This window comes from Sminthopsis crassicaudata, chromosome 1 (assembly GCF_048593235.1).
Source record: "Sminthopsis crassicaudata isolate SCR6 chromosome 1, ASM4859323v1, whole genome shotgun sequence".
Lineage (NCBI taxonomy): Eukaryota > Metazoa > Chordata > Mammalia > Dasyuromorphia > Dasyuridae > Sminthopsis > Sminthopsis crassicaudata.
Genome location: NC_133617.1, coordinates 106,858,747 through 107,068,192, shown reverse-complemented (window position 1 = coordinate 107,068,192; position 209,446 = coordinate 106,858,747). Strand labels below are relative to the sequence as shown.

The window sequence follows — 209,446 nt, the reverse complement described above, 5'->3', positions numbered from 1 at the left end:
TTATCACTAGCTAGAAGTAATAACAGTAGTGTAGGAAAAATCAAACTGTTCTTCCATATAGATTAAGTTTATGACGATAAACATGACTTACTGTCAATATTCCTTAGGATAAATGAGTATGATTTAGTAGTGTGTGTATGTGTAAGTGAAGTACATTAGCAGTCTGGTGAAACTCGTGAATTCTTTATCAAAATGATGCTTTTAAATGTACAAAATAAGATACTCTGAATTATAAAGTGACCCAATTATATTAAGGAACATTTACAAAAATACTTGAAAGATTCAGAATCTGGGGGAAAAGCTCAGGTAATGTCCCTGCCCTACTGATGCCCTACCTAGATGCAGAATATCTGCCCCTATAACTCACTCATTCATTCCTCTACAGTATGTTTGGCTTCCAGGTATTATCACGAGATTTTCTGTATTTGTAATTACACAGCAGACTCATGAATAGAGGTTTATGGCTCCTGGGAGAGAATCATGCAACAAGGGCAGATAAGTGCTGAAGTTGCAAGGATCTCATTTTAATGCAAATTATTGTTTTTGAGAAACAAGAAGAGGAAAGAGAAAAACTCCAAATGTGCCAAATACACAATAGGTAATTTCTGCTCTGGAGGAGCAATGATGGTAGCAGCTCTTTAAAAATTAAAGAGTTGAAAAAGTTCTCATCAGTTAAAAATGCACATACTGGCATCAGAGCTGTGTGTGAAAAGCAGAGGACTGAGAAAATGATAGAACAGCTTTGCTAAGGGCAAAACCCAGCTGGCTTGACTATTTTGGGATCTTGGTGGCTTCCGCAGACATCGAATACATCAAAACTTTGTGGGGAAAAACTATATGACAATTTGTTGAAATAAGAAAAAAAGGAGTGTTCATAATAAGGGGATTAGTGGTGACATTATTAGATCCTTGGCTGTGCCGAAAATAAAGACATCTCTGTCTATAGCTGTGTCTTTATCCAGATCTGTATGTGTGGGTATAATGAAAGGCAACATGGTTTAGTGCAGCTGGGTGGCGCCATAGTTCACAGAGCACCGAGTCTGGTATCAGTAAGTCCTTAGTCCAGATGCAGCCTCAGACACTTAATAGCTGTGGGACCCTAGGTAAGTTATTTAATTTCTTCTGCCTCAGTTTTCCTAACTGTAAAATGGGAATAACAATTCTAACGTGCAAGGTGATAATAAAGAACACATGAGAAAATGTTTGTAAAAACATTACGTGCAGTACCTCTCATACACTTGGCACTAAATTCTTATTTCTCTCCTCCTATCCCAGTGGTTATAGGATCAATCTGGTGATCAGAAAGATCTGGGTTAGAGTCTTGTGTATAATGTATATTAGCTGTTTCATCACAGGCAAGTTACTTAAACTCTCTACGTCCCAATCATCTCTCTAAAACTTTGAGTTAGAGATGGTTTGCCAACTTGGAGAGAGTAGAGTTATCACATGATAAAATCACAGTTCTATCATGTATGTTTAAGCAATATATATGTGTGTATATATGTATATATACATATATATGTGTATATATATATATATATGTATATATATATATATATATATATATATATACACACATATTGAGGAGAAGGAGAAGGAAGAGGTGAAAAGAGACACAGAGATAGAGACAGAGCCACAGAACCATAGAGACATAGAGACAGAGACACAGACAGAGACAGAGACACAGAAAAAGATAGAATCATGAGTTCCTTGATTGGGTGCAAATTTACATTGATAGAGGAAGTTCTTTTATTGGGAATTCCCTATAGCAGTGGTCTCCAAAGTGGTAGCTATGGTCCCTTAGGTTGCTGTGAGATAAAGGGAAGGCTACCCTCTTCCAAGGGGCTAAAACTTGAACTAAATGGTCAACCAATTAGAGTGTGGAAAGATGGGTCACATCTTACCTTCCCTCCTACTCCTAAGCAATCATGACCTTTCTCCAACACAATTACCCTACTGCTTCAACATTTCTCCATTCGACCACTTCTCATCCTTGGTTTCTGGGCAGCTGCTTTGTCCCTTCAGGGTGGTTATATGCCAACTCAACTTAGACATTGATCCCCCATATACCACAGCATCTTCATATTATATCCCACATTACATGGAAGCATAGTGACCAGTAAATAAGGTCCTCCTTTACTTTTCATTTTCCAGTGGAAAATGGTGTATAGTCTAGGATGAATATAGCTAAATGGATTGGAATTATATCCTTTTCCCTGTCCATACTATTCCTTCTTTTGAATTTTCCTGTTTCCTTAGAAGGCAACACCCTTACTCTAATCTCTTAGGTTTGCACTTTCCTAATTATCCTTGATTCCTTTCTCAAAGGAAGTTAACTCTCTTTAAAATCTCTCATAAGTCAAATTTGATGATCTTTCCTCAGCATTAATGCTCCTCAACTTCTTTGCAGCATTTGACACTACTGACCAGCCTTTGGTCCTAGATTCTCTTTTTTCTCAGTTGTAGCAACTCATCTCTATTTTGATTCACTTTCTACATGTCTGATCACTCTTTGCTAGTCTATTTTACATCTCACTATATATAGTACACTCACTAACTGTGGGTGTTAACAAGACTGTGCACCATCTTCCCTTTTCTCAGTATACTCTCTCATTTGGTGACTTCCAGATGCAGCTAAGTGATATAGTAGATAGAGCACTGGGCCAAGAGTGAGGGAAAACTGAATTAAAATTCAGCTTCAGACACTTAAGAGTCTGTGTGTGTTTTTGAGTGAGTCAATTAAGCTTGGTCAGTTCTCAACTGTAAAATAGGGATAATAATATCACCTTGTTTCCTAGGGTTGTTATAAGGATCAAATGTTATAATATTTGTAAAGCACTGAGCACAGTTCCTGGCACATAATAAATATTTGTTTCTTTCCTTTTGTGGATTTAATTTTGATTTTTCTATTTAGGTAATTCCAAGATTTGTATATCTAGTTACAAAATCTCTTCTGAATAAACAACCTATTTATTGCCCCCCTCTGTCTCTGTCTCTCTCTGTGTATCTCTCTCTCTCCCTTCTCTCCTCTCTCTAGCTCTTTGTCTCTGTTTCTCTTTCCTCTTTCTGTCTCTGTCTCTGTGTCCTGTCCTTCAGTCTATCAATCTATATTTATTTATTGTCTATCTATGTATCTATATGGAGTTGACTTAAAAGAATTTATTTCAATCACTTCATAATGTTTCACACGACCTAACAAATCAACTGAAAAGGCCAAAGTGAAACTGATGACTTTTCCTTTATATTCCACCAGTAACCCCAAATCACTTTACTCTCTACTTTTCCTGGTCCCAATAACTTTGGAGGAGAAGCAACTTGATCAAAGATGATTCATGATAAAGATCACCCCAGAGTAATATTTTGCTACATCTCTAGGTTTAATAGTATAAAAAACCACATTCTTAGAAAATAATTTGCAAATCCCAGCCCTCACAAAAGGATTAGGGAGCTCTTACCAATGTACCAATTAGTGAGGAAAGCAAAAGTGGTGCTAAGTGAGACTTTTTTTTTTTTTAAAGTCACAGTTTTGATGTATTTTCCTTAGCTCAGAGGACCTGTTTCTTCATCAAGATCCTTGGTTCTATTTTCAAGCTTGTGGAGATAGTTATAAGTAACACAGCTCCACTGCTCCCAACTGGGAAATAGAGAGCTACAATACAGCTAATTATCATAACTAATTAGTGGCATTCTGAATGAAAAATTTCAAGGGCTAAAATTACCACTTTGCTCTGCTTTTAAGGAGTTATTGAGTTAGTACATAAGCTGAATGGGCTCATTAAGGCTCTTGGGGAAGTTGAGTGAAAATACTAGCAACCTCAAATTATTGGGTTCCAGAAGGTTCAGAGCCAGGAGGGGACCCAGCGCCTTCTATTGTTGTTATTGTTTGTTCTTTGTTCTTGAAGAGGACCATCACATCAGGAAGGTGATGCCATGATGCAAGTGAATTGGATTTAAGTGAGGGAGGGCTATGCAATTATCAATCTCACTCTCTTTTCTGAAACCATCTGGGTCCAATGGCCTGATATAAATCAGAATGAATGAAGATGGGCCCAGATGCAGTGAGAGCCCTTGATCTTTTTTAAGCTAAGGTCTTTTCCAGTTTGACTGATCTTCTATTAAAGGAGGAAAAATGCATACCCATGAGGAGCAAGTATGGGATAAGGTATGTCATGAGGTCAAGGTTCAAATTTTCATTCTATAAGAAATTTAACATTTTTGAACCTTCTATAAAATGATTATAATAATAGACATAATACCTGTTTACAGAATTGTTGGAAAGGAAATACTTCATAAATCTTTATCTCTGTCTGAATGTGAGTAATTATTATATATAGAATATGCCAAAAGTCTCAATGTAAGTTGAGGACCAAAGGGGCAGGGAAGGGACCAAGTCCTATAACTGATGCTGCTTTTGTTTTGAGTGGTGAAAATTAAGAATTCTGTAAGTCTTATTCACTCTTAAAGATAAAAGCAGATGACTTTAACTATCTCTAAAAGTCAACTCACATGTCACCTCTTCCATGATTTCTCCTTGATTCTTTCAGTTGCTGATAACTTTTGTTCACCATTTGGACCTCAAAATCATGCTTACTTCATACTCTTAAAAGACATTTAACATTTTTCAATTTCCTGGGACATGGAGAGGTTGAAGGAGTGATCCAAGAAATATCAGACACAGGATTTGAGCCTGAGGTATCTTTAACTCCAAATCCTGCTCTCTAACCACTGTCTCACCTCTAAAGAACTTAAATAGTTCCATGACTTGCAGTTAATTTTGGCTCACCTATTTACTTCTAATCTCTGCAGGTAAACCTAAATTATTCACTTAATGAGTTGGAGAAGGACATGGCAAATCACTCCAGTATCTTTGCCAAGAAAATCCTAAATGGGTTCACCAAGAGTTGACACAACTGAAACAATTGAACAAAAATAAATTTCCAATATACAAAGGAATGTATCTGTTTTAAAATTTGTATCTGGCTGCATATCTAGTACAAGGTGCCAGAAGATGCTTTATAAATATTAGACAGATTATTGATATAACCAATACAAATTTAAAATCAGGATTTGATCCAAAGTCTTACAATTTCAGGATCGAGCAAATTGGTAATATGGTATACCTCTCTCTCTTTTAGGACTGAGTGGCCTCCACAACACAATTATAGTTTAGAGATAAAGATTTTAGATTTGTGAGGAACTTCATGATTCAGAGTAAGAAGTCACCAACAGAAATAGTTCTAAGACAAAGAAGTACAAATTGTCTAAAGAGATTGGTGTGGATATAGAAAGATTCAAAATTGCTTGGATATATTGATGCTCAAGGGCATCTAGGTGGCATGGAGGATATTTACTGACCCTATAATTAAGAAGACTCACCTTTTTGAGTTCAAATCTTGCTCCAGAAACTTACTAGTTATATGGTCCTGGACAAGTCACTCATATTCCTCAATTATAAAATGAGCTGGGGAAAAATGACAAACTATTTCTCTATCTTTACCAAGAAAATCCCAAATGGGGTCATAAAGAAACATACATTACTGAAATAATTGCACAACAAAACTGGTCCTCAAAGAGGAGTTATTCAAGCATTTTCCCCTGTACTATTCAATGTTTTAAATAATAACTTGGATATAAGAAGAGATGGCATATCTATCAGATTTGCAGAAAACACAAGCATGGGAGAGATAGCTAGCATTTTGGATGACCAAATTTAGTAAAAGATAGAAATAAAGCACAACATAGTTTGGTTAAACATACACACACACACAAGTTTAGAATAAGGGAGTTATGGTTAGACAACAATTTGTGTAAGGAACTATTCAAGCTTAATGTGAATTAAGCACAGTAGCTAAGAAAATGAAAGCAATCTCAAGCTGCATTACTAGAACAGCATCAAGAATAAGGAATATGTCACACAGTATCCCCCCAATTGTTTCTCTCAAATAGCAGAATTCTCTTAGGACCTGGGCACTACCCTTTAGGAAGAACTTTGAAAAATTGTGCCAATTCCAGCAGTCTTCTGAGGACTGAAGATTGTGCCATCTGAAGATTGGTTAAAGGAAATGGAGGCATTTAGTTTAGAGAAGAAAAGACTTGGAGAAATAAAACAACTATCCTGAAACATTTTAAAATATCTGAAACTGACAACGAATTAGAGGGAGGGATTATAGATTTAGGTTAGAAAGAAATTAGATGATCATTGAGTTTATCTGAGCCAGTCTCCACATTTTAGAATCAGCAGAAGTAATAAACCTTAGTTTTGAGCACTGGCTCCTTCAGTTAGATCCTAGGTTCAGGTCTTGAGCCAAGGTGAGCATATGCTAGAGCCAGTTTGAGTGACATGTGCTCTGGCTCAGGACTGAGGGATTTTTGCTTTGAAATGATGTTAGTATTACAAGGTGCTAACTCAGGTTGTCTAAACAATTCTCTAGCTCAGAATTCACACCTTTAGTTCAAACCTTTAAAAGGAGTTTATACTTTTAGACTTCTGAAAAGGAATTTGCACATTTAAGGGAGTTTACACCTCTAAAAGGAGCAAGTTCATTGGCTGTAGGAGTTCTCACAAGCCCATTCTCTTTGAGGATAAAAGAAGGCAACGTTGAGTCTGAAGAGCAGTCTAGACTGGGACATTGAGTTGGAATGACAGAGTCAAAGAGAAGACATCTGTGCATTCTCAAGTCCAGCAATTCCACACTTTTGGAGGGGAAGGTTCCAGAGGCCTCCCAGGAAACCTGCTCACAGAGGAAAAGATTTACAGAGAAAAGAATCCTCCTCCCAGCGAAGGATTATAATTGAGAGACCACAGGACATTGGCACCCAATGTGGGGCAAAGACTTTTGCTCATCCTGAGAAGGACTTATTCCTCCTTCAGAGGAGCTAGTCCGGACTTGACAGAATGACACAGCTATTCCTTAATAATCCAAATGACTTGGGTTTGGGGATAATAAACAAAGTCTTTGGTTTATTAGTGCCATGATTCCCATCATGGTGGCAGTCTGTGCTAAAGAATTGGTCACTGAGCAGAAAGATTCATCTACTTGGTAGATTTAAAAGAAGAAACAACTAGTCTGATTATTTTCTCTCTTTTGAGTATGGGACTTATGACTTTTATAATTCTATGTTGGATTTCTCATGATAAGATGATTTTTTTTTCTCCCATTTTCCTCTGTCTCCCAATAGCAATAGTAGCTAAACTTGCACATTGTATTGGAAGCATGTCATATCCATATGAACCTGAAACTGAATTTCAAGGCCTTAGTACTGTCTTCTGCTTTGTTTTTCTTTTCCTGCTGATGAAAGTTAACAATAATTGAGAGAGATTTAATTTTTTAGTCTTTTGGCTTGGGAGATTAGGAATTCCTAGGTTCTTTAGGGCATCTAAATGATTCAGAGTGTAGAATGCAGTCATGAGAACGTAGGTTCAAGTTCAATCTTAGACACTAGCTGTGTAATCTATAGCCAGGCATTTAACTTGTATGCCTTAGTTTCCTCATCTGTAAAATGATCTGAAGAAGGGAATGGCAAACCATTTCAGTGTCCTTGCCAAGAGAATCCGAAATAGGGCTATGGAGAGTCAGACACTACCGAACAACAGCAGCAAAGATTCTTCAGTTAGGGCACGTTGCTTTGAAATGAACTTTCTCTGTAACTACACTCTTCCCAGAGGAAAAAATGACTTCCGTCAGCATAATGATACATGTATTCACAGCAGGCTAGCCAAAAGATGCAGACCTTGAGTGTATTGCTCATATAGTAAACATCTTAGGTGAAAGTGTATTCCCTATTTAGTATTAAAACCAAATAAGTATCAAGCTCCTGGGACAGTAGAATTGTAGTGTTACTGTTTAATGTTTTATATCTTTGTCAATTAACATCTACAAGTCTTTGTATTTTAAGTATTTCTTTCATAGTGTAAGAAATAAGTAACTATTTTATAGATGATCTTATATCTTGAATAATCTATTTTAGGGAAGAACTTAGATATGGGTCAACTTTGAGTTTTAATTCTTCAGAGCTCTGAGGTGGGGAATAGTGAACCAGAGAGAATCTGATTTCTCTCTCTGGGATCATGATTCCCCAAAGCCAGAAGATCCTTTAGTACAAAAGGACCCTCTCTAGTATTAGGACACAAGACTTTATAGACAGATCAAGAAATTGAGTGAATTTGTGATTTATCTTAGTTTATACAGCTAAGTGGCAGAGGTGGGAATCAAATGCTTTTAAATCTAGTTCTCTTTTCTCTGTATCCCATTGTCTCCCTGTTGGGGGAAAAGAACTCAGTTCCGATCTACTTGAGAGGACAAAATTATGAACAAAAGCTGTTATGAAGTGGCAGATTTTGATTGAATATAATTGTGAGAATTCTGGAATTTCATAGATTAGTGAAATCCTCTCTAGGATCCACTATTGACCTTATGGACTTCTTTCCTCACTATTTTTCAGAAGCCTTTTCATTCTTCCCTCTACATTTATTGTTCTGCCTGAAGGAAGTTTGCCTTGACTCTCAAGGCATGAGTCTGGTCTCTTTGCCTGACTAGGGTTTTGAAAATCAGTTAATGCTTTTTCAGGCCTTGTATGTGGTTTTTCCCCATGAAAGTAAAATTTCTGCATTGAGACAAATTCTTGATTGAGTAGTAGAGGCTTCATGATCCATCAGAACTCACTGTTCTTGTAATAATGGTCAAGTTTTTATTTCAATATATACAATATATCTAGATTGAATTTGATATCAATGTTGCTGATTTCTAGGAGGGCAGGAAGAATTAAGATGGCTTGTGGTAATAGGAAATCTTGCACTGATTCATTTCCATTGTCTCATGATACTTTAGATATCTTGAAATAAAGTCTTAATTAACACACATTTTTTACATATGCACTACATGCTATATTAGGAGCTGGGATAAAAGAATACAACCTAGTGTTAGCCATACTCACAAGAACTAACGGGATGTCAGGGAAGAACATACTTTTTTGGACAAGTGATTTATATAAGTCTCTGAGCTTTGAGGTCAGTTACTTCTGATACTTGAACTGTAGTCAGTTCAATTAATATTTATTGAATATTTATTATGTATCAGGAACTATGTTAGGATTTAGGCATACAATACAATGAATTGAATAACACATATTTGCAAGAAGTTTACATTCTAATTGGGTAGACAAAAGAGCATATATAAGTATATATAGAATAGAAATACAACAAATGTAAATTAACTTAATAAAATGTAGTTTGAAAGGGAAAGTACTATCTATTAAAGCCTTCAAAAAAGTTTTCATGTCAAAAGTGGTTCTTGAGCTTCATTTCATGGGAAAAAGAGATTTTAAAAGGAGGAGATGAGGAGAGAGTGAATTTTAGGCATAAGGAATATGCATGAATATGTATATATGTATGGAGGTGGTAGATGAAGTATGTAAGAAGCAATATAATCCTTGAAGGAGGTAGAAGTAGAATTGGGTCTTGAAGTAAACTTGAGATTCCAAGGCAAAGGATAGAGAAGGGAAGACATTCTTGGCATGTGGTAAAAATTCTGTGAAGGCAGAGAGGCAAAATGGAATATATTTGGAATAACATGGAAGACAGTTTGATTGGATTATGTAACATGTAAAAGGGAGGAGTGTGTGATTAGTCTCTAGAAAGATAAGAAAGACAGAACTTAAAGGACTTTAAATACCAAATTAAATACTTTATACTTTATTTTAGGAATAGGAATAGGAAACAATTGAAGTTTCTTGATCAGGGGAATGACATTGTTAGACCTGTGATTTGGGAATATCAATTTGATAACTCTGTTAAGGATTGATTAGGTAGGGATAGGGAGGTCAATTAGTAGACTTTGGCAATTGTTCATGTGAGAGATAATGAGGTAATAGTTGTGGGATGATTAGAGAAAAGGGAACACATGTAAGAAATATTCAGGAAGAATCAACAGGATTTGTAAATAGCTGACTGGCATTTAGCACAGTACTCAGCATATAGGAGATGCTTAATAAATGTTTTTTGTTTGATTAATTTAAAAAAGAATGAGGAACTACTGGTAGAAGTCAAAAGGAACCAAAATTTTATTTGAGATAATACTGAATAAACTTTCTGTTGAATTTATGTGGGACAACCTATTACAAAAGAGAAAAAAAAAAAAAAAAAAAAAAACTTCAACAATTTGATTCTTTCAAAACTAGAATCAATTGCACTGGGAGGCAATGATTTCCCATCATTTGTTGGAGAGGAAGACAGTTGGAGGGAAAGGCATCACTGGGATATTTCATTGATCAAATTATGACACTTGAATGTGATATAATACAGTTTTTCCTTGTGTATATATATATATATTTTTTTCTTTTTCTTTGTCTTCCCAGTACTTAATCTATATCACAGATTGAGAACTCAGGGAATTCTTGTTGATTGATTAATTGATTTTTGTTCAGGTATGGATTGAGACCAGCAGATCTCTAAGGTACATTGTAATTTATACAGAACTTGTATGCCTTCTCAATGGGTGGGGGTGTGGAGGAAGGAAGAGGGGGAATTTGGAACTCAAAGTTTTAAAAATGAATGTTAAAAATTATTTTTACATGCAACTGAGGAAAATATATACTAAATAAATTTTTTTAAAGAATTCAATATATAAAAAACAAAGTACATGTTTCATAAGTCTTTTTTTAATCTTTTTAATCATTTTCAGTAATGTATTACTCTTAATGACCCCATTTGAGGTTTTCTTGGCAAAGATACTGGAATGATTTGCCATAGTTTCTAGATTAATCCTTCCAGGATCCTGATGGTCAAACTGATCTATAGTTCTTTGCCTTTCACTGTTCCTCTCAGATGCCTCTTCTTTGTTGATTTCTTCTCAGCTGCTCTGCTCCTATTTTATATCCTGTGTCTCCATGCACTCTCTTTGGGAAGGTGTCTTTGTTGACATCTTGTTGACAAAATTTCCTTGCTCTGCCATTGCTGCAAACACCCAGCTAACACATTTTTCATGCTACCATGCCAAGATTTTGGCACACCCATTACTGAGTATAAATGGAGCACTTGGAAGTAATAAGACTGTAAAAACTTACATGAGTGATTTATGCAAAAGCTCACAAGATGTTCTATTTAATAGAATTTTAGTTTTTAGTACACATAAGGAGCCATCCCAACAAATAGACATGGGAATTGTCTTATACCCAAGCCCTTACAATGGGCTACATTTCCTCTAGAAAAAAAGACAGAACACAAATGAAAAGGGCCATGACTCAGGCCTTTGGCTTCATTGGATAGCTACTTGTTATAAATGTATCATCTTAACAGTTGAAAAAGTGACTTTCTTCCAATAACTCTGCCAATTTAGGGATCAGGAAATTTTAGAGTTTGGAAGAAGCTTGGAGATCTTGTAGTCTATTTTATAGAATGGATGACTAAACTTTTTTTTTTAGTTTTTTTTTTTTTTCCTAAGGCAATTGGGGTTAAGTGACTTGCTCAACATCACACATCCATGAAGTGTGAAGTGTCTGAGACCAGATTTGAACTCAGGTCCTCCTGATTTTAGGGCTGGTGCTTTATTTACTACACCAACTAGCTGTTCCAGATGACTGAACTTTGGAGAGATGAAATGACTTTCCTAAGCTGGCACAGGTGGCTTCTAGGATTCAAACCAAAATCAGATCTTCTACCAATAGTCAAAAGTTCTATTTTCCTTACATGATGTTTCTTATTAATTCTGTTTCTGTCATTTTGGAAGAGGATTGGAACGGTGCTATGATTTCACTGGTATAGGAATACCTTTCTTCTAATGTAAATTATCACCTGATCAGCAATTTATATTAAAGAGTTATCTGGAGTAATAAGAAATTAAATTACTTGCCAAGGGTCTCATAGAATATTCCAGTCAGTTCTTGGCAAGTCAGTCAACAAACATTAACCAAGCATTTAGCTAAGTACGTGAGATGCAAAACTCTAGGATTGCAAAGAAAGGAAAAAAAAAGATAGTTCTTGATTTTGAGAAGCATAGCTTAATGGAGAAAATAACATTCAGACAATTATTTATAAATAAGTCATATACAGGATAGATTTTAGAAAATCAGCAGAGGGAATGCACTAAAATTCTGAAACTTAAAACTTGAATCCAGATCTATCTTGATTTTGAAATATACTCTCTATCTACTATGCCACTACTTTACAAATAAAAATCCTGAAGTTCAGAAAGTTAATTGACTTGCTTAACATAAGACAGCTAGAAAATACCCAAATTGGTACTAATGACTCTAATGTTCTTTCTGCCAAACCACTTTTACTCCTAGACCATTCTACATATAATTTTCCCTTTAAGAGAGTATCTATCTTCAAAGGATGGGTGGTAAAGCAAAATCCTGATTTCCATTTTGGATAACAATGAATGGGTTGATGAAAGTAGAACATTAGAATGAAGCCTGTGAAATATAGGCCAGTGAGCTAGACATCAATCCCAGAAAACAAACAAACAAACATTAGAATGCAGTTTTAGATAATATTCTAATATATTCTTCTATTGTCTAGGCATTTGTTGTTTAGTTATTTCTTCCTCTTCATGCTCCCATTTAGAGTAATCTTAGCAAAGTTACTAAAGTGATTTGACATTGCCTTCTCTATTTTATTTTATAGATGAGGGAATTGAGGCAAACAATATTAAATGACTTACCCAGAGTCACATAACTAATAAATTGCTGAAGCTAGTTTTGAACTGAGGAAGGTGATTCCAGGCCCTTCACTCTACCATTTTCACCAAGTATTGCCTTATTAAACCTGTATAGACTTAACATTGTCCATTCCTTTACTTGACCTCAAGGTCCTTTACCATCTAGGTCACCCTTCTCTGGGTGTTATTTAACTTATCAATGTTCTTAAAATGTGGCATCCAGATCTTAATAATTATAATCCAGATGTGAGTTGATCAGGGAAGAGTACAGTGGGCCTATTACCTCCAAAGTAGTTCACTATGGGATCCCAAATTTTAACTATCATATCATACTGTTGATTCATTCATATTGAGTGTGGAATTCACTAAAATTCCAATTTATTTCCCAGATGACCTACCTAGCCACAGATTCCACTTATATTTTAAATTAGTAAAATAGATTTTTGTTCTCAACTTTTATCTCTGTACAATTTCATCTTGGGTTTAGCTTACTGCTGAATGAAGCAACCAAACAACTCATTGGTTAGAACACTGAGAATGTTCAGGAAGACTTAAATTCAACTCTGGCCTCAGATATTTATGAGCCATGTGATCCCAGTCAAGTCACTTAATTCCTGCCTCAGTTTCTTTAATTTTAAAATGGGAAGAATAACAGCTCTCCTCTTGCAAAGTTGTTGTGATGATTAAATGAGCTAATATTTTTAAAGTACTTATAGTATCTGGAATATATAAATTCTTATTTCCCTTTCTTTTTTCATAATGTGGCATACAAAAAAAAATCAGTTTTGGCTTACATTGAGAGAGGCAGAATATCCAGGAGTAAGAAGCTGATAGTCTGCACCCTGTCCTTGACAGAGCATATCTTTGTTATTATGTTCAGTTTTAGACATCACAGTTTAAAAAGACTATTGATTAACTTGAGACAGCAAACAAGGTGGTGAAAAGTTTTGAATCCATGTTCATAATAGGAATGGAAAAAGGGCAAAAGGAAAGGGAATAAAAATTTATGCAGTAAGGCACAATGCTAAGCCTTTATATTTTGTTCAGTCATATTCAGTTGTCCATATGGGGTTCCATTTGAGGTTTTCTTGGCAGAGATACTGGAGTGATTTGCCATTTCCTCCTCCATTTTGTTTTCCATGAGGAAACTGAAGCAAACAGGATTAAGTGACTTGTCTAGCATCATATAGCTAGTAAATGTTTGAAGCCAGATTTGAATTCCTTAAGATGAGTCTTCTAGTGTTCTATCCATTGTACCATCTAGCTGATCCCAAGCACTCTATTGAGGAAAATGGGAATAGTTAGCCTGGAGAACTAGAGTGAACATAATAGCTGTGTTCAAATATTTGAAGGTTAAGTGAAAAAATGTGATTAGATATATTCTGTTTATATTTTAGGCAAAGACTAGAAACAATGGGGTGAAAAATTTACAGAGGCAAAGGAAGTCTTGATCTTAGGAAAAAAATTCATAATATTTAGAACTGTCAAAAGTATAACGGACTCCCTACAGAAGCTTTGGAGGAAGCCCTTATTGGATATATTCAAGTAGATTTGAATGATCACTTGATTAGTATGTGGTATTGATGAATTCTTTCTTATCTGCAAAATGGAGTTTAAAACAGTACCAACCTTCTAGAGGTGATGCTTTTTGCAAATCTTAAAGGACTTCATAGAAGATAGTTAGTACACTGTTAGGCCAACCCTAGGAATTCTCTCCTTAAAATAATCTGCTCTTTGAAAAGGAACAATGATGGTAAGGGCAATAAAGCTACAGCCCAATTCCATCTATCCATGGAATATTCTCCAGCAAAATTTATCCTATGAGATCACTTAAATTTGGGGGCATAGGGTATGGAAAGAGCAGGGGCAGAGAAACCATAGCTTATCTTGGAGACAAGATATATCTAGAGGACTTAAGGGCTTTTATCTATGCTTACCTGCTTGTCCTAAGTCATGCAACTAGGGTCTGATTATCTGGGGGCATTGTTGTCTCTTTCCCTATCATTGAGCTAAAATGGGAACTACTTGACAGAAAGTGTATGGCTAGGTATAGACTTTACTCTTTTCTCTCAATTGGATAAGTGGTCTCTGAGATTTTAACTAGCTCTAATAGTGGGATTTTTAAAGAAGTGCCTACATTAAACTATTTCAATCAAAGAGTTGAATAAACTTTCACTTTTCACTTAGTAAAGTCACTTTCATTTTCTGGGTTCTTATGTTCCTCCTCTTCTGTATAATTCAGTGCTTGAGTAGATTGTCTCTAAGGATCCTTACAGATCTAACATGCCACTTGAAATTTTTTTGGGGGAAAAAGGATAATCTTCAAATATTCTTTTAACCCCTTACCTTCAAATATCAATTTTTTTCTTGTCAGGTTTACTGTGACCCAACAATGGCTTCTTGAATGTTAACCCTGAAGAAATAAGACGTTAGTGTATAGTTATTTGTAATAATGAGTTTTAACAACTACCCTGATGTCTCTAGAGGTGACTGGGTAGGTAGGTACCCTCTCTGAAAGCAGTCTCATTGTATCTGCAGTTTTTGTCTTTACTAAGGGAGTGACATCTCTCTGCCAAAACAACAAGTCTATATTATATGTTATTTGTCTTAGATGTGGTTTCTGATGCTTTTTTGTAGATGCAAAATGTATAATTATGCATCTGGTTAAAGGGTATGCTTAATAGTGTCAAAAAAGTAGAGGTCAGAGATAATAAGGATTGAAAGACTGGCATTGTGTTTGATGATTGGGATCTCATTGCTTTTATGAGAAGGATAGAGGAAAATAGAGATTCAAGGAAGGTTGGAAGGAAAGAAAGGAAGAAAAGAAAAATATAAGAAACAGAGAAAAATAAGAAGGAAGAAAGGAAAGAAAGAAGAGAAAGAAAAAAGAAGGAAAAGAGAAAGGAACCTTTAAAAGTAATTATTGTCTACAAAATATTGTATTGGATGCAAAAAAATGATACAGCCTTTACTCTCAAGGGGCTCATATTCTAATAAGAAAGAGAACAATTGGAAGTTTTTGTTTTAAATCAGAAGGAAAGGTCCCATGGTTTTTAGGGTATAGGAGCAAAATGGCTGGTAGTGCCTCTAAATTTAATTTTCACTGATAAAATCACATAAAATCATATTAAATGGTTAATCCATTTGACATTGCCAAGAAAGTGGAAAAAACTATTTTTTTGGGTCATTAGTGATGATGGTTATAGCTCTTGCAGGAGCATCTCCATTGCAGATGGAAGGCATTGGACTGGAAGCATTGCTATTCCCAAGGTTTTTAGGTACAGGATCCTGGGTCTCCAACCAGGCCTGAGAAAAGATGGTCGCCAAGTTGGCAATAATAGTATGACACATGGTATATACTTCCTTTTTTTTTTCTCCCTCTAAATGTCTTGCTTCTTTAAGTAGGCTGGCTTGTATATACCATGTGTACAGGTTTGTAGATGGTAGAGATATCTCCACACAAACTATTTCCCCAGATGATGGCTAAAAGATCTAGGTTGAAAGCAGAATGAGTGATCTGGGAAGTGCTTTCACTTTTAGGTCTCCTGTGCCCATCTGCCTATTGTTGACAGTTGGTCAGTATTTATTATGGTGGTAATGAGGAAGATGATCTCCCTTCGCTGCAAAGATTTTTTCCCTCAATAATGATTGCAGAAGCTATGTTAAAAACAATTATTAATGTTTGGGGGAGGGAGGCATTGCAATTTCCAAGGCTCTTAGCCAGCTGTAGCCATAATAGTGGTCAAAATGATGCCTGAGACACACTGCCTTCTGTCTCTTCCTCAGGGTGCCTTGCTGATTCAATTAAGATGTCTTGCTTTCCCTGTGTGAGGCAGAGAGAAAAATAGTAGTTTTAATAAAGTACAGGAGAAATGAAATTATACAGGCTTAAGGTGAGAATGGAAGCAACAGATATTGACAATTTTCCCAAGAATGTTATAAGTGAGGAAAAGGAGAGATATAGGTTTTAGAGGAGACTTTTAGTCTTGGGGATATTGAAATATGTTTGTAGATAGAAGAAGGAAAGATTAAAGATACATGGAGAAATAAAGATGACTCCTGGAGTTAAGGGAGATAGGAGGGGATGAGTGCAAGGGCATATTGACTGACAAGTAATAATTTTCTTTCTTTCTTTTTTCCCTCAGGTAATTGAGGTTAAATGACTTGCCAAGGGTCACACAGTTAGGAAATGTTAAGTGTCTGAGACCGGATTTGAACTCAGGTTCTTCTGACTTCAAGGCTGATGCTCTATCCACTGTGCCATCTAGCTGCCTCCTCATTTTCTTTGATTAGAAGGAAGGAGGAGATAATAAGCAATGGTACTGAAAAGATGTGGAGAATTCCAGGAAAGACAGGAGAATGTTATATTCAAGGATTTTAATTTACTTAGATGTAGGAGTCTCAACCACCTGGCATAAGTGTGTGGAGAGAGTGGGCAGAAGAGTGAGACAGGAGAAAAAAAGTTTGAATAAGCTGCTAAGAGGGATGAAATAGTGCATAAAGGTAGATTAGAAGGATGTCAACTCATAAGGCCCAGATTAACTACAGTTAACCATTCCATATTGTGACTTTCCCCATTGTGATATCAATATACTATGAGTTCACACAAGAAATTTAATTGGGATTTCGAGAGATTTTTGCAGATATCTCAGATAACATGCAAAGGCTAATAAAACAGTTTAGAAACTCAGAAATGTGTAAAAATATATAGTATTGTATAATATCAACAAATCTGATCTTTTAGTACCATGATAATTTAACCTTTTTCTCTAGCATGAAGGAGGCTTAAATATTTTCTGTGAATTTTCCATATCCCAGGGGTGCTGCACCCCAACCCTGCAATGTGGGAGGGATAACTGTACTTCTCAGGGAAGAGGAAAAACTGGCAGAGTAACTACCAAGCCACTCTCAATAATCTTTGAAATATGGGGAATAGTGTAGTTATAGCAGGACTAAAGCAGGGTGAATGACATTCTAGTTTTCAGGAGAGGAAAGAAAGTAGAACTTTTGAACTATAATTCGACTTTAATTTCTGGCAAGCTGGATCTTACTGATACAAGAAAAATTTGTAAATATTTATGAAGGGAAACAGTGATAAAAGAGAGACAACTTGGGTTCATCAAGAACAGGCCATAACATATGAACTTCATATCCAAGATATTTATATATGCTAGCAATTTATTTGATAAAGCCTTTTATAGTATTCTGATATACACAACAGAGAAATATGGGTTAGGGGAAAATAATGTCAGATGATTTTTAGATTTGGATGAATAACTGAAGCCAAAGGGCAATTAGTCAGTAATGGGTCTATCCCATAGTAGAGAAGGGATCCATGAGCCCTAAAGGAGAGATTTCAGGGAACTTAGATGGGGAGAAAATGCATCTTTATTTTTATTAATCTTTAATTTAAATTGAACATTTTTCAATTATTTACAATGCTACACTTCATCAGACTATTACAGGGTGAATGACACACAAAAATGTTAATAACCTTTGATAAAGAGATAAGCTTCTAGTATCATTTCTGGAGAATTTGTCCTTTGCCTTGAGTTGATAAAATATTTTTAATTATATTTTTTGCCATTAAATGAAAATCCAACTTTTTTCTTTCTCAATGTTTGGAAAGAAAAAAAAGCTCCTGTTACAAAAATGTACATGTTTTGCTTGTACATAAAAACAAATCACCATAATCGGCACTCTTTATCAAGAGTATTTCATATTTCATGCATATTGTAGTATTGTGGTTAGTCATTCTATTGATTAGAGTCCCTAAGTGTTTCAAAATTATTTTTCTTTAAATATTGTTGTTTTTGTATGAATTATTCTCCTTGCTCTGCTCACCTTACTTTGCATCAGTTCCTATAAGTCTTCCCAGGTTTTTCTGTATCCATGCCTTGTCATTTCATACTGAATGATAGTATTCTATTTCTATCTATCTATCTATCTATCTATCTATCTATCTATCTATCTATCTACCTACCTACCTATCTATCTATGATATATATAACATATCTACTTCAATCATTCCCCAATTCTTACATACCTCCTTGGTTTCCATTTCTTTACCACTGTAATACATTGCTCAACATTTTTGTGAATGACATGGATAAGGGAGTAGATGCCATATTTATCAACTTTGAAGGTAACGAAAAGCTGAGACCATTATCCAAACTGAAAATAGATTGGTACAATGAAAAAAAAAACCTTATACCTTTTCTCTTCATTAATTTCTTTGAAATTCTTGACCTTTTGTTCTTCCAGATGAATTTTGCTGTTATTTTTTCTAGTTCAGTAAAATAGTTTCTTGGGAGTTTGATTGGTATAGCACTAAATAAATAGATTACTTTAGGTGCCATCTTTATTATATTTGCTCAACCTGTCCAAGAGCACTTGATATATTTATAAATGCTTAGATCTGATTTTATTTGTGTGGAAAGTGTTTTCTAGTTTTGCTTACATAGTTCCTGACTTTCCCAAATATTTTATATTATGAACAGTTATTTTAAATGGAATTTCTCTTTTTATCTCTTGCTGTTGGATTTTGTTAGTGATGTATAAGAATTCTGATGATTTATGTGGATTTATTCTGTATCCTGCAACTTTTTTAAAGTTGTGGATTATTTCTAATAGCTTTTTAGTTGATTCTCTGGGGTTCTTTAAGTATACCATCATATCATCTGCAAAGAGTGATAATTTGGTTTTCTCATTACCTACTCTAATTCCTTGAATCTCTTTTTCTTCTCTTATGCCAGGCTAGCATTTGTAATACAATACTGAACAGCAATAGTTATAATGGCCAACCGGAGAAATTTGCATTCAAGATGGTTGGAAAGGGGTTAAAAGTGGCTTTGTTCCAAATATTGTGCATTCTTCAGAAGAAGCAGTAAAGCCTATGAAACAATGTTTTTGCTGAATTCATAAGCAGCTCCAAAATGGGTATGTGTAGATCAGGTGTTTGTTTTAAAACAAATACCAACATTAAGAGCAAATTGATAGTTATGGACACAAATGCCTAAGCATTGTTTTTGTGTCCATTTATAAGATATTTAATTTAAAAAATTAAGACAGTAATTAATGTATTAACAGTTAAGGAAAAAATATCATTTTGAAGATTTCAATATTTGTAAACAGAAGTGCCATATTTACCTAGCAAGTTAACATATCAAAGATTTTGACTAGGATTAAAAAAAAAAGTCCATTTTCAAAGGACCAGTTTTTTCATGCATTCTTATGTTTTAACAAGTATTGAATGTGAAGAAATTATATATTATATTAATATTATTTTCCTTTAATGGTTCATTGCTTCTGGAAATATAGTTTTTATTTTATAGAGACAGCCAAATCAAAATATTTTATTCCCAGTAACTTTAATGGAAATTAAAGAATTGTTCATTAAGCATACATTTGATATGATTATAATAATATATTTTAAAATTCCTTACACTCATGAAATCATAGATATACCTGATAATTTCAAAGAGAGGAAATTCAGTTAATCCACATCCAGTTTGTGCCTGACTTGTCAGTGTAAGCAAATCTGAGAGGTGGTATGTGGCAGAATGGTTCAAGAGTTAGCCTGGGACTGAGTAACACTTACAAATCAAGTCTTGTCTCTGACATATATTGTCTGTGTGATCCTGCATTCAAATGCTGGAACTCTGTCTTCCCAGAAATCAGCTGGAGTCAGGATCACTAAACGTCTTTATTCTTGATCTTTTATGGTCAAGATCAGGGGATTAGATCTAGCAATCTCACACACACCTTCCTCTCTCAAACGCCACAAGAGAGACAGAGAGAGCATCCCAATTCACTCTTCTTCCTCCTACCCCTCCCACACACATCACTTCCCTCTCTTTGTCCCACCAATCAAGTCAGCACAGAATAACTGGGGAGGGTCAACCTTCAAACAAGTTAATAGAGAACTGTCCAATTGGCAATTAGTCTCACATTATCCAAGTGCATTTGCTCAGTTCTAGCCCTTTACATCTCCCGCTTTCTTTTGTTTTAGACCACAGATGGTCGTGCCATCCCTGACTTTTCAGGGAGTTGAGAACCCCAAAAAGGAGGTGATCAAACCACCCCTGACTTCTCAAGAGGGGAGATGAAAGCACTAAAAAGGAGATAATCATGCCCTCCCCGACATCTCAGGAAGGGAGATGAAAAGCTCCATTACATATGATGCTTGCTGATAGTTTTGAGATGCTACAGGCTATTTTAAGGAAAAGTCCATTTATTCCTATATGCTCTAGTGTGTTTAATAGGAATGAATGTTGAATCTTATCAAATGCTTTTTCTGCATCTATTGAAATAATCATATGATTTTTATTAATTTGCTTATTGATATAGTCAATTATATTATTAGTTTTCCTAGAATTGAACCAGCCCTGCATTCCTGATATAAATTCTACTTGATCATGGCATATTATTCTGAGAATAATTATCTGTAATCTTTTTGATACTATTTTATTTAAGATTTTAGCATCAATATTCATTAGGGAGATTGGTCTATACTTTTCTTTCTGTGTTTTTATCCTACCTGTTTTAGGTATCAGTACTATGTCTGTAACATTAAAGAAGTTTTGTAGGAGTCCTTCATTCCCTATTTTTTTCAAATAGTTTATATAGTATTGAAGTTAACTATTCTTTAAATGTTTTGTAGAATTCACAGGTAAATCCATCTGATCCTAGGGATTTTTTCTTAGGGAGTTGATTAATAGCTTGTTCTATTTCTTTTTCTAAAATGGGATTATTTAAGTAATTTATTTTCTCTTCTGTTAATCTGGGCAATCTATATTTTTGTAGGTATTCCTCCATTTCACTTAGGTTGTCTAATTTATTGGCATAAAGTTGGGCAAAATAATTCTGCTGATGATTGCTCTAGTTTCCTCTTCATTGGTGGGTAGTTCTCCTTTTTAATTTTTGAGACTAACAATTTGATTTTTCTCTTTACTTTTTCTTATCAAATTAACTAAAAGTTTCTCTATTTTGTTGTTTTTTTTTTCATAAAACCAACTCAATTTTATTTATTAATTCAATAGTTTTTTTAGTTTCAATTTTATTGATCTCTCCTTTTATTTTTAGAATTTTGAATTTGGTATTTGATTGGGGATTTTTAATTTGTTCTTTTTCTACCTTTTTTGCTGCAAGCCCAAATTGTTGATCTTTTATTTCTCTATTATATGCAAGTAAGCCTCTAGAGATATAAAATTTCCCCTTATTACCGCATTGGCTGCATCAATTTTGATATGTTGTCTCATTATTGTCATTCTCTTAGATGAAGTTATTGATTGTGTCTATGATTTGCTGTTTCACCCATTCATACTTTAGGTTGAGATTATTTAATTTCCACTTTCTTTTTGGTCTATTTTTTCCCTGGCCCTTTATTGAATGTAATTTTTACTGCATCATGATCTGAAAAAAAATGCATTTACTATTTCTACCTTTCTGCATTTGATTTTGAGGTCTTTATGTCTTAATATATGGTCAATTTTTGTGTAGGTTCTATGAACTGCCGAGAAGAAAGTGTACTCTTTTTTGTCTCCATTCAATTTTCTCCAAATATCTATAATATCTAGTTTTTCTACTATTCTATTTATCTCTTTAACTTCTTTCTTATTTATTTTATAGTTTGATTTATCTAGTTCTGAGAGAGCAAGGTCGAGATCTCCCATTATTATAGTTTTGCTTTCTATTTCTTTTTTCAACTCTCTTAACTTCTCCTTTAGGAATTTAGATGCTATATCACTAGGTAAATATATGTTTAATATTGATTTTGCTTTATTATCTATGGTATCCTTTAGCAAGATATAATTTCCTTCCTTCTCTCTTTTAATTAGATCATTTTTGCTTTTGCTTGATCTGAGATGAGGATGGCTATCCCTGCTTTTTTTTTACTTCACTGAAGCATAATAGATTCTACTCCAGTCTTTCACCTTTACTCTGTATGTATCACTCTGCTTTAAATATGTTTCTTGTAAAAAAACGAATTATAGGATTCTTGCTTTTAGTCCAGTCTGGTATCTGCTTATGTTTCACGGGAGAGTTCACCTCATTCATATTTATATTTAAAATTACAAATTCTGTATTTCCTGCCATCTTATTAACCCCAAATTATACTTTTCTCTTTCCTTTTCCCCTTTCCTTGCTCCAGCATTTTACTTATTAGCAGTACTTGCCTCAAGTACCCCTTTAGAGATCCTCCCCCTTTCTTATACATTTTCCCCTACTATTTCTCTTTTCCCTTCTATTTGGCTTACCCTTTTCCTCTTCCTCTTTCCCCTCCCACTTTTCTATAAGATGAGAGATGTTTCTTGGTGAAACCAAATATATCTAATAGTCTTTCTCTGGGCCAAATCTGATGAGAGTGAGATTCACACAATATTCATCACCTTTCCTTTCCCCCCTCAATTATAATACGTTTTCTTTGCCTCTTCCTGAGATGTAATTTCCCTCTTTTTACCTCCACTTTCCCCCTTTTTTTCTGTTACATCTCTAGTTTTTTTTTTTAATATATATTATAACAGTAAAATCATATTATACATGTATTCTCAATGTATACCCATAACAGAAATACAGTTCTCAGGAGTTTCCTTTTTCTTTTTTATCTTTTTGTGCTTCTCTTGAGTTCTATATTTGGAGTCTTTTTTTTTTTTTTTTTTTTGTTTAGCTCTGGTCTTTTCATCAAAAATATATGGAATTCACCAGTTTCATTTAATGTCAATCTTCTTCCCTGAATAAAAACACTCATTTTAGCAGGGTAATTTATTCTTGGCTGCATTCCAATATCCTTCACCTTTTGGAATATCAGATTCCAGGCTTTGATACTTTAAAGTGGAAACTGCTAGGTCCTAAGTAATCCTTAATGTGACTCCTCGGTATTTGAAATTTTTTCTGGCTCCTTCTAATATTTTTTCATTGGTCTAATAGTTATCAAATTTAGCCACAATATTCCTTGGGATTTTAATTTTGGGGTCTCTTTCTTAGGGAATCCAATAATCCTTAGATTGTCTCTCCTAGATCTATTTTCCAGGTCACTTTTACATTTTTTTAAATTTTTTTTTCATTTTTTAGATTTTGCTTGACTTATTCTTGTTGTCTTATTTCCATTTGTTCAATTCTGAATTTTACTGTGTTATTTTCTTTCTTTCTTTCTTTCTTTCTTTCTTTCTTTCTTTCTTTCTTTCTTTCTTTCTTTCTTTCTTTCTTTCTTTCTTTCTTTTTACTTCTTCTTGTATTTGTCCAATTGAATTTTTGAATGAGTTGTTTTGTTCTATGGAATTTTTTTTTCCATTTTGCAAATTCTGTTTTTGAAGAAATTATTTTCTTTTTCTGTTTCACAAATTCTGTTTTTCTGGGAGTTGCTTTCTTTTTCCAGTTTATCAAATCTATCTTTTAATGAGTTATATGCTTTTTCCATTTCACTATATCCATTCTGTGTTGCCTTTTCCAAGTTTTTTCCAAGTCTTTCATTTCCTTCCCCCATTTTTCTTCTACCTGTCTTTTAACATCCATTTTAAGTTCTTCTAGGAGAGTTTTGTATGATGGGGACAAGGTTATTTCACTTTTTGGAGCTTCATCTGGAAACTATCTGTCTTTAGTCTCCTCAGGGTTTGAAATCTGTGCTTCTCTTTTGCCACAAAAACTGTCAATTGTTAGAGTACTCGTTACTTTTTTTACTCATTTTTCAAAGTTAAGTTAAGGTCTGCCTTTAGGGTGGGAGAGATTTTTCAAGCCACTGCAGCTGCACTGAATCAGTGCTGATTCACTCCTGGTGCTGGGTCTGCTATGTAGAGGCTGCAATGCCCCAAGGCTCTGTGCTGTCTGCACTGGTGTTTGTGGTCAGACTCTGCACTGCCACCCTGATACTGCACTGATCTGGGACTCTGAGCTGTCTACACTGGTGTTTGTGGTGAGCTGTTGGGGCCTTGCTATCTCTCTCCTGCTTCTGATTGAAACAGACCTCTGGTCTGCTTCCTCCTTCTCTGCCCCATGGAGATCCCACCACTCCACTGAGATTGCTCTGGTCCAGGACTCTCCTCTGTCTGTGCTGGCATTTGTGGTTAGCTGTTTGTGCTTCATTACCTCTCTCCCATTTCTGATTGAAACAGATCTTTTCTGGTCTATTTCTTCCCATAAATTCTCTGCTCCGGGACTCTAAACTGTCTGTACTGGCATTTGTACTGCTTGTCCTGGTTGCTTCCCTCCCATTTCCAATTGAAACAGACCTTTTTTGGTGATATTTGAAATTCTCTTCTGCTGATAATTTGTTGCCCTCCCAATATTTGTAGGTTCTGCCTTTCCAGAGCTAATTCAGAGGTTGGATTTCATAATTATTGTGAGGGTTGTAAAGAAGGTCAGAGAGAAATGTGTATCATCTCTATCATCTTGGCTCCATCCCTGGAAGTCTCAATAAAAATGCTTTTTGTGACTGAATTAAAGTGTTGGTATATAAACTTCTCTTCCCTAGGATCACTTAAAGCAGGGCTTCTTGTCTAAGAAAATTTTATGTGACCCACAATATATACATATATATATATGTATGTATATAAACTAGATATACAAATCAAAAATACTAAAATAATAATTTCACAATATTTCCATATTGATTTATAAAACCCTATATTCAGTCACAAACCACAGTTTAAGAAGCTGGGACTTAAAGTATCTTTGGTACAAACTTGGGGGAAGAAAGGATAATAAAGATGATATACTCTTCATGCTGCTCACTGATAATTTCAATATTTTCTTCTAGAAATTTTATCTTAAAAGCTTTTTTATTCCAATCCAACTTAGATATTGTGAATATTTGATTTGTTAGAACTCGATGGGTCATTGCTATGTCCAGACAACTATAGATAACAAGTTTGAGTTTGTGACGATGATCTCATTCTGGTACGGTTTACTGATTGAGTTCTTCAGGATATTTTGACATGTGTATTTGTAGGAAGATGATTTGTTATCTATTTAGTACATGGAAGGTAATGATTTCTAATCTATAATTTTATCTACCAGGATATTATATGTATCCATCAGGTTTTGATAGCTGCTGATTTTTTTATAGTTGGCAGTAATGGTTTTCCCAATTTCCACCTTTTCCTTGTATAAAATTACCTTGGTCCCTAATTACAGGCTTTATAAAGATAATCATTATATGGTTTCTGATGGCCATGATCTGATCCTGAATTGTCACCATAGATTCCTTCATTTTACTAAAAAAAAAATCTACATGATGCAGTCATTTATTCAGTGCTTCTTTGTGCCATATTGTTATATAACATAAAGTTCATTGCACATGAAAATACTTTTGATTCTATTCCTGGATCTTAGCCATTTTGCCTTTCTTGATCTGAAGCAAATTGCATTGAATCATTTTAAACAAATCCAATGCTAGGTACCTGTAATCAGCCTTTATTGCAAAGTGATCTTTATTTAGTGCAAAAAATACTTAAATTATTTTTATATATTTTATCATACACACAATCATATTAGGCTTCCTTATCTTTGACAAATATGTTTTAATCTTTCTACAGTTATTTTAGGAATGATTTCTGTATCTCATTCATATTATATGAGTTATGGGTAGAACTTTTTCCAAATTAATTAGGATCCATTTTACAATTCTAAAAGTTCACATTGAAACTGATATTGAAAAACTGTTAATTTCTTTAGATATGTCCTTCTCATTCAGTTTTGTTTTTTTGGGTGCCAGTCTTAAAATATCTGATCAATGAGTTTTATTTGACATTTTTATGCTCTGACATGTCTTGCCTTGAGAAAACCAAGGTATTTATAGGTATTTCTCCTTCATCCATTGATTCAATGTGACTTCCAGGTTCAAATCTGAAGCATTCACTTTGTATATTTTTAAGAATAGCTTAATAATTTTATATTTATTGAGTCTACATGATATTTTGACATAGCTGAAGAAAGGTTCCATGAAATGAAGATGTTTAGTGTGTCTTATAGTGGAACCATTTACTTTGTTAGTTGTTTTACCCTGCCCAGATAAGATTGATGGCTACATTTTCTGGAAAACATTGAGAAGCTGTAGTACATTTAAAGGTGGTCAACAGACTGGAACTTTGAAATCTTTCCATGGGAATAATATGGGAATATTTAGTCTAATGAAACAAACAAACAAAAAACTTAGGAAGAATAAGTTTTGGTTTTTAAGAATTTGAAGGAGTTTTCTGTGAAAGAAAGTCATAGGTTTAGATCTAAAAAGTATATTTGAGATCACTTAATATGTCTTATTTTGCATGTAAGTAAATTGAGGCTAATTGAGAAACTTGTTCTAAGTCATACAGGTACATAAGTAGAAAATCTGAGATCTAATCCTAAATTTTCTGATTTGAAATCCAGGTTCTTTCAAGTATATCAACCCAAAAGAATCCATTGAATATACATAGAGACAGATTTTCATTCAATATAAGGGAAAAATATCTCCCCCTCCAAGTTAAACTTTTCAAAAGTAGAATAGGTTGCCTTTGTAGGTTAGTCAATTTCTCATTACTAGACACCTTCAACCAGATCCTGAATGATGTTTTGCAAATGAATATTATATAAAAGAGTCTTGCTTGGATATGTGTTGAATTAAATGGCCTCTGAGATGCCTCCCAGCTCTGTGAGTCTATGATCTCTTATGCTTCATTCCCCTTCTTGAAGATGCTATTATTATTTGAGTGTTCAACACATTTGCAATTCCTAGGAAGGTATGAGGAGTAATTAGATAATACCTTGTGAAGGGCCTTTAACTTTCAGGAAGAAAAGGAGAGAAAGGAATGAAATTATCTTCTTTAAATTTACTAAGTGAATCCACATAACTGAAAGCATTAAACAGGATTAAATAAGAATGGTAGCAGAGAATGTCTCTCTAGGCTAAACTGCTTAAGGATTCATATATTCTGCTTTATGGTCTGCCACTAATTTGCTATATGACCTTTACTAAGACAGTTTAGGCCAGGTACTGCTGGGCGAATAGGTTACTCCCTGTGTGCAAGCTAAGCTTTTGAAAAGCATATTAATTCTTTCATTCCACTGGGACTTTCCTTTAAGTCATTCAAAAAGTGGACCAAAGGGAATCATTTAGAATCCTCATACTGGCATTCAAGGCCTTTTATAATTTACCTCTGCATGATACCATGTAATCTAACATTGGGAAACCAAACTCATTTATAGCCTAGGCTCAAGGTATAGTTAATTTCTGTTCTAGTCAATGTAGAAAACAGCCTGATTATATCTTCTGCTGTATTTTTTTCCTCCTAGCACAATCAACATATTTCCTAATTTTGTTTTTAACCATCCAGGCTCTATTTTGGAAGAATGCAAGCAATTTTATTACCTTGTTTTTCTTCTCCTGATCTATAAAAATAACAAACAACTTTAGATTAAAAATGGAATTTATTGAAAAATATTAAAGGATACTCATAGTAGACTGGGAATATAATAATAGATTGAATCACTGATAAAGGTTTCATATCTTTTGAATTCATAGTTTTATTGCAGCTCTATGCACAAACTATCAGCCACTAGATTTACTCTTATTAGAATTCTTATAGAAAATTGTTTCACTGGAAGGCAAAGGATATGGATTTTGACTCTCCATAGGTTGAAATAATAATTCTATTCTATGTAAATAAAACTATCCTATACTTTGAAACTTTGTGTGACTTAGTATTTACTTTCAAAGAGAGTTAGTGGCCACCCTTGAGAAAGTGCCTAAATACCAAAACTTCTAGGCTCTGTATAGGTTGGGAAAATAAATCAGATTAGTAAGAATTTTCTAAAAGTAAGAAAAATGACTGCCACAAAAATGATCTTCAATAGAGCCCCTAATCATTGAGCAGTCTAAAGGACTGATAATTAAGAATTGTGTTCACCTTATGAGAGAGAAGTAATGGACTAATAGACATAGTAAGTATATTTTTCAATATGAACAATGTGAGAATTTGTTTAGCTTGACTATGCTTATATTCTAGCACTTAGTCATGTGCTTAAGCATATAGTAGATTATTAATAGATATTTGTTGACTGATGTGATACGAGTATTTTGTATTTGGTCAGGATTTGAATCCAAGAAAACTGACTCTAATTTCATCAACCTTTCTGCTATATCAAGCTGCCTCTCCAAGCATCCTTTCATTGGTAACTCTGATAGGGCTAGACACAATAGAAGGAAAAGATCTGGGGATTTTCTTGGGTTGTAAACATAATGTCAGACAATGTAACATGGTGACCCAAGTAGTTAATGCCCTTTTTCAAAGAAACATAGTATTATAAACAAATGAGATCTATCCTGCTATACTCATTCCTCGTCAAATCTTATTTGGAGATTTGTATGTAGTTTTGGGTACCACATTTTTTAAAAGGCTCTGGAGAGCTCAGGAGGGCTGCATGGTGAAGGCATTATAGACTATCCCATACAAGCAGTTATAGAAAGAATTAGAGATATATAAATAGGAAGTGAGAGAATTGATCAGGAGCATGATGGCTAATAGGAAAGAGAGATAAGGAGGGTAGGACTAGAAGCACTGTTTAGAAGTTGTAGAGAGGAAGGTTTCAAATTAATGGAAAGAAAAAAAAATCCTTCCTAAAAATTATAGTGATTTTCCAGGCACAGAATGGATTCACTTAGGGAGATGGCGAATTCCCTGACAATAGCTCTGAGTACCACAATTTAAAGTATGGGCTGAATGTCACTGTTATAGAAGAAATTCTAGCTCCAATCTGGATCAAACCAAAATGGGCTTTGATATCTCTTCTAATACTGACATTCTGCAATGATGCTACTTTAATATCACAAGTATCAGTGTAAACATGAGCTTTTTGTCTGGTCATTTTCAGTTGTCAGCAATTCTTCATGACCCCATTTTATTTGCAAAGATACTGGAGGAGCTTTTCATTTTTTTCCCTCTAGCTCATTTTACAATTTACAAACTGAGACAGATGGAGTTAAGTGATTTTTCCAGGGTCATATAGCTAGTTAGTGTCTGAAGCCAGATTTGAACTCATAAAGATGAATCTTTCTGACTCTGGGCTTTATGAACATGATAAAGTTTAATTATATAGAACCAACTGACTGAATAACACACAGTAATGACAACATCAAACCTTATATTATTTTGGTTAGTATTATGCTCTTTGTGGCTCCTTTACAATATCTCCCTTGAACCTAGCTGTTAGGATATATAGATAGAGTAGTGAATATACAGGAAGACTTGACTTAGAATCCTGCCATTTGCTAGTTATATAATCCTAGGCAAACCATTAATGTCTATCAACCTCAGTTTCTTCATTAATTGCCCCATAGGTAATGCTAATAAGTACTTTGCAGGCTTGTTGTGAACATCAAATGAGATAATTTATATAAAGGCTAATTATCATTATCATATTATACTCTCCTGACAATGATATGATCTTGACCCATGGAAAAAAATTAGGTCAGAAGTCATAACTTATAGAACATGGAACAAATTTTCTCTGCAAATTTTGTTATTGTTGTTTAGTCATAGCTGAATTTTCATGTTTTTGTTTGTTGGTTTTTTTGGTAGAGACACAATAGTTTATATATAGTTCATTATGTAGATGAAAACTATATCAAATCCTGACCAAATAGTTTATATATAGTTCATTAAATAGAGAAAACCGAGGCAAACAGAGTTAAGAGGACAACTCAATCTTTTCTTCGTCAGATATTTGAGTGCCTCAGTCTACATTATGATTCTTGGGATGAAGGAATGAAGCTGTCAGTATATCTACTAAAAATACAGTTGGCACAGACTGACATTCTGACTAGGATGCTATACACATCTACAAGAAGAATTGCTCTTGGAACTCTTGTGCTGTGGCCCAGAATAGCAGCCACGCTGCTTCCCTCTGATTATAAATGATCAGTGAGATTCTCAACAACTCAATGGACTAACATTTGCTGAATATTCAGTCTATGCAAGTCATGGTCCTGGGTGCTAGAGATAAAGATGAAAAATGACAGTGTCTGTCCTTATTCAACTTCCCATCCAATACTAGTCATAAAGAGTGTAAGCAAACAAAAGTGCTACATGATGAGACAGATTCTATTACTCTGTTCTCATGAGCAAAAAGACAATGTAGTTAGGTCCAGAGGAGGCTCCATATACTTGGACAGCTAGTGGGTATTGAGGCTAGAGTGATGGACCTGGAGTGAGATAAAGCCAAGTTCACATTTAGTGTCAATTATTTAGTAGTTGCTTAGCCTTAGTTTTCTCAGCTGCAAAATGGAGATAATATCTGCTTCACAGAGCTATTTTTAGGATTGAATGAGGTAACATATGTAAAGTGTTTTTGTAAACTTTGTTGTTGTTGAGTCATTTCTGTCATATCTAATTTTTGTGATCATTTGGGTCGATTTTTTTTTGTGTGCAGATACTATAGTGTATATGTGTGCATGTGTGATATATATTTATATATTTGTATATATATATATGTGTGTGACATACATATACATATGACATATACATACATACATATATATATATATCTGTATATATTTGTTATTTCCTTCTCCAGTTCATTTTATAGATGAGGGAACTGAGGCAATCAGGATAAGTGACTTACCCAGTGTCACACAGCTAGTAAAGTCTGAGGCTAGATTTGAACTCAAGAAGATGAGTGTACCTGATTCCAGCTCCAGTATTCTATCCACTATGTTATATACCTTCCTTGCAAATCTTAAATCTACATGTAAATACTAGCTATAGTGGTTGTTACATAGCACAAAAAAGTATTAGACATATCTCTTAGGACTCAGTACCTCTCTTTTATTAATAATGGCTCAAGTAGGATGGATATTATTAAAATGTCTGGAAGATCCTTTTATGGAAAGCAAACTACTCATTTCTCTTTTCTCTGATTGTCTCTTTTTGATGCTCTAAGATTGACCATTTGACAAAATGGACCAGTCAATTGAGTAAAAAAAAATATAAAGCATTAATTCAATCAATTATCCGAAGTATTCTGTGTGGTTGAATTGACTAGCTATTTGAATGAGATTAGTAAATTCAGTATAGATAAAAAAAACGGATTTTATATTAAGAAATGATCTTTGTGGAGGAAGTCTTTTGCATCTCTAAGTACTTAATTGCTATCGTGTATATTGGAGCTTGGGGCAAGAAAAAATTACTTTGTGGGGCAGCTAGGTGGTGAAGTACTGGCCTTGGAGGCAGGAGAATTAACATTCAAATTTGTATTCAGATGCTTACTAGCTATGTGACCCTGGCCAAGTCATTTAACTCCAATTGCCTTGCAAAAAAAAAAAAAATCTATTTTGTAATAAGAATTAGAGCTTTCCAAAAGTATTTGTCTTAAAAAATAGCTAAGGTCCCCATGACAAAAGAACTTCAAGCTCAGGCTAGATGACTTCTAGCAGAAGTAAATAGGGAGTGTAGTGGATAAAATTTAGAACCTGCAGTCAGGCAGACATGAATTCAAACCCATTCTAGGTTTTACAATTGACAAGGATCAATTAACCATTCTCTGCCTCAGTTTTCTCAACTGTAAAATGGGAGAAATAATAACACATAATTGTCAAGGTTATTATGAGGATGATATTTGTAAAACATCACAATGTCTCACAACATTGTTGAAACTTCAAAGGTGCTTCTTTCTTTCTCTTCTACTTGCCAGGAATTCCTGTTCAGGTACTGGATGAGATTCACCAATGTCATCATCATATATTTAAGCAATGAATTTGAGCAGGTCTTGCTATACTAGACCTTTGGATAAAACAACAACAACAACAAAAAAAACAACAAATCGTCCTTCTCTCCAGGAACCTACATTGTACTGGCTCTCCTAGCACAGTACTCTGGACTGTGTAGGTATTCATAAATGTGGATTGATAATGTTTGATGAACTCAAATTTTTTAAAGAATCCATCACTTACTTTTCCCCCTCACAAAGTGGATGGATTCAGGAAATTCATAATTTTTTTCTGAATTTGGACATTTGCAGAAAGTGGTAAGCATGCAGAAAAATGAAAAACATTGAAAAATTCTGGTCCCTAATTTTTTTTCTTTTGGGAAGTAAGGGGAATTATTTTTTTATTCATCATTACTTCAAAAAAAGGTACTTTTGAGAACTTAAAAACATAGCAAGGTATTCACATTTTGTATTTTAGATACAGAAACAGATCAAGTAAGGGGCAGATGCTTTTCTTTTAAAAATAAAAGGAGCATCTGAGAGTTTCTACTGGTGCCTTCTGTAAAAAAAGATTCCACAGATGGGATTCATATAATCAAAAAGGTCTGCAAAACATTAGAGAGATTACATATTATTACCATCTTAGGTGAGACAAGGTAAGGGGTAAGGTGATGAGTCAAAGTGGTTAATTATACATTTATTCTTATATATATCTTATTCTACTTGTTCATTTTACAACTATGAAAACTAAACCTTAGATAAGATCTTGGAATCACACCCTCAGAGGCAGGGAACCTTGGGAACTTTTGAATTCAAATCCAATAGTCTTTCAATGAACCATGGCCAAACCTCAAGTGAAGGTTCTGAACTTATGTTTTTAAATACATTGTTAATGACATTTGTTTGAAAGACTAAAAAGACAAATCATGTCTACTCTTTCTGTTTGACACAGATAACTAAATAATCATATGGAGCGGTCTTGTAGATACTATTTTTGCAGTCTCTTGAAATATTTTTTGTCTTACCCTGTCCATTAACATCCCTTGTTTGCTTATTTTCGTCAGTCAATCAAAGATATTAAGTGTCTGCCACGTGCCATGCACTGTGCTAAGTGCTAAGAAGAGTGTGGGGAAGAACAAAAAAGGGCAAAAGACAATCCCTATTCTCAAAGAGCTCACAATCTACTGGGGAAAACAAGCAAACAACCATGGTGTCTTTATACACACACACACACACACACACACACACACACACACACACACACACACATTTCCTGTAGAAGATGAGACTTGCTAGTGCTCGAAGGAAGCCAAAGAAACCGGGGGGGGGAAATGAGGGATGAAGGCATTTCAGGTATGAGGAATGATAGCCAGAGAAAATGTCTAGAGTGTCTTAAACTGTGAAATAGCAAGGAGGCCAGTGTCATTAGATTGAAGAGTGTGTGGGATCATATGAGATATAATGATAATGATGATAGCCAACTATTACAGAATGCTTGCCATGTGTGTAAATGCTTTACAATTGTTATCCCAGTTGATCCTTACAACAATTTTGCAAAGTAAGTGTTATCTCCACTTTATAGTAGAGGAAATTGAGACAGAATTTAAATGATTTGCTAGTAATTGTTTGAAGCCATATTTGAACTTATTTCTTAACTTTAGATTCACTCTTCTATCCAGTATACTACCTAGTTATATATGGGAATTGAAATGCTGGTGGTGATCTTAATAGCAACTGAGAAGAAAGAAAAGATAGATTTAAGAAGGAAAAGTAACAGGTTCAGTTTATGAGTTGTTGAGTTTAAGATGTTAACCATTTATCCATTTTGATGTTGAAAGGCAGTTGTGAGGTGAGAGTAGAGGTCAACAAAGCAGTTAGGATTGTTTAAATATATTTAAGAACTATCATCACAAAGAGAGTGATTAAAACCAGGGGAGATGATATCATCAAGTGAAGTAGTATAGATATGAAGGAAAAGAGGACCCAGAACAGAGCCCAATGGGACACCTACAGCATGTTAGTTGCTATGTTCTTGATAAGGACCAAGAAAAGAATATTGAGGAATGATCAGAGAAGTCAGAGAAGAATGTTCTGGAAATCTAGAAAAAAAAGAAGAGGAAGGAGAAGAAGGTGGTTGATAGTGTCAAAGGATGCAGAAAGGTCAAGAAGAATGAAGATTCAGAAAAGGCTATTAGATTTGGCAGTTTAGTTAAGTTTGTTAAGTTTGGAGAAAACAAATTTGGTGGGTTGATGAAGTCAGAAATCAGATTTTAGGGGATTAACAAGAGGATGAGAGGAGAGAAAACAAAAACATTTTAGATGGTCTTGTCAAGAAATTTTTTCCACTAAGGGCAGAAGAGATATGGAACGATAATCAGTAGGGATAGAAGAACAAGTGAGGATTTTATTTTTTTCGAGAATGAATGGGACATGGACATGTTTGTAGGCAGTAGGAAAAGAACTGGTAGATAGGAAGAGATTCAAGATAAGTGAAAGAGTGGGATGACAAAACAGACAATATAAGGAAATGGGATAGAATGGGATTACTTATATAGATTGAAGAGTTTGTCTTAGAAAAGAGTAGAGCAACCTCTTAGGGTGAGACAAGGATAAAAAAAATGTAATGAGAAAAAAAGAGGAGAAGACGGAGCTCTTGATAAATGGCTTCATTTTTTTTTCTTTTTCTTTTTAAAGATGAGGCAAGATTCTTAGTTGAGAAAATATGGGAGATGAAGCCATGGAAGATCTCAGGAGGAATGAAAGAATTTAAGGTGTCTACCACTTATTCATTTTGATGTTGAAAGACAGTTGGTGATATTAGAATAGAGATTGACAAGAGTTTAGGATTGTTTAAGTATATTTAAGAACTATCATCATAAAGATAATAATTAAATCCATGGAATTTAGATCAATAGTATAGATGAAAAGGAAAACAGGCCCCAGGTAACATTGTAGTGGACCCAGTGATTATGGTTGTGTGATTTTCTATACAATTGTTGAGCTGCATGTAGGAATGAAAGTTTCAAATGGTACAAGTGATTTAGACATAATCAATGATATGATAAGGAGTTTGGGGACTTAAGAGAAGAGAACAATATAGAGGTCAACTGATGCACCAGAGAGTCAAGATGAGGAAAAGAAGAGAGAGTATAGGTGGTTATGGTATGGATAAAACATAGGGTTTGGAATGTAAAACAGATTTTCATATTCCCTTAATATGTTTCCTTGCATCCTATTTCCTTTTTCTGATCCAGCCAGAGGCAGCTAGTGGTATAATGGATAGGAATAAATTTGGAGTAAAGAAGATCTGTGTTCAAATCTGCCCTTGAATATTTAATAGCTGTGGAATCTTAAGCATATCATTGGACTTTTGCCTCAGTTTTCTTAATTACAAAAATAGGGACAATAACAACACCTACTTCATAGGACTGTCATGAGGATCAAATGAGATATTTGAAAAGCAGTTAGCATAAATGCCTGACACATAATGCTATATAAATTCTTATTCCCTCCCTTTCCTCCCATCCTTCATATAAATATAAGATAAAACTTTTTAAAGCAGAAATTCTGATCATATCATTCCCACGCTCAGAGTCCCTCAATGGTTTCCCAACATGTACCAAATAAAGTCCAAATCTTGCCTTGGCATTCAAAGCCTTGAACAATTAGAAATATAATTCATATTACTTCCTCTCAAATCCTCTATCCCATTATCATTTTTGGTTCAGACTTGTGATTTAATCAGTTTAGGGAGCTCCCTCTTCAGGAAATTCTCTCTATTAAAGAAGATAAAAAAATCTGTTTTCTAATTAGAGGGTTGCCTAGGGCAACACAAATCTATCTTATTAAATCTTTCTGTCAGAATATATAAAGTTAGCACAATATAATGCAAAGAGCACTGGATTTGGAGGTGGAAGGCCTGGGTTCAAGTGCCATCTCTGATCCTTTCTAGCTGTGTGATTGTGACAAATTAACCAATTTCCCTGAAACTTAATTTCATTATTTCTATTATGGCCTTGTTATTACATTCACTCACTACTCAACATGAAGGAAATACTATAGGATGTGAACTGCTTTTATGCAAATCCTTTAAAAGTAGAGGCCATATTGCTTTTATTTTGGTCAGCTCTTCTAGCATTTAGAATAGTATATCATATACAGAAGATGTCTAATATCTACTGAGCAAATAAGTGTCATCTGCTCTGATCTGAATTATACAAAAGGACAGTCAGGGTGCTTTTCAGAATAGCTGGGCTTTTCTCCTTTTTTTTCTTTTTGACCAAAACCTGTGATTTTATTACCATATAAGTTACCAGTAAATATATTCTTTTCCCAGTGAAAATGGCATATATTCTTCAACTTATGTGGAGAGTACCACAGAGTACCACAGATAACTTAGGTGATGTAGTGGATAGAGTGCCAAGCCTGGGGTCAAGAAGACATATTTCTGAGTTCAAATCTGGTTTTCAGATTTTTTATGATCCTTGACAAGTTACTTAACCCTGTTTTCTTGATGTTCCTCATCTGTCAAATGAGCTGGGAAAGGAAATGACAAGCCACTTTTAATATCTTTGCTAAGAAATCTCAAATTGGGTCATAGAATCAGACATATAACTGAACAACAATTCCAGGGCATTGAGAGGTCATTAAATAAACAGCCATTAAATATCAAAAGCAGAACTCAATTCCAGGTTTCCTGGATTCTAAGGCCTTCTCTCTATCCACTATACTACACTACCTCATACAAAGAAATGGAAGCCCAGTGAAGTAAAACAACTTTCTTAACATTTCATCTCTGAATGTTTTGAAGCAAAAGTTTTAGACTCATAGACATGATTTTTCCTTCCACAGACATGACACCAAGATGAACTGCTAGTTCTCAATGTCCATTTGATCTGACAGCTCCTTCTATAGCTCTGTATTCATGGACACAAGGATGCCCTTGATACTCTCTGGTCACAGAGAGACTCATGATTTTCTAGTGAGACATAGCTTTACTTCTTATCCCTTCATTAGTCTAAGAGAAGCAAGTTAGACTTCAGTGAGCCAGTCAGTCATTTTTATGTAGAAATGACAGTGTGGGAGATGTCTGCCATGACATCTATCGGTGAGGGGATTGAGAATGTTCTGGAGCATCAATAATGCATTCTCCCGCCTTTCCCTCTTGTGAGACTGAGGTAGCCCATCCTTCCCCAGCAAAGTTATCATAGGTTATTTGAAAGTCAAATGTGGATACACTGCCATTACCTCAGCCCAAGATTGCTTCCTCTGCCTCACCACATCATAATGACATCCTAATCAGGTGGCTTCTGCATGTCACAAGGGCATGTTAAAGAAAAAGGTGATATGAGTTTATCTGGCATAAAGCAAATTGGTCCCCTGGGCAAGGAACACTAATCTTCAAAGGGAGGGGGTGCCTATTCTTTCTACATTTTCTGGCATACATTTCCAAATGCATCTTCCTGAATGGGGCTGGGAATATGTTCCCTGAAACGAGGAGGAGACCAAAATAGATCATCTCCGCTGGTGCGTGTAATTGCATTTTGAACAGGTTTGATTTAGGCAAGCCCACTCAGGTAACCAAATGGGAGAAGATAGCAAAAAATGATACTGTGTGTTCTGGTTTGGTGATTGCAGCAGACTGCGCTGAAATTGTTTGCAGCAGTACTGAAAAGTTTGTAGAAGGATGAGCTAATGTAAAGGTCCCTTGACCATTGATGGATTGGTTCTTCTGATCTCTGACATTGGTCTACCTGAGAGACTTGAAAAGATTCAGAAAATACTGAAGAGATGTGACTGTCATTGGCTTCATGATAGAGTCATCAATGTTGAGCTTTTTCATGTATCCTATGTGGAAGAGTTCAAGAAGTTAAGAAAGCATCCTTATTCATAAGACTTTCTGTGGGGATGTACATACAATAAGACACACAGCAGAGAGAGTCAGTGATGTGTGGTGAGAAGAGCATTCATCTGGAATCAAAGGACCTGGCTTTGCAACATGACATCAATTCCTCAACCCCCATATCAGACCTGTAGCATTCTATTTTCTTGATGATATTACCTTTTCATGTTTTAGCTCCTTATTTTACCTTATATTCCTGAGGGCAATAACCATGTCTCATATATCTTTGCATTTTTCCTCATGCCTTCCACAAAGCCTTGAATATAGTAAGTCCTTAATATATGTGAACAGATAAACATTTGCTAAGTCTATTCCATATTATTTCAAAAGTTTCACCAGGGTACTGAAGCTTATCTCTTGTCAGTCTCCAATTGCAATAGTTTTCATTAGCCGGGCCCTGTGCTTGGCATTTTTTTCTGTTCTCATCCCTGTCTTCTCATTTCCCTGGCTTCCTTAAAATCACAACATAGGGACATCCTAGTAAGGAACCTCTTCTGTCAATGTACATTTGTAATTTCTCTTTAATTTTTTTGGTTTTTGAGAGGTGTCTGGAGCACTGAGAGGTTATGTTACTTGCTCAGGGTCATACAGTCAGTATGTGTTGTAGATGAAAAAGTCAGCAATCTATATGGCACATTTATTTCCTCAATAAGCATTTATTAAGTATAGTACCTGGCACAAGGTAAGTGCTTAATAAAAAAAAATTTTTTTGATTGATTGTTAGGCGCCATGTAAGGTGCTAGAGATATGAAAAACAATCTCTCTCCTCAGAGAAACTTTCATTCCAAACACCTCTCTATATCCTTGTTTTCCCTAGTCTCCTTTTTTGTGATGCAAAATATATCTCATAAAAAGGTCTATTACTTCTAGCATTGTTTGTTTTTGTTTTCCTTTCCCATGAAAATCTTAATCCCCATGTAGTTTTTGTAATAGACTGAGGCACAAAGCCACCATACATTAATAGAACAGTTAAAATTAAATTATCAGAGCTCTCATAGAGGGGATACTTTCTTAGTAATTAGATTAGAAAGCCCATAATTGTCTTGCAATCTGAAGATCTCTTGATTCTGCTTGTTCTTGTAACAGGACTGCAATAGGGCATAGAAACAAGGAAGGAACTTCTGTTTACATTTCTTGGGGGTAGAGAGACAGTGTCCTAAAATGAAAATTTCCTTTTTTCATTCTCTTTCCCACTGTTAATGCTTTTGCTTTGGTATGCTTGCTTGTTTTTTTTAAGCAATACCCTTCTTTCAGAAATCAGTTTTCCTTTCTGGGCTGCTACACATGATACCAAAAAATCCAGATCTTTTATCCTGACATAGTTTTTCTTCCAAGGAGAATGACTTCAGAGAGAATTTCTGATGTTTGGTAATACATTCAATTGGTGAATAAACTATGAACAAACTGTAGAGAAAGCCTGGTGTTCTGGGAAGAGTCTGCTGTTATACCCACAATCACCATTTCTCTAAACTCAGTCAACAGGCCTTAAGCAATAGTAGAAGGCTGGAGTTGTATCAGAAATACACATGTCACCAATGACCTCTTCTTTGTACCTAAAGAAATACAGGCAGACACATGGATGAAAATGATGGCTATTCCTGAGAAGGATTTCAAATTTCATGTAGACTTAACATTTTTAGGTTTACCTTTTTTGATCTCCATGTGTTCTTTGATCCAGTAGCATTGACCTTCTTCCTGTTCCTCATACAAGACAAATTGAATCTGGATTTTGTGCATTTTCTCTGACTGTCCTCCATACCTGGAGTTCTTTTGTTCCTTGTTTCAGACCCCTGGCTACTTTGGCTTCTAAAAAAATTATCTTCTACAAGAAGCCTTTCTAAATCCTCCTTAATTTTAATGCTTTCGCTGTAATTATTTTACCTAATTTATAACATATGCATACATATATGCTTGTATTTATATATATATATATGTATATATATATATATACATATATATACATACATATAATCTCCATTTTTTCATCTATAAAATGTGCTGGAGAAGAAAATGACAAACCACTCCAGAATTGGAGAAAACCTCAATGGAGTTATGAAGAGACAGACTATTGAAACAAATGAACACACCACTACTATTTATACATGTTTACACACATATATGTGTATCTATCTATCTATCCATCCATCCATCCATTTATCAACTTATCAACCTAGTTTGTAAATAGTTACCTGTCATTAGACTGTGAGTTCCTTGAAAGTACAGAATATATGGGAAAGAGGATGTACCCGATGTATTGGGACCCTTTTCTGAATAATTTTGAAATTTCTGGGATACTAATAAGGAATGACAGGCTTGTCCCTGAGGAAATTAAAGGAAATCCTTCTTTGCTATGAGGTGCTAATGATTTTAGTTATGGCAAAAATATTTAATTTCTTATTGAAAAGTAAAAACATAACCCCAATTAATGTTTTTTTTCCTTCATTTATTCAGTAGGGATTATTTGGCCAGTTTGTGCAAAGCAATTTTCTACACCTTGAGATGTATAAAGAGGATAAGGTAAGATATAGAGTTTATCTTCCTGAAATTCTAGTTGAACTTCTGTCAAAATTGCATTTTTCTTTAAGCCTTATTTTGATATTTTCTATTCTTTTGTAATCTTCTTTTTCTGGATTTTTGTCTTAGGATTTTGTCACTCTGATAAGTCTTTATGAATGGAGTCTTTTTGTTTTTCATTCTTCTAGTTTTACTTTCCAAATTGAGATTTTGAGTTAGTGCCAGACTCTATACTTCTGAAGAGAATGTCTGGACATTGTTGAGCCCTGCTTTATGTTCTTGGGGATCCTGCTGCTATTTTCTTCAGGCTTTGAATGCTATATTAAAGGGGCTGCTTAGGACTGGCAAGCATTTAAGTGAGCCTAGCTAGTATTGTCTAATTTAAATCAAATTGTTGCCCTTCTTGGCTGAACTTTACAAGCATCTAACCTAGGTGATACAACTGTAGGTGTACTTCTGGGTTGGAGCTTCAGTAGCCTTCTGTTGATTTTTCAGCTAGCTAAAAGGTTTTGCAGTTTTGGAAAGTCAAAACAGCAGGCTGAAACTTGATCTGAGCTCCCTTCCTTGTCACTCAACTATAGGTCTCAGATTGGGTTCATATTGATTATTATGGGTCTAACCTTGTCACTTCCTTACTCATCAAATTCCAGGAGTTTCCATATCATCTCTCTGTCAAACTGTCTTTGTTCAGCATTTACAGTGCTTTATAAAAGGACCCAAACTTACTTTTGGAGCCTTATTACTATCTATCTTTGTCCATACAATCTATGGTTCATTTAACCTGGCCAACTTGGTGTTATCTTTCTGCTTCTGTACCAGTTATTCTAGCTAAAATACTGTTCATCCTCATCAAGGGGCCTTCAAGGCTTAACCAAAGCGACAGTTTCTATACAAGATATTTCCTGGTCTACTCAACAGCTACTTTTTACTTCACAAAGGTTATTTTGTATCTGCTTTATTTGTATTCTGAGAGGGTTTTGTTGGAACCAGCTCACACTGCCCAAGAGAGACAGTTGCTCAATTTTCAGGGCAAAACTTAAAAGCTGGCAAATGCCACAAATCAGGACTTTAGAAATCTTTTGTTGATTATCTAAACTTAATAAAATTATAAGAAAAATGTCGATTATGCAGATTAAACTTAAAAGTGTATTGTAATCCTAGGTCTAGCAATTGTTCAGAATGTAATAGATACCTATTAATATTTACTGATGGACTTATTAGTTGATATTTTGCTTGTTTGTATCTCTGGATGAATTATTTAGTATTTCTGGGCCTCAATGATCTTATGTGTAAAGTAAGGGAGTTGGATCAGACAACTTTTGAAGCCCTCAGACAATTCTGCATTTGATCCTAAATATAAAATTGTTAGGGAAAAAAAACACACAAGATGCTTTGGAGAGAGTTGACTGATTTGGCGGGGATATGGAGAATGCAAAATAAATCTGGGAAGGCATTTTGAGTCCAGATTGTGGAAATTCTACAATGCCAAGACAAAATAGTTTAAATTTTGCTTGATTGGCAATTGGGAGACTGAAGATTTGAGAATAGGGCAATGAAAGACACAGGTTTTGGCATCTATATGGAAACATTCCCTTCATGGTATTTACTCCGCTGGGGAACATTTAGGCTCCTGATGCTGGGTAAGACTGAGCCTATGTAAAGAGGGTGTTAGGAGAATGGAGGGTAGTGTTGGTGAGTTGTGCTTTTCTTGGAGTAAGGATTAGATAAATTCAGAGAAGAAGGGAGTTTGGAAGGGAATATACTGTCCCATGCTTCCTTTGGATATCCTTTATCCAGATTGTCATGTGGCATATGGGAATGTTCACAGACTGTCTCACACATAATTTGGCCTAGTACCCTACATAATATGTATTAGTTTTTATCAAGAAAGGACAAGAATATTAAAAGCAGACTACAGTATAGATTATTAGAATAAGGTCACATTTGAACTTGCCTCCAGCTTCCCTTCCTGGGGTGACTATCTGAATGAGTGTGAAAATGGATAACTGGGTGGGTAAGGAAACAGGAATTTTAAAACATGTTATTAATAGAAATATTGAACTTGGAATCAAGAGACTTGTTTCAAGGTCTTATTTTGTCCCTTTCTAGATTTGTGATCTAAAGTATATAAATTATCATCAATTCTATTACATTAGGCAAGTGACTTCATCTGCAAGATGGGGATGATAATACTATTTATACTACTTACTTCATAGGATAGTTGTGAGGAATAAATGAATCTGTCTGCCTAGCTAAATACACACACACACACACATACACATTTGGTAACAATAAATCACCAGATGAATATGAAGAATTGTCCTCGAACTCATTAGAACTCTCCAACAGTCATAAAGGACCAAAGCAAAAAACAGAACTGAGGAATATTAGTAATAAACATGATTTTTGAGGCCATTTATTCTAGTTGGTGAATATATGTGTCTCCTTAGGAGTTGTAAATAACTTTTGGTGAATAAGATTATTTCTCCTTTTCACACAAAGTCAGTTATAAACAATTAGGAAAAATATTAATTGCTCCTGAATAGGCCAAAGCAATACAATAAAATGACAATTCTAAATAAATCAATCAATTTATTAAGTACCATATAAATCAGACCCCAAAACTTAATTTATACAGCTAGAAAAATAGCAACAAAAGGTTAAGTATACTAAGGGAATCAGTGAAAAAAATGTGAAAGAAGATGGCCTAGTCACATCAAATTTCAAACTGTATTGAAAGCGGTGATAATCAAAACAACTTAGAACTAGGTAAGAAATAGAGTGATGGATCAGAGGGATAGATTAGGAGCACAGTACGTTGTAGTAAATCAAGTGTTTCATAAACCCAAAGATATGTTTTGGGAACAAAATTTTGTTATTTGACAAAAACTACTTGGAAAACTGAAAAGCAACATGGCAGAAATCATGCATAGACAAAAATCTCACATGATATACCAAGAAAAAGTCAAAATGAGTACATTATTTATACATAAAAGGTGATACCATGAGAAAATTGGGGAAAAAAGTAGTTTACCTGTCAGATCCATGAATAAGGGAAGAATTTAGGTCTAAATGAAATATAGATAATACTACAAAATATAAAATGGATCATTTTGATTACATAAATTAAAAAGATTTTCCACAAACAAAATCAATATGACCAAAATTAGAAGGAAAGCAGGAAAATGGGGAAATTTTTTTAATAGCAAGTATTTCTGATTAAAGTCTCATTTCTCAAATATATAGAGACAAGTCAAGTTTATAAGAATCCAAGACATTCCTTAATTAATAAATGGTCAAAGTATATGAACAGGCAATTTTCAGATAAGAAATCAAAGATTTCTTTAGTAATATAAAAAATTCTCTAAATCACTCTTGGTTAGATAAATGAAAATTAAAACAGCTCTATGGTGCCATCCCACACCTATCAGATTGTTTAATATGATAAGAAAGGAAAATAATTAATGTTAGAGGAAATGTGGGAAACCTGGGACACTAATGCACTGATTTGTGATCTGACTTTGGAAAGCAATTTGGAACTGAGAGGAAAGGACCACAAAACTGTGTACCCTTTGATCTGGTGATAATACTGCTGGGTCTATATCCCAAAGAGAGAAAAAAAAAGGAAAAGAAACTATTTTTACAAAAATATTTATACAAGTTCTTTTGTTGAATCTTCTTTCTTTCAAGTTTCCTTATTATTGTCAAAGATACCATTATCATCCAGTCATCCAAATTCATAACTTGTCATTATCACAATAACTGCCTCTTTCAGCCTCTATATGCAATGTATTGCCCATTTCTATTTATTTTGCCTTTATAACATCTCTACCACATATCCTTTCTCCCCTTTAAGACTGATTCCTATTATCCTGTTGTAGCACTTCATCACCTCAAGCCTGGACTATTATAATAGTCTGCTGATTGTTTACCACACTTAATCCAGTGGCTCTCTGTTGCTTTAAAGATCAAATATAAACATCTTTGTTTAGTATTCAAAACCTTCCCCCAAATGGCCACTTTTTATCTTTCCAGTCACTTCACTCATTTCCACATATTCTGTGATCCAATTATACTGGTCTTTTCACATCTGTGCCTTTCACTTTTCATTCTTTCTCCATACTTCTTTATTGTGGTTGAGGGAAACACTATCCTTTTAGTCATATAGATTTGCAACCATGGGGTCATTTTGTGCTTTTCCCTTTATACCACCATATCAGATAAGTTATGAGCTCTTATCAGATTTACCTGTCTTTATACATTTAGCATGTATCTCTTACTCTCTAATCACAAGACAACTCTCCTGGTTTATACCTTGTTCTTTCATTTAGTCAATTATCTCCTAACCCCTCCTAGCCTTTCTTTCTCCAATTTTTCTTTTACATAGTTGCCAAAATTTGACAAAGACATACATTGTTTTCTATTGTTTCAAAAATAAAATTCAAATTCCCAACTTAGTATTTAAAGCTCATCACAATTTAGTTCTATGCTCCAGCCAATCAACCCTGCTTGCTTTTCCTAAAGCTCAACCTTCTAGTTTCTGTTTCTATACCTTTGCATAAGTTGTGCCCTTTACAAGGAATGCTTTCTCTACTCAATTTTACTCTTTAGAATCCTTAACTTTCTTCAAAGCTTAGTTCATGATTCACCAAAATCCATTCTTTTTCTTCTTATTATTAGGTTCTCTCTTTCCTTCTCAAGTTACCATGGACATTTTTCTCTATATTTTCTATATCTGCAGGAAGGTGTAAATAGGAGTTCTTTTTAATTTTGTCTATGTATTCCCATTGCATAGCACAGTGCTCCTCCTATTAAGTATTCACTTAATAGAAGCTTGCTAAGTTGGGTTGGATTTTTGGAGAAAATTCATTACCTCTCTTCCAAATTTATTACAAATAATTAGATTTGTCTAGTGTGATTTTGTAAGGTTATTGAACTGTTCAAATAGTTATTCAGCCTTTACTTTTTTTGTATAGATTAAAAATTACATTAAGACATTGAAGAGATAGCAAACATTTCATGTCAGGATTCAAAGAGGTTTTTTTCTTAATTAATATAACTGGCTTAAAATAGTGAATTAATGAATAATGCACATGACAAAGAAACAGGACGTAGAATCAGTAGATTTTGATAGATTAGCAATACATTTTTCTATCATCAAATGCCTAAATATCCATCTACAGAGCCTTCAAGATGTCAAAGATTACTATATATAAAGCTATCTAAATCTGTGTTTGGATGAACATGCAAGAAGACCATACTGTTTTTGTATAAAAGAAAGGTGGTATAGTGGAGATGGCATCACATATGGTGCATTTGTGTTGCTATAACTAATGACTGTGTGAGGTTTTAAAGGAAAAGATGACCACTGCTAACGGACAAATAGGCTGGCCTCAACATAGTTGCCAACATTTGATTATTTCCTGGAAAAGAGTTAAGAGAAAGGCAAACTCTCAGTGCTCAGAAAGTAGAGAACTGCATGATCTAGGCTTCTTAGGAAATTCTCTTTTAATGGGATTCCCTAAGAATCTCACCTGTTGTTCTACCATCTGCAGGAAGCCAGACAAGGGCTGGTTCATACACAGTGTTATGTTTGTTTTCTCCCTTCATCCTCCCCTGTCTTCCCTTGTCCCATGACTTATGTATTGTGGCAGTGCTTTATTCTTCTGAAAGGAAGTCTGTTTTCTGATATGAGTGAGTTTATGATGACAAAGTACTTCTGAAAGAGTTGACCTTATTTCTAAGGTGATTTCTAAAATTTCTATTCTAAATTTTCTTATTTCTAAATTTCTAAAATTTATTTCTAAATTATTTCTTAAATTACTTATCTTATTGTACTCTAATTATTTATAAATAGAACATTTCTAATTATTTCTAAATGATGATTATTTGAAAATAACAAATACAGGTCTCTAAACCCTTCAGATGTTTCAAAGACAAGGAATTTTGTAGTTGGAGACAGAAAGGATTTTAAGACACAGTCCCTCTTTTTACCCATAAAAAAGGAATCCATATCTAAGAATTATGAAGAAATAAAAATATTATTGGGGTACAGGGTAGCATAGTGAGTAGAACTCTTGAAGAGTAGTAGACAAGTTCTACTTGGAGACAAGAAAATCTGAATTCAAATCTGATCTCAGACATAGTATCTTTGTGAGCCTGCACACGTCATTTAACCTCTATTTGCCAGAGTTCCTCATCTATAAAATGGGGATACACTGGAGAAGGAAATGCAGTATCTTTGCCAAAAAAGACTCCATGGGCAAAATTCATAGGGTCATGTAGTCAAACATGTATGAATAACAACAGTAACAAGATATTATTAATTGATAACAGCAAAGAGAACTTAGTGAAAGCACAATTGAAATTCATAGGATTACAATAAAGTTGCATTGTCCCCAAATTATTTTTTTCACCCAAGATTTGACATTGCCAAACCCAGGCAATTTAATTGAAAGATGTGACAGAATCTGGGGCAGATTCATGAATAAAACCTATGGCAACCTTTATCTGTCAATATGATTGTATAATCATTTGATGATGTGATTGAATGACCCTATCACATAACCCTGATCAAAATAATAACCAGATTTTCCTGAATATGGGTAGATATGTGAATTATATGTTGTAGCAATAGCATCTGGGAGCAATCTTGTGGGTCACAACATTATCTGCTTACAAACTCTGTGTTATCAAAGAAGACCATTGAGAAGTAAAAGGAATATTTGAAAAAAAAATTTCTAAATTCAAAATGATGCATCCCTTATCTTAAGCTATACTTGATACAGAAAAAAAAAAAAAGATTTTACCTTCTCATGGGATGTGTTGGATAAAGGTTAGGCAGTGGGTAAGTGAAGAAACTATTAAATTATGAATGTTCTTTCTAGGCCTGACACTTATTTTAATACTAACCTCAGACAAATGTCTTAGAACATCAAGATGAAATGCTCTTGATGAAATCTCCTTTTCCTTATTTTTCCTTCTCTTTATTTTTTCTCCTAATTTTCAATTTCCTTCCTCCTTAATTCCTCCTGAACCTGCATCTTTTCTCTTTTATTTTCTCTAATGTTAAGTAGCTTGAGATTCCTTCTATTTTTTCCATTTTATAACAATTAACTATAATTGTGTGATGCCTTATTGATTACTAACAACTTTTATATTCATCATGACATTTGTTACTTCAACTTACCTTTTGATGGAAGTGCTTTCACATAAATTCAATCTCATGGAATTGTATATTTATTTTATGTGCATTCAATATTCTAATTTGGATTATATTTATCTGTGTACCTTTTCTCAGTTAAGTTCCTTGAAGATAGTGGCCATTTTTTTTTTTTTTATTGATCAGTATCTAGGACAATGTAGGTCCAAAAAACATAACTGATACTTTAAGAAATATTTGTTGGAGACTATATGATGATTAATTCTGATGGAGGTGACTCTCTTCAACAATGAGATGATCAAACCAATTCCAATTGTTCAGTGATGAAGAGAGCCATCTACACCCAGAGAGAGGACTATAGTAGCTAAGTGTGGACCACAACATAGCATTCTCACTCTTTCTGTTATTTTTTGCTTGAATTTTGTTTTCTTTCCCAGTTTTTTTCTACCTTCTTGATTGGACTTTTTTATGCAACAAGATAAATGTATAAATATGTATACATATATTTTACTTAACATACATTTTAACATATTTAACATGTATTGAACTACCTGCCATCTAGGGGAGTGGGTATGGAGGAAGGAGGGGATAATTTGGAACAGAAGGCTTTGCAAGGGTCAATGTTGAAAAATTATCCATGAATATGTTTTGTAAATAAAAAGCCTTAATAAAAATTAAAAAAATAAAAATACTTAACTTGGAAAAATTAAAATACATTTTAAAAAAGAAATATTTGTTGGATAATTCAATATATAAATTAGCATGTTCAACAATAAGATTTTATCATAAATCATTCATTAAAATATTATATAAAATAGTACATACATATTACATATATACATTACATTCAAAAAGTATTATAAAGTATATAGAAAGTCATAGATATGAGCCCTATATGATACAGGCTGATCAATAGTGTATTATTTAAAGTCTTCAAGAGTTGCATGGGACACTAAGAGGCTGACCTGCCAATGATTACAAAGTCAGTATATAACATTAACAGGATATAAACTCATTCCTTTTCTATACACCCCCCCACATATGTGTGTATGTTTATGTATACATATATATATATATGTATAGTGTATATATATATATATATGTATAGTGTATATATATATATATATATGTATAGTGTATATATATATATATATATATATATATATATATATATATATATATATATATATGGGGTATATACATGGGAATGTCATAAATGTTGGTAGGATGTGTTAAGATGAGTTCTCTGGAAAAAAAATCTTGAATCAACAAATGAATATTATAGAGAGACAACTTTGAATATATTAAAATGTTCTTGAAAGTTAGAATTTTCTGTATATTACTCTTCTTGGCTTTGACTATTCATCATATATTCATATTAGTGGATTGAGTCCATGGGGGATAGGTGAGTACTAGCCCACCATTCAAATGGTCCTTTGGGTATTTGAACTCCTAAAACTATCACACCACACAAACAGACACACACACACACACACACACACACACACACACACACACACACACACACACTACTAGTCAGTAAGAACTATAATCAAAGCCTTTTGCTAAAATGGCATAGTAAAGATCATCATCAGTGCAACATTTTTACATAAATCCTGGAGAGACCACAAAAGGTCAGAAACAGTAGGAAAAGTAGGAACACACTTAAAATACACTATCCAAGAAGTAACTAAGTAAATATATAAGAAATAAGTGTGGTGAAAATTATACTACCTAGTATAATACCACAATATATAGTACTATGTAGTATTAAAAAATTATATTACCTAGTGCCTCTGGTACTGCATAACCCTGATTCCTTTTCTGATTTTGTGGCTTCCTCTTGTTTCTACAGCTACCTCCATCCCATGCCCCATAACCTGGATGCAGTATCTTCATGTGGGATGAATCACTTGCTGGGTTTCCTGGGTCTGGCACTCTCTATAGCTCTAATCCCAATTCCCAGAACTAATTTTCCCTTAAATCCATGTTCTCTTCTCTGGTACCAGGAATCATGCTTCTTGAAGCTCCTTCTTGCCTCATCTGCCTCTACTGTTTCCAGAAAGTATATCCCATTTTACTCTTTAAAAGTGATTTATCAAAAGGGTTATAGTATATCTTTCACCTTCTAATGGCATCTGCCTTATGATTTCATCAAAGATAATTTTTCATGCTTGCAACAGAGTACTAACACATCTTTGCAATTTTGCTAACATTACTTTTGTTATAGAAAAAAAGAAAAAAAGAAAGAAACCTTACTTTTTGTGATTACATTAAATGGTCTGGGAAGTAGTGGGAAACCAGATATATTCTGGATAGCTAGATGGTGTCATAGATAGAGTGCTGGGCTTGAAGTCAGGAAGACTTCAATTTCCTGACTTCAAATCTGACCTTGAATGTTAACTAGTTGAGTAACCCTGGGCACATTACTTAACCCTGTTTGCCTCAGGTTTTTAATTTGTCAAATGAGTTGGTAAAGAAAATGGCAAACTATTCTAGTATCTTTGCCAAAAACAAAACAAAACAAAACAAAATCCAAATGGGGTTACAAAGACACAACAACGTATACTGTAATACATTTGAAAGTAAAATAGGCTCCCTGGTGAGGTAGTGAGTTTCTTTTTTATTAAGAGTATTTGAACAGAAGCTGCATGTTCACTTTTTGGAGATTTTTTGGAAAGGATTCATGTTTCATTTCATGTTTCAGTAACTTTTATATTTTTTCCAGTTTAAAGAGTCAATTAGTCTCTGATTCCTTAGTACAGGCAGTAAACAATGGCAGAAATTCAGGAGAAAAGAAATTAATAAAGACTAGGGGCAGGAAGGAAATGATTTATTGTGGAGCCATGGATGGAGAATCTAGGGAACTTTTTCTTCCATAAATATCGACAATGGGAAATTTCAAAAATGCCTTAAAGTATTTAGAGTTAATTATGGTAAATTAAGATATCACACTGGGAAATGCTATTAATTATAAAAACCAGAGGCTATTATGAAAGGTAGATAGAAAGGTGATAGCACAGAGGATAGTGTATTCTAGAGGTTGTAGAGTAGAGGATAATCAAAGGTAGAGGTAGCAAAATAGGAATTGTCAATGGATACAATTCAACAGATGGTACAATTGCCTCCAGAAGACCAGACTGGTTCCAGACCAGATGCTAGAGATTTACTTGGTCCCTTCAAAAAATCTGGGATGTATAGGTGGACAAAATGGGCCATTGGGAGATAGATGCTGCCATTTTGACAGCACAATGGGTAATGGAAAAAGGGATTCAACTGTGTAGAGGGGTATGAGGCTTGCTTTCCATATCTTGTTAGATAGTTTCATGCACTCCAAGAGAAGTTAAACTCATTTTTGTCTTAATATTCCAGGCACTTAACACAGTGTCTTATATATAAAATCTTGTTGAGTGAAAATTATATCGATTTAAAAAAAATCATTACCCGATGACTATCCTTCTAGTTCTGATCCACCCTGAGATTAGGTAGACTGGTCCTTAGTTGATAGGTTATAGGCTAACAATCAGAGCTTCTCCAGCTTAATTTCTGAGTTTTCATTCCAACTGCATAGGCTGTAAGCTCCTGGGGTCAGTGCCATATCCTGATGAGACATCAGTGTAGTATTTTAGTAGAAGTCAGAAGAATGTAAAGTGGATTGGAACAATATAAGAACTCTAAATGTTAGCAAATTAAATAGGCCTATAAACTCCTCAAATTATTTTCTAAATGGTAGAGAAAATGTAAATGCATGTAAATGTGCAGAAAGTCACGAAACTGAGGCCAAATGTGGAAACTTAAAAGAGGAGGGTGAGATAAATATGATTTTTTATTCTTCACAGCCAGCCACTAAGGGAACATGGTAATTTTGAGACATGTTTTGATACCATCATATTTCTAGGGCAAGGTAGACAGATAGAAAAAAACAAACTACAGAAATTTGAAAAAGATATATAATCTTAATTGTGAGAGGTCTAGTTTATGGGCCTTTTTGAGGCATCATTGACTCAAATGTTATTATTTCATCATCTGGCCATCATTCATGTATGCTTCAATTTACTCCTAGAATCCTTCACCTCCAGTTCCAGAGTCTTTCTCCCCTTAAAAACATATCTGCTCTGGGGCCTCCTTTCAGTTGTGATGAATCCAAAGCTTTTAATGCCATTTCAGAAAGGGCTCTATCTATACTCTGCTACTGACTCCACTATTTCTCTATTTATTCACTCAATTTTTCTCCTCAAACAGCTTTGCCTTGTTCCAAGTACTCTCTCCTACACCATCTTACTTTCTAGTTCTTCTTTATATATTATCTTCTTCCTATTAAAAGTGTAAGCTTTTTGAGGTAGAGGCTATTTGGTTTTGCTTATATTTGTGTTCCAAGCACTTAAAACAGTACCAGAGACATAAAAGATTTTAATAAATAAATAAATGCCTTCTCTCACTTTCCATCTCCTTCTTCCCCTTCCTTTTTCTTCTTCCTCTCTCTATCTTCTCTATCTCCCTCTTTGTGTACCTCTTCCTTTCCCTTCCTGTCCCCTTCCTTTTCTTCTCCTTCTTCTTCATCTTCTCTCTTCCTATCCCACTTTTACATATCCTTCTCATTTTTTCTCTTTTCCTTCTCTTTCCTCTCTCTTCTAATCCCATCTTTTCTTCTATCATTCTTACTTTTTTTCTTTTCCCTCTCCTAACTTTTCCTTTTTCCTTTCCTCTCTTCTCCATTTCCTGTTTCTTCTTTTTTCTCTTCATTTTGGCCTCCTTCTTTGACTTTCTCTCTTTCCCCTTACTCACTTTTCATCTTTTGTTCCTTTTTGCTCTCCATCTCCTACCTTTTCCTTTCCCTTTCTTTATATGTCCCTTCCCCTCACCTTATTCATCTTTTTCTCCTTTCCTTATCCTTCCCTCTGTTCTTTCCCTTGTATTCCTTCTTCTCCTTCCCATATATCACTCCTTATCTCTTTCTCTTCCTCTCCTACATGTTCCTTTCCTCATGCCTCCTCACTCTGTCCCTGTCCTAATACTGCCCTTCTTCCTACTTTTTCTCCATACTGCTCTGTCTTTCACTCTTTCTCTTCTTTTTCCCATTTGGAAACTCTTTCCATTTTGTAAATAATATCTTTTTTTATTTTTCAAAATACATGCAAACAGTTTTCAACATTTACTCTTGCAAAACTTTGTGTTTCAAATTTTTCTCCCTCCCTCTTTTCCTCCCTCTCCCCTAGACAGCTAGAAATCTAATATAGGTTAAACATGTGCAATTTGTTTAGACATATTTCCATATTTATAATACTGCAAAAGAAAAACCAGATCAAAAAAGAAAAAAATATTAGAAAATAAGAAAAGAAAAAACCCAAATCATCAGCATTAAAAATGAAAAGAGTGAACTTACCATCAATGAAAAATAAATTAAAGCAATAATTAGAAGTTATTTTGCCCAACTGTATGGCAGAAAATATGACAATCTAACACAAAATGGATGAATATTTACAAAAAATATAAATTGCCCAGATTAACAGAAGAGGAAAGCAATTATTTAAATTGCTTTAAAAAAAGAAATTGAATAAGCCATTAATGAACTCCTTAAGAAAATATCTCCAGGACTAGATGGATTCACAAATGAATTCTAGCAAACATTTAAATAACAATTAATTCCAATACTTTGTAAACTACTTGGAAAAACATGTAAAGAAGGACTCCTGGAAAATTCCTTCTATGGCACAAATATGGTAATTTTACCTAAACAAGGAAGAACCAAAACAGAGGAAAATTACAGACTTATTTCCCTAATAAATATTGATGTAAAATTTTATATAAAATATTAGAAAAGAGATTACAGCAAATTATCAGCAGAATAATATGTTATGACCAAATGGGATTTATACTAGGAATGCAGTTCCTGGTTCAGAATTAGGAAAACTATTAACATAATCATTCATATCAATAACAAAAGCAATGGAAAGCATATGACAATCTCAATAGATGCAGAAAAAGCTTTTTGACAAAATACATCACCCTTTCTTATTAAAAACACTAGAGAGCATAGGAAATAAAGAGAGCTTTTCTTAAAATGATAACCAGTATCAATAATGCTAAGTAAGCATTATTTGTAATGGGGAGAAGCTTGACATGTTTTGAATAAGATCAGGGATAAAACAAGGATGCCCATTATCACCACTATTATTCCACATTGTACTAGAAATGTTGGCTTTATCAATAAGGAAAAAAAAAGCAGAAATTAAAGGAATTTTAATTCTTTTATAATAATAGGCAACGAGGAAATAAAACTATCACTCTTTGTAAGATGATATGATGATATACTTAGCGAATACTAGAAAACCATCCAAAAACCTACTAGAAACAATTAACAGCTTTAGCAAAGGTTCAGGATATAAAATAACCCCCCCCCCCACACACACAAACAATAAGAAAGAAAAAGCAAGCAAACAACAACAAAAATGGTGAAAATAATGTTTTGATCCACATTTAGCTCCTACTGTCCCCTTTCTGGATGCAGATGACTGTCTCCATCACAAGTTTATTGGAATTGGCATGAATCACTTCATTGTTGAAAAGAGCCAAATCCATCAGAGTTGATCATCACATAATTTTTTTGTGGTTGTGTAAAATGTTCTCTGGTTCTATTCACTTCATTTATTATCAGTTTATGTAAGTCTCTCCAGGTCTTTTTGAAAACATCCTGCTGATTGTTTCTAACAGAACAATAATATTCCATAGCATTCATATACCATAATTTATTCAGTCATTCCCCAAGTGATGGGCATCCACTCAGATTCCAGTTCCTTGTCTTGATAAGAAGGGCTGTGATAAACATTTTTGCTTGTGTAGGTCTTTCTCTCCTTTTTATGATCTTTTTTGGGATACAGACCCAGTAGAGATACTGCTGGATCAAAGGACATGCATAGTTTGATAGCACTTTGGGCATAGTTCCAAATTGTTCTCCAGAATGGTTGGATCAGTTCACAACTCCACCAACAATGTATTAGGATCCCAGTTTTCCCACATCTTCTTCAACATTTATCATTGTCTTTTCCTATCATCTTAGCCAATCTGAGAGATATAAAGTGATATCTCAGAGTTGTCTTAATTTGCATTTCTCTAATCAGTAGTGATGTAAATATAGAACATTTTTTTCATATTGATGAGAGTTAGGTAAGGGATACCTAGATGAAATTAGGGTTAATTGAGGTCTAGTGGCAGGTTCGGGGTACAGGGAGTCAAATAGAGCTCCCCTGCAACCCCTTTGGATTCGGCACAAGGATACAGAGTTAAATGAGATCTAGTAGCGGCACAAGAGTCTCCTGTAAAGGAATTTACAGACCCCAAAACATAGATTAATAAAAGAGGTTTATTTGGCGTTTGGAAGTAAGGGTAAAGGTAGAAAGACGCCAGGGCCAGGCTGGTGCCAGGCAGATAGGAATCCTTAACATGGCTGGCATAAGGATGGCGTGTTTGGGGCTCCTGCAAAGAGTGGACTCCAGTTTCCCTCTTTTATAATGGGGGGGGGGCTTTTGGTGAAGGGACCCATGATTGGAGTCCTATCTTGGTTCCTGGCTTGAGCTTCAGCCAGGGTTAGAATTTGAATAGAATTCAATGGGTTTTTAGATAAGGAGGAAGCTGTTTGTGAGGGTTGGGTACACCTGAGCAGATCATTAGAGTGGGGGCTGGGTCAGCCCAAGTTAGCTCAGACCCAGTGGGGGCTGGGAAAGCCCAGATATCTTCCATTGGGATTCATGAGGTCTGGAAATTAGAAAGGAATCTTAGCCCACATCAATATGATTAGAAATGCCTTTAATTATCTCATTTGAAAATTATCTGTTCATATTCTTTGACTATCAATTGGAGAATGGTTTATATGCTTATAAATTTTAGTTAATTTCTTATGTAATTTAGAAATGAAGCCTTTTTTTAAAAATTAATTTTATAATTATGACATTTTTTTTTGCCAGTACATATGCATAGGTAATTTTTTTTTTACAATTTTATCCCTTGTACTCCCTTCTGTTCCAAATTTTTCCCCTCCTTCCCTCCACCCCCTCCCCTAGATGGCAGACATTCCCATACATATTAAATATCTTATACTATATCCTAGGTACAATATATATGTGCAGAACCTAATTTTGTTGTTGTTGTTGTTGTTGTTGTTGTTGCAAAGAAAGAATTGGATTCAGAAGGTAAAAATAATCTGGGGAGAAAAACAAAAAAATGTTAACAGTTTACACTCTTTTCCCAGTGTTCCTTTTCTGGGTGTTGCTGATTCTGTCCATCATTGATCAATTGGAATTGGATTAACTCTTCTCTGTGTTGAAGATATCCACTTCCATAAGAATACATCCTCATACAGTATCATTGTTGAAGTGTATAATGATCTCCTAGTTCTGCTCATTTCACTCGGCATCAATTGATGTAAGTCTCTCCAAGCCTCTCTGTATTCCTCCTGTTGGTCATTTCTTACAGAACAATAATATTCCATAACATTCATATACCATAATTTGCCCAACCATTCTCCAATTGATGGGCATCCGTTCATTTTCCAGTTTCTAGCCAACAAAAAGGGCTGCCACAAACATTTTGGAACATAGAGGTCCCTTTCCCTTCTTTAGTATTTCCTTGGGATGTAAGCCCAGTAGTAGCACTGCTGGGTCAAAGGGTATGCACAGTTTGATAACTTTTGGGGTATAATTCCAGATTGCTCTCCAGAATGGTTGAATTCTTTCACAACTCCACCAACAATGCATCAGTGTCCCAGTTTTCCCACAGCCCCTCCAACATTCATCATTATTTGTTCTTGTCATCTTAACCAATCTGACAGGTGTGTAGTGGTGTCTCAGAGTTGTCTTAATTTGCATTTCTCTGATCAGTAGTGATTTGGAACACTCTTTCATATGAGTGGAAATAGTTTTAATTTCATCGTCTGAAAATTGTCTGTTCATATCCTTTGACCATTTATGAATTGGGGAATGGCTTGATTTCTTATAAATTAAAGTCAATTCTCTGTATATTTTGGAGATGAGGCCTTTATCAGAACTTTTAACTGTAAAAATGTTTTCCCAATTTGTTACTTTCCCTTCTAATCTTATTTGCATTAGTTTTGTTTGTGCAAAAGTTTTTAATTTGATGAAATCAAAATTTTCTATTTTGTGATCAATAATGATCTCTAGTTCTCCTTTGGTCATAAATTCCTTCCTCCTACACAAGTCTTAGAGGTAAACTAGCCTATGTTCCTCTAATTTATTTATGATCTCGTTCTTTATGCCTAAATCTTGGACCCATTTTGATCTTATCTTAGTATGTGGTGTTAAGTGTGGGTCCATGCCTAGTTTCTGCCATACTAATTTCCAGTTTTCCCAGCAGTTTTTGTCAAATAATGAATTCTTATGCCAGAAGTTGGGATCTTTGGGTTTGTAAAACACTAGATTGCTATTTTTATTTACTATCTTTCCCTGTGAACCTAACCTATTCCACTGATCAACTAGTCTATTTCTTAGCCAATACCAAATGGTTTTGGTGACTGCTGCTTTATAGTATAGTTCTAGATCAGGTACAGCTAGACCATGTTCATTTGATTTATTTTTCATTACTTCCCTTGAAATTCTCGACCTTTTGTTCTTCCATATGAATTTTGTTGTTATTTTTTCTAGGTCATTAAAATAGTTTCTTGGGAGTCTGATCGGTATAGCACTAAATAAATAGATTAGTTTAGGGAGTATTGTCATCTTAATTATATTCGCTCGGCCTATCCAAGAGCACTTAATGTCTTTCCAATTATTTAAATCTGACTTTATTTTTGTGGCAAGTGTTTCGTAATTTTGCTCATATAATTCCTGGATTTCCTTTGGTAGATATATTCCCAAATATTTTACACTATCGACCATTATTTTGAATGGAATTTCTCTTTGTATCTCTTGCTGTTGGATTGTGTTGGTAATGTATAAAAATGCTGAGGATTTATGTGGATTTATTTTGTTTACTGCAACTTTACTAAAGTTCTGAATTATTTATAATAGCTCTTTAGCAGAATCTTTGGGGTTCTCTAAGTACACCATCATGTCATCTGCAAAGAGTGATAGTTTGATTTCCTCATTACCTACTCTAATTCCTTGAATCTCTTTCTTGGCTCTTATTGCTGAGGCTAGCATTTCTAGTACAATATTGAATAGTAATGGTGATAGTGGGCAACCTTGTTTCACTCCTGATCTTACTGGGAAAGGTTCCAGTTTATTGCCATTACTATGATGTTTACTGACGGTTTTAAATATATGCTCCTTATTATTTTAAGGATTAGTCCATTTATTCCTATACTCTCAAGTGTTTTTAGTAGGAATGGATGTTGGATTTTATCAAATGCTTTTTCTGCATATATTGAGATGATCATATGGTTTTTGTTAATTTGGTTATTGATATAGTCAATTATGTTAATAATTTTCCTAATATTGAACCAGCCCTGCATTCCTGGTATAAATCCCACTTGGTCATAGTGTATTATCCTGGGGATGATTTTCTATAGTCTTTTTGCTAATATTTTATTTAAGATTTTAGCATCAATATTCATTAGGGAAATTGGTCTATAATTTTCTTTCTCTCTTTTTAGCCTACCTGGTTTAGGTATGAGTACCATGTCTGTGTAATAAAAGGAATTTGGTAGGACTCCTTCAATCAGTATTTTTTCAAATAGTTTATATAGCATTGGAATTAATTGTTCTTTAATTGTTTGGTAGAATTCACATGTAAATCCATGTGGTCCTGGGGATTTTTTCTTAATGAGTTGGTTAACAGCTTGTTCTATTTCTTTTTCTGAAATGGGACTATTTAGACTATTTACTTCTTCCTCTATTAATCTGGGCAAGTTATATTTTTGAAGGTATTCTTCCATTTCATTTAAGTTATCAAATTTATTGGCATAAAGTTGAGCAAAGCAGTTCTTAACTATTGTTCTAATTTCCTCTTCACTTTTGAAGACTACCAATTCATTTTTCCTCTTTCCTTTTTTAAATCAGATTTACTAAGGGTTTGTCTATTTTGTTCGTTTTTTCATAGAACCAACTTTTAGTTTTATTAATTCAGTAGTTTTTTTACTTTAAATTTTATTAATCTCATCTTTTATTTTCAGAATTTCAAGTTTCGTGTTTGTCTAGGGGTTTTTAATTTGTTGCTTTTCTAGCAATTTTAGTTGTAAGCCCAATTCGTTGACCCTTTCTTTCTCTATTTTATGCAAGTAGGCCTCTAGTAGAGATATAAACCTTCCCCTTATTACTGCTTTGGCTGTATCTCACACATTTTGGTATGATGTCTCATTATTGTCATTTTCTTGGGTGAAGTTATTAATTATGTCTATGATTTGCTGTTTTACCCAATCATTCTTTAGTATGAGATTAGTTTCCAATCATTTTTTTGGTCTATTTTCCTCTGGCTTTTTATTAAATGTAATTTTAATTGCATTGTGGTCTGAAAATGATGCATTTACTATTTCTGCCTTACTGCATTTGATTTTGAGGTTTTTATGTCCTAATATAGTATTAATTTTTGTATAGGTTCTATGAACTGCTGAAAAGAAAATGTACTCCTTTATGTCTCCATTTAGCTTTCACCAAAGATCTATCATATCAAACTTTTCTAGTATCCTATTTACCTCTTTGTCTTCTTTCTTATTTATTTTGTGGTTTGATTTATCTAATTCTGAGTGTGCAAGGTTGAGATATCCCACTATTATAGTTTTGATGTCCATTTCTTTTTGCAGCTCTCTTAATTTCTTAATTTAGATGCTGTACCACTTGGTGTGTATGTTTAATATTGATACTGCTTCATTATCTATGCTACCCTTTAGCAGGATATAATGCACTTCCTTATTTCTTTTAATTAGGTCGATTTTTGTTTTTGCTTGATATGAGATGAAGATGGCTATCCCTGCTTTTTTGGCTTCACCTGAAGCATAGTAGATTCTGCTCCACCCTTTTACTTATATTTTGAATGTATCAACCTGTTTCAGGTGTGTTTACTATAAACAACATATAGTAGGATTCTGGCTTTTAATCCCGTCTGCTAACTGCTTCCTTTTTATGAGGGAGTTTACCCCATTCACATTTATGGTTAGAATGACTAATTCTATATTGCTTGCCATGCTTGCCATCCTGTTAACCCTTGCTTATGCTTTTCTCCTTTCCTTCCCTCTTACCCCCCTACCCAGTATTAAACTTGTGAACACCACTTGTTTTTCACAGCCCTCCCTTTTTAATATCCCTCCCCCACTTTAAAGTTCCTATTCCTATTTTACCCCTTTTTCTCACAATTTCTGTATTGCCTTCTCCTAGCTTACTCCTTCCCTCTCACTTTTCAATGAAGTAGAAGAAGTTTCACCATAAATCGAATATGTCTATTGATACACATTATGTTCATCTCCCTCCTTTCTTTCTCTCAGATATAATAGGTTACCTTTGCCTCTTCATCAGATTTTGAGGTTTTTATGTCCTAGTATAATATTAATTTTACCACCACTTTACCCTTTTTTATGATATAATTTCCTTTCCACCTCTAGTTTCTAGGACAAATTATACATGTGTTCTTTACATATCTTTATGGAAGAAATATAGTTCTCAAGATTTCTTTTTACCTTTTTAGAAATCTCTTGAGTTCTGTATTTGAAAATCAAACATTTTGTGTAGATCTGGTTTTTTCATCAAGAATAGATGGAATCCATTTATTTTGTTAAATGTCCATCTTCTTCCCTGGAAAACAATGCTCATTTTTTCTGGGTAAGTTATTCTTGGCTGCATAACAAGTTCCTTAGCCTTTCGGAATATTATATTCCAGGCCCTTTGTTCTTTTAATGTGGACACTGCTAGATCCTGGGTTATACTTATTGTGGCTCCTCCATATCTGAATTGCTTTTTTCTAGCAGCTTCCAATATTTTTTCCTTTGTCTGATGGTTCTTGAACTTGTACGCTATATTTCTTGGCCTTTTGATTTTAGGGTCCCTTTCAATATGTGATAGATGAATTTTTTCAATGTCTATTTTACCCTCTGTTTCCAAAACGTTGCCCATAATTTCCTGGAAAATAGTGTCCAGGCTCTTTTGTTCCTCACATTTTTCAGGGAGTCTGATTATTTTCAAATTGTCTCTCCTGGATCTCTTTTCCAGGTCTGTTATCTTTCCAATAAGGTACTTGACATTCTTTTCAATTGTTTTGTTTTTCTGGTTTTGCTTGACTACTTCTTGGTTTCTCCTTGAGTCATTCATTTCTACTTGTTTGAGTCTAATTTTCAATGATGTATTTTCTTCACTCACTTTTTTTTAATATCTTTTTGTCATTGTCCAATTGAGTTTTTAAGTGAGTTTTTATCTTCTATGGAATTTTTTCCCATTTCATCCATTTTCTTTTTTAGAGAGCTGTTTTCTTTTCCCAACTCACTAATTTTATTTCTCAATGATTTGTTTTCTTTATCCACTCTGTCTTTAAATGCCTGGGATGACTTCTCCAGACTCTCTTGCCAAGCGTCCCTTTCCTATTCTCATTTCTCTTCTAGCTCTCTTGTGAGAGCCTTTTTGATTTCCTCTATGAGAGTTTTATGTATTGAGGAGCAGATCATATCCCCCTTAGGGGATTCCTCTGGATACAATCTGCTTTTAGTCTCCTCAGTGTTGGAAGTCTGCTCTCTCTTCATACAAAAGGTGTCAATGGTTAGAGTCCTTTTTAAATTTTTTGTTCATTTTGTCAGAGCGGGAATGGAAGAAAACAAATTGACAAGAGAAGCAATTGGTCTGTTTTAGGGTGGGGGATGGGGCTGGATGGTGTTATCGGGCTTCTTCTAGAGACTGGGGGAGACAGCAGCGAGGCACTAGCAGGACAGTAATGGCTGTGCTGCAGCTACACTCTGAGGCTCTAAGAAAGCGCTGAGTCACTCTGGGTGGGGGAGGGGGTGGGGGTGGCTTATATTATCACTCTTTATCCTAAATCATGAATGCATTTTGATCTTATCTTGGTATAGGGTGCTAGGTATTTTTCAATGCCTAATTTCTGCCATACTTTCTAATTTTCCCAGCAATTTTTGTCAGATAGTGAGTTATTATCCCAGAAGCAGGGGTCTTTGGGTTTAGCAAACACAAGTCATTGACTAGTGTGTCTTGTGAACCTAATCTATTCCACTGATTGACAACTGTATTTCTTAGCTAGTACCAAATTGTTTTGAGGGCTGCTGTTTTATAATATAGTTTTATGTCTGGTAGAGCTAGGCTGCCTTCATTTACATTTTTTCATTAATTCCCTTGAAATTCTTGACCTTTTGTTTTTCCAGAAGAATTTTGTTATTTTTTCTAGCTTTAAAAACTAATTTCTTGGTAATTTGATTGGTGTGGCATGGAACAAATAGACCAATTTAGGTAAAATTGTCATTTTTATTATATTAGCTTGGCCTACCCATGAACACTTGATAATTCTTCCAATTGTTTAGATCTAACTTTATTTGTGTGAAAAGTGTTTTGTAATTATGTTTGTATGGTTCCTGGCTTTGTCTTGACAGGTAGACAACATAAAATATCAAATATTTTATGTTATCTACGTTATTTTAAATGGAATTTCTCTTTCTATATCTTACTGCTGGACTTTGTTGGCAACATATAGAAATACTGATGATTGATGTGGATTTATCTTATATCCTGTAACTTTGCTAGAGTTAATTGTTTCTAGTAGTTTTTTTTTTCTAAGTATACCATCATATCATCTGCAGAGTGTTAATTTTGTGTCATCCTTATCTACTCTAATTCATTTTTCTTCTCTCATTGCTAAAGCTAACATTTCTAATACAGCATTGATTAGTAATGGTGATAGGGTACAATCTTGTTTCACCCCTGATCTTATTGTAATGCTTATAGTTTATCCCTACTATATATGATGCTTCCTTATAGTTTTAGATACATGCTACTGATCATTTTAAGGAAAATTTATTTCTCTCTAGTGTTTTTAATAGGAATGGATGCTAGGTTTTGTCAAATGCTTTTTCTGCATCTATTGATATAATCATGTGATTTCTGTTAGTTTGATTACTAACAGAGTCAATTATGCTAATAGTTTTCCTAATATTGAACGAGCCCTACTTTCCTGGTATAAATCCTACTTGATCATAGTGTATTATCCTGGTGATAAGTTGCTGTAATCTCTTTGTTAATATTTTATTTATGATTTCTGCATTAATATTCGTGAGGGAAATATAATTTTGCTTCTCTGTTTTTACCCATCTTGGATTAGGTATCAGCACTATATCTTGTGTCATAAAAGAATTTGGTAGGACTCCTTCTTCCCCCTTTTTTTTTTTTAACAAATAGTTTGTATTGGAATCAATAGTTCTTAAGGTGTTACTTGTAATGCTTTATGGATACTTGTAAATCCATCTGGCCCCAGATATTTTTTTCTTTTCATTTCCTTTATAGTGTGTTCAATTTCTTTTTCTAAAATGGAACTATTTTAGTAATTTATTCCCTCTTCTGTTAATGTGAGCAATCTATGTTTTTGTAAATATTCATCCATGTTACTTAGAATATTAGATTTATTGGCATATAGTTGGACAAAATAGTTCTATTTATCGCTTTAATTTCTTCTTCTTTGACAGTAAATTCATTCTTTTGATTTTTGATATAGGTTTATCTATTTTTTTCATAAAATCAATTCTTAGTTTTGTTTATTAGTTCAATAGTTTTCTTTCAATTTTATTAATCTCTCCTTTTATTTTGATAATTTTGAATTTGGTATTAAATTGGGGTTTTTTAAATTTGCTTCTTTTCCAGCTTTTTAAGTTGCATGCCTGATTCCTTAACTCCTTCTGTTAATAAAAATCTCAAATCCTCTTTATCTTGATATATGGTTTTAGGAGTAAGTGTGACAACCCAAACTTTATCATGCAGTAACAAGCTTCCTGATCATGAGCTTCTCCTACAGAGCTTGGAAGACCATACATCTGGAAAATTTCAAGCTTAGGAATACTTGCCAGATCTGATGCTCATATGGCATATGTAGTCTGAGAATTTAGATTCCCTTTTACTCTATGATAAAACGTAGGTGAAAGATCAGAGAAAGATTTTTGCCCAGTTGTTTTTCTTCTTGTACTTTTAAAATCACTCAAATATTAGGTATCTATTCATAGCAAAAGCCAGAATGTGCTATGTCTTTCCAGAATCTCAGAATCTAAATAATAATGAATCCCAACAATGGTTTTTATATTACACTTTAAATGTCACAAAACACATTATGATTTTACATTTTATCCATAAAATAATTTAAGAGTTAAGATGCGATTATCATCACTGCTTTACAAATAAAGAACTTGAATTAGACAAAAGTTAAATGACTTGCTCAGTTATATGACTTGCATGTGTGAGTCCAGATTTTAACTAGGGCTTGTTCTGATTCCATATACATGCATACATAAATATATACATATGTATGTGTATATATTTGTATGTACATGTGTATAGTATGTATGTGTGTATACTTCTACCTATATATATATATGTGTATGTGTGTGTGTGTTTATATTTACTTTTTTTTTGTACTTGCTGAGGAGCAAAAAAGGTTGAATTAAAAGATTCTGCCAGTAAAGGTTGGACTAGATAAACTGAGGTTACTTCCAAATCTGAAATTTTGTGATTTTTTTCTTTAGTAGTTTAGACATGAGTGGGATTAAAATGATCTTGCCAAGCAAGCATTAGCTCATGCAATTTAGGGAATGGAAAATATTCATCAAATTCCTAATATAGCTGCTTGATGGAAGACACTTAGTTATGCTTGTAGTCAGGGCTTTTGAAATTCCTGTTGTTCATTCACTGGGAACAGACAACTGCAATTTTTTGGAGTAAAAACAAGCAATACATTATTCCTGAAGACTTTTCTTCAGTCTCTTTGTTATGCACTGGTAAAAATCAGGCCAGTCAATGCTATGTTACCATAATTGATTTTAATTAGTTTTTAGCAAAAGAAATCAAATGAGGAACAACTCCCAGGGCCAATCCATGGATGTAGGGTATATTGTAGCTGATTTGGGGGCTTGCTGGAGTTATGCTCTGGAATGGTAGAGGAACTATAGTCCCTGTAGTGAAAGAGTAATCATGCTGTTGATGTCTTCAGGCTTTAAAAAAAAAAATGTTAATTAATCAGTCCATGCAAAAGTACTGGGAGTTGAGTAATCATTACCTTACCCGTGGGCAAATTCAGGATAAGTGATTTGCTCCATCTCAAACAGTAACTAGGAGGCAGGAGATAGAATGAAATCTGTGCTGATTTTCATTTTCACTGTTAAGTGCTAGAATCTGGCTGAGTTTTAGAGCTTTCCACTGAATCTTTGCAGCAAGCTCCCTTTTAATATATTTTTGTCTCTGTGTCTATTTCAAAATATCTCTTTTGCTTTTTCTTTATCTCTCCTTTTTCTCTCTGTGCTTATTCATCTTTCTTTCTCTATCTCTTCTGCTTCTATCTGTACCTCTCTGTGTCTCTGTCTGGCTATCTTTTTTATTTTGGGATTTCCTAGATAATGGGGAAGATAGTTAAAACACCTTGATAAGTATTCTGTTTCTATTTGAACAACTCTACACATCAATACTCCTCTTCTCCTTGCTTATTGAGGGGATAGTCCATACTGTGTTAACCAGGCACTGAGTGTGGAGAATCTTCTTCCTGTAAACCAACCATTCAAACACTGACAAGTTAGCAATGGCTCCAGATGATGGGTTTTGCCCCAATCCTCCTATATCTTTATTGCAGCGAGGACATGAGTGCTTATTTAAAAAAAGAAAGATTTTCTAATGAATCAATGAGTGAATAAATGATTGCAAATGACAAACATTAAGTATTTGCTATGTGCTATACACACTGAATGGAAAAAGCAAAACAGAAATAGTCCCTACTCATAAGAAGCTTATATTGAAGGCAATAACATATCTAAGGGTGTTTAGTTGTAAAGCAATTGGAAAAGGCTTTGGAAGTCCTAAGGCTACAGCAGTGGGAAGGATGACAAAGCCCAGGGTTCCTTAGAGTTCATGTCAGATGGTAATGCCTAAGGATCCAGAGAGTTTTGCAGCAGGGAAGATAATAACGCCCAGAGAAATTTAAGATGTTTTAACAGATCAGATGGTATACCCTGGAGGTCCTTTATTTGGGTAAAAGGATTGTAAGTCATGACCCCCTGCTCAACAAAGTGGTATGAACATCCATGTACTTTCCCACAGGAGTTTCTGTACTTATTGAACACAGAAAATGCCAGGAAATAGGAAGAGAGAGAAAATGAACCAGAAAATGACAAAACTTTGTCTCTCTCTGTTTTTGTCTCATTGTTTCTCTGCTTTTTTTCCCTCTCTGTCTCTGCTTCTTTTTCTGCCTCTCTGTCTTTCTTTCTCTTTCTCCTTAATAACTTGGCCCCATCCTACCTACCTTTCCTGATTTATAATGCATTATTACTTTGTACATATTTTATAATCCAACAAAACTGACCTCCTTGTTGCCCTTTATGCATAATCATTCCTTTAAATCAGGAGTATTTTTTAAATGTCATGGGCCCTCTCTTGAATTATCCTCCTTCACTCAAACTGTTAGTGCCTCCTTTCAAAATGTGTGTGTACATATACATATATATATATATATATATATATATATATATATATATATATATATATATATAGTGTATTTTGTACATGTTTTACATGTGTTTCTTTGTAAATGTGTTGTCTTCTTGAGTTCAGGATCTTTTTCATTTTTACTTTTGCTCCTAACACAATGCCTGGTACTTAGTAAGCACTGAATAAATGCTTGTTGACTGATTCTTTCTGACTCTTTATCTGTCTTTCTAATCTTTCCTCTTTCCTTGTCCTCTCTTTACTATATTCCCAACCCCTCACTTAAGATTAAAATAAAAAGCCCACAGAATTTAAGCATTGGGAATGACTTCTGTTGTGATCTAATCCAACTGATATCTTATTATAGATTCTCTTATCATAAGAAATTATTTCTGAACTTTAATATCCTCATCTTTATATTTGCACCATCTTCTCACAGAATTGTAATAAAGAATGAGACTTCTAAAACTTAAAAAAACTATATACATGTATTTATAATAGTGTTATGCTAGAACCAACTCTAACCAGCTCAGGGAACTGATTGTTAAATTTTTCAGTAGAAAGATTTTCACCTTGGAAATCAGCACATACTACAAACCAGGGCTCAGTTGATGTTTTGTTGATAGCCTAGATTTAAAGCTTTGGGGAAAATGTTAATGGTGTTGTACTCAAATTTTTTTGAGAGGGGAAGTTAGCTGTTGAACATTTACCAGACACTCTAGCATGGAAACTGTTATTACAGAAGCTACTCAATAATGAGGAATTCACTAATTTTTAAAATAGTATGTATAGTTAAAAATAGGGCTAAATTATGATTGTTAGAAAGTTGAGCAAAATAACAAACTAAGATCGTTTCTATGGAAGTTCAATCCATTGCTCTGCATTAATCTTTCCACAGAACAAGTAGAATCCCTCCATATTAATGATTATAGAGTTGATCAAGCTAAATAAAGTGTTTACTTCACTACAATTTTTAAAAATTCAATTCTTTCCTCTTGCTGTGTAAACATCTCTGACTACTATTAGTATCCAGTATCTGATACTCTTCTTGTAGAAAAGATGGAGAGGTGTGAGCAAGTGGATATATTAAAAATTTATTGAATAGATTAAAATAATAACTAATAGCCAACTGTCATTTTAGAAGATTTCTACTGGAATATTTCAGAGGTATTTGACCCTGTACAGTTTTATCATGATTTAGATAAAGTTATAGATGGCATGTTCATCAATTTGCAGATGACACAATATTAGGAGGTATAGTTTAAAAAAAAAAAACAAACAGGATTACAGAATCAGAATACAAAAAAGTTTTATGAAATCTACTATTTTAGATTGAACCTTATAAGATGAAATTTAAGAAGTAGAAATTTAAAGTCTTACACTTGAGTTCCAAAAATCAAACTTACAAGTATAATATGAAGGAAGTATAAGTCAAACAGTAATTTTTTTTTGAAAAAAACAAATTTAATGGGACTAAAGCAGAATAAAGACTTAGTAGACTTAAAGCTCAATATGAATTGATTAAGTGATATGATAGCTTAGAAATTAATGTGATCATTGATTATTCTAAGAAAGTAATTGTTTTTCAGAAATAAGATAGTAATCTGGCTGCATATGTTGATATTAGACCTACTTAGACCACATCATAGTAGTATACATGTTTCTGGTAATAGTAGTTGAGGAAGGAAGATTAAAAAAAATCATAGAACAACACCCCTCCCCCCAAAAAGAAAAGACAATTAGAATGATGAAGGAACTTGAGTTCACTTCACAAGAGGTTCTATTATCTTGACTCTAGTTCTTAACTTACCTTACTCCATGCCTCAATTTTTTCATTTGAAAATTTGGGTCTGTGAAATAAGAAGAAGGTGCTAGTATAAAATTCTTAGTGGGTCTTCTATGTCTAGTTACCTACTTCTGATATTCTAGAAGTCATACTTTATATCTATCTGTCTATTGATGTACTTCTATAGACACATTTATTTATATATACACACATATAAGGATTAGATTTTAGATTATAAGATTAGATTTTAGATTATAAGCACTATTTTGCACACTGATATCTTGACTTCCAACCTCATTATGGAGAATTCCAAGTATGGAATATATTAATATATATATGTATGTATACATATATATATATATATGTGTATACATACATATGTACATTTTTTAAGTCCGCATAATCCCAATTCTCAATTTACAGTGAGGAAACTTAGACTCTAAGAGCTTAAATGATTTCTCTAAGGTTACATAGTTAATGGCAGATTGTGAAGTAGAACTCATGTCATAGCTAACCTTACTTACAGGCCTGGCCCTTGATATACTTTACAATTTTATTTAATAGAAAGACTATTAGACTTGAAGTCAGAAAAATCTGGTTCCAAATTCCATCTGTGACATTAAATATTTATTTGAATATGGGCAAGTAATTTCACATATCTGAGTCTCAAATTTCTCATTTCAACAATGGGGCTATTAATTTATGTTTTATCTACCTCACAGGGTTGCTATGAAACTCTAATAAAAAAGATATGTAAAGCATTTTCTAAATCTTAAAGTGCCCTATACACATTTGAGTATTTTTGGTGAAATTATAAGCAAGTAAATTTTGTTTTAGGTGTCCCTAGCCTTCCAATTTTGTGCCTTTTCTTTCCTTCTTTATGTAAAAAATTTTTTTATATTTCCATAAAGACCCAATCTTCATTCCCACATTCTCCTTTCAAAAGCAGCTTTTAGATTATGCACTTTCCTATGATTAGGGTATGGTTATTAGGAGGTTTTCTTTTTTTTCATTTTAAGAAAGGCCGATATGAAGATTTTAAGAAATATTAAAAATTAAGAAAATTTTAAGAATAGGCCGAGCGAATATAATAAAGATGACAATACTCCCCAAACTAATCTATTTATTTAGTGCTATACCAATCAGACTCCCAAGAAACTATTTTAATGACCTAGAAAAAATAACAACAAAATTCATATGGAAGAATAAAAGGTCGAGAATTGCAAGGGAACTAATGAAAAAAAAGTCAGAGGAAGGTGGTCTAAGTGTACCTGATTTAAAGCTATATTATAAAGCAACAGTCACCAAAACCATTTGGTATTGGCTAAGAAATAGACTAGTTGATCAGTGGCATAGGTTAGGTTCACAGGACAAGATAGTGAATAAAAATAGCAATCTAATCTTTGACAAACCCAAAGATCCCAAATTTTGGGATAAGAATTCATTATTTGACAAAAACTGCTGGGAAAACTGGAAATTAGTATGGCAGAAACTAGGCATGGACCCACATTTAACACCACATACTAAGATTAGATCAAAATGGGTCCAAGATTTAGGCATAAAGAACGAAATCATAAATAAATTGGAGGAACATGGGATGGTTTACCTCTCAGACTTGTGGAGGAGGAAGGAGTTTGTGTCCAAGGGAGAACTAGAGACCATTATTGATCACAAAATAGAACATTTTGATTACACCAAATTAAAAAGTTTCTGCACAAACAAAACTAATGCAAACAAGATTAGAAGGGAAGTAACAAATTGGGAAAAAATTTTTACAGTTAAAGGTTCTGATAAAGGCCTCATCTCCAAAATATACAGAGAATTGACTTTAATTTATAAGAAATCAAGCCATTCTCCAATTGATAAATGGTCAAAGGATATGAACAGACAACTTTCAGATGATGAAATTAAAACTATTTCCACTCATATGAAAGAGTGTTCCAAATCACTATTGATCAGAGAAATGCAAATTAAGACAACTCTGAGGTATCATTACACACCTCTCAGATTGGCTAAGATGACAGGAACAAATAACGATGAATGTTGGAGGGGCTGTGGGAAAACTGGGACACTGATGCATTGTTGGTGGAGTTGTGAAAGAATCCAACCATTCTGGAGAGCAATCTGGAATTATGCCCAAAAAGTTATCAAAATGTGCATACCCTTTGACCCAGCCATACTACTACTGGGCTTATACCCCAAGGAACTACTAGAGAAGGGAAAGGGTCCTGTATGTGCCAAAATGTTTGTGGCAGCCCTTTTCATAGTGGCTAGAAGCTGGAAGATGAATGGATGTCCATCAATTGGAGAATGGTTGGGTAAACTATGGTATATGAATGTTATGGAATATTATTGTTCTATAAGAAATGACCAACAGGAGAAATACAGAGAGGCTTGGAGAGACTTACATCAACTGATGCTGAGTGAAACGAGCAGAACCAGAAGATCATTATACACTTCAACAATGATACTGTACGAGGATGTATGCTGATGGAAGTGGATTTCTTCAACATAGAGAAGAACTAATCCAATTCCAATTGATTAATGATGGACAGAACCAGCTACATCCAGAAAAGGAACACTGGGAAATGAATGTAAACTGTTATTTTTACCTTCTGAATCCAATTCTTCCTGTGCAACAAAAAATTCGGTTCTACACACATATATTGTATCTAAATTATACTGTAATATATTTAACATATATAAGACTGCTTGCCATCTGGGGGAGGGGGTTGGGGGAGGAAGGGAAAAATCTGAATAGAAGTAAGTGCAAGGGATAATGTTGTAAAAAATTACCCATGCATATGTACTGTCAAAAAATGTTATAATTATAAAATAAAATAAAAAATAAAAAAAAAAAAAAAAAAAAAAAAAAAAAAAAAAAAGAAAGAAATCCAAGTTACAAATCAAAGGATATACAGGTCTGATAATGTAGTTTGATAAGTTTTACCAGGAATGGAAGGAAGTAAATAAATACTACTTAAGTACTAACCAAAATGTCTGGACTGGATTAAGAGCTGGGTATACAAGTCCAAGAACAAAGAAGATATTCTTTAGGGAAATCTATTGATATTAGGCTTTCTCTTTATTGGCAGAGATGAATGTTCTCCCCTACTTGGGGGCCTCAGTGGAGATGGTGAACGGGGAGAGCTTCAGTTATCAGCAATCCTCTTTAGGGACTCATCATTCTGCCTATCCTGTGTTGATAAAGAAAATGGAAGAAGCCATCTGCACTTCAGATTGTTGGAGGAAAAGACTCTAGGACGACATGAAGGAACTAGCAATTTCCATCACATTCCTATTCTTAACTTCCTACTCTAGAGACTTTGGAAAGTTTCCCCCAGAGTAAGATCTGGGACCTTCTTTCTTGGTTGAGGTCTGTCTCTGTCTCTATCTCTGTCTCTGTCTATCTATCTGTATGGCTTTGTGTGTGTGTTTCTCTCTGTGTCTCTGTGTCTCTCTCTCAATAGAAGAACTTCATTATTTTGTATTGTCTGGTACATATTCTCCTACGTATACCTTCTCTTATTTATCTTTTGATATAATTTGTATCAATGGGCTTCTTTGCTATTTACTGTGTTCATTATGGAATTAGCATTAGGTAGGAACGAGTTAAGCCTTTGATACAGAGCTTGGGATTTTCCTTTCCAAAATGACAAGGCAATTACATGTCACTTAATCATATCCTCTAGTTAACCATATTTAAGGGAGCAGATAGATACTTCTTGTCTGGTACCTCCTTTTCTCTGAGAAGAGCTTAGAGGCTTTTGACTCCAACCTCCTGTTCTCCTCCTAGATGGAATAAGTCTCACTTGGAGAAAGGTGGGGTAGGTGTCTATTCTGCCTGTCTTTGAGCCAAATATAAGTCCTCACTACACTTGGAGTTGCACTACACATATGGATCCCATTCCCTCAAAACAGAACTGAAAAGAGGGTGAGCAGGGAGGGAGAGGAGAAAGGTACCCAGGAGCATGGTTTTGTAGTCCAGAAAGACAGAGGCAGGGTTGGGAGGAAAATGAAAGAAGGATAGCTTGGCTTCCCAACAAATGGAAGCTTCAGGATCCAATTGGAGAAGAAGGGAATCACTTGGTAGCAGAATGTTCTATGATAAATAGGCCCCATCTGAAGATATAAAGGAAGAAAGAAATGATTTGAAAAGTGAAATCTTGCCCTACAAGTGGTCACTTACTTTGCTTGTAAAGTTTAACTGAATCTCAGTTCCACTCTTAAGTAGTAATGTGACCTTGGGCAAGTGAGCTTTGATTCTCTGGGACACAATTTCCCCATTTCTGAAAGGGAAATGTTTTATCCACATTTTTAAATGCCCTCAAAACTCTAAAATTATATGATTCTCTGTTAAGAATAGTTCTGAGTCCTTGTATATGGTCCTCTACAATATGCATCTTAGACAATATGCTATAATGGAAAGAATACTGCTTTTTTGAATAAGTGGTTCAACCAGAGATTCTCATTCAAATCCTAATTAAGTTTTTAATTGTCTTATTATATGTGACTTTAGGCAAACTATTTAGCATCTCTAGATTTCAGTTTCCTCTTTTTTTTAGATAAAGAATAGGACTACAAAACCTTTACCACTGGGTGGTACAGCAGATGTAGAGATAGGATTAGAATTAAGAATATCTGAATTCAAATTCAGACTCTGATATTTACTTAGTTATATGACTATGTCCAAATAACTTAATCTGTGTTTACCTCCATTTTCTCATCTTTAATACACCTAGGTGGCACAGAGAATAGAGCACTGAGCCTGAAGTCAGGAAGATTCATCTTTCTGAGATGAAATGTAGCCTCAGACAGTTACTATCTGTATGACGCCAGGTATGTCACTTAAATATCTTAGAACCCTTATCTGTAGAATAAGATGCAGAAGAAAATGGCAATCATTGTCATATCTCTGCAAAGAAAACCCCTATTGGGATCACAAAGTCAGACACAACTGAAAATAATTGAACAACAACAAAATAACATTCTCATCTGTCAAATGAGGATGATAATAAACCCCTTTTCTAGGATTATCATGAGGCTCAAATGAGATAATAATTGCAAAGTACTTAGTATGATGTCTGGCATTCAGTAAATATCATATAAATGTTGGTTGTGTTACTATTGTTATCATCATTCGTAATAATATTACTACTACTAGTAGTATTATACTAATACATGCTATTATGTGTGTATATATATATATATACATACATATATATATATATATATATATATATATATATATATATATGTACATACTAAACATATAGCCTATGGTTCTTCAATTCTTCTTTTCTTAGCTGTTGCATTTATTGAATTTATTCTTCCTCTTACTGATTGCTTCTTCCCATGATGCAATTTCAACACCCTGGAATTCACATTTAATCTTCCCTTCTTGGTCTCACCATTAAAGAACTGTAGACTCGATTAGAAGAATTATCTTTGGAGGCTCTTCCTGAGTACCAGAATGAGGAACTTTTCTGTCTTTTATGAACTGTATGGCCTGCTTCAAATCCCTACCCTCTCCAGACCTTGCTCCTTTCAGTTATAAAATGGGTGTGAACATAAGTTTTGACTACTTCTTTCTTAGGGCTATTGTAAGGCTCAAATATGGTAATAAATTTGAAGCACTTTGTAAACAAAACATTTTATAAATAACAATTACTAATATTCCTGAAGGACAGTACTTTGTGTATGTAGTAAGTACTCAATAGATGGTTGAATGAATTAATAATTCATGACTCCCTGCTAAAGACTAATGCTATCAAATTAAATTGATCCTATGTATGTGCATATGATTTTGGCTTAAAATCCAGATGGTAAATAATATTTGGATCACTATGTTCCATTAAAAAACCAAACCAAAACAAACAAACAAACAACAAAAACAATTCCAAGGGACAACTTTACTCTGAATCACCATGCAGTTAATATGTGTCTGGGACAGGAATGGAATCCTGGTCTATCTGACTCGTCATATGGCTTCCCAATTAGAATTGTCAAGAAGGGAATGTAAAAAGTGCTTCATTGCTTCTCCACTGGAGTTATTTAAATGGAATCTGGATAATTATTTGTTGGTTGTATAACAAAGTAAATTTCTGATCAAATTTGGGATAAATTCATTGACCTTTCACTTCCTTTCAGTAGGAATGATATTTGTATGCTTCTCAGGGATTCAGTTCCTTTATTCCCTGTTAGGATTATTACTAGGTGCTAAATTAGTTGTCTGGTACTTAACAATTCTCTAGCTCAGAGTTCACACTTTTATTTTTATTTTTTTATTAATTTTTATAATTATAACATTTTTTGACAGTACATATGCATAGGTATTTTTTTTTACAACATTATCCCTTGTACTCCCTTCTGTTCTGAGTTTTTCCCCTCCTTCCCTCCACTCCCTCCCCTAGATGGCAGACATTCCCATACATATTAAATATCTTATAGTATATCCTAGGTACAATATATATGTGCAGAACCTAATTTTGTTGTTGTTGTTGTTGTTGCAAAGAAAGAATTGGATTCAGAAGGTAAAAATAATCTGGGGAGAAAAACAAACAAAAAAAAATGCTCACAGATTACACTTATTTCCCAGTGTTCCTTTTCTGGGTGTAGCTGATTCTGTCCATCATTGATCAATTGGAATTGGATTAGCTCTTCTCTATGTTGAAGATATCCACTTTCATCAGAATACATCCTCATACAGTATCATTGTTGAAGTGTATAATGATCTCCTAGTTCTGCTCATTTCATTCAGCATCAGTTGATTTAAGTCTCTCCAAGCCTCTCTGTATTCCTCCTGTTGGTAATTTCTTACAGAACAATAATATTCCATAACATTCATATACCATAATTTATCCAACCATTCTTCAAATGATGGACATCCATTCATTTTCCAGTTTCTAGCCACTACAAAAAGGGCTGCCATAAACATTTTGGCACATACAGGTCCCTTTCCCTTCTTTAGTATTTCCTTGGGATGTAAGCCCAGTAGTAGCACTGCTGGGTCAAAGGGTATGCACAGTTTGATAACTTTTTGGGCATAATTCCAGATTGCTCTCCAGAATGGTTGGATTCTTTCACAACTCCACCAACAGTGCATCAGTGTCCCAGTTTTCCCACAGCCCCTCCAACATTCATCATTATTTGTTCTTGTCATCTTAACCAATCTGACAGGTGTGTAGTGGTATCTCAGAGTTGTCTTAATTTGCATTTCTCTGATCAGTAGTGATTTGGAACACTCTTTCATATGAGTGGAAATAGTTTTAATTTCATCATCTAAAAATTGTCTGTTCATATCCTTTGACCATTTATCAATTGGAGAATGGCTTGATTTCTTATAAATTAAAGTCAATTCTCTGTATATTTTGGAGATGAGGCCTTTATCAGAACCTTTAACTGTAAAAATGTTTTCCCAATTTGTTACTTCCCTTCTAATCTTGTTTCATTAGTTTTGTTTGTGCAGAAACTTTTTAATTTGGTGTAATCAAAATTTTCTATTTTGTGATCAATAATGATCTCTAGTTCTCCTTTGGACACAAATTTCTTCCTCCACAAATCTGAGAGGTAAGCCATACTATGTTCCTCTAATTTATTTATGATTTCGTTCTTTATGCCTAAATCTTGGACCCATTTTGATCTTATCTTAGTATGTGGTATTAAATGTGGGTCCAAAGTTCCCACTTTTAAAGGAGTTCAAACGTTTAAAGGAGTTTACAGCTTTAAAGGAGTTTGCTCATTGGTCCTGTAAGGAGTTCCCACAAGCCCATAGAGTTCTCACAAGCCCATTCTCTGGGAGGATATAAGGAGCTAACAATGAGTGGGGAAATCAGTTTTTATTGGGTCAAGGAGAAGACTTCCTAGGAGAACTTCAGGGAAGCTCCAGGATTCAGAGTGAGGATTCAGTGGATTTGCAAGTCCAGAAGATTCACAAGTCTAAAGGAAAAGCTGGGAAATTCACATCTAGGATTGAATTCTGGGAAACCTACAATCCTACACTCTTGGAGGCAGAGTCTGATTCATTCCCACATCTACCTTCATGCTGGCTGGAGGCTTTGTTTTCAGAGGGAGCTAGAGGCTGAGCTGGCTGGAGACACTCTGAGAGGAACTAAAGCCAAAGCTGCCTCCAGAAGCTCCCCAAGAAAAACCTGACCCCAAGAAAACGATTATGACTTATTGAAACAGAACATTACACCTCCCATATCATTTTCAATGATTAATTATTTATTTTATTTTAATCTTAATAAATTATTTATAAATTTATATAATATATGATAATATATTATATATGCTATAGATATTATTTATATAATATGTATCATATATAAATAAATATACTTATAATTATTTATAATTAATTAAAATTATCATTTTAATATGCTATCAGTTTAATAGATTGATAACATGGATAAGCTTATCACTTTTGAGGGTTCCTCAGAGAATAGGATAAAAAGAAAAAAGTAAATTATGAAGAGGATGCTTGGCAGATGGATAGTTTTAGAATTTGAAACGAGGTATAAAGGGGAAAATGGTAGTATGTTTCTGAACAGTCAAGACCAGAATCTGGGAAATAAATTGCTATTTAAAGTGTAAGAGCATGATGGCAGGAAAAGGAAAGAAGAACAAAAATTACATAAATTCCTCAGACTTCATTGAGCCTAACACAGGTTTATATATAAATAAATCCTTAGTAAAAATTACTAGGATTTGTCATGACAGATAGATACACTTAATCTATAATGGGGATGAAGGGGTACATTCTTTGCAAAATGTAATTAAAGAAATGCTTGGAAAATGTTCTTTTTTACAAGAATGTTGAAAAACAGTTTAGGAAGCAACAATTGGATCAAACCTGCTATTCAAAAGGTCACAAAATTGACTGCCCAAGGGAAGAACTTTGAGTAATTGCTACTTAATAGGAGAAAAAAAAAAGTTCCTTGGCAAAGCCTATGTTTGCAGTAAAGCCTTAATTAATGTGCTTGACTGCTGTTGTTCAGATTATTCACTTCCCAACTGGATTTTACTGGATTAAGCAAAAAGACAATGCTTGAAGTCATGGTATGGAGGACAGAGTGTTGGATTTGTAATCAGAGCTTCTGGTTTTGAATCCTAGTTTAAACTCACTTGGGTAGAGCAATAGTGGCCAAACCTTTCTGATCATGTATTCCATTCATTAGAAAAGAAATAAGGGCCCTCCCTAAACATGTATATTCTAATGACAGTTAGGTGGCCCAGAGGACAGAGTGTTAGACTTAAAGTTAGGGCAGACTCTGAATTCAAATCTTTGCTCATTTACTAAATGTGTGATAAGATCAGATTATTTAACTTCTCAGTCTCAGCTTTCTCTTCCATAAAATGTGTATATGGTACCTACCTTACAATTTTGGGGAGACAAAATGAGATAATGTTTATAAAATATTTAGTAAACTTTAAAGCACTATATAACTACTATTAATGTAAATTAATTTAAATTAATATAAATTGTACTTTTGTTTTTTAGTAATTTCTCAGTTGTGTCCAACTCTTTGTCATCTCATTTTGGTGTTTTCTTGACAAAAACAGTGGAATACTATGTCATTTCCTTCAACAATACATTTTATTGAAAATGAATTGAGAAAAAGTAGTGAGTGCCCAGGATCACACACCTAGTATGTATCTGGGGTCAATTCTGAATTTAGTAAGGAGAGTCTTCTTGACTCTAATCCTGGCACTCTATCCATTTCACCACCTACTTGTCTATCTATATCTATATCTATACATATATGTGTGTGTGTGTACATTACTGGATTAATAATTATATATGTTACAATATGTAAACATGAAATTAAAAGAAAAGAGAAAAAAATTGAATGGATTCTAACGTCATTAGCAAGTTACTGAAGTTTATTGAGTAAGGAAGTACGTTCTTTAGACCTGCACTTCAGCAATTTCAGTTCAGTAATCCTACATGTGTATTGGAAGCAGAGATCCTGGAAGCAGGTGTAACATGCCCTCCTGGCAGTTACAATTACTAGTCTGTCCTAGGCCCAACAGAGTACCTTTGACCACTGACCTTTACAGTGTCAACTCTACCTGGCTCGCCTCCTCTGAGGCCTTCAAAGGTCTCTGGCCACGATCTCTTGAATTTATAGCTTAATAACTGGTAGCACGCTCAAGAACAGCCACGTGTAATCTTAAAAGCCTTTATTATACCTACTCACATAATGCCCTGACTTGATGCCCTGACTTGTTGGTTCCCTAGTGAACACCTGGTCAGAAGACCCACGTGTTCACTACCAAAATCCTTACCTCTCTGAGTTATCCATCTGCTTGGCTCAGGGAGCCAGGTTAAAGAGAGTGACTGCTGTCTGCAGTGGGCTTATAAAGAGCCTGGGAGGTCACACACACAGCCAATCAGAAAGAGAGTCACTCATTACAAAGCTATCTAAGTATGGCCAAGATCCCACCTACAGGGCAGTCCTAATATCCACAGAGATTACTTCTGGGCCTCAATCTCACATTGCACTGTGTCCGCCCATTTAAAGGGCCCTTACAAGCAGGGAGACCAGCTAGGAGCCTATTGTAGCATACAGAAAACAGGTGGTCTGAACAAGGGTGGTAGTTATATAAAAGGTGCTACAGAGGTAGAAACTACATAATTTGACAATTGATAAGATATATGGGATAATAGAAAGTTAAAAAGTCAAGGATGATATTGAAAAAGGATGAAAACTGGGAGGCAAGCAGTGTTGTAATGCTTTAGAAATAGGGAAATTTGGAAGATAGGTGAATTTGAATGGGAAGATAATGTAAAGAGATCTGCAAAGCAATTTACAATCCATGCTTGCCTAATCTCTGCCCTATCTAAAAAACAAAAGCAGGTGGATATTTTATTTACTGACTCTGCCCTAGGATCCCCTTGCTGAGAAGCTTTTGCCAAAGTGATAAGATATAAGACACAGGATGTAGTGATGGAGGAAGAGGTTGGAGAATTTTGCCTCTGCTGATGTTTCAAGTGCCTGTATTGCAATTAAGTTGTAGCTGTAACTGTCATAAAAAGCCAGCTTCTTCTGCCCCTAGTCACAGAAGGCTAGCTATTGGAAAGAGCTAGAGTGTTGTGAGGGTATTGAATAGTGTTCATGAAGAAGGTAGTATAGTTGTATTGGAGATAAGCCTATCACTTGAAGAATGGGATGAAAATCATGATCCCATCCACCAAATGATTGATCTTACAATCCTTTTTGTTGTTCTGGGGTGTCCACCCACACTTAGGAGACCAATGTGATACATACTTATTTTATTTGTGTGGAAAGTGTTTTGTGGTTTTGCATGCAATGTAATGATATGATGGTATACATAGAGAACCCAAGAGATTCTAATAAAACATTATTAGAAATAATCCATAACTTTAGCTAAGTTACTGCCCAGATGAAATAGAATCAGAAGGTAAAATAGGCATTGAAAGAATTCATTGAACACCTTCTGAAAGAGACACTAAAATAAAAACTCCAAGGAATATTGTGGCTAAATTTCAGAACTATCAGACTAAAAAAAATATTACAAGCAGCCAGAAAAAAAAAATTCAAATACCGAGAAGCCACAATAAGAATCACTCAGGATCTAGCTGCTTCCACATTAAAGGATCGAAGGTCCTGGATTCTGATATTCTGAAAGGCAAAAGAACTTGAAATGCAACCAAGAATAAACTACCCAGCTAAGCTGAGCATCTTCTTCCAGGGAAGAAGATGGACATTTAATGAAACAGTGAATTCGATTTGTTTCTAATGAAAAAATCAGAACTAAACAAAAAAATTTGACCTCCAACTACAGGACTCAAGAGAAGCAGAAAAAGGTAAAAAGAACTCTTGAGAACTGTATTTCTGTTATGGACATACATAAAAAGTGCATACTGATATAATATAAAAAAGAAGTAGAAATGGAAAGGGGATAGTGTCAGAAAAAGGGAAAGGGGGAGATAAAAAGAGGGAAACTACATCCCATGAAAAGGCAAAGGAAACTATCATATCTGAGGGAATTTAGAGAGGGGGAGGAACATTGTGTGAATCTTATTCTCATCAGATTTGGCTCAAAGAGAAAATAATTGACATATCTGGTTAATACAGAAACTTCTCTCACCTCATTAAAAAGTGGGAAAGGAAAAGGAAAAAGGAAGAGGAATAAGAGAAAGGTATAAGAAAGAGGAAAGGATTCAAAGGGGGTGGGAGGGATTCTAAAGAGGGAGAACTTAGTGAGGCAAGTGGTGCCCATAAGTTTAATACTGGGCAGGGGGGTAAGAGGGATGAAAAAAAGAAAAGCATAATCTGGGGATAAGAAGATGGCAGGAAATACAGAATTAGTAATTTTAACTGTAAATGTGAATGGGATGAACTCTCCCATAAAGTGGAGGCAGATAGTAGACAGGTCAAAAGCCAGAATCCTACAATATGTTGTTTATAGAAAACACATTCAAAGCAGGGAGATACATGCAGAGTAAAGATAAAAGACTGGAGCAGAATCTATTATGCTTCAGGTGAAGTCAAAAAAGCAGGGCTAGCCATCCTTATCTCAGATCAAGCAAAAGCAAAAATGATCTAATTAAAAGAGATAAGGAAGGAAACTATATCTTGCTAAAGAGTAGCATAGACAATGAAGCAATATCAATACTAAACATATATGCACCAAGTGGTATAGCATCTAACTTCCTAAAGGAGAAGTTAAGAGATTTGCAAAAATAAATAGACAGCAAAACTATAAGAGTGAGAAATTTCAACCTTGCACTCTCAGAACTAGAAAAATCAAACCACAAAACAAATAAGAAAGAAGTTTAAGAGATAAATAGAATATTAGAAAAGTTAGGTATGATAGACATTTGGAGAAAACAGAATAGAGACAGAAAGGAGTATATTTTCTTCTCAGAAGTTCATGGAACCTATACAAAAATTGACCATATATTAGGACATAAAGACCTCAAAATTAAATGTAGAAAGGCAGAAATAGTAAATGCATTCTTTTCAGACCACAATGCAATAAAAACTACATTCAACAAAAAGCTAGAGGTAAATAGACCAAAAAGTAATTGGAAACTAAATAATCTTATGCTAAAGAATGAATGGGTGAAACAGCAAATCATAGATACAATTAATAATTTCACCCAAGAGAATGACAACAAGACAACATACCAGAATTTGTGTTAGGCAGCCAAAGTGATAAGGGGAAAATTTATATCTCTAGAGGCTTACTTGAATAAAATAGAGAAAGAGAAGATCAATGAATTGGGCTTGCAACTTAAAAAGCTAGAAAAAGACCAAATTAAACCCCTCCAATCAAATACTAAATTCAAAATTCTAAAATTAAAAAGAGAAATTAATAAAATTGAAAGTAAAAAAAAAAAAAACTATTGAATTAATAAATAAAACCAAGAGTTTGTTTTATGAAAAAAACCCAATTAAATAGATAAACCTTTGGTAATTCTGATTAGAAAGAGGAAAGAGGAAAACCAAATTGTTAGTCTTAAAAATGAAAAGGGAGAACTTTCCACCAAATGAAGAGGAAATAATTAGGAGTTACTTTGCTCAACTTTATGCCAATAAATTTGATAACCTAGGTGTAATGGAAGACTACCTTAAAAAATATAAACTTCCCAAATTAATAGGAGGCAGCAAATTGCTTAAATAGTCCAATTTCAGAAAAAGAAGTAGAACAAGCTATTAATCAACTCCCTGAGAACAAATCCCCAGGACCAAATGGATTTACATGTGAATTCTACCAAACATTTAAAGAACAAGTAACTCCAATATTATATAAACTATTTGAAAAAATAGGGAATGACAAATCCCTACCAAATTACTTTTATGACACAAACATGGTAGGATGAAAACAGAGAAAAAATTATAGACCAATCTTCCTAATGATTATTGATGCAAAAATCTTAAATAATATATTAGTAAAAAGATTACCGAAAATCATCCTCATGATAATACACCATGACCAAGTAGAATTTGTACCAGGAATGCAGGGCTGGTTCAATATTAGGAGAATTATTAGCATCATTAACTATATCAATAAACAAATGACCAAAAAACCATAAGATCATCTCAATAGATGCAGAAAAAAACATTTTATAAAACCCAACATCTCTTCCTATTAATAACACTTAAGAGTATAGGAATAAATGGACTTTTCCTTAAAATAATCAGTAGTACCTATTTAAAGCCATCAATAAGCATCATATGTAATTGGGATAAATTGGAACCATTCCCAATAAGATCAGAAATGAAACAAGGTTCTCTACTAACACCATTACTATTCAATATTGTACTAGAAATGCTAGCCTTGGCAATAAGAGTTGAGAAAGAGATTCAAGGAATTAGAGTAGGTAATGAGGAATCCAAATTATCAGTCTTTGTTGATGATATGATAGTATACTTAGAGAACCCCAGTGATTCTACTAAAAAGCTATTAGAAATAATCCACATCTTTAGCAAAGTTGCAGGATACAAAATAAACCCACATAAGACATCAGCCTTCTTATATATCACTAACAAAATCCAACAGTTAGAGTTACAAAGAGAAATTTCATTTAAAGTAACTGCCAATAATATAAAATATTTGGGAATCTATCTGCCAAGGGAAAGTCAGGAACTATATGATTAAAACTACAAAACATTTTCCACACAAATAAAATCAGAGCTAACCAATTGGAAAAAAAAATTAAGTGCTTTTGGATAGGGCAAGCAAATATAATAAAGATGAAAATACTATCTAAACTATTTATTTAGTATTCTACCAATTAGTCTCCCAAAAAACTATTTTAATGACCTAGAAAAATGACAACAAAATTCATCTGGAAGAACAAAATATTAAGACTTTAAAGGGAATTAATAAAAAAAAAATCAAATGAATGTGGCCTAGCTGTACCTGATCTAAAACTATATTATAAAGCAGAGGTTACCAAAACCATTTTGTATTGACTAAGAAATAAACTAGTTGATCAGTGGAATAGATTAGGTTCAAAGGACAAAATAGTCAATAACTTTAATAACCTAGTGTCTGACAAATTCAAAAACCTCAGCTTTTGGGATAAAAATTCACTGTTTGACAAAAGCTGCTGGGAAAATTGGAAATTAGTATAGTAGAAACTAGGCATTGACCCATACTTAACACCATACACCAAGATAAGGTCAAAATAGGTTCATAATCTAGGCATAAAAAATGAGATTATAAATAAATTAGAAGAACGTAGGATAGTTTACTTCTCAGAACTGTAGAGGTGGAATTTGTGACCAAAGAAGAACTAGAGATCTTTGTTGATAACAAAATAGAAAATTTTGATTATATCAAATTGAAAAGCTTTTGTACAAACAGAACTAATGCAGAAAAGATTAAAAGGGAAGCAACAAACTGCAAAAACTTTTTCACAGGTAAATGTTCTGATAAAGGTCTCATTTCCAAAATACATAGAGAATTTACTATAATTTATAAGAAATCAAGCCATTCTCCAATTGATAAATGGTCAAAGAATATGAAGAAACAATTTTCAGATGAAGAAATTGAAACTTTTTCTAGCCATATAAAAAGATGCTCCAAGTCATTATTAATCAGATAAATGCAAATTAAAACAACTCTGAAATACCTCTACACACCTCTAAGATTAGCTAGGATGACAGGAAAAGATAATGGTGAATGTTGGAGGGGATGTGGGAGAACTGGGACACTGATACTTTGTTGGTGGAATTGTGAATACATCCAGCCATTCTGGAGAGCGATTTGGAACTATGCTCAAAAAGTTATCAAACTATGCAAAGCCTTTGATCCAGTAGTATTACTACTGGGTTTATATTCCAAGGAAATCTTAAAGAAAGGAAAGGGACTTGTATGTGCAAAAATGTTTGTGGCAGCCCTCTTTGTAGTGGCTAGAAACTGGAAACTGAGTGGATGTCCATAAATTGGAGAATGGTTGAATAAATTGTGGTATATGTATTATTGTTCTGTAAGAAATGGCCAGCAGGATGATTTCAGAAAGACCTGGAGAGACTTATATGAACTGATGCTGAGTGAAAAGAGCAGGACCAGCAGATCATTATATATTTCAACAATAATACTATATGATGATCAATTCTGATGGACATGCCCTCTTCAACAATGAGATGAACCAAATCAATTCCATTTGTTCAATACTGAATAGAACAAGCTATACTCAGTGAAAGAACTTTGGGAAATGAGTGTGAACCACTACATAGAATTTCCAAACCCTCTGTTTTTGTCTACTTGCACTTTTTATTTTCTTCACAGATTAATTGTACATTATTTCAAAATCTGTTGCTTCTTGTGCAGCAAAATAACTATATGGATATGCATACATATATATTGTATTTAACATATTATTTAACATGTATTGGTCTACCTGTCATTTGGAGGAGGGGGTGGGGAGAAAGGAGGGGAAAAATTGGAACAAAAGGTTTTGCAATTATCAATGCTGAAAAATTATCCATGTATATATCTTGTGAATAAAAAGATATAATAAAAATAAAATATATGCATAATTTTCAACATTCATCATAGCAAAACTTTGTGTTCCAAATTTTTCCCTTCCTTTGCCCCACCCCACCACAGATGGTACGTAATCCAAACATGTGCAATTTTTCTATACCTATTTCCACAATTATTATGCTGCACAAGAAAAATTGGATTATAAAGGGAAAAATGAGAAAGAAAACAAAATGCAAACAACAAGAAAAAAGTAAAAATATATGTTGTGATCCATGCTCAGTCACCACAGTTCTCTCTCTGTGTGCAGATGGCTGTCTCCATCACAAAACCATTGGAACTGACCTGATTGACCTTACTGTTGAAAAGAGCCATCAGAATTGATCATCAAGTAATTTTGCTGTTGCTGAATCACTCCTTTCTTAACATTCTTAATGGACAAAAGAGAAAGTTGGTTATTATTTTAAATTAAATCTAAGATTTTGGTCGAGTAATTAAAAAAATTAAAAAAAAAAAAAAACATCAGAGAGGCATATAGGGAAGCAATGGCTCAGATTTTTGCATGATAATGATTCAAGAATGGCTGGATGTATTCACAATTCCACCAACAAAGTATCAGTGTCCCAGTTCTCCCACATCCCCTCCAACATTCACCATTATCTTTTCCTGTCATATAAGCAGGAGTAACTATGCAAAATAGGATGAGGATAAAATGCTCAAACAAAATAAAACCTAGAAATCATGGTTTCTACTAGCAGAATGATTTCCATTTAATTTACATCTGAGCTTTACAGAGTATTTTTTTTTATAACTGCATGAGCAATCTATAAAGATCACCAATAGAGGTACAAAAGGATTGTGAATTGTGTCAATGAATGTAAAAGTCTTGAATCTTTGCCTTGTTTTCCTATTTCATAAGATTTTCCTCAACAATCTAAGTTGGCATATGAGCACCCTGTGAAGTCACAATAGTTTTTGTTTGGTTTGGTTTTATTTTGTTTTAGGCAATTTATTTCCTTTTTAAAAACAGTTATTTGTCCTTATGTGTTAAATTCCTTGATAGTTTCCCATTCTTTCTGAACTGTTACTATGCACAAATTTGAGTAATTGGGTCTCTATATTATGATTAATGAAGTTGATTTGAGGGAATATTTTATGCTGCTTTTCCCAGGTGCCACAATCTATAGTTCCAGCTCCAATAAAATCTAATAAATCTAGCTGTTACCTTCATGAATCTCATAGTACAATAACTATAATACAAAAAACACATAATTGTATAAGAAGAGTGATGTAAGAAAATGCTGCTAGGAAAGTTCTGAGGAAGGAGAGATCAATCAGCCTGGGGCTCATGGAAGTCCTTAGAAAAAGGGCTTGTCATTTGATCAAGACCTTGAAGAATTTTCACTAGGTAGAGGTAGAAATAACAGCAGGTAAAAATAACAGGGCAAACAGAGTAAACATGATTGTGGATTGTAGATTGTCCACTTTATAGCTTTAATTATAGAAGAGATAATAATGAAAGATTTAAAGAGAAGTGGGAGATTTTACAAAAGATTTCTGATCAGATAATAAATATGTTTTCATTAAGTTATAGATTGAATTGCATGGCCCCTTAATTCTATTTCAATTTAAAGGTTATGAGGATCCATGATTAATTACTATTTACAAAAATATGAAAAAATATTGTATAAAATATTGAACAAATTTACCCTTTGTGGTTACAGAGAATCAAATACATTAGTGAAATTACAGGGATTAAGGATTATTATATCCTTTTATTGTGAATATTTTCTCTTTCTTTGAGGAAAGATAATTATTTGACTTTTGCAATACTAGTATAGTGGTAGAGGGAGCGAGGCATATGGTAGATAGAGTACTGTTTCTAAAAGGGGGAAAACTTGAGTTCAAGTTCTATCTCAAACTATAATGAGCCATGAAAATTTAGGTAAGTAATTTTATCTCTCTCATTTTATGTTTCCATTTGTAAAATGGATGGGAATAGTATTTGAAGTGGTAGTAAAGGTACCAGAAGTGATAATATGAAATAAAAATATGAAATAAACTTGGAGGAGCATAGCAGTTAGTGACACAAAATAACCAAGATAAGACATCCATCACAGGTAGCAGAGATTTGCTATTTTATTATGTTAAATAGCACATGAGCTCAAAAATAACTCTAATCAAGGCAGAGCCATACTGACTAACTTGCTTTTGAGGAGACTTGACTTTTGTATTTTGGGGACACAGAAGAGTGGGTGGAGCAGGATCTAGAGAATAAGGGGAGGAACCATCAAGTCGTTTTGTAACTCAAAGGAGGTGGGGAAATAAAGGTGGGATCTAGAGAATGTCAAGGTTGTATAGTATAGATGTTGAGACTGTCTTAAAGACAATCTGGGAAAAACTGAGTTCCCATCAAGGATCTTAATACCAAGATTAACCAAAACAGTCAGGAAAAACTTGAACTACCATCATGGTTGATATTAGGAAGAGAATGGGCTCGTTTTAGCAATACCTGAGAATAGGCTGGTGCAGCCCCTAAACTAGTCCAGAATTTTCATCAAAATGTCACTCAACAAGGATAATAACTAACAATTGCTCTTTAAGGTTTTCAAAGGCTTTTACTATACTATCTCCTTAGATCCTTACAATGATCCTTCGAAGTAAGTATCTGTCATTACTCACATTTTATTAGTAAGAAAATTTAGCCTTGAGAGGTCAAGTGATGTGCCTGTGCTCACACAGTTAATAACATATCTGAAGAAATATTTGACCTCAGGTCTTTGTGACTGCAAATCCAGCACCAAATTCTGGCACTAAGCTACCTCATGGAATGAACAGAATTTGAATACAGATCCTTGGATTCTAAATCTGGTTCTCTTTCCATGTTGCTGTGAAATCAGTTGGCTTGTACTCCAACAAATACTTGCTGAATTGAGCTGAAGAACTTTATACTCAATTTTAAAACTCTGAATAGTCTTTGGGGGTTTGGGAGCAATCTCTTCCATTTCACCTGCTTCTAAGTCTTAGAAGCCCATGCTTGATTAAAAAGAAAAGAAGAAAGAAAGAAAAATGACATTCTGGTATTGTTTGAAAATAGCTTGTGTGTTGCTTACTCACTCCTGTGCTGTTGTTTGCCCTCTGTTTTCTACCTCTTTATTAGTTGGGGAGTTTGCTACCCCCAGGGGATCTTACATTTAAGATATCATGGGGAGAGAAATTCAACAGAGGGCATTTGTCTGCTCTTTGAAATTCCAGCTACAGCATTATAGAGTCAGCCTCATATGAACCAGGGGAATGAGAATTAGAAAATGCTATTTTCTGTACCAAATCCTGTGAGTATATTGATTTTATCACAGTGTGCCCTTACTCCTATGGAGTCCAAGAGAAGTTTGTCTGAAGGGATCTTAATCCTTTTTTATAGGGTGGGGAGTGAGAGAGTACAAATATGAGGAGGAAGAAAAAAAAAAGAGGGAGGGAGATTGGGAAAGGATTGAAAGAGTGCCTTTTGCTTTATTTTATTAAATGCATTTTTACATCTTCCTCAAAGGAGACTTTGCAAAGATTACTTTTGTTAGATTTGGGAAATTTGCTTTGAGCTTGTTGAAAGCAAGATGCTCTGAACATCAAAGCAATAATGATGATGATGATGAATAATTAATACTAAACAATAAAGACAGAGGCATTTAGGTTTTTGAAAATTCATTGGAGTAACTTTTATTCCAAGTACCAGAACGTTCAAAAATTTTTGCTTGAATATAATAGAATTGGAAAACATGGTATGAAGAATTGGGGTTGTTACATTACATAGGAGATAGGGAAGACTCAGCAAAAGTATTCAAAAGTATTTTAAAAGATTTAAAACCAAATTTAGAGTGCAATGATGGGGGCTATGTCCCAAAGTGCTTACATTTAGAAGGTACTTTTAGCACATAAAAATAATGAGTTTAGCAACTAGCCAGTAAAGTTAGTTGCATAAAATTGTTGTTTTTTGTCCTTAATTTTCAACCATGACATTAGGTAGGAGATATGACTCACAAGTGAATTGGATTTAAATAAGGCAGGGCTATGCAGAATCATCAGCCTCAACTTTCTCCACTGAAGCCATCTGGATTCAGTGGCAAGAAATAGATTAGACTGACTGGAGATGACTCCAGATGCAGGGGGACATCTCACCCTTTTTGAGCAAAGGTCTTCCCCAGGTTTCAGTTTGTCTGAAACATTCAGTAATTAAAACTAGGGAAAATGAGGCAAATAATGCTTTCTTTTAGCTAGATGAAAATTTTAATCTGCGAGGTGAAGTTCCTCTGGGTTTCTGGTCACAATAGAAATAATCACTATGTATGCTTTCTCTGAGACATCAGAATCCAAATGACATACAAATGAGGCTTGGACTGGGACCTATTATTGGCCAATCAATGAGAGCCAGAATGATTAGGATAAAATAGGAAGCAGCCTAGCACTGTGCTTCCTTCCCTCTCTTCTTCCCCAGCACTGGAAGCCAGATAAACCTTGGTCTAGCTTCTTTCCAATACTTTCTCCACCTCTAACACAGGTAATATTCACAAGTGACCTGTCTATGTGAAGATTTTTTGTGTCTCCAAACACTGATGCAATGGTATCCTTGGGACCAGATGACATTTTCCTACTTCTAGTCACATTGGTGCTTCTCTAGGTGTTAAAATTTCTACATATGGCTTTGGAATCCCTTTCATGTGGAAGAAGGTTTGCATTTATTCTACTTGGCCCTAGAGAGCAGAGAAAGGGATAATAAATACAAGTTGCCAAAAAGGTAAACTTGATGTAGACAAATATCCTATGTTATTCTTAAGTGAGATTGCCTGATGGACCACTTTTAGGAATGCAATATAGGGATTTTTTTCTTCAACATGTTTGGAGTGGAATACCTATGAGGTCTTTTTTCTCTGAGATTTTGTGATTCTGTGCAAGACAATGTAAGATTTTTGGATTCCATTTGAATTATATTTTTGTAAACATCAAGCCTATCACACAAAGAAGAAACAAAAGCTGTACTCTGCAAAGAGCTACAAATCCAATGAGAGAATATCCATTCTATTTGTCTCAATTTGTTTTGAAAATTCCTTCAACACTGGTTAGATGGACACTCCTCTGCTGCAATGTTGGTACATGGGATCAGGAAAGCTTCTAGGAGCTGGAAAAAGTGCTCCCTGCATCCAGCCTAAGGAAGAGTAAAAAAACATTCAGATTGGAAAAGAAAAGATTCAAGCATATTTGAAAGTCTGTTCCATAGAAGAAAGGTCAGAATTATTCTATTTGGTCTCAAAGAATAGAATATAAGGCATAAATAAATGGAATTACAGGTAAGTAGGTTTTGTTTGACTTAAGGAAGAACTTCCTCTGGAGAAAAAATGACTAGATTGTACCCTAGTAGCTCTTCTCAACATTTTCTAAATTATTTTGTCTTTGTTTAGTTGTTTTAATCATGTCTGACTCTTCATGATCCCTTTTAGGATTTTCTTGGCAAAAATACAACAGTAGTGGCTTACCATTGATTTCTTCAGCTCATTTTTCAGATGAGGAACTGAGGAAAACAGGGATAAGTGACTTTCTCAGGATCACACAACTAGTAAGTACTGAGGCCAGAAACTCGAGTTTTCCTGACTCCAGGCCTGGCTTTCTATCCTATGTCCTATTTAGTTGTCCTTCTAAACTATTCAGTTTTCAAAAATTTAGGGGCCCCCAAACTCTTAGATAATTCTTCTTTCTCATTTTCCTAAATAGAGAACCATATACTTTTTCTCACCCTCACTTCTGACCTTTTTACTCTCTATCTTGAATCCATAGCCATTCTTCTTCAGTTAGCAAACTTTTATTAAGCCCTAACTTTTTTATGCCAGATAGGATACTAAGTGCTAGAGATACATAGAAAGGCAAATATACTGTTCCCATGTTCAAGAAATTCAATTCTAATCAAAGAATTGATACACAAAAATTATATACATGCATTGAATTTTCTCTAGCCTCACTACAAAAGACCTGAGTATCTACCCCTTAGAATTTAAGTGACAGTTTCTGAGGTTTGAGAGAAGCATCTTTTCTAATGAGATTGGTTCAAGTTCCCCAAGTTTTCTTTACTTGGTCATGTACCAGTAACTGATTAATACCTAAGTTCTATTTAACTACATCAATTACCTTTTTTGATAGGGATGTTTACTTTGAAGACATAGCAAGAACAAAAATAAAAATAAAAACATTTCCACTAATACCTTGGGGCAATTATTCTTTTTTCTTCCCACCTCAGTGTCTGGGAAGAATAAGCTTACCTTTAGCACTTTCTACACAGCATTGGTCACCAAATTCAGGTACAGATAAAGTATGAATACTAGATGAGTCTTTATGCTCAGTTGTTGCTGGTTGGGTTTTTAAGGTCATTTCCAAATGTCATTCCTTGCTCCTTGGAGCATTGATGCAGAGCTGGATGTAAAATCCAGCATGGATTCAGCTTCTAGAAAATTTCTATCCTTACCTTGATAACTCACATGCCTGATGCCTCTAGGTTAATCTCCTTCACCTAAAATATAACAGAACAAATAGAGAAAAGGACCACTTTCATGGAATTATATGATGATCCCAGAGGAGAAAAGACTCAAGGCGTTTTGTTTTATAGCAATGTCAGGATGCCACAAGCAAAAATGATCAACTAAGAGATAGTAGTCAAAAAGAGAGAAAAAACAAAAGCTGAATCTCTGGGCTTCTACTGAAGGCTCCCCTCATTTTGGCTATGCAGTCAATCAAAATGGTTTCTCTTAATAATATGGTTAACAGACTAGAACTAATTATACAATGTTTCTTTTAAGATCTTCCAATACAAATCATCACAACTCTCCCAGAAGCAATCTTTCTACACTTTCTACAGGTGGGAAAATTATATCAGCTGAGCACACTGCTGTGTGATGGATTCTGTTCAGGTACCATTCTCCCATCCCGCATATAAGATACATACAGATACATACTTTTTTTCCCTGAGGCAATTGAGGTTAAGTGACTTGCCCAGGGTCGAATAGCTAGAAAGTGTTAAGTGTCTGAGACCATATTTAAACTCAGGTCTTCCTGACTTCAGGGCTGGTGCTCTATCCCCTACACCACTTAGCTGCCCCAATAAATACATTTTTAAATGGAAGATAATCTCAGAGGGAAGGCAAGAACTATGGACCCATCCTACTTATCTTCTCTGCTTCTTATTCATATTCCTGAATATGGCATTAGAGATTCAAGCCTGTTCTCATTTACCATACATAGTTACCTAGTCACCAATAACAAGACCATTATCAGGAGAGGGGTTTCCTAAAGTGTAAAGTATATTGGGTTAAAGGATGAATAAAGTTATAGAAATAGAGATGGGAAAAACCTAATAAACCATCTGGTCCAATCCATTCAGATAGGGTTTGAACCCATATCCTCTGACTTCCTTATGTCATCCTAATAACCTTGGAGATCTTTATTATTATTTGTAGTATACATATAGCATACACAGGGAAGTTTGCTTTTTTCCAGTAGAGGGTACTATGGCTTGGAGAAGATGCTGCAGGTGCCATAAATATATATATATATATATATATATATTTGTGTGTGTATATACATACATATATATAGATATAGATAGAGATAGATATAGATATATTTATATCTATATCTATCTCTATCTCTATCTCTATCTCTATCTCTATCTCTATCTCTATCTATATCTATATCTATCTTCACTTTAAATCTAAGGGAATGGATACATTCACTCAAAATAATATCAAGTGACTTTAGCTCCCATTCTTAAGTTCCTAGATCTTTCTTTTGTTTCTCAATATATCCTTAAAGAATTGACTTATTCAGTATTTAGACTCAGTGGGAATTTAAAGGGACTTGAAATTAAAAAGTAACAATGCTAAAATTACCATAAACACTAGTGCTAGTTTGTTGTTTTCTGATGACCAGCCTCTCCTCTGTGTTCTCTGCTGTCCCAATGGGAATATAAAAATCCAAAGATCTTCCTGTAGATAAATGCTTCTAAGTACTCATTCCCAGAAGTAAAACCGAGGAGGAAAAATGTGGGAAACTTAGATTATTTCAAACCAAGTCACATCAATCTTTAAAACAAAACAAAACATTTTCATTGCTACCTTTTTTTTTTTTTTTTTTTTTAATCTACCTTTATGGAGGAATTTTTTGGAGACAGCTTAGACCTGTTCTTGAAAGATAATTGTTAAATTTTTGGAGTAAACACATTTCAGGAATAGACAAATTCTATAAATCAGGGCTTGAGATAAGAACATGCTAACCAAAAAATTAATAATGCAGTTTAGACATTGAAAGGTATCATGCGTATATTCCATTCTCCCCACACCCAGTGTTAAAGATTTACCAGCATGTTCCTAAAACATCTCTCCATTCTATCTTCTCATAAAATCATTCATTAATGTAAAAGTAAAAGAAAAATTTAGCAAAACTGACCAATATATTTTTAAAAGTCTAGCATTAAAATCTCTGCAAAGAGGAAAGGCATATGTCTTTTTAAATCTCTTCTAGGCTCAGCTTTATCATGAAAATTTGTCAACATTTATTTTCAATTGTTTTACTTTATTTATATTGTTGTAGTCATTGTATATAGTTTTCCTGTCATTTTTAATTCACATCTTTTCATATCTTTCCACACTTCTCTATATTGATCATAATTATCTTTTTTATAGCATAGTAACATTTCATGAATGTTTCCTCTAAGCATGTGAAGATTTTTCCCAGTGAAATGGGTGGATGGAAATAACTTGTTCCAATATGTAGCTGAATAGTTCTGTGGACCTCTTAGAACTTGATTATATATAAAAGATACCAAGGTCATCCATCTCAACCTGGACTGCTCCCAGCCATCCTGAATTTTGTCTTGCCTTAGATAATTCAGGAGGAAAGAATGACCCTGATGACTTTGTTCAATTCTGCTTCACTTCAATCCAGTTCAGATACAAGTCCTGTCTGTCCTTGATATCTTTGTGTGTCTGTATGTGTCTGTGTAATATAGCACTCTCAGAGTTGCCCCCCCAGATAGACATTTTATTTTTATCATTAATTTTCTTGGGTGTATCTGCTTAGCACTGGAATCTCTCCATCAAATGGTATGGGGATTTTTTGGCCCCTTTCTTTATTTAATTCCAAATTGTTTTCTAGAATGTTTGGCCCAACCTATAACTCTAACAATTCTGTCTTTCTACAACCTTCCTCCTTCTATTTCACCTTCTACTCACTTCTAGTGGTGATCATCAGCTATATATCATGGTATTGCTTCTATACTTAAGTCTCTTCAATTCCTGGCTGCCTAGAAGACAAATATGATTGTTTATTATTTAGTTTACTATTTAGTTTAGTTACTATTGCTTAGTGTTATTCACTAGCTTTGGAGAAACCCTGAGATGTCTACCTAGCACAGTTTCCTTCTTCATGTCTCTTTTAGATGTCAAGTAAATGTCTACCAAAAGCCTGAGAATGAGATTCAGAAAGCTATCCAAAATACTTTTCCTGGACATTTTTAAACATTCTCTCAGAGAATGACCATTGTGAGACATCTGACAACACTTCCATTCTATTTATCACTATTTTCTCTACTCCCTATTCTATTCTTCTAACTTTGGCACCTAAAGATCCAAAATATTATAAAGGAAAATAAAGGGTGAATGAGGTTGTTACATTAAAATTCTACAATTCATTTGAAATTTTGCAAACTTGGCAAAAACATTTATATAATTTTATATGTTTACAAGTATATATACTTCTATATGTAAATTAGAAACTTAAAATTTTATCCAATCTCATAATATGGTCTTTTGGCAGATAAGCTTCTTGAGTGTCTCAAAACCCAAGATTCATCTTTTCAGTAGGTTTTGGAAGAACCAACAGTATATAGTATATACTTTTTTTTCAGAATTTTATCAGTGTAAATATTCCTCTAGCATGGAGATCACCACCCCTATATTTTAGGAAATGGTTTCATGAATTGCTACAAGAATTTTTTTCTCTTTTGGGTCGCCTCTTATCTGTTTACTCTTTTCTGATCTCCTATGCTAAGTCATCCATGTCCCATGGATTTACTTTTTTCTTCAATAATAATACTAATTCAGATCAACTATATCTTTTGCTTTAAGTCTTTCCCCTCCCCAATGTATTTGCCACCTAGCTGCCTGAGTAACATTCATAAAGCATAGGTTGGACTATGTCACTATCTTGGTTAAGAAGCTTCAATTGTTTTTTATTGATCCATGATAAATATTTCTGTGTATAATCTGAAACTCTCCACAATCAGCTATGACCTAAATGGCTTTCTTCTCTTTCTTGTAGGAGACATTTCTCTTTTAATCTCCAAAAATTGTCTCCTATATTTGGTATGTATCCTTATGTCATTAGAATTTCTAACTTCTGGGGCACCTAGATGGCACAGTGGATAGAACACCAACTCTGAAATCATGAATACCTGAGTTCAAATCTGGCCTCAGACATAATACTTACTAGCTGTGTGAGCCTGGGCAAATCACTTAACTCCAATTGCCATCCCCCCCCCCCCCAATACTTTCTAACTTCCTTCAAAATTCACTTCAAGTGTTACTATCTACTTTTGATCTCTTCTGGCATTCCTAGAGCTTCCTCTTTCATCTCCTATCACCACCTTTCAAAAATTAATGTATAAAGAGAGAAAAGAATCCATATGTGAAACAAATGTTTGTAGAAGCTCTTTTTGAAGTAGCAAGGAACTGGAATTGAATAAATGTCCATCAGCTGGAGAATGGATGAATAAGTTATGGTATATGAAGATATTTGAATATTATTATTTACAAGAAATGATGAACAGGTTGATTTCAGAAAAGCCTGTAAAGACTTACATGAACTGAGTGAAGTGAGTAGAATCAAGAGAACAAGATTGTCTAATGATCAACTGTGGTGGACTTGGATCTTCTCAACAATGTGATAATTCAAGGCAATTACTAATAAACTTGGGATGGAAAATTCCAATTACATCCTAAGAAAGAATTAAGTCCTTTAATAATTAAAATTTCTAGAAGCTACTCATTGATTCAACAATCTATCAACATGAATTTATCAAGTACCTATAGGAACAATGCTGGATTCTGGGAATCCACACATAAGGAATGCAACATTCCCCATTCTTGGTCAATTTTATTTGAGTGTCTCCTGTCATATAGGGTACTCAGAAGTATAAAAAGCAAGTTTTTATTCCCAAAGAATTTAATATTCAGTAGAAGGAAACACAACATTCATAGAAATAACTATATGACAAAGCAGACTATGAAATACAAACTGACATTTATAGAACGATACATATTTTATCTCTTTTTGGCTTCAAAAAAAACTGAGATAGATACTCTAGATATTATAAATATTATTTTAAAGCTGAGAAAACTGAATTAATCAAGGTTAAGTCATTTGCTCATGGTCACACAATTAGAAAGCATCAGTGGTCAAATGGAGTGCATCCAGAGAAGAAGAGTGATTAGGACAGAGAGGATCCTTGATACTATCTAGTATAAGGATTGATTAAAGGAACTAGGAATATTCAACCCAGACCAGAAGCTTACTTTAACAGGAAGATGGTAGTTCTCTTTAAATGTTTGAGAAATTATGTTTTTAAAAAGCAGAATATTTACATCTTTTGTAATGTCTATCATTGCTTATATATAGTAGTTTTATTATGGAATAATAAATACTACTAGTGAGGTTGCTAAGTTTTGATTCAAAAACAACTTGAGGAGAGTTGGAAGGCAGGACCAACTTCACAGAGCTAAATACATGTGTGAACATATTCTGCCTCTGTGTGTGTCACTCTCTCTCCCTCCCCTCTCTCTTCCACCCCTCACTCTCTCTCCTTCCTTTTCTCCCTCCTTCCCTCTCTCTCTGTCTCTGTCTCTCTTTCTCTCTCCTCTGTCTCTGTCTCTCTGTCTCTATCTCTGTCTCTGTCTCTGTCTCTCTCTCTCTCTGTCTGTCTCTGTCTGTCTGTCTGTCTCTCTCTCTGTCTCTGTCTGTCTGCTATCTCTCTCTCTGTCTGTCTGTCTGTCTGTCTCTCTCTCTCTCTCTCTCTCTCTCTGTCACACACACACACACACACACACACACACACACACACACACACACACACACACACTCTGATAGGAACCTAAATGTAGTAATCCTGATACTCTTGCTGCTGATCTAGTCAAAACTATATCTGCCTTCTACAGTGAGCTATTGACTCTTGACTTTCACATGATTCTTCCAGTTTTGGCTACTTCTGAGCAGAAAACATTAAGTATTCTTAATTCCCAGCCAGCACACATGATGGAATACTATCAGGAGTAACCACATATATATCTGAATAAAAATAATCTCTTTTTCTTGACAGCCCTAGTAATACTTAAGGCTGGCTACTCTGTCCTCCTTCACCTCTCCCCTGCCAAGTCCAGAGTCTTCTCTTTTTAGGACTAATATCCTTATTTCTACTAATCCTCATATGAAAAGGACTCAAAGACTAATGGATAAAGCTTACAGCAAGTTAAATTTTTACTTATAAGGAATAACTTTATAAGAATTAGAGTTATTCTGAGTGTATGCCTATAAAGGGGAAATGACAATAATTATATGAATATTATGGAATATTATTGTTCTATAAGGAATGAGCAGCAATATGATTTCAGAGAAGCATGGAGAGACTTACATGAATTAGTGCTAAATGAAATGAGCAGAACCAGGGGACCATTATACAAAACAACAACAAGGTTATACAATGATCAGTTCTGATGGACATGGCTCTTTTAATAATGAGGTGAATCAGGCCAATCCCAATAGACTTGTGATGGAGAGAGCCATCTGAATCCAGAAAGAGAACTATTGGGTCTGATCGTGGATCACAACATAATAGTTTCATTATTTTTGTTGTTGATTGGTTGCTTTTTGTTTTCTTTCTTTCTTTTTTTCTTTCTGATCTGATTTTCTTGTACAGCATGATAAATGTGAAAATGTGTGTAGAAGATTTTATATTTTTAACATATATAGGATTACTTGATATCTAAAGTGGGATGTGGGGAAGGGAGGGAAAAATTTGGAACATAAGATTTTACAAGGGTGAATATTGAAAACTATCTTTCCAGATATTTTGAAAATAGAATAATATTAAAAAAGAATTTGAGTTATCCACTAATTATTCCCTCATTCAGTTCCAATTGCATGGTTCCATAATTACATGTGTTTGCAGGGTACAAAAATAAAATTCCTTTTTTGGTTTCATCAAAACTAGTGGTAGGAATGTTTAAGGCTTTATTAGATTGAAAATTTCAAAGCAGAGCCAAAGGCCAAAAATTGTTTATGGAATAATGACGTGACATTGATATTGGTGTTTGCCAGATGGACTAAACAAAGTTGAAGGTAACTGACAAATCCCCAAACCATCAGTAAATTGAAGAATATCTACTCCAAGCATATGAACAGTTCCTTCCCTTTTTCTCTCTTTAGTGGAATGAATAAATGAAAATAATGAGTTCCAACAGCCATGGAAGTGGCTGACGCAGGAATGTTTAGAGCTTGGCCAGAAACCTAAGATCCCAGCCTCCAGTCATCCTTGCCTTTATCTTGGCACTAGTCTTTGATGATTCTAGAATAGAGAGTGAGGCTGATGACTTTGTGCAACTTTTCTCACTTTAATCCAATACATGAACTAGTCAAGATATTACCTTCATGATATCATTGTATTTTTTGAAAATGAAAATGAAAAATGAACAACTACTATTCACAAAAACTGTGTGAAATAGATGGTACACATTATTGTTTGTGAAAGCAATTGGAGTTGTGAGATTGGAAGTCATCAGATAGGTTAGGAAAGAATAGGTAGATCTGAGAAGCATTAGCATAGAAGTAGTAATTAAATCCACAGGAGCTGATTTAGTCACCAAATGAAATATTATAAAGGGAAAAGAGAAAAGGGTCTAGGATAGGACATTGTGGGACACCTATTGTTAGAAAGCATCAATTCAATGATTAATTCAATAGCCAGATAATTCCAGAATGACAGTGAAAATGCATAGTTCCCATTTCCCAAGAGCAGGGATGAACTCAAGGAGAGGAAAGACATTTTCTGGCATGACCAATATGAAGATTGTTTTGCTTCATGTGTACACATACTTGATACAGAAGTTTTATTTATCTTATTTCTATAATAATAACGCATCAAAATTGGGTTAAAAAGTTAAATGACTTATCCTTAATCTCATATAACAAGTAAATAGTAAAGTGAGAATAATAATAGGACCTACTTCACAGGGTTATTGTGAGGATCAAATGAGATAATACATGTAACATATATTGTGAACCTTAAAGCCAAATGTAAATATTCATAGTAAGTAATGAAGAAGTTATTTAATTGTCCTGAGCCTATTTATTTCATCACCTGTAAAATGGGGGTAATGGTATCTATGATATTTATATCTCAGGGTTGTTGAAAGGCTTAGATGAGACAATTATAAACAATTATATAGTACACTATAAATTTTAAAGCACTATTTAAGTATTTTGTGTTATTATTATTATTATTATTATCATTATCATTATTATTATTATTATTCAAACTTATATGGAAACTTCTTTCATAAATACCTTAAGTGTTTTCTTTTAAGTATTCTCAATGATGGCAAATATTGATGTCTTTTAAGAGTGATTGTGATTTTCAGAAATAGTTAAAAGCTATTTAGAGTGAACATTAGAGGATAAGAATTATGGGATTTAAAGTTTACTTGTTTGCAAAATGAAGAAGACTTCTAAGGTATTCTGGGATCATAAGATCACAGACCTAGAGCTAAAAGTGAATCTAATAAGCTATCTAGTCTAACTCATTAATTTTAAATTAAGTAAACTGAGATCTGTGGTGATTTAATGATTTATCCAAAGTCACATAACAATTAAGCAGCAGAGATGAGTTTGGAACTCAAATCCTCTGACTCCAGATTTAATGTTCTTTCCAATAGCTACTATCACCAGCTTTAAATCTATAGCCCAATGATCCCAAGTGCAAATGGTTTTCTTGCCCTCTCCCAGTATGCTTCCTAAGTATCCCATATCATGTAATATGGGTCTTTACATTCTTTGACGAGTCATATTCCTTTCTAGAGAAAACACAAACTTATATAAAGTGAAGAGAGTTGTACTATTAATCAGTGAGTTAATAATCATTAACATTAAACTGCCTCTTGTCCATTTTCACCTTTTATTATTTTTTGAATGGCTCATCTTCCTGATGAGGCTATCAAAGAGAACTACAGGAAACATGCCAATCTGGACCTAAAGCAATTTTTGCCATCTTTTCTCCTCAGTTTCATGTGGTTTTGCAGCCATTAACACATTGCTCTATGATTCAATCTCATTCTAAAACCCATCAGTTGAAAACCACATGAATCAAATCCAATCCCCAGAAATTCATCAATTTTCTCCCCAATTAAGATGAAATAATTTCAGTCTGTTCAACATATAAAATTCAGATCAATGTTGTTCTGACCAATTGAAGGGGTACTGATTCTTCTCTATTGACTATTCTTTATTGTCAAGCATGACTTTGATGGAGGCAGCTTAGTATAATAGATAAGGCAAATTCAATACAATTCAATTCAATATTTATTAAAGCTCTGCTTTGACCAAGATACTATTCTAGGTGCTAGTGATACAAAGACAAAAATAAAGCTATATCTCTCCTCAGGAAATTATATTTAAAGTACTTTGTATCCTTTAAAGTTCTATATGAGTGTTAGCTATTGTCATTGTTGTTCTCATTATTATTATCATTTCTGGTAATAATATAATGTGTAGGCAAATAAGTAAATAAAAATATTTTTTCCATAGACCCAAGATAATGATTTTTTAGAGAAAGGGCACAGACAACTGGGAAGATCCAGAAAGGCCTGAGGAAATAGATAGAGCATACAACTTGGAGTTAGAAGACCTATCTGTTCTGACCAGAATCTCTGAAGATCTTCCCTTCCTTGACTATTTATAAAGTCAAATAAGACCATTTTTTAACATCCATTCTTACTCAACCTTTAATTACTGAATAGGTGTTGTGTCAGACAAACTGAAACTTGGAAAATACTATAACTTAAAAAGCCAAGATCTGCCACTGCATCTGGGGCCACTGCCAGTCATCCTGACCTATAATTTGCCATTGGATTCTAATAATTCTACAAGAGAGAGTGAGACTGATGAATTTTGCAGAGCTCTGCCTCACTTAAATCTACTCGACTTGCAAGTCAAGATATCACCCTCTTGTTGGTATCGAGAACTAAAGATGAACAGCAAGTGTAAAATCGGTTCCAATAATGTGATCATGAAAAAAAAAAACCCTAAATATTCCAAAGGCTCAGTTTTCTTCTCTGTAAAATCAAGAAGTCAACCAATAAGCATTTATTAAGTGTTTACTCTTTGCATGTCTATGCCAGGCTTTGAACTAAGCAATAGGGATTTAAATAAAGGTAAAAAAGCAAATGATCCTTACCCTCACAGAGCTCACATTCTAAAGGGAGTGAACAGTATGTAAATAACTAGGTACATATACAATATGTATAGAGTAGATAAAAGTTTATCTAAGAGGTGAAGACATCAGAAGCCAAGGGCATCTGGAAAACCTCTTGGTTAAAGTGAGGTTGAGCTGGGTCTTGAAGAAAGCAAGAGTAGATAAGAGGAAAAGATAAGTATGTAAAGAATTTCAAGAATGGAGAGAGCCAGAGCATAAAGGAGAGCACAGGTAGATTGCTGAGTTTGAGGAATAGCAAATAGGAGAATAATTAGAATACTATCACAATCAAGAGGTGCTAAGAATCTGAACTAGGATAGTGGCTATATAAGTGAAGATATGTCTAAAACAAATCCAGGCTCATTTCCCCCCCTAATCACTCTCTACCCTGCACTCTAGATGATAATACCATTATCCCACTTCCGTTTGTTATTCTTCATCATCATTTGCTTTTCATAACCAGTATGTCGTCAAAACCTGTTGATTTTGCCTTTGTAACAAATCTCAAATATTCACCATTTCTTTCTTCTGACACTGCCACCAGTCAAGTACAGGCTCTCATCACCTCACACCTGGACTGTTGAAATGTTCTGTTCATGAATTTACCTGCCTCAAGTCTCTCTTTATTCCAGTCAATCCTCCATTCAGATCTCAATATGATTTTCAAGATGTGATGTATCATCTCCCTATTCAATAAATTTCAGTGACTTATTATCATCAAAGTTCCTTTTATCTTTCTAGTCTTACACTTTACTCCCCACCATGTACTCTTTGATCCACTAACATTGGCCTCATTGCTATTCTTACCCCCTCCTCCTCATGCCTGGAATGATCTCTCTCTCTCTCTCTCTCTTTCCATTTCTTCTTCTTTTTAAAAAAAATTATTAAAGCTTTTTATTTACAAGATATATGCATGGGTAATTTTTCAACAATGACCCTTGCAAAGCCTTCTGTTCCAAAATTTTTCCTCCTTCTCCCCATCCCCTTCCTAGATGGCAGATAGTCTAATACATTTTAAATATGTTAAAGTATATGTTAAATCCAATCTATGCATATCTATTTATACAGTTATCTAGCTGCACAAGAAAAATTGGATCTAGAAAAAAACCTTGATAATTAAAACAAAGTGCAAGCAAACATCAACAGAAAGAGCGAGAATGTTATATTGTGGTCCACACTCAGTTCCACAGGCCTCTGTCTGCGTGTAGATGGGTTTCTTCATCACTGAACAGTTGGACTGATTTCACTCATCTCATTGTTGAAGAGACACATCTAGAAGAATTGATTGTTGTATAGTCTTGTTGCCATGTATAATGATCTCTTAGTTCTGCTCATTTCACTTAGCATCAGTTTATGTAGTTTTCTCCAAGCTTCTTTGAAATAATCCTGTTATTCTATAACATTAATATATCATAACTTATTCAGCCACTCTCCAATTGATGGGCATCCATTCATTGTCTACTTTCTAGCCACTACTAAAAGGGTTGCCACAAACAGTTTTGCACACGTGGGTCCCTTTCCTTCCTTTAAGATCTCTTTAGGATATAAGCCCAGTAGTAACACTGCTGAATCAAAAAGTATGCACAGTTTGATAACTTTTTGAGCATAGTTCCAAATTGCTCTCCAAAATTGTTGGATCCATTCACAACTCTATCAACAATGTATCAGTGTCACAATTTTCCCACATTCCCTACAACATTCTTCATTAATTTTTCCTGACATCTTAGCCAATCTGACATGTGTGTAGTGGTATCTCAGAGTTGTCTTAATTTGTATTTCTCTGACCATAGTGATTTGGAGTACCCTTTCATATAACTAGAAATAGTTTCAATTTTTTCATCTGAAAATTATCTGTTCATATCCTTTGATCACTTACCAATTGGAGAATGACTTGAAATCTTATAAATTTGAGTTAATTTTCTATATATTTTAGAAATGAGGCCTTTCTCCATTTCTTCTTATTGGCTTCCCTGACGTCCTTTAAGAGCAAACTAAAATCTAATCTTCTATAGAATGCATGGGGAACAAACAGCACAGAAGCTGTATAAGGCCCACAAAATCATTTGCTAAGGTAATTTCAGGTGATGATGAGCTGAAAACTAGGTACAACAACCTCCCTGTGCTTGAGTTCTATAAGCTGAACATTTTGTATGGCTCACAAATGATGTTCTAAATGTCCAAATGATGCTTGGCAGAAAAAAAACAAAACAAAACAAAACAAAGCAAAAAAAAAAAAATAGTTCCTCACCCTGAGAAACTTAGTTCGAATTATTTTTTTTCCACAGTTACTACCACTTACTGAAGTCTCCACACTGTTTGTTTTATTCTATTTCTCATTTAATTTTGTCCTTCCTCAAAAGTGTTTTGATTCAGACACTGCCCTCCTCTCCTATCACATCTGCCTGGCACTTAATCCCCTTCCCTTCCTATTATCTTGTAGGATAAGATAGATTTCTAAAGCTAATTAAGTGTATACCTTCTTTGCTTTTTGAGCCCATTCTGGAATAATAAGGTTCTCTTACTCCTCACCTATTCCCTCTTCCCCTCCATTTTAAAAACATTTTTTTTCTTTCATGCAAGATAATTTATACCATTTCACCTGTCTCTTTTGCTTTTTCCCAATACATTCTTCACTCACCTGTTCATCCTTTACCTAGTAGGGTAAGATAGATTTCTAAACCTAATTAAGTGTATATGTTTTTTGTTCTTTAAGCCAATTCTTGGATGGTAAAGTTCTCTCACCCCCCCCTTACTTTCTCCCTCTTTCCCTCTATTTTAAAAGCTTTTGGTTTTTTTGCCTTTTTATGCCAGATAATATATTCCATTCCACCTCTCTCTCTTTTTTCCAGTACATTCTTCTCTCACTCATTTATTGTACTTTAAAAGATATCATTCCTTCACATTCAACTAACCCTGTGTCTATATATACTCCTTATAACTGCCTCAATAATGAAAAAGTTAGTATGAATTGCAAGTATCATCTCTCCATATAGAAATGTAAACAGTTGGGGTAGCTAGGTGGTACAGTGGATAGATCACCAGCCCTGAAATCTGGAGAACCTAAGTTCAAATCTGGACTTAAACATTTAACACTTCCTAGCTGTCCTGGGCAAGCCTCTTAACCCCAATTGCCTCAGCAGCAAAAAAAAAAAAAAAAAAGTAAACAGTTTAACCTTAACTCCCTTATTAGTTCCCTTTCCTGTTTACCTTGTTATGCTTTTCTAGAGTTTTATATGTGAAAGTCAAATTTTTTCTTCAGCTCTGCTCTTTTCATCCATATTTGAAAATCCTGTATTTCGTTCAATGCTCATTTTTTCCTCCTGAAGGATTTTACTCAGTTATGCTGTGTAGGTGATTCTTTGTTGTAATCCTAGCTCCTTTGCCCTCCAGAATATCATATTCCAAGTTCCGTGACTCTTTAATTTAGAAGCTGCTAAATCTTGTATTGTCCTGACTGTGTCTCCACAATAGTTGAATTGTTTCTTTCTGGCTGCTTGCAACATTTTTTCCTTGATCTGGGATCTCTGAAATTTAACTATAATGTTTTCTTTTTTGAAACTCTTTCAGGAAATAATCAATGGATTTTTTCCATTTCTATTTTACCCCTCTGCTTTTAAATTTTTTTCCTGACAATCTCTTGAAAGATGTTTAGCCTTTTTTTTTTTTTTTTTTTTTTTTTTTTTTTTAGGGGGGTGGATTCATGACTTTCAGGTACTCCAATGATTTTTAAATTTCTTTCTTTTTTTTGCCCAATGAGATATTTCACATTTTCTTCTATTTTTTCATTGCTTTGTGTTTTGCTTTATTGCTTCTTGATTTTTCATAAAGTAAATAACTTTTATTTGCTCAATTCTGACTTTTAAAGGAATTATTTTCTTCAATGAGCTTTTGTAACTCCTTCCATTTGTCCTATTCTGTTTTAAAGGAATTGTTTTTCTTCAGTGGATTTTCCCCCATTTGGTCAATTCTGTCTTTTCAGGAGTTTTTCTTTCAGTGAATTGTGCTTCTTTTTCCATTTGGTTAATTCTGCTTTTTAAGGAGTTCTCCTCATTGGCTCTTTGTGCTTTCTTTACCATCTGGCTAAGTCTTTTTAAAGATGTTATTTTCTTCAGTATTTTTTGGTCCCTTTAACCAAATAGCAAAATTGCTTTTCATGAATTTTCTAGCATCATTCTCATTTCCTTTCCCATTTTTTCTTCTACTTCTATTACTTGCTTTTTCAAATCTTTTTGAGTTCCTCTATGAGTTGAAATCAATATTTTTTTTCATGGAGGCTTTAGATGCAAGAGATTTGGCTTTGTTATCTTCTGACTGTATGTTTTGATCTTCCTTGTCATATAGTAACTTTTAATTGTTAGAATCTTTTTCCATTGTTTGCTCATTTCCCCAGCTTATTTCTTGTCTTTTATTTCTATGCTGAAGAAGGATTTTGTTTCTAGGTTAGTGGGTGCACTGTCCCAAGCTTCAGGGGTTTGGTGCAGGTTTACAGAGATAGTTCTAGGGACCTGTAAGTTATTCAAAGATGGTATAATCTAAAGAGAAGTGTGTTTACTACTCTCCTGTGCTCTGGTCTATGAGTGACTACAAGCACTCTTTTTTGTTCTGGAACTGTGAGGAGGATTTTTGCTTCACTGTGGCTGCAAGCTCTGGTGTATTAGTATTCCTCTTCATTCTGGTATTGCCACACAGAACTGTGACCCAGATCTTAGTATGACAAAGCAACAGAGTTGGGCTTCCATGCTGACAAAGAGATCCTTATAATCTCCTTCTGACAAGTTATACTATCTATGTCCTAAAGGCCATGGAGCTTATTCAGACACCAAAGATGCCAAGGTCATATACTGCATCACAAACCATCAACAATCATTCTTACTTTTTTCTTGGCAGATGTGGCATGCCACATCAGTACAGCTCTGGGCCCAGCCATTTAGGAGTAGGCATTGGTACCCACTGAATTAGCAGCAGCAGTGGCAGCTTCTGGAGCACTCATCCACCTATGATAAGGGAGCTGAACAAGTAATCAGAAGATTACTGGAATTCTCCTCATCTGCTCATTCCATTGGGAAAAGTCATCACATGCTTGAGGGGAGTATCCTCATAACTCATCAATGATGTTAAATCTGTTTTAGCCAGTCTCTGAGACAGTTTACAAGGATGTGGCTGCTATATATGCTACAGCTTCTTGGAATCAGAGATGAGTTGGGTGACAAGTGGATTCCAATGGTGGATGAGCAGTTCTTAAAAAGACTTAGCAAGAACCTTTACTAGAGGTGCTAGTCCTCCTAAGCAATTCATACTTTATGAGCTGCTACTTATATTAAAGGCCAATATATTATATAACATATTAAAAACCAAAACAAACATTTCTAGGAAAGTCTTTTACTACCACTCTCTCCTTGCCATTCTTAAATATATTCTTCCTCAGACTCTATAAAGTATTTCTGACAATCCCCACTCCAATTCACTTATCACCTAATATTACATAAAAATTTGTCTTCATGACATATTTCTCTCCTGCTATAGCAGGAGACAGGTTTCAGTTTGTATCATCCCATGTGCCTAGCATAGAGCCCTGTCTACATTTCATTCTTAAAAATGATTATTGACTTACTCATTTGATGAGGACAATGATATGGAAATTTAAAATTATTTTCCCAAGGTCATACAGACAGCAATTAGCAGAACTGGAATTTGAGCCCTAATCTTTCATCAAAACTATAACTCTTTCCCCCATACTGTCTATAACATAACATTGTAGTAATATAGTATATTTTCTCTTGCAATGTGGTTAGCTTAGGGCCAGTAGTATAGAAAGCTGATAATGAAGAAAATACACATTTGGTGGCTGCATTTCTCTCTAAGCATACCCTTACCCTTACACTGCACCAGCTTATTAGGTCAAGTTAACATTAAAACCAAATTTTATTCTAAATGCCATGATTTTGGCACCCACTCATCCTGACATGCTTCTCCTAACAGATTTTTCATCCTTTAAAAAATCCTACAATGATCATAGGGAGAATAATATATAAACCTCTCAAGCTGAGGAAGATAGCATACAAAATGAAATATTTAAGAGTTTGTGATTTAGGTACTCTATGTACTTCTTTGATGGTCATTTTCTTCTTCTATAAGATCTTTGATACCTAAGTCTTTCAAAGCACCCACAGGAAACTACATTTAGAAAAGTGACTGTTTTGTTTGGAAACCTGAGTGAGAGTAAATATAATATTCCTTTGCTTACCTCTCTCTCTCTCTCTCTCTCTCTCTCTCTCTCTCTCTCTCTCTCTCTCTCTGGTTCTTTATCTGTCTGTCTCTCTGTCTCTGTCTCTCTGTGTCTGTTTGTCTGTCTTCCCTTTACTCTCCCTTATCCAACTTTTATTTTTTGCTCTTTCTCTTCCCTCTTTCTCTTCCTCTCCCAGCTTTTTTCCTCTCTGTTTCTCTCTGTCTCTGTCTGTCTCTGTCTCTGTCTCTCTGTCTCTCTCTCTCTCTCACTCTCTCTCTCTCTCTGTCTCTCTCTCTCTCTCTCTCTCTCTCTCTCTCTCTTTCTCTCTCTCTCTCTCTCTCTCTCTGTTTATATGTCTCTCTCTTCCCCTCCTTTCCTCTTTTCATTTCCTTCACTCTCCTTCCCTTCTCTCCTCTCCCCTTTCCTTCTCTCCCTTCCCCATCCCTCCCCTCCCCTCTTCTTCCCGTTCTCTTTCCTCCTCTCCTCTTCTCTTTCCTCCCCTCCTCTCTCCTTCACTTCCCTTCTCTTCCATTTTCTTCTCCTCCCTTTCCTTCCCTTCCCTTTCTTCCCATCCCTTTTTAGGCCATCTAGCCCAGATCATTAATTTTACAAATAGAGATGCTCAAATCCAGGGAGTTTAAATGGACTCACCTAAAATCCCATAGGCATTTAACATTAGAAATAGGAAGTAATAAGTGTCTTCTGACTTCAGGGGTAGTGCTCTTCTCACTGTACCAAACTCCTTCCATTTTGTCTTCTTGTTTCTTTTTAAAAATTCTACAAACTAATCCACTTTCTCTTTGGCTTCAGCATTTTTGTGTCATTGTGAGCATTCTGGCTTTGGTATTTTTATATGCTATTCAGCTGCAGGCAGTGGAGTAGAAACAAAGCATAATTTAATTGCCTCCACTACAATGATGATAACAGAAGACATTTATATAACACTATAATGTTTTCAAAGAATTTTCTCAAGTCTTTGAATCAGATATTACAGTTAGTATGCCTCCTATTTTATAGAAGAGAAAACTGAGTATAGAGAGATGAATGGGCTGGCATGGTCAAAGAATAAATCCACGTGAGACCACAGCATCATAAATCTGGAACTGAAGGGACTTCAGAAGTCATGTAGGCCACCACCATCCTTATTTACAAACGATGAAACTGAAAAATAGGTCCTTCAAAGGTCATATAGGTCAGAGGCAGAATTTGAATCCAGTTCCTTTGCCTAAAGTCTGTGATTTTTCTGAACTCAAGTCTAATACTCTATCCACTCAGGGTAATTTTGAAGCGGCACTTATAAATCTTAGTAGCCTCTATAAGTTAGGGAGTAAATTTTGCAACCTTTGAAGGAAGGAAAGAAGCAACCAAGCAAGAAAACAAACATTTATTAAGCATTTACAATGTGCCAACACCATACTAAGTGCTTTATATCAGGGCTTCTTAAACTTTTTCCATTTACAACCTCATTTCACCTGCAAAATTTTTATGTGATCCCAGGTATATAACTTTATAAAATCAAACATTTACTGATAGTAAATCATGATTTTGTGACTTTTCACAATCAGTTATGAGACCCCATATGGGATCTTAAACCACAGTTTTAAGAAGATGTGCTTTATATTATCTAGTTTGGTCTTCATACCAACTCTGAAAAGTAGGTGCTAAAGTTATTAGCACTTTAAAATGGGAAAACTGGGGCAGTCATAAGTTAAGTGACTTGACCAGGCTCACATATGTATTAAATGTCTGAGGTTAGATTTGAAGTTGTCTTCCTGACTTCAGGCCAAGACCCTATCCTATGTATCATCTACCTACTTTTTTAATATATTAAGTAAAAACAGCAATAGTACCATAATACACTTATATTTACATAGTAAAAATGTGTTTGATGAGAAGGGATTATAAGGACACTTTATTATTTGTGAAGATCTTTCAGGTGAGAGGAGGAGATTTGGGGGAAGATTAAAAGGTCCATTTTGACTTATAAGGAAAAGAAAAAAATGAATTTAAGAACTGAGAGTAAAGAGTATTATTGTGGAAAGAAAAAATTCTGATATGGCCTGCTCTAAAAAGATAATATGATTTTTATCAAAAGAACATTGGAGAAAGAATCAGGAAGCCACAATCTTAGATCTGCCAATAATTGTTATTTAACTTTGGGAATTCATTTCCCTTTCAGGACCCCAATTTCTTATTCTACCAGATGAGTGGGTTGAACTGGATGATCTCTGAAGTCTTTCACAATTTTAAAGAATTTGATTCTATGATAAGGAAAATGTTATTTATATGGCATCTTACATGTCTTGCCTCATTTGATCTTTACAAATAATCTTGTAACATAGGTATATTTGTTATTTCCGTTTTACAGATTTGAAAACTGAGACTCAGACAAGCTTACTGTATTATCACAATTCTAATAAGTGCCAGAGGTGAAATTCAGACCCAGGTCTTCTTAACACCTGACACCAGGTCTAGAACCACTATACTACCTTGTCTTTAAAAATCCAAACTGAAAGCCCTTTCAATTCCTGTTGTGTGTACTTTGTTCTCTTTTGACAGTATGATTGTTGTTTGCTTTGCTGGGCTGCATAACCATAACCATGAAGGACAATTTCTCCCAAGCTACTGAATGTAGAGAACATTGACAGTTGTTGAAATCCTTCTGTGCTATATAAAAAAAAAATAAATAAAATAGGATTTAGCATTAAATAAACTAGAATGATTATTTGAAACAGAATACTAAAGTGACAAGCTAAGGGTTACACTATCCTATTTTTACTAATTCCATATAATCAATAGTTTATTCAGTGGTATTATTCTATCACCATGGAGTACTTGGATCTTCCCTTCCTACTTTTACTATCCATTCATTCTCCCCCCAAGATTGTCACTTATTTAGGATGTGATATGTAGTACTTTCTCAGATGCATAAATTTCTATTTTCAGATTTGGTGATCTGTGACCTTTCCCAGAATATGCCATGCAGTTTCATATCCAGGATTCATCAATTTTTACCACCTGCCAGCACATATTGCTAGTGGTTATTGCTTGGTGATTGCTCATTTGTTTTAAGTCTGATAATCAGGCCCCACAGACTGTTCTCCCTTGAAAAATGAGATGGATAGATCATTAAGGCAAGTTGTTTTTTACATGTATCAAGTACAGTTTGGAAACAAGTGGCTGTTGTCCTTCATTCTGGTAGAGGACTAAAATGCCATCACAATACAGTGTTTCCAACTGTGACTGATCAGACATTATGAGCTTAGAATGCTCTGCCATAGGTTGGGCACAAATAGTCCATATAAACATTAGGGGCAGATTTTCTAACTTTGTGCCTCTCAGATTTTTTCTAAGTTACTTCAGTTCTGTTTTGCTCATAGAGGGCACACCATGTTGGATGGTCTTGTGTCAGTGTCTTCCTTGCCATGCAATTAATTGTAAAGTTCTTAAGAGAAACCTTGAAAGTGTCCTTGTATAGCATTTTTCTGACCATCAAGTGAGTGCTTGCCTAGTGGGAGTTCTCCATAAAATAGTCTTATTGACAAGTGAATATTCAGCATTCATATAACTTTGTAACAAGTAGACTGTTGATTCAGAGAATAGAATTCTGGAGAATTCAAGATAAAAGAAATTTAGGTCAAAATCACCACAGTAACTACCTTAATTCCCACCTCACTTTTATAATACTCACCATAATGAACTCTTAGCTGGAGAGACTATTAAGATACATTCCTTGCTCTACACCATAGTAAGTTTTTAATAAATTTTCTTAGCTTTTCTAAAGCTAAATAAATGACTTGATGACTAACTTTGTCCTTTATATATATCCCATGCTTTAGATGTGCCTCAAACTTTTTTGGTAGCATATATTGTCAGGGTAAAAAAGACTATTGTAACAGCTTTGTTGAGGAGAGATGGTTGTTAAGTGAGTATAGAGATATACCCACTTTAGATATCTAAGTGCCACTTGGTAGGACAGGTGCTCAGGACAGAGGTTTTAGTTATATCTTATAGGGATAGAACTTAGATCCTATATGAATCACAGTAGATTTAGAGTTAGAAAATAAATTAGCAGTCATACAAAACAGACTTGAAATTTTTATGCCAGAAAATGATGTATCAGAGATGTTATCTTTCTTGCTTTGCCTTCCTGGATCCTACCCAGGGTAGACGGATAAGAACATTTGCTCTCCCTTTTCCTATTCACTCCAGATCATTCAGACCATATTCAGGTGATGACCAACAGGGTCCTTCCTGCCTCTGCCTTCTTGCCAATAGCCCTTCTCCCTCTGCACTGTCATCTGGAAGATCAATAAGGACTTTTTGCACTTCTCAAAGTCTGATTTTTGATAGTAATTGGCTATGTGACCATGGACAAAGAACTGTCGTTTGCAATATGCTTCAGTTTCCTTCTCTGTAAAGGCAAAGGGTTATAATTGATGATTTCTAAGGTTCTTTCCAGTTCTGAATTACTCTCACCATTTATTTCCTTTTTTCCTGCAGAATGGAGATAGATAAAATTATGGAACTGTGCTGAGTCCACTACAAGTTTGTATTACATCATCTCAGTTGGATCCTCCGTTTGGCAAGGCAATTCTTTTACATCTCCCTATATGACTCATTATCCTCTTCACCAGAGTGGTTTTTCCAAATTCCCAAGCCTTCCCACATATCTCCCTATCCCCTACCCTCTTGGCAGAGAACTCACTTCATATTTCATTGAAAAAAAATTGAGAAAAATTCTTAGAGCTTTCTCTTCTTCCTGCTACTCATCTTACTTATATTTCTTAGATGCCTTCTGCTATCATTACTCCATTCACTCCAATTTTCCATGAAATGGCCTTTCTCCTTGCCAAAGCAAGCCCCTTTCCATGCATTACATCCTGCCTTTATCATTTATTACTTCATTGTCTCATTTCATTTCAATAACTCCCTTTCTAATGGTTGCTTCCTTTCTGCCTACAAAGATGCCCATATGTTCTCATCCTTTAAAAACCTTCACTTTATCTCTCCATTCTCATTGTCTATTGTTCTTTATTCTTCCTCTACTTGTAGCTAAATTCCTTTAGTAGGCTATCTACAATAGTGTACTCCACCTTTTTCTCACTCTTTTTGCCGTCTGGTTTCTGACACATTATTCAACCAAATCTGTTCTTTTCACATTTATTTATGATGTTTTACTTTACTTTTCTGAAATCTAATGCAGCCTTAAACACTGATGATTGACGTCTTTCTTTGATAATCTCTTCTCTAGATTATTCATGACATTGTTTTCTCCTGGTTCTTCTCATACCTTCCTCTGCTCTGAGTTCTTCACTGGATCTTCATTCACATCATGCCTGCTAAGCTAGGAGGTCTTTCAAAGTTTGGTCTTGGACATTCTTCTTTTTTCCTTTATAGTACTTTGCTTGATGAACTCATTACTTCCCACTTATCTCTTTTTGGATGACTCTTAGATCTACCTGTCTATCATTAACCTCTTTCCAAGGTTTGGTCTTGGGTCTACAGCTAACTTTTCAATGTCTTGAAATAAATATTCTATAGACACCTTAAAGTTAATATATGCATAACCAAACTCATTTTTCCCACAACCTCTTTCTTTTTCTGACTTGCATATAATTATTAAGGATCCCCCATCCTCTTAGGCATCCAGCTCATTAATATAAATGTCATTCCTTAGCTTCTCCCCCATCCCATATTCAATCAATTGTCAAATCTTTTCATATTTACCTTCATAAGGTTTCTCCTATATGCCCCTTCTCTCCTCTGACTTGATCTTGATACAGGCCTTTATCATTATTTTTATAACATATAGGTGGGTCTCCCTACCTCCTCTTTATTTCAAACCCCTGAAATCAGTGAAATTTGAGTTCAGATTTGATCTTAGATATTTACTAGACTCTGTATGACCCTGATAGATTACTTAAGCTCTGGGATAATAATGACACCTATCTTCCAGGGCTATAAATATAATAAATATAAAAATAAAGCTGTCAGAATAGTTCCTAGCACATAGTAACTGCCATATAAGTGTTAGTGATTATCATTGTTGTTATTAGGTGTTCAGGATACACTAATGCTTATGATGAGAAAACTTGTTGAATCCTTTTTAGGGCTGCTCCTCCATCTTTAGTGTCCCACCTTCATCTAACTCTTCCTTGTGGCTCTTAGAAGCTGTATTGAGTACAGAAGCCATACCTCAGTAAAAGCAGTCAGGCTAAATGAAGCTGTGAGTAAATGTCAGTAACTGAATTAGGAAATTGTCTAACCCAAGAATATGAAGACTCCTTCCCATGGGGGTGTAGACAAAAGCATTTGTTCCAACAGCCTTGAAGGCAACAGAAGCAGGTTCTGTGGAACTCTCAGACATTTATTTATTTATTTTTCCTTTTTTTTAAACTGTCCAGCTTCTTGGTTTATTTTTATTTTTTTATTTTTTATTAATTTTATAATTATAACATTTTTTGGCAGTACATATGCATAGGTAATTTTTTTTACAACATTATTCCCTTGTACTCCCTTCTGTTCTGAATTTTTCCCCTCCTTCCCTCCACCCCCTCCCCTAGATGGTAGGCATTCCCATACATATTAAAAATGTTATAGTATATCCTAGGTACAATATATATGTGCAGAAGTGAATTTTGTTGTTGTAGTTGTTGCAAAGGAAGAATTGGATTCGGAAGGTAAAAATAACCTGGGGAGAAAAACAAAAAATGCTAACTGTTTACACTCATTTCCCAGTATTCCTTCTCTGGGTGTAGCTGATTCTGTCCATCATTGATCAATTGGAATTGGATTAGCTCTTCTCTATGTTGACGATATCCACTTCCATCAGAATACATCCTCATACAGTATTGTTGTTGAAGTGTATAATAATCCCCTAGTTCTGCTCATTTCACTCAGCATCAGTTCATGTAAGTCTCTCCAAGCCTCTCTGTATTCATCCTATTGGTGATTTCTTACAGAACAATAATATTCCATAACATTAATATACCCTTAGACATTTAAAATCAGACATTAAAGATGCCAAAGTCATCCATCATCACCAATCATCTGACTTTTATCTTGCTTCTTCTGGACTTTAAAGACTCTAGTAGAGAGAATGATATTGACAGTTTTGTCCAATTTTACCTTATTTAAATTCAATTCACAAGTAGGAAAATTCATTACCCTATGATGTTATCACTCCTCTTCAAAAAGAAAAACAAAATTATCATCATTATAATTATCTGTAAAATATAGATAATAATAGCATTTGCCTCTTGGGATTGTTGTGAGGATAGAATAAGGTAAACTTAAAAATCACTTTCCTTAACCTTAAAGCATCATATAGATGTTCATTACTATTGCTACTCCTCTCCTTCATGAACTTCATGATCTAGATAAAATGACCTTGCTGTTCACTAAGTATTTCATATTCCTATTTCCATTTCTCTTCATAGAATGCTCTCCATGCATATAATGAATTGCTTTCTTATTTCTTCCTAATAGGATCTTATTTTCACTCAAAACTAAGCTTAAACACCATATAACACACACATTTTCTTCCATATCTCTCCCAGATTCTAGTACTTCCCTTCTGAGATTAACCTTTTATCTTTTTCTCATATACTTATATGGGCATATACTTTTTTCTCTGACATAATGTAAGCTCTTTGAAAGTAAGAACGGTTTGGTGTTTGTCTCTGTATGTCCAGTACTTAGTACTTAGTAATGAGTGTTTAATAAATGCTCTTAGTTTGACTGATGTGCCATCATTGCTACCCAAACCAGCATCATGTCCTGATTTCCCCTTTGTGCTGTGTAGACATTGCTTCTTATTATCAGTCATGGTGTGTTCTGTTTCCCTGTGCTGTTGCTATGAACACCAGGCTGTGATTCCTTCTGCTCTATGCCATGTCTTGCCAAGAGATCTTTATTTTTAATTCTGGAGTGAAATGTGTGGCTTCTTCATAGAGCAGTTCATGTGTTTTCTGCTCTAATGTCTGGCACACTATTGGCACAAGATGCATGGTGAAATAATAACAGTATTTGCTTTTAATTCAATCATTAGTTTTTAAATTAATCTCCATCTGATATGCACCCTCACGGGGCATTCCCTGTCAAAAACAGAATTTTAGCATTGTAAGGGACCTTAATTATCATCCAAAATGATATAATAATTAAAACTAAAATGAGATAATCATCGTGGAGTGTTTAGCAAAGTGCCTGGCATATAACAGGGACTATAGAAGTGCCAGTTGTTATTAATGAATTATTTTAGCTAGTGAAAAAACTGAGTCTTAGACAAGTGAAAAAATTGCTTGATATTATACAACTAGTTCATGATCGAATTAACCAGTGTTCAACATCTAGATCTTTTGATACACAGGCAAATGCTTTTATGAGACGTTATGGGCATGAATTTATAGGTATGTCGAACTTATATTATTAAAAAGTAGCCTAGTATAGAGGATGGAGGTGGATATAATTTAGAAGAAGCTATTTTTTGTTTGTTTTAAATTTGTAATTTACTTATTTTTACATTAATTTAAATTTTTACGTTTCAAATTTTCTCCCTCTCACCCTTCCCCCACACTGTGAAGTCAAAAAATATGATATCAATTATATGTGTGAAATCATACAAAATATAATCTCATGTTAGTCATTTTGCAAAAGTAAAAAAAATGATGTTTCAGTCTACACACTATGTCTTCTCTTTGAAGATGGAAAGAATTTTTCATTTTAAGTTTAGAATTGTCTTGTATCATCGTATTGCTAAGAAGAGGTAAGTCAAATATATTTGATCATTTTACAATATTATTGTTACTATATAAAACATTCTCTTGGTTTTGCTGCCTTCATTTTATATTTGTTCATCAAAACCTTCCCAGGTTTTTCTGAAAGCATTCTGCTTGTCATTTCCTTTGATTACAATAATATTCCATCACAGTCATATACGACAATTTACCCAGTCATTCCCCAATTGATAGATATCCCCTCAATTTCTAATTCTTTGCCACCACAGAAAGAGCTGCCATCAATATTTTTGTACAAATATGTTATTTTCCCTTTTCTTTGATTTCATTGAAATATAGGCCTAGTAGTGTTATTGTTCAGTCAAAGGGTATGAAAAGTCCTGGTTTTGAATAATTGCCTTAATATTTCTCTTTATCTGAAATTATAATTTATTTGTACTTTATCTCAATATCAATGGCCATTTCAATAATTATATCCTCTATATCTATTTCTATCTATACATATTTGTCCATGCTTCTATGTAATACATGTATATATGCTTATAAACTATCAATATCTATCAAACCCCTTACTCTATCTAGTTCCTATTCTGTCTTTCTCTTTCTTTCACTTTCACAGCTGTTTACATATTGTTTCCCCCATTAAACATAAGTTATTTGAAGACAGGGACTGTTTTGCATTTCTTTATGTCTCCAAGACTTGATACAATGAGTGGAATTTAGGTGCTAAAAGACATTGTAGATTTCACTTCCTGGATGATAATAAGCATTTTCTTGCCCATTTGATTTCTTCCTATGTGAATAGTTAGGCTATTCTGAGTGATCAAGAACTTAATTTAGAATGCTTTTGAATCCTTCAAGGTTTGACTGAATTTGTAAAATGTTACCTTTTAAATAGTAGCATCTAAGCACCTTACCTCAAATAAGAATAGTAAAACATCTATAAAATATTTTGATATTTACAAAAATTTTTATATATCTTAATTTATTTGATTCTCATAACAACCCTCTGAGATAAGTACTATTATTCTTCCCATTTCACAGATGAGGGAACTAAAATAGAAGCTAAATGAATTGTCCAGATTCACATAGCTTTTAAGTATCTAAGGCTGAATTAGAATCAAATCTTCCTGAAAAAAAAACTTTCTTCCATTTGTATTCTGTACTAAATATCTTCCTGAGGATGCCAAACACTTTTCACAAGCATACAGCTGTTTGTTTTATGCCCTGTTTGCTCAAAAGCTTAGTTAATAAAATCATTTCTGTGGTTCCTTTTTAAAAAAAATCCTACATGATTTTGAAATATGCATATTGGAATAATGGCATCTCATTATTTCAAGCTTATTGTTAATTGATCTCTTATACACTGGATTCTCTACACTGTCAAAATAATCTTCCTAAAATATAGACTTGCTTGCATCATCCCTGCAGTTCTAAATCTTTCAATACATTTCCTGTGAAATAAAATTCAAACTTCCCAGTAAAATCTTTAAAAATTCTCTACAATAGGGGCTTAATTTAAATTTATATTACTCATCCCTTATGTAAACCTTCTACTCCAGTTAAATTTGCAACCAAAAAAAAGTTTTAATTGTACATATGATTATCCATAATTATTAATCCAAATTAAATGCTAGAGAGGATAATGAAAAATAGGTACCAAAAAAACCTATTGATGGAGTTGTGAACTGGTCCAATCATTCTGGAATTATGCTCAAAGGTTTATAAAATTGTATTTATCTTTTGATTCAGTAATGCTATTGCTAGTCTAACCCTAACCCAAAGAGATCAACAAAAAAGGAAAAGTACTGGGCAGCTAGATGGCACAGTGGTTAGAGTACTAGCCCTGAAGTCAAGAGGACTTGAGTTCAAATCTAGTCTCAGACTCTTAACACTGCCTAGCTGTGTGACCCTAGACAAGTCATTTAACCATAATTGCCTTAGGGGGGAAAAATATATATATATATATATATATATATGTGTGTGTGTGTGTGTGTGTGTGTATGTGTATAGGGGTATGTATACATATATATATATGTATATATACATATATGTATAATATTTATAAAAGCTTTTTTACAATGGCAAAGAATTTGAAATTTAGGGGATTCACAAAAAAGAAGAAAGAAAATAAATTGGGGCAAATGATTGCAATGATATACTGTTGAACTATAAGAAATGTAGAGTAGGGTGGTTTCAGAAGGCAAACAAACAAAAACATGGTAACACCTATATGAACTAATGCAGAGTGAAGTGAGAACATCTGAGAAATCACTGTGCTCACTAAGAGCAATGTTGTAATGATGATCAACTGTGAAAGATGGCTACTCTGATTAATACAATGATCCAAGACAATTCCAAAGATTCAATATTCATGATATAAAAACATGCTGTCCACCTCCAGAGAGAAAACTATTCAGTGGAAATTGATGTATATTTTTTCAAATTAATATTTTTTTTACCTTTTTTGACATATGGCTAATCTGGAAATATGCTTTTCATGCTTTTACATGTGAAGTTGATATAATTGTTCTTGCCTTCTCAATGCATGAGTAGGGGGGGGGAGTGAAAGGGAGAGACTTTGGAACTTAAAATATAAACTGAAAAGAATGTCAAAAAATAAATTATAAAATTTCTCTTTTTTTTAAAGAAGAGGCAATTTTTTCATCTTCTTCCTGAAATCACAATAGATCCTGCTGGAGAGATTTTCTCAAGCAGTTGAAATAAATGCTTAGCTGAAAGTTATCCATTCATAGCATACTTTATGAGAACCTTCTAAAGGAAGAAAGACTATTAAGTTTTTGCAATTTAGGAGTTGTGAAATGCCTTGGCAACATTAATTTCCTATTTATGTCCCTTATCATCATTATATTCTGTGTTCTTTCCCCTCTACATTTTGTGTATAATTTTGAGAAAGTACATCCCTCTAGTTGGGGAATGGCTAAAAATTATATATCATTACTACTTTTGCTAAAAGTAGTAGAGTGGAGGCTATCAGAATAGCAATGTGGGCAATAGGGCGAGATGGTAGAGAGTTTTAAAGACATTACTAAGAAATTTGAATTTAATTCCACAAAAGAGGTGTTGAAGGATTTATAGTTGAAGTCTATATTATAGAGCAAAAAATTGCTATATTTTAGGAACATTGTTCTGACAGTGTAGAGAACCCAGTGTATAAGAGCTCAATTTACAATGAGTTTGAGGTAATGAGATGACTCTTCCAATAGCAGAACACTGGCAGAAAGAGAAAGAGTGATCTCCACCAAAAAGGTATAGCAAAGAGAAAGAACCCATTTGGCATTGAGTGGATAGTAGATACTAAAGGTGAAAACTTTTAAAAGGCTAGTTAACCATCACAGAGAAATAGAAAGCTTGAAAATTAGCATCTTAACTAATTTTTCAAAGAATTTTTTTTTTAATTTTTTATTTTATTTTATAATTATAACATTTTTTGACAGTACATATGCATGGGTAATTTTTTACAACATTATCCCTTGCACTTACTTCTATTCAGATTTTTTCCCTTCCTTCCCCAACCCCCTCCCCCAGATGGCAAGCAGTCTTATATATGTTAAATATATTACAGTATATTCTAGATACAATATATGTGTGTAGAACCGAATTTTTTGTTGCACAGGAAGAATTGGATTCAGAAGGTAAAAATAACAGTTTACATTCATTTCCCAGTGTTCCTTTTCTGGATGTAGCTGGTTCTGTCCATCATTAATCAATTGGAATTGGATTAGCTCTTCTCTATGTTGAAGAAATCCACTTCCATCAGCATACATCCTCATACAGTATCATTGTTGAAGTGTATAAAGATCTGGTTCTGCTCGTTTCACTCAGCATCAGTTGATGTAAGTCTCTCCAAGCCTCTCTGTATTTCTCCTGTTGGTCATTTCTTATAGAACAATAATATTCCATAACATTCATATACCATAGTTTACCCAACCATTCTCCAATTGATGGACATCCATTCATTTTCCAGCTTCTAGCCACTATGAAAAGGGCTGCCACAAACATTTTGGCACATACAGGACCCTTTCCCTTCTCTAGTAGTTCCTTGGGGTATAAGCCCAGTAGTAGTATGGCTGGGTCAAAGGGTATGCACATTTTGATAACTTTTTGGGCATAATTCCAGATTGCTCTCCAGAATGGTTGGATTCTTTCACAACTCCACCAACAATGCATCAGTGTCCCAGTTTTCCCACAGCCCCTCCAACATTCATCGTTATTTGTTCCTGTCATCTTAGCCAATCTGACAGGTGTATAATGATACCTCAGAGTTGTCTTAATTTGCATTTCTCTGATCAATAGTGATTTGGAACACTCTTTCATATGAGTGGAAATAGTTTTAATTTCATCATCTGAAAATTGTCTGTTCATATCCTTTGACCATTTATCAATTGGAGAATGGCTTGATTTCTTATAAATTAAAGTCAATTCTCTGTATATTTTGGAGATGAGGCCTTTATCAGAACCTTTAACTGTAAAAATTTTTTCCCAATTTGTTACTTCCCTTCTAATCTTGTTTGCATTAGTTTTGTTTGTGCAGAAACTTTTTAATTTGGTGTAATCAAAATGTTCTATTTTGTGATCAATAATGGTTTCTAGTTCTCCCTTGGACACAAACTCCTTCCTCCTCCACAAGTCTGAGAGGTAAACCATCCCATGTTCCTCCAATTTATTTATGATTTCGTTCTTTATGCCTAAATCTTGGACCCATTTTGATCTAATCTTAGTATGTGGTGTTAAATGTGGGTCCATGCCTAATTTCTGCCATACTAATTTCCAGTTTTCCCAGCAGTTTTTGTCAAATAATGAATTCTTATCCCAAAATTTGGGATCTTTGGGTTTGTCAAAGATTAGATTGCTATTTTTATTCACTATCTTGTCCTGTGAACCTAACCTATGCCACTGATCAACTAGTCTATTTCTTAGCCAATACCAAATGGTTTTGGTGACTGTTGCTTTATAATATAGCTTTAAATCAGGTACACTTAGGCCACCTTCCTCTGACTTTTTTTTCATTAGTTCCCTTGCAATTCTCGACTTTTTATTCTTCCATATGAATTTTGTTGTTATTTTTTCTAGGTCATTAAGATAGTTTCTTGGGAGTCTGATTGGTATAGCACTAAATAAATAGATTAGTTTGGGGAGTATTGTCATCTTAATTATATTCGCTCGGCCTATCCAAGAACATTGAATGTCTTTCCCAATGATTTAAATCTGACTTTATTTTTGTGGCAAGTGTTTTGTAATTTTGCTCATATAATTCCTGACTCTCCTTTGGTAGATATATTCCCAAATATTTGATACTATCGACTGTTATTTTGAATGGAATTTCTCTTTGTATCTCTTGCTGTTGGATTGTGTTGGTAATGTATAAAAATCCTGAGGATTTATGTGGATTTATTTTGTATCCTGCGACTTTGCTAAAATTCTGAATTATTTCTAATAGCTTTTTAGCAGAGTCTTTGGGGTTCTCTAAGTATACCATCATGTCATCTGCGAAAAGTGACAATTTGATTTCTTCATTTCCTACTCTAATTCCTTGGATCTCTTTCTCGGCTCTTATTGCCAAGGCTAGAGTTTCTAGTACTATATTGAATAGTAATGGTGATAGTGGGCAACCTTGTTTCACTCCTGATCTTACAGGGAAAGGTTCTAGTTTATCACCATTACATATGATGTTTACTGAAGGTTTTAAATATATGTTCCTTATTATTTTAAGGAATAGTCCATTTATTCCTATACTCTCAAGCGTTTTTAGTAGGAATGGATGTTGGATTTTATCAAATGCCTTTTCTGCATCTATTGAGATGATCATATGGTTTTTATTAATTTGATTATTAATATGGTCAATTATACTAATAGTTTTCCTAATATTAAACCAGCCCTGCATTCCTGGTATAAATCCCACTTGGTCATAGTGTATTATCCTGGGGATGATTTTCTGAAGTCTATTTGCTAATATCTTATTTAAGATTTTAGCATCAATATTCATTAAGGAAATTGGTCTATAGTTTTCTTTCTCAGTTTTCGATCTACCTGGTTTAGGTATCAGTACCATGTCTGTGTCATAGAAGGAATTTGGTAGGACTCCTTCAATCCCTACTTTTTCAAATAGTTTACATAGCATTGGAGTTAGTTGTTCTTTAAATGTTTGGTAGAATTCACCTGTAAATCCATCTGGTCCTGGGGACTTTTTCTTAGGAAGTTGGTTAATAGCTTGGTCTATTTCTTTTTCTGAGATGGGACTATTTAGACTACTTACTTCTTCCTCTGTTAATCTGGGCAAGCTATATTTTTGAAGGTATTCTTCCATTTCATTTAAGTTATCGAATTTATCGGCATAAAGTTGAGCGAAGTAGCTCCTAACTATTGTTCTAATTTCCTCTTCATTAGTGGTGAGTTCACCCTTTTCATTTTCAAGACTATCAATTTGCTTTTTCTCTTTCCTTTTTTTAATCAGGTTTACTAAGGGTTTGTCTATTTTGTTGGTTTTTTCATAAAACCAACTCTTAGTTTTATTAATTAATTCAATAGTTTTTTTACTTTCAATTTTATTAATCTCACCTTTTATTTTTTGAATTTCAAGTTTTGTGTTTGTCTGAGGGTTTTTAATTTGTTCCTTTTCTAGCAATTTTAGTTGTAAACCCAATTCGTTGGCCCTCTCTTTCTCTATTTTATGCAAGTAGGCCTGTAGAGATATAAAACTTCCCCTAATTACTGCTTTGGCTGTATCCCACACATTTTGGTATGATGTCTCATTATTGTCATTTTCTTGGGTGAAGTTATTAATTATGTCTATGATTTGCTGTTTTACCCAATCATTCTTTAGTATAAGATTATTTAGTTTCCAATTATTTTTTGGTCTATTTTCCCCTGGCTTTTTATTAAATGTTATTTTGATTGCATTATGGTCTGAAAAGGATGCATTTACTATTTCTGCCTTACTGCATTTGATTTTGAGGTTTTTATGCCCTAGTATGTGATCAATTTTTGTATAGGTTCCATGAACTGCTGAGAAGAAAGTATATTCCTTTCTGTCTCCATTTAGCTTTCGCCAAAGATCTATCATATCAAACTTTTCTAGTATTCTATTTACCTCTTTGACTTCTTTCTTATTTATTTTGTGGTTTGATTTATCTAATTCTGAGAGAGCAAGGTTGAGATCTCCCGCTATTATAGTTTTGCTATCTATTTCCTCTTGCAGCTCTCTTAATTTCTCTTTTAAGAATTTAGATGCTGCACCACTTGGTGCATACATGTTTAATATTGATACTGCTTCACTATTGATGCTTCCCTTTAGCAGGATATAATGCCCTTCCTTATCTCTTTTAATTAGATCAATTTTTGTTTTTGCTTGATCTGAGATGAGGATGGCTACTCCTGCTTTTTTGGTTTTGCCTGAAGCATAATAGATTCTGCTCCACCCTTTTACTTTTAGTTTGAATGTCTCATCCTGTTTCAGGTGTGTTTCCTGTAAACAACATATAGTAGGATTCTGACTTTTAATCCAGTTTGCTAACTGCTTCCTCTTTATGAGGCAGTTTGCCCCATTCACATTTATGGTTAGAAGGACTAATTCTATATTGCTTGCCATCCTCTTAACCCCTGCTTATGCTTTTCCCCTTTCCTTCCCTATTACCCTCCTATCCAGTATTAAACTGGTGAACACCACTTGCTTTTCACAGCCCTCCCTTTTTAGGATCCCTCCCCCACCTTAAAGATCCTCCCCTTATTTTACCCCTTTTCCTCGAAATTACTGTATTCCCTTCCCCTTAGCTTACTCCTTCCCTTTCACTTTTCAATGAAGTGGAAGAAGTTTCACCATAAATCGAATATGTCTATTGATACACGCTATGTTCATCTCCCTCCTTTCTTTCTCTCAGATATAATAGGTTACCTTTGCCTCTTCATGAGATGTAGTACCACCACTTTACACTTTTTTATGATATAATCTCCTTTCCACCTCTAGTTTCTAAGACAAATTGTACATATGTTCTTTACATATTTTTTGACAGAAGTATAGTTCTCAAGATTTCTTTTTACCTTTTTTAGAAGTCTCTTGAGTTCTGTATTTGAAGATCAAACCTCTTATGTAGGTCTGGTTTTTTCATCAAAAATAGATGGAATTCATTTATTTCGTTAAATGTCCATCTTCTTCCCTGGAAAACGATGCTCATTCTTGCTGGGTAAGTTATTCTTGGCTGCATACCAAGTTCCTTAGCCTTTCGGAATATCATGTTCCAGGCCCTGCGTTCTTTTAATGTGGATGCTGCTAGATCCTGTGTTATCCTTATTGTGGATCCTCCATATCTGAATTGTTTTTTTCTAGCAGCTTCCAATATCTTTTCCTTTGTCTGATGGTTCTTGAACTTGGCCACTATATTTCTTGGCGTTTTGATTTTAGGGTCCCTTTCAGTAGGTGATCGATGAATTTTCTCAATGTCTATTTTACCCTCTGTTTCCAAAACGTCTGGGCAGTTCTCTTTGATAATTTCCTCGAAAATGGTGTCCAAGCTCTTTTTTTCCTCCCATTTTTCAGGGAGTCCGATTATTCTCAAATTGTCTTTCCTGGATCTGTTTTCCAGGTCTGTTGTCTTTCTGGTAAGGTACTTGACAGTCTTTTCAATTGTTTCATTTCTCTGGTTTTGCTTGACTCTCTCTTGGTTTCTCCTTGAGTCATTCATTTCTACTTGTTCCAGTCTAATTTTCAATGATGTATTTTCTTCACTCACTTTTTTTATATCTCTTTGTAATTGTCCAATTGAGTTTTTATCTTCTATGGAATTTTTTTCCATTTTATCCATTTTATTTTTTAGAGAGCTGATTTCTTTTTCCAGCTCACTAATCCTGTTTTCCTTGGAGTTGTTTACCTTTTCCAGCTCACTAATCCTGTTTTCCTTGGAGTTGTTTACCTTTTCCAGCTCACTAATCTTGTTTCTCAATGATTTGATTTCTTTATCCATTCTGTCTTTGAATGCATGGGATGACCTCTCCAGGCTCTCTTGCCAAGCTTCCCTTTCCTTTTCCCATTTCTCTTCCAGCTCTCTTGTGAGAGCCTTTTTGATTTCCTCTATGAGGTTCTTTTGTATTGAGGAGCAGCTTATATCCCTCCCAGGGGATACATCTGGGGACAGTCTGTTCCTAGTCTCCTCAGCATTTGAAGTCTGCTCCCTCTCCACACAGAAGCTGTCAATGGTTAAAGCCCTTTTGAATTTTTTGTTCATTTTGTCAGAGTAGGAATCAAAGAAAACAAACTGACAAGAGAAACAATTGGTCTGTTTTGCGGGGGATGGGGCTGGATGGTATTAATGGGCTTCCTCTACAGACTGGGGGTAGGGCAGCAGAGAGCCACTAACAGAACAGCAATGACTGTACTGAGTCTGCGCTCTGAGGCTCTGAGAACGCACCGAGTCAGTCCAGGTGGGTGTTGGGGGTGGCCGGGCTCTGAGAGACGCTGGCTTTCTGGGGTTTTAATCTTCACCTCCGGTGTTTACACCCTCTCCACCGCTCCTGGCTTGCTGCCAAGACGGAGCATCCACACTGGGACAAAAGCCCTTTCACAGAAACGGCAGAGATCACACCCCTCCCCCTCAGGTCTGAGCTGTGTGAGCTGCCTGTCTTGCTCTGGCTGTCTGCCCTCAGTCTGCGCCCAGTCTGATTGACCCTCCCCCGAACAAACACAGACCTTTTCTGGCGACTTTCAAGGATGTCTTCTCTTGGTGATAATTTGTGGATTTCTTTCTGGGTCAAGCATTAAGTCAGAGGCTTGTCATGAAGTAAGTTCTGAGAGAATACGAGGAGCTCAAGCAGCTGTCTGCCTCCACGCCGCCATCTTCTTTTTCAAAGAATTTATAGACCTTAGAGCATTATATTGATGTTTGAAATGATGTTGATAGTCTTGGTTGTTCCCTAATAATTCCATGATTATTTATTGCTAAACATTCTGTTTCTTTGTGGGACTAAAACTACCTTCTCTATATCTGTTACTGTTTGCATTTGGTTTACCTGTTTATACTTGTCCCCTTGCAGGGGAGAATCTTTAGAGTAGAGTCAAATGTAAAATTATTCTCAGTGTAGCACATGAGACCAAAATGAGCAGCCTATTTTCTTAATCAAGAAGTTAATCTCCTTTTGAATTGAGATAGAACACAATAACATTGTAGGGGATGGTCTCAGATTACCAACCAGCTCCCTTAGTTTGAGTTGAGTAGTGCCTAGGTAATCTTTGTGTTGGATATATTAAGTAAATGCAGAGTAGATGACAGTGGACTTTACTGATTGTTGGGACCAATAAAAACCTTGTGTAAATGTCATGTAAACTGATCCTTGAAGGGAGCTGGGGGATTTAAGAAGTGAGAAGGGAGAGCAGGTATGAGGAATAACTTGCATAAAAGAGCAGTGATTTCAGGAAAAATACTATGTACAGGTAATAAGAATTATTACATTTTTTATGGAATATAGAGTATGGCTAAAAGGTAATGAGTAATTTGAAAACAGTTTGAAAAGATAGGTTGGGCTAAAATTATGAGTGATTTTAAATGTCAAACAAAGGAAACTCTGTATAATATGTGTGTATGTATACATATGTGTGTGGTATATTTATATGCATATATAATACATATATATGTATATACATATATACATATATATGTATATACATAATATTCCTCAAGTGCAAGTCTGACCATCATATTTCCCTTCTCAAAAAACTTAAACAGTTCCAAAATGTAAAGGTCCGTTGTCTCCAGAAACTGCCGATCGCTCTCTGGGAGGAGATCTGCTGTCTCAACTCAAATCTCTCGGCCAGATTCTTCTTCCTGTAGAGAGCCGCCAACTCTGACCTAGAATAGAGACTTCTCTCCCTTGCTCAATGTCACTTCTTTTTTCCTCCCAGAGAATGGCGTGGAATAACTCAGGGGCTTCTGGGAAAAAATACCTCAACCAAGGAACTTGCTCCTCTTAAACATGCAAGCTCATTCCCAGAAGTTCAAAGAGGTAAAACTGCCCTTAAAGGCTGGAACTAGAGAATTGTCAAGTACTGACTTAGCACTTAGTAAGAACCTAATATCTCATTATCTCATTAGCACTTAGTAAGAACCTAACACCATATCACTTTTTCAATAATATTCAATTTCCTGTTGAATAATGAATAATTATAAGCACACTGATGAAAGCTTGAGAGCTATGTCATTAGAAAGTCAACCCTCAACTCTTTAGTTTTAACCTGTGAAATTGTAAGCACATGTAGTAGCCATGCTCTACGGGTCAAACTAGTCACTGGAATTCTCACTAGAGAGTGGGGACAGTAGCTCTAGAACATATACTACAGTTGAATTTTAGATTCCCATTAAATATCTGGTGGAATATGTCCAGCAGGGACTTGGAGATATAGGATTGTACTTAAGGTAAGTGATGAGAGTTGAAGATGCATAGACATCAAAGTAACACATTTTCTCAATTTATGATGAATGTGTTATCATTCTTTTTGTTACTCAGGTTTGATTATCTCAGTCTTCTTCAGCTTCTACTCCCTTTCTTTTAATTTGGTTGTATTGTACTGTTGATTCTTCCTCCATAATATCTCTATTTCTTGAATCCATTCTCTTCTTGACAGTTACATGATCCCCACTGGAGTTTGAGCTACCACTTTTCACTTACAATAATTTAAGAACATCCTAATAATGTCCCCCTACTTTTAGTATCTTCTTTTCAAGTCCAGTCTTCACTGTCAAATGGATATATAAAGATTCCTGCTATTCTCAGCTCAAGAAGCTTCAGTGAATAGAGCACTAGATTTGTAGTTAGCAATATCTGAGTTCTAATGTGATCTCAAACACTAAGTATGTGGCCCTGGGAAAGATACTTCACTTTGATTTACCTCAAATTCCTTGAGAATAAAAACAGCATCTAACTACCAGGATTATCATTAGGATAAAATGAGAAACAATTTGTAAAACACTTTGCAATCCTTAAAGCTCTATATAAATGCTATTACTATTATTACTATAATACAAACCCTTCTGTAAAACAATAAAGCCATATTTTCTGTTACTCTCTTTACTTTAAATTCTAGCACAATTTTCCTGCTTGCTATCTTGTATACAAGGTAGTCCATTACCCTTTTTCTGTACTTTGCAGAGACAATCTCCTCTGCCTCTTCATCTCTTCCTCTTGGATTCCTTCCTTCTGTTCATAGCTCAGTTCAAGTGCAAGCTCTAGCATGAGCAGTCCTGCCAATGGTTCACACTCTGTCTTGCTGAAATTATTTTGTATATATGTGTAACTTGTTTGTTCTGTGTACATGTGTGCCTCTATAAAGTCTTGAGAGCAGGGTCTGTTCTGGTTGTGTCTTTACATCCCAACATAGTGCCTGAATCATAATCATCCCTTAATAAATTCTTATTGAATTGGTTTATGTTCAACTAACTTAAGATTTTTCTGTAACAGAGAGAGAAGTATTTGGTCTTAGCTCTCTCTCTGCTGGAGCAGGGAGGGTATTCAGGCAAATCTTTGGTAAACATGAGATAATATTTGTTGACTCAGAAAACCATCCTGTTATCAGGCACCAATATTTATTTTTGGGTATTGAATGTCAAAGCCTTCTCTGCCTGAGTTAACTACAGTGTGTTCATTTGAGATACCTTTCCCTGTAATCAATTTTATCTCGTTTGTCATTATAACAACTTATCTGGGTCAAAAGTCCCAGATCTCCCATCCAGTTCCCCACAATACTTCATAATAAATTAATAATAATAACTCACATTTATATTCTCTTTAGAAGTTTGCAGAATACCTTCACCAGGACAGTTCTGTGAGATACCACAAGCATGATTAGATATTATATATATATATATGCACATTATATACATACATATATATGTGTGTATACTCCTTCTTATCACTAATTTCCTTCTCTGTAAGATGGGGTAAATTCTAAATCTTCAAAACAAAATTTAAACAGAATCTTCAATTTATACATCTCATTTCTCATCTGGCTGCACAATATTGAGGCTTCTTCATTATGTCCCTCCTTCTCTATGGCCTCTATTTTTTAACTTCTCTCATTGTATTGTAAGTTTCTTGAGGACAAAAATCTTTCTTTTTTTCAAATTTATATTCCTAATACTTAGTATGATGCCTAGCACATAGCAGGTGCTTAAAAATGCTTATTGACTCACTGATTTTATAGGTAAGGAAATAAGGTTATAAAAGGTTTGATCCTATAAGCTTAAATTATCTTAGATTTAAGAATAAATAATTCTTAGAATTATTCTTAGAAGTCATCAAGTTTCATTCCTTTCCCTTTTTTGCAAATGAGGAAACTGAGGCCCAAATATAGCCAGTGATTTGCTTAAAGTTATTCAGATAATAAGTGGCAGAGACAGGATTTGAATGCATTTTCTCAGACTTCAATTTCACTTTTCTTTCCTTTCTGACTCTCTCCATTGACTTAATAAAGATCATACATCTATAAATTGATTCAGTCCAGGGTTTCTTAACTTTGTGCCAAGGATCTCTAGAGCAGTTTGGTCAATTCAATGATGATTTGTGATAAACTAAGCTAAACAAAAGAACTATTATCTGACTGCAAATAGAGAAATTTTGTCATTTTTTAAACAATAAAGAAGATGACCATTATGACCTACAATGAATTAATTAAAGGATTATTTATATGCATGTAAAATAGGAAATATGCATGTAGAAGAGAGTTAGAATAGGCTTAGTAAAATTAATCCATGCCAAACTAATTCAATGTCTTATTTTTCAATTCATTTCTACAGGCATATATTTAGCAACTTCTATGACTAGAATACTGTTGACTTGGGTCAAGTGACAACCTTAGTGAGGGTATTTTGATACTCTTTCAGTATCTGCTCACTCCTCTTAGCTGCTAAAAGGCCCAGGAGTCAGAAGGTTCAAATCTGTTCTTAGACACTTAGTAGGTGGGTGATATTGGGCAAGTGACTTAATCCTGTTTGTTTCAGTTTCCTCACCTATAAAATGAACTGGAAAAGGAAATGGCAAACCACTCCAGAATCTTTGCCAAAAAAAATCCTAAATGGGGTTATGAAGTGTTGGACATGACTGAACAACAAGATCCATCTTGGGTTTTGACTTCAAGAAACTTGTTTATGGAGTAGTAATGCCTATATTTGTTATTCTTATTCTTCCCAGAGACCATACAGTATTATAGAAAGTTTATTGGCTTTGGAATGAGAAGACCTTTTAATTTAATCTGGAATCAGTGAATCTGGGTTCAAATCCTGGATCTGCCATTTGTATTCTGAATAATCTTCATCAAAGTATTGCACATCTCTTAACTTCATTGTCAACATCTATAAAATGAGAGGCTGGAACTATATGAACAATAAAATTCCTTCCAGTGTCAATATCTATTCTATTATAGAAGCACCACTTGGCTGGCCTTATAGGAATTTCCTTCTTTATTCTGTACCCAGTTAATAAAATCCTTGATTAAATCATTGTTATGGGAGCCTTTATTTAATTAGAGAGAACATTACCGGATGTAACCTCTTATCTCAGCCTCCTAAGGACAATGTTTAAATTATCATTTGTTTATTTTACTCATGTCTTTACTCCCCAGAAAATGGGCCACTCCGTGCATAAAATGAATAGTGTATCAAACAAGTAGCTTATTCCTATTAAGAAAAAAAGAATGTTAAGCAGATTTGAACAAGATTCAGCAACAGCATATAAGTACTATTGCAATCAGTTGAAATGCCAATATTTGAAGGATCTTCAAAACCAAATGTAGTTGTATAATACCACAAATTATTACTTCACTTCTCTACTAGATAATTTCTGATCATTTCTGGCACTTGTCTGCTGGTAATGGCATTATCTGAATTCTTCAGGACAAAATCTTCTCTTGCCATTAGCCCAGATTTACCACTGCTATCGTCACTGACACCACTAGGCCAATGATTTTCCATGTTCTACTTTTCTTTGGAACTCTCAAAGTAGCTTCCCTTGGAGCTCACCACCATAGCTCTCTCTCCCTCTCCCTCTGTCTGTCCGTCTGCATGTTTCTTATATATCTATATCTATATAACAATATGTATATCCAACCAAAGAATACGTGTTAAGCTAAAATCAGAAAACAATAAGCACAAAAGTTCAAAGGTAGCCACAGCTTATCTGGTAAAGTTCATCTGATGCTATGATGCATATGAATAGATTCAGTTTTACATTCTTATCCCCTGTTGCTTATGGCATGTCACTCAAATGACTCCATCTCTTCCTTCACCATTATTTCACATAAAGAAGTGATACTTCTTGCTAAGGTAAATCCATATAACTTTATATATGTATATATATATATATATAGATAGATAGATAGATAGATAGATATAGATATATAGAGATATATAGATATATAGATATATATACACACATACATATCTGTATGTATTTCTGTATATATGTAGGTATATATGTGTGTGTTTGTGTTCCCATTCTATCCCATTTTCCCTAGTAGATTTCTTTTTTATTTTCTCCACTTATTAATCTTAAACCTTTCCTTTTCTACTGGGTGTTTTCCCACTGCCTACAAACCTCCCTACAAAGTCTTCCTATACTCCAAACTTTTATTTGATCCATATCTCTTCTAGGTATTATCCTATATTTCTTCTCTATTTTGTGTCTAAATTTCTTGAGGCTATTTTCAGTATCTCCTTCTCCTTTCCTCTCACTTTTCTTAATTCTTTGCAATTAAAGATTCTGTCATCATTAATTTCTTCCAGTTCTATTTCTTGACTTTTTTTTTTGTCTTCAAAATCATGCTCCCATACAGCTGGCTCATTCTGGAACTTCCCTTGGAAGCTGAGGTCTCCTTGCCCTGAGGCTGTTTAATGCCCTCCATAGAGTTTATTCACTATAGATTATCCTCCTTCAAATCCTATCCCACCTTTTCTCATTAGTGAGCTTCCAATTTCTTGAAGGGCTGAAAATGGTCAGTCTTAATTTTCCTCCTGGTCCTCTAGACTAATTGTCTTCACAACTGCAGTCACATGCTGAATAATTTGATCTCCCTCCCTACCTTGCTTTTAATACTTCTTTTATATGTTCTTTTCTTCTTATCAGTATACAAGCTTCTTGAGGTCAGGAACCATCTTCCAACCAAAGATATGCAAAAAATACACACACACACACACACACACACACACACACACACACACACACACACAGCAAGTAAAATACAAAATAAATAGGAAATAATTAACAGAAGGGATGCACTAGAATTAAAAAAATATTGAGGAAGGCTTCCTGTAAAAGTGAAATTTTAGTTGTCAGGAAGTCATCATATGGAACTGAGGAGAGAGAACATTCCAAATATGGGTGCAGAGAAAGTGCCCAGAACTGAGAGACAGTATCTATGTTGTTTATATAATAGTCACAAAGAGAGTGTCACTACATTTAAGACTATATGGCAAGGAGTAAGATATGAGAAGATTGGAAAGGAGGAGGCTATGTTATGAATAGCTTTGAATGTCAAAAAGAGTATTTTTAATTTGTCCTGGAGGCAATAGGGAGCCACTGGAGTTTATTGAGTAGGGGAGTGACAGAGTTGGACCTATATACTTTAGGAAAATTTCTCAGCTGATTGAATAAAGAAAGGATAAGAGTGAAGAGAGACAAGAGTGGGCAAAGTAACCAGCAAAGTATTGCATTAGTTTGGGCAAGAAAATTGTGTCAATGCCAGAGCTAAAAAGGCAGCATATATAAAAGATATTGCAGATATGAGATTGACAGGCCTTGGAAACTGTCTATGAGGGATAAGGGGTGGTGATAAAAGATAGAAGTCCAAGATAACTCTTAGATTGTGAGCCTGAGGCACTAGGATGGATTAGGAGGGAAGCCAGGAAGGGATTTGGGACAAAGAGAATGAATTATATTTGGACATATTTAATTTAAGATGTCTACTAGACATCTAGCTAATAAATGCTTGTTTTCTTCCTGCTACTTCTCCCTTATTATTTCTCATAGGAGACACTGTAACATTCATATCTGAGTATGTTTACTGGCTGTCCTTTTTATGCCTGAAATTCTCCCCTCATTATCTTCCCCTCCTGGCTTCCCTGACTTTCTTCAAGTCCCAGCTGAAGTCCTACTTTTGGTGAGAAGTCCTTCGTAGTCTCCTTAATATTAGTGCTGTACTCTGAGCATTTCCCCCAAGTTATCTTGTATATGTCTTGTTTCTTATTTGTTTATAGCTGGCATACATAGTGTATTCTCAATTATATTATGAACTCCTTGAAAGCAAAAATTATTTTTCATTTTCTTCTTTCTACCTCCAGAACTTAGCACAGTACCAGGGACATAGTATATGCTTAATAAATACTTGTTAACTGCCTGACTAATAAGTCTCCATTTTATGCCATCCTTTCCTGGAGGCCCATCTTCTTATTCAGAGAGCAGCAGTCAAGAACTTGCCAGCCAGAAACTGTCTTCTTCTAAAAGGCCTCCTGAATCATAGTTCTTGTAACATGGTAGTTAGGGAAATTATCATCATTTGCAATGCAAACTCCCAAGTGATAAGTCATAGTTGACCAGAAGCAGACTGACTAAAACTATTATTTAGCCAACTAGAATCAAAAGAAAATATTTATATGTGCTTTGTGCAAACCCACTATACACAATGAATGAAACATCTATGAAGACAACGCATCTCCTTTAAGAACCAAACCATATATTACCTTTCATTAACAATAGTTTATTTAATATTTAGATGTCTTTGCTTTCCCACTAGATTTTAAATTCCTGGAGTAAAGGGACTCCATATCATACTTATTCTGTGACTTCTATCTCCATCAAGACCTAATTACAGAAAAATAGAGTGTTGTTTTTTTAATGAAACGAAATCTAGCAGTCATTTACAACAACCATGTTCTCTTGAAGAAATATAATTGTTACCTCAAATAATCAAAAAGAATCTATGTACCAAAAAAAAAAAAAAAGAAAAAAAAAGAAAAGAAAGAGAGACTATTTCCATATCCTATGTTCCAATCAGGAAAAGTGGATTCTATATAAAACAATGAATCCTCGCAATACAAAACTTTCTTTTTCATAAAAATATTGTTATCTATATGTAGAGGGTCACAGACAGTGGGAAAACTCTGAGTGAGGTATAAGACCCTTCAGACCAGAGAGAACCTGGTAACAATATCTGGTTAGGCTCCCCATCTCCCCTAAGGGCTCTCAGCTTTGCTGAGAAGTCAAGAGGCAGTGACAACCTGTGTAGTGATTGAAGTAGAGTGATACCAGGTGGCAAACTACACACAATAGCAAGATGTTTATGTGGCCCCATGTGTGCAGTATATCTTTAGCACATGCACAGTGTTGCTTTTGTTACATAAGGGTATGAGGGTGTAAAAAGGGGAAAGTCCTTGAAATAAACAGACTCTATTTTCCCTTCATCCTCAGGAGTCTTGCCTCATCAGTTCTCCATTAAGAAGGTATAATTTAATCACCCCGGTGTGGAGGCTCTAGAATGTAATGGTATGCTTTGTCACTCCAACTTGATGGCTCTAGAAAGTAGGACACAATATCTAAATTAGTAGATCATTAGATAAATGAGTAATAAAAATTAACTAAAATAATACTTATTCTAATACATGCTTCAATAAATTTCTTTGGTTTCTTCTTCTTTTTTTAAAATTCTGTTACCAAGTCTTCCCAATCTCTGTGTCATATCTATAAGCTCCACATAAATTATTTTTATTAATTTTATAATTTTTTTGACAGTACATATGCATGGGTAATTTTTTTACAACATTATCCCTTGTATTCACTTCTTTTCCAAATTTTCCCCTCCCTCCCTGTACTCCCTCCCCTAGATAACAAGCAATTTCATACATGTTAAATGTGTGATATCCTAAATACATATCCTAAATATCCTAAATACAATAAACATCATTTATTTTTAAATGCACAAATATTTTAGCAAATAGAGTCACGTGTACTAGAATTTTTAAAGAAAGATTAGAATCAATTTTTGTGGACCCTAAAGGTGCTGGGTGATGCATTGGATAGAGTACTAAACCTGAATTGATTAAAACTCATTTTTCTGGGCTCAAATCTGATCTCAGACACTTATTAGACACTTACTGGCCAACTGATTTAATCCTGTTTGCTTAAGAATCTCATCTATAATGAGATGATTGAGGCCAGTTCCAATGATCTTGTGAAGAAGAGAGCCATCTATACCCTGAGAGAGAATTGTAGGAACTGAGTGTGGACTATGATACTTTTTTTTTTAATTCACTCTTTTTTGTTGTTGTTTGCTTGCATTTTGTTTTCTTTCTCATTTTTTTATCTGATTATATGTGTGTGTGTGTGTATGTATATATATATATATAAAATTTAACATATTTTAACATGTTTAACATATATTGGATTACTTGCCATCTAGAGGAGAGGGTGGGGGAAAAGAGGGGAACATTTGCAATACATGGTTTTGCAAGGGTCAGTGTTGAAAAATTATCCATGCATATATTTTGAAAATAAAAAGCTTTAATAAAAATAAAATAAAATAAAGAATCTCATCCATAAAATAAGCTGAAGAAGGAAATAACAAACTACTCCAGTATTTCTGACAAGAAAACCCCAAATAAGATTACATGGAACCAGACATGATTGAAATGGTTGAGCTACAAGGGCAAAAATAACTTGGATCCAGGAAGAGAGAAATAGGGCAAATGGCTAGATGTTACTAAATGGCTGTTTCAGATCAACATAAGGGAAAAAAAAAAAAATCCAACAATTAATGTTAAAAAAAAAAAAAAAAAAGAGTAATAGAATGCCTCAGGGAATGAACTTTCTATCAGAGTATGAGTGTTTTTGGATATTGTAGATCAGATGTATATTTTGGGTAGTAATTAAACTAAATGACTCCTATGGCCCCTTTTCAATTCTAATTCATAATTTGATAATCCTGTCTCTGTTCGAAGGCTTGATGAGAATTCATAGTGCTGTTGTAATAAGTCTATAAATAAGTATTTAGCCCACCAAAGTGACTATTTGGAAGAAGAAAAAGTCATTTGCATGGATATGTTTAGGTATGTTTATTATAAAATCAGTCACGTTATCATAGTCCCAATTTATAATCCCTTTTTGTAGTCAAATAGGAAGAAAAAACATGTCTGTTTCCTCCATCTTAATGGAATCAGATACATGAGGGAATATGAGTAATATTCTGTTATATCCTAGTGGTCAAAGCTTCCTATGAGCCATTCTAGTTACTTCAAGCAATTTCCCTTTTTTGAAGCACAAATGTTAATGGCCTAATACTCAGAAGAGAGCAATTCATTTGGTATTTTGATGCTGTTCAACATTTGCCCAAAGCCCTTGATGTCAAAAAAGAGATTTACATAATCATGAGATCCCCAAAGGATAAAGGCTGCATAAACCCATATTGAAGATTCTCTTCACTAATCAGTATTCTTTCATCAGATACCTAACTGGATTAGTAACATCTATGGAGAATTGACAGACTCCATAGTGATGCCTTTACATGAATTCACTTTCTTTTATATTCTTCCAATGCTCTGAGAAATAAAACACCAATAAACTTCTCTGATAATTCTGGCTTTTTAATATTATGTAGGAGAAACAAATGAATAAAAAGAAAATAAAAGAAATGGAAAGAAAAGGGTGAAAAAGATGGAGAAAAGATTAAAACTGAAAGTCTGGAGGGGGAAGAGTTTTTAATTCCCTCTAGACCCATCAGCTGATCTATTTTAAAAATCAGCCCATTAAAGACCATTGCAGAGTAATAGTCACTTTAACACTGATTCTCATGAATTCTTGGTTTTTAATGAAAATGAGATTGATTTATTTGTTCTATCTAAAATCTAAAAAATAAGTCTATACTTCAAGGAATTCAAAAGAGATTAAACAAAAAAAGTTTCTGTGAAAATCTCATGTTTTAGAAAACATAGTATGTGCAACAAGAATTTAAAGGTTGCATAAAATTAACTTTGATTTACTTATTGTTTAATTAGTTGATACAGAGAGATGCTGTAGGCAGCCGCTATCCAAATCTTCTAATTTTCTCATATGATTATGCAAATAAACATCTGCACATCGTTTTTCCTTGAGAGAGAAGTAGGTAAGATGACATTTGTTTGAAAATAAAATAATATAATTCTGACATTCCTTTCACAGAATCTTAGTATTAGATGAGAATCTAATTTACTAACTGGGCCAAACCCCAGACCTAAAAACAAACACTTTCTATATAAAAGCTCCAATGGTTAAGTGCTTTTGTTTAAAGTGCTACTGTAAGGGGGACACAATTCCTCTTTCTAAAGAACTCTCACTATTAGGATATTTTTCATTATCATAATGCTTTTCGGGAATTTCTACAAATGAGGAAACTGAGACTCACATAGAAGATGCTGGAACTAGATTTTAAACCTAGGTGTTGTGGATACTGGTGGAGAGGGTTAAGATATTTTTCAGTTCTATCTAGCAATTTTTGTACTCTGTTTAAAGAGTAGATTCAATTAATCATTTAATAAATATTAAGTACCTATCAAGTGCTAGGCACTTGTTAGATCCTGGTGATACAGAGATTATTATATATATTTTTGTAGGCTCCCCTTCTCCAGTTGCATTTGTCCTTTGAGGATGATGATTTCTGCTCAATAATGAAAATTCCTATAGCTAGGCATATCATTTACCTCCAAGTGACTAAACTCTTGTATATCCTCATTTCAAATCCATTACATCCCTGTACAATCTTTCATTCCCATTCCTCTCAATTCTTCTTTCCCAAAGTTTCATTCTAACTCCATTTAGCCCTTCCACCATTCTCCCTGGAATGCTTGTTTTATAGGCAACGTTTCCTTTTATCTTAAATCTATTTTTTTTTCCTATTCTTCTATTTACTAGTTCTTATTGAAACCCAACTTCCTGTTGATAACACAGCCTTCCTGGCCAATCTTTTCAGTACTAACTATAACTTCATTCATTTTCCTTGGTTAACTCAAGGTGGGGAAGTTGGAATACTCCTTGTTCTCCCTCTTCCTTCATCACTCAGTAAGCTCTCTTCTTTTGGGGTTCATGCTATTTATGTCTATGACCCAGTCAAAATTCTGACATCTATTTTTTAGAGATTCCAGGTTACTCCCCTTTTGTTTGCAGTGAATTTGAAACTTGGTTTATCTCATTTATTTCCCATGAGCTAATATTCCACCTCACTTTAGCCATGCTTGAAGATGGTCATACTCTTGATCTTGCCATCACTCACAAATGTACCACCTCCATATTCAATAATTCTGATGTCCCCTCATTTAACTATAGTCTATTAATTTTTAATCTCTCTTTCTCCCTTCCCTTATGCATCCTATTTTTTAGCTATACCTTTACCTCCATATCTCCTGATTCTTCAATTTCCTCCCAGATCATCTCATTCTGTACTAACTCCTCTTCTCATCTTGGCTCCTTTGGTGGACAAGTCCAACTCTACATATAGCCTCACTTTTGGGTGATTTCCAATATTTCTTGCCTTCTTGTGTCTATAGAAATGCCCCTATAGACATGAACAAAAATGGAAAAAATAATGTAACTGTTTTGAATGACTCCACTAAAAATTTAATTTATATAACTTCAACTGGGCCCTCCCTGCTATTACGCTATTATACTAGACCTCCCTTATCAATTCACTATCCCATTCCCCACAGAGGCTCTTTCCCTGATGAAGTCTCCCTGGTCTCTCCCTTCTCCCATGCTCTTAGTTGAGAATCTGGCTTCATATTTTATTTTTTAAAATTTTATTTTAAAAAACAGAATAAGGAAAAAAATCCACAAATGACAAGCAAAAAAAAAGAAACAAAATAAAAGACAACATTGTCATATGCTCAGCAGAACATTGAGGAGGATTCAAACTATATAACAATAAATTACCAGATCAAGAAAGTATATATATTAGTAGAAAAAATTATATTCTTGGGTGTCCATTTTTTATTTCATGGTAAACTCTTCTTTGTTCTCTGCTGCTCACCTTTTTTATTTTATACTTTTCCTCTCTTTCATCGACTCTCCACTCCTAAGCAGGTTATAATTAAAAACATATACATTGTAAATTGTTAGCACTAATATCTGTCTGTCCAGGTTACATGTACCTTTGGAATCTAATGCTTATTGTGCAACAAGAAAATGGTATTTACACACATGTATCTAGGTTATATTGTAACACATGTAAAATGTATGGGATTGCCTGTCATTGGGGGGAGGGAGTGGAGGGAGGAGGGGGATAATTTGGAAAAATGAATACAAGGGATAATATTATAAAAAATATATAATAAAAAAACATATACATTTATCTATCTATTTATCTACATGTAGATATATACACATATACGCACATATACACACATGCATATCTTTCCTATTTGATTATTCATATATTTTCTTTTCCAGATATGTCATTTTTCTTATGATGTTTTACATTCTGTCCTATATTTGCATTCTTTATGATCTATTTTGTTATTTCTAGTTCTCTCATAGCTTCACTGACTTCCCCTTGCCCAATTATAATTTTTAAAGAGTGTTTTCCATCTTTGAGATCCTTTATCTCCTTTTCTAATTGGTTAACATTTTTTTCATAATTTTCTTGTTTTTCTTGAATGGTTTTTAATTTTTTTTTTTTTAGTTTTTCCTCAATGTCTTTCATTTGATTTTAAAATTCTTTTATGAGTTCTCTCTGGGCAGAGAGCCATTTTATGTTATTCTTTGTAGTAGAAACTTTTTTTTTACTTCATTGTCTTCCTCTGAAGATGAACCCCAGTTTTTCCTGTTCCCATAGAATGCTACTATGGTGGGGTTCTTTCTTTTTTGCCAGTTCATTTTTTTTTTTTAAATAAGAGGTGTAATGTTCCAGCTAGCTTTCTGGAGGGCTTTGGGATGGGCCTTGGTCTCAGCCAGATAGACACCACAAGGATAGTCTGGATAGACAGTCACAGTCGGTGTCTATCACAGTCTGACCCAGTCTTGATCTTAGAGGAATGCAGGCAGCAGGAGAGCTCCCAGGAGGATGGTCAAAGATGGAATATCTCATTTCCAGTCCTCTCAACCCTTAAATACCCTATTACAATTAAATCATTCCAGCATAATTAACATGTGTGAACTAGAGAACCATTACATCACCATGCTAAATACTAAGTATGTATGTATGTATATATATATATATATATATATATATATATATATATATATATATATATATATATATATATACTAAAGAACCATCATCTCATCAATTCCACTGAGTTAACACCTTGTAATTATCCTTGTTTCAAGTATACTTCTGCAGAGTTCTGGCCCTCTACAAAGAGGTATTTGTGTAAGCACTCCTAATCTTGGGGTGGGAGAGATGGTGTCCCTGGCTTTACTTCAGCTCTCCCCCTTGACCAGGAACCCCAAACCAAGTTATCCTTTTTCCTGCAAGTGCCTTCATCCATCAGTGTCCCTGCACCACTGGTTCTGCACTCACCCATTGTGCTGCTTCTTCTTACCCAAGGCTGAGTCCCTGCATCCCAGATAGACTTGGTATTCCCAATTAGCCTAGGTTCTCTCTATCCTCCAGCACTCAGTCTTGAATTCCTCAAGCAATCTGGGAGGTGAAAATTTCTGTGGTTCCTGCTAAAGCACCATCTAGCCCTAGGTCTCCCAACTTGGTACTTCTACACCAGAAGTGTTTGTACTTCACAGGGGTTAATCTCTACCCTAAGTCTTCAGATCTTCTCAGGTTGTACCAGGAGGACCTCTGTTCTGCCCCAAATCTGTTTTATACCATTCTATATTTGCCCTGAAGCACAAATTTGATCTATTTATGGGGGAAATCTGGAGAGCTTGAAATTTATCAACCTACTCCATCATCTTCCCAGAATCCTCCCCTTGCTAGTATTTTACAGAAATTTGAAACTATTGTCCATGAATGCCTCTTCTATCTTCCATGTCTCTTGTCACTCAGACACCTTCCACAACTTTTTCCTCATTCCCTTCTGTTTCACATCAGGAAGTAACTCTACTCTTTACCAAGGCTAACTCCTTTACTTATTCAAGTGATCCTATTCCATCTGTGTGGGATGAACTGAGTGAAGACCCTTTCATGAGAATATGACCTAATTATGTCTTGAGACTTTATAATAACAAGCTAAGTTTCATTCCAATGAAAATGTTCTTTTTTAAAGTTAATAATAATGATTCAGTTGCCAAACCCAGTTACCTTGTTTCAACCATCATTCTCCTTGACTACTTTTGTAGCTTTTGGCGTTGTTTTTATTTTTATTTTTGTGATCTTGTAGTATTTATTCTTTTTTCCATTTTATTTTTAAATGTTTTGTAGCTATATTAGATTTAACATTATTTTAACATATTTAACATGTATTGGACTCCCTGCCATCTAGGGGAGGGGATGGGGGAAGCAGAGGAAAATTTGGAACAAAAGGCTTTGTAATGGTCAATGTTGGAAAAATTACCCATATGTTTTGTACATAAAAAGCTTTAATAAAAATGATTTGTAGCTTTTTATTTTCAAAATATATGCAAAGATAATTTTCAACATATATCCTTGCAAAACCTTGTGCTCCAAATTTTTCTCCCCCCTTCCCTCAACCCCTTCCTTACACAGCAAATAATCCAATATATGTTAAAACATGAATAATATACATATTTCCACATTTATCATGCTGCACAAGAAAAATGAAATAAAAAAGGAAAACCAAAACCAAGCAAACAACAACAAAAAAGGTGAAAATCCATATTTCATATCCAGTCCCCACAGTCCTCTCTTTCTGATTGCAGATGTTTCTCTCCATTGTAAGTCTATTGAATCACTTCAGTATTGAAGAGTTACATCCATCAGAATTGATCTTCAAATAATCTTCTTGTTGCTGTGTACAAATTTTTATGCATTTCACTTAGCATCAGGTCATGTGCATCCCCCCTTTCTAAAATCATCCTGCTGATCATTTCTTATGGAACAATAATATTCTATCACATTCATATACCATAATTTAGTCAAACATTCCCCAAGTGATGGGGACTCTCTGTTTTTAGTTCCTGGCCACTTCAAAAAGGTCTGCTACAAACATTTTTGCACATGTTAGTCCTTTGTCCTTTTTAATGATCTATTTGGAACATGGGTCCAGAAGAGACACTGCTGGATCAAAGGATTTACAGAATTTAGAACATTTCCAAATTGCTTTCCAGAATAGTTCAATCAGGTCATAGCACTACCAACATGTATTAGTGTTCATTTACCCACATCCCCTTCAATATATATAAATATGGATGATTAATGTGTATTTATTTTGTATCCTGCAACTTTGCTAAAGTTGTTAGTTGTGTATCAGCTTAGTTCTTTATATATTTTAGAAATGAGACCTTTATCAGAAACACTGACTATAAAGATTTTTGTCAGCTTTGTACTTCCCTTTTAATCTTGTTTCTGTTGTTTTTGTTTGTACAAAACCTTTTTAATTTAATGTAATTAAAGTTGTCCATTTTTCCTTTTATAATGTTGTCTAGTTCTTCTTTGGTCATAAATTCCTCCCTTCTCCAAAAGTTTGATAGGTGAATTATCCCTTATTTCCTTAAATTGCTTATGATATCATTCTTTATGTAGTTTGCTATTGTTTGAGAGTCCTTGCTAACCCTTTCCCACTCTGAGCAAAATGACCCAAAGGGAGAAAACTAGCTGTAGAGTGAAAGTGAATCTGCAGCTGAAAATTCCCATCTATAGGTGAAGGACAGCAGCAGTCAGGTAACTTCTGTGCACAGGACCCAAAGTTAACAAAGATAAGCCTAGACCTTGGAATCTGAGGGCAGTAGATTCTTGGAGGGTCAGAGCTATTTGGGCAACTGAAGATTTGGGGAGACACTGCCTAATTGGGTGCAAGAGACTAGGATCTAAATGTACTTGTCTCATCAAATATTCAAAGTGGAAAGGTCTCTATTCAAATCTTCCCCCATGGAAAAGAGAATAGAGATACTGGTAGATTGGGAAATAGATTGAGCAATTGGGATGAACTACCAAAATATTAAATATTATTACTCTATATAGAGAGGATGCTTCCTTTGCTAATTGATTATGTCTGACAAATCTGTATGTAAAAACTGAAAATAAATTTCTGTGTCTATGTCTGTGAATTCTGTGTGTATGTCTGCTTTGCATTCTGTGTACTGTGTTAAAAGTTAGCAAGCTTGTGAGAGATAAGGATTCAATCTCTGTGTTATTGGTTTGGAAACGATCAGGCTGAATTGCTGGAATTCAGAATAGTAATTCTTTCAGAGTGGTTCAAAATAAGCTCTATTAGTGACTCAAGGTCCTAAATTCCCCCACAATAAATTTGGTGTGTGCTGAAGCAAGTGGTTTTCTTAGTTCCCTTTAGATAGGAGATTGCCCTAAATTTGGGACTTGTAGGAGAACAAGGGAATGTAGGAGAATAGATTGGAATATCAGATAACTTTGGGACTGGGAGCCTGAATTTTTAGAAATAAGAACTAGCAGGTTCAATGTCTCTCCTATTTCATGGAAGGAGAGGGGATCTATCCCATGGAGACAGCTTTGAGGCTGTGATTCATTTGAAACTGAAAATCTGACTGTAGACTGTATGAAACTAAAGTTATTCTGGATATGTGAGTGTATTGTTTTTTGGTTTTTTTTTTTTTTTTTTTAGTAAGGTAATTTGGGAGCTAATTCTGGGCTCCTTAGGGATTGGGGTAATACAAGGAAAGAGAATTTCTCTTTCTCTTCCTTTGAGTCTGGCTGACTGCAGCAGCTTTGCAGAAGAGGGGAGAGAAGAAAAATATTTAATACAGTGAATATGATAAAAACAAGTAGAAGAAAGGAGACATATATAGAAAGGTGAGTGAGAAAGTTTAAGTATGTATGAATGAGAAGAGACTGAAAGGGATTAGAGAGTTTGGAAATTTTGAAAAATGGAAAAGCAGTGTGCTACTACTTTAAAAACTCCTGTAAGCAAGGGGCCTATAACTTTGTTATCAGAACTCAGGCCTGTGGAATCCTGCCAGGAAGAATCTCAAGATAAAACTTACATGGAACAGAAATGGGTGCTTAACTCTTTCCTGGATTACAAAAAGAAGAGTTTTGTGAAAATCAGAAAAATAACTAAAAGGAAATTATGCTTGAATAGAACATCTAGGTAGATTTTAAAGAATCCTACAAAGTAAAATACTGGTTAATTTTAAAATAACTTTAAATTAATATGTTTATTAAAATTGGAAAATTGGGGGCAGCTAGGTGGCACAGTGGATAGAGCACCAGTCTTGAATTCAGGGGGACCAGAGTTCAAATTTGGTCTCAGACACTTAAACTTCCTAGCTGTGTGACCCTGGGCAAGTCACTTAACCCCAGCCTCAGGGGGGAAAAAAATTTGGAAACTTAATTGGTTATGATACAGACCAGTTCTATTCTACCTAAAATGATTTAGTAATGGGTTCCTTCTGAGATTATAGAATCTAGATTTGGTTTGTTATCTAGTGTTCTGAATGTTATTGGAATATAAACTTATTCTCTTTCTTTTTTTAATTAATATTTTTTATTTTACAATTATAACTTTTTTTGACAGTACATATGCTTGGGTAATTTTTTACAACATCATCCCTTGCACTCACTTTGGTTCTGATTTTTCCCTTCCTTCTCTTCACTCCCTTCCCCTAGATGGCAGGCAGGTATCCCCTAGATATATGTTAGATATGTTATAGTATATCTTAGATACAGTATATGTGTTCCAAACCGAATTTCTTGTTGCACAGGAAAAATTGGATTCAGAAAGTAAAAAATAACCTGGGAAGAAAAACAAAAATGCAAACAGTTAACACTCAGTGTTCTTTCTCTGGGAGTAGCTGATTTTGTCCATCATTGATCAGTTGGAAATGAATTAGATCTTCTCTTTGACGAAGATATCCATTTCTATCAGAATACATCCTCATACAGTATTGTTATTGAAGTGTATAGTGATCTTCTGGTTCTGCTCATTTCACTCAGCATCAGTTCATGTAAGTCTCTCCAAGCCTCTCTGTATTCATCTTGCTGTTCATTTCTTACAGAACAATAATATCCCATAACATTCATATACTACAATTTACCCAACCATTCTCCAATTGATGGGCATCCATTCATTTTCCAGTTTCTAGCCTCTACAAAAAGGGCTGCCACAAACATTCTTGCATATACAGGTCCCTTTCCCTTCTTTAGTATTTCTTTGGGTTATAAACCCAGTAGTAGCACTGCTGGATCAAAGAATATGCACAGTTTGATAACTTTTTGGGCATAATTCCAGATTGCTCTCCAGAATAGCTGGATTTGTTCACAATTCCACCAACAATGCATCAGTGTCCCAGTTTTCCCATATTCCCTGCAACTTTCATCATTATAACCAATTTGACAGGTGTGTAGTGGTATCTCAAAGTTGTCTTAATTTGCATTTCTGTGATCAATAGTAATTTGGAACACTCTTTCATATGAGTATAAATAGTTTCAATTTCATCATCTGAAAATTGTTCATATCCTTTGACCATTTATCAATTGGATTATGGCTTGATTTCTTATAAATTAGAATCAGTTCTCTATATATTTTGGAAATGAGGCCTTTACAGAACCTTTAACTGTAAAAATGTTTTCCCAGTTTACTTCCCTTCTAATCTTTTTTGCATTAGTTTTGTTTGTACAAAAGCTTTTTAATTTGATATAATCAAATTTTTCTTATTTTGTGATCAATAATGATCTCTAGTTCTCTTTTGGTCACAAATTCCTCCTCCACAAGTCTGAGAAGTAAACTATCCTATGTTCCTCTAATTTGTAATATAAACTTAATTTAAAAATTATGGCATTTTTGTTGACCCAGAACTGGCCAATCTAAGGGTGCAAAAATAGTTAAAAGTTACAGAAGTGTTAAACAACAACAACAACAACAACAACAACAACAACAACAACAACAACAACAACAACAACAAAACACATCTCAACAGATTCTGGAATTTGGAAAATAAGTTTTAAGTTGCTTGGCACTATCAGCTAAGTTGAGTAGGTCTTTAGTGTTTTTAAGTAGGCCTAATTTACATGATTAAAAGCCTTGGGAGGGAAACTGCCAAAGGAGAACACAAAACAAAACAAAAAACCTCTCTCTGGGTTTTTTTCAAGTTTTTCAGGTTTGTGGAATCTCTCTCTGTTAGGGAGGTGTCCCTGGCTGGCTTGAATTCTTCTGGGATTTTGTGTAGTTGTCTCAATATGTTTGACGTTTACCTCTTCCCAGCATTTCTGGCATAGAGGATGAGATAGTCACTTGGCCACAGATCTGTAGGGGAACACCTGGGTTTAAATTTCTCTGATCCTTTTCCCCCAGGGTCCTAGAGTCTGCCAATTACTTATAGTCCTGAGACTTAGTTTTCTGCCACCTTAAGTTTTGGGGCTCTGTGTGTTTAAATTGGAATTCTGATTCCGAAATTGTAAGGGATAATTACTATTAACTGGTGCATGCTAATATTGCAAACTTGTTTATTCTGGTATATTTTAGAAAATGCTATTCATTGATATTGGAGTTTAAATCTGTATTTGATTGGATTTTAAGTTAAAATTTTTGGTTCTCTGGTAACTTGCCTGAAGAGACACATGTTTGTATCTCTTAATGAGATAAAATATATTTAAGCTACTATGTTGCTTGCTAAATTGCATGTTGGATAATTTGCAAAAAATATATGTGCTATGCTTTAACATTTTGTCAGCCCAGCTGGATATGTGGTATAAATTTTGTGAAATTTGGGCCAAAGTTATTTAGAATATTAATCTTAAGATTTGTCTTGCTTTCTCCCTTTAACAAAGAAGTGAAAACAAGAAAACTTGGCATGTGGGGATATATGTAATTGCAGAACAAATTGTATCTGAAAGGTGTATAATATGTCTAAATATAAATAAGAAGATATTGAGGAGATGTCCCTCTGTAGGAAGGTAGCTGGCTCCAAAATATTTAGGTTAGGTTTTAATGAAATGACACCAGTGGGAAAACTGAGATATAGGGGATGGGTGGAAGCTTTCTCCTGAGCTCTGCTACTTTAAGAGGAATTTGTAGAATAACATTGGAACAAATTGTACCTAAATATGGATTGATAGAGATTATTGATTCTGATAAAGGAACATATTTTACTTCTAAGGTTTTATAAGAAATAATGGGGAAGGATTGAAAATTGAGCCACAATCCATACATCTGGGCATCTGCCCTCATGCAGGAAAGCTGAAAGAATGAATCAGATTCTTAAGAAACTGATTACGAAAATTGATGTTATAGACTAAATTATCTTTGACCAAATATTTGCTTATTGCTTTGTTAAAGAATTCAAATTGCTTCCAGAAGTAACCTGGGACTTTCCCCATATGAGATTGTTTTGTTTTATTTGGGAAGAGAAAGGGACAGACACTCTTTTGAAGCAAAGAATACATTTTTAAGGAATTATATATTGACAGTTTCCTCATCCCTTTTTAGGCCTTAGGAAACAAGGATTGCAGACCCAGATAACATCTTTGGAGTTTGCAGTTTGCAGGAGAGTGGGGGCTTACTAAGTCCTGGAAGAAGCAGAGTGGAAAGAATCATACCAGATGTTACCAGTAAGTGAGACTGCAGTCTGGAAGCTGAGAACATCAGGCTACCAGAACCTGTAGAGGAATCCCAAGAATGGAGTTTTAAGGGGATTTTAAAATTGATTTTGCCATTAGGAATGTTTTAGTGGGAAGTGAGAATGTTTGTACTTAGAGGAATTTTAACAATATTAGTGCTGTACCTGTTGTTTATACTTATAAAAAAGTTTATAGAGATTCCCCAATTGGAGGAAGTTGAATTAATATTTTTAGGATGAAGAAATTATTTATGTTAATTCTGATGCTTCTTTTATGTAAATGTAAGATATTCTATATTCTGTATTTTAATTGATTGTATTTAATCATCTTAAAATTGTACTCATTATTAAAGGGACTCTGAAAATAATAGCTTTTGTCTTTTTGTCTTTGTCCGTTTGAACATGTTTCTGTTATAGACAATATGCAATTTAAATTTTTTCTCTGTATTGAACATTTTAAAAGCAAACTGATTTGTATAATGTTGAACTTAAAGTCATCTATTTAGATATGAAAGATAAACTGTTAATTTTCTAGGATGAATCTCTTACTGTCATCAATGAAAGGATGTAGTAAATATCTATTTAGGATATGTGATCCTTGAGAGCTGAATTCACCTGAAGCTGTGATTAATGAGATTTGCAATTTAAGATAAAATCTCTTGGGACTGTAGCTGATATTATTTGGAGTTTTAAATTCAGGTATGATTGTCTGATGGATCATCAAGCCAATGATCTACCATCTGAAAGGAATGTGCCACAAACTACTCAGAAGAATGTGATCCTGAATTATTACAGGTGGAAGTTAGTATCTGGGCAAGAGTTGTGAGGGCAACTTTGGTTTCTGCTTAAGGTGGGATCCTTCTGACTCAGTTTCCCATTGGTATTCTTGAATAAGAACCCACCTAATTATTTCCAAGTCTGGTTTAAGGTGAAATTGTTACTACATGATTAATCAAAAACTGTAACAATTATCTGAAGTAAAACTGAGTTAAGAAGGCAATATCATATATCATGTATGTGTTCTCAGGGCAAAGCCCGAAGAACAAGTTTTGATGCTATTTAAATCAGATCCCTGCCTTTTTGCTCTTATGGCAAGTTTTTTTTTTTTTTTTTTTTAATAAATACTCAGAGCAAATGGTCAATAGAAACCATGAGCACAATTCAAGTAATCTTAAAAAAAAAATTATATATGTGGTCATTATATCCTAAAGTAGGTAAGTGAGTATTTGGTCTAGCCATCTATCTGTTGCTAAATGCATGTCTTTATTTATTTAAAAAAAATTTTTTTTGTTGCTGACTTTTGTGGTAGACATCTTTATTTGTGAAAGTTTACCTACTTCAATTATGGGAGACATAGTTGGGATGATAGGTGGCCCTACTACTTGAGCCCAAGAAGAAAGCTGAGGTTATAAAACTCCAATCAATAAGATGTCTGTGGAAGGCTATCCTCATAGCACTTGATGGGGTCCTCCTATTCCCAATCTGTTTTATACAAGATGATTAGAATGAAGGGCAAGGAAAGAAAGAAACTGTCTGGGTGATTTCATAGCTAATATTCACATAAGAAAAGATATTGACTATTGCCTTGGTAAAATATATAAACAAAGAAATCAGAAAATTAGCACATGTTCTAATCCAAACTTACACCTCTTGGTGGTCTTGGTTTGGAGGAGCCTGCTGGAGATAGGCTTCATGGTTTCTCCTAATAACAGTGGAGTCATGTCTGCCCCATATGATGCAAAGTATTACCAATATGATTCAGAAAACTCTGTCCATAATGATTAAGATAGTAGGTACAGCCATGGGATTAGCATGATTTATGATGCTGAAGAGACAAGGGTGGGAATCATAACCTGGGAGGATAGGTCAGACCTGCAAGTGAAGTTGATCAGGAAGTTAAAAAAATATATAAGGTTTGATATAAGAAGCTTTCAACTGATAAAAGAGAGGGAATAATTGAATGAAATAAACTGAAAGCTATCTTACAAGCTGCAAACAGTGTTCTGAAAATTGAGTGAAAGGTCACTTGTGCCCCAGACCCAAGTTTCTTTCTTCAGAAATCACATGGTTTGCAAAGAATTGGATCATATAGCCCTTTTATTTGTGAGACTAATCTTGGCAAAGGAGTCATAAGCATTGAGTGAGATGACAGGTAAATCAATGTAAACTGATAAATTCACAAATAGCTTAGGAAGAACCATGATAGACTAAAGCATGATCAGCAGAGACTATTGATAAAATCAAAAGGTCTCATGTTAATGCCATATGAAGATCTTCTGAAGCAACTGGGGATATTTAAGCCAAAGAAGAGAAGTGTTAGGACATGGACAGTTGTCTTCAAGTATTTGAAAGGATGTTCTATGCAGAAAAAAACAAGCAAAGTCTAATTATTTTGCTTTGGATATCTTGGATATGCTTCCTTCTCTCCTTTGAAATTGCCACTATCCTAGTTCATCTCTTTTTGAGAACATCACCTCCCATGTAGATCATTATTATAGCCTGCTAGATGGTCTGTCTGCCCTAAGTTTCTTTCCAATCCATTCTCTTCTTGTCAGCTATTTTTTTTTTTTTAAGCACAAGCCTGACCTTGTCAGACCCATGCTCAATAAATCCAAGTGGTTCTATATCAACTTTAGGATCAAATATAAAATCTTTTTTTGCAATTCTCAAAGCATTTCATAATCTCTCACCCCTACTTCTCCAGTCTTTCTGATAAATGACTACCTCCTCCCTATATTCTTTAATCTAGTGACACTGACCTTATTGCTGTTCTTCAAAGAAGGTGCTTCATTGTCTCACTTTGGGCATTTCACTAGCTGTCCCTTATCCTTGGAATTCTATTCTTATCCCCACTTTCTGGCTCCTCAAGCTTCCTTCAAGTTCCAACAAAAATTCTGTCTTCTATAGGGAGCCTTTCCAATCCCCTCTTAATTCTAGGGCCATATCTTTGTTGATTATTTCCAATTTATCCTGTGTCTTGTTTGTGGTGAATTATTTTAATGGTGTCTGTCTTTTGTTCATATTCTTTGTATCTCTAGAACTTATTGTAGTGTCTGGCTCATAAAAGGAGCTTGCTAAATGTTAATTAATTTATTATTAAGTGAACCATTGGTAGGTATACTTTAGAATTAATTTCTAAAACTAGATGGTTTAGATTCTATGTCTAATAGTGAGGTTCTGTGTTTCTATTTTGGGAGCATAAAATTCCATATCTATTTTGGTGCCTTCCACAAATTTCCAACTATAGGGAAAGTTCCTTGGTCCTTGTGCTTCTTTCACTTGATGGTTAATTAAAATTAGCACTCTTTGAGTCAAAGGCACTTTTTTGATATCCTATCTAGGATCAGTTGCTAGCTCAAAGAAGCAAAGCATCTTGGCATTGGAAGGAAACTATGTGACCCTTGAGTCTTTGAACCTAGACTTGTACCCACCACACCAGTGGTTTTAAACTCAAATAGAAGTGGATCCCTATAGGCTCCAGATTAATTTAGAAAACCACAAATTGTCATTATCCCTGCCACATATATCTTTACTTATTTTGTTAAACTTTTACCAATTCTAATTAAATCTAATTTGACTATACTGGGGAATTTTGTGGATGCTTTTTGAAACCTGTGCTCAATATCATCCCTGGCCAGTGGTATTCTCTCAGCTCTGCTTGAATACAAGTCATAAGGCACTTGCTATAACTTTGGGCAGAGCTAACCTAATCTCTCTTTTTTTTGCATTTTGATAGCCCTTTAAATGCTTAAAGGCAGTTATCCGGTCTTCCACAGTTTTTCTCTTCTCCAGGATTCACAATAGAGTATAGATAAAAGGCCAAAACCTTGAAGTTAAACACTACCAAGGAAGTAATTAGGTGGCAAAGTTCATAAAGTGCAGGACTTGAAGTCAAGTCCTTAGTTGGAATCTTTCTTTTTCTTTTTCTCAATAGTGTTTTATTTTTTTCAAATACATATGAAGATGATTTTCAACATTTATTTTTGTAACTTTGTTTTCCAAATTTTTCTTACTACCTCTCTTACCCTAGCCCTCCCCAAGACAGTAAACAATCTGATATAAGTTAAACACATTTCCATATTTGTCATTTTGCACAGGGAAAATCATACCAAAAGGGGAAAAACATGAGAAATAAAGAAACAAAGAAATAATCAAAGAAGTGAAAATATTATGCTTTGCTCCACATTTAGTTTCCATAATTCTCCCTCTAGATGTGGATAATTGAAGTCTGGGTTAGCATCCTGGATACCTTAGAATCAGCTGGAGTCAGGAGAAGCAAAAGTCCTTGGTCTTTATTCTTGGTCTTTAGGGGGAGAAGTGAAGGGAATGGACACAAGCTCTCCATAACCTCCCTTCTCCTCACCACAAAAGTGACTCTGGCTGGAATTACTCCACCCCCTAATCCCTCCTACAATTATCTGTATACACCAAAAGATCCAGCTAGCACAGAATAGTGGGAAGGGCCATTTTCGGAGCATTTGCTAATAGAGTATGGTCCAATGGGTAATTAGCCTTAAGTGCTTGTCTGTCTGATTCCAGTGTACCTATTCAGAGTTTCAGCCCTTTACAGGATAGTATTTTCCATCTAAGACTATTGGAATTGCCTTGAATCACCACATTGTTGAGAATAACCCACTGTATCACAGTTGATCAGATTGTTACTGTGCACAATGTTTTCCTGGTTTTGCTTACTTCACTCAGGATCAATTCATGTACATCTTTTCAGATCTTTTTTTTTTTTTTTTAAATCAACCTGCTCATTATTTCTTTTAGAAAAATAATATTCTGTTACCTTCCTATACTATATATACCATATCTTATTCAGTCATTTCCCAACTGATGATATCCATTCATTTTCCAGTTTATTGTGATTACAAAAGGAGCTGCTACAGACATTTTTTGCACATATGGATCCTTTTTCATTTTTTGTTATCTCTTTGGGATATCCCAGTAATGAGATTGCTAGGTCAAAGGGTATGCACAACTTTGTTACCCTTTATTACCAAATTGCTCTCTAGACTAGTTGGATCATTCCACAACTCTAGAAACAATATTTTAGTGTCTCCATTTTTCCATATTTCCTCCAACGTTTGTCATTCTTTTCTGTTATCAGCCGATTTAAAAATTATGAGGTGATATATCAGAGTGGTCTTAATTTGCATGAAATTTTTCTTAAAATACCTTGGCTTTTCTGTGCTTCAATTTCTTCATCTATAAGGTGGGATGTTCATAGTGCTCATTTCACAAGATTTTTGTGATTATCAAGTGAGATAGTTTGCTCAAAGTGCTATATAAAAGATATATGTTTATATGTCCAAACATATAAATATATTCATAATACACACACACATGTATAATGTGAGCATATATAAACAAAATGAACATATTTCTATGTAGATATTTGTTTTTATGCTTCTCGTTCCTAGCACAATGCTTTACACTTAGTTACTACATATTTTCTAGATTTGGTTATAATATTTCTTGGAGTTTTCATTTTGGAATCTTTTTTTAGTAAGTGATTACAATTTTGCCCTCTTGTTCTAAAATATCAGCATAGTTTTCCTTGATAATTTTTTGAAAGACATTTCCATACTCCTTTTTTGGGTCATGGCTTTCAGATAGTCCTGTAATTCTTAATATATCTCTCCTTGGTCTATTTTCCAGATCAGTTTTTTTTCCAATGAGATATTTCATATCATTTTCTATCTTTTCATGCTTTTGGTTTTGAATGTTTCTTGATTTTTTACAGTCATTAGCTCTCTTGCCTAATTCTAGTTTTTCAGAAATTATTTTGTCAGTGAGCTTTTTTTTTTTTAAATCCTCCTTTCTGGACTTCCGGCCAAGATGGTGGCAGGGAGGCAGACAGCTGCTTGAGCTCCTCGTTTTCTCTCAGAACTTACTTCATGACAAGTCTCAGACTTAATGCTTGACCCAGAAAGAAATCCATAAATAATCACCAAGAGAAGACATCCTTGAAAGTCGCCAGAAAAGGTCTGTGTTTGCTCGGGCAGACTGAGGGCAGGCAAGCCAGAGTGAGACAGGCAACTCACACAGCTCAGACTAGAGGGGGAGGGGTACGATCTCTGCCGGTTCTCCCCAGAGTGGATACTCCATCTTGGCAGCAAGCCAGGAGCAGCAGAGAGGGTGTAAACACCAGAGGTGAAGATTAAAACCCCAGAAAGCCAGCGTCTCTCAGAACCCGGCCACCCCCCAACCCCCACCTGGACTGACTCAGTGCATTCTCAGAGCCTCAGAGCGCAGACTCAGTACAGTCATTTCTGTTCTGTTAGTGGCTCTCTGCTGCCCTACCCCCAGTCTGTAGAGGAAGCCCATTAATACCATCCAGCCCCATCCCCCGCAAAACAGACCAATTATTTCTCTTGTCAATTTGTTTTCTTCGATTCCTACTCTGACAAAATGAACAAAAAATTCAAAAGGGCTCTAACCATTGACAGCTTTTGTATGGAGAGAGAACAGACTTCAAACACTGAGGAGACTAAAACAGACTGTCCCCAGATGAATCCCCTAAGAGGGATATGAGCTGCTCCTCAATACAAAAGAATCTCATAGAGGAAATCAAAAAGGCTCTCACAAGAGAGCTAGAAGAGAAATGGGAAAAGGAAAGGGAAGCTTGGCAAGAGAGCCTGGAGAAGTCATCCCATGCATTCAAAGACAGAGTGGATAAAGAAATCAAATCATTGAGAAACAAGATTAGTAAGCTGGAAAAAGTAAACAACTCCAAGGAAAACAGGATTAGTGAGCTGGAAAAAGAAAACAGCTCTCTAAAAAATAAAATGAATAAAATGGAAAAAAATTCCATAGAAGATAAAAAACTCAATTGGACAATTACAAAGAGATATAAACAAAGTGAGTGAAGAAAATAAATCATTGAAAATTAGACTGGAACAAGTAGAAATAAATGACTCAAGGAGAAACCAAGAGAGAGTCAAGCAAAATCAGAGAAATGAAAAAATTGAAAAGAATGTCAAGTACCTTATTAGAAAGACAACAGACCTGGAAAACAGATCCAGGAGAGACAATTTGAGAATAATCGGACTCCCTGAAAAATGGGAGGAAAAAAAAAAGAGCTTGGACACCATTTTCGAGGAAATTATCAAAGAGAACTGCCCAGACATTCTGGAAACAGAGGGTAAAATAGACATTGAAAAAGTTCATCGATCACCTATTGAAAGGGACCCTAAAATCAAAACGCCAAGAAATATAGTGGCCAAGTTCAAGAACCATCAGACAAAGGGAAAGATATTGGAAGCTGCTAGAAAGAAGCAATTCAGATATGGAGGATCCACAATAAGGATAACCCAGGATCTAGCAGCGTCCACATTAAAAGAACGCAGGGCCTGGAACATGATATTCCGAAAGGCTAAGGAACTTGGTATGCAGCCAAGAATAACTTACCCAGCAAGAATGAGCATCGTTTTCCAGGGAAGAAGATTTAATGAAATAAATGAATTCCATCTATTCTTGATGTAAAAACCAGAGCTACATAAAATGTCTGATCTTCAAATACAGAACTCAAGAGATTTCTAAAAAGGTAAAAAGAAATCTTGAGAACTATACTTCTGCCAAAAAAAATATGTAAAGAACATATGTACAATTTGTCTTAGAAACTAGAGGTGGAAATGAAATTATATCATAAAAAAGTGTAAAGTGGTGGTACTACATCTCATGAAGAGGCAAAAGTAACCTATTATATCTGAGAGAAAGAAAGGAGGGAGATGAACATAGTGTGTATCAATAGACATATTCGATTTATGGTGAAACTTCTTCCACTTCATTGAAAATGAAAGGGAAGGAGTAAGCTAAGGGGAAGGGAATACAGAAATTGTGAGGAAAAGGGGTAAAATAAGGGGAGGAACTTTAAGGTGGGGGAGGGATCCTAAAAAGGGAGGGCTGTGAAAAGCAAGTGGTGTTCACAAGTTTAATACTGGGTAGGGGGGTAAGAGGAAAAGAAAGGGAAAAAGCATAAGCAGGGGTTAATAGGATGGCAAGCAATATAGAATTAGTCCTTCTAACCATAAATGTGAATGGGGCAAACTGCCTCATAAAGAGGAAGCAGTTAGCAGACTGGATTAAAAGTCAGACTCCTACTATATGTTGTTTACAGGAAACACACCTGAAACAGGGTGAGACATTCAAACTAAAAGTAAAAGGGTGGAGCAGAATCTATTATGCTTCAGGCAAAACCAAAAAAGCAGGAGTAGCCATCCTCATCTCAGATCAAGCAAAAACAAAAATTGATCTAATTAAAAGAGATAAGGAAGGGCATTATATCCTGCTAAAGGGCAGCATCAATAATGAAGCAGTATCAATATTAAACATATATGCACCAAGTGGTGCAGCATCTAAATTCTTAAAAGAGAAATTAAGAGAGCTGCAAGAGGAAATAGATAGCAAAACTATAATAGTGGGAGATCTCAACCTTGCACTCTCAGAATTAGATAAATCAAACCACAAAATAAAAAAGAAAGAAGTCAAAGAGGTAAATAGAATACTAGAAAAGTTTGATAGGATAGATCTTTGGTGAAAGCTAAATGGAGACAGAAAGGAGTATACTTTCTTCTCAGCAGTTCATGGAACCTATACAAAAATTGATCATATACTAAGGCATAAAAACCTTAAAATCAAATGCAGTAAGGCAGAAATAGTAAATGCATCCTTTTCAGACCATAATGCAATCAAAATTACATTTAATAAAAAGCCAGGGGAAAATAGACCAAAAATAATTGGAAACTAAATAATCTTATACTAAAGAATGATTGGGTAAAACAGCAAATCATAGACATAATAACTTCACCCAAGAAAATGGACAATAATGAGACATCATACCAAAATGTGTGGGATACAGCCAAAGCAATAATAAGGGGAAGTTTTATATCTCTACAGGCCTACTTGCATAAAATAGAGAAAGAGAGGGCCAACGAATTGGGTTTACAACTAAAATTGCTAGAAAAGGAACAAATTAAAAATCCCCAGACAAACACAAAACTTGAAATTCAAAAAATAAAAGGTAAGATTAATAAAACTGAAAGTAAAAAAAAAAACTATTGAATTAATTAATAAAACTAAGAGTTGGTTCTATGAAAAAACCAACAAAATAGACAAACTCTTAGTAAACCTGATTAAAAAAAGGAAAGAGAAAAAGCAAATTGTTAGTCTTTAAAATGAAAAGGGTGAACTCACCACTAATGAAGAGGAAATTAGAACAATAGTTAGGAGCTACTTTACTCAACTTTATGCCGATAAATTCGATAACTTAAATGAAATGGAAGAATATCTTCAAAAATATAGCTTGCCCAGATTAACAGAGCAAGAAGTAAGTAGTCTAAATAGTCCCATCTCAGAAAAAGAAATAGACCAAGCTATTAACCAACTTCCTAAGAAAAAGTCCCCAGGACCAGATGGATTTACAGGTGAATTCTACCAAACATTTAAAGAACAACTAACTCCAATGCTATGTAAACTATTTGAAAAAATAGGGATTGAAGGAGTCCTACCAAATTCCTTCTATGACACAGACATGGTACTGATACCTAAACCAGGTAGATCGAAAACTGAGAAAGAAAACTATAGACCAATTTCCTTAATGAATATTGATGCTAAAATCTTAAATAAGATATTAGCAAATAGACTTCAGAAAATCATCCCCAGGATAATACACTATGACCAAGTGGGATTTATACCAGGAATGCAGGGCTGGTTTAATATTAGGAAAACTATTAGTATAATTGACCATATTAATAATCAAATTAATAAAAACCATATGATCATTTCAATAGATGCAGAAAAAGCATTTGATAAAATCCAACATCCATTCCTACTAAAAATGCTTGAGAGTATAGGAATAATTGGACTATTCCTTAAAATAATAAGGAGCATATATTTAAAACCTTCAGTAAACATCATATGTAATGGTGATAAACTAGAACCTTTCTCTGTAAGATCAGGAGTGAAACAAGGTTGCCCACTATCACCATTACTTTTCAATATAGTACTAGAAACTCTAGCCTTGGCAATAAGAGCCGAGAAAGAGATTCAGGGAATTAGAGTAGGAAATGAGGAAATCAAATTATCACTTTTTGCAGATGACATGATGGTATACTTAGAGAACCCCAAAGACTCTGCTAAAAAGCTATTAGAAATAATTCAGAATTTTAGAAAAGTTGCAGGATACAAAATAAATCCACATAAATCCTCAGCATTTTTATACATTAACAACACAATCCAACAGCAAGAGATACAAAGAGAAATTCCATTCAAAATAATGGTCGATAGTATAAAATATTTGGGAATATATCTACCAAAGGAGAGTCAGGAATTATATGAGCAAAATTACGAAATACTTGCCACAAAAATAAAGTCAGATTTAAATAATTGGAAAGACATTAAGTGCTCTTGGATAGGCCGAGCGAATATAATTAAGATGACAATACTCCATAAACTAATCTATTTATTTAGTGCTATACCAATCAGACTTCCAAGAAACTATTTTAATAACCTAGAAAAAATAACAACAGAATTCATATGGAACAACAAAAGGTCGAGAATTTCAAGGGAAGTAATGAAAAAAAAATTAAGTGAAGGTGGTCTAGCTGTACCTGATCTAGAACTGTATTATAAAGCAACAGTCACCAAAACCATTTGGTATTGGCTAAGAAGTAGACTAGTTGATCAGTGGCATAGGTTAGGTTCACAGGGCAAGACAGTGAATAAAAATAGCAATCTAGTGTTTGACAAACCCAAAGATCCCAAATTTTGGGATAAGAATTCATTATTTGACAAAAACTGCTGGGAAAACTGGAAATTAGTATAGCAGAAACTAGGCATGGACCCACATTTAACACCACATACTAAGATTAGATCAAAATGGGTCCAAGATTTAGGCATAAAGAACGAAATCATAAATAAATTGGAGGAACATGGGATGGTTTACCTCTCAGACACTTGTGGAGGAGGAAGGAGTTTGTGTCCAAGGGAGAACTAGAGACCATTATTGATCACAAAATAGAAAATTTTGATTACACCAAATTAAAAAGTTTCTGTACAAACAAAACTAATGCAAACAAGATTAGAAGGGAAGTAAGAAATTGGGAAAACATTTTTATAGTTAAAGGTTCTGATAAAGCCCTCATCTCCAAAATATACAGAGAATTGACTTTAATTTATAAGAAATCAAGCCATTCTCCAATTGATAAATGGTCAAAGGATATGAACAGACAATTTTCAGATGATGAAATTAAAACTATTTCCTCTCATATGAAAGAGTGTTCCAAATCACTATTGATCAAAGAAATGCAAATTAAGACAACTCTGAGATATCATTACACACCTGTCAGATTGGTTAAAATGACAGGAACAAATAACGATGAATGTTGGAGGGGCTGTGGGAAAACTGGGACACTGATGCATTGTTGGTGGAGTTGTGAAAGAATCCAACCATTCTGGAGAGCAATCTGGAATTATGCCCAAAAAGTATCAAAATGTGCATACCCTTTGACCCAGCAGTGCTACTACTGGGCTTACATCCCAAGGAAATACTAAAGAAGGGAAAGGGACCAGTATGTGCCAAAATGTTTATGGCAGCCCTTTTTGTAGTGGGAAATGAATGGATGTCCATCAATTGGAGAATGGTTGGGTAAATTATGCTATATGAATGCTATGGAATATTATTGTTCTGTAAGAAATGACCAACAGGAGGAATACATAGAGGCTTGGAGAGATTTACATCAACTAATGCTAAGTGAAACGAGCAGAACCAGAAGATCATTATACACTTCAACAATGATACTGTACGAGGATGTATTTTGATGGAAATGGATATCTTCAACATAGAGAAGAGCTAATCCAATTCCAATTGATTAATGATGGACAGAATCAGCTACATCCAGAAAAGGAACACTGGGAAATGAGTATAAACTGTTATTTTTACCTTCTGAATCCAATTCTTCCTGTGCAACAAAAAATTCGGTTCTACACACATATATTGTATCTAAATTATACTGTAATATATTTAACATATATAAAACTGCTTGCCATATGGGGGAGGGGGTTGGGGGAGGAAGGGAAAAAATCTGAATAGAAGTAAGTGCAAGGGATAATGTTGTAAAAAATTACCCATGCATATGTACTGTCAAAAAATGTTATAATTATAAAATAAAATAAAAAATTAAAAAAAAATAATTGGAAAGACATTCAGTGCTCAAGGATAGGCTGAGTGAATATAATAAAGATGACAATACTCTCCAAACTAATCTATATTTTATTTATTTTTTTTTAAGGAAAGTCCATTTATTCTATACTCTCTAGTGTATCATCTTAAACTTAGGCTCACTATTAACTGAACTCACTTTTGTCAGTTACTTAGTTTTCTTAGTTCCTTTGGTATTTCCTTACAATCATCCTTCATCTTGATTAAACTGGAGTAATTCTACCAGCAAATATAGTCACCTTTCTGTCAGCTTCCACTTCTGCATAGTTATCCAATATATTGAACAGTCTATTCTCCTTTTGCCAACACTTGCAACCTACCATTTATTTCTATCCCTTAACCTGTCTCCAGCTCATGATACAACTTTATCTCTAGCACAAGATTTCCTAAGGATGCTGTTTATGCAACAGCCTTTTATGTATGTGTATGAGGTTTTATCAAAAGTCATCTGGAAAATTTAAACTGATTTTACATTGAACACAGCTGACACAAGCAGATCAAACTTTTAGATTAGAGTTGTGAGGAGAGGAAGAGTCTTAAAATTACTTTTTAAAGGGAAAAAAGTGAGCAATAGCATTGCCAGGATCAAGAAAGGAATAGAGATTTGAGGAATTTTAATCTAAATATTTACAAATAAATGTTTAGTAAATGATTTTTGATTAATTGAGCTAGAAATTTAATCTCCAGGGTTCACTTTCCTCTACTGTAAAATGAAGGCATTAGAATAGGCAACCAAGAAATCCTTTACATCTCTTAATGTATGACCCCATAATTTAGCTAAACAATGTAATTTTACAGATGAGAAAGCTGATGCCAAGAAAGACTAACAGTCTCATTCAAGGTCACACAGATCAGTAGTGGAAGTGGGGATTGTCAAGTAAAAAGATCACTAGTTATAAGCTATGAGAGGAGGGGGAAATTCATATAATGATAATTTCTCATTTATATAGCACTTTAAAGTTCTCAAAAAAAATGCTTCCTTTTCAAGGTTGTGAGACTATTGGATAGATAATACAAGCAGAGAGCATCTCAGGTCATTTGTCATAAACTTCTACTTCTTCCTAGTTAAATATATCTCAAATCATCTCAGTACCATCCTTCACTTTCCCGTCCTTTGTTTTGATCTCAGAGGAAAAGATCACCTTTTTTTGGCCTAGACAAGTCCTGTATTTGTGCCTTGAGTCCTATCCCGTTCCATCTTTTGGGGGACCTTAAGCTTTCTCTTTACATTTTTTTTTTCTATTCATTTTTTTTGTTTATTGTTTTATTTCCCAAGCTACATGCAGAAAACATTTTTTGTTGTACATTCATTTTTAATGTATCATTTTATATGTATTATTTTGGGAAAGAAAAATCTGAAGAAAAAGAAAAACAAAAAAAAAAGGGTGAAAAATAGTATATATAAATCTACATTCAATATTCATAGATCTCTCTCTGGATGTGGCTGGCAATTTCCATCCAAAGTTTATTGGGATTACTTTGGATTACTGAAGTGCTGAGAAGAACCAAATTTATTGTAGTTAATCATTGCAATAATTCTGCTATTGCTATGTACGATGTTTTCCTAGTTCTGCTTGCTTTGCTCAACATCAGTTTATACAAATTTTTCCAGGACTTTTAAAAATCAATCTGGCCAAGATGATGGAAAGGACACACACATCTATCTAAGCTCTGTCTTGCTCTCAATATTTTTTTCATGACAAGGTCTCAGAATTAATGCTTGACTGAAAAAACCCACGAATAATTACCAACAGAATACATCCTCGAAATTTGCCAGAAAAGGTCTGTTTTTGCTTGTGGGTAGGGATGGTTAGATCAGGTGCAGACTGAAGACAGGCAGTGGGAGCGCAGCAGTGGGAGTATGGAAGTCAGCTCACACTGAGCAGACCTGAGGGGGGTGGGGTGCAAATTCAGCTGTTTCTGTAGGGAGAACTGGCTACTTTGCCCTGGCAGCAAGCCAGTATGATCAGCAGAGAAGCTATAAACACAAGGTAAAGACTATAACCCCAAAACACTAGGGTCTCTGGGGACCTGGCCACACTCACCTGGAGGGACTCAGCATGCTCTCACTGCTGACCCCTGCAGTCTGTAGAGGAATCTCGGTAATACCATCCAGCCCTACCTGCCTCCCCACCCCCCCCCCAAAAAAAGCAGACTGCATTTGTTTTTGTGTTAGTTTGTTTTCTTTGATTCTTCTTTGATAAAATGAACAAAAAGGAAAAGTGAGCTCTAGCAATAGAGAGCTTCTGTACAGACAGAGAGCAGACTTTAAATCCCGAAGAGACTAAAAACAGAGTGTCTCCAGATGAATCCGCAAAAGGGGATATGATCTGCCCCTCAATACACAAGACTCTCATAGAAGAAATTAAAAAGGATCTCACAAGAGAGCTAGAAGAAAAATGGGAAAAGGAAAGGGAACCTTAGCAAGAGAGTTTGGATAAATCATCTCACTCATTTAAAGATAGAGTGGATAAAGAAATCAAATCCTTGAAAAATAGAATTAGTAAATTGGAAAAAGAAAATAGCTCTCTAAAAAATAAAATTGGTGAAATGGAAAAAAATTCCATAGAATTGTCAATTGCACAATTTTAAAAAGATATAAAAAAGTGAGTGAAGAAAATAATTCATTAAAAATCAGAATCGAACAAATGGAAATGAATGACTCAAGGAGACACCAAGGATCAGTCAAGCAAATAAAAAAAAAAATGAAACAAAGGAAAAAAAATGTCAAATACCTTCTTGGGAAAACAACAGACTTGGAAAATATACCCAGGAGTGATAAACTGAGAATTCTTCAACTTCCTGAAAAATATGATGAAAAAAAAAGAGCCTGGACACTATTTTCCAGGAAATCATCAAACAGAACTGGCCAGATGTTATAGAAATAGAGGGTAAAATAGACATTGAAATAATTCATTGATCACCTACTGAAAGAGACCTGAAAATCAAAAATCCAAGAAACATGGTGGCTAAATTCCAGAACTATCAGACCAAGGAAAAAATACTACAAGCTGCTAGAAAAAATCAATTCAAATAGAGGAGCCACAATAAGGATTACCCAGGATCTAAGAGCATTGACATTAAAGGATGGAAGGGCCTGGAATCTGATATTCCAAAAAGCTAAAGTACTTGCATTCAAGAGTAACTTACCCAGCCAAAATGAGCATTTTTTCCAGGGAAGAAGATGGACATTCAATGAAATAGTGAATTTCATCTATTTCTGATGAAAAAACCAGAACTACAGAGAAATGCAAATTAAGACAACTTTGGGATACCACTACACACTTGTCAGATTGGCTAAGATGACAGGAACAAATAATGATGAATGTTGAAGGGGCTGTGGGAAAACTGGGACACTGATGCATTGTTGGTGGAGTTGTGAAAGAATCCAACCATTCTGGAGAGCAATCTGGAATTATGCCCAAAAAGTTATCAAAATGTGCATACCCTTTGACCCAGCAGTGCTACTACTGGGCTTACATCCCAAGGAAATACTAAAGAAGAGAAAGGGACCAGTATGTCCCAAAATGTTTATGGCAGTCCTTTTTGTAGTGGGAAATGAATGGATGTCCATCAATTGGAGAATGGTTGGGTAAATTATGGTATATGAATGTTATGAATATTATTGTTCTATAAGAAATGACCAACAGGAGGAATACAGAGAGGCTTGGAGAGACTTACATCAACTAATGCTAAGTGAAACGAGCAGAACCAGAAGATCATTATATACTTCAACAACGATACTGTATGAGGATGTATTCTGATGGAAGTGGATATCTTCAAGGATAGAGAAGAGCTAATCCAATTCCAATTGATCAGTGATGGACAGAATCAGCTACACCCAGAAAAGGAACACTTGGAAATGAGTGTAAACTGTGAGCATTTTTGTTTGTTTGTTTTTCTTCCCAGATTATTTTTATCTTCTGAATACAATTCATCCTTTGCAACAACAACAACAAAATTTGGTTCTGCACATATATATTGTACCAAGCATATACAAAGGGAGGGCTGTGAAAAGCAAGTGGTGCTCACAAGTTTAATACTTGTGAGGGGGGTAAGGGGGAAAGAAAGAAGAAAAGCATAAGGAGGGGTTAACAAGATGGCAAGTAATATAGAATTAGCAATTTTAATCATAAATGTTAATGGAGTTAAAACCCCCATAATGAGAAAGCAGATAGCAGACTGGGTTAAAAGTAGAATTCTACAATTTATTGTTTACATGAAACACACTTGAGGCAGGGTGATACATACAGCGTAAAGGTAAAAGGTTGGAGCAGAATCTACTATGCTTCAGGTGAAGTCAAAAAAGCAGGGGTAGCCATCCTGATCTCAGATCAAGCAAAAGCAAAAATTGATCTAATTAAAGGAGATAAAGAAGGCCACTATATCTTGCTAAAGGATAGTATAGATAAAGAAGCAATATCAATATTAAACATATATGCACCAGGTGGTGTAGCATCTAAATTCTTAAAAGAGAAATTAAGAGAGCTAAAATAAGAAATAGACAGCAAAACTGCAATAGTGGGAGATCTCTACCTTGCACTCTCAGAATTAGATAAATAAAACCACAAAATAAGTAAGAAAGAAGCCAAAGAGGTAAATAGAATACTTGAAAAGTTAGATATGATAGATCTTTGGAGAAAACTAGATAGAGACAGAAAGGAGTATACTTTCTTCTCAGCAATTCAAGGAACCTATACAAAAATTGACCATATATTAGGACATAAAAACCTCAAATTCAAATGATTCTAATTTATAAGAAATCAAGCCATTCTCCAATTGATAAATGGTCAAAGGATATGAACAGACATTTTTCAGATGATGAAATTGAAACTATTTCTGCTCATATGAAAGGATGTTCCACATCACTGTTGATCAGAGAAATGCAAATTAAGACAACTCTGAGATACCACTACACACCTGTCAGATTGGCTAAGATGACACGAATAAATAATGATGAATGTTGGAGGGGCTGTGGGAAAACTGGAACACTGATGCATTGTTGGTGGAGTTGTGAAAGAATCCAACCATTCTGGAGAGCAATCTGGAATTATGCCCCAAAAGTTATCAAAAGGTGCATACCCTTTGACCCAGCAGTGTTACTACTGGGCTTCTATCCAAAAGAGATACTAAGTCCCAAAATGTTTGTAGCTGCCCTTTTTGTGGTGGCTAGAAACTGGAAAATGAACAGATGCCCATCAATTGGAGAATGGTTGGGTAAATTGTGGTACATGAATGTTATGGAATATTATTGTTCTGTAAGAAATGGCCATCAGGATGAATACAGAGAGGCTTGGAAAAACTTACATGAACTGATGCTGAGTGAAATGAGCAGAACCAGGAGATCATTATACACTTCAACAACAATATTGTATGAGGATGTATTCTGATGGATCTCTTTGACAAAGAGAACATATCATTCAATTGCAATTGATCAATGATGGACAGAATCAACCAGAGAAGGAACACTGGGAAATGAATGTGGACTACTTGAATTTTTGTCTTTCTTCCCAGGTTATTTTTACCTTTTGAATCTAATTCTTCTTGTGCAACAAGAGAACTGTATGGTTCTGCACACATATATTGCATCAAGGATATACTATAACATATTTAACATGTATAAGACTGCCTGCCATCTAGGGGAGGGGGTAGAAGGAGGGAAGGCAAAAGTCGGAACAGAAGTGAGTGCAAGGGACAATGTTGTAAAAAATTACCCATGCATATGTTCTGTCCATAAAAAGTTATAATAATAAAATTCAATGTGTTCATCATTTTTAAAAAGAACAAAAATATTCCACTCATTTTTTTAGAATTACATTATTTAATTTTCAATTGATTTTTATTCTAACTTTCTCTGGCCCTTTGTTGAATATAATTTTATTGCTCTGTGGTCTGAAAAGGTAACAGTTACTATTTCTTCCTTTCTGCTTTTGATTGTGAGGTTTTTATGCCCTGATTCATGGTCAATTTTTGTGTTGGTGCCATGCCCTGCTGATAAAAAAGGTGTATTCCTTTCTTTCCCCATTCAGTTTTCTACAGAGGTTTATCATGTCTATTTTTTCTAGGATTCTATTAGCCTCCATAGTTTCCTGATTTTATTAGATTTGTCTGATTCTGAGAGGAGAAGTTCAAGGTCCCTCACTAATATAACTGGATTAAAATCTTTCCTAGGAATTTGGCTGCTCTACCACCTGATGCTTACACATTTAGTATCATTATTACTTCAATGTTTACAATGCCCTTTATCAAAATGTACTTTCCTTCCTTATCTCTTTTAATGAGATCTATTTTTACTTTTGCTTTATCTGAGAATAGAATTGCTATCCCTGCTATTTTTTTTTATTTAAGATGAAGCATAATAAATTCTGTTTCACCTTTTTACCATTACTCTGTATGTATCTCTCTGTGTCAAATGTGTTTCTTATAAACAACATATTATAGGATTCCATTTTTTAATCCACTCTGCTATTTGTTTACATTTTATTAGAGAATTTATCCTATTCATATAACACACAGTTAGCTCTGTATTTCCCTCCATCCTATTTTCACCCCTGCATATGCTATTCTTATCTCTTTCCATTCTGTCCTTAGTGCTGTTTCTTCTACATACCCTACTCACTACCTCCCCATTCTCTCAGTTGTGTTTTTAACCCACTCCACCTACTAGCTTATCTTTTATTACTCCTTCCCCTTTTTTATTACCTTTCCCCCTACTTTCTGTCCTCTCTTCTGTCCTGCCCCTCCCTTTTCTTTCCTCTTTCTTCTCCTACTTCTTTATAGATTTAGATAAATTTCTATATCCAAGTGGATGATTAAGTTATATCCTCTTAAACTCAAGATTGATGAGTATTTCTCTCTCTATTTCTGGAATATGAGGGAAATTTTCCTTAATGATCGCTTGATGAATGTTATCCAGTGTAACATGCCCACCTGGCAGTTACAATTACTAGTCTGTCCTAGGCCCAACAGAGTACTTTTGACCACTGACCTTTGCAGTGTCAACTCTACCCAGCTCGCCTCCTCTGAGGTCTTCAAAGGTCTCTGGCCATGATCTCTTGAATCTATAGCTTAATAACCGGTAGCACACTCAAGAACAGCCAAGTGTAATCTTAAAAGCCTTTATTATACCTACTCTCATAATGCCCTGACTTGATGCTCTGACTTGTTGGTTCCCTAGTGAACACCTGGTCAGAAGAGCCACGTGTTCACTACCAAAATCCTTACCTTTTTCGGCTATCCATCTTGGCTTGGCCACCCAGGCTAGGGAGCCAGGTTAAAAAGAGCAACTGCTGACTGCAGTGGGCTTATAAAGGGCCTGTGAGGTCACACACACAGCCAATCAGCCAGAGAGTCACCCATTATGAAGCTATCTCAATGTGGCCAAGATCCCCCCTCAGGGCAGCCCTAATATCCACAGAGATTACTTCTGGACCACTCAATCTCCTGTTGCGCTGTGATGCCACCCATTTAAAGGGCCCTTACAATCCAGGATCTTTTTTTTTTTTTTTTTTTTTTTTTTTTTTTTTTTTTTTTGGTCATGGCCTTTAAGTTCTCAAATAATTTTTAAATTGTCTCATCTGGATCTATTTTAGCAATCAGCTGTTTTTCAAATGAGGTATTTCACATTTTCTTCCATTTTTTTCATTCTTTTTAGTTTATTTGATTGATTCTTCCTGTCTCAGGGAGTCTTTTGCTTCTATTTGCCATTCTAGTTTTTCCTATGTGATTTTCTTCAGTTAAGTTTTGCATCTCCTTTTCCATTTGTTAATTCTACTGTTTAAGTAGTTCTTTTCTTCAGTCAATTTTTTCCTTCCTTTTTCAAGCTGTTGACTCTCATGCATATCTCTCATTTCCTTCCTCATTTTTTTCTTCTACCTCTATTAGTTGATTTACAAAATCTTTTTTGACCACATATAAGAAGTCTCTTTGGTCTTGAGATTTCTTCTGTGTACATTTTGTCCTTATCTGTGTTTGCATTTTGGTCTGCCTTATCACCATAGTAGTTTTCTAGAGTCAAGATTCTTTTATGTCTCTTGCTCATTTTCTTTTTGTATTTCCTCTTTTTTTTTTTTTTTTAACTTTTATGGTTGAGCTTTGCTCCTGGGAAAATGAAATACTGTCCCAAGCTTTCTGTTCAGTTCTGAGCCTTGACTTTGAGCACAGCTGTGTCTGCAGTGGGTAGCTTGGCTGTTTTTTTCCAGGAAAAGCCTGGTTTCCCAGAGTTTGCCTTCTGAGCTGATACTGGAATCTGTCCCACTGATTTGCTCCTCTATTGAAACTAGACTGAAGATCTTCGTTGCTGATTTGCTATGATAAGATCTTCTCACAGGCTTTTCCCAGAGTCTATCTGAGCTGGGCTGAACATTCTTTTCATCCCAGTGACAATGGCCTTTCTTGAAATTTTCCATTGCATCTTGAGCTGGAGAGTGATTTCATTCCATCAGACTCTGTTGTAAGGCTTGATTTCCTGTGGTTTTTGAAGGAAACTGGGACAGCTTGAGCAGCTTCCTGCATTTACTCTGCCATCTTGGCTGCACTCCTGGAAGTCTGCTGCTTATTATTTAAAAAAAAATACAAAACTCTGTTTATTCTTATGTTCTCCAGTGGTTTTACAAGAAATGGGTCTGCATATTGTCAAAAGCTTTTTCTGCATCTATTGAAATTATAATATTGTTTCTGTTTTATTATTGATAATGGTAAATTATGCCAATAGTTTTCCTTATATTGAAACAGTCCTGCATTCCTGTTATAAATCCCACTTGGTCATGGTATATTATTCTGCTGGAAGTTGTTGTAGTCTCTTTGGTAATGTTTTATTTATTTTTTGCATCAATATTAGGGAGATTGTTCTGTAATTTTCTTTCTCTGCTTTGGATCTTCCTGGTTTAGATATCAACACCATATTTGTGTCTTAGAAGAAATTTGCCCAGACTTGCTCTTTGCCTATTTTTTCCAAATAGTTTACTTAAGATCTCAATTAATTGTTCTTTACATGTTTGATAAAATTCACATGTAACTCCATCTGTCATGATGGCTTGTTTAATTTCTTTTTCTTTAATAATTTTATTTAAGTAATTTTCTTCCCATTCTCTTGCACACTTTATATTTTTGTAAATATCCATCAATTTCAATAGGATTGTCATGTTTGTTGGCATAGAGCTGGTCTATATAGTTCCTAAGTATTTCTTTAATTTCTTCTTTGTTGGTTCACCCTTTTCATTCTTAATGCTGGTAATTTGTTTTCTTTTGTCTCTTTTCCAATCAAATTAATGAAAATTTTATCTTTTTTGTTTTTTTTTTTCATAAAATAAATTCTTTATTTTTTAAATTAGTTCAATGGGTGTTTTATTTTCAGTTTTACTGAACTCTGTTTTGATTGTCAGAATTTCTAATTTTGTATTTAATTGGTGGTTTTAAATTACTGTTTGTTTGCATTTTTTACTTGCATGCCCATTCCATTGATCTCTTTTTCTATTTTATTCATCTAAGTATGTAGAGGTGTAAAATTTCCCCTAAGTACTGCTTTGGCTGAATTTCACAGGTTTTGGTATGTTGTCTCAATTCTATCATTCTCTTGGATAAAATAGTTGATTATTTCTATCATTTGCTGTTTGATGCACTCATTCTTTAGGATTAAATTATGTAATTTTCAATGGGTTTTTAGAATGCCTTTTTCTGGTCCTTTATTGGATGTAATTTTTGTTTCATCATGATATGAAAAGAAAAAATTCTGCCTTTGATTGTGATGTTTTTATGCCATAATACATTGTTGTTTTTCATGTGCCATGTAGTTCAGACATAAATGTATATTCTTTTCTATTACCTTTCTCCAGAGGTTTATCATATCTAAGATTTCTATAATTCTCTTAATCTCCCTAATTTCTTTCTTGCTTATTTTTATTAGGTTTATCTAATTCTGAGAGGAGTAGGTTGAGGTTTCCTACTAATATGGTTTTGCTTTCTATTTTTTCCTATAACTGGCTTAATGTTAAACATTTGGATGCTGTACCACTTGGTGAATATAGTTTAGTATCAGTACTACTTCATTGTCTATAGCACCCTTTAGCTGGATGTAGCTTTCTTCCTTATCTTTTTAAATTAGATCTGTTTTTGCATTTGCTTTATCTGAGATCAGATAAAAAGTTAGAGATGTCATATTCCCATCTAGGGGTATAAACAATTTAATCTTTTATATTTCCTCAGTTCACCTTTTTATGCTTCTCTTGAGTATTATGCTTGAAGATCAAATTTTCTGTTTTGCTTTTTTTTTTTTCAAAAGAAATGATTGAAGTTCTGTTAATTGAAGATTCATCTCTTCCCTGGTAAAATGATGCTGAGTCTTACTGAGTAGTTAAAAAAAAAAAAAAAAAAAACAGGTTTTTTTTTCCAAAACATGGTATTCCAAATCTTCACATCCTTTATTGTAGTTGGTGCCAAAACCTGGGTAATCCTGACTGTTTATTCTTGATACTTGAATTGTTTTTGCCTGGCAGCTTACATTATTTTTTCCTTGACATTATAGTTCTAAATTTTCACAACATTGTATTTTGGAGTTTTTCTTGTGTGATCTCTTTTTGGAGGCGATTGAGGGATTCTTTCAATGATTATTTTGCTCTCTGGTTTTAAATGTTAGGGCAGTTTTCCTATATGTTTTTTTTTTCCCTGAGGCAATTGGGGTTAAGTGACTTGCCCAGGGTCACATATCTAGGAAGTATTACATGTCTGAGATCAGATTTAAACTCAGGTCCTCCTGCCTTTGGGGCTGGCACTCTATCTTCTGTGCCATCTAGCTGTCCCTCCTGTATGATCTCTTGAAGAATACTAATCAGACTCATCTTTTTTTTTTTTTTTTTTTTTTTGTTCTGTAATTCAGGTACTCCAATAATTTTTAACTTGTCTCTCCTGAATCTGTTTTCCAGGTTAGCTGTTAAGTTTTCTCCCACTTTTTCATTATTTTTACTTTGTTTGACTGAGTCTTGATGTCTCATTGAGTCATTTGATTCTATTTGCTCAGTTCTAGTTTTAATATAGGATTTCTTCAGGAAGCTTTTGTATTTTCTTTTCCATTTAAAGTCTACTTTTAAAGATATTTTAGTGGATTTTTTTTTTTTTTGCATCTTTCCAATTGTATTTTTTAAGGATTTTATTTCTTTGGTGGATTTTTTTATGCATTAGGCCAATTGTATTTTGTTAAGGAATTGTTTTTTTCAGTCAATTGTTGTTCTTTCTTTTTCAAGTTAATGACTCTCTCTTGAATACCTCTGTTTTGGCATTCAAAATCTATTATAAATTCTTCCAAGAAAGTTGTTTGAACTTGAGACCAATTCACGTCCCCTTGGAGATTTTGCGTCTAGGCATTTTGTCTTCTGAGTTGGTGTTTCTGTCTTCCCTTTAGCTTTCTATGGTCAGAGTTTGTTTCTGTTTCTTGCTCATTTATTTTATTTCTCTCTTTCACTATTTCATGATTTTGAAAGTGAACTGTGCAGCTTTGAGTGCAGGGCCCCTTTGTTTTTGTTGTCTTGCTCACAGCACAGGGGGTAGTTCAATATAGTCCTGCTTGTTGCCTGGTTTCCTAGACTGGCCTTTCTGGACACCATCTGAACTGGGCTGAGCACCCCTTTCACCCCAGTGAGACTGACCATTTTTTAAATCCTTTGACCTGTCTTGAGCTGGAAAATTGTTTTATCTTTTTGTAGGTTCTCATTCCAGATTCTGTTCAGAGGTTTGGTTTCATGTGGTTTTTGAGGGAAACTAGGAAACCTTGAGCAGCTTCCTGTCTTCACTCCACCATCTTGTCTCTATCCCTGGAACTCCCTTTTCCTTTCATTTCCATCTCACCTTGTTCATTTATTCCTATATTGTTGCTTATAATAGTATCAAAAGTTTCAAAGAGGCTAAAAAAGTTAAAACCTATAAAATCCACAAGATTTTATAATTAAGAATTTATATATGGGACAGCTAGGTGGTATAATGAATAGATCATAGATCCTGGAGCCAGGAGGAACTGAGTTCAAATATAGTCTCAAGACACTTCCTTTGTGGCCCTGGATAAGTCACTTAATCCCAATTGCCCACTAAGTACCCTCTTCCCCCCAAGATTTTAATTATGAAGAGAAGTCTAAGAAAAAGAATAAAAGAGTGTAGATGGTGAGGAAGTGGAATTATAGAACTCTTTTGATAGAACTGATATTTCAATATTGCCCTCAGCCATATTTATTTGATTCCCAACTAATTTTCCTCAACTTTTCCACTTTTATGGCCTTTATGGATCCTCCCTCCCTCTTTCCACTCTTTACAATTCTCCTTTACCTTATTAAAACATAAGTTTCTTGAGAATAAGAACTATCTTGTTTGTTTGACACGTAGTTGGTACTTAATCAATGGTTTATCTACCTAGCTTTGTAGAACAGAGGAATTTTAGTAAAGTTTAGCAACAAAGGGGAGGAGAGTGGTGGAATATAAAGATCAAGAGAAATTCTTTTTGATGCTGTGGCTTTTTTTTCAAAATCTTTGCACAAATCTCATTAGATTTGTGCAAATTCTATATAATAGAATAATCTAATTGGAAAAATCACAAAAGAAAAAGCTATTAAACTGGCCTGACTAATTCCAGATGAAGTTTTGCTGATTCTTAATAGCTACTGCTTTCCTTTCTAAATGCTTAAAAGCCATGAATTTAATAACATGTTCTAAGATTTTGACAAGAATCAAAGTCAAGGATGTTAATCTAAAATTTTCAGAATGTAAACTCTCACTCTTTCTGTCTGTCTCTCTCTCTGTCTCTGTCTCTTTCCATCTTTGTCTGTCTCTTTCTGTCACTCTGTCTCTCTCCTCTGTCTCCTCTTTCTTTATCTCACTCTCTCTCTCTTTCACTCTCCTATCTTTGTCTGTCTATCTCTCTATCTCTTTGGAAACTTTGGAAATTTGACCTTAACTCTAGTTCATGAGTTCCTCACTTTTTTCTTCCTTTAAAATTTTTTTTTTTGATTTCCTAATATTTTTATTTTTTTCATTATATTTCATGTAATTTTAAACAATCATTTTTAAAATTTTGAGTTACAAATTCTTATCCTTCTTCCTTCTCTTTTCCCCTCTTTCAGAAGGTAAGCAATTTAATATTGATTATACCTATAAAGTTTTGCAAAAGTATTTCCATATTAGCCATATTACAAAATAAAATGTAGACAAAATAAAACAAGGAAAATAAAGTTTAAAAACTGTTTCAATATGCATTCTGACATAATTGGTTTTCTCTCTCTTGAGGTGGGTAATATTTTTCATCATAGAACCTTTGCAATTGTTTTAATTAAATCAGTGTTTTAACCAGATAGCTGTCATATTATTGTTACTGTGTAAGATGTTCTTCTGATTATGCTCACTTCATTTGAACCAATTCATATTCTTTCTAGATTTACTGAAATCGTGTAATTTTTTTTAATTATTTTTTTTCTCTATTTCCATGGAAAACAATTTTACCATTTTAAATTATTTCCCTCCCTTCTAACCTTTAACTTTCATTGAGAAGTTAAATAATTTGATCTAGGTTTTACATGTGCAGTTACACAAAATATATTTTCATACTTCTCATGTTGTAAAAGAAAACATAAACAAAAATACTCCAAAGATCAAAAATGTTTTTTAAAGAGGATGCTTTAATCTACATTCAGAGTCAGATTGTATAGAGCTTTGAAAGCCAAACAGAGGAAGTTCTATCCTATAAGCAAGAGGGAGCCACCACAGCTTACTGAATATTTGAACCATGTGTTAATTTCTATGTTTATGAAAAAATCAATTTCTTAGTAGTGTGTAGGTTATATTTGCATGAGAAGAGATTTGAAGTAGGATCATTAAATAAGAAATTATTCTAATGTCAATCTAGCCAAGAAGAAATAGAGTATGAACTAAGATGATAGAATGAGAGTAGAGAAATGGGAAATGACATTTCAAAAGTGGAAAACTCAATATTGAGTATAACTGATTGGATATATTGAGTGAGGTTAAGTGAGGAGTCAAGGATAATAGCAAGGTTAGAGACTGGAGATAAAAAGGATGGTAATTCCTTCAACATAAATTGGAAAGTTTAGAAGAGGGGAGAGTTTGGAGAGAAAATAATGAATTCCTACATATGGATTATGTCTCAAGGTTATACAGCTGCAAATTTCCAGTAGGTGATAAGAAACTGAAGATCAAAGGAGAAAATGTTGCTTTAGAAAGAAGACATAAAAATTACTTGTTGTATGTTAATTAAGCAGCTGAAAGAGACAAAAGAAGGAAAAGATGTGATTAATATCTAATCCTAATATTGATTTTTTTGTGAGTACATGCATCTGTGCCCCCACTTCTACATCTTTAGTAAATAAGAACCACTGCTCTAGACTTGATCTGTGATACATGTAGTCCATTGTTCACCTAACCATAGAATCAAAAGAAAGGAGCTTATTGGATGTAGTAAAGGGGTTGTTCCATGAAACCAAATTTCTCTGTCATCTTAATGTTATCACTTTATTTCTTATTTATTAGAGGCATACTGTAGATTTATGGAAAGAGTACTGGAAATGAAACAAGAATTCGGTTTCAAATCTTGCCTCTAGAACTCAATATCTGTGACCTTAGTTAATCCACAAGATCTTGCTAGGTCTTAATTTCTTGAAGTGTAAATGAGGAGTTTGAACTAGATGACTTCTAAAGCATTTTAATGCATATTTTATCATCCTATAACTAAATAATCTAGAAACTATTCCCACAGTTTCTTTGATGGCCTATTTACATTTTTTCTCTTATAATATATACATTTTATGATTTCCTCCATGGTCCTTCTTCATGCAGATTGGCAGTACAAAACCAAGGAGAGGGATCTATAACTACTCAATATCATAGTCTTTGTTACATCAGAAACTATCTTAAATATTTGGTTATCACAGATAATTAAAACAAGAAAGAATAAATAAAATGTATTTTGCTGAAGCTGCACTGTTTCTTACAACACTGTGAAAAAATATATTTGTTGTATTTATTAGTTATGGTTCAGCAAGAAAATTAAGACAGCTTGTAGATGGAAAGGAATTATCTATTTTGATTGTATTCATAATGCATAGAATGGTTGCTATATGTTTGTTTGTTTCTACCCTGTAAGACATTTGAAGAATTATTGTAATCTTTTGAGCTTAAAAACTTTATTTTTCAAAAGCACTTTCATAAACATTACCTCACTGAATCTTTATAGTAACTATGTAAGGTAGCCAACGTCGATGCTATTCTTCCTATTTTATAAATGTGTAAACTGAAACTATTAGAGGTCAAATGACTTGCTCAAATATTGCTAGTAAATGCTAAAGTCAGGGGTCAGCCATTATTCTTTTGATTTTTATCTAGAGCCTTGATTAATTTCTATCTCTATTTTGATTTCTTAATTACCTCCTTCAGGGGAGAAAAAAAAGAGGAATGGAGAATGGTACACAGAAGCTAATGTGAGAGCATACACAGAGAAATTCAGAGAAATTAGCATAAAATAACCAATGAGCCATAATCCTGGAGTGTTAATGGAAGAGAAGATAGATTATTGGACTTGGAGTTAAAAAGACCAGCTTCATATCCCACCCCATACATTTGCTCATTGGTCTACAAGTGATTGAACTCTAATAGTTTCATTTATGATAATAATAATAATAATACCTATTAGTACATGACAATACTTTTAAATTTTCTGATAAGAACAGTTTCATAATCTATTAATACCTCTCAGATTTTAAGTGCTTTATAAATGGTAGATATACAATCTGAAAGAAACCATTAAGATATAATGGAGTAACAGTGAAGTTCATATAAAATGTAGCAGCTTCCACATTAAAGCCATGGAAGGCTTGAAATATGATATTTTGGAAGGAAAAAGGCTAAGATTACAACCAAGAATAATCTACTCAGCAAAACTGAGCATAATTCTTCAGAGAAAAATGGATATTTGATGAAATAAAGGACTTTCAATCATCCTGATGAGAATACCATAGAATAGAAATGAATAGAAAAACTGATATTGAAATACAGGATCAAGAGGAGCACAAAATAATTAAACATTAAAAGGAAATAATAAGGAATTTAAGATTAAATTGTTTACATTAACTATGGGAAGATGATATATGTAACTGCTTTTCATTATTGGAGAAGTGAGAAGGAGCCTAAATAGACAAAGGCACAGGAGCTAGTCGATTATATTGGGATGGTTTAAAAAAATAAATGGGAGGCCAAAAGGAAGAATGGATAAAATTATCTCACATAGATGAAGTATTTTCAAAGATGAACTTTTAGAGTGAAGAAGAAAATGGCAGAGGGATGGCAGACTGAACTCACAACAGAATGTATTAGAAACTGGAATCCAACAATATGTTGTTTATAAAAAAACACATTTGGAATAAAAAGACACAAGAAAAATTAAAGGGTCTGGAGCAAAATCTATTAAGACTCAGATGAGTTAAAAAGACAGTGACAGCAATTATGATCTCAGCCAAAGCAAGAGCAAAAGTATACAAAATTAGAAGAGATAATCAGCAAAATTACACTTTTTTTTTAATAAGATACCATAACACATGTGCAGAAATGGCAGAACATTTACATTCTTAAAGGAAAAACTAAATGAGCTTCAGTAGGAAATAGACAATAAAACAGTACTGGGGTTGGGGGAAAGTTAACTTTTCTCTCACAAAACTAGAGAAATTTAACCATAAAATAAGAAGTGAAGAAGATAAAGAGAATTTTTGAAGTAGATATGATAGAACTCTGGAGAAAACTTAATAGAAATAGGAAGAACTCTCTCTCTCTCTCTCTCTCTCTCTCTCTCTCTCTCTCTCTCTCTCTCTCTCTTCTCTCTCTCTCTCTCTCTCTCTCTCTCTTTCTCTCTCTCTCTCTCTCTCTATATATATATATATATATATATATATATACACACACACACATATGTATATATATTTTTTCTCAGCTGTGTGTAGTACCTTAAGAAAATAATAGCCATGTATTAAGCTATAAAAACCTAACTTGGATGAAGAAAAGCAGAAACTTTAAATATACTCCTTTCAGACCACAATGCATAAACAAATTACATTCAATAACAGGCCACAAAAGCATAGATTAAAAAAAAAGATTAAAAAATTAATTGGAAACCACACAATCTAATCCCAGAGAATGGCTGGGTCAAAGAATGAATAATAAAAATAATCAATAATTCTATTAAAGAAAATGACAATGAGATTATTATTATTATTATTATTTTTTTGCTGCCCTTTGTGAATCCTTCGCAGTCAAGGATTTTTTTTTTAATTATAGCTTTTTATTTACAAGATATATGCATGGGTAATTATTCAGCATTGACAATTGCAAAACCTTTTGTTCCAAATTTTCCCCTCCTTGTCCCACCCCCTCCCCCAGATGACAGGTAGACCAATACATGTTAAATATGTTAAATACAATACCTGTATATATATATCCATAAATTTATTTTGCTGCACAAGAAGAATCGGACTTTGAAACAGTGTACAATTAACCTGTGAAGGAAATAAAAAATACATGCAGACAAAACCAGAGGGATTGGAAATACTGTGTAGTGGTTCATACTCATTTCCCAGAGTTCTTTTGCTGGATGTAGCTGGTTCTATTTATAATTGAACAAATGGAACCGATTTGGTTCATCTCATTGTTGAAGAGAGCCACATTCATTAATGAGACAATATTAAAAATATTAAAAATTTTAAAAAGCAGTATTTAGGAGAAAATTATATCCCTAAATGCTTACATCAATAAGATAGTAGATCAATAAATTAGATTGGCAATTTAAAAATTAGAAAAAGAAGAAATTAAAAATAACTAATTAAATACCTGGTTGAAAATCCCCAAAATCAAATGAGAGACTAATACAATTTAAAGTTGAAAACCAAACCAAATTAAACTAAATATTAAACCATTTAATAAATGAAACAAGGAGCTGATCAAAACAAAATAAATCAAAGCAAAGAACTAATAAAATGGATAAACCATTGGTTAATTTGATTTAAAAAAGAAAGATGAAAACCAAATAATCAATACAAAAATGAATTCACTACCAATAAATATAAATTTAAAGTAATTATTTGTAAATGTTTTGCCCAATTATACATCAATACATCTGATAATCTAAGTAAAATGCTTTAATATTTATAAAAACATAAACTATATATATTAATAAAAAAGGAAATAGAATTTAAATAACTTTATCTTAGAGAGAAATTGAAGAAACCATGAATTACCAGTAGAAGAAAATAGTTCCAGAACCAGATGGATTCATAAGTGAAGCCTTACTATATAAATTATTTGTAAAAATAGGTGGAGTCCTAACTTTTTTTTTACAAAACAGATATGGTTTTGATATTTAAACCAAGAAGAGCAAAAACAGAGAAAGAAAATCATAGACCAATTTTCCTAATGAATATTGATGAAAAATTTTAAATGAAATATTAACAAGGAGATCACAGTGATATGTCACAATGATCATACATTACAACTAAATGGGATTTAAAAAAACACAGGAATGCAGGGCTAGTTCAATATTAGGAAAACTATAAGCATAATTATCCATATCAATAACAAAACCAATAAAAATCATATGGAGAGAATTTAAAACTCAAAATTCTATTTTATTTTATTTTATACATTTATATTAAGTTTTTAAATACACATTTCTTTACGAATAATGTTCGGAGAGAAAAATCAGAACAAAAGGGAAAAACCACAAAAGAGGAAAAAAACCCAACAACATAAAAAGAAGTGAATATAGCATAGCAAGTGTCAATTTACATTCAATCTCCATAGTTCTTTTTTTGGATGCAGATGGTGTTTTCTATACAAAATTTATTTGAATTGCCTTGGATCACTAAATCACTGAGAAGAACCAAATCTTTCATAGTTGATCATCGTATAATCTTGTTATTGTGTGGAATATGTTCCTGGTTCTGCTTATTTTGCTCAGCATAAGTTCATTTAAATCTTTACATACCTTTCTAAAATTAGCTTGGAACTCAAAATTAAATATATATATATATATATATATATATATATATATATATATATATATATATATATATTAATTTTTAAATTTGCAATTAAGAAAAAAGAAAATATTCTTGTATTAATTATCATGTTTGGATAAATAAAAAACAGAAAATGTTATATAAAACTGGAATTCTAAGTCTCAGGGTTCCTAATTTGATGTTTTTCTTATAGCTCTATTGTCAATAGTATCAGATCCACAAAGCTTGAACTGGTTTTCACTATATGAAGTAGATGAGAAAATCACATTTAAAAGATTGTACTAAGTTGTATTGTCTTGTTACTGGCAGAGTTTAGCAGAATTATTTAAGATTATCTACAAATGATATGAAATGACAGAAGAAATGCTCTTTTTAGAGTTGCCCTAAGTTGCCCTAAGATTGAGGCCTATTCAGCTGTTCAAGAGAAGAGGTTTCCAGAGGCCAGAGAGCTACCTAAGACATCTGATACTTAAAATAAGATGATAAAATAGACATTGGAAATGGGTTGATAAGATAAAAAGGATGATATTTAATATTAATGCTCATTCTTTTTCTAAAGGAACTCATTTATGGCTTTTTCTATTTCTTTTTTTTAAAGATTGAATTATTTACATATTTTATTTCCTCTTCTTTTAATGTGGATAACATAAATTTTGTAAATTTACTCTTTCTCTATTTTATTTTGCATTTAAGGATATAAAATTTCCTTTATGACTGCAATCTATAAATTTTGTTATGTTGTCTTACTGTTGTCATTAGCTTTATTGAAATCATTGATTATTTCTCTGACTTGTTCTTTGGCCCACTCATTCTTTAAGATTAGATTATTTTATTTCTAATTATTTTAATCTGTTTCAATGGCTCCATTTTCAATGTAATTTCTATTACATTAGTGTTCTAAAAGGATGCATTTAATATTTATGCTTGTTTGCATTTATTTGTTAAGATTTTATGTCCTAATAGTCAGTTTTTGTGAAGATATCAAGTACCAGATTCAGTTGAGAAAAAAAAAAAGTAGTCCTTTGTATTGCTATTCAATTTTTCCATCTCTAACTTCTCTAAAATTCTGTTAATTTTCTTTGCTTCTTTTAAAATTTATTTTATACCTTGATTTAGCTAGTGCTAACAGAGAAAAATTGAGATGTTTTACAATTTAGTTTTATTGTCTACTCCCTCCTGTAATTCATTTAACTTTTCCTTTAAGAATTTGGATACTTCTTTACTCTTTAGCTATCTCAATATGAGAGATTATAAAACATTGGAGATATAGGTTATAAATACTTAACCTAATATTTAAAAAAACAAGGCATGATTGCCTTATCTAGACTACTTGGTTTTCTACTTTTCCAATGCAATTGCCTTATGTTACTGTGCTTTATAATTGTCTATTTGAGTCTTATCCTCCAACTATGATCATAAGTTCTATGAGGATAAGAATTAGGTCTTATCTGATTTTTTTCTTCTTTCTGTATATTCTGCATATGACAGTAATTTAATACATGTTTGATGGTGGTTGATGTATTGATTGATTTTGATGAATTCCTTTTTTATTTTTCTTTCTTAAACTTTGTCAGAAAGGATAAATTTTTGGATAGGAGAGGGAAAAGGGATTTGCCAGTGAAACTGGTATAAATTTCAGTCTATTAGTCAACAAGTATTCATTATGCACTTGTTATATGCCTGTCACTGTGCTAATCATGGGGTTACAAATAAAGCCAATATTTTTTTTTTAGCAAAACTTAGCATGAAAATATTTTTAATTTTTTGAAGTGGTTAAATTATTAACTCTAGCAATTTCTTTTTTTTTAAATCAATTTCTTTGTCAAGTTTCACCTCAGATTCTTAATGCTTTACTCTGTTCTATGTAAGCATAGCTTCCTTTTACCAGTGATAAAATTAGATATTTCCTAACTTTCAGCCTAAAACAATGAAGTTGTATAGGTACCATTTAAACATTCTTTTCACAAGATGACAATTTAGGTTCTCTACTCAATAAAAAAAAAATAATAAAAAGAACTCTTGCCCTCACCCACCAGTCTCTGAATGGAACAAATGAGCTGAAATGACTGGGTGAAGAAAGTGATAAGGTCACTTTAGGAAGCAAGAACAACTGGGAACAAATCAGGCAGCTGTTGTCAGTGCTAGGCTGGGAGAATAGAACCTAGGTATATCTGATAATCAGAATGATGAGCTTTCTTCTTTTCAGGCGTCAGAATATTCAATTCTGCCAAGATTGTTAGTTAGATTAAAAGAAGCAATATTAGAGACTTTTGTCCAATCCTCATACGAATGTGTGCGTTTAATATCTAGGGGGGTTACATTATAGAATCCCTTGTATCAGTTATTTTTTGCACCTCTGCCTCCCAAGAATCACTCCAACATTAGAATATAAACTTTTTGAGGGCAGAGCCTATGAAAATCTATTGTTTTAAAACTCTAGTAACTAGTCCAGTGCCTTGGTTTGGTGTGTAAGGTGTAAGCTATAGAGCCTGATGGCCCAAAATTCAAATTTTGACATTGACTAGATGTGTAAACCCTCTAAACATTAGTTTCCTCATTTGTAGAATGAGGAGACAACACCTTAGTACCTAGCTCATAAGGGAAGGTAGGTGATAGAACAGATAGAGTACCAGCTTGGATTTAGGGAGACATTCAAATCTGGCCTAAGGTACTTACTAGCTATGTAACTCTGAGCAAATCACTTAATCCTCTTTGCTTCAGTTCCTCATCTAAAAAATAAATTAGAAAAAGAAATGGCAAACAACTCCATATCTTTGTTAAAAAAAAAAAATTCTCATAGATTTGGACAGGACTGAAAAAATAATAAACAATAACTATCTGATACAGGTGTTGGGAGAATCAGTGGAGAACATTTATGTTAAATGCTTTGCAAACAAAATCATAATTGCATGCAAAAATAATAAAAATGATTGTACATTTTTAAGACTAACTAAAGATTTTGCCCCAATACTGGTTGTGATTGGTCTAGAAAAGAAGAAAACTAGTTTATTTGTGGGTATAGGCCATTAGAGTTAAGTGGAAGGGTTGGTGGTAATGGGAAAGGGTTGGGAAATACAATTGCAAGAGGAGATAATATAGTTACAAATAAAATGTACCATATCCAGTGATACCCACCCAGCCTGTTTACATGTGGATGAAAAGCACTATTTTCCATGGCCTCTTATATTTATCTTGAGCATGCCATGAACTTTTTTTTAAAAAGTATCTTTTTTTTAAATTATTTTTTTATTATATATATTTTTTATAATATTATCCCTTGTATTCATTTTTCCAAATTATCCCCCCCTCCCTTTACTGCCTCCCCCCGATGACAGGCAATCCCATACATTTTACATGTGTTACAACATAACCTAGATACAATACATGTGTGTAAATACCATTTTCTTGTTGAACAATAAGCATTAGATTCTGAAGGTACATATAACCTGGGCAGACAGATATTAGTGCTAACAATTTACATTCACTTCCCAGTGTTCCTTCTCTGGGTGTAGTTATTTCTGTCCATCATTGATCAACTGGAAGTGAGTTGGATCTTCTTTATGTTGAAGATTAAAAAGTATCTTTTTAAGATAGCTTCCTCATCTCTAAAATGAGGAGGATATATGTCAGATTGTTTGCTGTCTTGGGCAATAGGGAGGTAAGGGAAATATTTGAAACTATTTTATAAAGGTAAAGTTGAAAACTATTTTTACATGTAATTGGAAAAAATTAAAAAAAACATGAGAAAGATACATTGTATGTTGTGTCTAGGCCTCCATATTTAAATATAAGAAAACAACTGAATCTTAGAAATCATGCACATTCTTTTATACAAATACATATACTACGTGTTTAACATTCATTTGTACATTGCTTTAAAATTTTAATATTTTTTCATTTGAATATGATATGAGCCAAGAAAATTATTTGCATTGTTTAATGAAAGGTGGAGAAGGAATGACAATTTCCTTTTGTCAAAAAATTGGGTTACAATAAAATGGAGTTGGAAATAACTGCTTTAAGGTGCTATACAATGTCATTTATGATTAATATGTTTTAACAATTGAATTAAATTGTCTAAGGTCCTAGAGCCACTCAATGGTAGAGCTGGAGTTCAAACCTGAGCCTCTTGATTCCCAATTCAGCATTTCTCTCTTTTTTTCCTTTCTCTCTGTCTTCTCATAGCCCAAAGTATTCATTATATATGTAAGAAAATTGAGGCTTTTTGATGGAGTAATTTGGTTAAGGTAACACATTGAAGTAGTGACAGAGTTAAGAATAAAATCCAGTATTGGTATTTGATGTGCCTACTTTGACCTTACCCACTTCCTCTATCCCCTCCAACTTTTAGGCAATCCATTTCTCTCAAACTCTCATCCTAGAAAACAAATCATCCTTAATAAAAGGATCATAGGATAAATTAAAGGAAACTGGAAGGTCATCTTGTTCAGCCCTTTCATTTTGTAAACGAGTATATTGAAGAAGCAATGTAGGTAAGGATTTGACCTGGAAAATTATTATGGGATTTAGAAATGAGTTCTGAATATCAAGTTCTGTAGTATGAATGGCTCATTGTGATCCTTATGAAGAGGGGTTTGCCTCTAAACAGAATTGCTGAAGGGAACAAAGCTTAACTCAGTGGTATGAATTTCAATATGGGAATTTCAGGAATAAGTTAAAGGGTCAACAACAGGATGATTTCAGAAAAGCCTGGAGAGACTTACATGATCTGATGCTGAGTGAAATGAACAGGACCAGGAGATCTTTGTATACAACAATATTATATGATGATCAATTCTGATGGATGTGGCCATTTTCAACAATGAGATGAATCAAATCAGTTCCAATAGAGCAGTAATGAACTGAACCAGCTACACCCAGCGAAAGAACTCTGGGAGATGACTATGAACCACTACATAGAATTCCCAATCCCTCTAATTTTATCTGCCTGCATTTTGGATTTCCTTCACAGGCTAATTGTATACTATTTCAAAGTCCGATTCTTTTTGTACAGCAAAACAACTGTTTGGACATATATACATATATTGTATTTAATTTATACTTTAACATATTTAACATGTATTGGTCAACCTGCCATGGGGGGTGGGGAAGGAGGGGAAAAATTAGAACAAAAGGTTTGGCAATTGTCAATATTATAAAATTACTAGTGCATATATCTGGTAAATAAAAACTATTAAAATAAAAAAAGTAATAAGAATAAAAATTAGGTTTCTCAAAGAATCCAAAAACAAAAATAAAATTTACAACAAATGTAAAAAAAAAAAGTTAAAGAGTCAATAACATGGATTCACCTTTTAATAAGTGACAGGCATTATGTTAAAGTTCTGAGGATACAAAGAAAGACAAAAATAGTTTCTGCCTTCAAGGAACTCAAATACTAATGAGAAGTATATGTAGCATGCAAACAGCGATTTATAAACAGTTTACATACAGGATAAATTTGATATTGTGAAAATAGAGGTACTAATTAAGGGGATCATGAAAAGCTTCTTGAAATAAGTTGAATTTAGCTAAAAATCAAATGAAGTCAGGAAATCCACAAGGTAAAGATGAGGATGGAGAGATATGGAGGAAACCAATGAAAAAGTCCAATTCGAATTTTTTTTTTAGGAGAAATAACAATAGGCTAGTGTCACTGAATTTAAGAGCACATATAGGGGAATGATATTTAAGACAACAGGAAAGGTATGAAATAATCCAGTTTTTAAAAGAATTTTATACTTGACTTTGGAGCTTATGAGGAGCCAATGGAGCCTACTGAATGAGAGTAATGGTGGTTACACGGTTAATATGGTATTTCAGGAAGATCAGTTTGACGGCTGAGTGGAAGATGGACTGGAAGGAGAAGTCTTCAGGCAGTCACACCCACTAGTAGACTATTGTTATAGTCCAAGCAGGCGTTAATGAGAATCTGCATCATGGCAATGGCACTATCAGAGGAGACAATGTGTATATATAAACAAGAGATATTACCAAGATGAAATCTGAAGAATTTGGAAACAGACTGGATATGAAAGGAGAAGAGTGAGAGTAAAAATAATATTTAGATTGCGAGACTTGGGTGATTGGGAAGTTGATGATACCCTTGACAGTAATTTAAAAAAAAAAATAGGAAGAGGGGTTGTGCAGGGGAATGATGAGTTCCATTTAGAACATGCTGAGTTTTGAGTCTTAATGGGGCATCCAGATTAAGAAGTCCAATAAGCAGTTTGAGATGTGATATTGGAGGTCAGCAAAAAAGTTAGGGATGGTTAAATAGATTTGAAAATCATATGCATAGAGGTAATAATTAGATCCCTGAGATCAAATGAGATTCATAAGGGAAATAGCATAGCGAGGAAGCAAAGGACTACAACAAACCCCGGGGAGGCTTTGTGGGCAGCAAAAGAATTTGAAGAGTGGTGTGACAGGTAGGAGCAGAATAAGGAGAGAGCAGTTTCTTGAAAATGCAGAGGGAAGAGTGTAATTGACTAAAGTTGCAGAGAGATATAAAAGGATGAATAGTAAGATCTAACAAAGCAGGGTAACTTTGGAAAAAATTATTTTAGGTAAGTTATGAGGTTGGAAGCCAGACTCTAAGAGAAGTAGAAGGAGAAAGAGAGAGAGAGAGAGAGAGAGAGAGAGAGAGAGAGAGAGAGAGAGAGAGAGAGAGAGAGAGAGGCAGAGAGACACAGAAACAGAGAGAGACACACAGAGAGACATACATGGAGGGAGGCAGGTTCTTAATGTCAGCACCTTTTAAAAGCTTAGCCATGAAAATGAAACATATATGACAAAATTGAAGGAATGAAAATTCAAAAGAAGCAAGGAAACAGATGCTAGACAAGGAGAGCTAAAAATTAGTGCGAAAGTAGAGATAATAGAAAAAGTAATGCACTGGAGAAGCTGGAAAGTTATGAAATCACTTGTTCATTATAAAAGATTTTCTCAGCAAGAATAACTGCTTCCCTTATGTGAAACAGAGGTGAAGGAGGAGATAGTGACACCTGAGGGAAGAGGCATTTTGGGCCACAGCGACCTCCTGGTGCCTTTCTCACCCCATTGTGTAGGTGGAACTGCTTGTCCTGAATCTACTGGGTCATGGATGCATAGCTTAAACAATGTGTTTGACAAGATTCTAATTTTGGTACTTCTGTGAAGAGAACAGTGCACATAACAAAGAATCCCCAACCCACACCTCACCCACAAGTCACTGGGTAGAACAAATGCACAAATTCAAGAGGGAGGTGGTGAATAGGGGGCAAAGAATGGCAAAACAGACACCTGTGAGGAAATCAATATACTGTTCTTCTATCTCTTCAAGTATGAAGAGGATAGAAACAGGTACAATTTTTAACTTGGTATAATTCAACAGACTCTTCTCTTAAATTTTAATTATCTTCCATTTCTATATCCTATTCATTTTTGAAGATATCCTTTTTTTCCTTTTCTCCCCAGTGGACCATCCCTTGTAATATTAACCCCTTCCCTCCAAAAACAGAAAATAAAAGAAACAAAAGAGCAGGTCAAGAAATTGACCAAAATATCAGTTTTTTTCACACTATATGCCATATTCCATACTTTGAGTCCACCAGTTCTTTGAGGAAGGGAGGGAGTGCATGTTTTCAATTTTCTTCCAGAGACAAACTTGGCCACTAAAATTACATGTCCAGTTAGTTGTTTTGCTTTTTGTCTAAATATAATTAAAAGTACCATATTTAAGGAGGTCACTGTGATCTCATGAAGTTGGCAGCTGCACTGACTTTAATAAGCTTTTTGAAAACAGAGTTTGTTTCTAGGAAATTTCTATTTTTTTCTTGAGTTTCTTAACTTCTCTCAGCTTCCTTGTCCTTATTTGTAAAATCAGCAACATAACATCTCCTCTCCAGAGTTGTTTTAGTGTATTGAAGATCAAATTAAAAAACATAAAACCCTTTGTAAATCTTAAAGTGTTGTATAAATGTCAGCTCTCACCACTCTGACCACCACCTCCATCATCCTCACCATCACCATTCCCAGCATTATCATCATCATCATCATCATCATTATCATCATTCAGCCCCATTCCTTTACCATTCAATTTATTTTAGAATTCTTTATGGAGTTTGTTTTGTCATGTGCTTTTTTACCCACCCCACTTACTATCTTATTTCCTATCACCCCTCCCCCTTCTCATTAGTATTTTTTTTAGTCCACTCTATCCACTACCAGTAATGTTCAGGCTAGCTCTCTGGAGGTCCTCTGGAAAGGTCTTGGATAGATACCACAAGAATGGACAAGAATAGAGTCCAAAGTCTTTATTGTCTCTTACATAGTCTGTCTGTCATAGTCTGACCCAGTCTCCTCCAGCAGTCTGCCAGTCTGACTTCTGAATCTGACTTTGTCCCCAGTTTAAATATCCTATTACAATTACCTCTACTGTAGAACTATTATCTCACTATGCTGAGTACTAACTATATGTAAACTAGATAACCACTGTCTCATCAACTCATCTGAATTAACACTTTTTTTCAAGTATACTTCATTCAAATATACTTCTCCAGAGTTCTGGCTCTCTAGGTCTTCCGCTTTCTTTTGTTTTAGAACATTGGTGATTACATCCCTCCCTGACTTCTCAGGAAGAGAGGTAAAAACACCAAAGGGAAGTGGGGAGGCAAACCAAATATTGTTAGCGGGTTTCCTCTGGGCTGAAATTGAAACAAGTATACATAAATCCATCAGCATGGGAGGTATTACACAAGTACATAGTAATATAGCACAGGCTAGTAGTGATGTAACAAACAACATAAATCAACATGAGGAATTATGCATGTCCATAAGTCCTAGAGATAGTCCAAAACCAATCTAATGTCCATTACTTCATGTGTCAGAGAATCCAATGATTCCTGTAGATTTTGAAGTCCTACAACACCATCATGTTTTTCAGTGGCACACCTTGTCAGAGATGGAACCATCCATGTGGCTTGGGTCTTCTCCTTTGTTTTGAGGGTCTTCTGTCTTTCTCTGATGGACAAGGTGAATACATCTCATTGAAACCCATTTGATTTCTTCTCCATCTGTGGAGATACAAACCCTCTCTCCCAAGCAGTTAACCTGTCTGGTCCCTTCCATTCACCACTTTCTGGATGTCTCCGCATCACCTGCTGATTATTTATAGATAGTGGAGCTGCTCACACTGGACACTGCCCTTCCTGTGGATTATAAAACCTGTCTGCTGGAGCCAGTGCAACTTTATCTAAAATCAAAAAATTAATTGTGTAAAGAACTAATTCATGAGTAAAGAAACTTCTTTTATTAGTGCAGACTAGAACCTTCTTTGCAACTTACAGTATTAGGAAGTTGCCTAGAGTGCTCAGAGGGTAAGCAACTTGCTTAGGGACACACAAACAATATATTTTAAAAGTAACTCTTGAATGAAGTTCTTCTGTTCTTAATGCTGGCCCTGTGTCCACCATGACACATTTCCTCAGGTGAATCATGTAAAGCCCAAATGCAATCTCCAATTGTAATCGCTTTCACCCATCAGGTTGTTTCTTGGTTGATTGATCATGTTGGAGTACTGAACTTTTGAAGACTCTCTGGGTATAAAATAGGTTGCTATCATACTCTAAGTGTTTTTTGCCTGGGGTCCTGAAGCTGGGCCTCATATCCCATTTCCCTGAATCAATCTACATTCTGATGCCCATTGGAAACCTCTATTGCATTTTGGACATGGGGTTTTGGGTCTTGTTCTCCCATCCTGTCTTCTATGCCAACATTGAGCTTTCAGATGCCCTACTTTACCACTTTGAAAGCATTGATGAGTCTCTCTGGAAGTCCCTTGCCAAAAGGGACCCTGTCTTCCCATGTTGGGATCCTGAAAAGTCTGCATCATAGCCTAAGTATAAAATATATTTGTGCCCACTGTGGCACAATGTCTTATGATCTCCTCTAAAGGAGCATCCTTGTAGAATCCTAATATAATTATTCTACAAACCTCATTAGCACTTTCTTTAGCAAGTTGTCTTATCATAATTTCTGTTGCTATATTTTCACCAATAGTTCATATGACAGCTGTCTGCAAACATCAAAGGGTTCATTTGGACCTTGTGCTATTTTCATGAAGGCTTTTTTTTGTCTTCCTTGGAGGGTGCCCCATGCTTTCATAGCAGCAGCAGCAGCAGCAATTTGCTGATATGGTGCTATAGGATAATTAATCTGCACTAAAGTATCTGCATAAAGACCTAAACTTGCTAGTTCATCAGAAATGACTGGTATATAAACTCCAGGTTGTCTATTTCATTGGGCTTGTATTCTATAGAGTTCACTATATTCAGAAAGTCACAAATTTTGTCCAGGGTCTAAACATGTCCTTGCTCTAGCTTTCCAATCAATTAGGGGTTAAAACTTCGAAAGCCAAATTCTCTAATAACATCTTAACATATATGATGTAGACCCATAAAGAGTTTCAGATCTTGATAATTTCCAGATTAAACTAAGTGTATTTTCTTTTTTCTTGACCTGAAGAGTCAAACTCTTCAATCACAGGGTACATTTCTAATTTTTAAATCAGATATATCCTGTCCTTCATTTTAGCTTTAATTAGTGCCCTTTGTAATTGTGTCATAGGGGGGTGGACAAAGCTGCCTCATGGGTGGTGATGATTGTGTCACTGTCCTTCCTTCTCCCCTTCCCTCCTCCCCCCATGAAGGGGAAATTGAGAGTGGAGGGTCATGAGAGGGGGAATGCCCTAATGGCACCTGCTGTGAAGCACCACACTGCTTAATTTCATCAGCACTGTACTTAACTCCTTTCTTGTCTAATTCTTCATGCTTTTCAGCTACTTTGTCAGCACCATCCCCCTCCTCCTCTTTCTTCTTATTCTTTATTCTAACACTCATATTATTCCTTAAAGCCAAAGATATTATGTATATATATATATATATAATGTATATATATAATGTATATATATATATAAAAATATATATATATATACATATATATATATATATATATATATATATATATATATATATATATATACATATATATATAATGTTTCTTCAGGAATTGAATCAGGACCATTATCATTGTAATATTCAATTAGTTGCTCTCCCACTAGTTTCCACTTTCTGGCTCTAATTTTTTTTCCTTAGAGAACCAAGTAGACATGTGCTCTAATGTTTCTAAGAGTCCAGTGATCTGTTTCCAAGTTACAATCAAACCTTGTTTTTTATTAGCTTAACTCTGCATTCACACTTCCCTTGGGGTGGGGAAGGTTCTTTTCTAAGCATTTGTCCCATTTCAGCTGAAACACTAGTTGAGCCCTTACTAAAGTTTCCTGCTTGTCTATTTTTGTACTCACCCTATTTCTGGGTCACAGAGATGTCTCCACTGAATTAAGGTCTCATCAGTCAAGCTGCTGAGTGTAGTCCTCATTCAGATGCCAGAATGTAATGTTCAGACTAGCTTTCTGGAGGTCCTCTGGAAAGGCCATGGTCTCAACAGGATAGACACCATGAGAATTGACAAGAATAGAGTCCAAAGTCCAAAGTCTTTATTGTCTCTTACACAGTTTGTGTCTATCATAGTCTGACCCAATCTCCTCCATCAGTCTGCCAGTCTGACTTCTGAGTCTGACTTTGTCCCCAGTTTAAATATCCTATTACAATTATCTCAACTGTAGAACTATTACCTCATTATGCTGAGTACTAAGTATATATAAACTAGATAACCATTGTCTCATCAATTGATCTAAATTAACACTTTGTTTCAAGTATACCTCTTTGGGCTTGAGACCATTTTATATATATATTTTTTTTTTTTTTTTTTTTTTTGCTGAGGCAATTGGAGTTAAGTGACCTGCACAATGTCACACATCTATGAGGTGTTAAGTGTCTGAGGCCAGATTTGAACTCAGATTGTCCTGACTTCAAGACTGGTGTTCTATCTCCTGTGCCACCTAGCTGCCCCAATTTATATCACTTTTTGATATTTCTTCTATGGACATTCTGCCCTAGACTAAATTTGTGTTTTGGTGTGCTCTGTCATTACAGTAACTTTCTATGGTCAAGATTCTTTTCTGTTTCTTGATAATTTTCTTTCCTTTTTTCTTTTTGGTATTTTCCTCTTTTTTTTTTTTTTTTTTAAACTTTTAAAGTGGAGCTCTGCTCCTTGGATAAAGGTCGTACTGTCCCAAAATTCCTGTGCAGTTCTGACTTTTGTCTTTGAACACAAGGGCCCCTTGTGTTTTTAGGGGGCTGCTTTGCCTATTCTATTCAGGAAACAGCCTTGTTTCCCAGAGTCTACTAATTTGCTTCTCTGCTGATCCAGGACTGAGGGTCTTAGTTGCTGATTTACTTTGATTAAAACTGTTTCACTGCCATTTCCAGAGTCTAGCTGACCTGGGCTGAACACCTTTTTCACCTTTGTAAGACTTATCCTTCTTGAAATTTTTTCAGTCTATTTTGAGCTGGAAAATGGTTTCATTTCATCAGACTCTGTTCTGAGGCTTAGCTTCATGTGGTTTTTGAGGGAACCTGGGAGAGCTTGAGCAGCTTCCTGACTGTACTCCATTATTTTGGCTCTATTCCCAGAACTCTCCATGAGTTGTACTTTGAAGAACTGGTTCTTCAATTGAGCATATATTTGCCACCCAAACTTAAAACTTGTCATGTTTATTTCCTCCTTATTCTTCACCCTCTACATTTTATACACCATTCTCTCCCATGGTTTGAATTTTTGTGTAGTGCAATGTTAGTTAGCTTCTGCTGGACAATTGTCTGGTAGTTTTGTGTTCATTGCCCAGATAGATAGTTACTATATACATAATAACTGAAAGAGAAGGTGCTATTGACTAAAGAGATCAAAAAAGGTTTTTTGTAGAAGGTGACACATGAACTTGATCTTGAGTGAAGCCAGAGATTCTAAAGAATGTTGGATTTGGCATTAGAGGACCAGAGTATTAAAAAAGACTATGTTGTTACCTTTATAATCTTGGGCAAGTTGCAACCATTCTGGGCCTCAGTTTCCTTATTTATAAAATGAGAGTTTTGAACCGTAGGCTCTTCTAGTGTCTCTGTCACTGAGAAAAATCCAATAGCCCCTCTATGACAATGAGGGCAGCCATTTAAATGAATATCTGTTGTACTCTAGCTTTGATAGATTTCCTGTTAAAAAAATGCTTAAATATTTTGTTATATATGTTCAATTTGGGCTCTTCCTGGTCCATTAAGAACTTGTGCTCTGCACTTGTGTCAGGTCAAGAGATACCAGTTAACATATATTTCTTTCTATTATTACTTCTTTAGTTCACAAAGTATGCTATAGTTTATCTGAGGCTTACTTAGACTATCTTTCCAAGAATCAAAGAAAAGACCATTAAAACAAAGATTTAATATACTTTGTTAATAAAAATACTACCCTTTCTACCCCTCTGTCTTCCTGAAACTTTCATAGCTTTACAGCCTCTTTTCCCTCAGGTCACAGAGGACTCATTAAAGCTAATCCTTCTACCTGAACCTTGATCCCATTCCCTACTGTCTTTTGTAAGCCCTTGATACATCCATCATTCTTTCTTTCTCATGCATCTTTAATTTCTTTCTTGCACTGGCTCCTTTCCACTTGCCTACAAGAAACTGCATACTTCCTCAAATATACACTCTTTCCTCAGAACCTAGTAATTGAGCTTTTCTAACAATCATATATAAGACTGAAATTCTTTTTTTGAAGGTCTTCAGCAACTTCCTAAGCATCAAATCCAAAGGATAATTTTTGGGGCATCTTTGCCATTTTAAAAACTTTTTTGAATGTTTTACACTTCTACTATATAATCTTTCATCCCTTTTTTTTGTTCTCCAACTACCTCACTGACAGCTACTTTTCAGATTCTTTTGCTAACATCTACCCGCTCCCTTAAGGGGATAGAGTGTACTTCTTTCCTTTGTCTTGGGTTCTTTTCTGTCCTCTTTCTTCATTCTCATTTAGCAATGAATTACCAGCTTGATAAATGTGGCTCCCACATCTAAAACCTTTTTTAAAATATCTCTTTAACTATTTATATGGCATGTATATCTGAACTTTAACCCTAGAATTTTCAAAGCCATATACATTACATTTCTTTAAAATTTACTTTTTCTTCTGATGCCATTATTTCTGCCTGAATCCATACAAATTAGAAAGATTGTCCTCTTTGTAACTTTGTGGCTACTTTTACTCTTTCCTTCCCTTGATCTTTCATTTCTATTCAGTTATTAGAATGTGCCAATTTTGATCTCACTACAACACAAGCATCCATTACCTCCTGTCTTTTCTCAATGCAACTATACTAATTCAATCTTTCATTATCACTTGCTTACTACAACAACAGTATCTGCTTTACTATTATGACTGGTTCTTCATAGGTTTTCTAGACTTCCTCTCTTTAAAGTCAAGTCCAACCCATTCTGCAATCTAAAGGGAAAGACAACACACAAAAAAATATAGGAAAGAGTTGTTAGGCTGGAGCACCAGGGAGTAGGTCTATTTTGTTCCACCAAGTTGAAACTAGGCAAAATGGTGTAATTTTATTTGGGAACAGATCTGGCCATGTCTTTTGGCCACTCAAAACTTTTTGGCTCTTTACCTATTGCCTTCCAAGTAAAGATCAAACTACAGTGCCAGAGCATCCACAATTTAGCATCATAATACCTTGTTTTTCAGGAAAGAGTGATTAATTAATATTGAAAGAACTTGGGTTTCAATCCTGGTACTGCAATTGATTATCTTTGCAACTTTTGGGTAAATCACTTAAGTTCTAGGAGTCTCAATTTTTCATCTATAAAATTAATATTCTTATAATGACTTTCTAGCCTTACCTCACCTATATTTTTTCCATACATGGTCTATTTCTTGTCTCCAATTTATTTTTCTCATGCCTTAATGCTCACACATTTCCTTCTTACTGGAATGCCTTTGATTATCCTTTTAATCCATTTTATTTCTGCATTGGATCACCTCCTACACTTCACTTGTAATCCTATGTATATTCTGCTGATCACTAGATTTCTTTCTTCAACATTCATGAAATTCAATTTACTCCCCTTTATCTCAACACACTCACCCACACACAACATCTCTTAAGAGCCTATATACAAAGCACTGTGCTAGTCATCTGAGTTAGAAAATCCAAAATTAATCAGCTTTTCAGGGAGCTCCTATTTATATTAAAAAGGCATAAAAATAATAATAAATAATAATAAAAGCATACAAATAAATCAGTCCTAGGTAATCTGAGACAGAAGGCAGCTTTAACAACAGGAAACATGGAAAGATTCCCTAGAAGAGGGGGCACCTGGATTAATCAATCAATGAATAGTTCTTAGGCATAAGCCAGGCAATAGGATAAGCATTGGGGATACAAATAAAACAGATAAAAATTCATATTCTCATGAAACTTATATTTTATCAAGAAAGACAACCAGGGTATACATATATAAATACATGTGGAATAAATACAAGGAGAGCAAATAAACATAGTTCATTATAAGCCTGTTTAACAAGAAGAGTTCTGTCAGTTGAATGTGTCAGGAAAGGCTTTGCTAGAAGGTGATACATGAGCTATATCTTGAAGAAAGATCAGCAAAAGGGAAGATGGAATTCATTACAGATGTAAGAACAGCTGGGACAAAGGCACGAAATTGGGATATAGAATGTTGTGTGTGAAGAATAGAGAAAACTTTTATAAGCCCAACTAAAGATTTGATATTTGATCCCAGAGGTGATAGGGAAAGAGTGGAATTTAATGAATAAGAAGGTGTCATGGATAGCTCTAGACTATGAAAACTGAATAGAGAATCAACTGGAATGGGTCAGGGAGATCCATCGGCAGACTGCTGCAAGAGTTAAGAAACAGGGTGAGAAGGGCCTGGCGAAGTTAGAGATGAGACTGGAAGTATACAAGAGATATCATAAGGTACCATGACACATGATGGTATATAGACAATAGCAAGGCACCACAATGTAGGGGGTATCATAAGTTTAGAAATACATTTAAGGAAAGTTACTTCATTAACAGTGTGAACTCTGAAACTGAAGTGGGGAGAGAAGAGTCAGAAAGATCAACTGAGAAGTTATTGGAATAATCTAGGGGAGAGGTGATAAGATCCCAATACTTTACTGTATTGTATGTCTTTATTGTATATCATTAAAGGATTGTTTTAATAAGATAATAACAAGAATGTATATTTTAATAACAACATTAGAAAGCTAATTGGTTCATTGAATAGAGTGCAAGGTCTGTAGTCAGGAAGACCTGAGTTCAAATCTAGACTCAGACACTTAATAGCTATGTGACCCTGGATAAGTCACTTAACCCTGTTTGCCTCAGTTTCTTCATCTGTAAATGAGCTAGAGATGGAAATGGCAAAACCACTCCAGTATCTTTGCCAAGAAAACTCCAGATGGAGTCACAAAAAGTTGGACATGACAAATAATTGAATAATAACAAATAATAATGATAGTTCATAAGAGGATTATCTGATAATTATACCAAATCCTTCAAAATTTGGATTTAATTATTGTGTAAATCCCTCTACCAAAAAATGAAGATTTTAAGCCCTTTGGCATTTTAAAATTATCTTATTCATGTATAGTGGATGATATTGATCTAATCTGAATTTTCCCCCAATAATCAGTGCAGGGTCAGACCTCAAGAGATCAAAAATAGCATATGAAGGACTCCTTAATTATTATAGCTGTGTTCTTAATATAGAATATTGTTCTGTCATTCTCTGTGCTCATGACTGTGGTTTTGATTGCTGTTTAAGTGATTGTCATCTCAGCTGTCACTTTTCAGTTTTTCAAAACTCAAGATTCTGTTCGGCACAAAACCTTTATCAAAGGTGGCCACCCACACGGTTTTCTGTGGCAGAAATAAACCTACTTTCTAGATGACAAACGTGTTGATAAAACCAAAGGAGGTATATGTTTCTACTTGACTTCATGACATTTTGCGTTGTCTGGTTGTTCCTTATTTTGCAAAAGCATATACGTTTTAATCCATTTGGTGAGTTTCAAAAAAGGAATTCAAGTAGGCTCAATTTCTATATGTATGTTATCTTAAGACAAAATAATGGACAATACATTTCTCCATGTGGTCATGACTTTCAGCATTTTTAATGGATTGCAGTAATATTTGGACCACAGATATTGGTTATAGAAAATTGTCAGTTTTGTTTGCATCACAGCATACTGTTTCTTCCATGGATATAAATTTAAGTATAAATCAGTGTATTTCTGTGTAGCTAGAGGTGGGGTGGGTGTATTCTGGGTCTTGAGTTCCCTCTTAAGGGACCTTTAACATGTGGAAACATAGAATATTAGCTCCTCATGCTTCTATATTTTGCCTAGGAATTGGTGATATCTTAACCAGTTATACACACATACATGTAATATATGTGTGGGTATACATCTGTGCTTGTGTATTATGCATAAGAGGGAAAAGGGGAGGATAAAAGGAAGAGAACATTGTATCTGAGTGTGATATAATGGATAAAGAACCAGCCACAGAATCAAGAAGACCTGGTTTTAAGTTCAATCTCTTGACATTTAACACATGTATGTGTGTATGCATATATACAAATACATATATATAGGCATATGTGTTACATTATACATATAGATAATTTGTAAATATGTTTATGTAATGAGAGCCTATTTATTTTTGGTACAATTGGATTCCTTCTATCTCAGATGAATTCTGAGGATGTTAGGAGGAAATGAGACATAGATACATGAGATTCAGATATATAGATATTTGAATTTTATATTAACATATTTATACTAAGGAAGAATATATCTTTAATTTCTACTTTTTTCTGTGTTTATGCACACTGCTTAGTCCCTGAAAACCCTCTCAGGAACAAGACATGATAATTGCACCCACTCAGGGTTTATTCATAGAATCATAGAATGTCAGAGTTGGAAGGGACCTCCCAGATGATCTTGTCCAACCCTCTGCTTCTACAGATAAGGAAACTGAGGGGGTTGGATGAGATATGCTCTAGAGATAATCTGTAGATTTATTTTTGGCCCTAGGTTTTGATGATTCTTTCCTATACTTCCTGCTCAGGAATACCAGTGGTCTTAGGGTTTGAATAACAATTTTGAATAACAATAGATTGGTGATGGGGTGAGCAAAAGGTAAGGGATTGTAAACTAGATTTCTCCTGATACTTCCTTCTCCTATTCCTATAACTTATTTGAGGTGGAAGGAATTGATTACACTGAAAATAAACAGGTTCCTTTCATAACCTCAACACTATCTTCCCCATCCTGCCCCTTCCCTAATCACAGAAAAAAATATGAAGTACATACTATAGCTTCTTATTTTAAGATTATAACATAGTCTGAGTAAGGGATATGGATCAGCCTCTCCCAGTTCATTACAGTCTTTTAGGGAGGGAAGTAAAATGTTAGGAAAACTGAATTAACTACATTAGATCATCACTTAATAAGCGACTGCTTCATTGAGCCAAATATGTCCTGTTGCTTTGGACGTTTTTAAAAATTTGGTTTTGCTTTGTTTTTGAGGGGCAACCTGTAATAATTCTAAACTGTTTAAAATAATTTGTTTTATTCTAAACTTAAAAATGACACAACATTCCTTTCCTCCTCCATCCCAAATTTTGAGATGGCTTCCATTAGACACAATCTGTGTGTCTGAGTATGTGTGTGTATGTACATATGTGTGTATATATGTATGTGTATCACTACTTGCATGTTTAATTCATGTTTGTAACACCACATTGAGCCTGCACCAGCTGTGGGGAGAGTCATCCCTGCTAGATTGTGCTTTATTGCTATGTACCTTTGTAATACCCCCCATGCTGATGGGCTTGTGCATACCTGTTTCTAGTAAGACCCTTCAGCCTAGAAACCCTCTAACAATATCTGGCTTGACTCCCCACTTCCCTTTGGTGTTTTTCATCTCTCTTCCTGAAAAGTCAGGGAGGGCATGATCATCTTCTTTTTAGTGCTTTCCTTTTTCTTCCTGAGAAGTGGGGGGAGTGAGGGGGGGGGAGCGATCACCTCTTTTTGGTGTTTTCACCTCCTTTCTTGAGAAGTCAGGGGGGTCGGGTCGTGACCACCTGTGTTCTAAAAAAAAAAAAAGTGGGAGATGTAAAGGGCTGAAATTATGAAAACGTGTACTTAATTACACAACCCAGCACTTAAGGCTAATTACTTATGCAATATAAGACAATGACTCTATTAGCATATGTTTGGAAAAATGGTTCTTCTCACCAGTGGTGCTGGCTCAATGTTTGATGTTAAGATAATTGTAGGCAAAAATTAGAGGGTGAGGGGAGAGAGGCTAGACTTCACTTGGTGGCAGAAGGAGGAGGAGAAAGGTGGAGATTCTGGACTCCAGAATTGAGAAGAAATCATTGGCAAAACTCCTGGCAGTTTGTCTGCTTCTTTTATTCCTCCCCCTAAAGACCAAGGATTTTTACTTATCCTGACTCTGGCTGATCCTGAGGCATCGAGGGAGATAGCTTGGACTTAATAGTAAAGGAAATATTTATTTAATAATTTTGTTTTTAGCTATACATTTTTATATTTTAATATCTGGTCATTTTACTGGTGTGAAATAATTCTATTCCTTTCTACTTTCATTCAATTCTCTTCCATTTCTATCATATCTAACTTATGTATTATTCTTTTCACTTTTTCTTTCTTTCTTTCTTTCTTTCTTTCTTTCTTTCTTTCTTTCTTTCTTTCTTTCTTTCTTTCTTTCTTTCTTTCTTTTTTTCTTTCTTTTTGTTATATTTGTCTAGTTCTGAGAGGAGATTACAGCCCCCCACTATTATAGTACTACTATATCTTCCACCTTTATTTAATTTTTCTTTTAAAAAAGTTAGATACTATGATGTTTGGTGCATACAAGTTTAGTATTGACATTGCTTCATTATCTATGATACCTTTAGTCATAAAGTAGTTTCCTTGTTGATCTCTTTTACTTAAATCTGTTTTAGTTTTGAATTTGTCTGATAACATGATTATTACATGTGCTTTTTTTGTATCAGCTGAGGCTTAATAATTTCTACTCTAGGGACAGCTAGTTGGTGCAGTGGATAGAGCACGAGTCCTGAATTCAGGAGGACCCAAGTTCAAATCTGCTCTCAGACACTTAACACTTCCTGGCTGGGTGACCCTGGGCAAGTCACTTAACCCCAGCCTCAGGAGGGGTGGGGAATAATTTCTACTCTAGTTCTTTATTTTAACTATGTATATATCTCATTTTTGAATGTATTTTTTTGTAAGAAGCTTATTGTTGGATTCAAAATTTTTAATCCATTCTGCTATTCCTTTGTTTTATGGGTGAATTCATCTCATTCACATTCAAAATTATAATTATTATATTTCCCTCCATGCTATTTTCCTCATTATTGTTCTTCTCAGTCTCTTTTTACTATATTGTCATCTATTTTTTTAACCACTATATTCCTATTCCACACCTCTAGAATCTGTCCCTTATCTTCTTGCCCCTAACCTCTTTTCCCTTGTTCTACTCACTTTTATGTGAATCCTTCCCTTTTTTTCCCCTCATCTTCCAATTTCTTAATCTATACACCCCTCTAATACTCCAATCATTTCCTCTTACTGTCTTATTTCTTTATATCTTTAAAATATTTTTTACCCTTCTAGATGCATATATTGTTTCCTCTTTAACCCAGATCTGATGAGATTAGGGTACCAGCACTAGCAGTCCTTTACTCAGACTTGATTCATTTCTATCAGTTCTTCCTCTCACACCTCATTTGTATGAGATAAATGCTTTTTTACCTTTTCCTACAAAATTTTGCTTTTTAGAATTATTACATTATAATCAACTCATTCCAATATTTCTTTCACATGATTCAATTGTTACTGAATGTCTTAAGAGTACAGTTTCTGCATTTCTGCATATAAAAAGCATACCATTTGATCTTATTGAATGTCTTATAATTGGTCTTTGTTATTGACCTTATATTTATCATGTATCTTATATGATAATATTAAATAAAGTTCTGATCTTTTTATGACAAAAATGGAAAGCCTGCCAGTTCATTTACTATCTATTTTTTCTGGTTCAGGATTATAATTAACTTTGTTGGTTAAGTTATTTTGGCTACAATCCCAGTTTTTGTGCTCTTTGATATGATATTTAATATGTTCCAAGAACTGTGGTCTTTTAGTTATGTAGCTGCTAGGTCTTGTGCTATTCCAATTGTAGACCCACAATATTTGGATTTTTTATCTTGTTACTCATAATATTTTTTCCTTAAATTTTTTTTAATTTTGAGATTTTGAAATTTGGCTGTGATATTCCTCTACGTTTTCAACCTGAGATTTGATGCAGGTAGTGGTAGTAGATTTTTTTCTATTTCTACTTTTTCCTTTGTTCTAAAACTTGAGGATAATTTTCTCTTAAAATTTAAATAACAATTTATTTTTTCCAAATACATGCAAAAATAGTTTTTAGCATCCACCTTTGCAAAACCTTGTGTTCTAAATTTTTATTCTTCTTTCTCCTTTTCCCTTCTCCCCTCCTCAAGACAGCAAGCAATCCAATATAGATTAAACATACGCAAATTCTTCTAAACATTTTAGAAAAATCAGATAAAAGTGAAAAGAAACAAACAACATAAATGTGAAAATACTATGCTGTGATCCACATTCAGTCTCCATAGTTCTTTTCTGGATGAGGATGGCACTTCCTATCACAAGTCTATTGGATATGCCTTGGATCATCTTATTGTTGAAAAGAGCCAAATCCATCATCATTGATCATTACACAATTTTGTTACTGTGTACAATGTTCTCTTGGTTCTGCTCACTTCACTTAGCATCATTTCATACAAATCTTTCCAAGTTTTTTTTTTTCTAAAATCAGTGTGCTCATAATTTATTATGGAATAATAACATTCCATTATTTTCATATATCATAATTTATGCAGGCATTACTTAACTGATGGGCATCCACTCAAATTCCATTTCCTTGTAACTATAAAAAAGACTGCTATAAAAACTTTTGGACATGTGAGTCCTTTTCCTTCTTTTATATCTTTGGGATACAGATCAAACAATGACACTTCTGTATCAAAGGATATGCAGTCTTATAGCCCTTTAGGCATAGTTCCAAATTGCAGTGCAGAATTGCTGGATCAGTTCACAACTCCCCCAACAATACATTAATGTGCCAGTTTTCTCACATTCCTTCCAACATTTATCATTATCTTTTCCTGCCATTTTAGCCAATCTGAGAATTGTAAAGTGGTACCTCAGAATTGTCTTAATTTGCATTCCTCTAATCATCAGTGATTTAGGTTTTTTTTTTTTTTTCACATGACTAGAAATTATTTTCATTTCTTTATCTGATACTTTGACCAACTATCAATTAGGGAATGGCTTGCATTCTTAAAAAAATTAAGTTAGTTCTTTATATATTTTAGAAATAAGTCATTTATCATAAATACTGGCTATAAAATTTTTCTCCAACATTCTACTTCTCTTCTGATGTTGGTTGCATCGATTTTGTTTGTGCAAAATATTTTTAACTTAATGTAATCAAAATTATTCATTTTGCATTTTGTAATGTTCTCTAGTTCTTCTTTGGTTAAAAACTCTCTTTTCCACAGTCTTAGAGGTAGACTATCCTTTGTTCTCCTAATTTTCTTATAGTATCACCCTTTATATCTAAATTTTGAACCCATTTCTACCTTATCTTGATATTAGCAGCTCTTGGATTAGAGAGTCCTTAAATCTTCCCCAGCTCAGATTTCTAATCTCCTACACCATCTTTTATTTCTTTGGGTGAGTCTGAGACTACCCTCCCCAATTTAGCTTCCCCCAAGGCTTACTTGTAATTTCAGTAGAGATAGCCTAAAGGTGTTTATATTTCATTCGGGTTAAGCTTCCATATCTATGGTCTTTCTTGGTATTTTCTCCAGTTATTCCAGAAGGACTACTTCTTTGCCCCAGCTCTTGCTTATTTTTGTCACTCTACATTTATACTGAGGTACTATTTTGTCTTGTTTTGGAAGAATTATAGAGAAACAAGAATTTTTGACCTACTCTACCATCTTTCCAGAATCTCTAATAAATCTAAACTCATACCTAAGATGCAATTTATAGATGAAGTAGATTGAGAATTAGGGGAAAGAGTGTTCTGAAAGAGTGTTATCATATATGATTTAGGACTCATGGTACCTAACTTATATCACTGATCATTGTTACTTTGAGTAACATTTTACTTACTCCAATCTCAATTTTTTCAACTAAAAGTAGGGAAAATTATGATCGTACTTTGAGAATTGAACAAATGATGTGTGACAGCATTTTGACAATATATATGTATATATAAGGTCAAAATGGGTACATGATTGGGAAATAAAGAGTGATAACAGAAATAAATTAAGAGAAAAAGAGATAATTTATCAGATTTTTGGAGAAGAGATGAAAGTATGACCAAAAAATAACTAGAAAACATTATGAAAGGCAAAATGAACAACTTTCATTACATTAAATTAAAAATGTTTTACACAAACAAAAACAATAGAAGTGAGATTAAACAGGAAATACAAACCTGGGGAAAACTCTTTACAGTCAGTATTTCTGATACAGGCCTCATTTCTAAATTATATAAAGAACTGTGTTAAATTTATAAGATTACAAGTCATTCCCCAGTTGATAAATGGTCAAAGAATATGATGATGAAATTAAAGCCATCTATAGTTATATGAAAAAAACTCTAAATAACTATTCATTAGAGAAACACAAATTAAAACAACTCTTAGATGACATCTCACACCTCTCAGATTGGCTAAGATGACAGGAAAAGCTAATAATAATGTTGGAAAGGATGTGTGAAAACTGGGGCACTAATTCATTGTTGGTGGAATTGTGAAATGATACAACCATTCTGAAAAGCAATCTGGAATTATGTCCACAGAGCTATAAAACTGTGCATACTCTTTGACATGGCAATGTCATTACTGGGTTTGTATCCCAAAAAAATCATAAAGAAGGGAAAAGGACCCACAAATACAAAAATGTTTGTAGCAGCTCTTTTTGTGGTAGCAAAGAATTGGAAAATGAGTGTATGCCCATCAATTAGGGAATGACTGAACAAGTTGTTAAAGTAATGGAATATTACTGTTCAATCAAAAATGATGAACTAGATGATTTTAGAAAGGCCTAGAAAAATTTACATAAACTGATGCTGAGCAAAAGAAGCAGAACCAGGAACACATTTTACACAATAACAGTAAGAATGTGAGATGATTTGCTATGAAATGTTTGTTATTCTCAGTGGTGAAATGATTCAAAGAAGTCCCAATAGATTTTGCACAGATAAAAGCATCTGCATCCAAAAAAAAGAACTAAGGAGATTGTAAATCAACACATGCTAGATTCACTTCTTTTTTCTGTTTTTTTTTTTTTATTTGTTTGTTTCTCCCATTGCTTTTCCCTTTTGCTCTGATTTTTCTCAAACCGACATGATTCATAAAGCAATGTGTATTAAAAAATGGGAAAAGTGCACATTTTTGTGAGAGGTTTTGTGTGTGTGTGTGTGTGTGTGTGTGTGTGTTATCTATTACCCTGGTGCCAGTTTTCATGTGCTAAGATCCTTAAATATTTAGTTCATCATTACTTTCTTTCAAGGTTCTAAAGGGAATTCTGAAAAGATATGCTCTTCATTAACAGCCAATTGCTTGATTCCAATGGTATTTATAAAAGGGGTTTACTGAATAGATACAATAATAATCAATTATGATACAGCTTAACCCTCAACCTCATACCCCAACCCTGTACTGCACTCTACATTAAATACCTTAAATAGATGCTAAATTTTGAAAGAAAGTAGATTATTATTATTATGGCCTATATATATATATATATATATATATATATATATGTGTGTGTGTGTGTGTGTGTGTGTGTGTGTGTGTGTGTGTGTGTCTGTCTGTCTATCTATCTATCTATCTATATAGTGGTAATAAAGCATCTGTGTAGTGAACATATGTATTCCTGACTTCAGATATAAAACATCATTTTTTCTTTTATGACATTCTAAATAAATCCTCCTTTCAAGTGTCTCTGTTGGGACCTATCTGTGCCCCAATTATTTTTACCACAACTGAGTCTGCAGCTGGCTTTTCTTGAAGGAAAGCCATGAAACTTGCTCCATGCTCCATGAAACTGTCTGCCATCTAGATCTATCCCTTTTCATCTATTTGCCATCAATGTGTGTCCATTCTTGCTACAGATATTGCCATGAGTCAATACCTCTGTTGGACTATTCATCTGCCATTCATTTTCAAGTACCAATAAGACTTCTATGTGTCCCAAACTCATCAGATAACCTCAATACATATTTCAGAAAAAATATTATATTAGTAAAGAAAAAAGAGAAAGAGACAGTCACATCCACTATGATCTAAATAAATCTCAGGATCAATTCTAATTAGCCTTGCCTCCTCAAATTATAAGGTCAAAGAAAGATATGAAGGTATGGGTGAACACTTTTCCCTTGGACTTTGTATGTATTTGTGGAAGTGTGCACTATAGGCTTTTCTTTGGGAGGGGATGCTTTGTAACATCTTTTATTATACTTTCCCAGTAAATTCTTTTTCTAAAAGAGAATGGCATGAACTAGTTGTTTGCTAATGGGGAGCACCCCAGTGGAGACTTATGAATGTCAATATTAAGAACCACATCAGCTCGATGTTAATACTAGAACTTCAAAAGATAGGGCCAAAGAGTAGTAATAGTAGTCCACTGATCAACTGGGGATCCCAATCCATAACAAGATTGGCACCAGAAGGGTGCCAATTTAGAGGCTTCATCTGAGCCAAATTTGGGTGTCCTTCATATTTGTAAGGATGAAGTAGAGATACTTTTCACTTAATACTCTCATTATTCAATACATCCAATCATAGAAGAGGTAAACTATTACTTCTTTCAGTGTGTACCAGTATGTATTCATGGCCTCATTTTTCCCTCTTTAATTTTACAATTGATATTCAACTTTATTTCATTTGCACTAAAATGGAGCATATGAGGTTGAAAACATGTGCACAGCATTTTGGAATATTTTAAAACATGATTCTTTGCAAAATGACTTTTTCTAGCAGGGGATTCTTAACCCATTTAGTGTTGTGAAATCCTACCTATAGTAGTTTGATATAGCCTGTAGGTACCTTTTTGGAATAATAATTTAAATAATTGAAGAAAATTCTACTTTTCAATTACAAGTTTTTTTTTAAATCTATTTTTCCCTTTCATGGAACCCCAGAAAAGGTTTCATGGATACCAGGTTTAGAATCTCTATTCTGCAATCTTTTCCTCAACAGGTTCAAATCAGTCAAAGCAGTTTCCCAGGACTTATCACTATTGTTTTTAAACAACTAAATGTTTGTAAAATTAGAATTCAGATGTAGGAAAATTTTCTTTCTGTTATAAATTGAATTATTTGTCTGTGGGGGGATTGTTTATATAAAATGAAAAAGTCACAGTTTAACTGGTAGAAGAAAGAGGGTTAAGACTATTACTTTTGCTCCTTTGGTTCCCACTATTGTAATATAGTCAATATTCTACAGCTGCTTCCCTTCTCCTCCCATCAGAGATCATCAAATTCTCTGTTGGTTATCTTCAGGTCCATTCGACCAAGGGAACATATTTTTGAACATATTTGAAACTAAGTAGATGGGATTAAGGGATCCATGAATAGAACAGCTACTTCCCCCACCACCAATGGCAGTCCTCTATCCAGAAGAGTAAGCTTCTATTCACATTAGTCCCACTTTAGGAAATTATGCTTTATAAAATATAAAACTAATGAAATTCTATCCTCAAGCAGATCCTTTCAAATTTGATAGAGAATCTCTCTCTTCTCTCTTTTTCTGTCTCTCCTATATTTTCTTCCAGTCTCCTCTTCTCTCCATCAGTCTATGTCTCTGTCTTACTCTGTGGTATGTCTCACTCCTCTTTTTTTGTTAATGACTTTCCATCCACAATAATAATGATGAAGCACACCAATTAGAAGTTGCTATGATAAGGTAGGCAGCTAGGTATAATGGATAGAATTCTTGGCCTATAATGAGGAAGATTCATCTTCTTGAGTTCAAATTTGAACTTGGACTTTTAAATATCCGTGCTGCCTTGGGCAAGTTACTTAAGCCTGTTTGCCTCAGTTTATTCATCTGCAAAATTAGTTGGAGAAGAAAATGGAAAACTATTCCAGTATCTTTGCCCAGATGGAGTCATGAAAAGCTGAACATGACTGAAATTACTCAACAAGAACAACATATGCAACATGATCAATCATGTTTTCATCCAAATCAGCATAAATACTGTTCACATAGGCACATAGACCAGGGAAGCTCTGAATTTAATATGTTCCCTTATGGACAGAGGAAGAGGGTGGTTGCACAAATGGAGAAGTTTTTGTGAAATAAAAAGTTACACAATGACTAGTCTACTCCAGACAAGCCTCTCATTGAGACTAAAATTATTTAAAGTAGTAGTAACAGTTGTAGAGCCCCTGAAAGTAATCAAACATTATCCAAGCTGCCTATCTGCTATTTCTCTGCTTCACTCTCCACTCTAATATTCTGAGAAGAAACACTATCCAAAATACTTATGAGATATAAATTGTTGGTTCAAACGGTTTTACAGGCTATGGAGCACAATGGAGAAGACTTAGGGATAATGGTGGAAATGCCAATGCTTAATTAAGGCCTATATAAGTTTGTATATAAATAATGTCTATATATGTTGGTTTTTATGTGTCTGTTGTTTATTCATATCTATTTATAGATGAATGTTTCATGTGTGATGTATCTGTATCTTTGTGTGTGTGAATACACAGTGTGCACATGTATATATCTGTGACTGTAACTGTTGTCTTTGTGTTTGGTTGTGTCTATTAGCTTATGTTTGTCCAGGCACTCATGTAGCTTATTTTTTATAGATTTTCAGATGACAGTCAATTACTCCCTCCTGGATTGAGCAGGATAAGGCATTAGTTAATTTCATTCCTTATAGGCTTCTCTCTTTGTGCTGTAATATTCAATTTGAGGATAAGTTGTCTTGGCAACTGCTTTGGCTACTGTTCTCCCACTGGCTTTTTCTCAGCTTGTGATAAAGGAGACTTGAGTATGTAAATCACCAACAGAGGTCCCATGGCTATCCCCTCTGCAAAGAAGGTGGACATTAATTGATAGCACAATACATTTTCTATTACATTTGAATCCTAATGCAACATTCCTAGTGCTACTATTGTCCAATCATACATTATTCATGGTTTCCAAATGTAATAAAAACATATACTTAATATCTGCTTTCCAATTAAAGTTTATGATGAGAGGTTGGTAATGGTTATATTTTTTGGCAGTGTTTTTTAATTTTCTTCAAATGCTTTCCTGGGATACAAGAGGCCAAATTAAGCATAAACATGTTTAGCTTGGGAAAAAGGAGAAAAAAATGGAAAGAACCACCACCCTCCAATATAAGCTAGTAATTCCATGTGTGGATTTCATTATTTTTTCAAAGCAACACTTTAATTTTTATAAATAAGAATTTCTTTTTAATTAAAATGTCTTTTCTGGGCAGAAACATGGGAGAATTTAGCAAATGAATCAATTTGTTAAGTAGAATTTGAGTAGTTAACTCTGGTGTGTGGTCTCTCTCTCGAGCAACAGTAGTAATAAACTCTTTGAGAGCAGGGACTGAGTTTCCCTTTCTTTGCATCTACAGCACTTAAAACTGCCTAGCATATAGTATAACTTGAGAAATTTTTCTTTTCTTTTTATTATTAATTTTCGGTTACATTTTAATTTACAAACTGCCTCCCTTTCTCCTTCCCTCCCCACCCTGCACTAGAGAAGGCAACCATTTGACACATATTAATAACCATATATAAAACCATATTATGCATTCTTCTATTTATCAGTTTTTTCTTTGGCAGAAAATAGCATCTTCCTTCATAGATTCTTTATAGTTCATTTGAATGTTAATAGTACTTAGATTAACTTGATTGTTCACGATTATTATTTGAACAATATTAATGAAACTGTATATAATGTTCTTTTCATTTTGCTTTTTATTATTTCATGCAAGTCTTTCCATGCTTTTAAAAAATTAATCAGCTCATCATTTTTATAGCACAGCAGTATTCTATCATAATCATACAGTACAACTTAGCCATTCTCTTCAATTTCCAATTATTTAACACCATAACAAGAGTTGCTATGAATATTTTGGAATATGTAGGTTTTTTTTACCTTGTTTCACGGAAACAAACTTAATAATGAAATGAACTTAATAATGAAAAATGAAGTGAGCTTAATCAAGCGAGCATTTTATACAGTATCAGCAGTACTGTTCAAAAAATATTTTTGAACATCCAAGCTACTTTAATTATACTTTATAATTAATACTTTAGTATAAATACTAAATTTTCTTTTTCTAAAATAAGTTTATTTTGGTATTTTGTTTTCTTTTCTATTAATCTAGACATTTTATAGTTTTGTAAATAGTTTTCCATTTCATTTAAATTGTCTTATTGTTAAGCTTATTGGCATATAATTTCACAAAATAACTCCTAAACTGCTTTCATTTTCACAATTTATATAGTGACCTTTTTCATTTTTTATACTTATTATCTGATTTTCTTCTCTCTTTTTGATCATATTAAAATGTTTTATTTAGTTTATTTTAAAAATAAAACCAATATCTAGTTTTATAAAACTGATTATTGAATCAATAATTTTCTTATTTTCAATTTTATTAATCAAACCATCATTTTTAGGGTTTCCAATTTGGTATTTAACTGAAGGTTTTAACTTTTTTAAATAATTTTTTAAATTGCATATACAATTTATCATTCTGCTCTTTCTATATTTCATTGATGCAATATTCAGAGAGAAAAGTGTTTCTCTGATTATTGCTTTTTCTTCATTCCTTATATTTTAATTTGTCATTTCATTATTATCATTCTCTTTTGCAAAATTGTTTATTGTTTCTATGATTTATTCTTTGAACTGCTCATTCTCTCATATTTTATTATTTTATTTCCAATTAATTTTTAATCTGTATTTCCATAGTCCTTTATTCAATATAATTTTATTTCATCATGACTTGGAAAAATAAGCATTTACTATTTATTAAATATGCTTTAATTAGAAAGTCTTATGCCCTAATATATGGTC

The 209,446-nt window shown here is 34.3% G+C and overlaps 1 long non-coding RNA gene across 2 annotated transcripts; it reads left to right on the top strand.

The window, feature by feature from the left end:
• Nucleotides 1-32,323: 32,323 nt before the first annotated feature.
• Nucleotides 32,324-148,206, top strand: LOC141552760 (uncharacterized). Of its 2 annotated transcripts, XR_012485243.1 has the most exons (5): nt 32,324-32,508; nt 35,028-35,104; nt 40,687-40,752; nt 73,045-73,141; nt 147,830-148,206. It is a non-coding gene; the product is annotated as an uncharacterized LOC141552760 (long non-coding RNA). The 2 variants fall into 2 exon arrangements; XR_012485244.1 differs by lacking the exon at nt 35,028-35,104.
• Nucleotides 148,207-209,446: the final 61,240 nt, after the last annotated feature.